The sequence below is a fragment of the Monodelphis domestica genome, chromosome 2 (genome assembly GCF_027887165.1).
Source record: "Monodelphis domestica isolate mMonDom1 chromosome 2, mMonDom1.pri, whole genome shotgun sequence".
Classification (NCBI taxonomy): Eukaryota; Metazoa; Chordata; class Mammalia; order Didelphimorphia; family Didelphidae; genus Monodelphis; species Monodelphis domestica.
In genome coordinates this window covers 492,416,653-492,705,010 of record NC_077228.1, presented here as the reverse complement: position 1 = coordinate 492,705,010, position 288,358 = coordinate 492,416,653, and the positions used below count along the sequence as shown (strand labels likewise).

The window sequence follows — 288,358 nt, the reverse complement described above, 5'->3', positions numbered from 1 at the left end:
TTCTGCCTGAGGAAGTCTTCATGTCTCTGAGGTAGATGCTGCTCTAATATTGGTTACTCTCAAGTTGGTTTAGCTCCCCTGCCAGGATGGTTCCTGGGATATGGCCACTGGGCACGCCACAGCTTCTTGGAGCCATAGGTGAGAGTTGGGTGAGAGGCGGACACCAAAGGTGGATGAGCAGCCCTGAAAAGGGCTCAGCAAGCCCTCACATGCATGTGTCCTGACACATTCTACAGTGGTGATGACATGCAAATAACTGTGTATACATAAGAGATATGTGTATAAATCTATGATGTATATCTATAGAACCTGTATTCTATAGGGGTGACAGCATGCAAACAACTGTGTATATATGAGATATAGATGTGTAAATAAATGTGTAATAAATGATATATAGGGAACTCATTCTATAGGGGCAATGGCATGCAAACAACTATATATATATAAGATATATGTATATAAATGTATGATTTGTATATATAGAACCTATATTCTATAGGGGTGATAACATGCAAAAAGCTATGTATGTATGTATGTATGTATGTATAAGAGATATATGTGTGTATAAATATATGATGTATGTATAGGTGTGTGTGTATAGAACCTATATTCTATAGGGGTGATGACATGCAAATATGCATGTATATATAATATATGTATATAAATATATGGTGTGTATATAAAACCGATATTCTATAGGGGGATAACATGGAAATAGCTACATATACATAAGAGATATATGTATATAAATATATATGTGTGTGTGTGTATATATATATATATAGAGAGAGAGAGAGAGAGAGAGAGAGCGAGAGAGAGAGAGAGAGAGAGAACCTATATTTTATAGGGGTGATGACATGCAAACAGCTATGTATACATAAGAGGTACATGTATATAAATATATGTAATCTATATTCTATAGGGGTGATGACATGGAAATAGCTACATATACATAAGAGATATATGTATATAAATATATGATATATGTGTGTGTGTATATATATATATATATATATATATATAGAGAGAGAGAGAGAGAGAGAGAGAGAGAGAGAGAGAGAGAGAGAGAGAGAAGCCTATATTCTATAGGGGTGATGACATGCAAACAGCTCTGTGTACATAAGAGACCCCCCAGTGAAGTTCTTCGTAGCACATTTGAGTCTCTTGGAGGGCTCGAGGCAGAGCTGGGACTAGACTTCGCTCGGCGCCCCCACGTCCCTTGGGCTCTGCTCCAGCACGGCCATCTCCCCACATCGGAGTATCGGATGTCCATTTTTCACCTGTCACTGAATTTAGCACACATTCCTTCAGGGGATCATGGAAGTCCCTCGGCCACAGCAGCAGCAGCAGCAGGATTACAGTCCAAGCTTAGAAAGAGAAGTGAAAAACACCAGATGTGAGCAAAACCACAAGGGGAATTTTCAGAGAGGCAGCTCACTCTGGAATGTGGCCAAAACCCCAGCACCGGCAGCCCAGCTTAGCATCAGCCTGGAAGGACACAGGCTCTGTCCCAAGTGAAACCCGGTAAAGGCTGAAAATTTGGTTTGTGGCCTTTGCAAGGCCCTGACCTGCTGTTTGCCTGCCCTAAGGATCAACTCGTTGTCTCTGAGACTGGCTTACTCCATCCCTGTTGACTAGAGAAAAAACTGATTTCCTGTCAATTATCTTAGGAAGAATAGTTCAGGAAAACCGTATCAGGTTGTGATTTTAAAAGGCGGAGCCATTGCTGTCTTCAGGTTTTCATTCTCTAGCCACTCTCCACCCAGCTGCCAAATTCCTAAAATACACGGCAGACCGTGACACTCTTTCCCTTGAACCCCTCCAATTAAAAAAATCTCCATGGCATCCCCTTGCCTCCTCAAGAGGGTATTAAAAACCCTCCACAATCTGCCTCCCACCTACTTTGGGGTCATTTTCTAACTTTTCTGGCCCTCACCTGGTCAAGGAGGGGACTGAGCTGGTTGGCCCCTCAGACCCCTCCCAATTCTAGCCACAATCAAGTCTTCCTTCATCATTTTCTCCTTCATGTACGCTCTGGCTCTGTGTGAAATAGTTCCCACATGTCTGGAACAGCCCTTCTCAATTCTGCCTCAGAGAAACCTTCGTTTCTTTAGGGTTATCGTGGTCTAGATTTCTCTCCTGAAATTGTGTGTGTGTGTGTGTGTAAATGTGTATAGACACACATAATGTCTCTGTGTTTGTGTGTGTACATGTTTGCACACCCATATCCAGTTGTTTTCGTCATGTCTGACTCTTGTGACCCCATCTGGGATTTTCTGAGCAAAGATACTAGAGTGGTTTGCCATTTCCTTCTCCAGCTCATTTTACAATTAAGAAACTGAGGCCAGCAGAAGTAAATGACATGCCAAGAGTCACACAGCTAGTAAAGTGTCCCAGACCAGATTTGAACTTGGGAAGATGAGTCTTCCTGATTTCCAGTCCAACACCGAGCTGAAACAGACAGAGAGAGAGACAGAGCCAGAAAGTGAAAGAAAGAGGCACAGAGAGACAGAGACAGAGAATCAGAGAGAGGGGAGAGAGACAGAGAGAAAAAGACAGAGACAGAGAGGAGAAAGAGAGATGGATAAAGAGACAGAGGGAACCAGAGAGGCAGAGTGAAGGGGAAGAGAGAGAGAGGAAGAAGGGGAGAGGGACAGAGAGACAGAGAGAGACAGAGAGACAGAGACAGAAAGTGAGAGAAAGAGGCACAGAGAGACAGAGACAGAGAATCAGAGAGAGAGAGAGACAGACAGACAGACAGAGAGAAGGGTATAGAGAGATAGAGAGACAAAGAGAAAGGGAGAGAGACAGAGAAAAAGACAGAGACAGAGAGAAGGGAGGCGGATAAAGAGACAGAGGGAACCAGAGAGGCAGAGTGAAGGGGAAGAGAGAGAGAGAGAGGAAGAGAGACAGAGCTAGAAAGTCAGAGAAAGAGGCAGAGAGACAGAGACAGAGAATCAGAGAGAGGGGAGAGAGGCAGAGAGAAAAAGACAGAGACAGAGAGGAGAAAGAGAGATGGATAAAGAGATAGAGGGAACCAGAGAGGCAGAGTGAAGGGGAAGAGAGAGAGAGAGGAAGAGAGACAGAGCTAGAAAGTCAGAGAAAGAGGCAGAGAGACAGAGACAGAGAATCAGAGAGAGGGGAGAGAGACAGAGAGAAAAAGACAGAGACAGAGAGGAGAAAGAGAGATGGATAAAGAGATAGAGGGAACCAGAGAGGCAGAGTGAAGGGGAAGAGAGAGAGAGAGGAAAAGAGACAGAGCTAGAAAGTCAGAGAAAGAGGCAGAGACAGAGACAGAGAATCAGAGAGAGGGGAGAGAGACAGAGAGAAAAAGACAGAGACAGAGAGGAGAAAGAGAGATGGATAAAGAGACAGAGGGAACCAGAGAGGCAGAGTGAAGGGGAAGAGAGAGAGAGGAAGAAGGGGAAGAGAGAGAGAGGAAGAAGGGGAGAGGGACAGAGAGACAGAGAGAGACAGACAGAGACAGACAGAGCCAGAAAGTGAGAGAAAGAGGCACAGAGAGACAGAGACAGAGAATCAGAGAGAGAGAGAGAGAGAGAAGGGTATAGAGAGATAGAGAGACAAAGAGAAAGGATGAGAGACAGAGAGAAAAAGACAGAGACAGAGAGAAGAAAGAAGAGAGGTAGATAAAGAGACAGAGGGAACCAGAGAGGCAGAGTGAAGGGGAAGAGAGACAGACAGACAGAGGGACAGAGACAGAGAGACAGAGAGACAGATAGAGACAGACAAGACAGAGACAGAGAGAGATTGAGATACACATACACAGTATCTCTGTATCCCTACTATACCCTCTTGTATTCCATAAAATATAAGTTCCTGCTTGGAGGGAAAGGACTGATTTTGGTTCGGTCTTTATATCCCTAGTATCTAACATAGTTTCCTGGAAATAACAGATGCATAATAAATGAAATTAATGAAGTATATGTATCTATATTTGCACATAAATATATTTGTCTAGAGGCAGCTCAATAGAAAGATAGACAAAGCATTGGACCTAGAGTCAGAAAGACCTGAGTTCAAATTCAACTTCAGATACTTACTAACTGTATAAGCCTGGGTTAGTCCACTTCTATCTGCCTCAGTTTCTTTTTCTGTAAAATGGGAAAAATAATAGGGCCTATTTTCCAGGGTTGTATGGATCAAATGAAATTACAAATGTGAAGTGGTTAGCACAGTGCTGACACTTAGTAAGTGCTATATAAACACTAGCTATTAATATTATTACTGTTATTATTATCTCCCAGGGTTGTTGTGAAGATATGAGATAATATTCTGAAAGTGCTTTGCAAATTTAAAAGTTCGACAGATATATATGTATATGCTAGCTATTATGTGTATACACACACACCTGCACAAAGTTTTACCGTGATGATCACACTGTAAATAGACAATATACATAATTATATATTTACATAAATACATAAAGTAAAAGTTCTCTGATAGATTCTTAATTTCATTAGTATGGTCTATAGTGTTGGATTCAGAGTCAGAAAGATCTCATTTCAAATTCTGCCTCAGTTACTAGTTGAGCAACTAATTTATTTATCTTTACAATGGGGATAATTATACCTTTAGTATCTACCTCACAGAATTGTGAGGCCTAAATATAATAAAATATATAGAGTACCTTTCAAAATTTAAATTTGCATATAAATGACAATAATAATAACAATTCTCTCTACTAGTTCAGACCCTTTCCCTTCCCCTCCCTACTGATTCTTTCTTTGTCATAAAGATTTTTAAAAATATTTTATTTTTTCAACTATATATAAAATCTGTCAACACTCTTCTAAAATTTAGATTTCTAAATTTTTCCTCTCCTTTCCTCACACCCCGTTTCATGGAGAGGGCAAGCAATTTGGTATAGGCAATATATGTGTAATGATGTAAAACATTTTTCCACAGTAGTCACAGATTTTTTAAAAAATGTTATTATCTTAACAATGGAAATGGAATTAATGTAAAACTGGGCAATTAACATGAACAAGGTTGGCCCCAGAAAGAGCTAGAACACATTTCTGCTTTCATGGGGAAGGTAGGGGGGCTACGATTAAGGAACAGTGCACATGATGTTCATGTTACATGTCCACAATTGTGTTGGTTGATATTGCTGAATTTTTCTGGTTTTTGAAAATGTTGTTACCCAGAAAAGCTTAATGGACAGAGGGAGGACAAAATGTGATAGAAAAACAAAAGACATCAGCAACGCTTCTAAAAACTAAACTGAAGGACCTGAAGAAAGAATCTAATACATTGAATTGACTATTTGTTGAGGAATTTTTGGAAAGACATAGATAAGAATTGTACAGAATGAGTCCTTCCCCTCTTTTCCTTGTCAAATTTTATTAGAAAACAGTAACCATCAAATAATTTTGTACTGATTACAAAAAAGAAAAGTAGATGTGTGAAACAGATTAGACAAGGGAGAATCAGAAAAACTGAATTCGATAAAGCCTTCAGTAAACCCAAAAACAAATTACCTGGAGAAAAACTCTTTATCTGGCCAAGATCGGTGGGAAAACAGAAAAGCAATATAGCCTAAGTTAAATTAGACCAAAATCTTATGCCATCAACTACAACAAACTAAAAATGAATATGTTCTCTGGCTTTGAAAGATCTTCCCATTACAAAAGAGAAGAGAATAAGATCAGGGACCTTTCACAGCTCTGACAAAGGGTGAATTCTGGGACTTGGTGCAACTTGTAGGACATCACCTACAAAGAGGAACATCTGGGGTGTCTCGTTTCTTGAAGAACGTCTCTTTTGTTTTGACTACACATGGCATATTCCATGTCAATGACAAATAGCTTTAACAATCATCTCTCCCTGTTTTTGTGGTTGCTGTTGTTTTTGTTTTGATTTATTTCAGTCTTGTCCAACTCTTTGGGACCCCATTTGAGGTTTTCTTGGCAAAGAGAGTAGAATGGTTTGCCATTTCTTTCTCTAGTTCATTTGAAAGATGAGGAAACTGAAGCCAATGGGGTTAAGTGACTTGCCTAAGGTCAAACAGTAATTATCTGCGGCCAGATTTGAATTGAGGGCTTCCTGAATCACCCATTATGCTCTCCATTGTACCACCTAGCTCCCTCTGTTTTATTTTTTCCAGATTACATGTCAATATAATTTTAAATAATCATTTTCTAACATTTTGCAATCCATGTTCTCTTCCTCTCTCCTAGCCCTACCTTCCTCCCAGAATGCAGGTAATGTAATGTAAGTTGTACATATATGATCAAGCTGCCCCTATTTTATACCTCACTTACTATCCATAGCAAGAACAGTTATCTCTCAAGGACTTTTTAATGTCTTGAACATCTGCATGGAAGATGTCTTGTAAGAAGAGATCCTTTGAGATTAGATATTGTTCTACTGAGTCAAATCCTTTATTGTCATCTATAATACATTGATATTTTTCTTCTTTGTACTTCTTCAGGCAATGGTGTCCTTGTGGAGATAGTCTGCTAGAGAGAAAGTTCAGCTATGCTCTCTTCATATTTTAATCAAATTTATCCTCAGTGGTCAATGAAACCAGGGAGCACAGTGGTTAAAGAACCAGGTCTAGAGACAGAAGCCCCTGGGTTTAAATCTGACCTCAGATACTTTTTAAATGTGTGACCCTAGGCAAGTCACTTAACCTCAATTGCCTAACCTTTATCACCCTTCCATCTTAGAATAGATAATAAGAAAAAAAGTAAGCCAGCAAGTGATCATGAGAATTATCCACCATGATTAGGTGGTATTTATACCAGGAATGCAAGGATGGTTTAATATTAGGAAAACCTTCCACATAATTGACCATATCAACAACCAAACCAACAGGAATTACATGATTATCTTAATAGATGTAGAAAAAGCCTTTGACAAAATACAACATTCATTCCTATTGAAAACACAAGAAAATATAGGAAGAGAAGGGCTTTTCCTTAAAATAATAAACAGTATATATCTAAAACAATCAGCAAGCATCATCTGCAATGGGGAAAAGTTAGAAGCCTTCCCAATCAGGAGTGAAGCAAGGATGCCCATTACCTCTATTATTTAACATTATACTAGAAATGCTAATGGTAGCAATTAGAGAAGAAAAATAAATTGAAAGTATTAAAATAGGTAACAAGGATACCAAGCTATCATTCTTTGTAGATGATATGATGGTACTTAAAGAATCCTAGAGTATCAACTAAAAAGCTAGTGGAAATAATCAACAACTTTAGCAAAGTTGCAGGATACAAAATAAACCCACATAAGTCATCAACATTTCTATATATCTCCAACACATCTCAGCAGCAAGAGTTAGAAAGAGAAATTCCATTTAAAATTACTTGACAATATAAAATATTTAGGAATCTATTTGTCAAGACAAACTCAGGAATTATATGAACACAACTACAAATCACTTTCCCTACAATTAAAACTAGATAGAAATAATTAGAAAAACATTAATTGCTCATGGGTAGGATGAGCTAACATAAAAAATGACAATCCTACCCAAATTAATTTACTTATTCAGTGTCATACTTATCAAACTACCAAGAAACTTTTTTTATTGAATTAGAACAAATTATAAAATTCATTTGGAAGAACAAAAGATCAAGAATATCAAGGAAAATAATTTTTAAAAATGTGAAAGATGGTGGCCTAGCAGTACCAGATCTACTACACTACCACTACTACAAAGCAATGGTCATCAAAACAGTATGGTACTGGCTAAAAAACAGAAGGGAGGGTCAATGGAATAGACTTGGGGTAAATTCCCTAAGTAAGATAGTATACGATAAACCCCCAAATCCCAGATTTTGGGACAAAAATCCACTGTTTGATAAAAACTGCTGGAAAAATTGGAAAATAGTATGGGAAAGATTAGGTTTAGAGCAACATCTCATACCCTACACCAAGATAAATTCAGAATGGGTGAATGTCTTAAATATAAAGAAGGAAACTCTAAGTAAATTAGGTGAACATAGAATAGTATACCTGTCAGATCTATAGGAAAAGAAAAATTTTAAGACCAAGCAATAAATATAGAATATTACAAAATGTAAAATGAATAATTTTGATTACATTAAATTAAAAAGGGTTTGTACAAACAAAACCAATGCAACCAAAATTAGAAGGAAAGAGACAAATTGGGGGGAAAATCTTTATATCAAAAACCTCTGACAAAGATCTAATTTCTCAGATTTATAAGGAACTAAATCAATTATGCAAAAACCCAAGCCATTTCTCAATTAATAAATGGGCAAGGAACATGAATAGGCAGTTTTCAGATAATGAAATCAAAACTATCAATAAGTACATGAAAAAGTGTTCCAAATCTCTTATTTGAGAAATGCAAATCAAAACAACTCTGAGGTACCACCTCACATCTAGCAGATCTAGCAGACTGGCTAATATGACAGCAAAGGAAAGTAATGAATGCTGGAGGGGATGTGGCAAAAATGGGACACGAATGCATTGCTGGTGGAGTTGTGAATTGATCCAACCATTCTGGAAGGCAATATGGAATTATGCGCAAAGGGCCTTAAAAGATTGCCTACCCTTTGATTCAGCCATAGCACTGCTGGGTTTGTACCCCAAAGAGATAATGGACAAAAAGACTTGTACAAAAATATTCATAGCCACACTCTTTGTGGTGGCAAAAAATTGGAAAATGAGGGGATGCCCTTCAATTGGGGAATGGCTGAACAAATTGTGGTATATGTTGGTGATGGAATTCTATTGTGCTCAAAGGAATAATGAACTGGAGGAATTCCATGTGAACTAGAATGACCTCCAGGAATTGATGGAGAATCAAAGGAGCAGAACTAGGAGAACATTGTATATAGAGACTGATACCCTAAGCCACAATCGAATGTAATGGACTTCTCTACTAGCAACAATACAATGATCTAGGACAATGCTGAGGGACTTATGAGAAAGAACACTATCCACATGTAGAGAAGAACTGTGGGAGCAGAAACACAGAAGAAAAACAACTGCTTGATCACATGGTTCAATGGGGATATGATTGGGGATGTAGACTCTAAATGATCACCCTGGTGCAAATATCAACAATATGGAAATGGGTCTCGATCAATGAAACATGTAAAACCCAGTGGAATTGTGTGTTGGCTATGGGAGGTGGAGTGGGAGGATGGAAGGGAAAGAACATGAATCCTGTAACCATGGAAAAATATTCTAAATTAATTAATTAAAAAAAACTTATTTTAAGAAAGAAGGTAAGGGCTATTAAAAAACAAAACAAAACTGGAGGAAACCAATGTCCTAACACTATGTCATAGATGAGAAGAGAAACATATGGGTTATTGGTTTCTACTAAGTTAATTATTTAAAAATAATATTTTACATTCTTTTGAAATCTTCCCTACTTTGAGGTGCCTTAACATAGATCCCTTAATTCCTCTAAAATTAGTTTCCTTCCTGCATGAATATCTTCTGTCTGGATTTGGTCAGTTATTCATCTTCTTAAGAAGAATTTTGGCTTCCTCATCTAGAGCAATCAGTTACTGATGCCTTAGCGTCTAAATGTGGTCTTGCTTTCTGTCATCAATATCGTAATATAAATAATGACAAATCTGTTATACTTCATGTCCTTCTTCCAGTTTTATTTGTATGGAATGGGGTGGTCAATGTGGTACAGTCCCTTGAGCATGCATGGATATTCCCTACTCCGTTTTTAGTCCAAGTGACCACATGGAAACTTGGAAGGAGCTGGGTTCTCTGGACATGATGATTCAGAAGTTGGTATTGTAATGATGAAACATCTAATGAGTTGCACAGTTGGAGGAACACATGAATCAGAACTGTGTGCGTAATAAGATCAACAGATTCCTTTATACTTGCAGGGAAGTATACTACTTTGAGCCAGGTGGAGGAAAAGGAAAAAGTAACATCCATTAGTGCCTTCCCTCTAAGATTACCTTTCATTTACCTTACCATTTAAACTACGTGTATGTCTTGCAAATACATAATTATTTGCATGTTGGCTCCTTTAATAGAATGAAAGTTCCTTGTGGACAGAGACCATGGATTTTTTTTTTTGGCATTCCCAATGCCTGGCTCATTTAGTGGTTTTTCAGTCATGTCTGACTCTTTGTAACCCCATTTGGGTTTTTTTTTTTGGTAAACATTCTGGAGTAATTTGCCATTTCCTTCTCCATCTGATTTTACAGATGAGAAAACTGAGGGGAAAAGTGTTTTGCCCAGGATCACACAACTGATAAGTGTCTGAGGCTGGATTTGAACTAAATTCTTTCTGATTCCAGCCCCAGTGTTCTATCCTCTCTGCCACCTAGCTGTCCTCTAGTTCATTTTACAGATAAGGAAATTGAGGCAAAAAAAGTTAAATGACTTGTTCAGTATCACATAGATAATAAGCATCTGAGGCTAGATTTGAACTTAGGAAGAGGAGCCTTCCTGATTCCAGTCTGGGCATTCTATCCACTGTAGTAACCAGTTGCCCTGGCTCATAGCTAGTACTTAATACATGTTTGTTTGATTAAGTATCCCTCACTTGGCTAAGGCAGCAGTGACCACAAGGTGCTTAATCTTTCTTGATTTTAGGTAAATGAGTATTCTGCTCTGTCTAGTTAAATCTTCTGAATCTGGGATCCAGAGAGGCCAGATAGCAAGAAAATATAATAATTTAATTATTTGTAATAATGATAATAGTTATTATTATTATTAATTACTTTATTACTATCTGATGCCTTACCAATGACAAGAATGATAGCAATAGCCATTGGAGTAGTAGTGATCAATGACAAAATACTGACCTAGTTTAGTGGAGAAATATAGCCTAGTTTATAAGAAAAGTGACAACCCAGAAGAAGGCAAACAACTTGGTTTGGCCAGAGATTTGACCAAGCTCAGAGCAAATTGACTTGTCTGGGCCCTGTGGGAAATAAGGCTAGCATAGTGACTTGTCCACCACTGATTTTATTCTCTATGGTATATTTTCTGAGGATCCTTTGGAGGAAGAAAGGACATTGAAACCTTGTAGTTCCAGAGTTATGAATTGTCTTGTTTGTACGTGTTCCCTACAATGGCATATCACTACTATTAAACTTTAAGTTTGAGCCTATTCTTCCTGGATATCTGATTTGTGCAAGATAAGAGCATGCCCTCAATTTAGGGGGAAATGTTTTGGGATGACTATTATTGTTTTCCATTAAATCTGTTTTCTAAAAGTGAATTGATATCTGCTGGCTAACTATTAAGTAGTGAGCACCCAATGTGGGCTCATGAGTGATAGTACTGGAAATTCCAACATCTAAGGGTTATAAACCTTATATTGAAGGGAATAGTTGTAGTAAGCAGCCCTCTGGAGACTCAGTCAGTGAACACAAGTATCAAGTTGGAAAAGTAACCTCAGAGTAGGTTACTACATATAATTGATTTCTGAATAATTCAACTATTAAGTCTCATATTGGTTTTTTTTTTTTTTTGCAGACTTGTTTTCTTTCTATTAGGCAGGTAGGTGGTACAATGGATTGACTGCCAGGTCTGGAGTCAATCATATTCCCCAGTTCAAATCCAGCCTCAGACACTTACTAGCTGGCAAGTCACTTAACTCTTTTTGCCTCAGTTTCCTCAACTGAAAAGCGAGGTGGAGAAGGAAGTGACAAACCACTTTGTAAAGAAAATCCCAAATGGGGTTGCAAAGATTTGGACGTGTTTAAAAAAATGACTGAACTTTACATTGCTTTTTTGCTGATTGAGAAGCTACACTTCACTCCTACATTAGCTACTACAATTTTCTGTCATTCTTCATGTTTTGCAAATGAAAATAGTGTCCAAAAGTCTTAGTTCAATTTGAAGCTTTAGTACAAACCACTGGTGCCTTTGCCAACAAAAAACTCAAGAATTTGTTGGCTAAAGACATGAGGTATTTTTGTCATAAAAACCACATTTAACTATTTAAAAAAATGCATTGATGACCAAAATGTAGAATAAAATGATAATAAATATGAATAATATATAAACTAAGTCTAATAAAAAGTATAAAATGGAAGAACAAATTATGGACATGTTATTAAGTTAAAGTTCTTTAAAGTTTAACTTTAGTTTTTGTAAAAATTAATACCATTAAAATCATTGTTATTATTTCTCATTTGCTCATTCAACAACTTATAAAATAGAAAAATATAAACAAAATAAATTCTAGATTTAAGATAACTAGGTATGCTACCAAATGGGAAGATTCCTCCATTATCTCACCTCCCATTCACTTCTCAACTCTTACAAATTACCTTCTGACTCAGTAGCCAATTTCTCTCTCTGGTCTAAATTCTAAAGTAAATGATCATTTCTTAATCCTTACTCTATTTAATCTCTCTGCAGTTTTTAATATTGTTGACATTCCCTTTCTTGGATATTCTCAAAACTCGTGATCTTTTCTTCCAAAATCACTATGTTTCTGTCAAGGGCATCACCATCCTTCCAATCATGCTAACTTGTAACTTCAGTGCCATCCTCAAAATCTCACTCTAGCTCACTCCTGATTTTAGCTGCTTTTTAAAAAAATGAAATGAGCTTCTTTACCCTATGAATCCACCCTAGTGAGGCTTCTAAGTTCCCTCCTGTCTAGCAGCCATCTCATCATCTGAACTATAAGGCACAGATCTCTTTCTCAAGTGCCACAGTTCCTTTGCCATTTTCATTGTTAGACACTGTCCTTCCCTCCTTCCTTTCTCCACATTTTAGACAGGCTTTTTCCTCATCCTGTTCAAACCTGTACCTTTCATTGACCATTTTATTAAAACCCTGTTTCTAGGTCTCAGCAATGTCTAGAACAATCAGCAGGATGGAGATTCCAAGGAAATGAACCCCCCTTTTTTGAGTACTTCCTCTGGGATGCTGCTTTTAAATCCCAACTTTCACAGTAAGAAAGAAAAAAGTAAGATATAGTCAAAGAACCCCTTAAACAATCAAGGCAAGCTTAGGATATTCCAAAGTGAGCTAAAGGAGTCAGAAGGACCTTCTCTGGACCATCTTTATTTGCCTATTCAGGGTGCTGATGCCACCCCAATTCAAAATAGGAACCAAGCTGGTTTGGGGCCAGAGCCCCCCAAAAAGGGCCAAGCTCTCTGATGCTTAGAGAATAAGCAACTTTCTGTCTTTGCCTCTGCCCCTGTTTTAATGGCAGCTGCTGGTCTCCTTATTCTAAAGGAGTGTGGTCATTGTGGAATTATCCAAACAAAATAGCTCTTAAATACCCTTCCCACTAGGAAAATTCCTCCCTCTGGCTATATTTCTCTGAGCCCTCCTAATTATGAGTAGGGCATAATGGGGTCAGCCCTTTAAAGAAGCCTATTTGCTGCATAGTTTTTACTCAGAGGCCCAAGAGGAATCAACCACTGCAGAGTAAAACAACTGCCATTTGGCTTGACCGCACCTTCTCCTAGACTTTGGCAGCCCATACCATAATCTAATAGTTTTAGTAAATACACAGTTCTGTTATTTAGCCCTGATGACTGCTCTCCCCACCCCAAAACCAAGTAAGTCGTATCTAAGTAATAAAACACAGTTCTCAAATACTTTTCCACTTATAGAATCTAGAAAGGTCCAAGCCAATTAAAGGACCCAATGATTCAGGGCTATTTCTGTTCAGTTTCAGCAATTTCTCTTCCTTCCAGATAGTCTTCTTGGGCCATGCTTCCAATATCTGCTCCCCTGATCCCTGTACACCCAGGAGAGCATCCTTAGTAGTCAAAATAACTTATCGACAAAATAAATATTCATATTTAGTCAAAATAACTTATTAACAGAATAAATATTAACATTTAGCCCCAAATTATTAGGTAATGGATTGTCTCGTGAAATGGCTCCTGCCCAAAGTCATCACCATCTTATTGAGAGCTCTTGGTGGCTGAGTAAAAGAAGGTCTCCTTCTGCCTGCTATCCATAATGCTTTCTCTGCCCTCAAAAACTCCAGGGTATCTGGCCCTTTGATGATGCTCTTTGATACCTCTCCTAGCCTAGTCACATTACTGAATATTGAACAAGTACTAATCAGGTATATTCTGTTTATAGTTTTCTCTCTATATATGTAAAAGAAGTCTATGAGGAGGTGGTAACTGGCTATTTTTCATATAGTCTAAACAGGTCTATGATGTGAAATTTTAAATACTGTAGAGGCAGAAGAAAAAAAATGTACCCTCTCTCCTTCCTCCTCTTCTTTCAAGTTTATACTTGGAGCCACAACATTTAGAAGCAAGAAATTGAATCATAATGTATATAAAACAGCAGTTAATGTTTTAAATTATAATTTTTAAGCATTGGAAATTATAAAAAACATTTAAAATTGAAGAAGTTATTATGGATTACTAGAAAAAATATATAATAAATTGATTTTTGTTTTTAAAAAATGTGAGTGACCCAAGAAAGAGCATGATCAGTCAGTATTCCCTTCCCTTCACCCTTTAGATAAGGAAAGAGTAGAAGATGGAGTCATAGTGCCGTAGATGAGAGAAGAGTGCAGTAAAAATTAGGCAACAGAGATAGCTTTATACTTAATGTGATTTGATGAGTTCTAAAAGGACACCCTTTCCTTGAAAATTTATCTATTTTTTTTTCTGCTAGTTTTATGTGAGTGCCTCAATTCTACCGCTAGAAAGACTTTAGAGAAGAAAGTCAAGGTATCTCCGGGAATCCTCCATTAAAATACTGATCAGCATCATCAGATGTTAACACCTTTAGGCTATGGGTCTGTCAGGTAATTACCTTAAAGGAGAAACTAGAAAAGTATAGATCTCTTCCAGGGAACAATACCCAGCAAAGGTGGATGCAGGGAGAGTCCGGAACCTGAATTCTTCCAGGATAGCATAAAGGTACTGGCCCCATGGTTGGTACAGAGGGTTTAAGGGGTGCCAAAGGGAGAGGGAAGGGAGCATCAGAGAGAGGTGGGTGGGAGGACAGGAAATGCACATTCCATCTAACCCATAATTTTACATAGGGCTAGTTCTGGTTAGTATTTATAGGGAGGTTGGGAAGACAGGACATTTTTGGGAATGAGAGGAGGAAACAAAAACCTAATAATGATAGAAGGAAGATACATGGCAGGAAAACTATAGAAGTAAAAGTGATCCAGTGGCTAGAGCACCAAACTTGGACTCAGAAAGATATGAGTTCAGATTTAGCCTTAGATACTTACCATCTGGATGACCCTGAGCAAGTCACTTAACTGCTGTTTGCTTCATTTTCTTCAATTGTAAAATAAAGTTGATAAAATAAAGATAAAAAACATGTACCTCTCAGGGTTATTGTAAGGATCAAATGAGATAATAATTGGAAAGCTCTCAGCGCAGTGCCAGGAACATGGTAAATGCTCTATAAATATTAGCTTTTATAAAGGATCATTTATTAATTATATATAATATATAGAAAATAAATACAAATACATAAATATAAATATCAATTATATATAAATATAAAATTAGATATAAGTTAATTAGATATAAAACATATTATATATGTAATTTCATTAATTAATTTTACAAATAGAGGTACAGAGATGTAAAAAATTTTTCAAAGTAACGGCTGAACTCCCAAACCATCTCTTGTCCCAAACTAGCGTTCTTTGTTAGGAAGAAGCTTTGAAATGGCAAATACGGATGATTAATGGCGGGGCCTCTGATAAACTTTCAGTATGGAAAGGAAAAGAGAGTTTCCACACAAAGAGCAAATTTCTGATTTTATCCCCTTCCTAATAAATCCTGCTTTCTCTTTGCAAACGCTCCATCCATCGGTGGGAGGTGTCTGTTTCTAGGGACAACCAGGAAGGTCCTGGGGAGGGAGAAGAAGCAGGTAAACTTCCTATTTCATCCGGGCCCCCGCAGCTGTGACCGGATCATCTCTCTTTCTTTTGGGGAGGGGGAGTCCTCTCTTCTTATGTTTCCTCCTAGGTACGGGTGGGAGAGACGGCGAGGCAGGGCAGGAGAAGATGTCCAGAGGAGCAGAAGCCAAGTTGTTTACATTCCCACCCCCTCACCCTGGGAAGCCCAAAGTTCCCACACTCACTGAGGCAAGAAGGTCGCCATGGACACCTCCTCTGTCTCTCTTTGCTGACTGTGTAGAGATAAGTAGCAGCTGCTGGAATCGAGTCACCTCGCAGATCGCCTCTGGGATCCCTCTGGTAGGCTCTGCGTCCTTTGTACTCTCGAGGATCCAGATTTAAAGATGGATCCCTGAAAAATCTCATTTCAATTTTGGCCCTTTGGCAAGGCTGATGGCGGAAATGCGAGTGATCCAGAGATAGAACTTAATAGAAAGAGATGAATCACGACAGAACCCGCAGGATATCCAGGGTAGGGCATGGGTTGGAGAAAGGGTATCTCTGTGTATGGATAACGAAAATTGATGTTTATTTATCAAAAAAAAATATTCTCCTGGAGTTCGATAGAGCCTTGCATACAATTTCCATTCCATCATCAAAGAGGCAGTCCCTGCCTTCAGAGATCTTTCACTTTAGTAGGGAGTAAGTCTCATTTATGGGGAGATCCAAGGTGCTAACTGAAGAGATCAAAGAAGGCTTCCTGGAGAAGGTATCATTTGATTTGACCTTTAAAGGCTCTGTAGGGATTCAGTGGGAAAAGAAGAATGTTCTAGTCATGGGGACGATGGGAACAAAACCCAAGAAGACCCACTGCATGTGTGGGGAAAAGATAAAAGTTCACTTTGGAGCCAGGAGGAACAATGTGAAACAAAGCTGGAAGGTAGGGTATCAAAGGCCAGATCATGGAGAGCCTTGAATGTCAGGAGAAAGACTGGGCTTTATGCAAGAGCCCAGGAGGATGGCTTAATTTGCAGATTTCTTTATTTCTGGTAACAGTACAAAGGAGGCCACTATAAGACTCTAGGCATGTCAAAATAAGACTCCCTTCAAGGTTCCTAGCAATGGAATGAGAGAGGAGAGGAGAGATGCAAGGAATACTGTGGAGGAATAATCAACAGAACCTGGTGAATGATTGGATTTGGACAGGGAAGGAAAGGAAAGAATAGAAGATATCACCAGGATGTTAAATATGGGAGACACTGTGAATGGTAGCACTACTCCCATAAAGTCAGAAGGAAGAATTGGGGGTTGGGGGGGGGAATAAATCATTTATGGAGGCTGAGAGGATATTCAAGCAAAGATTCCTTCAGGCACTTGGAGAGAGGAGTCTCAAATACAGGAGAAAGGTGAGAACTGCAGACAGGACAGTCAGTTCTACCAGAATACTTGTTTTGAAAATGTAAATTTGTTCCAACAAGATTGATATATTAGGAAATAGTTTGAAGATCACTTACATTTCATGTTGTATATGCTTGATTTCATCTGAGAGAAACAAGAAATCATGAGACACAAAATGGCGCCATTGCCACAAATAACTCACAAGCTACAACCCTTTCAAAGCCCACGTCCACAAGCAAATTTCAGGTCTTTTTCAAGGTAAAATTATTTTATCTGGCTGGACCATTTCTATCTCCTCCCTCATCTTCTACCATAGCTGAGGTCTTGGCCCTAGAGTTGTAGCCCAACAAGGCTGTCCTCTCCTCTATGGTGACTTGACTTTGCCAGCCCAACCCCTCTAGGAATTGAATACAGACTGAGCATCAACTCAGTATCATGGATACAACCACTATTTATTGTAATATTTATGTATTTCTTTTTTTTAAACTCTTGCCTTGCATCTTAGCATCAATATTTTATATTGGTTCCAAGGCAGAAGAGAAGTAAGGGCTAGGCAAGGGGGGACTAAGTGACCAGGGTAATTATTAATTAATTAATAATGATTCAAATAATGTATCTGAATACAGGTTTGAACCTAGGACTTCCTATCTCTAGACTTGACTCTCTATCCAATGAGCCACCTATCTGCACCATATTTGTATATTTCTTAACCATTTAACAAGTAAAAAACTGCAATGCCACTTTTATTAGGTTCCTATTTTTTTCATGTGTCACTGACGACATTTTGAAATGTTATACCTGGGACCCCATTTTCTCTATAAGTCCTGGAGTTTTTCTTTTGTGATTTTACATAATGTGGTCATTTATAGAAATGCATTTTTGTTGTTCAGTCATTTCAGTCATGTCCAACTTTTTGGACTCAATTTGGAGTTTTCTTGGCAAAGAAATAGAAGGATTTTCCATTTCTTTCTCCAGCTCATTTTACAAATGAGGGAACTGAGGCAAAGAGGGTTAAGTGACTTGCCCAGGGTCATACCGATAGAAAATGCCTGAGGTCAGATTTGAACTCAGGAAGATATATGTTCCCTGCCTCAGATTTATCACTCTCTATATCATGTTATAGCTGAACTAACTGTGCTCTTCATAGAGTTGGTAATTTAAGCCATGAGAGTAAAGAAGATTGGCACAGAGCAGGAATATAGAGAAAGAAGAGAATAAAAGACTGTACTTTGGGGAATAACCTTTTTCATGGATCAGAAAAAGGCTGAGGAGCCAATAAGGACAATGAAAGGAAATGATGAGAAGCTAGAAGAGGCTATGAAAAGAGTAAGTTTTGAAGATATGGAAATATTTGGTGTAGACAACTTTTCCTTTACTTTTAAAAAATTACATGTAGAAGCAATTTTTGACAATTGTTTTCTGACATTTTATAATTCAGATTCTTGCCTATCTTCCCTCTCTTCCTCCCTCACATCCTTGAGGAAGTAAATAGTCTGCTATATGTTATGCCAGGGCTTTCATGCAGTACATACTTCTATATTCCCCATGCCATGAAAGAAAACACATCAGACATACAATTAAAAAAAAACTCATGATGGAAATAAAATGAAAGATGGGATGTTTTGATCTGGAATCATATTTCAACAGTTTCTTCTTTGGCTGTGGGTAGAATTTTTTACCATAAATTTCTTGGGCTTATCTTGGAACCTTATTTTACTGATAATAATTTAGTCTTTCATAGTTGATTATCATGTAATATTTGTTGCCATATACAGTGATCTTCTGGTTCTCTTCACTTCATTTTGCATCAGTTTATGTTTCCATGTTTTTCTGAATTCCTGTTCATTCTTTTTCTTTTTTTTTTTAATTTATTAAACCCTTACCTTCCATCTTGGAATCAATACTGGGTATTGGTTCCAAAGCAGATAAGGGCTAGGCAATTGGGATTAAGTGACTTGCCCAGGGTCACGCAACTGGGAAATGTCTGAGGCCAGATTTGAACCCAGGACCTCCTATCTCTAGGCCTGGCTTTCAATCCACTGAGCTTACCCAGCTGCCACCCTGTTCATTATTTCTCATGGTGCAATGGTATTCCATTACAACTATATGCCACTACTTGTTTTGTCATTTCCCCAATTGATAACTGCCACCTCAGTTTCCAATTCTTTGCCACTACAAAAAGAATTGCTCATTTTTTTGTATAAGTAGGTCATTTCCCTTATTTCTGATCTCTTTGGGATACAGTCTCAGAAGTAGTATTGCTGGGTCAAAGGGAATGTATAGTTAAAACTATAGTCTGTTGGGTATGGTTCCATATTGTTCTCCAGAATGGCTGTATCAATTCAAAGTTCCACCAACAGTGTAGACAACTTTCCTTTTTTAGACTTTTACCTTCCATCTTAAAATCAATAGTGTGTATTACTTTCAAGGTTTAAGAGTGGTAAGAGCTAGGCAATGGGGTTAAATGACTTGCCCAGGGTCACACAGCTAGACTTGAACCCAGGATGACCCATCTCTAGACCCTGCTCTCTCTCCACTAAGACACCTAGCTGCCCCCATTAGACAACTTTTCAAAAAATTTTTCAATGAAGGGGAGAAGATAAATGATTTGGTATCTGAATTTCCTTGACCACCAAAAGGTCAAGGAAAAAGGATTTTGTAAGTCTTACCTCTTGGTAAAGATTCAAGCACATGAGTTTTTCCTCATTTGTATAACTTCCTGTTAAATTTCCTTAACAAACAATATGTATACAGTTGGGAGAGCATGACCCAGGTTTAAATGTGGGTTATGATGTTTTGATTATTGATGTATTTGCTGTATCTCGAGTAATAGTGGTGTTATAATTTTTGCTTTTATCTTATCATGAATGTTTTTATGTTAAATGTTTTTTTATTTAAGAGCTTATGGTGTCATGGAAATTGTATAAATAAGAATCATGCAGGTGGGGGCTCATGAACTATAGTAGTCCACAGAAAAAATGTGCTCCCTAGAACCCCAAAAGAGCCCAAGCCTCTTGGTCCTCGTCTGGAAATCCTTTACTGCTACAAGGACAGGTTGGGGTAAGTGAATCACCCAGAGAGTGAGAGGATGGATCTGAACCATTAAAGGTCTACACATCGAGACTACTGCATACAGGTGTTATTTACAGAACTCACTACTCAGTGAAGCAGTATATTGTAAATTTTTATAGAATTTTGGTCTGCTCTAGACGTCTTCCTTAAATTAAGCTGAAATCCATCTCACTGAAACTTCCATTTTCAGGTCTTATTTTTTCCCTTCTGGGGGCATGGAGAAAAAGTCTAATTCCTCTTTCCCATGATAACTCATCAAATAACTGAGCAAAACAGAGGGACTCTCCCAATGATGAAAATGTCCCAGAAGCCAAACACTAAATATAGAGAAAGATGCAGAGATTACACAATATATACTCCCTTCAAATTTACTGAGCCTCTTGTATCATAAATTATTTCCCTGTCTCTTCTCAGTTGTAACTTTGAACTATATGAAACTCTACCCTCTGTTATATACCAGCCAAGAAAAAAGAATGGATAATTCCAAAGTGAACCTTTCATAAAAAAATGTATTAACCAAAAATCAACATGGACATATACATAGACAAAGAAGGTGGAAAAATGAAAATTATACATTAAACCATAAATCCACATGCAATTGCATAGCTTGTTCTTTTAAATATACATTAAATTTTTCTTAACATTTTAAGTTTAATCCATATTATTGTTATTTTTCTCCATCACCTTTTTAAACTCAATTTCATTTTCAGATCCAAATTCTCTTCTTCCCCTTCCCCTCTACCATTGTTGTGAAAGCAAAACAAAATAATTCCAAATATATATAGTCAAGCAAAACAAATTTCTCCATTAGTCATGTTAAAGATAAAACAAAACAAAATGCCAGGAGCCTCAATTGCACTCTGATTGCTGTCTGATAAAGTTAACATTTGATGGAGTAATAGCAATATTGCCCTGTTGTCAAGCCCCATCTTGCCCTACTTGTTTATGTCCCCTGCTAAATTGAATAATTAAAAGGAAATTCATAGATACCCCATGAAAATACTCATAGACTTGCTTCTCCCTTTAATAAAAATAATACCTTTTTTCTAGTAGCAAATGATTGTTTGAGCATGTTTTCAGTAAGTCAAGCTAGTTGGCTGAATTAGGGGGCTACAGTGACCTAATTTTTTCTGTACCCTTCCAAGTCACTGAAAAACTCCTATCCAGAAACAGAATAAGGTCTATTTTGCACGCCAACTTAGTAGGATTAAATGCTGTTCACACCCTAAATCTGGAAGCCCCTGGCAAGACCAGACCCATGATTGTTTGGCCCCCTATACATTGTAGTTTAAGAGGTTCTGGGCATGACTTCTTGTCTCAAAATCGCTCCCCGAATACCTGTCAATATCAGAACTTGGGGGAAGATGAGATGGGATCAGACCCAGAGTGGCCAAGAACAGAAGACCAGGTAATCTGGGAAGGTCCCAGCAAGGAACAATTTGGACAGGATATTTGGATCTTTTATATTTGGACTTTTGCTGGATATTTGGACAGGTGGCTGGAGGGTCATCCAAAGTCCATGGCAGCCAGTCATGGATTGGATACGAAGCAGAAAAAAGTGGTCTCAGTTGGTCATACTCTATTGCTCTTTACATGAAGATACATTTTCTACCTAGCCACATGCAAATGATACTGCCCTCTTTGTTTCTTCAAAAGATCATTTATCTGAAAAGCCCTTGAATTATCATTTCATATTGTTCTATATGGTAATGGCGACAGCAAAGCCCTAAGGGTTCGAGAGAATGGACAAGAGAGAAGAGGGTGATGGGAGGCTGCCTTCTTGTGTTTGTCTAAAGAAACATTGCTCAGAGTAATTGGTGACCTAGACTAGCCCACAAAAGCCTATCTCATCTACAGTGTACCTGATGAAAGGAGGAATATCAGAAGAGATTCTAATAGTGAGGATGATGATAGTAATAATAACATACTTCTATCCTTAAGGGTAGGGGCAGCTAGATAGCCCAGTGGATAGAGCACCAGACCTGGAGACAGTCCTGGGTCCAAATCTGGGCTCTGATACTGCCTAACTGTGTGACCCTGGGCAAGTCACATAACCCAAATTGCCTATTTTGTTTTATCTTTATCTCTTCTGCCGTGAAACCAATATTTAGTACTGATTTTTAAAAGTAAGGATTATTTTTAAAAATACTTAAGGATGTGATGAGTTGTTTGTTTTTTTGGTGGTATGGAGATTAGTTCAAATCATGATCCCTCTGTTAGTGCTATAGCTGAAAGTCTATCACTCTCTACCAACTTGGCGATGAAGCCTCTCTGAATTTAGCAAGGTTGATCTGCCGATACTGCACATTAAAGGTATGTAGATGATGCCTTTTAGTGTAGTTAGATTTATCAGAGGCTGAACTCTTCTGGTAAAGCCTTTGAGGATCTAGGATGACCTTCACACCCCAATGAAGCTTTGGAGTGGGGTTGTAGTGGAAGAATTGTGCTAATAGCCAGCACTTGTCTAACACTTGGAGGCTGGCAAGATAGTGTGTGTACATCATCTCTTTTGAGCCACACTTCTTGTTTGTCCTTAGTTTCAAGGAGGACCGATGACATCATGGGGCGATGTTTTGACTCGCTCATCATGGGGCGATGTCTTGACTTTCTCATCAAGAAAAAAATTGGATTTAAAAGAGGCAGAGTTGCACAAAGTCATCAGCCCCACTCTGTCTTCCAGAGCCATCCAACCAAGTCCAGTGGCAAGAAAGAAGTCGGGATGACTATCTCTGGCTCAGGAGACAATGGATGATCTTGGCTTCTTCCATGTCTGGCCAAGCTGTGAGCACTCCAGAGCACCTGCTTCAGCCACTTTCATGGGTCATTGGAATAATTGTTCTCATTTACCCATTCCCCTGGGGGACTTTTTACACGCTTGGGGTAAGCATCTCTTGAAGTCTTTCACAGATGCTCTCAACCTGGCTTAGTTCATCTTCTGAGATCAGGTTTGCGTGTGTGGCTTAATGTGATTTTATTTTATTTTGCTATTCAATTTTTTCCCCAATTACATGTAATAACAATTTTTGACATATGTGTTGAGACAGTTTTACGAGGGCAGGATTGTGGCCTCTGTGCATACTATTCCCTCTTGGAGCCACAGGTGAAAGCTGGGTGAAAGGTAGACACTAAAGGCAATGAGTAGCCCTGAAAAAGGCTTGGCAAGCCCCCAAACCAGAGGTGCTAGTCCTCCCTGAACACCCCCATACACTGCTGCTCCCCACTCAATCAAAAACAAATAAAAAATAAACAACCCAGCCGCTATGAAGCAGGTCATGCTAGTATTTTTTATTCCCATTTTACAGATAAGAACATGGAGATCCAAATAGGTTAAGTGACTATCCCATGGTCATATAGCTAGGAACTGCCAAAGCTGGGATTCAAACTTCAATCTTCTCACCCTCCATTTGGGACTTCTTCTACTCTAATACATCTGCCTCTTTCAGTCCAAGAGTTCACACATTTGATTATCTACTGTATTTATTTCTAGTCATATTGTTATTGTAAAGTAGAAACAAGACACCTTATTTGGCAACATGAATAGCAGAAGGGGAGGAAAGGGAGATAGAGAACTATTAATAAGATCTAAATTCAAATCTTACCTCTAACACACGCTAACTGTGTGATCTTGGGAAAGTCACAACCTCTAGTGCTCTAGTCATCTCTTTAAAGCTATAAAGGTAAGAGTCTACCTTCCTTGGTAAAGGGAATTTCCTCATTCAGGAGTTCTCTATACCAATAAAATCACAGGTCTCGTTCTTAGATTTTCTCACTACCCCACTTTAATGACAGAACTGATTTCTTTAGACAAAAACCAAGTCTACAACTAGATATAAAAATTAAAGCCAAGTTCTTGGTAAGGTCCTATCTGGCTTGTTCAGAGATTATACTATTAAGAGATTTTCCCATTTTTCTAATTTGTTCAATTAAAAGGGTGTGCTGGAAGCAGAGATCTAGACTGGCTAGATCTGATTGTTAAATTTTCAGTGGAAGCAGTTATAGTTTGGAAATTGGCGAATGCTGAAAATCAAGACTTGATAAATTGTTTTAATGATTGTTCAGACTTAAGAAAGTTATGAAAAATATTAATAATGTAGATTAAACTTTAAAATGTCTCCTGAATACTTTCCCGAGTACTAGTTGTTAAATATTTGCCAGCAAGCCCCCTGGTTCAATAAGCCCTCGTCACAGAGTTTAGAGACTTATTCAGCAAAACCAAGACTATATATTGCTACCCTATCCTTTCTGAATACTCAGAACACAATATTGTTTCCCTTTAGGAGGAAAAATTCCCTATCCCTCTATGTAATTTAATGAATCCGCATTTCTCTAATCTATGTAAAGAATGGAACTCCATAGGTAGCGAGGTAGCACAGTGCCAGACCCAGAGTCAGGACGATCTGGATTCACATCTGGAACCAGATACTTTCTGGCTGTGTGACTCTAAGCAAGTCACTTAACCCCAATTGCCTATCCCTTGACACTTTTCTGACTTAGAATTGATATGAAGACAGAAGGTAAGGTTTAAAGAAAAATAAAGTAAACCATGAAACCCAAAATGTACTCCCAAGGAAGTCAGGGAAAGAAAAAAGCCTATATATTGCAACATAGTCATGATAGCACCTTTTTTTATGGTACCAAACACATGCACATAAAATGAGTAGTCACGGATTGGGAAACATCTGAGCAAACTGGAGATATGGGAGAGTGGGGACTTTTAGACTATCTAGAAATCTTAACTGCTGCTTCTCTAGACGGGAGATATTTGTGCAGGGACACACATGAATGGACCGATGGTAGAAGAGCCATTCCATTCTATATCATGGGACCTGAGATGGAATCCAGGTTCTGTCAGACCACATCTGGAATGGGATGTTTGGTTCTAAGTGCCATGTTTTAGTAAGGCCACTGACAAACTGGAATGTGTCAAGATGAATCAGAGTGTGTCAAGAGATCAGAATGGTAAGATGGTTGGTTGAAGGAATTAGTCATATTTATTCAGCCTGGAGAAAAGAAAACTCCAGGGGGGGTGGGCAAAAGTGACAGGATAATAATTTCCAATGTTTGAAAGGTTTTCATAGGGAAGGGGAATATATTTTCTTTTTTTTTTTGACCCTGATGGGTTGAAATTGTAAAGACAGATGGCCTCCTTTCTCTCTCTCTCTCTCTCTCTCTCTCTCTCTCTCTCTCTCTCTCTCTCTCTCTCTCTCTCTCTCTCTCTGTTTTAAAAATTAAGTTTATTTATTTACTTAATTAATTTAGAATATTTTTCCATGGTTACATGATTCATGTTCTTTCCCTCCTCTCCTCACACCCTTCATGTAGCCGGTGCAATTCCTCTGGGTTTTACATGTGTCTTTGATCAAGACCTATTTCCATATTATTGATATTTGCACTAGGGTGATCATTTGGAGTCTACATCCCCAGTCATAGCCCCATTGACCCATGTGATCGAGCAGTTGTTTTTCTTCTGTGTTTCTGCTCCCACAGTTCTTTCTTTGGGTGTGAATAGCATTCTTTCTCATGAGTCCCTCAGAATTGTCCTGGGTCATTGCATTGCTACCAATAGAGAAGCCCATTATGCTCCTTTCACTCTGCATTAATTCCTGGAGGTCGTTCCAATTCACATGGAATTCCTCTAGTTCATTATTCCTTTTAGCACATCACCAACATATACCACAATTTGTTTAGCCATTCCCCAATTGAAGAGCATACCCTCATTTTCCAATTTTTTGCCACCACAAAGAGCACAGTTATAAATATTTTTGTACAAGTCTTTTCCCTTATTATCTCTTTACGATATAAACCCAGCTGTGGTATGGCTGAATCAAAGGGCAGACAGTCTTTTAAAGTCCTTTGGGCATAATTCCAAATTGCCTTCCAGAATGGTTGGATTAATTCACAACTCCACCAGCAATGCATCAGTGCCCCAATTTTGCCACATCCCCTCCAACATTTATTATTTTCCTTTGCTGTCATATTAGCCAATCTGCTAGGTGCATCACTTTTCTTATTTTTGATACTGTGTTTTTCTTAAAGCATAAGGTAGATTTCATAAATCTTTGCTGCCATATCACACTATTTGCTTATAAGATAATATTTGTAAAATGTTCTGTACAGGATCTGGCACATAGTAGGTGCTTAATAAAATGTTTGTTCCTTCCCTCCCCCATTTTATTTAAATTGAGCTTGCCATCCACTAACAGCTTCAGATTCTCTTTACACAAATTGTTCTATATGTCCAGCTGATCTTTATCCCATGTCTGATATTTGATTTGATATATCTTTACCTGATTTAATATTATCAGATCTATCCCATTATTTTAGACAATTCAAAATCTTTTAAAGTCATGACTATATCATCCAACAATTTGACTATCCTATTCAATTTTGAATCATCTACAAGATTAAGAAAAATGTTAATTAGCACAAGGTTAAGTTAGATACTCAGAGACCTCCATGATGGCCTTTCTTCCAAGGCAATATTCTTGCCCACAAGTTCTACATGAAAGATTTCACCAAACATTTCTCTGAAATTGAGATAAATTATATCTATGCATTTCTCTGACCTCGTAACCATTAAAAAAAAAACTCTCTGTTTTAGAATTGATACTAACTACTGTTTCCAAGGCAAAAGAGAGGTAAAGGCTAGGCAGTTGGGGTTAAGTGACTTTTCTAGGGTTATATAGCTGGAAAGTGATGCCATATTTGAAATCAGGTCCTCCCAATATAAGTCTGACACTCTATCCACTGTGCTACCTAGCAGCCCCTTAGTAACCATTTTTAAAAGAGAAAAGAAATCAATCTGCTATGACCTAATGACCTAATCCTGATGAAATTATGTTCACACCTAGTGATCACCGGTACCTTTTCTAAATATTCACAAAGCTTACCTTTACCGATGCATTTTAAAATTTTTCTAGGAATTCAAATCAAGTTTATTGACTTGCAGACTCTAATCTCTTCCCTTTCATGAAAATCAGGGCAACATTTGACTTTTTCTAGTTCCCTGACACCTTCCCCAGTCACTGATTCTTAAGGATTACTGATAATAGTTCATCAATCATTACTATCAATTTTTCCAGAGCACTAGGATGTTCAAGTCTAGTATCTTAAACTCATTGAGGGCAGTTGGACACCCTTTTACCACATCTTCACTTATCTTGGATTTCGACTCCTTGTTAAGTATTTTTTAATCTCTCTTTCCTAGGTCAAACATCATCCTCCTTGGCAAGAGAAAACAGAAGCAAAATAAGTAAAAGTATTTATGACTTTCATCTGCCATCCATTATCAATTTTATCATGATATTTTGTTCTATGGCTTCAATGGGTGGTGCAGTATCCACTATCTGGCAACCTATGACTTGGAATATAGAAGGATGTTTCAAAGTCTATGGACAGAAGCGAAAATTGTGTCTGAAAAAAAGCCTGTATAAATGACCCAAAGAGACTCCTCCAATCATTACTCATTGAGACAGGTAGGTGGTACAGCAGATAAAAAGCTGGACTTGGGAGTTGAGAAGACCTGAGTTTAAATTCAGCCTCTGACATTTATTAGCTGCATGATCTTGGGCAAGTTCTTTAATTTCTGTCTGCCTCAGTTTCCTCACATATAAAATGATGGTAATAATTGCACCTATCTTCCAAGGTTGTTGTGGGGATCAAATGAAATATTTACAAAGTGCTTAGCACAGTATCTGGCACATAGTAGGCATTATGTAAATACTAGTTATTACTACTACCCTAGTTGAACACATGCATGATTTTTCCCTTTGCATATTAATTTATAGAGTCTTTCCCTTGGTACTCTGTTTTATGCATTCAGAAGTTCTGGGAAATTCTCTTGTATTATTTCTAGCATTCTGCTATTCAGGTCTTTCAATTTTTCACACTCTTGGAAAAGTGATCCTTAAGTTGCCTGTGTATACCCTATTTTCAAGGTCAATGACCAGTTTCTCTAGAGATATTTTAAAATAATAGATTTTTTAAATCATTATTTTTTTGCTCCTCTCTTGCCAGGTTTACCCTCCATGCTGTTATTTTCCATACTTCCAATTTATTAGCTTCTTTTTTGCTTCTTTGGAAAAACTTTCCACTATGGATTCAGTTTTTGAATCTGCTATTTTTCAAGAAAATTCTTTAGACACTGTACATTTGGACACTTTTGCATTCCTATTTTTCTCCTGCAGACTTTATTTCTCTTCTGGAACATTATAAAATTTCTTCTTTGTGTTCCATGCTTGTTTAATCAGACATTGAAGCTTTGTAATTTCTTTGAGAGTTGAGTTTTCATTCTTTCTTGTGACTTGGTGTCCTGTATGCTGATTTGTTTGTGCTCTGGGTTTTTACTGGGGTTTCTTTCTTTTGAACTCTTTGGTATTTCAGTCTTTCCCCCTCCTTATATTTCCCTGATACTCATATCCTACCTCTTCCCTTTATGATGTGTTATATTGCTGGATCTAGACAGCAAAGCTGCCTCAGACTTCACCCTGTTGACTGACCTGAGTCACTGCCTTAAGTGATGAGACAGTATTTGTCCTCACAGTAGTTCAGCCCCTTTCCTTCAGATCTGCTATAGCTATCCTTGATGGCCCTATGCCCCAATTGCACCCTTGACTCTTGCTCTTTCCTTCTCTCAATGATATGGAACAATGTCAGTCACTTTGGGGAGGGTTAGGGTTAGAGTTAGAATTAGGGTTAGGTTTAGAGGAGGGAGATCCAAATATATACTCTATAGCCTTGGAGGTCTCTCATGCATAGACTTACTTCAAGAAGAAGGTACCATGATTTTATTTTTTCTCCTCTTCTTTACATAGCAGGTAATGGTGGACAGGGGTGAAGTATAATAGCAGTCGTCCTACGAGAGGATCCCAGGATTTGTCCCAAGCATAAGCCCATGGATGGTTTATGTTGATTTATTTATCCCTGCTGGGAACATGGGAAGCTAGTAGGAGAGAAGTGCTAATTGGACACTTAAATAAATGGGATTCTCCAGTAATAGTTCTTAATTTTACCTCATTAGGGGCATCTCATTTTTTGTCCTCTGGATCCAGCTATTATTGATTTATACTGGATGCATAATTCCCTTTTTTATTTTTAGTGTATATGTGTGTGTGCTTTAATTAGTGGGGACTGGGGAGGAAAGTCCAGTGTGCCATTTTATTGGTTGCATGACTTGTAAGTCTCACTGTGGCCCAAGATGATCTTGGATGCTGTCACTAACTGAATGTTCCTTAGAATGATTCATCATCATTTATGTCATGGGCATGACTCAACAAGGAAGAACATTTCATGTCATCCTGCCATAGAGGCCCCACCCCCCCACTGCTGTCTCTCATTCTTTTCTTTCTGGAGGCATTCCATCTCCATGGTCTTCCTAATTAGATTATCTGTCTGGGGCCTCCAATTCATATACTGATTCTGTTAATCCTTTCTCCTCATGTTTCTCCTGATACTGCTTCCCCCCTCCCTGCCCCCATGGATGGACAAATAAAAAAGGACAAAGAGGCTCTTACAGCCTCACTTATGATCTTAGGATACATAGTCTGTGATTCCCATGGAGTGTACCTTTAAGAATCAAAAAGGAAGCAGTGATGAAAAATCCATAAAAGGGAATGCTAGGTAGTTCAGTTTTTTTGAGTTCAGGAAAACTATCATCTAGGGAACTTAATGCTTCATCTCTTTTTGAACCCAATCCAAACAATCTCCTTTTTTCACTCTCTTGACACCTGAAATCCCCCTTCCTTCTCTCCTTTCTGGGTTTCATGACACTATTCTTCTTAGTTTTCTTCCCATCTGTCTGATCCCTCCCCCAACTTTAGTTTCATTTGCTGGATTTAAATGTAAATCATGTCCATTAATTTTGTCCAGGTTCAATCCTAGGATAGATATTTCTATTCATTTTTCCTCTCTACTTAGCCTTTATTGTTGACCTATATATCTGTCTTTAGTCTCTTTGCTGTAATGTCCCACATCTCCAATTTACTCCTGGACATTTCAAACTGGATGTTCCATAGGCTTCTGAAAGTCAACATGTCCCCAAAAGAACTTATCATCTTTCCCCCTCTAAACCAAATCCTCTTTCAAACTTCCTGATTACTGTCAGAGACACCACAATCCTTCTAGCCAACATGGTTCATAACCTTGTTTTTGGCTTTGTGCTTTTGTAAGCCCAGCCTTTAGATCAATGCCTGGTACGTAAGAAAGCACTTAATAAATGGTTGACTGATCAGTGGATCCAGTGTTTGAACTCTGACTATTTTTATTGACTTTGCTTCTCAGATTTTCCCTGTGTGATGGTCTATCTCTAAGATCGAAGAATGGTTCAGAAGGAGCTTGAAAAGATGCAACTATTATTAATTTTGTGACATAAATTCATTGAATCCAATTCCTTCAATCAACACTGTAACAGTACAGTAGCAAAAGCACTGGATTTGGAGATAGGAAATGTGTTCAATGCCTGACTATTGCTACTTGGATAAGTCATTGGGAAAATCATTTAGTCTCTCTGGGCCTTGGTTTTCTCAACTTTTAAAAAAGGAACATTGGATTAAAGGTCATCTTTCAGCTCTAAATCTATTATCCTACTCCTCATATTGCAGGGGTTTCCATTCCCAAAGTCCCAAACCTCTTAGTGGAATGTATATAGGACACAAACGCTTAACTGTAGAGAAGACACAAAAATGTTCCTTTGAAAGTCTTCCCAAGAGGCTGAGTGTATGCCCAAGAAGTTGAGAGGCAAATTGAAATGAAAAAGGTAAACCAAACAAACAAAATAATTGGGAAATTCTCAGTTACAATCTGCCATCTTGTTTCTGGATCTACCCAGTGTCTTATCTCACTCTCAAATAATTGCTTCTTCTGTAACAGAATTAGAGATCTCATTTCAAGCTTGAAAGGATTAAACACCAGTAAAATGAATAGCTCCCTGGAGCTCAATTCGGGACAACCATGGGCCAAAGCAGAAACTTCCCAAACAACCAACCTGTGCCTCTCAGTTCCCCATCTCTACTGACTGCTTTTTTGTGCAAATATCCTGGTATCCTGTTGCTTAGATTTTCTCTTAATGGCATAGTCCCAGCTGTTCCAGTGTGGTTCAGATCCACTTGGTTATCCTCAAGCTCTCCTGGACCTGGTCCAGATGACTCTGTCCTGGATACTACCCATTCCAACATCTTGAATCCCTTTGAGTGTATTGTCAAATTTACAGACAATAATGCAATCTTCTCCTTCATCCTAAATATCCCCTTTTTGCTCATTATGACTTCCAGCTCTAATAGTTCCTTCCTTCTGCTTTTCATACTTGGTTAGTGAACAAATAACTTAAATGAGCTACAGGTCATTCAGGATGACCTTTAAACACTTCTGAACCAAGGGAAAACCACCTGCAAAGAACAAATTGACAACTGCTCAACTCTAAGAAAGCCCCTATAAATGAGAGAGCAACATGGTACTTCTAACACCTCCAGAAAAGGTGGTCAACCATTTTATTGGGCTATTCCCTCTCATTAAGGTAATCAGCTTAATAGCCTTAAAGATTCCATTACTAATTACATTCAGTCTTCTATTCTTTCTTCCTCTGCCACAACACACTTAAATGCTATCTCCACTCTTGGTCTATACCAGAGATGTCCAACAAGGCTTCCAAGTATAGCCTGAACCAGATTAAAACGAAATTGAGATTTAACGAGATGAATAACAATATAATAAAATATAGATAAAAGCAGGTGGAAAATGAAGTCAACATACCATCCGCAAGGATCTATATGTATAGTTTAGTGGCCTCATTTCTATTTGTGTTTGACACCACTGGTTTATACTCTGTCCTATCTCTTTATATCAATAAAGATGAATAGAGTTCACAAAACTGAGCTCCTGGATCAGCTGGAGGCAACAATATATAGATAGGATGTTCGGAAAGTGCAGCTATAACAATTTCAGAAGTATTAATGTTACAAACTTACAAAAATCACATGAAAGATTAATTATTTAAAAATTTTAAATATTAATTAAAAAAATAAAAATTCCACATAACCATTGTCTTCTGCTAGTATATTTGCTCTGGTCAATTTTTGAACTTTAAAAAAACTTTCAACTGCAGCTATTCAGAAACTAAAGGGATTACATTTGTGGTTCTACCCTTCGGGTCGTCTAAAAAGAAAATAAAAACAAGGTTTTAATGCATGTGTGACTGCCCTAAAATTTTTGGGACATACTGAATAGTATTTACTAGATATGAAAGACTAATGGCCCTAAAGATCATTCCTATCTAAATTCCTTTAAAGATCACAACCCTAATGATGTTAAAGAAGAGGGGGAAAAAAGAGTAAGAACTTCATACCCTTTGACCCAGATCCTACTACTCATGCCCCAAGGATGTTGAGGACAGAAAGAAAGATCCCATATATCTCCAAATAGTCACAGCAACACTTTTGTGTCTGTATATGTGATGGCTACTAACTGAAAACAATGTAGTTTCCTGTTTATTGGGGAATGACCAAACAAATTGCGGTATAAGAGTGGCATGGAATATTGTTGGGCTGTAAGAAATGATAAATCTGAGAAATTTGGAGAAACATGGTAAAACTTACATAGAAACGATGCAAAGTAAAATAAACAGCACCAGAAAATAACATGAACAAATGCTCAAAAAACCCCAAAAAACTGCACAGTGCAAACCAATAAGGTTTGATTGAAGGAACTGGAGAAATTTAGCCTGGATGCATCAGTGGCTTCTTGTTACCTCTAAAATAAAATATAAACTCTTCTGTTTGTCATTTAAAATTCTTTACACTCTGTGCTGGGTCAGGAGTCAAGAAGACCTTTCAATTCAAATTCATCTTCAGATACTTATTAGCTATGTGACCCTGGACAAGTCACTTAACCTCTGTTTGCCTTAATCCACTGGAGAAGGAAATGGCAAATCACACCAGTATCTTTGCCAAGAAAATTCCATTGACAGTGTGGTCCACAGGGTCACATATTAAGGGATGATTGAATGTCTCAACAACAACACAGTCTATCTACAACCTTCCCTTCCAGGCTTATTGCACATTATTCTAGTTCATGCCCTCTGTGTTCCACTAAACAGACCTCTTTATGATACATTTATTCATATATGCCTATCTATACACATATTGTTTCCTCCCACATATAAACTCCTTGAGCGTGGGACTAATTTTATTTTTTAATTTTGCATTCTCACCTTCTAGTACAATACCTTGAACCCAGTCTGTATCAAGTAAGTGCTTGTCAAATAAATCTCTCTTTTGCCTACAATGGCAAAAGCAATGATTTCAAGGGGAAACATTCAAGCCAATTATTTGATTATCAAACTGTCCAAAGATGCCATCATTTTGTTAAATTTGGTCCTTTAAATGCTCCATAAATGTTGTCATTTTCAGTATGCAAATAGCCTTATGGCTATAGTTAGTTTGTAATTCAGCAAATAAAAGGAAAAGTATTTCAAATCTCCACTAATAGTTATTCTCCCAGGAAGGTTTGAACTGGCAATATAAAAAAGTTTTGAGATGAGAAGAGTCTGGCTCTTCCTTTTTTTAATTAAGGAAAATTAGGAAGCTTTCTCCTCGTTTAAGTTCTCACTCTATTGCTTCATCATTTTGTTCAAAGTCCTGTGAATGAATAACTCCATACCTAAGTATAAGAGATAAAATATATTCTATAGTCAAGATAGTAATGAGGTTTTGATCATTCATTTGGCTTCTCAAATATCGATAAGAAGAGCTAATTAGGATCTGGATGGTTCCAGACAAACTAGACACCTGTGACTAGTGTCTTAGAGATCCTCTTGCTTTGAAGGATCCACAATTCCATCAAGGCAACCATCTGCACAGCCCTCCTAGGTCTTGTGAGTTACAGTGCTAAAATATTAATTAGTAGTTGGCCATCCTTTTGGTATTGAGCCCCTCCTTTATTAGCTGGTCTGGTGCTTCCATGAAGGCTTGTATTTGAAACATTTCTAGATTGGGAAGACCTACCAAAGCTTTCCCTCTACTGATACAGTTTTCAAGAACTTTGGATCAAAAAAACCCATCTTTATCACCTCCACAGTTAGCTGGTCTGGTGCTCAGTAAGAAAAATAGGCATTTATAGAGTACTTTAAAGCTTGCAATTCCATATGTAACATTTGCTCTGGGCTCCCCATTCCCAACCCTCCCAACTCTTACTCCCCAAGGCAAGTTAGATCCCCAGAGGAAAGTTATTTAGTTCTCCTCTCATGGCTCTAAGGGTAATCCTGAGAGACTGGAGTTGGTTTCTAGTGCTGTTGCTTGGAAGCCCCCCATCCGGTAAACTCCTTACTATTAATCAATTAGCCAGCCAGAGCTATTTACCTTCTAGATACAAATATTTAGTGATACAGAATAGTAAGAACAGTTGATACAAGATATCCCCACCCCTCAAAAAGTCTGGGATTTTCCACATGTATTTACATAGTCCAAGGGAAAGCAGGCTTGAGATTAAAGAAAACACTTGATAAAGAAATAACTTATAGCTTCTGATTATTAAAAAGTCCTTTTCTGGGGGCAGCTGGGTAGCTCAGTGGATTGAGAGCCAGGCCTAGAGATGGGAGATCCTAGGTTCAAATCCGGCCTCAGACACTTCCCAGTTGTATGACCCTAGGCAAGTCACTTGACCCCCATTGCCTAGCCCTTACCACTCTTCTGCCTTGGAACCAATACACAGTATTGACTCCAAGATGGAAAGTAAGGGTTAAAAAAAAAGTCTTTTTCTCACTTTATGGAGATCTTGTAGAGTTCCTTCTTCTTTAGTGTGTATAGATAGCTCTCTGAGAGGCTCTGAGGGTCAGTGCCCTTGTAGAGTTCTGAAGCTTTCTTTCCTTTGGTGCATCTAGTTTGCCTTTGGCTCCCAATACAGACACTTCTGTTAGCCCCAGCTATTCCCAGGGTACTCCTACTGAATCCAAATCTTCCAGTCTTTTAAAGTTTGCAAGGTCATCCTCTGGCCAAGGGGGGTGGGGGAGAGGAGACAGGGTCTCTTCTCTCTCCAAGTGATTCCCCCTCAGGGTCTTGGCTGAAATAGCTCTCCTGCTAGGTTGGCCTGCTCTTGGAATGCAAGATTCCCAACTGGTTTATTGATTTATCCAAGCCACATAGGAGGTGACTGCTTCTAGTCAACCAACCACAAGACTTTTTCTATGAGTTATCATCCCCTTCATTCACGGTATACCTAGTTTATACCTTTGATTCAACAGAAATGTCTAGGAATTTTTCATACATGTCAACAGTTTTTGCTTAGATTATACCTTTTTTAATTAAAAAAATTTAAAGTATACCTTTGATTGATTGATCCTGCAACTCTGATAAAGGTAGGGGGCATAATTAATCAGCCAGAGTTCTTTTTAGTTCTGTTAATTGGGTTTGCATAATGTGAGACATCACTCTTAAATATATTATCTCATTTTAGCCACACCAATCCATTTTACAGATAAGGAAATAGAGTCTCAGAGAGTGACTTGCTCATGTTAGCACAGCTGGTAAGTATCAGAGGTAAGACTTAAAGCCAGGGTGGCACAATGGATAGAGTGAGAGGCTTGAAGTCAGGAAGACCTGAGTTTAAATCCAGTCTTAGACACTTACTAGTAGTGTGATTACTGGTCACTTTTTTTTTAAAGCAAGGCTTTACTGGTTGAAAATGTATAGAGGATAAAAGCCCACAATTTCTTCCATGATTTCAGGCCAGCCAAGGGAGAAATAACACAACTATTTCCTCCAAGATTTTGGTCTGGTTCATTTGTTTTGGTCCGTGCCCACAATTTCATTAATGTGGGGAACTCCCAATAAGGAAACTCCCTCTACCAATGTTACTTTTTGCCTCAAAAAAAAAAAAAAGATTTAAACTCAAGACTATCTGATTCCAAGTTCAATAGTCCCTCCATGAAGCCATACTTCAGAAAATAAGTCATGTAGGCTTGAGAGTTCTGAGAATATGTTTCAAGCAAGACAGTTCCTGAACTTGATGCCACCATGTTCTTATGGTAACGTTAAAAGATATTGGGAATGCAATCTGGTCACCAAGAAATCCAGGCCAAGTTTATCCCTGTGGCATCTGGACTCTGCAGGACTCCACTAAGAAAGAGAAGAGACAAAGGGAAGAGAATCCAGAATTAGAGGAATGATGATTCATCCCCTGTGTCAGAGAAACCTTTCAAGGTCCTTCAGCTGTGGAATAGGAACAGGAAAAAAAATGAGCAGACAGTGTTGTGTCTGGCAGAAGATAAAGAAATGTTTGTTCTCTGCTCGGCCCCACAGAGGTTGCTACCTGACCCCAGATGTAACCTCTGCTTGGTATGTTGCCTCTAGCACAGAAGACAGCTGTGGGAGTGAGTGGCCCTCAGAGCTGACACACCAGTGGGTCATCCAGGAAAGACTTGTGAGGAAACATCCTGGATGGAAAGTCAGGTGACAGGGAAGTGGGACTTTTAATTCTGCCCATTAACCCAGTGTCTACAGATCCTCCATAATCTCTTCTTCACTAAACTGCCCACTCCTAGCTCCCACTAGGAATCTCCTTTCTCTTTAATCCAATCTGAATCATTTCAATGGGTATTTATTAAACATTTACTATGGGGCGAACAAATCCAGCCTCAGATGCTTCCTGGCTGTGTGATCCTAGGCAAGTCACTTCACCCTGTTTGCCTCAGTTTCCTCATATGTCAAATGAAGTGAAGAAGGAAATGGTGAGCCACTCCAGTATCTCTGTCAAGAAAACTCCAAATGGGGTCACAAAGAGTCAGACTGGACAAAAAAGGAAGATTCTTGAGTAGGGTTGTGACTTGATTAGACTTGTGCTTTAGGATTACTAATTAGGCCGTTGGGTGGAAAATAGAGTAGAGAAAAGAGACTGGAGGCTAGGAGACCAAGTAGGAGGCTGTTTTAATGGTGGGAGGTGTTGAAGGTCTGAGCTAGAGTGGTGGTTGTGTGAGTAATGAGAAGGAAACAGATGGAAGAGACTTTGTAGAAGGAGAATTGACAAGACTTGACAATGGATTGGATGGGAGAGGGGAGAGAGAAGGAAGTTTGGAGGATGATCTCTAAGATTGCAAACTGGGATGAATAGAAGAATGCTGATGACTTCAACAGAAACAGAGAAGTTAGAAAGAAAGAGATGTTTTGAGAGACAGACAGAGAGGTCTGTTTTGGACAGGTTGAGTTTGTGATGCCTACAGAACATCCATTTGTCCAAAGGACAAATTCCAAATAGAAATGGGATGTGTAGAGGGATGTGGGAGGCATCCAAATACAGGGGACAGTTGTACTCATGGAAACTGAGGAGACCACCAAGAGAGAATGTAGAAAGGAAGGAGGAGAGGACCCAAGCCAGAGCAGAGGGAGGTGGGGGGGGCACTCATACAGAATGGAAAAAAAAAACCAGATTATTAGCACTTCTCTCATAGGGTTGTTTTGAGGACCAAATAAGATAATATATATAAAGTGCTTTGCAAACCTTAAAGCGTCACATAAATGTTAGCTATTCTGATCATGAACAACAACAAAAAGCATTTATTAAAGATTAATGATGCTCAAAGAAAGCGCTGTGCTAAAAGCTAAGGGTGCAAATAGAAAATCGAGACCAGTTCCTACTCTTAAGGAACTCACGTTCTGATGGGGAACACGATGCATAGCTCCAAGTCAGGTGGAAGGGCTCAGTCATCTTTAGGTTTCAGTGGTAAAGCAGATGATGAGGCTTTAATACGATTTTCACTGATAAAACCACTTCCATTTCTGATATTGAATCATCCATCTGAACCAAGGACTTTACTAGCAAGGACCTTCTTTTCCAAGAATTAGAGTATGAGCTCCTTGAAGGCAAGGTCTGTCTTTCGTCTCTTGTATCCCTAGGACCAAACACAATGCCCAATGTATATTGGTGCTTAATAAATGCTGATCCATTGAGTGACTGATTGAGTAGCTGTGGCTGTTGAAGAGGCAAAAGCTTTGGCACCTACAGAAAGTTTCCAGGTTGTGTTTGCTGGTGGATGGCTGAGGATTTGGTCAGAAAGTAGGGCCAGTATTCAAGCAAGCAAGGAGGAGAGTGGTGGTGTTCTTCCCTAAGGCTCTTTGGCAGAGGGAACAGGGATGTTTCTATATGGGTCCAAGGGAAGATAATGTTGTAGGTGAAGGTGATGGTTTGGCTTGCCTGGCATGTACCTTTCTGTTTCTCCCCCAGAAAACTTTGCTGCTTGGGCTCACTATTTAACTCAAAGCTATTCCTATATAAGTCCACTGTTCCCAAATCACCCATCTTTCTTTCCTGTTCTCTTCCTAGGCACATCCAATCTGTTCCTTGTGTCCTACCCTTCACTAGCCAGGCTCCCTAACCAGCCCCCAAGTCCTTTCTTCTGTAATAACAATCATACTCCTTGAGTTATGCTTCTAAGATTCTCTCTCTCTCTCTCTTTCTCTCTCACCCTCTCCCTCTCTCCTTCTCTCTCTCTCCCCTCCTCTTTCTCTCTCTCTCATTCTCTCTCACTCTCTCTCCCTTTCTTCCTCTCTCTTTCCCTCTCTCTCTCTCCTTCTCTCTCTCCCCCTCTCTTCCTCTCTCTTTCCCCTTCTCTCTCTCTCCCTCTCTCTCCTTCTCTCTCTTTCCCTCTCTCTCCTTCTCTCTCTCCCCCTCTCTTCCTCTCTCTTTCCCCTTCTCTCTCTCTCCCTCTCTCTCCTTCTCTCTCTCCCCCTCTCTTTCTCTCTCTTTCCCCTTCTCTCTTTCTCCCTCTCTGTCCTTCTCTCTCTTTTCCTCTCTCTCTCCTCATCCCCCCTCTCTCAATATCTATATCTATATATTTTTTGCATAGATCTTGAGTACAGCAATGTTTGCAAATAGCCATAGGACCATCAGAATTACTGGGTAAAAACCACATTGTATTCCATCCCAAAAAGAAGTATCAAGAGATAGATTGTGGAACAGTCTGGTTGCCCTCAGTGACATCAGTCTTCCTTCCCTCTCCACCACCAACAAATTCCTGGCTTTACTTAATAACCTGCTATGGATCCATCCTCCTTGAATTTAGCTAAACCCTTCTTGAACTCATTTACATTTTTAGCCTCTTGGGGTAATATGTTCCATATGGCGCCTACCCACTGTATAAAGTAATGCCATTGTTTCTTTGTCCTAAATTTGCTACTTAGGGGTATAAAGGCGGCTGCTGCCCACCCCCCTTCCCAATTCCAACGTCCTACATCCATCTGGTAAACAAGTCTGTGTTCACCCTCTTCATGCCCGCGATTCATGTATCAGAACCAATAATATCCCTTACGAGGCTTCTCCTTTAATAAATCCAGTTTGAAGACGAGGATGATAAATATAAAGATGATGTTGACAGTGATGATGATGAAGATGACAAGTAGAGGCAGGAACCTTAACCCACAGTATTTAATTAAAGGCAGCTCTGCTGGGCCTGTTTGGCTACCTGCTTAACCACTCCAGGGCCGTCACAAAGGAGAGTGTGATGGGTGTGGATTGTCTGCTGGGCTCATCTCTAAAACGAGAGCCACTTTCTGACCCAGGAGCAGATAACGATGTGGGAAACCTCGTGTGTCTTAACAATGTTGACTCGGTGCTCACTTTCTCACTCCATGCCTACCTCTCATTGGAAGGGACCGGTTTAGGGCAAAAAAGATGGGGAAGAGAAGTTCCTGGGTCACTAATCTGGACTGTGTCAACAGGTCAGCCATCGCCCAGACCGGTCACGCTCCAATTCTCTACCCATAAACCAGAACCATTAAAAACAAGAACAACCCAGCATCCACGCAATTTGTCCGAAAGCGTCATTTCTTTTGTTCATCACAAATTTCACATTCTATCTCGTAACCCAAGTGCAGACTTTTAGCTTCTGTTAGAAACCTTGTTTACCGTCTTACAAAGTTATTAGGCTCTGCAACAGATACTGCTTCCAAACCCAGCAATTATGGTGGCTTGGTCTTTGCACCACATTAGCAGAGGCACACAGCGCTGATTTGTACTTTCCTATAAAATTACTCTTTCCCTTTTTAATTAGAGTGTTCTCAGAAGCAAACCCCATAGTTAGGGCCATGTATGCTTCCATTATAAATACCTGTTGTCAGCTATTAATTATCTCCTAAAGATTTATTTATTTGGGTGGAGACATTTGATGCTCACTTTTAAACAGAGAGACTTCTTCTCCTGTCTTTTAATTGAGGGCAAAAAAACACACCCACGTAGGGTAAGTTAGTTATCATTCTGAATTAGGTGTGCATGGGGAAAGGTTTCCTTTTCTCCGTTTTAGGACACTTACAGGCGTGATGAGCATATTAAAGATATACTTTAAAGATGGAAACTTTCTAACGTGCCTGGGCTGCTCTGCTCAAGAATTTCCTGATTAGGCTTAAAGGAGAAAATTAGAATGATAGATAGAAATAATTGAACCGTCTCTTGAATCCATGATACTCTGACATGGTGCAAATATTCGGCATTGCACAACCACTTTGCTAACCGAAGTATTGTGAATAATAGTCCAGTAATAGTGTGGTTTGATAATTACACAGTTGTGGTTTTACGGTATTCTTGCAAAGAGAAGTTGGACTGGCGCATGCAGGTCATTCCTTATCTTACTTCATCAAATTAAAAAAAACAAAACTCCTCCAACCTAAAAGATAGTAATAGATATTGGCCAAGGTCATGCATGGCTGACATGAACGTTTTAATATCAGACTTCGCTTTTCTGCTCCTCTCTTAGAGAGTGGAGCATTTCTGTTTCCTAGTTAAGCTTTGTTAAGAGACCAGAGCTTTCATTTCGATTCTATTTTACAAACGTTTATTGGAGAAGAAAATATTATTGCAATCTTGTAGTTTTGCAATCTTAAATTTTCTGTTGCCTGACTTGGGAGTTTTAAAGCTATCTGCATGTAAAATCACAGATCATATTGCTTAAAGCACAAACAGATGTGTAATCTGTGGCCCAGAGTCCTCTAAGACCTCTGGTTCATGCAGTCTAGGCCTGGGGGCTGACCCAGAAGGGTCATTTTCTCCCTTTAGTTTGTCACGCTTCACTCTGAAATTTGCTCCAGGGAAATTAAATGCAAGTAAAATAAAGACTGGGTATTGCTCATGTAGAGATTTTCCCAGATAGAAACAAGAGGGGTCCTCAGTTCCCAATATAAACATTCAAGGTAGCAAATGAAAATTGAGTATGAGATAATTTTCCCCCACAGGAAAAAAAAAAGCAGAAGATGTGAAAGATTCCTAGGAGTTGGTAAACAAATCACAAACACTCAAAGAATGAAAATCTGTAAGGACAGTGGGTAGAGCACTAGGCTTGGAGTCAGGAAGACCCAAGTTCAAATCTGGCCTTAGACATTTACTAGAGGTGTGACCTTGGACAAATAATTTAACTAATGCTTGCTTCAGTTTCCTCAATTGTAAAATTATAGTGCTTACCCCCTTAGACTTGTTGTAAAGATCAGAGACTATCTGCAAAGCACAGTACCTGGCACTTAACAGATTTTAAAAATTTATTATTATTATAAAGAAGCTTACAAACATTCAGAGAACACATAAAATACTCATTTACTTCCAAATCTCTATGCTAATCTTCATAGGCAATTATATTTGAGAGTTAATACATAAACAAAGCAAATTACATATCAGACTTGCCCAGTGTGAATTGCTTCATATTCAAGGGTAGCAAGGTAGGGTATTGAAATTCTAGCCTCATGGTTCCCCAAGTCATGAGACTCCAGCCTTAAGAGCCATATTGGAGGTCTACGTTCTCTAGGAAACGATGCTTAATGAATTCCTTTTGCTTTCTAGAAGACTGACTTCTGAATTCTCAAATCTGAAAATTCTCATCATTGAAATTACCCATGAAACAACCCCCAAAGCCACATGTGGTAGGCAGCAATATGAAAGAATGAACAGAATTCTAGACCTGTGGAACTTAGCTTCCTCAGTCATTCACTAACTAACTCTCTGGATAAAATGACTCTGGATAAAAAGACAACATGTCAGGCAAGGGGAAAAAAACCACTTACTAAGAAAATGTGTGAAGTTCCTTCAAGATATATGGAACTGAGAAAATGCACTTTCCTCTTCTTTTTGAGAACAATGCTTGAATCAAGGCTCTTTGGATTAACTCTGGCCTCAGGAATGTTCTCTTCTGACATTTATGAAGTCACTTCAAGTTTTCAAATTGATTTATATATATTCCCTCATTTAATCTTCCTACAATCCTATGAAGTAGATGTTGCAACTATTATAATCCATAGTGGTCAGTAACTTGCCCAGAATATAATATCTGATTAGGGATCAAAGTTGTGATATGAGCCTAGGCTTGCCCACCTCCAAGCCTCCCATCCTGCTATCTTTAACACATATAAATCCATTATTCCAACAGGAAAGGAAAATGGCACAGTCTGAGGAGACCCAAAATGGTAGATGAGATTAAACAACAAAAGTCAATTTTTTCAAAGGAAGATGGAATCCAGGACTGGTAATAAAATATGTAATAACAAAAATATGTCACAGTCAAGAAGTTTAGAATGTGATAAGTCTGGTGAGGAAAAAAAATTAAGGACAATCAAAAAGGTTTTTTAAATGTGTACATTGGGAAAGAAAATTGAAAAGGAAGTAAAGGCTACTGCTTAGAAAAGATTGGACTAACTAAATTGGTTACTAACTAAATGGGTAGTTAACTAAAGAAAGGAGGCAGAAATGGCTAATTTTTTTTCCTGCTAAGGAAAATAACCTTTGCCTTGGGAAGGAGAAAACAAAAATGGCTAACAAAGAGTTGATGCCTGAGAAAAATAAGGGCATAGTAGATCAGTTGTCAATTAATTAAGTCAATTGGTTCAGATGAATTCCATTTTCAGGTCCTGAATGGTGTCTTAGACATGATTGCTGAACCACCATCAGTGAGATTTGTATTACTGTGGACATCAAGGGACTACAGTTCCCTAAGCAACTGCAAATCTGGAGGACAGGAATTGTCATGATTCTCAAAATAGCAGAGGATAGAGTTGGCCAATTATAAGTCGCTGAGCTTGACTTTGGTTCATGGCCAAATTCTAGACTAGATTATTAAAGAAATGGTTAGCCAGCATCTAGAAGAGGAAGGTATGATCAACATGATCACCTTATTTCCTTTCACAACAGGGTTATTCAATTATAGATTAGGAAATATAGATATTTTATAGATAAAATCTGGTTAACTTGGATTTTGGCCCATGTCATTCTTATGGAAAAAAGGTGGAGAGATTTGAGCTAGATGATAGTGTTGAATGGAAGGACTCAAAGTAGGATGAAGGAACAATTATTTATTAAATACCTATTATGAGCTAGGGACTGTGTTGAGTGCTTTATAGATATTATCTCACTTGATCCTCCTATTAACTCTGGGAGGTAGGTGCTGTTATATCTCCATTTTACAGTTGAGGAAACTGAGACAGACATGAGTTAAGTGATGTGCCCAGGTTCACATAGTTTGTAAATATCTGGGACTGGAATTATACTCAGGTATTTATGACACCTAGTGTAACATTCTGTGCAATTTGGGGCTACCTAGCCGCCAGAAAGTAGTCATTAATGGGTTGACTGTCAATGTCGACTGTCCCAGGAAATTGTGCATGGTCCTTTGTTGTGAAACGTTTGTATTCATGACTTGGATAAAGGCACAAGTGACATGCTTATCAAAGTAGCAGATGACAGAAAGCTGAGAGGTATTGTTATAGTTCTGGATGACAGAATAAGATCTTGACAGGTTGGAGTATTGAGAGGAATTTTTAAAAATTGACTTCACAAGTACAAAATAGGGCAGGCATGATTAGAAAGCAGTTGTTTGAAGAAAAAAAAGATTGGGGATTTTAATGAACCATAAACTCAATATGAAGCAACACTATGATATGATAGTCCTCTTTGCTCCTCACCAAAAAAATCTAAAATGACCTTGAGCTGTCTTAAAAGAGGAGATCCTTCAATAAGATGATAGTACCACTGCATGCTGCTCTATTCAGATCTCACTGAAGTGTTTTGATCTGGGTTCCACAGTTTATGAAGACATTTGAAAAATGGAAAGTATCTTGGGAAACAGGATGATGAAGAGTCTTGAGTACTTGCCATATGAGGACTAGTTGAATGAACCAAGGATGTTTCATCCAGAGAAGAGAAACCTCATGGAGGGAGAAAATGGGTGTGATAGCTTTATTCAAGTACTTATAGGACTAGCAAAAGAAAAAGACTTTGGATTTGTTCTTAAAAGCCCTAGATTCTATAGGGCAGAACACGGACCAATGGACATAGCTACAGAGAGGCAAAAGTAGGCTTTATAACAAGAAAATTTTCCTTACAATAGAACTACGGAGTAGGGTGGAGTTGGCGGTCTTGAGATGTGGTGGGTTCCCCTTCAATGGATGTTTCTGAAGAAGATGGATGACCCAGAGGTTCAGTCTAACTCTAAAATTCTGTCTACTGTGATACCAAAATACAAGGCAATATGATAAAAATTTGTGGGGAAAAATATGAAAATGGGTATAATATTCTCTTTCTGGAAGGAGCTAACAATCTAGACGTGGGGATCCATATCGGTTAAGTCCTGTGGCTTTAATGGTTAACTTGGAACAAAACTAGCTTCTGGGTTGGGAGAGCTAAGTGCATGCTGTGGAAGATAGTCCTTTGGAATGGGTCAGTTTGTTCTGTACAAAGTGATAAGAAGCTAGTGGAGTTCTGCCAAGAGGTCTGCTGTAACCTCAGCATTAGAAGCACTACTCATTGATGCCGAGGGATGTGGCAGAAAAAGCCCTGAGACCTTCTAATCCCTGCTTAGCCACAGCTAATCACATGACCTCGGGAAGTTACTTAATTTGTGTCTCAATTTCCTTTGTCACATCCTCCTATAACCAGACCTATGCATGAAGAAAATTAGTCTGGCAGCAGTGTGGCTTCCATAGTTCCCTCCAACTTTAAAAGTCTTCACCCCCCCCCCCCCCAACTGAAATCCTCTATGTTGGTCCAGACTTGTAGATATCACTCCCAACCCAACACTTCTTCAGGGGAAATCCCAGTGATACTCTATGATTGGACCCTGACTGTATATTTTTTAATGAAATTCTATTTTCCTCAATCAACAAAACCTTTGACACTCTGTGATTGAACTCTGCCTGATTTTTTAAATTCCACTTTTCTCAATCAACAAAAATCTACCTTTTCTTCCTCCCAATATCCTTCCTACCATTTAAAAAGATAGAAAAAACAATCTCTGTTATATACACACAGTCGAGCAAAACAGATTATTGCATTGGCCATGTCCAAATAAATATGTGTCAATCTGTTCTCAGGTACCTCTCTACCTGGGTAGAATCTTTCATTATGAATCCTCTGGAATCTTGGTTGGTCATTGAATTGATCAGAGTTCCTAAATCTTTCAAAATTTATTGTCCTTACAATTTTACTGAATAAATCGTTACCCTGATTTTGCTCATCTCACTCTTCATTTGTTCATATAAGTCTTCCCAGGTTTCTCTGAAACCATCCCCTTCATCATATTTTACACCATAATATTACATCCTATTCATATACCATAACTTGTTTAGCCATTCACCAATTAATGGGCACCCCCCAGTTTCCAATTCTTTGCCACCACAAAAAGAACTGCCATAAATATTTTTATATACACATGGGTTCTTTCTTCTTTCTTTGACTTCTGTAGAACTTAGGTTACTAGTGGTATTGCTTGTTTGATAGCTTTTTGGGTATAGTTCACATGAGCCAGGGATCTTAAATGGAGCTAGAGGAAAGATGTCTTAGAATGGCCACTTTCCTCACAGATTAATGAAGACACTGAATTCTATGGAACAGGAAAAGCCAAGTGGATAGCTCTCTGTGTGCCTGGATTCTTCTTCTTTTTTTTTTTTTCAGTGAAGACAAAAATGCATCTGGTCAGGTTACTTCTTTGCTTAAAACACTTCATCAGGAGTTGTTGAGAGAGTCTACTTGGACAGAAGGCTTAGGAGTGGTTCTATTGTTTTGATGATGTTAAAAGAATGCAAAAGAAGAAGAGGAATATACTAGGGAGGGAAAGTAAAGAATAGTTAAGGAAAATGATCTGGTATAACTGGGGTGCACAAACAAAAACAATATAAACAAGGAGGAATGGATGGGGGAACTCCTGACACTTGAATCTAATTCCCATTTTAACTTGTCAGAGGATGGAAGAATACACACATACACGCAGAGTTAGGTATCAAAATATATTTCACTTAATAGAAAAATAGGAGGGAAAGAGGAGAAGAAAAAAGAAGAAATTAAAAAGAGGACAGACTAAGGAAGGGATTAGTCCTAAGGAAAACTAACTCTAAGGATGTAGAAAAATATTTATAGTTGCTTTTTCTGCAGTGGCAATGAATTTGAACCCATCATTTGAGGAGTGGTTGAGCAAATTATAGTTATATAAATGTGATCGAATATTATTGTGTTGTAAGAAATGATGAAGAGGATGGATGGTTTCAGAGAAATCTGAGAAGACTTATATGATCTGATGCAGGGTGAAGTGAGCAAAACCAGGAGAACAATCTATACAATGACAACAATATGGTAAAAATATATAACTTTGAAAGACTTGGGAATTCTGATCAGTGTAATGACCAACTATAATTCCAGACAACTCATGAAGAAACTTGATACCCACCTTCTGTTAGAAAGGAGAACTCAGAGCGAAGGAGACTTACTTTTTGGACATGGCCAATCTAGAAATTTGTTTTGCTTGATCTTACATGTTTGTACACAGTGATGGGGTGGGGGCAAGGGGAAGTAGGGGGAGGGAATAAATATATATAAGATTTTTACAAAAAAATCAAAGTAATTTGTGGATAGGGGGAAAAAGTTACCAGCACCTAAGGCAGATGGGAATCAAGAAAGGCCTCATATAGAAGGTGAGACTTTTGCTGAGCTTTGAAAGAAAGTAGGAATTTTAAGGGTATTTACATTTTTTGAGAAGCTAGGTGATTTAGAGGACCAAGTGCTGAGCCTGGGGTCAGGAAGACTCATCTTCCTGAATTCAAATTCAGCCTCAAACATTTACTAGCTATGTGACCCTGGGCAAATCACTTAGCCTTGTTTGCCTCAGTTTCCTCAACTACAAAATGAACAAGAGAAGGAAATGGCAAACCACTCCAGGATCCTTGCCAAGAAAAACCCCAAATGAGGTCACAAAGAGTTGGATATGACTGAAAAACAACTGAACAACAACAGGAACTTTAAGAGGCATTGTGTGTTCTGAGCATGGGGGTACAGCCTGTGCAGAAGCAAAGAGATAAGAGGTGGAGCCTCCTGTGTTTGACGGATAGCATGAAGGCCAGTTTGGCCAAACTCCAGAATGCCTGAAGGGGAGTAGTGTTTAATTGGGTCAGAAGTGTAGGTTGGAGCTAAGTTGAAAAGGGTTTAAAATGACAGAGTTCATATCTGACTACAGGGGAAATAGGGAGCAGATAGAAAGAGAGCAACAGTCATTCCAAATACTCTTCTGATTCTTCCATCTTGGATTACCATATGACAGTATATTTGACTAGTCTCTTCATTCCTCAGGCAGCCAATCATCCAATTCCTCCCATTGCCTTTGAATGAAACTCCATCACCTGTGTTCATGGTGGCCCCCCAATATCTCTTTGCTCTGGTAGGGCTGACCCATCAGGCTCTTCCAACTAGTCTTCAGGATTGACGCCTTCCAGGTTTTTATGAATATCTCCCTAGTGATTAATCATGGCCTTGCCGAGTCCTGTACATGATTGAGGGTATTTGACACAGAGGGAGAACTTACTGGTCTTCCTCCTGAGGTAGGTCTCAGGGTCTGCAGGTTTCCTCCTCAGGGGATTTCCTCCAGGAATTCATGGAGACCTTTCAAGTGATGTCATTTCAATCCCCAGATTCTGCATAGAATATTTTTTAAAGGGTTGGAGGTGAGAAGTCAAACAAACACCACTAAGTTTCGTCAGAAGCCAAACTGAAAGTAGTTCAAGACTTTATAAGGGTTCTTGGCTTGGAATTTAGGTCCAGAATTAGAGGCTTTACCTTAGGGATTTTGCTGGGTTCATACCCTTGAATACTTTATCCATTCTAAGTATAAAAAGTTTAGTATAAGTAAAAAAAGTATTACAAGATACAGATCAAGAATTGCCTTAGAAAAATTCAATTCTCCAGTTTCATTAGTTCAGATCAGAGCATCAAAGATCATTGATTATATTTCAAATGAGGTTTTAAGGTATAGTATTTTGTTAACCCAGCTAGGTGGCTGGGTCTGGAGTTAGGAAGACTGGAGTTCAAATCTAACCTCAGGTACTCCATAGCTGTGTGACTCTGGGCAAAGCCACTTAATCCCATTTGCCTCAGTTTCCTCATCTTTAAAATTAGCTGGAGAAGGAAATGACAAACCACTACAGTATCTTTGCCAAGAAAATCCCAACTCCAGTTGAACAACAATAACTTTGTTAATCATAAAGCACTGTAAAAATATCAGCTGCCATCCAACACTGGAGAAGGAAGGAAGGAAGGGATCTTATCCCAGGGATTTATTTTTTTTTTCTTTACTCAGGCTGTTCCTAGTTACTTAAATATTGTCATAATTCCTTCTGCTGAATTTCTTCTCATCCTGTAAAATCCAACTCATTAAGCTGTGAGCTTGTTGAGGACAGAGTTTGCTTTTTTCCCCTCTGTATACCCGGTACATAGTAAGTATTTAATAAATGCTTGTTGATTGTTTCATTGAGATTTTTGAAAACAGGATCTGTGATAACATTTGTCTTTGTAGCCCTGGCTCATTTACAATGCAAGCTCTGAAAAAAAAAGTTTGTTGGATTGAATTATTGAAACATTCCCCATCATGGGCCTAGCAGTACCAGATCTTTAAACTGTACTATAAAGCAGTGGTCATCAAAACAATATGGCACTGACTAAGAGGCAGAAGGGAGGATCAATGGAATAGACTAGGGGTAAATGACCTCAGCAAAATATTGTACAATAAATCCAAAGATCCCAGCTTTGGGGGCAAGAACCCACTATTTGACAAAAACTGCTGGGAAAATTGGAAAATAATATAGCAGAAATTAGGATTAGATAAACATCTCACACTCTATACCAAGATAAATTCAGAATGGGTGAGTGACAAATATAAAGAAGGAAACTATAAGTAAATTAGGTGAATATAGAATAGTATACATGTCAGATCTTTGGGAAAGGAAAGATTTTAAAACTAAGCAAGAGTTAGAAAAAAAATCACAAAATATAAAATAAATAATTCTGATTACATCAAATTAAAAAGGGTTTGTACAAACAAAACCAATGCAACCAAAATTAGAAGGGAAGCAACAAATTGGGAAAAAATCTTTATAAACAAAAACCTCTGACAAAGGTCTAATTACTCAAGTTTATAAGCCGCTAAATCAACTGTACAAAAAATCAAGCCATTCCCTAATTGACAAATGGGCAAGGGACATGAATAGGCAATTTTCAAATAAAGAAAACAAAACTATCAATAAGCACATGAAAAAGTATTCTACATCTCTTATGATTAGAGAAATGCAAATCAAAACAACTCCGAGATATCACCTCACACACACATACATTAGATTGGCTAATATATGACAGCAAAAGAAGGTAATAAATGTTGAAGGGGTTGTGGCAAAATTGGGATACTAATGCATTTCTGGTGGAGTTGTGAATTGATCCAACCATTCTGGAAGGCAGTTTGAAACTATGCCCAAAGGGCTTTAAAAGACTGCCTGCCCTTTGATTCAGCCATACCATTGCTGAGTTTGTACCCCAAAGAAATAATAAGAAAAAAGAATTGTACAAAAATATTTATAGCCTGCTCTTTGTGGTGGCAAAATTGGAAAATGAGGGAATGTCCTTCGATTGGGGAATAGCTGAACAAATTGTGGTATTTGTTGGTGATGGAATACTATTGTGCTCAAAGGAATAATGAACTGGATGAATTCCATGTGAACTGGGACGACCTCCAGGAATTGATGCTGAGCAAAAGGAGCAGAACCAGGAGAACATCGTACTGATTCACTGTGGTGCAATTGAACATAGTGGACTTCTCTACTAGCAGCAATGCAATGATCCAGGACAATTCTGAGTGACTTATGAGAAAGAACACTTTCCACATGCAGAGAAAGAACTGTGGGAGTAGAAACACAAAAGAAAAACAATTGCTTGAGCACGTGGTTCTATGGGGATATGATTGGGATGTAGACTCTAGATGATCACTAGAGCAAATATTAATAATATGGAAATAGCTCTTGATCAAAGACATGTAAAATTCAGTGGAATTCATCATTAACTATGGGAGGGAGGTGGGAGGAGGAAAGGGAAAGAACATGAATCCTGTAACCATGGAAAAATATCCAAAATTAATTAATTAAATAAACTTTAAAAAAGAAAGAAAGAACGAAAGAAAGAAATATTCCCCATCATGCCTTTCTTATAAGTCACCATCTTACCTGATTTAGAAGCCTCTATTCCTGAAAAAATTTATTGGGATTAGAGGAGTAGATGGAAGTGGGAGAGAGGTAGGAAATAAGAGGCAGTACTCTAGTATCTCTGAAGTCAGAGGACCTAGATTCAAATCCCACCTTTGGATTATGACCTTTTGCAAGTCATTTAACCCCCTAGACCACATTTATAAAAATGGAAAGGCTGGACTAAATGGCCTCTGAAAACCCTAGATCTGTGATCATCAACTTTGGTTTAATATTTAAACCCAAGAATCAGGGACTTAGAGGGGAAGGAATCTGAGCACTCATCTAGTTTATTCCTCCCATTTTGTAGAAGAAGAAACTGAGGTCACAGGGATGGAGTAATTTATTTAAGGTCATGAACCTAGGACTACCAAACTCATGCCTTTTCACTATACTATTATTCACCAAGTGTTTATTAAGCAGCTACCATAAGAAGGTACTGTGCTAACCCCTGAGGTTACCAAGACAAGCTGAAAAAATGCTGCTGTGTACATTCAAGTCTGTCTTCCTGTGGCAGGTCTTGGAAACTTCATGCCCTCAGATGCTCTTCCTGCTGTGAGACATTACCCCAGCCCCCCTGGTTTATGATAGGGATCAGTGAAAACATTTAGTTGAATGGATACACTGGGATTTAGTCACAAACTTGAGAGAAGGCCAATATTAGAAGCCAAATTTCAGTTCGGTCTTCCCTCCAGTTAGACAGCCTAACCTCAATCCTCCTCAATTAGTCAACATTTTGTTCCTTTCCAGAATAGCTTCTCCCCCCCTAGTCAAACTAATATGTTTGCTATCCTTCCTCCCTCCCCGGCCCCCCAACAAACATTAACCTCTCCAGGTGTCTCCAGGCCATATTCACCCAACTGGCTCACTTCAACATCCTTGCTTTGTCACATTCCAGTTCCTTCCTCTCTTAGCTCCGCCATGATCAGCAGCCTAATGTTTACCAATCCATTGCCAGCAACTTCTACAACTTGTTCCCTTCAGAGGAAGAAAGAGAAGGGACTCTGGTCAAATGGTAAAATGAAGGCTGACAGGTAGAGAATGTGAGTGCCCCCCTGCTATTCTTTCCAGAGCAAACGAAAGGAGAGAAGGTATCCACCATGTTGGATGATCCTACCATAGTCACCTTTGCAAAGAGTATGGGCAAAAGTTATGCAACAGAATGGGAAAACATGGATGGATTGTCATGTGGGTCACTGAAGAGAGTTCCAGAATTAATAAAATAATAGATCCCTCTAAATATTCCTTTTTAAAAAAATCCTTACATTCTATCTTATAATCAATACTGTGTATTGGTTCCAAGGCAGAAGAGTGGTAAGGGCTAGTCAATGAGGGTTAAGTGACTTGCCCAGGGTCACACAGCTAGGAAGGATACATTTGAACCTAGAACCTCCTATCTCTGGGCCTGGCCTCTACCCACTGAGTCACCTAGCTGTAACCTGAGTATTCCTTTTGTTTTTTGGTGCCCCCCTTTAAAAACATGTAACCAACTTTGTATATGATTTCTTTTATTTTTATTTTTACCAATTACATGTTATAACCAATTTCCACACAAGTTTTCCCAAGTTATATACAATGAGTATTCCTTCTGAAAACTTCTTTTCTACCAATTTTTGAACCCTTTTGATCTCTTCACTTTTGTGGGCGTGTGTGTGACTCAAGAAATAAAAGATTTTTATTTTACACACATACCGAGAACTTGCATTTCCTAATGAATATTACCCTTTTAAAGTAGTTGCCTTGGGAGGCTACATACTTATTTCAACAATGCTCAGAACATTTTCTAGGAACTCTGGGAATTTTCTCTAGATTGTGTGGCACATGTATTTTTTTATATCTTCAAGGATGGTAAGTTTTCATCCTTTGAGGCTACATTTAATTTTTCTGAAAGAGCCAGAACTAAACCAAAGCCAGATCTAGTGGCTAAAGAAGGTGGCCATGTTATTCAGCTGTGATTTAAAAAATAGATGCGATTATAAACTGATCATTTTCTTGTGTGCTTCCTTATCTGGCATCTATTAAGCACTTGCTCTGTTTGAGGTAGGGTGCTAAGTGCTAGAGATAGGCAGTCTTGCTCTTAAGAAGCTAACATTCTACTGGGGAGGGGACAATACAATATATAAAATATAAGTGTGCATGTAATTATTTGAAGTGGACGGGGATATTAACAACCACGGAGATCAGGAAAAGTTTCCCATATGAGGCTGCGCATAAGCTGAGACTTGAGGGATTTTAAGAGACAGGGTGAGGAGGGGGTACATTCCAGGCATGGGAGACAGTTTGTGTGAAACCATGGAGATAGGAGACAGAATGTCAGGTTTGGGAAACAGCAACCCAGGGAAGCAAAGCCAAAAGAAGAGCTCAACATTCTTAAACAGGGACTGGATTGTTGGAATAATATATTGGTCTCCTCATCACATTATAATTTCAATTTGTGCTCTGTTCACACTACATAGACTCATAGGATGTTTGAGTTGGAAAGAACCTTAGGGATAATTTAATCCAGTCCCCAATTCTACAGATGAGGAAACTAAAGTCAGAGATGTGATTTCTATAAAGCCACATAGCTATTACGTAACAAAGGATAAATTAAATCTTATTTATTTATTGCAAAGGGCAACTAGGTTATGAAGTGGATAGAGCACTGGACCTGGAGTCAAGAAGACTCATGTTCATGGGTTTAACTCTGGCCCCAGACCCTTACTCACCATACAACTCTGGGGAAATTATTTAATCCTACAGCCTCAGTTTCCTCCTCTGTCAAATGAGCTGGAGAAGGAAATGGCAAACCACTCCAATATCTTTGCCAAGAAAACTCCAAATGGGGTCAGGAAAAGTCAGACATGATTGAAATGACTGAATTGGGCCAGAAGCCAATAATATCCAAGTTCAAATCTAGCCTCAAACTCTTACCAGCTGTATGACTCTCTGCCTCAATTTCTTCATCTGTAAAATGAGGACAATGATTATAGCACAACTTCCCAGATTGTTTATGAGGATCATACTCGATATATTTACAAAAAGCTTTGCAAACCTTAAATCACTCTATAAATGCTAGCTATTATTACGACTCTGTATACATTCCTCTGGGCATGTTTCCTATTCCAAATTAGGCTTTAAATTCCCCAGAGGCAGCAATAAGGCCTTGCATAAATTTGGTATCTTCCCATTAATACTATCTTTGAAGCATTCCACAAAGTAGTCTCTTCATAAAAGCTCAGAGATTGATTAAGCATCTAAAAATAGGAGAGAGACGATTTGATGTGGAGCAGTCAGGAGATCTGGGTTTGAATTCTGGCTCCAACACTTAATTAATTTCATGTGATTTCAAGAAATCGCTTATCTCTGTGAGGCTCAATATCCTTCTTGCTAGAAAGGGCATGCTAATATTTATACCCCCTTTTTTGGAAGGGTAGAGTGAGAAAGGCACTTTATAACCCTTAAACCATTACTCTGGAAGTAGGTTATATTAAGGAATGTGGCTAGTACAACGTGGGAAGAGTTTGAAAAAAAGGAGGTAATCTCTCCTTCTATCAAACTGATGATCAGGGTCTCCAATTTCCCTCTTGACCATTTTCATCTGAGCCAGAAATCTTGGAGCCGTCCACGACTTTCTTCTCCTTTGATATCTATATCTATACATCATCTATATGTACTAGCTCTGTGACCCCCAGCCAAGTCACCGAACTCTGTTGGCCTCGGTTTTGTCATCTGTCAAATGAGCTGGAGAAGAAAATGGCAAACCACTCCAGGATCTTTGCCAAGAAAACCCCAAATGGGGTTGTGAAAAATCAGACACGACTGAAAGGAACAAACTCTGACAACAGCACACAGTAAGTCCACCATGTTTTATTCATTACCGAATCTCAGGGTTGGAAGGAACCTCAGAAAGGTGGGAAGTGGATCTCGTCCTATATCCGACCATGAAATCTCTCTCCAATATTCCTGACAAATGGCCCATGAGTCTCTGCTCAAAGACCTACAGAAGTAGGCAGCTCCCCGCCTCTCCAGGCAGTCTATTTGGGGACAGAACAAACTCCATTTCAGCACATTCTGAGAACACAAGCCAATTCTCCACAGGACAAGGGCTGAATGTATAAATTTTGCTAGGATTTCAGGAATTTTGTCCGAGTGAGGGCACACCACAAATAACCAACTAGAAGCAGTGCTTTGTTTGGGTTGGTGAGCCCCCTCTGGGACTAGTACAAACAGAAGCCTACTTGTTGTTTGGTTAGGGCAAACTGTAATTTAAAAAAAGAAATATTTGCTCCCTCTCCTCCTCTCTTGTGCCTTTGTGATGGATGCCTAGACTAGACCCACACAACCATTTTTCTTCCTCATGCTTATAATACATCCTGGAGTCCTACTCCGGGGAAAGGTCTGGGGTCGGAGATCTTTCTGGCAAATCTGTAGTGCAATAAGGAGTGTTTCTCTGGAAGATAGAAGCAATGGGGATAATTAGCATAGCAATCAATCAATCAACTAGCATTTTATTTAGAGACAAAATGATGTAGTGAATAGAGCTGTGGACTAAGAGTCAGGAAGATCTGCATTTAATTCCTGCTTCAGATGCAAACTAGTTGTGCCATCCTGGGCAACTCTCTATGGTCCTCAGTTTACTCATCTGTAAAATGAGGGGGTTGGATCAATTACCTCTAAGATTCCTTCTGACTTTAAACCTATGATCCTATGATCCATGTGCTAGACTCTAGGGATCGAAATACAAAGAATAAAATAATCAATACTCTCTAGGAGTTTGGATTTTAATGAGAAAACATCTTTATATAAAAGTGTATATAGTACAGAGCATTCCAAAAGTCTTTGTACATTTTTAAGATAATAAAGCTCAAAACCTCATCATCACCTTGTGATCTAATATCTCATTTCCATCAAGGCAACATGGCCCCACGGTTATCTCATCGTAGTGGGTTGATGTCTATACTCCTGTTTTTCAGGTTTCACTCTTCAGGAGCCTTGAACAATTGATATGTTTGATGGAAACTCAGAGGGGTCAGTTTTATTACTCAAACTCTTCTAGTTTCATCTCCCTAAACAGATTGAATACTAATAGACAAATGAGTTTGTTGTTTAATAGCTTAAATCTGTACTAAAACTTTTGGGACACCAGACAAAGAGAAAAAACCAGAAATAAATACAAGGTGGTTAGGGAAGGAGGACCTAAGCAGCTGCAAGGAACTTGGAGTGGCTTGGAAGGTGCTGTCCTTTGGCTGACTCCCAGAACAACAGTTCTGCCACTAAATCTTGATGTCGGGAGCAAGTTCTTTTTGCTTATACTAATTTTTTCATGTTTATTTATTTTTTAACATTCATTTATTTTGAGTTCTCTCTCTCATTCTGACTCCTCCCTCACCCATTGAGAAAGCAAGCAATATAGTATTCATTATACATATGATGTCTTGCAAAATCATTTCCACATTAGCTATGTTTTTTGCTTATACCATTAATCAAATTACCCAAACCTTACTTAAACTAACAATGTTTAGCTTTAATAGACAGTAAAGAGAAATATAAAATTCATGAATTCACCAGCCAGCCTGCTGTGGACAATTATATAATTTTAAGATTGATTTCATATAATCTATATTTGGTACTTGGATGAAACTCATCAATGGATAGAGATCTCATGCAACTTCTTCATGATTTCTCATACCCTGTGATTCTTGTCTATTTCTTCCTCTAAATCTTCTATAGAAAACCCACCCAACATCCTGAAGTCCTTCCTCTGATACTCTTAATAGTTTGTGGGTACCACGGCAACACATGGGCTGCCCAGCTGTTAATTCTAGTACTCAACACATGACCCACCTACTTCCTTTTCTTATCCTACCCGTTCTTGATGATATCTTCTCATGTGCTAATTTTTGCTGGTAATAGGTCATGGCCTAATTATACTCATAGATCTTGTTTCTGCTCTATCTATCTATATAAGGTATATGTATCAATAATGCATATATATGAGCTATTTCCCAAACAAGGCAGATTTATTGTCAAACACTGCAAGAACTTCATATCGCTATAATCAGTGCAAAGTCACAAACAGGGTATAACCCTCAAATCTAGGGCCAAGGTAAAAAAGATGCAACCCTCTGAGACAGTGAGTAATAGGTGGCTTCCCAAATTTTGTCTTGGCATTCTCAGCAAGGCTAGGTGGTCTTCTTAAATCCCATCAAATTAAAGTATAATGAATGGGGCTGTGTATGTTATTAATTACATCTGGAGCAATTTTACCATAACAGAAGAGTGTTGGTTGGCTGAAGAAGAAGAACCAAAAGGTAGGAATTTGTCCATGTGTTTTCAACATTATTCAGAGAAGAGTGAACTAGTCTAAATGAGTATCCAGTCTGGTTGGCAGGCATTTTCTTCCAGTGGAGATCCGAATATCAGACTATCAAAATTTGTATAAGATAATCTGGCTATGGAATTTCATGAATCCTGTGCCTACTAAGCAAACTTCTGACGTTAATTAGACTTTCCAATGTGCCTTTCTTATCAGGAAGAACATGTGCTGACCAATCAACATTCGATATTTTATTCTAGATATAGATATATTTATTTAGATATATTTGAAGTTCTATAGGTCTTAACCAAAGACACATGTAAAATCCAGTGGAATTGTGCCTTGGATATGGGAGTGGGTTGGGGGGGGGAGAGAACATGATTTTTGTAATCCTGGGAAAATGCTCTATATTAATTAATTAAATTAAATTAAAAATTAAATAAATCAATTAAATTAAATCAATTAAATAAAAATTTAAAAAATAGTAAATTGACATTCTGATCTGACCATTGACTCTTTGGGGAGCTAGGATGGAGAGGTTCGGTCCTCCAGAACCCAATTTTCCATAGGTAAACTTATAAAATTGATTTCTTGACCAAGTAAAATTGATAAGATTTATGAACTGTACTGATTCCAACAAGGAATGAACAATTTTGCCACTACTTAACACAAAATAACCAGACTAAAGCACTGGGGAGTGTGTGTTTCCCAAATTCCCAACTACAGTGTCTCTCACTTCACTTATTCCTTTTCATTCTCTCTCCTACTTTAAGGGTCTCATTATTTCATACATGAATTATGGTAAATACTTCTTTATTGGTCTCCATGTCTTCAGTCTCTTCCTACTCTAATCCATTCTACACCCGACCAACAGGTCAACCCTACTTTCTAGATGATGCCCCATGAGGCAGTGTGGTAGTGGAAGGGATATCGACCTAGCAGAATATAAGACCTGGAAAGGACCTCAGTGGTCTTCTAGTTCAACCTATATAGGAATAGAATCCCTACCAAAAAAAAATGCCACGTAAGCAGCTATTTTAGCCTGTACTCAACAATCTCCAGAGAAGGAGACCCCCCCCCCCCAAGATACCCCATTCTACTTTTGAATTGCTCTAATTGTAAGGAAATTTTCCCTAACAAGAAGCCCAGATTTGCCTTTTTTTGACTTCTACCCATTGCTTTTGGTTCTGTCCTCTAGAGCCAAATAGAACAAATCTAATCCTCCCTCCACATGAAAACTCTTCCACTTCTCAAAAAAAACTATCATGTCTGCCTTGAGTCATCTTTTTCCCATATAAAGTATGCCCTATTCCATCAACTAAAACTCATGTAACAGACTCAGAACCTTTCACCATCCTGGCCACACTCCTTTGGTCTCTCTCTAGTTTATCTATGTCCTTCTTTAACCATTGAAAGAAAACAAGACTCCATATGAGATCTGACAGAGGCAGAGTACAGGGGGACCATTACTTCTTCTTTTTTTTTTTGACCATTACTTCTTAACTGCTGAATTATGCTTCTTTTGGGGCAGTGAGGTGATACAGTGGATAGAGAGCCCACCTGAAGACTGGAAAATGTCTTCCTGAGTTCGAATCTGACCTTACTAGCTGTGTGGCCCTCTGCAAATCACTTTACCCTGTTTGCCTCAGTTTCCTCCTGTGTAAACTGATCTAGAGAAAGGAAATGGCAAACCACTCCAGTATCTTATCCAAGAAACCCCTAGATGAATTTGGGAAGAGTCAGATATGATTGAACAACAACGTGCTTCTTCTAATGTACTTCAAGATTGCCTGAGCTTTTTTGGCTGCTAGATTCAAGTCTTGGCTGCACCACTCACCAGCTATGTGACCATGGGAAAGCATGCCTCCTCTGTGACTCAGTTTCCTTACCTGCAAAATGGGAATAATGGTATTTGTGGCAAGACGTGGTGGTTAAAGGCTGACTTTAGAATTGGGAAGACTTGGGTTCAAGCCTTGATTCTGATACATACTAGTTGTATGATTATGGGCAAGCCACTTAATTTCTCCAAGCCCCAGGCAAGTCTCTAAGGTTACAAATTAGAGACCAGTATTGGGAGCTGCTCCATAATTTTGAAGGTAGAGTTTCCACATCTGGAGTTCTCCAGTGAAATAAGTCCAGCTACACATATATGCCATTAAAAAAAAACACAACAAATTCACAGGATTTTTGTGGGGGCAAAGCACTCTAAACTGTAAATCAATGTATAAATGTGAACTATAATTTTTGTATTATAGTAACTTGTATATCTATCTCCTTACTAGGCTTTTAGTTCCATAAGGCTAATGATCATGTCTTGGCTAAAACCTTTATCTCTCTCAGTACCTAGCATTGCTCTGAATAGTCAAGGCGTAATAAATATTTGTTGAATTCAATTGTTTCTCTATTTCTCCATATGCTAGCATGGTTATGGACGGGCAAATTATTTAACTTCTCTAAGACTCAGTTTCCTCTTTAGTAAGATTGTTGCTGCTCAGTTATTTCTTAGTCCCTTTGAACTATTGTTCAATTGTGTCCAACTCTTTGTGACTCTATTTGGGGTTTTATTGCCAAGGATACTGGCGTGGTTTTGCCATTTCTCTCTCCAGTTCATTTATAGATGAAGAAATTGAGGGTTAAAAGACTTATCCAGAGTCACATAGCTAGTAAGTGTCTGAGGCCAGTGTTCTATCCATTGCACCATTTCTAGATTAAAGATTATGGTAAATGATTTCTGAAGTCCCATCTAGCTCTGCTGCTCTTTGTTTTTGTGCCTCTATTGGGCTCAAAATCCTTTGATGGTCTCCCATTGTTTTCAGGCTAAATTTTAAGTTGGCATTCAAATCTCTCCACCGTGTGGCCCCAATATGCCTTGCCAGCCTTATTCTTGCTACTTTTCTAGGCACAAACTCTCTGCTGCTTCTCTTTACATGATCTACCTATGTGGAATGCCTATCCCTTTTTTCAGTTCAGATCCTACCCATTTTTTGAGGATCAGCTCAATTCCTACTTCCTGTGTGACATTTGCCTGACTGCCTCAGCCCATGGTGACTCTCCCTCCTCTGAGCATATCTGCTCCAATCATTTTGTACTTATACCTTGTATTGCTACTTGACTTTCCAATGTGTGTCTTGTGCTGGTAACTAGATTGTAAGTTCCTCAATGGGAAAAGACAGATATGTTAGAGCATAAATAGAGATGATTGTTAAATTTTCAGTGTGAACATTTACCCCTTAGAAATCAGCAAATAAATCAGGACTTGATTGATTATTTTATTGATTGTCTGGCCTTTAGAAAGTGATGGAAGATGGGCAGCTGGCTAATACAAGTGGATAGATTGCCAGGCCTGAAGCTGAGAGGACTTGGGTTCAAATATGACCTCAGATCCTTCCTAGCTAGGCAAGTCACTTAATCCTGATTACCTAGCCCTTGCCACTCTTCTGTCTTAGAATTGATAAGGTAAGGGTATTTTTTTAAGTGAAGGAGAAAATATTAATAATGCAGATTAAATTTAAAAGTATATCATGAGTACATTTTTTTGTTGTTTATTAAACATTTATTCGTGCACCTCTGGTAGGGGCTCCTAAGTATCACAGCCCTAACATAACATAACAGTCCTCTGAGTTGAAAAACTCAATCAATATTTGTTTAAAGACTAATGTAAGGCATCTCTTTACTCAGTTCTGCTTCCTGTTCCCCAAATTTCCCCTAAACTATGGTCCTTTTTTTCATGACACTGACACACTACGTATGGGCTTAAAGATGTGGTAATCCTATAAGGACATCGTTTTCTATACAGAGGACCATAAGGTTTTTAACTGGAAGACATCTTAAGATCATTTGAGTCCAACTCCTCGGTTTTATATCTAAGGAAACGGAGGCCAAGAGAGACTAAATGACTTGTCCAAGGACACACCAATAGTAAGCATCAGAGCCACTTTTTTTTTTTAAACATACAAGGAAATTGAGGACTCGAGGTTAAATGACTTGTCCAAAGCTGCCCAAGACTTAATCGGAATTCCCGGATTTGAACTCCAAGTACAGCCCTGTGCCCATTGCAGCACCGCACAAGGTTTCCCTCTCTCTAAAACCAGAGGCTGCTCCCATCTCTTACAGTTGTCAATCCGTGATGCTAGGACTTGCCCAAGGTCACCCAGCAAGAGCACCTCGGGTCTTCGGACCCCGACCTTAATTTCTCTCTATCACTCCGGGCATCCATCTCCCCGTCTCTGTCTCTACAGAGATGCGCCCAGTGCTCCAGGTTCTGGTTCTGCACGCTCTCCACCATTTCGGCCTCCCTCCCAGCGCAGGGGAGCTCTCCAGTACCGATGGGGTTAAAACAGAGCCTCCGGCCCTAACCCGCGCTGGGGAGGAATGGGGCAGGGGGGGTAGGCAGTGTGCAGACGAACTGTAGTAGATCCCTCCGCGGGGAAATCGTGCCGGAACTTTTTCGTGCGGGAAACCTCGGGGTACGGAAGGCGGTGGCTGCTGCAAGGAGGAGGCGGAGGCGGAGGCGGAGGCGGGAGGGGAGGGGAGGAGAGAGAAGGAGGGGAGGGCGGGGCTTTCCCCTGGGGGAGGAGGGCCGGGGCGGAAGGACACACGAGGCGCAGAGAAGCAGAAACTTTCTGCCAAAACTCCGGGCGTCGGCGGCTTCTGGGACTGGTGCTTGGGCTGCACGACTCCGGAGCGCGGGGCCGTTTAGGCACTGCGCTAAACCGGCCTGGGGCCTCTTGTGGAGGCTCCTAGCGCTGCGCTGCAGTCCCAGAGTGGGGGGGATCCTCGGCAGGGACCCCCCCGCCCCATGTGGATCAGCTCGGGCGGTGGAGGAGGAGGAGGAGAAGAAGGAGGAGGCGACCGAGAAGATGCCCGCCCTGCGCCCTGTCCCGCTCTGCCTGTTGCTGGGTCTCTGGCTGTGCCAAGGCGCGCCCACCCTAGGTGAGTATCTCTAGGTGGTCCAGGCTGGCTCTCTGAAACCCCAAGTCTGCCCCCCACACTCTCTCTTTCCCTCACCTCTCCGGCCATCCGCACTTAATATACCCCCTCCGTGCTGGAGCACAGGGGGGAAAAAGTGGGGCGCCAAGCTTGCCGGGCTCTCTGCAGCCTCCCTGTGGAGTGAAACGATTTGATTAACGAAAGCCGCGGACGTCTTCAGTTCTCCCTCCCGGGGGGGATGGGGGCAAGGAGGCGGGGTGGGGGTGGGTCGCTGCACGCCCCCTACTCTTCTCGAGCCGTGCCGGGGTGGGAGGGGGATGCTGGAGGCTCGCCCCCTGCGGACTTGGCGAGAGCGGAGCTGACCTTGGGCCCTGCCCAGCCTAACAAAGGGTTACAGTTCAGCGGGCTGCGAGCCGCACGCCCCAAGCGCCTCTGGCTCCTGGAATGCCAGACGCCCTCGTGGGGGGAGGTCGTCCTCAACTTGAGGCCACCGGACCTTCGCTGCTGAGAAGAATCAGACTTGAGCTCCGGACTGGGGTCCTTGAGATTATCCGAGGGTCTGGGGGACGGGACAGTAGCTTTCGTGGAGCCCAGTCCAGGCCCCGACGTTAATTCACCCCTGACTGTGCTGGGCAGCGCGCTGGGGATTCTGACAGTCACCCCCTCTCTGCCGGGGGGATAGCCTGAGTCCCGGGGGCTTTGCCCACTTTGTGGCAGGAAGGGTAGGAAAACTCTGTGGCACCATACCAAAGCAATTAAAATCTCAACGGTTGTCATTCTCGCAAAGGCAGAGATACCCAGGATTATCTTTGGGAATTGGGGGTCCCAGCTGGAAGAACTGCTAGGTGACATTGACCATCTCCAACTTGGAGGCACTATTTGCTACTCTTCCGGCATCCTTGTCCCCCCCGCCCCTCCATGCCAACCCCAACTCATGTACTTGCAGAGTGGGAGTGGGACAATTCATAGTCAAAGTACCTTCTTTAGGAAGGCTTCTGTGAGTGTTATCGGAACGTGTCTCTGCACCCAGTTGAAGGTCGTTTTGCTAAAAAAAAAAGGGGGGGTGTTGGGGGAGATGTAAGTAATGAAACTATCCTTTCCAGGAAGAATCTTATAGAAACCACAAACTGTTCTAACTTTTAAAGGAAGCTGTTCTTTAAAGAAAAGGTGCTGAGCTTTAAGACGACTTTTGTTTCTTCTCAATTTTGAATACCAGAGGATGTTAAAAATGCACATCATGAAGGTTTTTTGGTTTGGTTTTTTAAAAAACAGAGTAGTGGTATTCTTCCACCTGAAAACAGGGACTATGGCATTTTCTGGTACAAATGCACCTGCTTAAGGATATCCGAGGTGAACCAGGATAGATCTGGGGAGAGGAACCACGATTGTACTTTCTGACGTAGTACTTTCCATCAAAAAGCTTTAAGGAACAATTCAAGTTGTATAGGTCTTTTTCTTCCCTTTTAAATGAAAGCAATGATGTAATGTGTGATTGGGGTGGGTGGAGGTGGCAAAATTAGCAAGATCAGATGGACACTTGATTCTAGGGAGTTGTAATCCTCACTCATTCTCTTAGTAACTTGTTTTGGCAAGTTACCTAATCTCACTGGCCCTCAGTTTCCTCCTTGTAAAAAAGATGGGAAATAAATAAACCTTTCTAGAGTCACTGGGGCAGAACTAATAGTGAAATTGAAAGGCACTGTTTAAAATGGTGCTAAATAAAAAGAAAATAGAATAACTTTCTGCTTATAGGGAACCTTTTTAATTTTAGCATCCTAAAACAGTGACCTGGATTTCTCTAGTTATGTAGGTGACAGGTATTAGCATCCCTATCTTACAAGTGGAGAATTTGAGGATTAAACTGAGTTAGTTACCTCAGTAAAGAGAATCAACAGATTCCGAGTCTCTGTTTTCTAAGATGTTAAGCTTGACTGCTCCCAGAAATGGTAAAGCCTACTTTTTAGTGACTCTCCTGAATTACACTAAATTACTGTGAACTTTTTTTCTGGAAATCTCCATCTCTTATCACTTGGGTTCTCCCAAGGTACCAATTAGAACACACCCTTCTGACCCTTTGAATCTCTTATATTGGGCTTGTTGCCAGGATGCAATTTACACATCATTGAGTTACCCAGCAGAGATCTGTCAGTCCCATTCTTGTGGTTCTCCAAACAGCAGTTTGTGACCACACCTATATCCCAGGATCTCCTTTCCCTGCCATTGAGAGCTACTTTCAGAATTTGCTACCTGCTTGATGATTCACCTTGATCCCATGGATTTTTATAAAATTGCTCTCTAGACTGTTTTAGCACCCTTCCAAGTAATTGCTTTTGAAAAATGTCAAACCCTTAGTTTCTTTGAGTGCTAAGAGAAAAAGCACAATAAAACCAAAGATAATTTTTTTTGCCTCCCCTGAACCTTTTTGCACTTGTCCCCCTGTCCCTTTTTATGAAATTCAAAGTAGGGAGGTGGAGGAGGCACTTTTGATGGACTTTTCTCAAGAAATGGCAATAATTTTGTTCTGCTGGGGTGCCTTCCCTGTGATGATTGTTTCCACTGTCTATCATTTGTATATCATCTCCCCCATTGGACTGTGAGATCTTTGAGATCAGGGTCTGTCTTTTTGCCTTTGCTTAGAACAGTTAATGACAGCACTTAAGAAATGTTTATTGATGGACTCCTCAGTTTTAGGAAATGACCTCTGTTCTTTTGAAGATTTGTCCCTCTAGCTACTGAAAGGGGCACAATATTTTGTCACTAGGAATGTGACTGCCCATTTTAGGACATCTGGAAGATGTCTGAATGGGGTGGGATATATTTGGATATCTCAAAGCTGCTTCAGACACTTTTTTGAATATGGTGTTCTGTGAAATTGTATAATTTGCATTGTTTTGTAAATTCTCTCATGGGACTCACTCCCATTCTCTGGACATGCCTTCCTCTACTTCAGAGAATCTTAGGCATAGATAACCATCTAAGTCTCTTTGGAGTGATGTATGGAAGGTACTTCAGTATTTCAAAGAACTCATAACTTCATAGGTATAGACATTCTTCTTACTAATGCAAACTGAGCTCTCTCATAATCTTGAGAGATGTTTTTCACAAGTTGCTATGGCCATACTGAAAGTCATCACACCTGGTGGCCAACTCTGTGATGAGGGGTTCTCTGAATTTAGCAAAAAAGGTCTTCATGTGACCATCTTTGACAGTGCTCTTCCTTGAAAAACTTTTCCACCTAGCAAGAACCAACATTTCAGGAAAGGCCAACTTCAGGGCGTGCAGAGTAGTGTGACTCCAGTGGTCATAGGGCTTAATCCATGCCATAGGAGAATTGGTTGAAGGGGCAGGAATGTTGAGCTGGCAGAAGAGAACGTTTAGGGGAAACTTGACAGCTATTTACAAGTATTTGAAAGACCATCTGAGGGAAGAGTGATTAGAATTGTTCTTAGACTCAGAGGGAAGAGCTGGGAGCATTTAGTGAAAGTGACCAAGAAATAGATTTAGGGACAATATAAGGATGAACTTCCTAATAAATCAGAACTGTCCAAAAATTGAAGTGGTTGCTTTCAGGAATGCTCATCCTTTGGAGGTAATTGATCTGAGGCTGGATGGTCTTAAGTTGTTAGATAGTTTAAAAGATATTTTCATTTTAGGTACATATTGGACTAGATCTGAATGGATGACACTTTACTTAGATTTTCTGTGATTCTGGTTTAGTGGAATATAAGCTGTCAGTAATTCAAGGTTTCAGCTTCATGCCATGATAGGATAGAACAACAGGGAAAATGCATTTAAGGTGAAATTCTTTTAAAATCCCAATAAATTTATTTAAATTTCATTTTATTTTTAATATGGAAAATAACTTTAAAAATGAATTTCTTTAGAGAATTTTTTGGGAAATGTTAGCGATTTTATATTTTTTAAATAAAATTAATTACAATTAATTTTTTAAGGATGTGGGGTGGGTAGTTAAACCCTTAACTTCTGTCTTAGAATCAATACTGTGTACTGGTTCCAAGACAGAAGAGCAGTAAGGGCTAGACAATGGGGATTAAGTGACTTGCCCAGGGTCTTACAGCTAGGAAGTGTTTGAGGTCAAATTTAAACCTAGAACATCCCATCTCTAGGCCTGGCTTTCAATATACTGAGCCATCCAACTGCCCCCTATAGGAGGAGGATTTTCATCTTGAACTCCTGGGAGTTTGAGGTATTAAAAAAGTAGTATAACAGACTGAGAAACACTTCCTACAAAGTGAATTTACTTCTTTTCCATGGAGAGATTTCTCCTGAAATCAAATCAAAAGGGATTTGACTAAAAAGGAGAGTCAGACAGTCCATAAACATTTAATAAGTGCCTACTAGGTGCAAGGACTAGTGCCAAGCACTTGGCAATACAAAAATGAGGCAGAAAGACAGTTCTTACCCTCAGGGAGCTCACAATCTAAGGGCAGACAGATATAGAATATTGTATATAGAATTTCTTGCTTCAGTTGTGTCATATGTCAAACCATTTCCTCAGCAAGATGGTGGCAGGGCCTGGGTTACACACAGCACCTGGTACAGTGGGAGGCAGAGAGTAGGAGCTTAGAGAGTTATAGTTATTTATTTGAACATCATTAGCCTGCTGTGGGTAGAGTGGCTTCTTGGCACCTTTGGCTTCCACCTCTCCCCTCCCATGGGATGTCCTGCAGGTGAGGCTGATGTTGACTCAGGTTTGCTGGAAGCTGCTTTCACCTTTTGAGAGATGAGAGCAGTTGAAAGCTGACCCCACCTCTGGTAGGACTCATACTCCACCCTTTCTCTTGAATAAAGAACAGCTCAGGTTTTTGTTTTTCCCTTTGTGTTGGCATCCTTTCAGAGAATCTGTTCTCACCTCCCAGTTCTGAACCCTCTGTAGGGTCCTTGGATTCCAAGGCTTGTAAACCCACACAGATCCTGGGTCCTAGTTTAGGCAGTGAGATTGGGAAGGGGCATAGGGAGGGCTGAATGATCTCTTGAGGCCCCTCTGAGTTTGGGTCCTGGATTTTTCTTGCCCCTCTGCCCCTATCCTTACACTGTCAATATTTTGAGAAAGCTCACATGTACTGGGAATGCTGTAACTTTTAGGTTACTGCTTAAAGGTTTGTCTTTGCAGATTCAGAGCTTTTTCTGAAAAACATGCCTACTTAGCTTTCTCAGAATGGAGTTTGAGACAGCAAGGCGAGTATCAAAGTTTGAATTTCCTAAAATAAGACTACTATGTATCCAAACATTCAATCCTGTGGTTGTCAATTCATTGTGAAGACCAATGTGTAAAATATTCACAAACCTTACAGGACCTGTGAAAATTCTTTACTTTGTATATAGTTCATATTTACTTAAATGTGTACATGTTTCCAGTGATAGAATGTGAGCTACTTGCAGGCAGGGACAATTTTGTTTTGGGCTTTGTATCTCCAGTGCCTTAGAAGCATTTTTTTAAAACTCTTACTTTCTGTCTTAGAATCAATAGGAAGTATCCCTTCTAAGGCAAAAGAGCAGTAAGGGTTAGGCAATTGGGATTAAGTGACTTGCCCAGGGTCACACAGCTAGAATGTTTCTGAGGTTCGATTTGAACCTAGGACCTCCTGGCTCTATCCACTGAGCCACATCACTGCCCTTAAAGCATAGTTTCTTAATAAAAATAAAATATCAAATGAAAAAAGTAAATAGTAGGTTCTTAATAAATACTGCTAAATGTATTCAGAATGTAGTAGTACCAGAACCCATGGAACCCTGAAATCCTTTTGATGTTAAGTGCTATGTTTTGTTCCTGGCTCCCATGAACTACATTTCCATTTGAAGATGTTGCATGTTGTTAAGAACTATGACCGCTTATCTGTCTTATGGTAGCCATCTCCCCTCCTTTCGTGAACTAGTGAGAAGAGGGAACAGATCTCTGAAGAAGGAAAGTGGAATGGCTGAGTTGAGTAAGGGGTGCTTCTGAACTGAGCACCATAAACATTTGGATCTTTGGAAAGGGGCTGAGTGCTTTCCTTGGCAAAGTTTCTTGATGTTTGTGTCTTGGAGGGGAAAGAAAGAATGTTCTTGGGAGTATGCTTCCAGGGTTCTGGATTTAATAAGTCACTTGATCAATATGCCCAATTGGACATAGGGAGTTTGCAGTGTAGCCTCTCTTTTTTTCCATCTCTTTCCTTCTTCCTCCCCAAGGAAATAAAGGTTAAGAGAGTGGAAGATTGAGTAGAGGAGGTCTCAGAGATCAACTAGGCTAATCTTTTCTTTTTTACTGATGGTGAAATTGAAGCCAGGGAAGAAAATAAGAGAACTTGCCCCCAGTTACCTAGGACCCAATTTCCTGACTCCCAGTTCCAATGTTCATTCTCTTCTGCCATGCTTTGGGTTGTACAGAAGAGTTATTAAGGGAGCCAGAGTTGGTAGTGTAGAATAAAGGAATGACCACATTGGTTTATTTACGTAAGCATTGGTCAGATTTATATAACATCTTTCCTTTGATGAGATTTCTTTCCTTCTGTTGGCTTTGAGATTTTTAAAAAGCTTACCCACCAGGACAGCAAGGTTTTATGACCCATTAGGGTGGGAGGGAAGTTTGTCTAATATCATTTTTAGTGGATGAGTTTCACTCGGCTCTTTACCAGTTCCTGGATGGGAAGGCATTATCCCTGCCCTCAAAGAGCTTATGTCATTGTTGAGGCAGGACTAATGAGCACACCACTGGTAGAGTCATCTGCTGATTTATCCACACATTTGGAAAGCTCTTTCCTGCTGCTGAGCCAACTCAGTGCAGACCTAGGTAGTGTGGTCCAGGGCTCTGACCCAGCTGAAAGGCATGTCGTAGACTGTTAGGGTTCATTCCCTCCTATGCACAGTGGTGGCTTCCACACCATCCTCTTGAGTTGTGACTATTTGGATTTTTTTTTTTACCATATACTAGATATCAGATCTCTTTGTGAAGTTATCTTTACAAGTCAAGGGTCTGAATATACCTAATGATTTTGTCTTAAATGGAGAAAAGACAAAGCACTTTGGTCTATTGGGGTGTGGATGTATACTTAGTTTGTGTGATTGTGGATATGAGTGAGAGGGGATGGGAGGCTTCCTACTGAGTCCCGAATGCCAAGCCTGACCCAAGAAAAGGCTTGGCTTAACTAAGAAGTTCTCCCTTTGAAGATTCATTCCTCTCTGTCAGTGGCTGAAGGATCCTTTTTGTTGTCTGGGAAGGATTGAGGTGTTATCATGGACTCACCCAGAGTTTCTGCCCCACTTGGCATGGGGATTTCACCCCATCAGTTAATCATAACTGCCAGCATCTCCCTCACCCTTTTGTGCTTGTCCTGGCAAAAACCTTGTTTCACCAGCTCCCCAAAAGTTCAGGCTCTAACTGGATGGGACTGAGTAAGCCTTTTTTGTGGTGGTGGGAGTATGGGGCATTTTTTAGCTCCCTTTGCCCTTCCTAAAACATCAGGTAGATTCCTTTGTTCCAGCTATGAAAACTGCCCTCCTTCTCTTGTCGAGGTAGCAAGTGGCCAGCACTTCTCTGGGCTGTCACATTGCCCTTCTTTGGAGGCCTGCCTTGGGCGGTTACTGGTCTCCTAGTTCGTTCTCAAGCAGGATGTTGGCAGCTCAGATCCATGCATACATTATCCACACCTCCTGCCAAGACTGCCCCATTGCGGCACAAACACAGGCTGGGCTTATTGGGGTTGCAGAACCTGTTCCCTTGGCGAAGAGTGCCTTGCCCGCCCTCCTTAGCATATTTATTTATATGAAGTGGGTATGCATACATCTGTGTGTTTTGTTGGGGGAGAAGGAGACATAAAAGGGGAATTTTGGTATGTCTCAAGTTTTGCCTCATTTAAAGGTAGATGGTCTTCTCAAAACCAAAATACACTTTCTGGGGCTTGAAGCTGTTCTCATACCTTGTTTAACCTGTTGTCTTATGTAGTGGCAGGTGTGTGTCGACTTTGGTTTGCTTCCCTTTCTTCCTGCTTGTGATCTTTTCTTGCTCACCCCCCCCCCCTTTTTTTTTTTGGCCATGGAACTACTGGAAGACTTTAAAAGACCAGCCCATCTTGACTGGTGTGTTCAGTGGGAAGAAGCTGCTTTGTTGGAGAGTTCTTGTCTTTGTAATTCATGTGGTGATAATTAAACACATCCTACTCTCAAATTAACCCTGAAGAAGCTATGAATGCCCATAGTTACAAAGTAAAGGAATGCTCATAGCAGTAAATGAACTTTTTATTCCGCTGAGTAACACACTATGTATCAGAATTGTCCATAGAAACTTTCATTCTGATTTTGTATCTGACTACTCCCATCTTCCCTGGGGAGGTGCCTTGTCTCTTGGCGTTCATTGTGGTGTGAGGTCATTGAATTTCAAAGTAATCCCTTCTACTTAAGCCTTTACTTCTATTTTCTTTCTGTAGTAGAGGTAGCGATGTGCATTTTATTTTAGGAAATTTACCTTAAATCAGCACCATGAAGTTATTGTAGATTAGTTAACGATTGAGGATGAGTAGAAAGTTTTTTCAATCATGCAGATTTTTCTTGTAACTGGAAGCAAAATACTTGGTGATGACGTATAATATAGTGCCAATGAAATAGAAATGTTCAAAAAGCTTATTCTGCATGACTCTCCCTCCTGTGATGTTGACTCTCTTCTTCTTCATACAAAGTGTTCCGTGCCCCATCCTTGTGCCCTTTATACCTAGAATGCATGCAAACCCTCCTCACCTGTTTCTTAGAATCCTCCTTTTCCTTTGAAGCTCAGCTCAAAGGCTGCCCCCAGCCTGAGACCTTTCCCAAGTGGCTGAGATGTTTGTGCTTCCCCCAGCACTGCCTTACACATTTAGGGAGTGTGTGTGTGTGTAGTATATATACACTCATGTATCCATGTCACTTCTCACAGAGATGTGAGGACATTTCCATTATTATCTTTGTGTCCCCCGTACCTAACATGGTACCTGGCCCATAGTAGGGGGCTTAATAAACACTTGCTGTTTGGGGCTTGACTGGTTTAAGAGTTGAAAGGATAGAGGGTCAGTCTTTATTTTTTTAACCTTTATCTTCTGTTTTCTTTCTAAGACAGAAGAACAGTAAAGGCTAGGAAATCAGGGTGAAGTGACTTGCCATCGTCTCACAGCTAGGAAGCGTCTGAAGTCAGATTTGAGCTCAGGACCTGGCCAGGTGGCACTATGCCATCTAGTTGTCCCTAGTCTTGAAGCCAGGAAAGATGTGAGTTCAATTCCTACCTCCTTTACATCTAGTGTCTTCATAGTCACAGGCAAATCACTTAACCTCCCTGTGTCTCAAGACTCTCTAAAGTTAGAAATGATAGATCTGCATGAATGAAGGGAGTTTCCACACCAGGCATCCTCCATACTGATGAAATGACAGGTTTCGGTATTTAGAGAAATAATAAGAGAATAACTTTATCCTGTACTTTGACCCCCGGACAGGCTCCTTCTAGTGTTTTTAGGTTTATAGTTTTCCTCTGGGTTTTAATCCTAGAATTGAGCACATGATAATGAGAAGCTCCCAGGGTAGAGTTTCTTCCTCTATTTTATAAAACATGCCCTGGGAATGCAAAGCAAATTTAATCATATCTTGGTGAATCACAACTAGGATGGAAAACATGCTGAGAAAAGAAATTGAGTTGGAAGTCTTTATGTAGACGAGACTTGAATAAAGACTGTTTTGATTTCTAGCAGCATCTCTTCCCCCTACACTGTCAGACTCCCCCCCCCAACCTTCTGCTTCCATTCAAGAATTGCTAGTGTGAGTACAATCATTCTTGTTCTTTCATACAACTTTCTGTGATGATATTACATTGGAAAACTACATTGTAACCTGCTCTCAAGGGCAGAAACTAAGGCTGTGTATCGACTCTTTCATTCTGACCTCATTTGCTGGTCAATTCCCTGAGGCCAGCCAACCAGCCCTTCTTGTCCTTCAGGCCAGTAGACTGATCTGTCCTCTACCAAGCCAAGAACTTCTGGCCAAATCAACCTGGCATTTGGGCACCTTATTACAAACATTTCTTCCTTTTCTTTCCCCCACCTTCCCCCACTCGAGCCCCCCCCCCTCCCTGTACACAGTGATCTCTTGATAAATATTGTTGACTAATGTTGCAATCCAGAAGAGTAGTTTCAAGGATGTGTGGTTTTAGAGAATCGTTCCATTGCTTCTGGGCTCGAGGGACAGCTGAATTGCCGTGTGCTCAGGCACTGTGGGATTTAAGTATCTGGTTCTGAGCAATTCCAGGCAGAATGAATGCCCTCTCAAGGTCTGGTGGAATTCAGAGCTGGGAGGGTGCCAACTAGATTACCATATTTGAAGTGAGCCTGAAAGGGGAAAAAATAACATTTCTAAGCACCTGAAAGAGAAGGGCCTCTCCCAAGGACTGCGACCTAGTCAGTTATGGTGGCTGGGATGCTAGAGAGACCCTTGTTTTGACTGCAGTGACCTCTGAGCCGATGAACGGATCCCAAGCTTACAAAGAAACTAAAGATGGGAGATCAAAATTTGGTTGGGGAATCATTTCTATATAAAAGGTTTTACAGTTTTTCTAAGGAGGAAGAAAATGATTCCATCCAGAGGCTTGACCAGCAGGTGAAACTTCAGACAGATTACACATTTTTTTTAATTGGCTCTAATTTGGGTCTGTTTTGTTAAATGCTAAGATTGAAAATTTTAAAGTCTTAATGACAAAAATAATTAATAGTAAAATTTTAAAAATAATGAAAATGAAATTTGAAATTTTGGAAAAAAATGTTAAAGGTTTTATTCCTTATTTTAGATGTTTATCCAACAATTTATGTTTTTTTATTAATAAATGATTAAAAAAGTAGTCACTTTTTAAAAAAAGATCTGTTAAGGTTTATTTTTATTTTTTTTAAAACCCTTACCTTCTGTCTTGGAATCAATACTGTGTATTGGCTCCAAGGCAGAAGAGTGGTAAGGGCTAGGCATTGGGGGTTAAGTGACTTGCCCAGGGTCACACAGCTGGGAAGTGTCTGAGATCAAATTTGAACCCAGGTCCTCCTGTCTCTAGGTCTGGCTCTCAATCTACTGAGCTACCCAGCTGCCCCCTGTTAAGGTTTATTTAACTGTTTCTTCTTAATATTATTATTTCTTAGTATTATATTGAATTTCTTAATTTACTAAGGCATAGTCCCTGACTTTGTGGACCTCTTACCACCAATAGATGACTTTTTCTGCTGTATTTTTCCACCTTGTGAATAGGTGTAGTATCCAAGGATATCTAAAATTTCAAGGGTGTTTTAAAGTATCTTTAAAAGTATATTAAAAAAGCAAAATGAGCCATTTTAGTTCTTTCACATATAGGTGTTTGGTAAATTTGGTTTATGCTATGATTTGAATATATCTTATATCCACAAGCCTGTGACCCCTATCAGGGTAAAGATCAGGTCTTATATTTTTGTGCATTTGGCAGCAGCTCACACAGGAATGATTTAGCGTCTAGTTTGTGGGATACTTATCCTCCATCATTCACTCTGGCCTCAGAGGATGAGATGGTTTATCCCTTTGCCAAGGCTAGCAGCACTTAGCACCATGCCTGGCACATAGAAAGTGCTTAATAAATGTTGATTGAATTAAATAGGCCTTTTATTCATGCTGGTTTCCATCACTTCCTGTTTCATCAACAAGACTTCCTTTCTCCTTTGGTTATTTTTCTGTCCATATTCAATCTCTTTCTAGTATCTCCTTCCCACTGGTCCACTCAGGGAGGAAGAGAACCCCTTCCCTTGACCAGGTCATCTCCTCAAATTAGATCCTGCCTCCCATCTCCCTTTTCACTGTGAAACTTTTAGAAAAAGACCTGGGCTCTGTATCTGTTTCACTGCCCCTCCTCTCCAACCCCTCTGAGTCTTCCTTTTAAATTCTACAACCTACCCAACTGGAAACTGCTTTCTTTTAAGATCTCCTAGGATTTTTTTTTTAACTGTGAAATACAATCCCCTCAGTCCTCCTTCTTGACCTTTTGGCCGTATTTGATGCTTATCAATCCTCTCTTCTTTTTGTGTGCTCTCAAAGAATCATTGAATCACAGACTTGGACATTATCTAGTCCAGGGCAGTTCGGTGGCTGGAGTTAGGAGGTCCTGGGTTCAAATGTGGTTTCAGACACTTCCTACCAGTGCCACCCTGAGCAAGTCACTTAAGCCCAATTACCTAGCCCTTCTGCCTTGGAACTTAATCTGCCCATTCTAAGACAGAAGGAAAAGGTCAGCAACTTAACTCTTTGTGACTCTGGGCTTTAACCTCCTTCCCTGTCAAAAGAGGAAGCTGGACTAGATAACTTCTTTTTTTTTTCTTAACCGTTACCTTCTATCTTAGAATGGATGCTGTTTAGTCATTCCAAGGTAGAAGAGGGGTAAGGGTTAGGTCTTTTTGGCTCGAGAGCAGCCATACTTTCCACTCTACCATGATGCCTCCAATTTAGTTTTCCAAGGACACCTTTCACCATCCCTGTGACCTCACCCTTACCTGGCCACCACTCCCCTTTAAGTACAGTCTCCTTCATTAGAAAGTACACTCCTGGAGGGGAAGCAGAGTCTCATCTCTGCTTTTAGCACCATGGAAATGCTTCTTAATTCTGTTGTATATAAAGGATCTCTCTCTTTTTGTCTTTGGGTTATAACCCCTGGAGAAAGATGATAGCTCCATTTGCTGTGTATCCTTTCTGATCTCCTCTGGAACTTATGGATGGGTGGGGTGTTTCATTTAGCTCTGCCTTGATTAATTTTTATTTACATCAATGTTTAAGTGCATTTATGATTTCTCTGGGGTATTCTCTCCTACCCAATTCCTCCCTTCCTTCTCATTCTGTGTTATTCTAGGTAATGTCTTTTTTCATTCTCTTTTTTTATCCTGAACTTAGATATAAAATCAAACAACCATTTTCTACATATGTACACATGTATACATGTATATGCACTCATGAAAATGTGTACACAGAGAGAGTAGGACACAAGGAAAAGTTTGTAAAAGAAATGGCAAACTTCTAATATGTAGATTTTGCTTTTCTTTTAAAGTATTTAATAAATCCAACATAGGACTGTCAGAGCTTTCCTGCTTTATTTCTGTGATTCCCTCTTGCATGTTTTTCCATAAATCATTTGTAGATGTTCTACTCAGTGCATCCAGTGTTTCTCCCTGATTCTTTTAATGTTTCCTGGATATCAACCTCCATCAGCACTTAGTCTATCCTCTGTTATCCCTCACTCTCACTACATGGCCCATCTTTTCCAGCCAATCATGACCTTTACCCAATTTTTTAAGCACCAGCCATCATTGGTGCAACCTTGCTTTTACTCATTATGCTCCTTTGGGTTGCTTACCATTCTGATTTTTCTGAGGTCATGGAATTAATATGCTACACAGTCATGTAGAATTGCCAGACAAATGTGAGTGTATAAAAGATCAGTTTTTGTGGCAGTTTAATATCATTGAAAGCATTGGGCAGTTCCCTAAATGGAGTCCAGTCCAGGTTCCTTTTTCCATTCTGGGTCTTGTTTTCAAGATGTAGGGGTTAGCTCCATACACTTTATGTCCAGCTCTGTGTTGTTAGTTGAGTAGCATGTGCTGGTCTGCTCTTAATTTCTTCTTGGTTTCTCTTATTGGATAAAATAAGCTCCTATTCCTACATTGAGGTTCCTCTTCCATCATCTGTGGTTTTTTTCTCCATACCCCCTTGCAGTTTCTTACATTCTCTCTTGGCTTGCCTTACCCAATTTCATAGCTTTCATTTTCATATCTCAGTGAAAATAACTTACAACTTAATGTAATCAGGGCTAGTCTCTCATCTGAGCTCCAGCCCTTCATCTTCATTTCCATCTTCTAGCTGGATAGCTCCACCTCAGCGTTCCCACACTGGCATCACTAACTCAGAGATAAGGAATAGACCTATGGTTCTTTTGGTATGAGAAACTCCCAGGTGAGGACACTCCCTCTATTAATACACATTGTCTGGTTTTAGAGTGTTGTCTAGAGCGTGCATGGTCACACATGTCTGTTATATGTCAGAGGAAGGATTTCAGCTTAGGTCTTTGGCTTCAGAGTTGGTTCTGTAGATGGTACATCACCCTGCCTCTCTATCACAAACTCAGCACATCTTCCCCTCTAAAAATCTATCCTTTGTCCCAGCTTCCCCATTTCTGTTGGTGGCACCAAGATATTCAAGCTTAAAATCTTAATCATTTTGACTTTTTTTCTCCTTCACGCTCTACAGCCAACTAACCACTAAAACCCATCTGAGCCCACAACTTTCTCTTTTCCCATCTCTTCCCTTCCTCCTGCCTTCAGTGAAGTTTGTATACTGGGGGAAACACTGAGCTTAGAACCAGGAGAATCCTGAGTTCAATTCTGGGCTCTTACAGTTCTGAATTAGGTGACTCTGGGCAAGGAACTTTACCTTTTCAAGTCTTAGCTGCCTCATCTGTAAAACAAGAATGCTACTTGTCTTAGCTCCCTCTCTTCCTACCTACCTACTGGGCAGAGTTGTTGGCAAGGGAAAAAAATGAATTGTTGTATTATTGGCTATTTATGGTTGTATCCTCTCAACTGGCTTTCTTGTCCACAGTTTTTTCACAAAGCAATATCCCTAATGCCCTAATCTGACCATGAATCACTTCCTTGCACAAAATCCCACAATGGCTCCTTATAGTCTTAACAGGAGTCAGCAAACTATGGCTCAAGGTCCAAATTGGCCTGTTCCAATTCTTGTAGGTCCTGCAAGTTTTTTACATTTTTAACTATAATAAAACTTTATTTTAAAATGCAAAAAACAATATTTAGCTTGTGGACCGTACAAAAAAACAGGCAGCAGAATGAGTCTTGTTGGACACTTGGTTTCTGTGATAAAATATAACTTCCTTAACCTGGCATTTAAAGCCCTCTCTAATGACTCCAATTTTATCTTCCCAATCTCTTTTCACCAGGCTCTTCTTGCAGTCACTGTATTTCAGCCAGATTGCACTATTCGACTGTTTCCAGATACTGCCTTTTGGAGTTCTCACTGGCTATTCTCTCCTTGTTTCTGCTGATTGAAATCCTTTTCTTCCCTTAAAGTCTTACTCAGTTGGAAGATTGTCTTCCCTGAAGCCTTCTTTTCCCCCAATTGAAAGGTGTCTCTCTCTCTTTTTTTTTTTTTGGAGTTTATCAGGCTCTGTCCTTTGTCCATCGTGTTCTCTGATGTATCATGTAGCATGTAGTATGTTGTGTCTCACCATTTTGATGCTAAGCTCCTTGAGGGAAGGCACTTGATTGCTTTTCATTTTTGCATCTCAATGCCTTGAATAATACCTTACATGTAGTAAAGTGCTTAATTAAAAGGTTTTTTGAGTTGTTGATTAAGATGAAATTGTAACTTATAAGGAAACATCACCAGGAACTTATAAGGAACCATCTTGCCCTTATTATCCATCCCATTCCTACTTTTTTCTTTTTGAGGTCTGTAGCTTGCTGCTGCCATCATACATAGTCTGGTTTTAATATTGAGGTATTTAAACTTGGAGTCAGGAGCTTTGGGTTTGAATGCTGATCCTACTACTTGATAACTCCAGGCAGTTGGTTGATGGCAAAGTAATAAATACAACACTAGATTTGGACTCAGGAAGATTCAAGTTCGAATCCAGCCTCAGACACCCTGGACAAGACACTTAAGCTCAGTCTTAATTTCCTCTTCTAATTTCCTCCCAAAGTGGGAATAATAACAGCACCTACCTCCCAGGGTTGACTTAAGGATAAAATGTGGTAATATTTGTAAAGCACTTTGCAAGCCATAACATTCTATATAAATGCTAGCTTTCATTATTATTTATTAATTCAGTAACTGAGCCTGTTTTCTCATCTGTAAAATGAGGACAGTAATACTTGTACTACCTGCCTCCCAGGGTGGTTGTGAAGATCAAAAGAGATGATGAGTATAGGATGGTTTTAGCCTTTAAATCATCATATAATGTAAGTTGTGATTAAACATTCCAATTCACAAACATTTGCTAAGCATCTACTGTGTGAGATTCAAACTCTCTGCTCTTACTGAGTTGACCATTTAGTAGATGGGGATAGCCAAGCATGCTGACCCCTTCTCACCCCTCGTTTTCCCATGTAAGCCCTCTTTTCCACTACTCAATTTCCATGTCAGAGACAAACAATCCAGGTTTGAGAAGTAATGATGTCTGAAGGAAGAATGAGTGATGTTTCTTTCTCTTTTGGCCAAATGGACTTTGGTGTCCTATTTTCCATCTCCTTCCTCTTCCTTAGTTTGTGAGTGACATTCTCCGTTTTACCCCAGTTGACAAGTTCAGTTTCATGTGAGTGATGTTGGCACTTCAGAGTAGGTCACTTCCTTTTTGGGTTCATTTACAGTGGTATGACTGCGAGGCTGGTTTCTGTGAGTGGGACCCCTGCCATAGGAAGAAAAGCTTCAATTCTCATAAAAGGGGACTTGGAATCTTTTAGTTCTTCCAAAGATTCTCAGAAATTACCTTTATGGTGTGCTCTTTAGACAGTAGAGTAGAAAGTGGCTGGCTTAAGTTTGAACCCTTTCTTCAACACTTTCTGGATGAGCAAGCCATTTAACTTAATCTCCCCAGGCCTTAGTTTTTTTCATTTGTAAAATAGAAATAATGATACCAACACTTCCCACCTTGAGAATTTGAAAGGATTTAACATTTATGAAAATGTTCTATCACTTTAAAGTACCAAATAAATGGCAACTATTATTATTTGTACTTTTTATTCTTACATTTTTTTTAAACTATAACTTTAAATGCAAGAATGTCCAATAACATTTCAAATAACTTTATCTTGTACTTTCACCCACCTAAATATTTTAGCATTTTTCTTCTTAGCATATTTTAACATATTTCTTCTTCCCTTTTAATCAAAATGAGGAAATAGGCAGGGACCATTATTAGCGCAATGTGATCGTGGCCATGGGACACATCAACGAGGAAATGTAGTTCAAGGTTCTGTGGGAACTGTCCCAGTGGTACACTTCAGCGTGAAATTGATGAAACAGCTGAAAACCTAACTCTATTAGTGTTGATACTACAGGAAAGAACAATTAGCAAATTCATGAAATGGGTTCCTACCTTGAATTATTAAGAGAGAAAATATGCTTGTGTTTCCATTCACTGGTCTTAGCCTTCTGACCAGAGAGCCAAGGCTCAGCAGGCATACCTTTTTTCAGTCCCTCTCATGGGGCAGCTTGCCATAGGGAGTGGCCAATTAGCTGAAGGGTGTAGCAGTTAGATGCTAAGTCTCTGCCAAGTGTCCCTCCTTTGCCTGGGTGACCCAGCTGGACAACTTGCTCTCCACTTGGGGAACAGAAACCAGCCTTCTTAGATGAGATTCCTTGTCTCCTGTGTGCTGGCATCGCCATACTATTATCATCGAAAACTGTGGATCATGGTTATCTTTAAGAAATTTCAAAGTGATGGGGAAGAATGGGGAAGGAAGGGAGGTGGCATTGGGAATATAATTCCAGCAACACCCCTGGGACCAGACCATCTCTTTTCTACCTTCTCCCAGTGCTGGGATACTTCTGTAGCCAGATTGGCTTCTGAGATTAGAACCATTAGGTTAGATTAGATTAAAACCACTATGCCAATCCTGTTCCCCAGGCTAATTAGTGACTGATTATATTTATTCTGAATTACATGCTGTGACAAAATTCTAGGATTTGTTTTGGTCTTTGAGAAAGCAACATTTTGATGCAGCTTTATGATGTGTATATTGCAAAAAACCACATTAGTGAGTCAGAGACAGATTTGAGTGCCACACTGGTGTCTGGTGCCTTTCGCCCTCCACCCCAACTCAGTAAACTCCAGTGGCTCCCTGTTACCTCCAGGATCAAATATAAAATCCTCTGACATTTAAAGCCCTTCACAATCTAGTGTCTTCTAGCATTACGGATTTCTTACTCCTTATTCCCTTCTAGGCTTTCTGTGATACAGACAGACTCAGCTCACATCTCATCTTCTGTAGGAGGCTTTTCCCAGGTCCCTATTCCCTCTGAGATAGATGACCCTCCATTACCCTTGTCTGTATAGATTTCCTAAATATTTGCATGTTTTTTCCCCTGAGTTTGGGCTTCTTGACATCTACAACTGTATTTCTTACCTTTCTTCTATCCCCAGGACTTAGCACAGTGACTGGTACATACAGAAAGCACCAAATAAAGGCTTGTTTTATTTACTGACTGGCCCTTTCAAGGCGACATTGAACTATTAATGACTAATCTTCATGGGTCCAAATTCATCTAATTGTACTGACGTCTAGCCATTATCTCTCCCATCTTTACCATAATAAGAGCATGGGAGACTTTGTGAAACCCTTTACTAAAATCAAGGTAAACCAACTTCAGCATCCACCCTTATGAACCAGTCCAGTGACCCTCTTAGAAAAGGAAATGGGATGAGATTATTTATTTTTTCTTTAATTGAAAAATTTTATTTAATTAATTAATTTAGAATATTTTTCCACGGTTACATGATTCATGTTCTTTTCCTCTCCCCTTCTCTTCTGTTCCCCCCATAGCTGACACGCAATTCCACTGGGTTTTACATGTATTAGGATGAGATTTTTTTTATGACCTGTTTCTGCTGAAGCCATGCTAGCTCTTCATGAATGAGGCTTCATTTTGTAAATGTTCACCAACTACTCCCTTCATGTGATCTGGAGCTTTGATAGCAATGACAGGCTCATTCATAGGGTTGAAATTCCATTTAGCAACCTTCTTCCTTTAAAAAAAAATCAGGACAATTCTGGATTTGTGCTGCTGACTTTTTTTAACCTAAGAGTAGGATTTTACATTTATCTCTGTCAAAGTATCTGCAATTTAATAACCATCTGTGGAGTGACATAGATTGACACACCCAATTACACAATATTTTACTCTGAAGACAGAGTGCAATCATCCCATCAACATCTGGTTATTATCAACAAAACAATGGCTCAGCTATTTTTCCATGGCCACATGAAAAGACCATGACATAGCAAAGGGTAACTTATCCCTGATAGAATCATCATACGCCTTCTCTGTCTCCTGCATTTCTCTCCAAACCACCCCTTTGGGGAGGGCTTATTTGAAAGATTTCAGTCCACTGCTTATTTTTCATTAATTTTCTCTCTTGAATGCTATTCACTTTCAGCTCTGATCTGTGCCAGAGAAAAAGGAAGGGCCAAAATATTGTGAGTAATGTGTTTAGCTCTATTTCAGTGACAAATGGAGTGCTTACTTTGGGGATTTCCCATTGCCCTGATATTGTAGAGATGTGAGGTTCTGGGTTCAAATATGGCCCCAGTTACTTCTTAACTGTGTGACCCTGGGCAAATCACTTAACCCCGTTGCCTAGCCCTTACCACTCTTCTGCCTTAGAACCAATACACAGTATTTATTCTAAGATGAAAGGTAAGGGTTTAAAATTTTAAAACAAAACAAAAGAATATGCAGGGTATGATACAATTTGCAAGTTTAAGTTATGGATGTGCTGCTATCTTTTGAAAGGAAACTGTTTTAGTTACTGTAAAGAGCAAATAATGAAAAGATCTTAAATAGCAATTTACATGTGTATTTGTTTAGGACACCTGAGTATATACAAAGCCCTTGGCAAATCCTAAAAGGCTTTGGAAATTGGAGCAGTTATTTTATAGAAACTGTAGCATGCGTGACTTCAATCCTTCCCATAGCTGGGATCCAGCGGAAGGGACTGGAGCCAGTTTTTCTGATTCTAATATTCCATGCACAGCTAAATTACGAATTCTTTGCCAAAAATATGGAATCATCCTCATTCCCCACCCCTCTATTTTATAAAAAGTATTTTTTTTTTTGCATTTGAAAGTTATGCAAGAAATCCTTTCTAGGGGGAAAATGGGAAGTTAGATTCTTATCTTTTTAATTTATTTTGTGCCTTGATAGCTCTTTTGAATCTTAGTGAATCTCGTAACTCATATCTCACAAAAGTACAAAAGACATCAGGTTTATTATGGGGAAAACCTCAGGTTTAAAGTCAGAAGACTTGGATTCTTATGGTCACCATCTCTGTAGTCTTGGGCACCTTGACCTTTCTGAGGCAGTGAGAGGTGGTAGTTCTAGTGTCTTCATTTGTAAAATGGAGAGAATAATACCTCTACCTTCCATCTCCCAGAGATGTAGTAAGGAAAGCACTTTGTAAATTTTAAAATCAGCATATAAATGTGAACGAGGTGTTGGCTTTGAGTGGTCTTAATTTCCTAATAAGCAATTATACAAATTATCCCTCCCTTCCTGCATGAAACTTAGTCTTTTTTTTTTAAACTTTACCTTCTGTCTTGTTATCAATTCTAAGACAGGCTGGCAAGGGCTCAGAAAAGGGAATTAAATGATTTGTCCAAGATCACACAGCTAGGAAGTGTCTGAGATCATATTTGGGTCCTCACTGTTCTACCAATCTGTCCCTGTGAGGCTTAGTTTTAACAGAATTTTGTTGCATGCTATGAGTTTTGAATTGTTGATCTAACACTTGAATGGCCCTGAAGTGGCCAGCATTGTATACAGGAGAAGTTTAAGGGAAGCAGTCTAGCTGAATGGAAAAAGTCCTGAATTTGGAGCCAGGAGTAAACTGGCTTTGCTTCCCTGTGTGACTCCAAGCAAATTACTTAACATCCCTGGACCCCATTTTCTCACCTTTAAAATGGGAGGATTGGACTAGATGACTCATAAGGCTCGTTTTAGCTCTAAATTTATATCCCTTCTCGTTCATATTGGTCTGTTCAGCATCCATATTAAATGTCATTCTCTTCAGCACCATGCATGCCCTCCTGAATCCAGGCTTGTATCTCTCAGCTCTTTGTACCTTTTGGCTGAAGTGAGCGACCACACTCAATTTTATATTTAGTTTTGTGTATACTTGTCTTTGTTCACTCTCTCCTACCCTTACTCCCAGTCCTTAGCTCCTTAAGGACAGACAAAGCATAGTCTCCAAATAGACAGTTTCCTCCAGTCAAGTGCTGTCAGAGTTCTACGAGGATCCTAGCTCATTTTCTGGAGAGAGATTCAAGAGTTTAAGGCTGGATCTCTGGGATGATACCAACGTGCCAGGCATTAGTCAGGCATTTATTAAGTACACTTAGGAACCCAAGTGAGTCCTGGAGACTTCATTTGTTTGGTGATCACTGTGGGAGGTTTATTTTCATCTAGCCTGGACTATTCTTGGGGGTTTAGAGGAGGGGAGTAGAAGAGAGTTGTTTTCAGATTCCCTCAAAAAAAGGTCAAACTAGATTGGAATAATCTGGAATGAGCTGAGCTTCCTAGGGAACCTTCTCTAGCCTTCTACAGGTCTTAGATACAAGCCAAGTTGATATGGCTTGATAGATTCTGGTAATTATGTGTTTTTAAAGTTCTTTTTACCTTGGTGTTACCTCAAAGGCCTGGGATATAGATGGGTATAGTAAAGTAACATGCTGGACTTAGAAACCTCTTAAGACCCAAATTCATATCTTGCCTCTGACAGTTATAGCTGTTGGAGTATGGGCAAATCTTGATCTTAATTTATAAAATAGGGATAATACCTGTAGTACCTACCTTATTGGATTGTTGGGTTGTTGTCAGACTCAAATAATATGCTATTTTATTTTTATTTATTATTATAAATTATAACATTATTAATATACTATTATTTATAAATTGTACTATATTTAGTATTGTATTATAATTTATTTTTATTTTACCTGTTTTGTGTATATATACACATGTGTATACACATACATCTATATCTACATATTTACATATCTATGTCTCATTTTATTAACCTTCAAGCAATAAAAAATGCACATGAATTATGACATTACCACCATTTGAGTGTGTAGAGGTGCAATTGGTAGTCACACATGCTAGGACATCAAGGGGAACCACGAGTTGTACACTTCATTTATTTTTATTTGATTGTTCCAAGGCTCCATTTGGCATAAAGGATCCAGGTTATATTTGGGGGGCATTTTTGCTTTATTGGACTGAAGTCATCACCTAGAAACCTGGGGAAAAAAATCTCACCACTGGACACTTGAGAACCCTGAGACCAGTTTCCTCCTTCAAAGTACTCTGATTCAAAATGTTTTAAAAGGAAAACAAACAAAAATGAGAGGAAGATCCCCGCAGTTAGGTTCCTTTGACTTTCCCCTTATCTCCAAAGTCCATATTATCCCTGAGTCACAGCCCCCAAGTCTCCATCTTGGACTTCGATAGGCAGAATCATCCTTGTGCCATGCCTACAAGTTATTGGCATTGCAGTTGACTTATTCATGGTTTCTTCTCACTGTCTTTCCCTACTGGTATCAGCCTGAACTATTCTTGTCTATTCTAGCTGTATTTATCTTTGAGAACAATTAGCTCTTGAATGGTGGCTCCAGTGGCAGAGAAGGAAAGGGGTTGCTCTTCCCAAGGTCTTCCTGTAGTCACATGGGGAAGACATCTACTGCTCCTAATGGGTTTTCCCTAATTGACTTATTCCATTCCAGCTTGCCCCTGTCATGCTTTGGGAGGAGATGGCATTCATAACTTTTGTCTCTATATTCCGGGTGTGAATTTGCCTTACTCAAGCTCAATGGTTTGTCTAATCCTTCTAGAGATTTAGAGGTAAAATGTCATCCAGAGGGCTAAAGCTTATCTTTTTGGGGGCTGTCAGTAACTCCATTTTGGATGGTTTTCAGCTCAATTCCTATTGGTGTCATTGAAGGCATATTATTACAATTTAAACCAATGGAAACAGCCTAGATAAGAACAGCCATTCATTGTGGAAACATAGATTTTAGAGTTGGAAGAAACTGTAGAGTCAGTGGGAATAAACACTTACCAAGTGCTTACTATGTGCCAGACTACACTAAGTGCTGGAGATCCAAAGAAAGGCAAAAAACTATCCTTGCTCCCAAAGAACTCACAACCTAATGGGGGAGGCAACTCGTAACAAGAAGCTAAAACAGCTTGGGGTGGGGGCCAGCTTGGGAAGAGGTATAGATGAAGGAATGAAGTCATGCAGTGGGAGTGGTAAGTGATCTGAGGAGGTAGTTTCTGAATTGATTTCATCTTGCCAAGTGATCGGTTTCTAGAGATGATGAAATCCAGGAAAGCAGCGGTATGGGAAATGATGAGAATTCTCTGGGTGCCATCTGTAAATAGTGGAAGATCTGGGAGGAGCTCTCCAATGTCCATTCTCTAACTTCTCCCATCAGAGAGAGGGAGAGGTCCCAGGGGCAGGAGGTGCTGGTGAATTCCTGAATTGATTTCTAAATATGATGAGTTTGACAACATGATGGAAGTTCAGGAGAGGACAGTTCATTTATCACAGCAGGAAATTGAGAACCCAGAGAAGCTAAGTGGTCCAGTAGTAATTTAGAGTCAGATCTTAAATGTTTGGCTCTCAATTCAATTTTTTAAAACTATGGTGCATGTTGAAATGTGTTGTTGCATAGAATAGAAATGAAATCTAGGGTTCCTACATGGTAGGCAATAATTCTACCATGGAATCCCCAGTATTGCACTTAAAATTTAAAAAGGAAGTTACATTGTCAAGGACCCAAATCCTGATTTCTCACGTGGCAAGCACTATATCACCATAGTACTAACTCTAAGACAGAAAGACAAGGAATAGGCAATTGTGATTAATTGACTTGCCCTGGATCACACAGGTAGGAAGTGTCTAAGGTCATATTTGAACCCAAGTCCTCTGACTTGAGACCTGGCAGTCTTTCTACTGAGCCACCTAGCTGTTGAAGATATGCACTCTTATCTTAAAATGTATGGGCTCTAAAATTAAGTTGTTTTTCACTTCCCATCTTAGCAGTGTTATTTTTTTTCTGGGCTTTAAGCAATAGCTCTCTGTTAGGAAAATTTAAAGCTTAAATTTGAATTTATCCAACAACTTGCCAAGGATGAAGTTTTCTATAAAATAAAAACAATAACAATAAAACCCAGCCCAAACCTATTTAAAAGGTAGCAAAAATGGAAAAAGAAAAATGCCTAATTGAATGTGTTGTAGCTTTTTCTGTAGGTTTAGACATAATTTATGATATGCTTATAGTGTAGTGCTTCAGGCTGTTTAACAAAGAATACCAGGCTACAGAAACATTCAATACGCTTGATTCTGTAGGAATAGACTGGCGTTCTTTGCACCTCAGCTCTGTGATATTGACCCCAAGTTCTTTGAACCTCAGCTTTGTGGCATACTAACCATAGATAGGCCTCACTCTGGGGGCCAGCTTCCCTTAATTTGGCATATTTTAAGGAAGCTCATGAAATGTCTTCTGTTGCTATCTCGTTTGGTTCATTTATTGGACAAAGAAGGTGAATTTTCCTGCATTTCTTGCTCTCTTCCCCTCATTCAAATTGATCCAAATGGAAAAAAAAACATACCCATTGAAGAAAATAACCTATTATGGCAATCTATGATCTCTCTGTTACCCATTTCTGTGAAAAAGAAGTATGCTTTTCCCTTTAAGTGGTTTAGTTTTCCTTAAAGATAACAAACAGAAGAGGTGTTATTTTGAGTAAAATCATCTCTGATCCCAAAAACAAATTCTTTCTTGACTTGACCGGATGATGATTCATTTGAACAAAGAATTAAGCATCTTTGTACAAAGCACTAGACTGTGCAAGAAAATTCAGCTGAGAGAGAATTTGTATTCTCATGGAGCTAATAGGAGGGAGAGAAAAGAATAAGCATTTACATACTGTCCATTACATTCCAGGCACTGCTCTAATATGATCTCATTTGATCCTCACAACCCCCCTGGAAAATGCAGGTGCTATCATCATCCCCATTTTACAGTTGAGGAAAATGAGTCAAGTCAAAATTAAGGGATTTGCTTAGGGCATGTCTGAAGCCAAATTTGAACATAAGTGTTTCTACTCCAGGCCCTGTGCTCTATCCACAGTTAATCAGGGGATAAGACACAACTAATTTTAATTCAAACCAGGACAAAATACAAAGCCATTCATGACTGGTACATTAGAAAGGTTCAAGTGAGATGCTACATGAGATCTTAGGGGATAACTTATGAGTTGTTTGTGAAGCTTTACTTATGAGGTGACATTTGAATTTTATTCAGTAGGCAAGAGAGAGCCCCAGAAGATGGTAGCATGAGTTGGAATTTAATTCCTGGCTTTTGCATTGACTCTACATTTTGCCTTGGGCAAGTTATCTTACTTCTCTCTGCCTCAGTTACCTTCTCTGGACCATGAGGGAATCGGATTAGATGGCCATTAAAGTCACTTCTAGATCCAAATCTGCGATCCTATCCTATGACATTTATAAAGAAGATTCAACTGGCAGGATATGGGGCAAGAAGAGTTAGTAGGAAAGAAAGGAGACTGTTGAATATTGAAATACTCCCAATGGGAAAGGAAGGAAGAGATGAGATATTTATGGGAGAGATTGGGGAGCCATCATTGACAGGATTTAGCAATCAATTAAATAAAATACAAAAAATACAAAATAAAATACAAAAATAGTAAAATACAAAATACAGTAAATAGAAAAAGAATCATTAATAGAATAATGAATTAATACCAATAGTGAAAGATGATTAATTCCAATTCTATGAACATAGCAGAATGGGAGTACCACTTGAAAGGGAAGAACAGGTTTCTGGGGAAAGAATCCAGGTGGGGATATGTTAAAGTGTTCAAGGATTTTCAGGTAAAGGTGTATAAGCAAATGAGAACTCCCAAGAGAGGTCATTACTGGAGGTAGAAGCTCGCCAATCACATGCATAAAAGTTTGAAGCATTGGGAATGAGCAGCGGTCCACTTCTAGCGGTCAAGCTTGTCGAGGTGTCTGTCCTCTCTTGCTCCTTCCCCAGCTAGATGTCCATCTCTGTTCTTCTGCCCATTTCCCTCTTGTTGACGTATTAGTGGAAAGATAACTTGGCTCCTCAGAATTTTATGAAGAGAGAACAGTTTTACCTGGCTGCAGAACACTAGCCTTGCTTTCTCGCCTTGCCTTCTTTTCTCTGCAAAAGCAGTCATTTAGACAAATAGTCTTGATTCAGCAGGGCTGGCTGGGCAGGTTTTTAAAAGCGTTGAAGTTCTTAGTCTTGGCTTTCTAGCATTCTGGGTGAGGGTCAGGGTTGGAGTGGATGGGGTGGGTAGCAGGAAAGTTTGCTATTGACACCCAGTTCTTGTATCCTTGAAAACGGACTGCTTCTGAGGAGACCACTCAATAAATCAGCCTTATGCCAAGCACCCAGCCAGGAGGTGGAGAGAGAGAGAGAGAGAGAGAGAGAGAGAGAGAGAGAGAGAGAGAGAGAGAGAGAGAGAGAGAGAGAGAGAGAGAGAGAGAGAGAGAGAGAGAGACAGAGAGAGACAGAGAGAGACAGAGACAGAGACAGAGACAGAGACAGAGACAGAGACAGAGAGAGAGAGAGGAAGTGACAGATTTGAGCAAAGCTTATCTCTAGGGGTTTCTTAGAGAGGGGATTTTTGTTCAGGTAGGAGCTGGCCTAGGTGGCCCACAGAGTCTTTTCAAATATGAGAGTCTCTGATTCTGATCTACCCAAAAATGTGACTCACCCCCCTTAATAGAATTTTTTAGTCATGTTGGATCTGCATTTTTTAAAGCTGTATCTGTGCCCATAGGAATAAGGAGTAGGCCTGTGATTTCATTGATTTCGGGAACTTCCAGGTGAGGAAACTCCCTTTACTGATGCAGGTTTACACTTTCTCCGAAATTTATAATAATTATTTTTTCCAGGGCATGCTAGGGGCAGTAAGTCCTCCTCCTTCCTTCCTCCTCATCGTCATTATTTCATAGTGCTTAAGATCTGTCCCTGCACACAGACTGCCCTAATTCTGCTCAGGCTTTTTGTACATATGTGCTGTAGGTAACCAGGAGTACTGGGTGAGGGAGAGTGTAAATAAATTACCTGTTTAGGTTAAGTCATAGGGCAACCTGAGAACAATGGATGCCTGGAATGGTAGGAGGGTACTTGAAGAGGAGGCTGGTGAATACCAGAGTTTCTCAATTTCACCTACTTAAAAACTTAGCCCTGGCATCAAGCACTCGATGTAAGAAATGATATTTCATTCGACTCAGTTGATTAAAAATTGTACTGACCCGATGCCTTCTGCTGTAACTTATATTTAAGTAATAAAAAAAAATCCTTTATGCTGGCCTTTTACTTTTTTACAACAGAATGAGTGATGTTTTGGCTGGAGTTTTATATAATCACATAACACTAATAAATCACATTTACTAAATCCTTTATAGCATCTCTTTACTTGAACTTTGGGGTTACTTGCTTTAATACTGTTTTACCAGAGCGTTTAATCCCCTGTTAACCTAATGAGGTGGTTGTGAGAAAGGGCACTCCCACCTGAGGCAGGAGTGGTGTAACTGGTTAAACTCCCTGTGTAAAATCCTTGCTTTTCAAGTTGGGTGCTGCTCCCATGTCCCCGGAGAGCAATAGTTTTCCCCCTTAGAAAAGTAGTCTCAGAACAATGAATGAGAGAGAGACAGACAGACAGACAGACACAGACTTTGAAAAATTGGAATAAAATCCCCATCTTCCAGGTTGGTTTCCCTTTCTGGTTCCTTTGGGAAAAATGCTGAATGGCTTGTCCTCCATTCCAAGGAAAGTGGAGTGCTGAGAGAGAGAGAGAGAGAGAGACAGACAGACAGACAGACAGACTTTGAAAAATTGGAATAAAATCCCATCTTCCAGGATGATTTCCTTTCTGACTCCTTTGGGGAAAATGCTGATTGACTTGTCCTCCGTTCCAAGGAAAGTGGAGTGCTGAGAGAGAGAGAGAGAGAGAGAGAGAGAGAGAGAGAGAGAGAGAGAGAGAGAGAGAGAGAGAGAGAGAGACAGACAGACAGACTTTGAAAAATTGGAATAAAATCCCATCTTCCAGGATGATTTCCTTTCTGACTCCTTTGGGGAAAATGCTGATTGACTTGTCCTCCGTTCCAAGGAAAGTGGAATGCTACCTGCCCCTGCTTGTGCCCAGTAACAGAGGGCTGTGCCAGAGCCGAGGAGGAGAGGAGGCAGCTCTGATGCTGCCAAGGTCCTAGGACTCTGTGCTGGAACGCACCTGGGTTGCCAAGCAGGAATAGCAGAACCAGAGCAGGTGGAGGTGGGAGGCAGTCGGGTGTGTCTGCTTGTTCTTTATTTTTTTTCCAATCCTCTGAGATTCTAAGGCTGGTTATCAGCTGGGGAAAAGAATTGGACCCAAGGGAGCCAACATCCTGGTACAGCACTTATCCAGGAAGTCCCGTAACCACGATGATGTTTGGAGAGCTTTGCTCAATTGGATGTTTCTTTTGTCTTGAGCCTGAGAATGGGGGCAGGGAAATACCTTGGCAAAAAAAAAAAATCTGACCAGAAAGCTCTTTTAACTCAGCCCCAGGATCAGAGAAGAGTCTCTTTCTATTGTGGCCAACTGGTTAGCACCCAGTCTTTTGGTGGGGCCAGGCAGATCCTATATCAAAGGGACAGATGCTGGTGTTCTGTGGACTTAAAAGATACACAGTGGGGAAGTCTGAATCCACCATGGCGACCACTTTTCCATCCTGCTGTGGGCATCCACATCACAGTTTGCAGGCGAGATGGCAGGCGTCTTGGGGTGGGCTTGGACACTGGGATGAATGGCTGGCTTGTTTTCCTGACGAGATTGTTGAAACTTCAAGGAAAGCTGAGGTTTGGGGAGGGGGATGGATTCATGCTGACTTACATGGCACTGATGACTTCAGTGGAGGGAAGGCAGGAGCTGCCTGTTGTAATTAGTACACCTGGGTTTTTCCTGTTTGCTGTTGTGGTATAGTTTTTTTTTTTCTTAAAGTAAAGAGAAGATAAAGGCTGTGTAAATGACTTTAAAAAAAATCCTTTCTCTTCTGTCTTAGAATCAATGCTAAGTATTGGTTCCAAGACAGAAGAGCACTAAAGGCTAGGCAATGGGGGTTAAGAGAAGTCACTGAAAGCCCAGGGTTTGAGGCCAGTTTGAATCCAGGACCTCTCACCTGGAGGTCTGACTCTTTATCCATGGGGCCACCTTGATGCCCCCAAAATGACATTTTATTTTTTTTAAACCCTTACCTTCCATCTTAGAATCAATACTATGTTTTGGTTCCAAGGCAGAAGAGTGATAAGGGCTAGGCAATGGGGGTTAAGTGACTTGCCCAGAATCATACAGATGGTAAAAATGACATTTTAAATGAAAACATACCTTTTGGATTACTCCAGGCAGCCTTGTGTTATTGCCCAATTTTTCTTCTTCATTCATCACATCTTTCGTTTTCTTTACTATTTCATAAAGATTTATATTCTCTTTCCAACTGTTCTCTGTTCTGAGGTTCTTTCTGCCTCTTAGGATCAGAGTTTCAAACAAGGATGATCCGATTAGTCTATTTTCAGAGATGGACTTTTCTCTGTTAGATTGTAAGCTGCATGTGGGTAGGCATACATATTATGTCTTACCTAAGCTTTATATCACCCCCAGCTCCTAACAGAATGTTTTCCACATAGTGGGGATGCGATAAATATTTGAATTTTCCAAATTTTTCTAAATATCCTTGTTTCCTGATGCCCAAAGAGAAAGAATTTGAATGCTCTGGGACAGTTTGTCTAAAGGGTTCTCTGACTCTTACTCTCTGATGCTTGCTTATTGCATATTTTGTGATTGATAAACTATCTTTCCAGTCCATCACATTTTTCTATTTTACCTACCCTCTGCTCCAGCCAAGTAGGACTGTTTAATACTTTCCCAAGTATGCCCTGTGGATTAATTAGTCTCTTGGCATTTATCATCATTTTCTCCTACTCTGAGATGTGCAGCGGATAGAGTGCAGGAAGGCTCATCTTTGTAAGTTCAAATCTAGCCTCAGACACTTGTGACCCTGAGTAAGTCACTCTGTGCCTCAGTTTCCTCATCTGTAAAGAGAAGGAAATGGCAAACCACTTCAGAAAACCCCAAATGACCCAGAAAGTCAAACAAGACTGAAATGACGCAACAACAAGACAGTCCACATTCCTGTGACATTGTCCATTTCCTCCTGTAGCTTCTCCCTGATGCCCTTCCATGTCCCCAACTTGAAATGATTTTTCCTCCTTTTGAATCCAATAACGTTGACTACTCCTTATTCCCTCATAGGTCCTCTAGGCCAGTCCCTATATTATACATATAAGGAAATTGTGACCAGACCCAGAGCCCCTTTCCACTTTGCCCCATGCACATGTCTTCATCCTAATTTATTCTGCCTCATATTATAGTAACTTGAGTAAAAATCTTCTCCCTACCAGATTGTAAGGTCCTTGAGGGCAGGAACTGTTGAACTGTTTCTTATTGTTCTTTGTATTATTTACAGTGTCTTGTGGACAGTAGATATTCAGTAAATATTTGTGGAACAGATGCCCCAGATAGGTTTGGTGGTGATGGGGCTCACCAAGTAGTGAGCCTCCAGTTCATTTATATATAGTTTATTTTAGGGACCACCAAGGGTGATGCCCAACACTCTGCAACTCTAGAATCTCAGGACAAAGAAATAATGCCACGTCATATATTTTGGTTATGACTCCCCAATTTTTCCTTCTACCCTTTTGTTTACGTTCCTCTGAAGAATAGCAATTCATAGGCAATCACTAGCATGGAATTCCTATTTCCTTCTCGATCACTGGTTTCATGCTTTCCTGACATTAGACCAAGATAGGCAGAAGAGCAGTAAGGGACAGGCAATGGGGGTCAAGTAACTTGTTCAGGTTCTCACAGGAAGTGTTTGAGGCCAGATCTGAACTCAGGGCTTTCCATCTCTAAACCTGATTCTCAATCCACTGAGCTGCCTAGCTGCCCCCATACATTTCTTTTTTAAAGTTAAAATAAAATAAAAAGTGAAAGTTTGTAAAAAGGATGTGAAAGCTAAAAAATCTTTATGTGGATTTTCCAGATTATAGGGGTACCATGCCTTTACCCTCACAATGTGGAAAGGATACCTAAATTTTAACAAAATAAATAATTTAAAAACACATATAATTTTTATAAGTCAGTATGTGCTTGTAGGGCACCCTTACATCCAAGTTAATGGCCCCCTTTTCCATTTGAGTTGGACAGCATTGGTTTAGAGCCATTGAGAGATGGAGTGAATGGTCCAATGTTAAAGAACCAGGTGGTATAAGATAGGACTCGAACTTGCTGCCTTTAACCACTACACTATCATCCAAGGATAGAAAGGGAAATTTCTCTACAAAAGACTGGGTGCTATTCTTTTTTCTCTTGCCTTAGAGTGGACAGAGGTGTAGTGAGTAGAGCATTGGGTTTATAAGAGACCCCAAATCCTGGAGTCAAAGCCCATTTTAGGCTCTCAAGAACTGGGTGAGTCTGAGCAGCCCACTAACTTTCTTTCAGCCTCAGCTTCCCCATCTATAAAATTAGGATAATAATACTAATAATAGCACCTATTTTGTTTAGGGGGCTCTCTTGAGAGTTAAATGGAATTATGTTGGTTAAGTGTTTGGCAAACTGTAGAGAGCTACATATGTGAACTCTTAGTATTAGTCAATAGTAGTTACATCCATATTTTAATGTTGACACCCCTCTTCCCCCTTTCCTTGTGAAAACTGATCCTTTATAAAGCTATAGTCATTTTTTTGAGTGGGGAGAGTGGGTCATTTTACTATGTCTTTAAGGATTTAACACCACTTAGGAAGCTTTTTGTCAACTAGTAAAGGGAAACAATGACCTGTTTCCTTTATATGACACAGGGAAATTTTCTTTTCTTTTGGAATAACGGTATTAGAAGAGCTCCTCTGACCTTTCCCTCCCTCAGCCTGATAGCAGCCACTTTCTGTACTTCTCTGATCCAATTATGCCTTATTTTGTCATGTGTGTGTATCTGTGTGTCCTCCCCTCCATTCCCTGTTATCTCCTTTGGGCTGTGACCTTGTCTTTTTATAGACTCTGTCTTTCTTGGGGCACAACAGAATGATTTGCACTTGATAGATACTTAGGTGTTTGAATTTATTTTTAAGTTATTTTTTCAATCTAACTTAAAAAAATTTTTTAACAAAACCAAATCAACGAGGACACTTTGTTTTATTTTATTTTTTAAAATTTCATTTGATTAATTAATTAAATTTTTTTCCAAGGTTACATGATTCATGTTCTTTCTCTCCCCTCCTCCTACCCCCCTCCTGTAGCCAACCCTCAATTCCACTAGGTTTTACATGTGTCATTGATCAAGATCTATTTCCATATTATTGATAATTGCACTAGGGTGATCATTTAGAGTCTACATCCCCAATCATATCCCCATTGACTCATGTGATCAAGCAGTGGTTTTTCTTCTGTGTTTCTACTCCCACAGTTCTTTCTCTGGATGGGGATAGCCTTCTTTCTCATAAGTCCCACATAATTGTCCTGGATCATTGCATTGCTGCTAGTAGAGAAGTCTATTACATTCGATTGAACCACAGTGTATCAGTCTCTGTGTATAATGCTCTCCTGGTTCGGCTCCTTTCACTCTGCATCAATTCCTGGAGGTCTTTCCAGTTCACATGGAATTCCTCCAGTTCATTATTCCTTTGAGCACAATAGAATCCCATCAGCAACAGATAACACAATTTGTTCAGCCATTCCCCAATCGAAGGGCATCCCCTCATTTTCCATTTTTTTTTTGCCACCACAAAGAGTGTGGCTATGAATATTCTTGTACAAGTCTAATTATCTAATGAGGAGATTTTAATCAAAGATGCTCCTGAACAGTCAGAATTTGTTGTGTAAACCAGAGCTATGGCATCTTTCTGTATGGCCCAATGATAGAATTAATAGAAGGTCGCAGGATTCTCATTCCAGAACCACCTGGCCTAGCCTTCCTCCTTTCTCAGATCAGGTAACAGGAAGGTAAGTGCCTTTCCTAATCAGAGGTGAGATTTAAACCTGGGTAAAAAAATTTTAGCTGTTTTTTGCATTTCTACTTTGCTTGCAAATGCAATCTTTGTGAATAATCATTTAACTTCAAAATGCCTTTCCTCTATTAATTCAACAAATATTTATTAAGGACAAGAACTTTACTAGGTACTGAGTAATAAAATGGCAGTTTTCTTCAAGATTCTAGTTGATACAGCTTGTATACAGATAAGTAAATACAATAGAAGGACATTTTGGGAAGGAAATGGCACTAAAATTTGGGGGTCAGGGAAGAAGAAAAGCTTATGGTAGTTGGAAAAAAACCAGGAATTCCAAGAAGCAGGGATTAAAGAGGAAGTGTGTCTCAGGTATGGGAGACAGTCCATTAGATATACAGATGGAAGAAAAAATGTTGAGGTTAGAAAACAACTCTTTAGCCAAGTTTGCTGGGACATAGAGTGCTTGAATGTGAAGTAACATGAGAAATAACTCTGGGAAGGTAGGTGGTAGCCAGATTGTGGAGGCCTTTAAATACTAGGCTGAGAAATTCATATTTTTCTAGGAGGCAATAGGAAACCCTGCACATTTTTGAGGTGGGAAGGGACATAGAAGAGCTCTGTGTGGAAGATGGATTAGAGAGGAGAGAGATCACTTCAGAGATTATTGGAATAATACCTGTGTGTATGGGGAGGAAGGGCACAGATCTAAAAGAGGTTGTGGAGGAAAGAAAGATAAGATGAAGCTACTGGCTGGATGGGATTGGGAGACCATCAAGGAAAGGGAAGAAGAGTCCAGAATGACTGTAGTGTGGCTAGAAAGATGGTGGTTCCTTCAGTAGAAAATGGGATGTCTGTAGGCGGAGTGAAGGATAGTGAGTTGGAAATGATGTTAAGTTTGGATGCATGGCACTTGAGTTGCCCATGGGACATCCAGGTGGAGAAGTCTGATAAGTGGTTGTTGGTGTAGGACTGGACATCAAGGGAAAGTTTAGGATTAGGTATATGAAATTAGGAGTCATCTGCAAAAGAGGTGATAATTATACCTATGGGAGCTGATGAGATCATGGAGAGAGAGTGAGGAGAGAGGGTGTGTGTGTGGCCTTTGCAGTAGTAGCATTTATGATGCTTCTTAACAGATATACCTATATAGAGAGGGAAAAAAAAGCCCACCCTACAATTTGCAAAAGAGTTCTGGGAATAAGGTTGACATTCAAATAGGATATTATTACCAGCCTCCGAATTTACTATTTAAATGTAATTATTTTGGCTTCTTTTCATCCAGTTGTACCAGACTGCATAGGGACCAAGATTTTCCTTAAGGGTATCTTACTCATGCAAATTTTAAGATACAAACTTTCAATTATATCTTCCCTTCTTGTGTTAGAAAATTACAACCCAAGTTTTCATCACTTTTGGAAAACAAATAATTTGATTCTGCTCCTTCCCCTAAAATCTTTTCCATTTACCTGCCCTTCTCACAGAATACAATCACATCAATTGAACACTGACCAGGCATGTAGTGTATGTGGCTGGGTCAGCTGGGTCAGCTGGTTCAGTGGGAGCTGTCAGCAAATTGATAAATTATAGAATTTAAAAATAGGTAAAGCTTTTCATCCCTTCCCTTCCTTCTTCCCCAACACCCTCATTTAAATTGCTTACTGATTTAGATTACATTTTGATCACAATGTATTGATCCATTCATTCAACCAGCATTTATTAGATTCTTACTGGATACCAGATACTGCTAAACATTGGGGATACAAAGAGAAAAACAAAATCCCAGACCCTATTCTCAAGGATTTTACATCCTGTGGAGGGGAGTGAGGCAGATGATATGTATATGATAATAAATACTAAATATTTAGTACTTTTACAAAGTAATTTGGGATAGGTTGGAGAGAAGCATCAACCGGGAGGAGCTTAATGAACTGAATTTTACCAATCTTGTATTTTACCAATGTGGGACTGCAATCAGTCAATTCTTGACAGCTGATTACGTAAGAATTGCTGTGGGAAGCATGAGGGAGATCTGATCAGGGAAGAGGAAGCAGGTTGAGATTGGATTGGGGACCCCAATCAGTATACTCTATTGGTATCCGGCAACTCATGAGCAAGAATGCAGAAGGTAGGAACAAGCCAGAGGGAACATTTTTGGACATGGCTAGTGTGGAAATTTGTTTTGCTTGGCTATGCATATTTATTAGAAGAATTTTTTTCAGTGTAGGTTTAAATGTTTGTTAATTGAAAAAATAAAAGGGAGGATGGAGAACAGTAGGAAAATGGGACAAAGAACTTGAGTGTGAAAGCCAGTCTATAGTTGAACTGGTTAATGAAAGGATTCTGATTTTAAAGAAGGAAAATTAAGCTAGACCAGGGATGTAACCTCAGGAAGCTAGGACAATGGAATAAATAGAAGTGGAGGTGAAGACAGAAAACTGGTTTAGAAGAGGCTAGAAAGACAGGAGATTATAGTCAGAGGAATTATGGATTGTGGAGATGGAATGCCTGTGGGTGATGTGGAGATCAGGGCTACCATATATGTATGGACAAGATGGAGTGAAAACACAGATGAAATGGGAAGCAAGGATATTTGAATATGTAAGCCCAGGGGTTTGGGGTAAAGAGGAAGGCTGTGAGCCAGATACTAAAATCCTTGATAAAGCAGAATGGCCATTGCATCTTTTGTTTTGGGCTGTGTGTATAAGGTAATCTACAAAAGGGGATTTTTTAAAAGCCAGAGCTAGGGAATTTAGTAGATGGTGGGCACTCAGAACAGGTACTTCAGGTAAATGTTGCTTTCACATAATCTCATATATACTTATTTCTTAAAAGCTATATATAAATTGAATCTTTGAAAATAAAAAAAGAACTGTAACAAATCATTTTGTAAAAGGAAGAATCTTTTAATCATGTGAATCATGTTTATAAATGGATTTTTGTAGCATTTTATTAATCTAGATTATGCTTAAATTGAGGGGCACCTAGGTGACGCAGTGGATAGTGCTGGATCTGGAGGCAGGAAGACTTCTCTTCTTGGGTTCAAATTTGGTCTCAGACACTAGCTGTATGGCTTTGGGCAAGTCACTTAACCTTGTATGCCTCAGTTTTTTCATCTGTTTTCACCCCCAAACCCTGTCCTTACATATTCAAGTATCCTTGCTTCCCATTTCATCTGTGCCTTCACTCCATCATAGCCATCATTCACCAAAATGAACTGGAGAAGAAAATGGCAAGAAAACCCCAAATGGAGTCATGAAAAGTCAGTCAGACATGACTGAAATGACTGAACAAGTGCTTATATTAAAAAAAAATTTTTGTTTAAGTCACTTAAGAAATACAGGTTAGTGGATTTCTTCCTCTTAGCCTTTGTTGCCTATGTTAATATTAAGTGGTATCATGGGGTCAATATGATCACATTGGCAGAGATGTTGGGGCAATCTAGGCCAGGGAATTTGAATGATAAAACTTGAACCCAAGTCCTCTGATGGCTAGGTTTCCTTCCAGTGTGCCATCCTGCTTCCCTAATTTCTTTTGATAACTCCAGTTAAATGTACCAATATCCTCCATATCCTTCATAAGTTATCAGATCAGAGGAAATACAGATGATTATTGTTTGTTACAGAATTTTTTTTTACTTCTAATGAAGAATATGAGGAGGGGGGACATATGTTACCCTTAATTAGGTCATTTTAGACAGTGAAAATTCCACCTTTGCATCTGTTTGCTTTCAAGGCACATGTTGTTTGTTTGGGGCTTATGTGGAGCTGCCTTCATATAACAGAATAAAAGAAAGTGACTGTTTTTGGTCATGTTTGACATTGCTGGGTGGAGCAGGAGCTACATCAAAGATCTACAATAATGTGTCCAAATCCCTTGGTTTTCCTCACTTTGCCCAATCTGTTCTCCTACCCCTGGTAGATAAATCATCAGGCATTTTGGAAAACATTTCACAGAAAGCATTACAGTCTCCTGGTGCACCATCCCTCGCAGCCCCCAGCAGCAGTAGGAGCCCCAGGCATAAGCTCAGCTGCCAGCTCTCCTAAGGCAGCTATCTGAGATTTGCATACACGTTGGAGAAAAAGTTGGAAGCACCCTCCAGAGCTAGTCCTGGCCCATCTCCCCGACCCACTGGAGACTCAGAATGGCTCCCCGGCGAGCTGGGGATGTAAGCACAAACAGATGTCACACTTCCAACACAGAGGGAGCAGACCATGGGGAAAATCATGGGAGAGTGTGATAACAGGGTTATGGAAAAGGACTCGGAGCTGTAGTTTACTCTGCCAATTGAAAATGATTACATGTTCATGCAACAAGGGAAACACAGTGAAGGCAGCTCAGATTAAACCTGATGAGAGTGCAGCCTTAATTACCTGTGTTCAAAATCCCTAAAACAAAGAGAGGCTTTTAAGCACTTGACGTGTGGCTGGCACCATACAGCGGAGCCCTGGGGGGGAAAACAAAACAAAACAACTTGGTGAATGTCTAGAGAAAATTGTAGGGATGATTCTATCCAGCCTGGCTAGGCTGGCTCTCTCTGGTCCCCAAGTGGGCTTTCTCCTGAGGTTCAAGAATTGGTTAAAATCAAGGACAGCTCAATCAAGGACAGTTCCTGCACAGAGCAGATACCTTTGAGGAAATGCCATGACCTTGACTGAGCAACATTGTAGTTCATAGGAAAGGACCTGAAGAATGTTTATACTGGACTCCAATGGATTCTTTCTAGGGATGCTTTTGAAAGAGATGATGAGTTGAGGGGGACCATGTGAATTTTTTTAAAACTCTCCCCTTCCATCTTAGAATCAATACTGTGTATTGGTTCCAAGGCAGAAGAGTGGTAAGGGCTAGGCAATAGTGGTCACCCAGCTAGGAAGTGTTTGAGGTCACATTTGAACCCAGGACCTCCCATCTCTAGGCCTGGCTCTCAATCCACTGAGCCTCCCTGCTGCTAAACCATGTGAATTTTTAAAGCATTTAAGGGAAAAGGGCATGACTGATCAATATCTATCTATCTATCTACCTGTCTATCTATCTATTCATCCATCCATCCATCCATCCATCCATCTTTCTATCATCTTTTTAAATATCCATCTATCTGAATCTCCATCTATCTGAACACTTATCTGTCTGTCTATCTCTGTTTGACTATCTTATCTATTCATCTATCCATCCATCCATCCATCCATCTATCTGTTTCTATCTATCTATCTATCTATCTATCTATCTATCTATCTGTATTTCCCTTCTTTCCTTCCTTGCTTCTTTGTTTCCTTCCTTGCTTGTTTCCTTGCTTGCTTCCTTGCTTGCTTCCTTGCTTCCTTGCTTGCTTGCCTGCTTGCCTGCTTGCTTGCTTGCTTGCTTGCTCGCTTCCTCCCTCCCTCCCTCCTCCCTCCCTCCCTCCCTTCCTTCCTTCCTTCCTTCCTTCCTTCCTTCCCTCCTTCCTTCCTTCCTTCCTTCCTTCCTTCCTTCCTTCCTTCCTTCCTTCCTTCCTTCCTTCCTTCCTTCCTTCCTTCCTTCCTTCCTTCCTTCCTTCCTTCCTTCCTTCCTTCCTTCCTTCCTTCCTTCCTTCCTTCCTTCCTTCCTTCCTTCCTTCCTTCCTTCCTTCCTTCCTTCCTTCCTTCCTTCCTTCCTTCCTTCCTTCCTTCCTTCCTCCTCTCTTCCTCCCTCCCTTCCTTCTTCCCTTCCTTACTCCCCCTTATACTCCCTTACCTTCAATCTTAGAATTGATACTAATTATGGGTTCCAAAGCAGAAGAGCAGTGAGGTCTAGGAAATGGGTTAAGTGACTTGCTCAGATTCACATAGCTAGGAAGTGCCCAAGGACAGATCTGAACCCAGGACCTCCTATCTCCAGGTGTGGCTCTCCATCTACTGAGCCATCTAGGTGTTCCTAAGACCTTTTAAATTAAATTCTGTGATTAGGTGTAATCAGGATGCAGTAGAGGAGTTTGGATTGGATACAATCAGAAATAGCAGGCAAGGAATGATATGATAAAAGAGGTCTTTATGGAAGATTAGTGGTGGAGTCCTGTGCAGATGGATTGTGGGGGGGGGGGCACAGCACATGGGTCAATGAAAACACAGTCTTTTGATTCCCTAGTATAATGCTGAGAAATGCTCATGAATCAAGGTTTGCTGACTGATTGGAACCTCAAGATGGACAGAGTGAAAAAGGAGCTGTTTTTCTGTCTTAAAGTCTGGGATGAGTCATCTTTTGATCAAATTCAGTGGCAAAAAAACACACTAGAATATTCTTTCCTTCATCCAGATGTGAGATAATGAAAGTTAGTTGAGGTGACAGAATTAAAAAAAAAATGAGATTCATAGAGATTAGGATTCCAATTTCAGAATACTGAAAGGACCTTAAATATGTTATATGTATGATTACTAATGCAAAATCTATATGAGACTGCTTATCATCTCAAGGGAATGGAGATTTGGGGGGAAAGAAGGAGGGAGAGAACTCAAGACTCATTAGTCTTTGAAAAATGTCGGCAACTTTTTACATATAATTGGGGAAAAATTAAATTAAAAAAAGAAAAAATATGTTATGTGTAAATAGTATGACAAAGGTGATACCTGAAGATTATTCTCCATATTTTGCATGAATATAGCCTGGATTAGCAGAGAATGGTCTTTCTGCTTCTTCCTTTTTCTTTACCACTTTTAAAGAAGATTCTGTAGTGCATAGGATTGTTTCTAATTATTAAACATTTACTGAATACCACATTTTTTTATAGCCTTAGCATGGTAGTTAAAAGAGCTGAGATAAGAAAGAAATGCTATCTTCCAGTTTTATAAAAAAACAATTTTATGGTTCTATAAATATCAACAAATCGCAGTTCCTTTCTAACAACGGCTTATGTTTTTAATTTGGAGGTTAGGGAAAGGGAATGGGACAGCCAGAATTTTTAAATGACCTGAAATTGCTAGAGGAAATGGGAGAAGTTTGGTTTTATTGTAAGCCATGGAAGGAAGTTCAGAAGAGATGTGATGTAATTGGGTTGAGTTATTGTTGCTCTTGTCCAACCCTTAGTGACTGGTGTCCCAAGAGTCTTGCATATTCCAGAATAACTGATTATTAAGGCAGGAGCTATGGCAGATTGTGATTGTGATTGTGTAATTGTGAATAAGAGAGACATCTACTTCATATATTTAAGGGCTTTCTTTATGTTGAATAAAAAACCTCAACATTTTCAATCCTGCTTGATAATTTGTATAGTTATTGTGTGTAATCTTGAAATGATATTTTTTTAACTCCATACATTTATGGCATTATGTTTCTTTGTGTAGTTTGTACAGTAGCAGGAATGCATTCATTTAGAATCAGTGCTAGACTGTCCAACATGGTACTGTTTAGCAGTTCAGTTCTTCTACTCTGGACATGTTCAGACTGAAATTTCAGTTGGTACATCTACTTGGAGATATTCAGTAGGTGGTTGGCAATGTTAGATTGGAGTTAATGAGAGAGATTGGGATTGCATACATGAATTTGAAAGTCATCTTTATAGATGTGATAATTGATCCTATAGGAGATGAACAAAGAAAAGAGGACCTTGGCTAAAGCCTTGGGAGACACCCACACTTAGGAGTAGGGAAGATGAAGAACCAGCAAAACACTGAAGAATAGCCAGATGGGTAGGAAGAAAACAATAAGAGGGCAGTAGGACAGATGCCAAGGGAAAAAAGAGCATCTCTTGTTGTTTGAAGGTTGGGGTTGTTTGAACAGTGTCAGGAGCTTCAGAGAGGTCAAGGAAAGTGAAAACAGAGGGAAATGGTCTTTGCATTTAGCAGTTATAATGGAGTTAAGATGTAAAAATATTTTCATTTTTATTTCTTTATGGATTTAGAGTATTTGGACCTCTGAGATCAGATGACAAAATGTAGATTATTTGACAGAAAAGGAAATTGAATTCCAGAGAAGTGAAATCACTTGCAGAACTAGGATCCAAACACAGGTCTTTTGACCACAAATATATTGCTGTTTCTAATACTTTCCTTTCTTCTGGTCACAGAGGGTAAGATGTTTTTACTTGTCAAGACTAAAGTATCTACTTGTATTTTGTTTTTCCTTTCAATGATCTCCACCCAAATTCTCTCTATTATGCCTTTCCAGGATTTCTTTACATGAATATATCTTTTTAATATAGTCTCTTCCTCCAGCTCCCCCCTTACCTATCCTGATTTTATTGAACAAAATTTACCTGTTTAAGAACCATAAAGTTCAGTCACAGAATCCATCCCACCAAGTGTCTCAGGGATACTTGTGAAGTTAAATTTGTCCCTTTGAATTAAGACCTCTAATTCATCTTGCCTATTGCTTGCTCTTTGGACATTTATGTGTAGACATTTGAGAATGTAGGTTTTATTTGTTACTAGGTGTTTTATTTTGTCTGTGAACTTGTGGTATCTCAACTGTTGTTCTTGGTAATTATTCTCCTTGATATCCTGCTAGTAGATATACATAGGCAACTTTCTTCTAAACTGTCCTATTTTAGTTTAAAACTCATTTGACTAAATTTGCAAGGAACCAAAAACATTATATTCAGAACAGCCTTTCTTAGGTACATTCTAACCCGAGGCTACAAGCCTGTCATTATTCCCATTTTAAGCTACAATCTAGAAATCCTTTGACATTCTCAAATCCCATTTTCTCATCCACCTATTCACTTTTGTTTGTATGGTATGGAGGGATTTGAGGGGTGTGTTTGGATAAGGTGACCACTGAGATCCTTTGCAGCTTTAAGATTCCGTGATCCTCTCTTGCATTATTTTGATTCCCTGCTTTGATACCACATTCAAAAGTGCTTTCTCCCTTCCTTTTCCTTTTCAGTCTCTTCCCCCTCAGTCAGTTAATTTCCTTCTCTCTAAAAGTATGTTCAGGTTTCCCCAATGCTTAACAATCTCTTGTTCTTCCTTTTTACTGTCCACAGTGCTTCTCTCTCCAAATATCTTTAGTGGGTCACCATTTTGCCTATAGGATAAAATGGAAAAGTCTTTCACTTGACATTTGAGACTACCACACTCTGGCTCTGACGTGGCTTTCCAGCCTTATTTCCATCAACATTTCAGTTCAAACATTTATTGAGAGCCCACTGTGGAAGGTCACCATGTTCAGCCTTGGAGATGCTCTTCCCCTTTTGTGCCTCTCATAACTACTAGTCTTTGAATTTGTCCTTTTGGATTTTCATGTTTTGAGTATATTGCTCCCATGTCTAGGATGTATTCTATCTGACTCCCTCCCTTCCTGTTTCCATCCTCTCTTCCCATCCTTCAAGACCCATCTCAGGTACCACTTACTCCATCAAGTATCCTTGCTCCTGACAGCTGGATGTAATCCCCTTCTCCAAATCTCTTACTCCCCTATCAGACATCTTTGTCATCATTTTCCAAGTAACATTGACTTCTTTAGGTCTTCACCTCCTTCCTACTAGACTTTACATTTCTTAAAGGAAAGTCCTGCCATTTTCCATCTTGATGCCCCCAGTGTGGAGCCCTAATAAGTGCTTAATAATTATTGATTGATTTAAGCCATTAAGACAAGGTTTGAAGTTTTTATTTTCTCATCCCTTTCAATCTGAGGCAGCAAGTTTGTTAACTTGCCATCCCCTTTTAGTGGTTTGTAATGTTGCTAGTCGGGATTTCACAAATGTCTCACCAGTGGTTCAGTAAACTGTTGAAAGAGAGAGGAGTTCAAGGTAGCATGTCTATTGATCACATAATTAATTATTAGCCTGGTATGCTTTCTTCCTTTTGGTCATAACATTTGCTAGGCTAAATAAGGCCAGAGTTTCTAGATTGCCTGGTATTGATTTTGAGGTTTTTGTTTCTGTGAGTTTTTCCTCTAGTGATCTGTCAGACCACTTAATAAAAACAGGCATTGATTTTTTTAATGTTTCCAGAGTCATCTGTAGCTGGTGAAGCAAAAGACTTCATTGAACTTTTCTACCTTCCCCCCCCCCCTTCTCTCTCTCTCTCCCCTCTCCTCTTCTCTCTGTCTCTGTCTCTATCTCTCTTTCTCTCTCTCTCTCTCTCTCCCCCGACCACTGTAGTTCTCCCAATTGCCAAGGCTCCCTATTTCCAGGCATCTCTCCTTGTTTTAGCATTTAACTCTCCACAGTCTGGACTTAATTCATCATTACCATCTAAATCTGCATTGTTCCTACTTTGTTCCTTTTTCCTGCTTCCATAATGTTATTTATTTTTAGATTATAATATTCTACCTCTTGAAATTCCTTCCACTTTTAAAGGACAAGTTCAAGAGCTACCTTCTTCATGAAGCCTTCCCCAATCCTCTCCTTGCTTTGGTTCCTGGACAGGCTTATACTTCCCCAGTGTTGCTTTTTATCTTCTAATGTATTTCATTAATATTTGCATTCTCACCTGGCTTTAGTTCTTACTGTATATCACTGTTTATCTTTTATTGCATGTTGTACAGAGAGATTTTGTTCACTATTTGTCCAATACAATGCTTAGCTTTTTGACGTTACAGGGAATGGTGACATGCCCTTTACTTGCCATTGAGGTTTGCCCACTGTTTAGCCCAATGGGAAGCCCAACATCTCAATAAAAGAAGTAAGCTCTCTAATTTTCATACTTACTGACCCTTTACTCATCCACACCTAGGTTTTCTAAGGAAAGTTGCTAATTAGAGTAATAGTCCTTTTGGTATTTGTCTAAGGTTTCTCTAATAAGGGAAGACTACTGTCTTCTAGTGCATCCTATGAATCAGGTATGGGACAGGTCATTTTATTTATCACAGAAAATAATGATAACCAGCAGAGAATTGGTGTCCATCAGCAGAATGATGTAAACAGAATTTAGAAACTCAATTTATAACTGCTGGAAGTTTGGTAGCAAGGTAAATCTCATCAAGACATATAGTTTGACAGTTTTGTTAAGTAGCCGTTTCACCTCTAGTGAACAAAGATCAGATGCCAACTGCAATCTAAGCATCATCTTCTCTCTATGAGGCTGACTCTTCCCCTACTCTCTCCTGTTGCTACAACACCATCATCTTCTCTAGTAGATACAGCAGCTACTCTAGTAGCTTGCCTCCCAAGACCCCTTGACCTTATGGAACTTCTTCATTTGAGGTTGCTGCTCAGTCATCTTGTTGGGGAAGAAAACACAGAAAAGAGAGGTGGCCTCATCCCAGGCTTAGGCTTGCCTAGATAGCACAGTGCTCATGGCAGCCCAGGGCTAGGCGGAAGAGATGAGGCTTTCACGATTGTCCAGCTCAGTGGGATTTTGTATAGTTCTCATTTTTTTTAAGGAGGAAAGAAAAAAAAGAGTACCAAGAAGCAGACTACCCAAGAAGCAGACTACTCTAATAATATATTCACATATATTTAATTCAGCAGCCAATTTGTATGTGGAGGGAACTCCACTGACAATGAGTCTACATAGCTGGAAGTAGACAGAGAATGTCTGAGGATGCTCAAATTACCACCAGGAGTGGCAAGGTTACCACGTACACACTCCAGAAAAAAATGTGGTGGGGAAGAGATAAGGAAGATACTGCTTGGTTCAATCTGTTTGGTTGAATGGCTATAGCTTTATAATACAACAGAGGGATGAGTTGGGCTTCAGAGCCCAAACAGCATCAATTTGTGTGTTTATTAATGAGGAGGATACTATATGGACCATAGATTTTTAGAGCTGGAAATTATCTTAGAGATCTTAGAGGAGGAAGATACTGCTTGGTTCAATCTGTTTGACTGAATGGCTGTAACTTTATATTATAATAGAGCAGAGGAATGAGTTGGGCTTCAGAGCCCAAACAGCATCAATTTGTGTGTCTAATGACTATATATATATATACATACAATAGATTTTTAGAGCTGGAAGTTATCTTAGAGATCCTTAGATCTTAGAAAGCTTAGAGGAGGAAGATACTGCTTGGTTCAATCTATTTGGTTGAATGGTGATAGCTTTATATTATAATACAGCAGAGGGATGAGTTGGGCTTCAGAGCCCAAACAGCATCAACTTGTATGTTTAATGACCATATATAGACCATAGATTTTTACAGCAGGAAGTTATCTTAGAGATCCAATCTCTTCTTACTTTATAACCAAAAGACTCAAATCCCATCAAGATAAAGGAAGTTGTCTTTGTTCACAGAGAATCCTGACTCTCAGTGCAGTGGTCCCTCTGCCATATCATCCTGTTGGAAGAAGGGAAGAGCTCTGGATGGAGTCTGGGATTGTTCTATACATTCCTTTCCTACTAAGACTGTTTTTTGTTGTTTTTTTTTTAAAGAAAAAAAGCAAATGGAACAAGCCAGGAAGTTCTCATTGAAACTAATAAAAGTGTCTAAAGAGAATGAAGAAATCAGTTTGAGAACTTTGGTATGGAGGAAATAACCTGACATTAACTGTTTTAATTATAGTTGTTGCATCGAGCTTATCAGTGTGGGAAGAGGGAGAATTTGAGCTCTACAGGGAAGTGGGATATGGACAGTAAGCTGACCCTCTTCCTGAACTTGGATACTCAGGCTCACAGCCTAGTGGCTGCTCTGGAATTGTTAACAACTGTTTTGGGAAAGGAGCTGGATGATTAAGAACCAGGATTACGTACCCTGGGTTCTCATTTTGGCTCTGCCAGCAACTCGATGTGTGACCTTACCTGCCTGCGTCTCAGTTTTTTCCACCGATAAAAATTATAATAATGTAGTATTATTGCTGCAGCATAGATCACAGAGGAGGTACTTAACTTAGTAATGCTTAGTGATTTGGGAATCCCAGAGTAGTAATTTACATTTATGTAACACATAACAATTCACACGGGTTTTTCCTCACAAGAAACATTGATCCACTCTTTTTTCTATATGAAAACATGGAAGACCAAGAGGAGTTAAGCATCCTGAAAACTCAGTCACAATTGTCCCAGACGGGACTTCAGTCTTAGGCTCCTGACACAGAATCCAGGACTCTTTGAATTGCAAGAAACTTCTTCCAATTTTGACTTTATGGAACTCCAGTAAAACCAAAACAAAAACCAAAGTTGGTTTGAGTGCCCAGGGGTCTTCTAGTTCTGCTGGCCTTAGAACCAGGTAGATTTGAGTGAACATTCTTACTCTGACATTTTGTAGCTAGGTGATTGTATGATAGTCACTCTCAGCCCTTGTCTCTTCATCTGTAAAATGGGTGTAATACCTGAGGCATCTATCTTATAGAATAGTTAAGGGACTCCAATAACATTATATATATATATATATATATGTATATATATATAACATGCTATTTCAACTTTAAAGCATTCTATAACTGTGTCTGTATTACTGTAGAATTTTAGGACTAGAAGAATTTCTAGATTCTTCTCCTTCCTCCAATGTGGCTAATCCATTTAGGGAAGCATGTTTTAACCAGGAGGGTGTGACTTTTAAAAAATTTCTATTGCTCTTTTAAATATAATTAGTTTCCTAGTAATCCCATATATTTTATCCTAAACCATTGTTCTGAGGAGGTTCCCTAGGCTCCATTAGACTGCCAAATGGCATGACACACAAAAAAAGGTGAAGAAACTCTAATTTAGAGTATAGCTTATTTCATTTAAAAAAACAACCACCAAAAAAAAAATGCAACTCCAAAACCGAAAACCTATGAGGGAAAGTTCTCATACTTTTTTGTTTGCTTCACCTTGTCCATTGTTTTCATGATGCTGGGTATGTATTTGGCATCACAATATAGTGAATAAAGCATTGGCTTGTAGAGTCAGAGGGTTCAAATCCTATTTGTAACTGTGGGTAAATCACTAACTTCACTGAACCTTGTTTTTTTTATGTATAAAATGAAGCAGATGAAATGGATAAGATATGTGAGGTTCCTTCTAGGTCTAGAAAACCCATGATTCTTGGAATAATGGATGGATGGATGGATGGATGGATGGATGGAAAGATAGGTAGGTATATGGGTAGATGTTTTAGTTAGGAGTAGCATAGCTGTTTTGGGGAATTCTGATTCTGATTAAGATAACTAGGATTCTAGGATTGTCTGGGCTAGATTATAGAATATATGAAGGTAGTGGCTAATGACAACATCTAATTTATATTTTATGTGTTTTTTCTTTAAAGCAATACAGTGTCTCGATGCTTTTAAGCCCTGCGTAAATGAAGGAAAATGTGTTACCTACCACAATGGCACAGAATACTGCAAGTAAGTACACCCTAAGGTTTCTACATCAAACTCTCGTCTTTTTACAAAGTTTAGAACACCAGGCAAGATTAGTTCCATTGTTTCATTCTTCATTATTTAATTTGGATGTAAAGGGATTTTTTTGACCAAAAGAAATGGATTTTTCTTTTTTTGAAGGGACTAGGAGATGGGTAGGAAATATTTTGAGAAAATTTGAGAAAAGAACTATATAATATGATTGATCTACCTCCTTCATGTTCTTTTTTTTTTCCTTGTTAAATGACCCCTTGCTTTTTTCTGATAGTAGCAAATAAATATTGGTTGTCTTCAAATATTTGATTGGCTGCCTCCTGAAATCCCTGAAAGAGGGATTAGATTTGTTCTGCTTGACTCCAAAGAATCTGCCTTCCAGGAGGTAAATGGAGGAAGAAAATGCTAATAATTAAAGCTATTCAAAAGTGGAACGAATTTTCTTCCTTGAGAAGTAGTTAAGTCACCCTCACTGGAGATCTTCAAAGAAAAGATGCTTGACTATTTCTCAAGCATATTGTAGGGGGAGATTCTTGTTTTCTTTTGAATAAGGTGACATTTTTTGATTTTGTGATTCTGTAACACACATTGATTTCAGATTCTGTAGTTGGGTCCAGTTTCTCCTTCCTGTCATCTAAGACCAGTTTCTAAAATGCAACGTAAATATTCATTTTAGTTCCTTCTGTAAATAATCTCTGAAGCACTGTGAGACTATGCTAAGAACCCTTTTCTTTCATGTTCCAAACACACGTGGCAGTGTTCTCCTCCCTCTTCCTCCACCCCCTTTCCTTTCCCTGCCACACTTAATAGGAATCTACACTAACAGCCCAGAAACACCCAATTTCTTCCTTCATACAACTATGACAAGCTACAAACACAGCTTTATAACCAGTCACTGTATCTTTCCTGGATGGGACATTATGGTTTCATCTGCTGATCCCCAAATTTTCTCTACTTCACAACATCCTGGGTATGAATTTATAATTTTGTATTGGAAATTAGCGGTAAAATAGTGATTGATACATGGAATTTCTTTTTTTTTTTTGCTAGCAAAAATAGAACTTTCACATGTAAGAAAATTCTAAAATTAGTAACCATTAACAAAAGCAGACATTCCATCAGTTAAGAAAAATAAAAAACTATAAATTCTAAACTTATTTACAGTGTTTTAAAGCATATTAACTTTTAACAAAATAACAAAAATGCTGTATTTTCTTCTTTATCTCCTTCTGCTCTCCTTTCCTTTTGTATTTTCAAAAAATTCTGATGCTATTATAAATATGTACATAATTTTTATATGGTTACAGATTTTTATAGCTAGAAGATATATATATATATATTTATATAGATATTCAGATAATGAAAAAGACATTGGAAGTCAAAGGGTCATAGGTTTAGAGCTGGAAAAGAATTCAGAACTATGTAGTCCAATTCTTTTACTTTATAGATGAAGAAACTGGGAACCACAAGTGTTATTAAGTGACTTGCTAAAAGTCACACACACACACACACACAGGTCAAGTGGTAAGCATCAGAGGTTTTATTTAATTTAATTTAAACCCAGGTCTTATGACTTCAAACCCATCACTCATTGTCTCCATGGTACTCTTGCCAAATCCCTTCATTTTACTGACAGAGAAACCCACCATGCCTATTGCTCTGATTCTTTGCTCTTTGTTGTAGTCCTCATATTTGACATGTATCTTCCCTTTTATCCATATATGACTTTTTTTAGCCATTTCCCCAGTTGCTGAGAACTCTGCATTCATTCTGTATTTTCTAGTTATGGTATGACTTGATAAACACATAAAGTAATAAATAATATAACTGACATTCAGATAGTGCTTTGAGGTTTACAAAGAACTTTACATGCTGTATCTCATTTTGAGTTTCACAAAGTCCTTTTCAGATAGATTAGGCTAATTTATGATTATCAACTTTTAATCCATAGATCCTGACTAATGATGATTGTACATCAGGAGAGAATTAGTAATGGTTTTTCAACCGAGTCTTCTTGGGCACTTGGATCTGGGTTCTTTAATGCTAGAAAATGAGCCATTTTTAGGCAGGAAATACTATTTTTAACTAAATGTGAATAGTTTTTTGAAGGTGTTATAATAGCACTTTCATATCTGTATGTTGTTTAAATGGAAATAAAAAGTAATTATAAATTATTTACTCACTAAACGATAATAATAAAAAGTAATTATAAATTATTTACTCACTAAATAATAATAATAAAAGGTAATTATAAATTGTTTACTAACTAAATAATAACAAAAGGTAATTATAAATTGTTTACTCATTAAATACCACCTAAAAATGGTGTCCTGCTACCTTTTTTTTTGTCTATAAGAATATAGGGTTGTTGTTTTTTTGACCAAGAATGGAACAAATGATTGAGAAAGAATAGAAGGATAGTCAAATTTCACATTTTAGAATTGGGCTATAGTTCTACTCTCTTGTTTGAAGTACCTGCTTTGTATTCATATTTTTTTAGTAATTATTTATTTGTCTTGGATAATTAGTACTCTTGTCTCTTGGGAGCTTGATTCTAGCATCAAGTGGCATCCTTGATGATTCTAGCATCAAGTGGGATACTTCACGGGTGCCATTTTGAGTGAGTTTGTAACTATATGTCAGCAGTTCAGATGGAAATGAATGGAAGTACTTCTGTCAACTATTGAATAACTTCAATCTGCTCCATTATTTCCTGGGACTTTGGTTCTTGAGAAAATAGTTGGTATTCTTATGGGAATAATTCCTGAACCTTCATGGGCAGTCATTATGCACAGCTTTGCATGAAACTGCTTATGATTCCCTTTCTTTTGGACTCCTGAGTCCAAGCAGCAAAGGATAATGGAAATGGGGGCTGAATTTGACATCTATAGACCTGAGTCCCAACTCTTTTCTTATTAGTTGTGTCACCTTGAGTAAATCAGTTAATTTCTTTGGGTTTTACTTTCCTTGTCTGTAAGATAAGAAGATTCATCTTCCAGATCAATGGTGTCAGACTCAAGTAGAAATTTATCATTGCATATTGTCTTCAAAAACCAAACATTCACATCATCTATGTTATATTGTATTTTTTAAAAAATCAACTTTTAGAAAATTAAAAACTTTTTTAAAATGAAAAAACAACATTCCCCTATGACATTTTAACCTGGTTTTGGGCACACTGGGAGTTTTTGCAATACTTTTGCCCCACTTTATCTTTGAGTTTTTTTTCCTAACTCTAAATCTTTTGATCTAGAAAAGCTTAAATTAGGACATAAAAATCTGTTAAATTTGTAGAATAATAATGGTGTATAGATGCAGAATTACTCAGAACCTTGAAGTTAGAGCATTGATAATAGTTATTAAAAATAATACATATTTTTAAAATGACTTTTTTCCCTCTAGATAGTGAAAGTCTGCTCATCAGTAAGCAATAGGAAGGAAACAGCTCACTCAAAGCACATAGTAGTAAATGAAAATTAAAACCTTTGGCAGACTGACAAAATGTCTATCAGGCATCCAGGGCATGTAAGAGTCTGCCTGTTTTAAGAGACTGCTATGTGGATTTTTAAAAAGAAAAGCCAGATCTTTAGCATGGAGGGTGGGATTTGAGAGAAAATAGCTGCAAAGTAGCAGCTATCTGAAAAGACTTTCTTTTTAAAGAACATAATGCTACTGATTCAGCTAAAACATAATGATTGTTTATGGAAATTATAGAAGTCCCTGATAATATCAATGCTGACAGATGAGGATAAATGGATTTTTAAAAAATTCTTTTTGCAAACATTTCAATTGTTTTTTTCGTACTGTTAGGAGTCCTTGTGTCCTGTTCATGTGTCAGGATACAAAGCAGGGCAAACCTGTGGGAAGGTACACACTTCAGCTACTGTGGCTACGTGTATTGTGCGATCTTAATAAAACTCATGTGGCTGTGCAGATATGTTCTGCTCTACATTTCCAGTGGGGGTTATCTCTCCAAAATCTATAATTGCTTGCAGCCTGTCTGTAACTTGTAAGTTTTTCCTTTTCCTTTTTTTTTTAACCCTTACCTTCTGCCTTAGAATCAATGCTTCTAAGACAAAAGGTAAAGGTTTTTTTTTTCCCTTTTTTTTTAAAGTGCTGATTCCAAGGCAAAAGGATAGTAAAGATTAGGCAATTGGGGCCAAGTGACTTGCTCAGGGTCACACAGTTAGGAAATGTCTGAGGCCAGATTTGAACCCATGTCCCCCAACTCCAGATCTGGCTCTCTATCCGATAAGCCAGCCAGCTGCCTCTAACTTGTAAGCTTTTCTCTAAATTGTAAATGCATAAGACATTGCTTTGATTAAATCTTTCATAAGTCAACTATCATTTATCAAGCACCTGCTTACTGTGTAGCAGACATTTTCCTAAGCACAAGGAATATAAAGGGCCCTCCCTCCCGAAAAACCAGACCCTAAGAACCCCAGATCTTGCTCTCAAGAAAAAGTCTAATGCAATTTAAGTTGAGTAGGATCTTGGGGAGGGGGAGTTAGGGAACTTAAAAATGTGAATTTTAAATGTATGAGCTTTTAAATCAAAACAACTCTGAGGTATCACCTCACACCTAGCAGATTGGCTAACATAACAGCAGAGGAAAGTAATGAATGCTGGAGGGGATGTGGCAAAGTAGGGACATTAATTCATTGCTGGTGGAGTTGTGAACTGATCCAACCATTCTGGAGGGCAATTTGGAACTATGCCCAAAGGGCGACAAAAGAATATCTACCCTTTGACCCAGCCATAGCACTGCTGGGTCTGTATCCCAAAGAGATAATGGACACAAAGACTTGTACAAAAATATTCATAGCTGCGCTCTTTGTGGTGGCCCAAAACTGGAAAACGAGGGGATGCCCATCAATTGGGGAATGGCTGAACAAACTGTGGTATATGTTGGTGATGGAATACTATTGTGCTCAAAGGAATAATAAAGTGGAGAAGTTCCATGGAGACTGGAACAACCTCCAGGAAGTGATGCAGAGCGAGAGGAGCAGAACCAGGAGAACATTGTACACAGAGACTAATACACTGTGGTATAATCGAACGTAATGGACTTCTCCATTAGGGGCGGTGTAATGTCCCTGAACAACTTTCAGGGATCCAGGAGAAAAAAAAAACACCATTCATAAGCAAAGGATAAACTATGGGAGTGGAAACACCGAGAAAAAGCAACTGCCTGAATACAGAGGTTGAGGGGACATGACAGAGGATAGACTTTAAATGAACACTCTAATGCAAATACTATCAACAAAGCAATGGGTTCAAATCAAGAAAACATCTAATGCCCAGTGGACTTACGCGTCGGCTATGGGGGGTGGGGGGGAGGAAAAGAAAATGATCTATGTCTTTAACGAATAATGCTTGGAAATGATCAAATAAAATATATTAAAAAAAAAAAATGTATGAGCTTTTAAAAGACCCCCCCCCTTTTTAAATGTCTTTTGGAAATTGAAAGACTCCAGAATAATTCACAACAGCCTGAATTTAGATCTGCAATGGAATACCAGAAATGATATCCTCCTCGTTTTACAGAAAAGGAAACCAAGGCTTGAATTTAGAAATGAGTTGACCAAAATCACACGAAAGAGGCAAGAGTGACTTTTTGTTCTCTTCCCTATAAGTTTGGTTCATTTTGATTGTCCCCATTTGTACTTTAGGATAGAATTTTTATTTTCAAAGCTTTGGTTCAAAAGTCACTAAATATGAGATTTGATGAGGGGCCTGTTTTCAAGTGATGATAATTCATTTTGAAAATCCCAGTAGAGAGAAAGTAGGAAGACTGCTGTTGATTGAACTCTCTCATTCCCTAGTGCTAGTTTTGCTAACACCTCTTAATTCTCTCAGTTCCATCACCTGCAAATGGGAATAAAAAATGCCTGCCTTAGTATAGACTTCAAAGAATTCCTTCAAGGATCACATGAAAAAATGCATATGAAAAGCTTTGAAAACTGTAATATGCTGTGCTAACATAAAACTGGGGGCGGAGATGGAAACAAACTATTAGGGACCAAAATGAGAAGAGTGATCAAGTTTCACGCCTTAGAATTAGGTGTTATAGTTTCCTGCTTTTTACCATGTGTTCCTGAAAATTACATTGTCAAGTGGGTCACATTTTCTCACAGTAACAATGTTATAATTTGAGCTTGTGTTCTTGACTAGCAAAATATGGTCAAAAGTATCATAAAAGTAAAGCTTAGAATGACTACAAAACTCTCTCATCATTTAAAATGGTCTCTTAAAATGGGCATCAAAGGACTGTACTCATTGATTACACCAGGAGCCCCAATAAAATGGAGATGCAGCACATAAAAATACAATTCAGCTCCATATTAAATTTGACCTAAAATTAATCTGCTGTTGCAGTATATTCATTAAATGTTTAATCAACAATTTTGCTTGATGCCTTAGAATTTAGAAGGAGGGAGGAGTTAATGGGGAAGGTTAAGGCTTCCTTAAAAAAAGCAGCCCAAGCAAGTTTGAAGCAATGCCCTCATTTTCTCTTGATTAAAATCCTCTAACTCCTAGCAAGTTGAGGCACCCAGAATTATTCCGTTCTTATCTGCTCAGAGTAGCCTGCACTAAGGATGGGAATGAAGATGATGGTGCTATTTCTCCCACTGAAAGCATTTTCAGAAGTGAGGGCTGACCTAATACTCTCTCCTCCTTCCTCAATTTGTTGAGACTCAGAAGTATATTTCTTCCATGTCAGATCAAAGTTTGATATTCATTATCAGACCAAAGCAAAGCCATCTGGAATTAAGGACGTTATTAACTGTTCTCATCCTTCAGTGCCTCAGCGGGGCAGCTCCGCTGGTGTGCTCCTCAGGTGGATTGGATTGCCAAAGATTATCCTGATACCCTTTTGGAGAGCTTGGCAACTCATTTTGAAACTCTGAAAACAATTACCTGAACATTAGCGCCTATACTTTTCAGAAGAAGCTCTGTGGGATTCTAGAGCTGGAGGAAACTGTAGAGGAAATCTACACCCATGATCCTTATTTTACAGATGAGGAAACTGAGGCCTCAAGGAAAATGACCTGCAGAATTTATACAATTTATTATTAGCAATAACATACAAAAAAGGGTGAATTTGGATTACTTTCCTTCCCTCCCTCCCTCCCTCCCTCCCTTCCTTCCTTCCTTCCTTCCTTCCTTCCTTCCTTCCTTCCTTCCTTCCTTCCTTCCTTCCTTCCTTCCTTCCTTCCTTCCTTCCTTCCTTCCTTCCTTCCTTCCTTCCTTCCTTCCTTCCTTCCTTCCTTCCTTCCCTCTCTCCCTCATTCTCTCCCTACTTCCCTTCCTTCTTCCCTCCCTTCAGCCTTCCCTTCCTTCCTTCCTTCCTTCCTTCCTTCCTTCCTTCCTTCCTTCCTTCCTTCCTTCCTTCCTTCCTTCCTTCCTTCCTTCCTTCCTTCCTTCCTTCCTTCCTTCCTTCCTTCCTTCCTTCCTTCCTTCCTTCCTTCCTTCCTTCCTTCCTTCCTTCCTTCCTTCCTTCCTTCCCTCCCTCCCTTCCTTCCCTCCCTTCCTTTTCTCTCCTCTCTAATCTTTCTTTATTCCCATTTCTCTCCTCTCTTTCTTTTTTCTTTCTCATTTCTCTCTTTCTTCCTTTCTTCTTTTCTTCCATTCTTTCTTTTTCTCTCCTCTCTCCTTTCCTTCGTCTCTCCTTTCTTTCTCTCTCACTCTCTCTCTCTTTCTTTCTTTCTTTTGCTCTTTCTCTCTCTCTTTCTCTCTTCCTTTGTTTCTCTCTTCCTTTCTTTCTTTCTCTCTGCCTTCCTTCCTTTCTTCCTTTCTTCCTTTCTTCCTTCATTTCTTTCTTTCTTACTTTCTTTCTTTCTTTCTTTCTTTTTGTCTCTCTCTTTCTCTCTCTCTCTCTTTCTTTCTTTCTTTCTTTCTTTCTGTCTTTCTTTCTTTCTTTCTTTCTTTCTTTCTTTCTTTCTTTCTTTCTTTCTTTCTGTCTCTCTCTTTCTCTCTTTCTCTCTCTTTCTCTCTTTCTTTCTTTCTTTCTTTCTCTCTCTTTCTCTCTCTTTCTTTCTTTCTTTCTTTCTTTCTTTCTTTCTTTCTTTCTTTCTTTCTTTCTTTCTTTCTTTCTTTCTTTCTTTCTTTCTTTCTTTCTTTCTTTCTTTCTTTCTTTCTTTCTTTCTTTCTTTCTTTCTTTCTTTCTTTCTTTCTTTCTTTCTTTCTTTCCCTTTAAATTAAGACTTGTGGTATAACCAGAATCCAGCTCTTTTTTTTACACATAAAATATTTTTGTTAGCTTTCCAAAGGTCCTCTGAAATGGAAGGGCAGAACAAGTTGAGAAAGTTTATAAAATGTGTTTTTTTTCACATCAGAAATGTGGTCAGAACTGTGCTTCACATTCAGTTGCAACATTCAGAATGGGAAGGACACTAGGCAAGCTTATCTAACGTGAATACATTGCACTCGCTAGCAACAGTAAGCATTTGCATCAGCCTAACTTGGGGTGATCATGTATTTTCCCAAGATAGTTCCACTCTCTTAAAAGCTCAGTGTAAGTGAATGTGAAAAAAGTATTAGAGTGGGGGGGGGCAGGAGAAGGTAAAGGGTTTTGGTGATGGAAAATCTAATGCAGAAAAGACTAACTTAATGAGAACCTCAAAGTATTTACTTCCCTTCTTTGGCTCTGACAGCACGAATGACTGCAGCTGAATTTGGTATTACTAATGTTATCTTTTCAACTACATAGGTGCCAGGAAACACAGCTATTTTACTTTCTAGGCCATGTTAATCAACTAAATGTTTCCATGTGCACAATACAAGTAGCAGTTTGTTTATATGGAAAGAGGGTTCTGTCCCAATTTTCAATCTATGTTTTCAAAAGGAGTTTCTAGAAACAGACTCTTTAACTCCATATTTAACTGGTTCACCAAAAAAATGTTAAATGTGTGTGTATATACACACACACACATATTTGTGTGTATGCCATCCCTGGGAAACTTATTGCTAAAGGCAAGTTTGATGCCATGATTTAATAACCTCATTTGACAATTTGTAGATTCTCCCTGTGTTTTTTTCTTAAGGATGGAGTCTCTGAAAGCAGCAGATACAAAGATTGAGGCAGAGAAGGGAGGAGAAAAAGGATACCAAAAAAGCCCAAACTGATCAGTCTTGGCCTGCAAATGGTCAATGTTTCTGATAAGGATGAGCTTGACCAGTCTTCTTTCTACACTATCTCCAAATTATCAATGCCCTTGATAAAGTACCATTTTTGTTTTGATTCAGTTAAGCATCATCACCATTAATTTCATGGCATCAAGCTCTAAAAACAAATAAAATAAGAGATATAAGAAAGCACATTTTTTGTTCTCCCTTCTATGTCTAAGAATATTTTAGCCAACCTTTGGTTTTTGTCATACATTTTAGCTTTTCCTAACTTAATGTTAGGAAATGTAATTTAGCAAGTATATAAATGTAAATGTAATATAATTTGGCAAAAATGTATATAAATTAATAATCATAATAGCTAGTATTATCTAGCTCTTCAAGGTTTGTTTGTAGAATGCTTCCCAGATATTGTCTCTATTCCATTTCATCTTCATTCCAAATATTGCCTCATTACAACAACCCTGGAAAGAAGAGACTATTACTCTCTCCCATTTTATAGATGAGGAAAGTCAAGCAGACATTAAATGATTTGCCAAGGATCACACAGTTTGTGTCTGTGGCTGAATTTCTACAGAAATTTACCTTTGTGTCTAGAAAATAGTAGATAGTTGAGTTAGAACTCTATTAATATCCCAAATTCAGGTATCCCTTTTACATCACCAGGGTTAGGAGTTCAGCTATTATCTGAAAAAAAAAACAGGTAAAATTTTTTAGATCTCCCTTTGAACCAGAAAAGTCTGAAATTTTTCTTTTGTGGGGTGTTCACAGTACCCTATATGCATTTCTGAGTTTCTAAACCTTTTCTCTGTCATTTGTAGGTTGTTTGTGGCTTCTGCAACCCCCCCCCAAGTTCCCATTTAATTTCTTATGCCAACTTGTGATATATCAAGACCACCACAGGGAATGTTGTGATGTCGAAGGGATACATACATATGTTCTTTTTACTCTCAACTTTTATTTTTTGCATGGAATGGCTAATTTTTTTTCTTTAAGCATTGATGGTTAAATTAATATATGTAAAGAGTCTATCATCCCAAACACCCTTTTCTGCAAAAGTCCATCCCTTAAATACCAGTATTCTCAGGGTTTGCTCTGCAGTTGTAAATCATGGAACAGCCTAAATTCGGAAGCACTCAAATGACATATAATTAGATGAAATGAACAATAGAAAGAGGCATTCCGTGGGTGGGTTAGCCTCATCAGGTTACTAATGATGTATGGCGCATTGCCCATAAGAGGAGGCATAAAAAGACATAGAAGATGTGATGGGAAAGCAGGAAAGACAACAGATACTAAATAACTCATTTGAGAGAGTACTTCCAACTCACTTGAGTATCACAATAACCCTGTAACCATCCCTACTACAGAGCTGAAAGAAAGAAATAAAACAGCGCAGTGATCCTAGTGAGTGCCATGCAGTTAGTAAATGTTTGAGGAAGACCTCGCACCTACAGATCCTTCTGACTCTTTGATGGAAGACTCTTTCTTCCAAGCAATGCTCCTCTCATGGATAGCCTTCATGATTCCTTGAGCTAATGAGGCAGGAGAAGGACCTTGAAGTATTTATGGGAAGATAATGGGCAAAGAATCTCCCAGGACAAATAAGCTTGGAGAGGCTGTGATATGTATGGTAGAGGAAATAGCTGTCACAGATAATAATAGCTATGATTTCTTCTACCACAAAGTGCTTATATATACAAAATATGTGTATATAAATACGGATATGTGGTTGTATATATTATATTTACACACATGTATGTGTATATATATATATATATATAATTTCATTTGAGCCTCAGAACCTTGTGAAATAGTTGCTATAATTATACCCATTTTATAGCCAAGGAAACTGAGACAAACAGATGTTAAATGGCTTGTCCACCATCACACAGCTAGTAAACGATAGAGGTGCAATTCAAACAGCTCATTCGGAGTCCAAATTCTTCACTTTTACTTCCTTGGACACCTAACTTGTCTGATACATCACAGTTAGCAAAGTCTCAGGCACCAGTCATGACCTCAAATTCTCTAAACTCAAAAATCCTGTGTTTTAAGATCTAGGAATGAAGAGAAGTTGAGAATTTTTACCTCTTTACTCATTTAAGGTCATTGGCCAAAGATCCCCCATTTAAAGGACCAACACATAAATCACTGCTTCTTGCCAGCTCAGTAAGTAAACAGTGGTTTCCCTCCTTCCCAACTCTTTTTTTCTACCATTTCCCCACTGATAGAGCCTGGAACGAAGGGTCATTTAAAATTTTTGTTTCATGCCTAAAGAGTGCTTCCTCGAGTTCTCTGGAGTAAGTCCCTCCATACTTAGTAAGACTGATCCTCTCTTCTGGCCAGGGCAGTACTTGAAGTCATTGCAGCTTGATTGGCATTATCTTTGAGACTATATGGGAGCCGCAGTGAATGAAGTATTGGAGTTGGACTTTATACCGAAGAGAAATTTTACTATTCAACTTGGTGTGAGAGCAATTAAATTTCCCCTGCAGTTTCTCCCATCTCTCATCTGTTTGTAAACAGAAACTACTTATCAGTGACATCACCTCACTGAATCCCAGTCCTTCTCTGCCTGGAAAATGCCAGACTGATAATAACAACCTTCACCCTCTCAATTTGTACACTCTGGGGTATACTATTGATTAAAAAAATGTTTCCAGAATCTCTTTCCTGGGACTTTGAGTTAAAAAAAATTCATGAAAGCAAAGACAATAAGGCTGGAGTTGATCATCTTGAAGGAGAAGATGGAATAATTTAGTTTAAAAATAAGAGTCACAGTATTTAAGTTCAAAGTGGTAAGGATGATTCTAGAACACTCATGATTTCAACCTTGAATTAATTAGATTTTTGAAAAATCAAGTTTCAGGGACTGGAGGAGGCAAAAGCTGATAGGAATTTTCTCAAAACAGTAACTCTCAGGCATTAACTTCAGCTCAGTACAGATTTAGGCAAAGCTCCAGCACCGAGGCATCTTGTGACTTTACATAGAGAGAGATTTTCTCTCTTTAGCTCTTGGTTAAGCTTCTCTCTGATTGGCAGCAGAACCATTCTGTTGTGCTTACAGGATCAAAGCAGCAAGCACCCAGGACGTGGAAATGTGATACTGATGCCAGTGATAGTAGTGGTGGTATTTCTCCAGCTGAGAAATATTTTCCATGTGAGGGCTGACCTAACATATCTCTCATTCCCCATTTTTGAAAGCTACAAGTAGAATTAATAATAATAATAATAGCTAGTATTTAGGGTTTGCTAAGCATTCTGCAGATGTCTCATTTGAGCCTCACCACAACCCGGGGAGGCAAGTGCTTTCATGAATGCTTCATTTTTGAGATGGGGAAGCCATGGCAGACAAAGGTAAAATAAAAGATTTGTCCAGGGTCACACAGCTAATACATATCTAAAGGTGGATTTGAACTCAGATCTTCCTGATCCCAAGTCCACCTCTCTAAACACTGTGCCATCCAGCTGCCTCTTTATTATCAGACCAAAGTAGTGCCTGATATTTATTATCAGAAAAAAAAGCAATGAGTAATTTGGTAAGTTGCCAATAAAGTATTTATGAGCATTCACTCTGTGCTAGAAGGGTGCTTCATGGAAATCCACACTGTGAGTAGTTGTATTAGTAATATTAGAAATAAAGTAATAGAGCAGTAAAGAACAGGAGAGACCTTTGTGCAATTTGCTCGTGGTCCTGTACATAAAGATATTTTCCATATGTGTTACACAATGAGATGTCACTCCTACACATGTCCTGGAGGAGTTCCTTTGCTATGGAAGAATTTATAGGTAATTTGGGGAGAGAAGACATGTATAATAACAATGCAAGATAATATAGTTAGTGTTAAATTTTATGGTACCAACTTTGAAAAATAAAATTTGAGGAAAGGGAGAAGAGGATTGTGTGGACTCTAGTATGTGGGCATCATGTCATGGAGATGAAGCTTCAACTGGGTTTTATCCTACCAACTAGGATAGGATTCAGAAGGACGGAACATAAGGAAGGAGGGCTCCCCTGTCAGGGGCATCAGTGTGGGCAAAGGTCTGACAGTGAGAATTAAGCATCTTAAGAGGAAATAGCATGATTGGAACATGAAAATTGGGGAGCAGTGGAAATTAATGTCAAAGGAATGAGTTGGACCACTCTAATGGGTAAAAAGAGAAGAAGGTATAATCCTGAAATCACAGTTTCCCATGACTTGGAATGTGAACATATTTTAGAAACTTGCATTTTCTATAGGGATTGGAACGAAACATTTTCTGTTTTAACCCTTAGTTAAAATTAATCATAGCATTCCATTATCTGAATATCCTGGTTAATCAAATATAATAATATTTACTATATTAGGGATTTCAGTTTTCTAGGTTCCATGTCATTGCCTTATGGTTTTAGGGCAGTCTTTTAACTCTCTTGTCTTCTTTTCCTCACAAGAATCAAATAATTTTAAAGCTGACATGGAATTTAGGAGATGACCTGGTTTTTCCATAGAATCATAGATTTGGAAAGGACCTTAGAGATCATGTAGTCTAATCCATAAAAATGAATTCTCTTTACTATAATCAGTCTTTTTGAAGATTTCAAGTCATGGGAAATTTGCTACCTCCCAGACAGCTAATTCTGGTTTGGGATATCTCAAATTCTTGTTGTTTCCTTATATGGATTGAGCTGAAATCTTTCTCTTTGAAACTCACGCTCTTTGGTGTTAATTTTTTTTATTAAAACACTTTTTTAATTAAAAATTTTAAATAGATTTTGTTATATATTATATATTTTTATATATCATATATCATATATAAATGTATAATAAAATTTAGGGTTATTATATATGTGATATATAATATATTTTATTATATATAAATATAAAATATATAAATATTTTATTAAAACCAATCTGTGTATTGGTCCCAAGGCAGAAGAGTGGTAAGGGTTAGGCAATGGAGATTAAGTGACTTGCCCAGAGTTACACAGCTAGGAAGAATCTAAGATCAGATTTGAAGCCAGGACTCCTATCTCTGAGTCTGGCTGTCAGTCCACTGAGCCACCTAGCTGCCCCTTTTGGTGTTCTTTTTTAAGATCAATGTTGATTATCCTTTGGGTTCAACAACATCCACTTAATTGTGTTATTCAGCCTCTTCCATTTTGTGCAGAAATAATAGCTTCGGAGATAGTCAAATACCCTTGAAATCCCAATGATTTAGATGAAGTCATAAAGGGAATATGCTTATCAGATTTTCAGGTAGTCCAAAACTGAGTAATTAGCCATTCTGTTAGATATCAGAACTGGGATCCCAAAAGATCTAGAAAGCCTGGAACAAGAGGTTGAACCAAGTAAAATGAAAGGAAGTAGAAATAATTAAGTCCTCTACTTAATTTTACAGAATTAGTTTCACAAGTATACTATGGGGAGGTGTTATGACAGCATTTTGTGTAAAGAGAAAAAAGAGAAATTTGACAGTTTTAGTAGATTCCAAACTCAATATGATTTAATAATGAAGATTTTGTCACCGTAAGTGCTTTAAAAATGAGTAAAAAAGGAGAATGCTATCCAGAAAAGGGAAGGTATTTGTCTCATCAAATTCTGCCATGATCAGAGCACATTTGGAGCATTGAGTTAATTACTGGTTGTCACATTTTAAGAGTGATAATGTATCATACATCCAGAAGGTAATCAGAATGGTGAGGAGATTGGAAACATTTAACCTACAAGAATTGGTTGAAGGAGCTGATTGTTTTAAGGAGTGAAGACTTGTAGGGGAGGGGATGAGTTGGGACATGATAGCTACCTTCCAATAGTTGAAGTCTTTGTTTAGAGGAGGAATGAGACTTGTTCTGCTTGATGTCAAATGTATGACTTTTAAGTGAAGTTCTAGTATAACTGATTGCAACGGAAGGAAAAACTTCTTTTGTGAAAATTAGAATTCTCCCAAAGAGAATGAGCTACCTTGAAATGTAGGGAGTTCCCCATCACTAAAGGTTTTCAAGTGGAGGCTGGTTGAAGAAGCTGGAAAAAGGATTCATGTTACCAATAGGGATTAGAAAAGATGAATCCTGAGGTCCTGTCCTTGCTTGATTCAGTGTTTTTCATTCATGTCCAACTCTTTATGACCCCATTTGGAGTTTTCTTAGCAGAGATATTGGAATGGTTTGCCATTTCCTTCTCCAGCTCATTTGACAGATGAGGAAACTGAGGCTGGCAGAATTAAATGGCTTGCCTAGGGTCCCACAAACCTTTAGCAAATGTCTGAGAAAAGATTTGAATTCAGGAAGTTGAGTCTTCCTGACTCTAGATCCAGGGCTCTATCCACTGTGCCCCAAGCTGATCCCCTATTCTTGCTAAGATCTTAGGATTAGTATCAATGGATGTTTGGTTCCACTTTCTCATCACTGTTTCCTTCTCTGTTCTGTTCCTTAACTCTAAAACTGCCCTACTCTTGTTTTTCTGCCCTTGACTTTCTTCTTGCAGTGAGGAAACATGGCATCTCTAGAGTTGGAAAAAGAGGGGCCAGTGAGCCTAACCTCCTTTTCAAAATGGCAACAGAGCTTTTTTTGAACCCCTCTGGCAGGTGGTCACTTATCCTCTGGTTGAACACTTCCAGTGATGGGGAACTCTTATGAGGTAGCCCATTTTATGGACAACTCTTCATTGTTCTTGATTATTGAACCAAAGCCTGTATCTCCTTATCTCCTGCCTGTTGGTCCTACTTGGTCCCGTGTAGAGCTTTAAAGAACAAGTCTCATCTTTCTTTCACATGACAATGCTTGTGCCCCTCCCAAGTCATTTCCAGTTTTCCGCATGGAATAAACAGCCCTAATTTAGTCTAGATAATTGAAGGTTTGCTTGTGTACTATATAATCAGAGGAGACAAGCGTTAACTGGGCCTTGAAACATGAATAGAATTTAGATTGAGAAGAGAAAGAAGGTCATTCCAGTCTGAGGAGGAGTGAAAATACGGAGATAGGAATGAGAGAATGAGAGTATTGTGGAGACTAGCTCAACTGAAGATGGAGATCCATATTGAGAAGCAGCAAGGTAGTATTCTGGTTAATCAGAGATTTGGCCAAGCCACTGATGCATTTCTACTGGATTGCTTTCCCTTCATTAGAAGATTCATTTTAGAGTTAGATTTCAATTTAGATTCCATTTAGAAGATTCCTGAGTTCATCATTTTGGGAAACCTTTTCCCACCTTAGACTTAGGTCAGTTGCCATGATTAAAAAAATTCATCATGAAGTGGCTAGCCTCATATGCTGGAGCATAGCTAGGCTGGCTGAAGCATTTTAGAGGAAGAGGAAATCTCAGAAGCTGCTCCTTTCTCAATCTACCTAACAGTGATCATCCAGTCTTTCCTCAAAGATGTCTGGGAGAGGAGGGGATGCAGGGACACTGCCATACACCATTCTACTTGGGGAAAGCTCTAGGCATTAGGAAATGTTTTGTTTCGTTTTTTTACTTTAAGCCTAACGGTGGCTCTGAATTTTTCCCCCTGAGATCAAGCAGAACAAGTTTAATTTTTCTGCCACAGTATTGAATACAACCATCATTATCTTCCTTTTTTTTCTCATCTCCAGGATAAACATCTCCAGTTCTTTCAACTGATTTTCAAATAGCATGACCTCAAATCCCTTTACTATTCTCATCACCCTTCCAGGGATGATCTCTAGCCTATTAGTGCTCTCCCTAAAATGTTACTCCCAGAATTGAAACTGGCAGGTCAATTAATGTCCTGACCAAGTCAGAGTAGAGAGGGATGACTTCCCTTAGGAAAACAACAATATATAGGATGGACTGGAGAGGGATGGAACTGTGAAACTATTAAGAGGCAATTTCTGGGGGCATCTAAGTGGTTCAGTAGATTGAGAACCAGACATAAAGACAGGAGGTTCTAGGTTCAAATTTGACCCCAGACATTTCCCAGCTGTGTGACCCTGGACAAGTCCTTTATCCCCATTGCCTAGCCCTTACCACTCTTCTGCCTTGAAATCAATACACAGTTTTGATTCTAAAAGAGAAGGTTGAGGTTTAAAAAAAGAAAATGGCAATTGCATAAAAGTAGGTGAGAGGGAATGAGTCTGGGTGAGCAGAGAAGGGCTGTTAACTGCAAGAAATAAGGTTTTGCAGCTGATTAATTATTCAGTGTGAGGGAATGGGGAAGAAAATTCCTAGATTGTGAATATGAGAGCCTGGAAAAATGGTGGGTGGTATTATCGGACATAGGGAAGTTTGAAAAGGGGGTTATCCTATGGAACAGCCTTGACTTTTTCCTATAGACCTGTTGGGTATTAACATTGAACCTGTTGTTGGAGATTCTCTCATGCAGTTTTGTAAAAATTTGGCTCATGGCATTGCTTTTTTCTTTTTCTTGCTTTTTTTTAAGGGAACAATTCTAACACTCATAGGAGAAGAGGAGGACTTTGTCACATCAGTTATCTGGGTCCAGGCCCTTATTACCTCACAGCTGGACTATTACAATAGTTTTCCAATTGGTTTTGCTTCAAGTTTCTCTCCATTATGGTTCATCCATCACTCAGCTGCTCTTAACAATCTTCCTGAAATAACAGATCTGACCATATCACTCCCCTGTCCAGTAATCTCTAGTGGCTCCTTAATTACCTCCAGAATAAAGGTTTTAAACATCTCTGCTGACCACCTGGTCCCTTCCTACCTTTTCAGCCTTCTCTCCCCTTCATCAGGGACACTGGCTTTCTTGCCATACTCCATCTTCCTATTGTGGCTTTATACTGGCTATCCCTGGAATGCTTTTCCCTTTTGGCACTCCATCCTGGATTCCTTTAGGACTCAGCTGAAATCCTAACTGATTCAGGTAGCCTTTCCTGGTCTCTGCTCAGACCCCTACATCTTGCCTTCCCCCTGAGAAGACATCCCTATTGCCCCATCTCTATATTCTTTGTACAGTGGCTTGAGCATGTCATCTTCCTTGTTAAAATATGGACTCCTTGAGAGGAGGGGCTTTCCGTAGCCTAGTGCCCAGCACATATTAGCTCTTAATAAATGGTTCTTATATTGACTAGACTTATAAGGCGGCATAGTTTGGGTTGGGGAGTGGCATTACTCAAAGAAGAGAACATTGAAACACTATCAGAAGAAAGCAGTTCTTGTTACACATGTTACAAGAGGGTTTTTTTTTTCTTTTTTAGTTTAGGGATATGGGAAGAACAAGGAGGTAGGGATAAGCAAAGAGATAATGGACACAAAGACTTGTACAAAAATATTCATAGCTGCGCTCTTTGTGGTGGCCCAAAACTGGAAAACGAGGGGATGCCCATCAATTGGGGAATGGCTGAACAAACTGTGGTATATGTTGGTGATGGAATACTATTGTGCTCAAAGGAATAATAAAGTGGAGAAGTTCCATGGAGACTGGAACAACCTCCAGGAAGTGATGCAGAGCGAGAGGAGCAGAACCAGGAGAACATTGTACACAGAGACTAATACACTGTGGTATAATCGAACGTAATGGACTTCTACATTAGGGGCGGTGTAATGTCCCTGAACAACTTTCAGGGATCCAGGAGAAAAAAAAAACACCATTCATAAGCAAAGGATAAACTATGGGAGTGGAAACACCGAGAAAAAGCAACTGCCTGAATACAGAGGTTGAGGGGACATGACAGAGGATAGACTTTAAATGAACACTCTAATGCAAATACTATCAACAAAGCAATGGGTTCAAATCAAGAAAACATCTAATGCCCAGTGGACTTACGCGTCGGCTATCGGGGGTGGGGGGGAGGAAAAGAAAATGATCTATGTCTTTAACGAATAATGCTTGGAAATGATCAAATAAAATATATTTAAAAGTAAAAAAAAAAAAAAAAAAAAAAGGAGGTAGGGATAAGGAAGTCAAAGAAAGTAAAGACAGAAAGAAATCATTAAAAAAAATCCTTGCTTTCTGTGCTAGAAACAACTCTTAAGACAAAAAGGCAAGGGGTTGGCAAATGAGGTTAAATGACTTGCCCAGAGTCACACAGCTAATAAGTGTCTTAGGCCAAATTTGAACCCAGGTCTCCTGACTCCAGGCCTGGTGCTCTATCTACTAAGTCACCAACTGCCCCTATTAAAGAATACATAGCAAAGACTTCAAAAAAGGCCAGAATGAATCATTGAATTTATCAGATGTGATACTTGGCATATCTGATTAGATATGTATATTTCAACAGCAACAAACATTTGTTAAATGCCAACCATGTGCTGGCCATGGTAAGTTCTGGGCATAGATAGAAAGACAAAAATAGACTTCCTGCCCTCAAGGATCTTAAGAAAACTGTACATAATAGAAATTCAGTGTTTCATGTGAAGTCCTCTATTTTTTGTCCCCTGTATAAGGGAAGCCCATTTTATTTAATGCTTTAACTTTAGAATGAAAAAAAAATTAGAAAATAATTTTCACACAGAGTAAATAGTAGAAATTAGACAGGAACTAGGATTCCCCCAACTTTAGGACTTTTTAAGGCCCTATTTACTGCATTTTATAGGCTAGATCTGTTCATGTCAGGGACCTAGATCAAACAAGCATCTTTTTGTCAAATCTTTGTTATTCCCAAATGGCTCATATTTCTTAATGCCTGTCATCTCTCATTATAGGGTGTACATTCAAAACCTCAGCTACCCAGAATAAACTCAGACTAGCCCCCTGGGTCATGTGCAAAAGCTTGACCATGACTGGGGCGTAGTTCTTTTCTGGGTTATGGTCTTCCTTTAGTTTGATTTCTCTTATCCCTTTAAGAGGTGGAGGTTTTTTCCATTAAGAAACTTTAAAAAAAAGTTTTAGTGGTGTGTTTTGTTTTTATATGACAAACATTTGCATATTGCCTTCTCTCTGGGAGTGGGTTCTGGTAACAAAACAAAGCAATTAAGCAACATCAACAGTATGGTGACCACATCTGAAAGTGTGTTGGGCATTCCACATCTGCTGTACCTCCAACTCCTCTCTATTTAAAAAGAATTTTTTAAATGAACAGAAATCTATTTTCTCTTTTTCCTACTCCCTGCCTTTGACATTGAAGAAAGGAGAAAAGAAATACAAATTCCTTGTAACAAATATGCATAAAGTCAGATAAATTCCCCTGTTGGCTCAGTGTGTGTGTAAATATATTATTCTTTGATTCCTTATTCTCCCTCAAACCACATATTCAGTCAGCTGTATACATAAATATTCATACATATATACATTTATCATATGTACATAATTTCACACCCTAGATTTATTTCTCTGTCAGGAGGCAGATAGTATATTTTTTCATTGAACCTTTGAAATCATGGATAGTCATTGTATATTGTTTATATGGTTTTTAAAGCTTTCCAAGTTGTTTATTTTTACAGTGTTGTTATTGTATAAATTGTTGTTCATGTATACATAAATTGTTCTGGTTTTGCTCCTCTCATTCTTCATTTGTTTGTAAAACTCCTCCAGATTTTTTTTTGTTTTTATAATATTGATGTTTTAATATAAATTGTTTCTTTGGTTCTATTTACATCACTCTGTGCCAGTTAATATATGTCCATTTCTCTTTGAAATCATCTTTTTCCTCAATTCTTATAGCATCATAGTATTCTATAACATTTATATACCATGACTTAATCAGCCATTTTCCAATTGATAGACATCCCTAGTTCCCATTTTTTTGTCACCACATTAAAAATAAGAGCTGCTATATAGATGTTTGTGTGTGTAGGACCTTTTTCCTATTTCTTTGATATCTTTTGGTTAAAGCTTGGTCAAAGGCACATACTATCTAGTAACTTTCTGTGTATAATTCCAAATTGCTTTCCACAATGGTTAGACCCATTCGCACATTCACCAACAGTGTATCAGTGTGCCTCTTTTCCCACAGACCTTCCAACATTTGTCATTTTTATATCATCTTTGCCAATTTGATGTCTGTGTGGTAGAATCTGAGAATTGCTTTAAATTCTATTTCTTTACTTAGTAATGATTTGGAGCATTTTTTTTTGTCATATAGCCTGGGTTTCTCTCCTTCAGAGTTTTGCCTGTTCATATCCTTAGACCATTTATCAATTGGGAAATGGCTCTTAAATGAGAATTCATGCCTTACACAGGGTATCTCAAAAGTCTCAGTGCTGTTTTTTAGCTTTAATAGCTTGGTGCTCATTTAATCTATTAAAGTTTTAATAAAGTTGTTAATAAGCTGTTAAAGTTTTAATAGCTTAAAACAGCACTAAGTGTTTGGGGACGCCCTGTATTTTTTGGAAATGAGATCATTGTCAGAGAAACTTGCTGCAAAGATTTTTTCCTCCTTAGTTAATTGTTTTCCTTTCTCTTTTAGCCTTATTAGATTTGTTTGTGCAAAAAACTTTTCAAGTTTATGTAATCAACATATTCCATATCTCTTCTGAGAGACTCTATCTCTATCTTTGGTATATAGATCTGATAGGTCTTTTTTTCCCATGGTTTTCTCATTCTATATCTAGGTCATATATTAATTTGTAGCTTATCTTGTTTTAAGGTGTGAGCTGTTGCTCTGAATCCAGTTTTTAACATACTCTTTGCTGTCCAGTTTTCCACTTAGTGTTGAGATGCCTTTTGGCCATCTTACTTATGTAGTCTAGCCATGTAATTTTACTGGGCAAACTGCCCTTTCCCAAAATCCTCTTCATCCCAAGAAAAATGCCTTAGCGACATCTTTGCTTTGGGTTTTACTTAGTGCTGTTTGTATGTAATACTTGTGGCGTCTAATTCTGCCTCCTACTGTTAAAATTCAGTGGACTTGAAATTTTCAGTCACCCTTTAAGAAGAAAGAGAGGACAGGGCTTGATTCCTAATGAGAGCTGACTCATTTCCTTCTAGCCAAAGACAGACACTGACTATCAGAGATTATAATTGGACCCCAGACAAGCAAGCTCTCTAATTAGGGGAAGCTGTTCCCTGTCTCTATTAATCCCCAGCCTTCTTCCCTTAAATACTGTAAAAATAAATATTAAAAGGATGTAATTTTGTTAGTTGATGACATGAATGAAAAAATATATATGTATTTGTTGTGTTGAAGATTCAGGAAATAATGTCTGAATCTATGGCATTTTGTGACTTTGAATTATTTTAATTACTCAATTGAGAGAGCCCACCTTCCCCCCTAGGAATTTAGATACAATTCTCATGGTTCCACACTGCTATCTTAGACATTCTTCTGCCAAGTTCTTACCATATGGTCATAAAAGTTTACCTTTGTAAGTTTGGTGGGTCTGTGGTTTCCTGCCTTCATATTTTATAGGAACAAAAATGCTCCACATGCTGAGTGATGGAACTGGGAAAGAGGGCAGATATGACCTTCCTTTTGGCTATTTAGTGGGCTGTTCCCTCTTTTGTTTTTCTATTCTTTTGCTATTCCTTTTTCTCCTTCCCTCCTTGAGCCATCTCCACTGCCACCTTCCTGTGCCTTATGAGCCCCCTGGGATTGGCATCCAAGGGGATGATCGGGAATTGCGACTTATTTTGGTAATTTTGAGAGACATTGTTCCATAGCATTGTACTTAGGTGCAGGAACTATGAGGAATACAAGTGAAGTATGAGATATGGTCCCTGCCCTTAAGGAATTTAGTGATGTTGGAAAGATGCCATTATCACCAATAACACTGACTGAAAGCAGTCCTTGTGTCAGCTGCTGTATGGAGGGGTTTATTAAGAAAGTCATGATTCCTGCTTATGGTCTAGAGATATTGTTCTGATGTGCATGAATATGTGGCCTAGAAAAAGTTAGATTAGTAATAAAGTTATGTTCATGGCAAGTATACTTGGTACATTTTTAGGATAAGCAAAGGAGTAACTGAATTTGGGACCATAAAAACCTTAGTAGAGTTAGCTTTTTCTTTTTCTTTCTCTCTCTCTCTCTCTCTCTCTCTCTCTCTCTCTCTCTCTCTCTCTCTCTCTCTCTTCTCTGTCTGTCTCTCCCCCTCCCTCCCTCCTTCCTTCCTTCCTTCCTTCCTTCCTTCCTTCCTTCCTTCCTTCCTTCCTTCCTTCCTTCCTTCCTTCCTTCCTTCCTTCCTTCCTTCCTTCCTTCCTTCCTTCCTTCCTTCCTTCCTTCCTTCCTTCCTTCCTTCCTTCCTTCCTTCCTTCCTTCCTTCCTTCCCTTTTTATCAGTTCTAAGACAGAAGAATGGCAAGGGCTAAGCAATCAGAATTAAGTGATTTGCTCAGGGTTGCACACCTAGAAAGTGTCTGAGGTCAGATTTGAACCTAGGTCCTCCTTACCCCAGACTTAGCACTTTATTCACTATGCTACCTTGCTGCTCTTTCTACATAGTCTCGAGAACTGGCATTTACATGCTACTTTTAAATATGTAAACTACTATCCCCACAGCAGCACCATGAACTGTATTATATTTATACTGTGAGCATCCCATCAGAAAAAGTACAATTAGGAAACTGAAATATTTTTTAAAAATACTTCTCCTTTATGGGAATACGGTTACCTAATCACAGACGTATCTTACATATTTCACCAACCAGTTACTTCCTTTGATAGTGACATTGGTAATGCGTCATAACCAACCTCTTTGTAAAGTTACAAAATCCTGTATTCATTTCACTTTTGGCCAGTTGCCCAGTTATAACATTGGTCCTATCAGACTAATTGCCTCTCAATATTTCACTTACAATTCTATTTTAGTTTTATTCTGCCATCTTTGCTCTTGTCTTATATCTGTCCTCCTCTTCTCAGCTTAAATTCCTTGTGGATGCAAACAGCACCAGCTGCTTCTCCTTCTTCTCCTCTCATTCACTACCAAATCTGACCTCATAATTCTGAAATTGCTTTCTCCGAAGTTATCGGTGATTTCTTAATTGCCAAATCTAAGGTCCTTTTCTCAGTCCTTCTTCTTGACATTTCTACAGAATCTAACAGTATCAATCACCTGTTCCATTCTAAATACTTTCTTAAGGTTTTCATGACCCTGTTCTCTCTTGGTTTTCCTCATTCCCTTTTATCTCTTGGTTTTCCTCATTCCCATCTGGCCTCTCCCCAGTACCCTTTACTGGATCATCCTTCAGGTGACACTCACTTAACTGTGGGTGTTTCCTAAAGCTCTTCTATTTTCCCTCAGTACTGTTTGGTTTGGTGATCTTGTCAGCACCCATGGATTCATTTTTCTTTATTCAAATGATCCTCACACTGTACTTATCCAGCCTGAGTCTCCTTAGCTCCAGTCCCACATCACCCACCGACGTTAGTCGTCTTATCACCTCTCACCTGGTTTATTATAGTAACTTCTTAATTTGTCTCTTTGCCTGAAGTCTTTTCCCCACTCTAATTCATCCTCCCCTCACCTGCTAAAGTGACTTTCCTAAAGTATGTCTGACACCTCATCACTTTTTCCTTCTCCCTTCCTACAACTCAGTAGATTTCAGTGGTCCCCCATTACCTCTAGGTTCAAATATAAAATTCTCCCATGTAAAGCACCCCCCCCCCAAATTGACCCCTTCTTACCTTTCCAGGCTTTTTGGACTTTACACTCCTTCATACTTTTTGTGATCCAGCCACATTGAACTTCTTGTCACAATAGGACCCTCCATCTTCCAATTCCATGGACTCTTAGGCTGCCATTTCTGGAATGCCTACCATCCTCAACCCCAGCTCTTGGCGTTCTTGTCTTCTTTTAAAACTCAGCTTAAATCCCATCTTCTGCAAGATGCCATTCCTGCTAATTCCTCTTTCTCCTTTCCCATATATTGCTTTCCCTATGGAATTGCCCTCACCCCTTCCCCCTCTTCTCTCTCTCTCTCTCTCTCTCTCTCTCTCTCTCTCTCTCTCTCTCTCTTCTTTTCTTTTTATCTGTAGTACTTAGCATAATACCTTGCACATTGATCCCACCTCCCACAATGCCAAAATTTTTAGAAAATTGTTTAAATTCTGGAAGAGCTGGTCTCTGTGGCCAATATTTTCATTCATGTAAGGAAAGTGAATGAAACAGATGTCAACAAAATCAGAACAAAAAAGGGCCTAATTCTTCCTATAGCTATTCTTGATCAGTAGCAAGTTTCTGTCATAAACATCTCCAAAATATCAGATTGTAAGAGTTTTGCATAATGGACAATGAAATTGCTTAATTGGTATTAAATTAATGTTATTACCCAAGATAATTTCCTGGAATCAAGTGATTCTTTTCCTTGTTAGTTCAGAGAAGTTGTGTTTTATATGGTTCTTGCCATGATAATGATGCTTCAATAGATCTGTGATTTCATATATGTGGATTTTCCTCTCAAGTGACACTGATTGCAACTCCTCCATGCTTTCTCTTCCTGTGTAACATTTGTTTCTGTTTCCCCAAAGTTCTTCCATGGGGGTTGGCTACGTCTGATGTGCTGGGCACCCTCTGTTATGTTTCTCAAAAAGTTGTGCGAATTTTATGCATTCTCTACTTCTTATCATGCCCATTCTATAGGACTAGCTCACGTTTTAGGGTCATAAATCTCCTTACTTTAAAAAAAATTTTTTTTAAATAACCCTCACCCTCCGTCTTGGAATCAACACTGTGTATTGGTTTCAAGGCAGAAGAGTGGTAAGGGCTAGGCAATGGGGGTCAAGTGACTTGCCCAGGGTCACACAGCTGTGAAGTGTCTGAGGCCAGATTTAAAACTAGGACCTCCCATTTCTGAGCCTGGCTCTCAATCCACTGAGCAACCCAGCTGCCCCCTCCTTACTTTCTTTTGCAGCCACTATTTGTGTACTTTTTTCCATTGGCAACTGTTTAGTCACTATTTACTCCCACCATGTTTTTCTGTTGCCAAATGGGTGACCCATCATTTTCAGTCTTTGGTTATACAAGATTTCTTGGTAGATGGAGAGCTTTGTGTGAGCCTCTAATGATTAATACTAAGCAAAATAGATATGTTAAGCATGATCATAGAAAATGCCCATGACAGAGCTCAAATAGATGTTCTCTATAAGGTGAAGTCTTAGATATGTTCATATTTGTGAGTTTATACAGTTTGCACCAACCCTTAGAATACTTGTCAGTGACACAGACAAGATTAGATCTTTTTTTTTTTTGGCCCCTTCTTATGATAAATTTGCTAACTCTTTGGGAAGACAATGGATGCATATTTGTATGAAATGGAGAATCTGTAGAATAATAGACAGTGAATTCTAAATTGAATATAATCAAATTCCAGAATAAGTGATTTGGATAGTAAGGAAAGATCAGCACCTTTGCTGGAATTATTGAGGGTTAGATTTCAGTGGGACCTACAAGAATTGGTGGGTCTTGGGAAGCAAAGAAGAGAGAGCATGACAGACATTCCTAGTTGAAGAAGCAGCCCAAGTAATGTCAGAAATCCACGTGTTTGTTGGATGGAAGCAGTGACAGGTACTGATTTAATTAGAGCAAAGGAATGCGTAAGTAGGAAGAGGCTGAATGATGGGGAGAGAGGGAAGACTGGAGTCAGGAGATCCCTGGTTGGCCTCTGACACCAGCTTTGTGATTTGGGACCAACTGTGTCACTGAGTTTTAGTTCCTTATTTGGGAAACCGTGGTGAGAATATCTTTAAAAAACTTGACAAAACTTTTGGGAGGATCAAATCAGGTAAAGTCAACATAATTTGTAAACCTCGAGGGGCTATATAACATAATGTCAGGTTATCCTAACAATTGTTTGGAAATAGTGTGGAATAGCTAAGGTGGGGCTAGATAATGAAAAACCTTGACTCCCAAGATAAGGAGATTTAGCACTCCATTTGTCACAGATGGGCCATTGTTACTGGTTCCTCCACCAAAGAGTGACATTAAAATTGGTGTATTAAGATCAGTCTGATCCTGGTATGCAGGATGGATTGGAAGAGATGGAATGGTCTAGCCCTGAGATTATAAGGGAGGCAATGAGAAGAGAGGCATGCATTTACCTGGGTTGTACAAGAAGAATGAATGGAACCCACCCAAGAGAGAGGATAAATGACAGGAAAGAGATGGGGCTTTGAAGAAGACTCCCCTTGAGTACTGAAGTGCACTGGTTCTCAGGGATGTTGATATCGATTTGGGGAGTCAGTAAGAGAGGATTGTTGAAGCTTTGAGAGGAAATGAACTCACTTGGAGAGAAAATTTAAGAGAAACTAAAGAAGAAGGCATGGAAGAGTTGCAATCCGTCTTTCCCCACAGAGTGAATATTCAGATCCTTTGGTACATAACCATCATAGTAAGTACTAAATATACTTTTCCCACATAAAGCATGACTTTGGTGATCTGAGCTAACAGGGAGTTTATTCAGTGTTTCATTTTGTTTGATCTTGTCTGTGTCACAGCAACTGGTCAAAGTCCCATTGATGGCTTTCTGTTCTTGACTGGACAGTTATGTCATTGTAACTCACAGGCTGGATTTGTTATTATACATGGGTTAGTGATGGTGAATTATTCTCTACCTGGGAAGTCAGTTTACTTTAATCCATTGAATATACTTTGGAGCAAGAATTCTTACAATAGGAAGATGTGTGTGGGATTTGGAAGATAATGTTGCCTTGACTGTTGCGCAGAAAGTTTTCCCAGGGTTCAGATGTCCCAACATCTTTTTAGCCATCTTTAAGATGTCTTTATGTTGTCTATATGGAGATATCTTATTTGGACACTCCTTCTTTGAAGAGAACCCTTCTGTACATAGTCCTTACTTTATTTTGCTTTCTCTTTGAGAGTGATTGCTCCACCCCTACCCCCCAACTCCACAAAGAGTATGTTTCTTTTCCACCTATTTTAGTTTCTAAAGTGCATAAAGTTCATTCAGTAAGTTAAATAGGGATTAAAGAAAGACATTTTCCCTTCTGTCCATCCTCACTGTAAGCTTTAGTTTGGTATGCTTTGGCTAACATTAGGTTTGGAACTGGAAAAGGCTTTTCAAAAACAAAGAAAGAAAATGGCAGACCCCAACGAGGCGATGGTTTCCAGAAGCGGTGGGACCCCAGAATAGAAGATTTATGTCAGATCAGTTAGGTTGTTGGAAGGCTTCTTCTCTGGAGAATAGATGCTGCCTAAAAATTTGTCAGATTGGATTGGGTGGTCTTGGAAGGAACTGGAAGGCCAGAGCTGTGGTCATGTCACTCAGTATCTAAATTCTAAAGTCATCTAAATTCTAAATTCCAAAGATCACTTTGCAAATATTTCTATAGGAGGTATGGATTGCATTTAGGGGGCAGGGAGAGGGTAGATTGTAAGAGAGATGCAAGACAATTGTGGATCTTTCTTTGTTGACGTGGAGATGTGATCTTCTGACCAACTTAAACTTTTTCTTACAATGAGCAAAATAATGACTCACATGGGTTTAGATAGTGCTGTTTGGGGGTAGGTGAGGAAGGAGGGTTGCTTCTCTCTTTATCTTTAAAGCTAAGATAACCTCTTTAAATAAACAGCCAAACTCATATAAGTCTGCCCTGCAATGATTACCCGTGAGAGGTCTTTCCTAGGCAGTTCGCATGTCCAGAGACTCACTCATTGAATCACAAGTAGACATTTTCCATAATGGATATTAACCTGAAATATGGTGGGCAACTAATTTAGTTACAGAAGACAAGGGGACACAACAGCCTTATGGGGGGCTATTTGTGTATTCCTTCAGAAGGGTGACTGACTTTTGGGGCCTGATAACCCAGCCTGGACTGTGAACCAAATGTCAGAGGGTTTGGGTTTTTTTTTTTTTTTGTCAAGGGCCTGTGTAAATAAAGCACATTTCCCCATTGAAATGGTTACTGATTTAATAGCCTTAGATGAGGGATGCTGTGAATTCCCTCATCATGTTAGAGCTATTTAAATAGCACTTCAGCTTATTTCTAATTTAGGCTTATTGCATTTGGTTTAAGTTTAATACTTGATTCAGAAAAAAGGGTGGAGGAAATCATTGAACACATGCAAGCTGAGTAAAGGTGGAGCTTTAGAGAATAATTCCCAGCCTCACCATTCCCTCCGAACTTATTTTCCTGTGGGAAAATTTTAATTTGGAATCATTCAGGCTAATGTGGGAACCAAGATTACCATTTTGTGAAATACTTCTATAGCAACAAAAAAAGCAGAAACGTGATTCAGGAAGCTGAATTTACATAGCAGAAAAATGGCTGGCCTGGAGTGTATAATTGTCTTTGTTTATTGGTTGTAAGAAGACTATTTTTTGGAGTGTGTGTTTGTGTCTTTGACTGTTGTTTTCTGCAGATCAAACCAGCAAAGCAGCAGAAAGTTTATTACCCCAAACAGCCTGGTCCTGGGCCTCAGGGGATGCCTGGGCTGGATGTGACCTAAGACTTCAAGTTCTCATTTCTGGGTTCCTCTCAAACCTTTGTTTCGTTTTGCTTCACTTCCCCCCCCCCCCCCCCTTGCTTAGCATGCTGTGAGGTATTTCCTCCTCCCCCCCCCCACTCCTTCTTCTCTTGGCAAGAAGAAGTAAATATGAACTTCTTCCCTTTTCTTTCCTTCCTTACCAGGATTTGACTTGATAAACTTGATAGGATTTTATTTCAAAGACAATTTTTTTTTTAGCATAGTAGTCAAGCCAGAATGATAAAGAATGGGGGGCAGGGGAAGAGGTTTAATGTTGGGAAATAATATTGATCATTACTTGCCTTAACATAACACTTGAAAGTTTTTGCAAAGCACTTTTCAAAGTAGATGAGATTTGAAAAGTAGGTTGATGCCAGATTGTGAAGGGCGGTGAATGCAAAATGAAAAAGAGTTTTGACCCTGTGCAGAGAAGACATTTGGAGTTCATGACTGTGTAGGAATCACATTTGGGCAAAGATGGCAGTGACTTAGAACAACATTGCTTTTCCTTCAAAATGACTGAGTGAGCATACAATTTTTTAATTGTTTATTTAGGTTAATGTTTTATAAGATTATTCACTTACAAAAATGAACAATATGGAAATTTTAAAAATTATGAAAAAAAGATTGAATAGCTGGTCCCATTCTCCCCCATAGCTGAAGACAGGTATTCATTTCTAGGAAGGAGAGAGGAGCAAGCTGACTTTGGGTCTCATTTAGAATTATAGATATGGGTCCATGCTCTCAGCCAGTGCTTGCTTGGGTTTTTGGGGGTAGGTATAGGAAGGCTCTTGGGGTTTATCTGCCCTCCTTCCTCCATACCTCAATGACAGCCTTCCCCCTTCCGAGCTCACACCAGGGCAGGCTGCCACTGCAGATTGGGTGGCAAGGCCAGGCCCAGGGGAAGAAGAAAGTGGGTTGAAAGCAGAGTTCTGACTAAAGAATTTTCTGCTGGAAACTAGCCCAGAGGGAGTAAAGGAGAAGCTTTAATGAGGAGCAGCTGCAGGGCCGACGCAGCCCACATGAGACATTTTTTTCCCCTCCATTCCACATTCTCTATAGCGTTTTAAAAATCATGATTTTGAAATAGCTGTTTAGTAAAGCAGGCCTGCCTCTCTCTCTCTCTCTCTCTCTCTCTCTCTCTCTCTCTCTCTCTCTCTCTCTCTCTCTCTCTCTCTCTCTCTCTCTCTCTCTCTCTCTCTCTCTCCTCCCTCTCTCTCCCCTTCTCCCTCCCTCCTTCTCCGTCTGTCTCTGTCTCTGTCTCTGTCTCTCTCTCCCTCCCTTCCTCTCCTTCCCTCTCCCTCCCTCTCTCTGCTTCTGTTTTTTCTTCTCCTTTTTAAAAAAAATGATCAGACCCCAGTTAAAGAAATGTCTCAAAGCCCTGGGATGCAATTTGTGTTCACCCTGCTGATACAGAGCCCTGGATGGAAAAAACCCAGGCAAGAAAGAACACTGGCTTTTATTTGGAAAGGGGGCTTATTTCCTGTTCAGGCTTCAGTCATCTTGGAGCTGCCACAAGCGGCCACAGTGCTGAGCTTTTCTCTAGACGAGTGGCTATTCACATAGGAAACTTGAAAGAACAAATCTTTCTGTCCTTCATTACTAGGGAAACTGATCCTGAACTGTAGCCATTGGAATTGATATTCAAATCCCAGCATTGCTAAAATCTGCAAAGTGTCTACATGTGAACTAATCCAGGCTACTGGGGATGGAATTGAGTGGAGGTCTGGTTCTCATCAGTTTCATTTGGGGTGGGGGGGGAGCTGTGTGACTATTCTTCCAAAGGAAAGAGATGCAAACCTTTTATTAGAAAGAGTTCCTAGTTTTTTTTGTTTTGTTTTGTTTTGTTTTATGTGTGTGTGTGTGTGTGTGTGAGTGTGATGAGCAATAAAGTTAAAGGACTGGATACCCTCCTGATAGGAACATAAGTATTTTGTTGTCGTTTTTTGTTTTGTTTTGTTTCCCCTCCAAGAAAAGGAACCAAATGTGGTTGTTTGGCCCTGATAAGCATTCAGATTAGTTCTTGGAATTACTTCATGAAAAAGCACTCTCTAAAAAAAAATGTATTACTCTGCTTTCATAGCCCTGCCTGTGATTTATTTTCTTTCAAAGTTCCAGAGTCAGAGGAGAGATTGGAGTGAACTAGAAAGGAACCAGGGAGGGAGTAACTGAAATCAATGGTGAATGCACTCCAGGAGGGAGTTGAAGCTATACAAGATTGAGAATGGCAGGCAGCTGTTAGATTTACTCAGGTTTTCTTTAGAGAGTTTTTCATATGCACCTTTCCCACATGCTGTTTTTTGTATTAAAGGCTCTGGGCAGCTCTCTAAAGGCAGGCTAGAAATGTACTTAATAAAATGGCAGAGCTGGGAGGAAAGTTGAGATGCCTTAGAGTCTGGCCTCCTGCTTCAGTGCATGACTGCACTGAAACGACTGGGGGGAAAAAACAGAACTGTCTACCCTTTTATTTCCAGGCACCAAATCCTTTGGTAACCCTAGGAAACAGAGATGCCCCATTTTCCATCTCTGCAGAGTAGGAATGCTCCCCAGAAGGCTTGGGCTGTCTCTTTCCAACCAGTCTTTTTGGCTTCCTTCCTCATGGTACCCTCCTCATGATTGCTCCCTGATTTCATATTTGTAATTTAGGCTATCTAGGAGAGCTCCTGGTAGGCGAGCTGTACCCCCAGGGTCAGACTGACTTCTTGGAACTGATTTGTTTCACTGGGCCAAGGCCATGGGAGGCATGAAGTGAAAACTGTGCTGGATTTGAAGGGACCTGGATTTAAATCCTGGCCCTGCTTCTTACCTGCAAACGACTCATTGGGCTCTCTGGACTTATGTTTTCTCCTCTGTAAAATGAGGAGGTTAGACTAGATAACTTCTAAAAATCTCTTACAATCCTAAATTAGTTATCGTTAGGTAGAACTTAGAAGGTAGGCTACAGAATTTGCTTCTGCTGACATCAGTTTTTATACTTATTTATTATTTAATTTAATTTAATTATATTATCTTAATACATCATATATATAATTTATTTTATTATTACTTGAAAAAATAATAAACTCTTACCTTCTGTCTTAGAATCAATACTATGTATTGGTTCCAAGGCAGAAAGAGCAGTAAGGGCTAGGCAATGGTGGCTAAGTGTCTTGTTCAGGGTCTCACAGCTAGGAAGTATCTGAGGTCACATTTGAACCCAGGATCTCCTGTATCTAGACTTGGCTTTCAATCCACTGACCTGCCTAGTTACCCTTCTATTAAGGTGTAGGTAATAATATGCATTAGGATCACAAGAAATTTTATTCCCAAGTGGAAGGCAGAATGGACATGTTAAAAGGACTATCAAAACAAAATATATAAACAGAAATAATATCCATCATCTGTGATGGATAGCAATGGAACCATCAGAGGCTAATTGGGTTAATCTGGGAATTGTCCATGGAAGACATGACTTTAGGGAAGTAGTTATGTCAGAGTCAAAAGAGTTCTGAATTTTGGGAGTCAGAAGATGTGTTTCATCCCTTGAAATTGTATGTAATAGTGGACACCATATATTATTATTCATGGTGGCACCTTGTGATAGAAACAGAGTAGCTAGATGCCCTTTTGGGGGATGAACTCCTTAAGGTTTGTGAATAGAATTGAATAGTATCATACCTCAATATATGAGAAATGGGAAAAATCCAAAGAAATATGGAGACACCAGTGAATCAAGTGGAAGGAGAAAAATAAGCCCAATGACCACCATGACATAGATGAAAACAACACTATAATGTAATTCTCCATGACCAGATCATTAAACACACTCCCCTTGCTTGGTAGAGATAAGTGACTCTGAGAGCAGAAAGCTGCATATGTGATCAAACTTCTGTTTGTCAGTTTTACTTATTAATTATTTTTCTTTGTTACTAAGGAAGATTCAATGTGGAAAGGGAGAGGGGTGTTAAGAAACAATGTATAAAAATTTAAAAAATGTCAGCAAACATTAAACAAAGTAAGTAAATGAAATTGTATATAGGAGCAAAGCAATGCTGTAGACATAGTACATTTTAATTTAAGTAAGTCATTTAACAAAGTCTTTCTTGATATCTTGTAGATAAAATTGAAAACTATGCTCTGGAAGACAATAAAGTTAGCTAAACTCACAGCTGGACAGCTATACCAAGAGAATATTGGTTGATTAGTCATTATTAGCCTGTAGAGAGGAATCTAGAAGTGTGCCATAAGGTTCTATCATCTATCATCTGTGGCCAATTAAAATACTTTTATTGAAATCTTAGATGAATATGTAGAAGTCACATTCATCAAATTAGTGGCTGACAAAAAATTGGAAGAATAGTGTGACAAACTTTGGGCGATTCCCTTACCTCTTTAAGGTTGAGTTCTTCTATCTGTATAAAGTTGGACCAGATGATCTTTGATGCTTTTCTTAGTTCTACCCCTTATATTCTTTTATTTTATAGGGCATTGACTAGAATCCCCAATGAAGCAAAATTGAACACTTTTTCCTTTAGAGATCTCTTACATTTCTAGCTTTAGTGATCACCTTTCTGTGAAGAGTGCCCAATTCTCTCTCTAGACCCAATTTCTGCTTTAAGGTACACATTTCCAGTAACCTACTAGACATTTCTCCTTCAATGTCCAACTGCCACCTTAAGATCAACATGTCTAGGAGGGAAATAATTTTCCCCTTTTAAATTTATTCCCTCCTGACATCTCTCCCTTTATCAGGAGCATTACTATTCTCATTTGGTTGCCCATTCTCTCAACATCTGCCATTTTTGATTGTCTAATAGATTGTCAAAACCCTTTAAGTCTTCCTTCACAATATCTCTTGTACCTCTCCTTACCTTACCATTTCCACTGTTTCTGTGTTAATTCAGACCCTCCTTACCTCTGTGCTTGGATTTCTCTGTCCCTTCATCAAAACCATCTATACACTGTTGTGAAATTAAACCTTAAAGTCTCTGTTCAGCCTCCTCTGTAAAGGTCTTGCTTGAGCTCTTCATCTGACCTATTACTTTGTACTCCTCTTATGCATTTCTCATATTCTATGTGCCTGTTTATTTATCTATCCAGTCATCGCTCCTATGTGGAAGTTCCTTGAAACTAGGACCTGTGTCCTTTACTATAGCAGAGTATATTTAAGTGCTTAATAAAGCAGTGGTTAAATGAAATAATGAATCACATTTTAGAATTTTTTTTTACCATTAGTGTGGGGTACTCCCAATGAGTAAAGGCCTACTACTAGTATAAATTGGCAACTGTTCTGAAAACAATAGTCTTATGAGAGTTGTCTGGGCACTTGGAGAGTTGTACAGCAAATATGTGTCAGAGGCGAGACTTCTAGGTCTTACTGACTCCATGGATGATTTTCTATTACACAATCCTGCCATATCCTGTAATTTCCTAAAAAATCAATTGCACAAGTACAAGATGGAGAAATATGGCTTAATACTTCATAGGAAAAAGACCTGAGTCCTTAGTTAATCACAAAATCAGTGTAAATTTAATTTATTAACACTACTCTTACTTATACTTAAAACAAAAAACAAAAGTAGTATCTAAATCATAATCCTACTGTATTCTACACAAGTCAAATCGTATCTTCTGGAAATCTGTGTTGAGTTCTGGCTCTACATTTTAAGAACATTATTGCCAAATGAGAATGAGGTTGTTGGTCAACTAGAAGAGGGCAACCAGGATAATGAATATTCTGGAGATCCCACTAAATGAAGAATAGTTGAAGAAAATAGGAATGTTTAGCTGGGAGAAGAGAAGATTAAGGAGTGATATGCCAACTGTTCTCAAATATTCCAAAAGCTATCATGTAGCTTTGGGAGTGGGCTTGTTCTATAATGGCCAAAGCTCATTTGCTTTAGACAGTTCTAATTCTTAGGAATTTTCCTAATATCAAGCTTAAATTTGCCTCTTTGCAGCCTTCTCTCATATCTCCTTTTTTCCCCGACTCTGACACCAAAACGAATACATCTCATGTCCCTTCTCCATGACAGCCACCAAATATGCAAAATGAGCCCTTATGCCTCATTCTCTTTTCCAGGTTTTTTTGACTGGTCCTCATCTAGCATAAACAAGAAGTCCTTGACCATCCTAGCTGCTGTCCTTTGGGCACACTCTAGTTTATAAATGTTCTCTTTGTCAGACCAGACCAGACCAGAGCAGAGCACAGGGTCTCTGCCACCTCTTCAATCCAGGAAATTATGCTTCTTTTGATGCAGCTCAAGATTTCATTAGCTTTTTTGGCTTCCATACCACATTGTTGACTCATGGACCACGCAGACCACCAAAATCCCCAAATCTTTTTTAGACAGACTGCTGACTAACCATGCCTCCCACATCCTCTCCTTGGAAAATGGATTTTTTAAAAATCCCAAGTATAAGGTTTACATTTATCCCCATGGCATTTCATTTTACTGGATTCAGCCCAGTGCTCTAGCCTGTGCAGTTTTTTTAGATCTTGACTGTGTTAGACACACTATAGCTCTCAGCATGGTATCATCTCTTAAGCTTAATTAGTAAGCTTATGCATGCCTTTATCTATGTCATTGATAAAAATGTCAAAATGCCTAGACCACAGATCTCTTTGGACTCCACTGGAGAGCCAATGCCAAGTGACATTAATAAATACTTGAGAAAGAACTGTTGCAGTCGGATGGAGGTGGATCAAAGCATGCTATCTTTCACAGCAGTGTGTTTATGGGTTTTTGGGGGGGTTAGTTTTGTATGAAGGTGTTCTTACAACAGTGACCAGTATGGAAATGTGTTTCATATGATAAAAAATAATAAATAAATACTCTTGGAGTCTGCACATTCAAGCACTTTCACATTCTTCAGATTGTATAATTGGATAGCCCTTATCTTGACATCTTTTCCAGAAGAATGGCATGAAAGAACTCATCAAATATTTTGCTAAAAATCTGTATAAGGTAGATGCTTAATAAATGTATGTCAAATTTAGTGCAGTAGAAGGGATTTATATACAAAGTAGGGATTAGAATAGATAATTTCTAAAACAGAGATTCTTAATGTCAAGTTTATAAATACCCCCTAATTGGTTCACAGATAGATTTCTGTTGACTTGGGGGGGGGAGTTATATCTTTATATTCACCAACATTTAATAGAAATTTAATATTTTCTTTAATTATTATTATTTTTCCATTGAGGAGAGATTCAGTATTAAATACCTACTGTGTGCCAGGCACTGTATGTACTAAAAACTGGGGATACAAAGAAAGAGAAAAGGTAGTCCCAGCCCTTGAATAGCTCGAATCTACTAGGGGCCACAACATGCAAGAAACTATGCACAAATAAGATATATGTAGGATAAATTGGAGCTAATTTCAGAAGGAAAGCACTGAAATTAAGAAGGACTGGGCAAGGCTCCTTGTGTGGGTCACTAGCTAAGACTTGAAGAAAGCCAGGAGACAGAGATGAAGGAGGAGAAGCATGGGAGATAGCCAGTGAAAATGCTCAGAATGAAGATGAATCATCAGAAGAGGGCAATTAGTAAGGTTGAAGTGACATAGAAGTCAAGTGTAGAAAGAACACCAAAAAGGAAGGTGGGATGATTGGAATAACATGAAGTAGAAAAGTCAGCCAAGATAAAAACTTGGTTTGTCAAGGAGGAAATTATTGCTCTCTGTAGCAGTAGTCTCTATGAGACGGTAAGGATGAAAATTGGATTTGGGAGTGTAGGTAGAGAGGAAAAAGAAATTTGGCTCTACTGGGGAGAAAATGGGGGACTTGAGTTGGAAAAGAAACTGAATGAAATAATTTACGGAGAATCATACACAGGCACACATTTGAAGCATTTAACACTGTTTATTACCTGCTTCATGATATGCTTATCTCTGTTTGTGATACAGTATTCTCATGTTTCTCTTCCTAGTTATCTGACCATATCTTTCCCACATGTTTTTCTGGCTTCTATTCCTCAAAAATATGTTTACTCATGTCTGTACTTGGTATTCTTTTTGTACACATTTCCCCTTATTATCTCTCTTATTTCCATGGCATCATGTTGGTATGGATCTATATTGATAACCTTAACATTCCCTCTGGGCTCCAGACTTAAATTCTTGCTGGAAATCAGAAGGACTCATTGGCATTGTAAATTGAACATACCAAAATTGAATGAGTTCTCTTTCCCCCAGATTTGCCCTTGCTCCTAATTTCTCTATTTCTTTTTATGGTACCACCATTTTCCCAGTCATGAAACCTGAGTCAACTTTGTGTCCTCCCTCTTCCTTACCCTCCCTCATTCAGTCATTTGTCAATCCTGTCATCTATCCCTATGATATCTTTACTGTCTGTTTTTTCCTTTCTATTCCTTCATGTGTTGTGCCTCCTTTGGAGAGCATAATGCTTCCATTTGTTAAGAACTCAATTGGTGCTTAGTAAATGTTTATTGAATGAACAAATTCTCACTCTATACTAGCTATTACTCCATCTTACTATTACAATAGCTTTTACAAAATTTTTACCAAAAAAGCCATTTACAAAATAGCTTTCTAACCCATCTGCCTCCTTGCAGTTTCCTAGTTCTACACATCACCACTGCTAGACTAATTTTATATATGTATGTATGTATGTATGTATGTATGGGGAGAGGGGGAGAAGTGGGAGGGAGAGAGGGAAACAGAGAGAGGGAGAGAGAGAGAGGGAGGAGGGGAGAGAGAGAAAGGGAGAAAAAGAGGGAGGAAGGGAGAGAGGGAAAGAGAGAGAGGGAGAGAGAGAGGGAGGAGAGGAGAGAGGGAAGAAGAGAAGAGGGAGGGAGGGAAAGAGAGAGAGAGGAGGAAGGGAGGGAGGGAGGAAGAAGGAAGGAGAAAACAGATAGATTAAATGATTTCTTTTTTTGCAGCTGAATGAAGGCATTGGGATATAAGCTCATCTGCTGTATTATCACTAAATGTCTTTTCAGTACAGCTACAACAGACAACAATTTTTGTCTGTAATGATACTCTAGTTCCAGTATGCTTTATTAGTTGAGTTATCAAGAATATTTGGGAATCTCTGTGAGACAGAGAGAGAGAGAGAGAGAGAGAGAGAGAGAGAGAGAGAGACAGAGAGACAGAGAGACAGAGAGACAGAGAGACAGAGAGACAGAGAGACAGAGAGAGAGAGAAGGGGAGAGAGGGAGAGGGAAAGAGAGAGAGGGAGAGAACAGATAGATTGAATGACTTCTTTTTTGCAGCTGAATGGAGGCATTGGGATATAAGCATTTAATCTGCTTTATTATCACTAAATGTCTTTTCAGTACAACTACAGCAGACAATTTTGTCTGTAATGATACTCTCGTTCCAGTATGTTTTATTAGTTGAGTTGTCAAGAATATTTGGGAATCTCTGTGAGACAGAGCGACAGAGAGACAGAGAGACAGAGAGAGAGAGAGAAGGGGAGAGAGGGAGAGGGAAAGAGAGAGAGGGAGAGGGAGAGAGGGAGAGAACAGATAGATTGAATGACTTCTTTTTTGCAGCTGAATGAAAGCATTGGGATATAAACATTTAATCTGCTTTATTATCACTAAATGTCTTTTCAGTACAACTACAGCAGACAATTTTGTCTGTAATGATACTCTCGTTCCAGTATGTTTTATTAGTTGAGTTGTTAAGAATATTTGGGAATCTCTCTTTGTCATACAGGGACAGCTAAGTTGTACAATCCCCAGAGCTCTGGGTTTTGGAATCAGGAAGGCATCTTCTTGAGTTCAAGTCCAGCTTTAGACATTTTCATAGCTATGTAACTTGAGTCACTTAACCCTGTTGGCCTCAGTTCCTCATCTATAAACTGAACTGGAGAAGGAAATGGCAAACCACTCCAGTATCTTTGCCAAGAAAACTCTAAAATGGAGTCACAGAGTCAGACATGTCTGAAATGATTGACCATTTGTTTTGTCTGTGTGTGTTATAAGTGTATGTGTATTGGATGAAGTCACTTCTGTCCAGAAACCTTCAGTGATTTCATATTGCTGATTAATTAAATCTAAATTCAGTTACCTGTGGAGCCTTTGATAAACTGAGTACAGCCTATATTGTCAGTATTATCTCAAATTATTCCTTCTTGATGTATTTCCTGCACCAACCATACTGGGCTGTTCATTATACCTCAAGCATGGCCTACTCTTATTCATCTCTGTACCTCTGTTCTCTTAATTTCCTGCATCTGGAATATATATTTTCTTAATCTCTGCCTGCTTCTGATTCTCCAAGGGTGAGCTCATGTGCAATTTCCTCCATCAAACTTAGAAGTAATTTCTCTCTTCTCAGGGCTCTCTTAATATATTGTGCTTTCCCTATGCTCTTGTCTTCTTCTCTTCTAGACTGTAAATCATTGGAGGGTAGGGATCAGGCCTTATTTAGGGATATAGCACGGTCATTTATTTTGAGGTCTGCTAGCAGTCCAGAATCTATAAATAGGTTTCAAAACCTAGACTATGGAATAGGGAGTAAATCAACAGAAGATGGGCCACATTCCTGGAGAACAGAGACTCATCCCCTCTTTATCCTCAGGATAATTTGGGCTATGAACTCCTAAGCAGTTATAACTTTGATAGTCCAGGCTTGAATAGTGACTGCAGCTGGGATGGGGATAATGGGTAAGGAGAATTAAAAAAAAAACCTGCATAGATCATTTCCTATCAGTTTCTGGTGCCTTAACCAGGATGTTTCCGCTCTCTTTTCTGTTCACTTTAAAAATCAGCCCATGGTGGCTTAGGAAGCTAAAATCATTCCTGGCTCTTTGATGCTGCCATTGTGGATTCTTTGCCCCTCATGGCTATCCTTCCTCCCAGAAACCCCTGTCTTTTTATTTTTCTTTCAATCTCATGTATTTATTAAAAACTAAGGTAGGCTAGCCATGGAACAACCCTACTGGGGGCTCCAGGATATCAGCATTCCCCATTCTTTGGGATGAGGATGGGAACTTTTCTTTCCTTATTTTCCTGACACAGAATGCATTGATTGGCATCTCTCATCATTCACTAATTGTTTTATGGTCACGGTCTCTTGGGAAATATTTTCCTTATCTGACATACCCATTATTTCCTCCTCCAGAAAAAAAATTCAGTCCTTGCAAATTTTATTAGGTGTATATGTACACAGAGGAGCATATCATAGGGCATCCATTTATACTTCACATAGATGGTCAAAATACAAATGATCCCAAACATAGGGGCCAAATGAAGATTCCTGCTCTGTCATCCTTATTAGAGCTCCTTAGTACATTTGGGTACAAGTTCAGAAGAGGGAGGTCACTATAGACTGAGGAGAAGCTCTTAAAAGAAGAGATAAAAACTGAATGAGGCCTCGAAGAGTGATGGAATTGATGCAATCAGAGAAAAGTAAGGAGGGGCCCTTCAAGTGAGGAGTGATAAGCACCTAAAATATTAAGAGCTGGCAGAGAACTTAGAGATTATGCTGGCCAACCTTCCTGTTTTTGTAGTGAGGAAACCAAGACTCAGAAATAGTCACAAAGGCAGAAGTCGGTTAGGTTTTAGGGACAGTAAGAGGACCAGCTTGTCTGGAAGAGAGATTTGGAACATCTTCAACACTCGATATCCTGTAGGGCATGGAGAGCTGATGAGGGATTTTGAGCTGAGAAATGCCAATGACGAAAGTGGTTTTTAGTAAGATTCTAGGTTAGTTTACAGCCAGAGCCTGGAGACAGGGTGAAATCCTGCAATGCTATTAGGAGAGTCTAGGTCTGAGGTGTTAAGGGCTAAATAAGAAGTGGCAGCTGTGGGTGTGAAAAAGAAAGGAACAGATGTGAGATCCATTACTTTAGTACTTCAGATGACTCTGATGTAATCAGTTTGGGGTTCTCTCTAACGGATGCAGATTGCAAAGAATCACCCTGAAAATGTCAGAGCTAGAAGGGACTTCTGACCATCTTGCCCAACAGCAATTCTCCTAAACTACACTCCTGACAAGTGGATGGAGACCCAAAGTTTAAAATTGTTGGTTCTAATATGGAAATATGTTTTGCATGGTAATACGTGTATAACCCAGATTAAATTGCTTGCCAGCTCTGGGAGGGGTATAGGAAGGAGGGAGGGAGACAATTTGGATCATATAACTTTGGAAAACTTCTGTGGAAATTTGTTATTACATGTCATTGGTAAAAGAAAAAAAAGAAATATTTGGTTCTTTTACAAAAGATAAAAATTACGTGTGCATATGGAAATGTGTATGTTCAATAGCTTGTGACAATGTGAGAATAGTTTCCTGGACACACTTTTGTAAAACTTAGTAGACATTTTTTTTTTTACTTAGTAGACAATTTAATGAGTTGTAGTGACCAAAAAAAAAAATGCCCTTCACTGGTCACCAGCCTTCCGGTGATGATCTTCAACTTAGGTAGGCTGGTCATCAGACAAAATTTGGCTTCTAGGCTTTCATGGGGTCTGTACTATTAATCAATACTTATTGATTATATATTATATATTATTATATGTATTAAATATGTACTCTGATTCAGGCATTGTCCTCGTTTCTGGGGATACAAGACAGAAAGGAAACCATTCCTACTAGCAAGGAGCTTAGCTTCCAGCTTCAGGGTGGGGGTCCTTACTGATTCTTGTGCTCTACTGGCAAGCCTTGATTCCCCTTCCCAGCACAGTCCTATCACTCACTTTTCCTCTCTTCCCTGAGTTTAAACAACTAAGCTTAAATGCCTGAAACAATGTGACTTAATGGAAAGAATGTTGGGTTTGAAATTCAGCTTTGATACTTCTTACTTCTGTGATATGGCCAAGTCACTGAAACCCTCAGTTTCCTCATCTGTAAGACGAGAGAGCCTTGGGCCAGATGACTCATGAGGACATCCCCAAGTCAAGAGTTGATCCCTTCTAGCTCTCAGTCTAAGATCTCTGACCAGTGTGAGCCCCTTGGAGCAGGCAGCAGAGTGGATGGGATGCTTAAATGTCCCCACGTTGGCCTTTTCATCTATTTCATTGAAACTTCTTCATACTCTTTGCTAAAGCCTGGACTGGTCTTTGATATAGGAATGGGATGAGAACTTTCCATGCTGTCTTAAAAGAAATGTATGTGCAAAGTCGAATGAGTCAGGATCATCAAAGAGAATTGTTTCTTGTCTTTTGTCATTTTTTTATGGACAACTCTTTTCTTTGTGCAGGTGTCCAGAGGGCTTCCTAGGAGAGTATTGCCAGCTGCAGGATCCCTGCGAGAGGACCAGATGCCAGAACGGAGGAACCTGTGTGCCTCTGGCCATGCAGGGGAAGGCCACGTGCCGCTGTGCGCCAGGCTTCACGGGTGAGGACTGCCAGTACTCCACCTCCCACCTGTGCTTTGTCTCTCGCCCCTGCCATCATGGAGGCACTTGTATCACGCGTAGCCAAGACACCTACGAATGCATCTGCCCATCAGGCCGTACAGGTAGGGATTGGGATTCAGGTTAGTTCCTCCTTCATCCTTGTCTGGAGGCTCTCCTTTGTCTTTGATGGTTCCTGGCATCTAATATTAAAGGTATCCTCTAGAATAGAAGGATTATGGGATATTTTCTTCCACCTCTGCCAAAGACAAATACTCTGGCCTTTCAAGAAGGGGAAGGAGGAAAAGAAGAAACAAGTAATCTGTCAAGGATGTTATCTGAGCAGTTTGCCCCTCAGAGAATTTATCATCCAAACCCCAAGTGAACAACTGTCCCTCATTTCCCTCTACCCTACCTCAGGCACTGAATGATAAATCATTAGTCTTGCCTACAGAGAAAGAAGAGGTTTGTATAAGAAAAGCAGGATGAGGGTATTTGGCCTTAGAGGAATTATTTTTTGGCACAACTCTAGGTTTTCATTTTCAAGTGAGTCTGGGAAAGGATGCCCAAAGGGAATTCATCCTTTCACCTTAAGAAAGGGAGCAGAAAGCATTCATCTCCTTTAGCCAGCCCATGATTAAAATAAAAGTTAAATAAATAAAACTAAAGATAAGCAATGATTGGGATTTGAGAAAACCTTTCTAGATAAAACTGTTTCACAAAGGGTGTTTATTTTTAAGAAGAGCTCAGTCCTAAAGTACTTCTTCTTTCTCTCCTGATAAAGGGAAGTATCTATAGAGTTTACATATTGCCACACACCTCAGCAAACATGTGTCATCATCCTGAAAAGATAGATAGAGACAGAGACAGAGAGAGGGGAAGAGAGGAAGAGGATAAACTCTAGATGAACAACAGAGAAGGCACAAGCATTAAGAGAGATCCATAAAGATTTCCTATAGATGGTGGGGTCTTAACTGGGTCTTGAAAGACTGTAGGAAAGCCAAGAGGCAAGAGATGAAGAAGGGAGAGCATTCCAGATATGAAGGACCATAAGAGAAAATTCCTAGAATCAGAAGATGGAATGTGTTGTATGAGGAGTAGCAAGGAGACCAGTGTCACTAGACTATAGAGTACATGGGTAGGTATAACATGTAAGATGCCTATTGTAGTAACATAACTGAGCTCTGAAAGATCCCACCATGCTGAAAAAAGTTCTTAAGTGTAGACCTAGCAACAAGAGCAAACAAAGTTTGAAGGATCCCAGAATGAGAATGTTTACGAACCCCATCATGATAAGGTTGAAGGGTCCCATCATGAGAAGGTTGATGGGTGCCATCATGTGAAGGTTGAAGGTTCCCATCATGAGAATGTTTAAGAATCCCAACATGAGAAGGTTTAAGAAACTCCATCATGAGAAGATTTAAGAATCCCATCATTTGAAGATTTAAGAACCCCATAATGTGAAGGTAGAAGGTTCCCATCATGTGAAGGTTGAAGGTTCCCATCATGAGAATGTTTAAGAATCCCATCATAAGAAGGTTTAAGAACTCCATCATGAGAAGGTTTAAGAACTCCATCATGAGAAGGTTTAAGAACTCCATCATTTGAAGGTTGAAGGATCCCATCATGAGAATGTTTAAGAACCCCATCATGAGAAGGTTTAAGAACCTCATCATGTGAAGGTTGAATGGCCCCATCATGAGAACGTTTAAGAAACCCATCATCGGAAGGTTTAAAAGCCCCATCATGAGAAGGTTGAAGGACTCCATCATGAGGTTTACCACCAATGAGTTATTTTTTTCAAACTTAGGAAGACTGTTTGTTGAGGTGTGGTAGGATAATGGGTTTCATCAGTAGAGAAGAGTGCCAGCATTAGTAAGATTCTAGATCTTTGAAGTACAAACAATGAAAATTGTAGGAGATATTATTTATCCACACCTTCACCTGATGCAGTTATAACTATCAGAGCCCCTGCTAAGCTAACTACAATGGTAATTGCCCCCTTGCCTCAGAGATACTCCATGTCCTTTTCATGTATTCTGATCAGCTGCTGAGATGACCTGGGCACTTTGGAGCCCTTGTCTTCAAGGAGCCATTTAGGGATGTTATCAAAAAAGCTGCACAATCTTACTTTTGGGTGGTCTCCAATAGGCTTAGGCCAGGTTTCCAAAGGTGCTTTTGATACCTCCTGAGATTTAGGAATTTGGTGCATCCCTTTAGTAAACTAAAAAGATGTGTTTGCTGTTGAGAATGGAGCTGGAGAATGGTAGCATGGAGGAACCCCATTTTTGTCAAGTTGCTAAATGTGACCATCTTTCCCATAGGAAAGCAATGCCAGTGGATCGATGCCTGCTTATCTCAGCCATGTGCCAATGGAAGCACCTGTACCACCATGGCCAACCAGTTCTCCTGTAGCTGCCCAGCAGGCTACACAGGACAGAAGTGTGACACTGACCTGAATGAATGTGACCTGCCTGGGCGCTGCCAGCATGGCGGCACATGCCTCAATCTGCCAGGCTCTTACCAGTGTCAGTGTCCACAGGGTTTCACTGGGCAGCACTGTGACAGTCCCTATGTGCCGTGCGCTCCCTCGCCATGCGTGAATGGAGGGACTTGCCGTCAGACTGGTGACTTTACCTTTGAATGCAACTGCCTGCCAGGTAAGGAGCTCTCAGAGCCCCTTGGGTCTGGGAGCATCAGCAGAGGGTGGCATTGGGTGGGGCTCTCTCATATCAAGGAAGGAACCTTCCAATCATGGAAAAGGAGAAGTGTAAAGATTATAAATATGATGTTCCAGTGGTGAGATAGCAGAGGACTTTTATGGACACTTTATGGTACATAAATCAACATAGGACAATTTACCATGTCAGTATTTATGGTGATGGGTGACTAGGAAATTTTTATTGCATCTTTTAAAGGTAAAGTAGGGAACAGAGCTATGGGAAAGGGACGGGCATGGGAAAGGAGTTAAGGATTGAAAATTAGATACATATGTTTATTGACAGAATCTGTTTATCTCGCCACTATACCTTTATATACATAGACAACCTACACACCCTGCCCACTTCTGAGAGAGATACAGGGGTATGTGATTAGGTATGTAAGGTAAAAAGGAGAAAGAAAGAAGCTTTGAAGAATCTTGTTTGAATAATTAGAATGTCAAAAACTGAGGATTTTAACTGGGGATGGAGAATAAGCAGCTGGAACAGATGAATTGCTAAGCAACAGCAATCCTGTTTTTATACAAGTGTCTTAGTAATACCAAAAAAAACCAAAACAAAACAAAAGAAAGAAAACTGCAGGGGAGGAAAATCTGTGAAGTAAGCAGAATCGCCTCAAAAAAAAAAAGTTCTCTCCCCTGCTTTGTAGAGGGAGTTGGAAATACTTAGATTCTGTGTACACACCATCCTCAGAAATGAATGGGAAAGACGTTGTTTTGGGGTTTGTTTTTTTGCCTGCGTGAAAGCCACAAGTTTTGAAAATATATTTCAATTTGGTCTGAATGAACCAATTTCACCTGAAATCCTTCCATTATAATTATATGCTATTTAAGAGGTTAATCTGATTTTTCCCCCTGATTTTTTTTGTTTCCCTGTTTTCAAAAGTCAGGGAATGCATTCACTCTGGGCTCTGAATAAAAGTATATTAGTGCATTATGAATAATACCGTGATTATAAATCCTAAAAGGAGGAGGCAGTGTAGTATAGTAAATTCTACACTCATCTTGGAGTGGAGAAGATCCTGCCTTAGATTCTTATTAGCTGTGTTATCCTGGTGGGCAAGTGACTTAATCTCAACTGCCTCTCAGTTTCCTCATCTGTAAAAAGAGTTTAGGACTTGAGGTCCATTGCTACTCAAAATCTATTTTCTTGGGATCTCACACTAATGAAGCATCTTAAGGTATGCAAAGTGACTTCCTCACGACAAGCCTTTCAGGTAGGTTGCTTGTTAATAAAGATAAAGAATAATAATAAATAGATAAAGAAATTGAGGCTTTGGGAGACTGAGTGACTTGACCCCAGGATCACATAATCAATAAATCATTCATTCAAGGTGCCAGCCAGTCGGTACTGGAGGCTATATTCGAACCCTAGTTTCCTGAGTCTAGCCCTTTTTCCATGTCTTTCAGGAGAGAGGATCATTTGAAGGAAACCATTACTCTTTAAGAGTCTTTGCATTTTTTTAAGGGTTAAGGAAATCGTCTGCATGTGAACATTCCACTTTTCCATATGTTCTGGCATTTGAATATATCAGAAATCCAAAGAGCCCAGTGACTGCATTTGATTTAATGTCGTATAAACCTTCAGGAGGGAGAAAAGGGCTCTTTCACTTTGTAGAAAATGTCCTTTAACAGTTGCCTCAAACCAGGGGGTTGACTTGGCTGTGAAACAATGACAGGAAGTCAAAGAAGTCAATAAAGGAAGTTTTTTAGCTAGGAGAGAGTGATTATTCACTGAAATTCTCTGCATTGTTATCCATCAGCTAGGATAAGAACCTTAGGGAATTCTGAGAGTGTGTACAGGAAGGGATCTATCAAACCAGAATACTATATTCCCCAGGAAAAAGGAAAACACTAGACGTTCAGCAAGAGAGAAGATTCTGCCTGGCTAATAACAATTCACATTTCTATAGCACTTTGAGGTCACAAAGACTTTAATCTCTCATTTGCCCCCCATAACTACCCTGCATGACTCGTGGGACAAATATTCTTACCCTCATTTTACAGATGGAGATGCTGAGATTCTGAAAAGTGGACTCACTCATGTAGACAAATGGTAGGAACTAGGCAGAGCAGTGGATAGAACTTTGAGTCTGGAGTTAGGAAGATCCTGTATTCAAATTCTGATTTAGGAATTTAGTAGCTGTATGCCCTTGTGCAAGGCACTTAACCTCTGTTTGCCCCCTTTTCTTCAGCTGCAAATTGTAAAACCTTCCTTGCAGGATTGTTGTGAGGACCAAATGAGAATTTTGTGAGGAAACAAATGATATTTGTAAAGTACCTGGCACATAGCAGGGGCTATAAATGCTAACTACTATTACTACTACTACTACTACCTACTGACCTACTCCATAAACTCCTCTGGATTGCCCTTTTTAGTCCTTTTACAATTTTGGACAGGAAATAATGTGAAAAAAAGAGAAATTTTGGCTTAAAGAGCTCAATTGGAATCCCAATTCTGCTATGTACTATCTCTGTGATTCTGGATCTCCTCGTTGAGATGAAGTGGCACAACACATGCTTGACTGTCTTGAAGGTCTTCTCCTCTCCTCCCTTAACTTCTAATCTTGGAATCAATACTATGTATCAGATCACAGGCAGAAAATCAGTAAAGGCTACACAGTTGGGGTTAAATGATTGTTCCTCAGGGTCACACAGCTGTGAAGTCTCTGAGGCCAGATTTAAGAGAAGGTCTTTTCAAGCACTGAGTCTATGATTTTCTGGTTTAATTTTAAATTATATTTAATTAAATTTAATAATTAAATATATATTTAATTTTAAATTAATTATAACTGAATTGATGATGCTTCTTCCTGCAACTTTTCTGGAAAAAAATAAAGATCCCCGTGGTCAGCATTACTTAGTTCCCAGGTCATAGAGCTGGTAGAGACCTTGGAGGTCCTCTCATTCAAGTCCCCTCATTTGACATGTGAGGAAACTGAGATCCTTGCACTTAATTGACTTGACCACCAGTCAAAGTCACACAGGCAGTAAGCATCAGAGATGGGCTTTCAATCTGGGGCCTCTGACTTGAAACCTGGAACCCCTTCCCCTATATGTTCCAGACTTGATTAGTTAGTGAAATATTGCCTGGGGTTGGGTAGAGAGACATCAAGTACGTCTATAAAAATTCAGTTTTCTTCCCTAATGAAAAATGTAGTATTTGAAGACTCAAAAAAGAGGGGGAAATAGGAAAATCTTTAAGAGCAAAAAAGTAGAATCTGTCCCTGCAGGTAAAGATGCCTCTTTTCCTATGGATCAGCAGCTAGGAACATTTCAGATCCTTCATGAGTTAACGTTATATAAACTCTTTAGGAGAAGCCTGTCTGTGTGTGTACTGGGGAGTGGCACCCAGCCAAAGTAGGTTTATCTGTAAGAACAAAATAGAGCACTCATGAAAATTATCAAATCATCAGCTCCCAATATTTTTGGATTGGGGCCAGCTGGAGGGAGAGTCTGGGTAAGGGTGGTTTTGTGTGTAGGTGTGCATTTTAATAAAAGCAGCACAAGTCATCACAAAACGTTGGGCTGTTTTTAAATCTATTGGCTGTCTCTTGAGAGTTGACAGTTGGATTGGGTAGCCTTTGGTACGTTATTCCCCTCCTTCTCCCACAGCCCTCATTCCTCTTTTCCGTCATGCATTCTTTCCCTGTCCTACATAAGAGTCTGGCAAATGGACTTTTCCCAAACAGCAGAGGTTTATCCCTAGTAACTACCCTTGCACTTAGCAGCATGATGATTATTTATTATCCCTTGGTCACTAAAATAAAGATCGAGCACATTTTGTGGCTTTAGTGTCTGCTGTGTTTGTGCTAGGATTAAGAACTCTGAGTGGGTTTTGGTTTTTTGGCATTCTCAGAGTCAGGTGAGTGACTGCTTCCTTGGCCATGGCACCATGTTTTGGCAAACCTCTTTGTCTTGACAGGGTTGGGGGAGGAGGGCATTGTTACAGTATCCTCAAGGATGGTCCCTGGCACTGCAAGGCAAGATCTGCTTATTTCATCTCTCTCAAAATCCTGACCAAGGAACTGCAAATTAGGAAGGAAATACGTTTTCAGCTATACTCATGATTACTTTTGCATCCATCAAGAATTTCTGGAAAAGCAGACCCACTAGATAGAAACATGATGGGAGCTAACTAAGAAAAAGAACAGTATTAGCAAGAATAAGCCATCATCATCATCTTGACCTGCCTCTTGGAGGGAACTTGGGTGAGTGGATAGCTGGCTTTCCCTTCCTGTCTTCTGGAGAGAGTTAAATTCTGGTTGAAGGTCAACAAGTCCTGGCTGAGTTGAGCACCGGAGCAATATTTAGTTAGATAAGCTCATGCCTTCTCTATCTATCCTTTTGTATTTCTCTGCTTTCACTCTTTCCACTTCTTTTGTAAATAAAAGTTATTAAAGTAAAATAAAAAAGAATAAGCCATCAGAAAGGCTAAATCCCGAGAGCCTGCAATTTTGGCTTTGTTGGTCCTTTTTGTACCAGTTCCCTACTTTTCTCATGGTAGGTTTCCTTATTCCTTAAGGCTTTACACTCAAAACTTTCAGAGTTCTGACAGCTTTACCAATAAGAGACCCTTTAGAGAAGCCCAACTGGGTAATGTGTCTTTACCAACTCATTCCACAAGAATACACTCATCAGACTTGAGAAGGAAGGTGGGGTGACTTCCAAGAGGGATGTGCTAATTTCTGAAATTCTGGGTCCAGAAGAGTTTCTGTCTCTCTCTTCACTACAGCTTTCTTCCTTAGCCCTGCTGTCATCAATAAGCAGACCTGCCCATGATACTATGACAATAGGATTTAGAACAGAACCTCTGAAATAGTTTTTCTCTTTACTTATCCTTTTAAGGGTTTAAATTGGCTTGAATTAATTTAGCCCTACTAGGGTGCCAATGTGATCCTCCCCATGAACCCGACACACCCAGCTTTCAACCCCTTTAACCTTCATGTCTGGAAACTTATCTGTTTTTCTTTCTGCAAAGAACATTTAACAACAACAACAACAACAAAAAAAAATATATATATATATATAAATGTATTTTTAAGAAGTGTCTGGACAGTAATTCATTCATATGAACCTTTTCTTTTCCCTGTGGGTTTCTCAGAGGGCTTAATGTGCAGGGTTAAAAAGTTCAACCATTGGGCTATTTTAGTGACTTGATAACTATATTTCCTAAAGAATTTCATATTTCTATTTTTAAAAGCATGAGTCTTTGTTTGCCAAGCATCATAGCAGATGAACTGATTTAGCTCAGATTTTCCCAGCAGGCATGGAAAGTTAAGATCATAAGTCATTTTTCAGGTTGTTAAGGCAGCTGTGCTCCAGGGAGATCTGGAAATCAGGGGATCTCCTTATACTATCTAGCTTTGGGACTTTGACCAAATCACAACCTCTGTGAGCCTCAAGTTTCTCAGGTATAAAATATAAAAAGGGGAAACAATGCTGCCTAGAGGATGGGAGGGCAGACTTTGCTATTCACTTAGTCTTGGGTTCTAATGTGACTTCTCTTACATATTAATGCCCCAGGCAACTCTCAGAGACTCTAAATTACAGGTGAGATTCCAGTCTGTAACAGTGGAGGAATTTCCCATACTGAGAAGTTCCCCAAACCAAATGAAGTCACAGACCTGAATCCCCAAAAAAGTAGGAGTAGATCTAAGTGATCACTAAGATTCTTTCCAGATCTAAAATGCTGTGTGATTCTAGAAAGTTTTTATAATTTATAAAATTTATATATATAATATATAACTTATAAAAAACAGATGAGACCTTTTAAAATGGAGTAGATAAATGTAGGATTGGGCATATTGGGCATATAAATCACAATTTAGTGATTGTATTGAATATTGCCAGCCTTTCAGGTAACTATAATAGAGTGGAAAGACTCTTCCAGTGAAACCATCTAGTTCAACTCCTTTGTTTTACAGAAGAGCAAATTTAGACCCAGAGAGTTTATCTGAACTGCCCATTGTCACATAGGTAGTAAAGGACAATGATGGCATTTGAACCCAGATCTCATCTGACTCTAAAGTCCATTGATGACTTATTTTATTATTTTTTTTAATAAATCCTCACCTTCCGTCTTGGAATCAATACTGTGTATTGGTTCCAAGGCAGAAGAGTGGTAAGGGCTAGGCAATGGGGGTCAAGTGACTTGCCCAGGGTCACACAGCTGGGAAGTGTCCGAGGCCAGATTTGAACCTAAGGACCTCCCATCTCTAGGCCTGGCTCTCAATCCACTGAACTACCCAGCTGCCCCCTCCATTGCTGATTTAAAGCACTTGTATAAAGTGCTTTGGAAAGCCTAAAGCTATAGATCAGCTGTTACTGTCATTATTTTTGTTGTCTAGAGGAGGATGTGAATGAGATGGAAATTGTAGGTTTGATATCCTATCGTCCTTCTCAGTGTTGGCCAAAGAACAACCCTACAACAGTTGGTCAGCTCTGTGTATCATTGACCATATAATAGTTCAGTGAAAACTCCATGGCTGGGCAGACCAATTGTTCCTCCTGGAAAAATGCTACAAAATTCACTGTCCAATGCCTGGGAGGTCAGTAGACCTATTTTCTAATGATTCTCATTAAATGTAGAATAACACAGAAGATTTTTCCCCTGTCTAAAGATTTATGGTCCCCTTTATAGCATTCATATCTTTGAGTGGAATAAAATAAATTTGAATAGAATAAACATTCCACATAGTGTGTATAAGATAAAAAATTTGGAGTCCTCCCCCAAAATTTAGTAGTCTTCGTCATACTTAGCAATATTATCATTTTGGTGTTCCTAAAGGAAAATCATGCTGTTGAGTCATAATTTCCAGTTTTACTTAAATTCTTAGTTTCACAGAATATGATTTGTTTTATGCTAATGATCTGGCCAGTGTTGTTTTATATGGTTGCTGTTGAAAAAGAAGACCAAAAGAAAAAAACAAAAACCTTGTAAGGGCAAGAGTGAAATAGCATAGACAAAGGACTCACAGGAAAAGCTTGTGATGGAGAAAGATAAGGAAGAAAGAAGACTCTTAAGGGAGGTCAGATATAATGACTGACCCCTAATGGATTTTAACTTAGAAGTTGGTGAGCCATTGATCTTGAAGCTTGATAATCTTGGATTTTATCTGTTAAAGAGAGAGCCAAATCTTAGTGCCAGAAGTAGGCAGCAAAGGAGCAAATCTCCAAAAGGAACCAGAGAAGGACCCACTGGAAGGAAACAGTGGATAGAGCAGCTATTAAAAGAGGGTGAGTGAGAGATTTGGTGTATAAAAGTAAAGAACAAAATAGAAAGGAATAATTAAGGGGGAAAAACGATGCCCTTCTTGAGTGGATCATAATCAATGCTTAATCGTACCAGCTTTGTTGTCTTGTTTCCTGTCCCTAACCCCCAGTGTGATGTGGGGGATAGAAGAATTAGGTAGAGGTATTGTTTATTTTTATTTTTTCAATTTTATTTTATTATCATGCAAAACACACTTCCATATTGGTCATTGTTGTAAGAGCACACTCATACAAAACCACAAGGGGGTATGTTTTTTAAATACTACCCATGAAATCCTAGTAGGAAGAAAAGTTTACTTCCTTCACCAGGATTTTATCCAATGCCAGTCAAGTGGGAATCCATGGTAATATATGTATAACCCAGTGGAATTGCTTGTCAACTGGAGTGGGAAAGGGAAAGGAGAAGGAGACAACAAGAATAATGTAACCATGGGAAAAATTTTTTTTTCAATTTAATTAAATTAAACAAAAAAAAAAGGGTGTTCCTTTCCATGGATGTTCTAGTGGAGCTTTGAAATCTTTGGAGGGCCAAGATAAGGGAAATATACTAGTCACAGCTTGAAAAGAAAGAACATGGGTATAGGGGGAATTTTTTGGTTGATGGGTCTTGGACTGAGCTGGAGGGAGACCTAAGAGATCATCTAGACTCCCTCCCTTATTTTACATTTGAGCAGAACCACTGGCTAATCAAGTCAGAGATATTGGGGGAAAGCTTTGGATCAGAGCCTTTGGCAGGCCACCTTTTCCCTATGTGAATAATTGACCTTTTTTATTATTGTTTCTCTTGTGTCAGGTTTCGAAGGGAACACTTGTGAGCGGAATATTGATGACTGTCCAAACCACAATTGTCAGAATGGAGGCGTTTGTGTGGATGGGGTCAATACTTACAACTGTCGCTGCCCCCCACAGTGGACAGGTAAGTAGAATGTGCCTTAGGTGTGCTGAGACCAGAAAGACATTGGAAATGGGAACCAAAATGTTTTCCATGAGACTATTGAGTCACAGATGAACCGCAGCACTTTACGCTGAGAGGCGAAAAAGCTATTTTGTGTCCTGTTTGTGAAACCCTCTCAGTGCTTAATCATTCAGCTTGTTACCTTAGAGTACCCTTCCATGTCTCATTCTCAACGTGTTGATCTGTTCTCAGCTGCAGCAAAATGGCCCAAATAATACTTTTCCACTTTTTGCTAAACACTATGGGGCAGGAGGATGCTAAAAATAGATATTAGGGATGTAGTCTCTGCCCTCCAACAGCTTATCGTCTTGTTTAAAAAATAGACATACACACATTTAATTGAATAAATATGTATGGATCAGGTAACACGAGAGCTTCAAATTGTCCAAGTGAATTCTACAAACAGTCATTTTTTGTAGGATTTCAGAGACTGATCTAGCGGTCAAAAATGTATTACGCTGTATTCCAGGCACTGATATAGATGCTAGGATTACAACCAAATACGGGATAGTTCTTGCCCTCAAGGAACTTATGTTCTCTTGTGGGAGAGACTTGAGGCAAGGAGACCAGTTAGAAAGTCACTGCATTAAATCAGGAAACAAGGGACGAGGCCTGAAATAAATGGCTGGACTATGGGGAAGGGGGTGGAGGTGAGCCATGTTGGAAAAGTTCAGATTTTGCGGATTGGATGTGGAGGATGAGGGAGAATAAGGAGTTTTCAGGATCTTGGTGAGTTTTCAAAACTGGGAAACCAGAAGGATTATGGTGCCCTCAGCAGAAACAGGGATGTTTGGAAGAGGGCTGGGGGAAATAGAATGAATTCTGTTAATGGGAGGTGGGCATTATTTTACTTCTTTTCATCCTAATTGCTATGAGCTACCATTTATGTAACATTTTGGGATCTGCAAAGCACTTTAGAAAACGTTACCTCCTTTGATCCTCACAACAACCCTGGAGGTTAGGTGCTGCTTTTATCCCAGTTTTACAAATGAAGAAACTGAGGCAGGCACTGATTGAATGTCAACATGGCTTTATGCTCCTGATCTGGATGGCACTGATTGCCTCTGTGACTTATATGCAATTGATACTTCAGGGAGAATTTTGTAGAATGAATTGAACTGACCTAATTCGGAGCCTTGTTCTGTTTCTTTTGTCTCTCAGGGGAAGAGATGTGAAGTTGGGGCTCAATATGGTCTAGCTGCTAGTTCATATTTTTGGAGATTAAATGTTTCTACCTTAACTTTTGACTCCAGCTTAGGCAATTAAGAACCAAACCCTCTTTAAGGTGATAATCTAAGTGTTGATGTATATGTTAGAAGTGAAAAATCAAAGAATGTTTCTAGAGAGGGAGAGAGACAGAGACAGAGAGAGAGAGAGAGAGAGAGAGAGAGAGAGAGAGAGAGAGAGAGAGAGGGAGAGAGAACGCCATAGTATCAATGATTGTAATATCTTTCCTATACTCTAATCTCTCCCACTTCCAAAAGAAGACTTGTGTTAAATCCCAGCCATAATAATTTGATTTTCCTCTGAAGGCTCTCTGAGTCACTGTAGTTCCTCATCCCTGTCTAATTATTTAAAACTACCTTATAGAGGGAAGGATAATGGGGATAAGTAGGATGTAAGAATTAGAATATAGCAATAAAACCTTTTTTTTTAAACTAACAACAAACTGTCCAGTAGCTTTCCTGGAAGGGCATTCATTTCTGCTTGTCAGCTCCAAATTCTGCCCTTATTAATACTTTCTCACCAGGCTTCCCTGGGGGTGGACTTCCCCTAGAATTCTTCCTGATGTCCTTAGTATGTGAATCAGCTTCTAAATTGTTCTATACCATTTCCCTTTCATTCTAGTCTCTTACTATTGCCATGGTAGATTTTCAGAAGCCAAGATTTTGTCTTCTTTTTTTAAAAAAAATTTTTAAAAATAGTTTATTATAGTGGGCAGAATTTCAACAACACCATTGCAAAGAACTACAATATTGATAGATGCAGTGGTCAGTCATCACTCCAGAGAACCAATGCTGATGAAATAGACCCCTTCACTACAGTGCATCTCCATTGGTGGAAAGGTGGTAGACTCTACATGAGATACAAACAATACAAGAGAGATAGCTTTGACTCCTTGTTTGTTATAAGGGAGGGCTTTTCCTGAGCTTACACATAATCCAGACAGTTTCTGGTGATTCAAAAATGGCTTAAGAGAGTATAAATATTTTGCAAAAACTTTATCTCTCTTCATATTATGAAGGTAATCCTGCGTCCTTGTGGGGTTGTAACACTGTAACAAAAGTTGCTTTGGGTACAACCAAGCTGGAAAGACTTGTTTTGGAAAGAGTATGGTCCTGGCAACAGGCTGTGTCTACTGCCTTAGGACCAATCTAGCAAAATATGGACCTGGTAATATATGTTAACTGGGAACCAGACAGGCTAAAGTGATCAAATTAAATGCTGATAGGAACATGGAGAAACAGGCCTAATATTATATAACTAGAGCAGCTGTGATTTTTTTTTTTTTTAGAAAACAAGATAGAATTATGTGTAGGAACTATTAAGCTATTCATTGACCTAGAGATCCCATTACTAGGGATAAGCCCTAAGGGCATTAGTGAAAGTGTCAAAAGCTGTGCATGTATGGAAATATTCATGTAAAGTTTATGATGACAAAATAACTGGAAATAACACGAATGCAACTAATGGGAGAAATGGCTTAATATATTGTGTCATTTGAATGTAATGGATTATATTCTTTTATTGAAATGACAAATATTGACAATAGAAAGAAAATAAGGGAAATATATAAAGAGATGAAAAGAGAAGGAAAAACCTCTAAAGGAGGGCTTTATTTGAGTGGGACGGAATGAGAGCAAGGGCCACTGAAGGGAGGGAGTGATAGTGATCAGAAAAAAATTGGGAAGAAAGAAAAGAGCATAACTGCCACATTTTAAAGAATATACAAAAAAGAGCCAAAGGAAGTTCAGAAGGGGACACAGATGAGGATGGTAGTGTTGGTGCTACTATGGTAAATATGATGTGTGTAGTTTAAAACAATTTGATAGGGTCATGGTTTCCTAGGCAAAAAAAAAAAAAGCTTTTGAGAAGTAATGTGACTGTTGATAATTAGGGAGGTTTGATGGTTGTTTTATAATCTCTCTGTGGTATTGAGGAGCATAAGATACTTGTTAAGGACCTGATTATATCCTAATCTCTTCCATGCCCTGTGGGAGAATGGAGCTGTGTGGTACAATGCCCATGGAGATTAAATAGCTTTGTAATTTCTCTGCCGACTTCTTTTTTTATACCAATTTCCTGCTCTGATATTTATTAGGAAGGCCAGAGTGGGTCTCTCCCAACCTCGTGATATTTTACCAAAATATCTGTCCAGGACATTGATGGTGGAAAAACATTCCACGTTTCAAGTCTTTCCTGTACATTTTATAAATATCTTTTAGGACAGGAGAAAGAGTATAAAGAGGATGACATTGTGATTGGGAGGCATGTCCAGCGCTTGTCTCTCACCTGCTTCTGCTAAAGGGATCTCTAGTCTCCTAGTGACTATCTCATCAAACCACACTTTCTTTCTCCAGCCAACATTTAATAAAAATGCCCTTTGTGTGCTTTTGCACTGGGGTAAGGGCTCCCAAGTTATTTTCACTTCTTCACACCTATTTCATTTCCAGCAAACTGCCATTTACAACCCCCCCAAAAAACATTTTCTGGGGGTAATAGGCAGCTAGGCTGATTGGTGTATTTTCCTTTCTCAAGGGAAGGAATATGAAAGAAAAGTCTGGCTAAGAATATAGCAGAAAAAAGAGCAGAGAAAACTTTCTGCTCTTCAGAAAGTTTCATTATTACCTTTTACTTGATAGAAGATATGGAGTGGATTTTGATTTAATTCCCTTTTTGTAAAATTTCTGAATAACAACCCACAGCCTGAAGTGGTAGCTCTCTGTGTAGGGGTTGTTGGGTCTTGTTGAAGGAACTCTAAACTTTAACTAAAAGTCTTGTTAATTATAATATTTAGTACTTTACAATTTGTGTGTGTGTGCGTGTGTTTTTAATAAGTCAGGGCTTTGCAAAAGCAAACAAATACAGTGTTATGGAAAAGGAAACCAAATGTAGCTTAAAGGTTTACTTTATATTTGGTTAGTTCATTTTTAGCTAGGACCTTTAGGGCAGTCTTATCCCAACCTTGTGATATTTTATCCCTGTGCACAGAATTCCCTTCCTTTTTCCATAATGAAATTTTTTGCAGAAAGAAGCATCTGGCCTGACTTTGGTCAGAGAAATAATTAGCAGTAGAAGAGACTAATTATTATAGTGATTTAAAATTTGAAAAGCACTTTACATACACTCTCACTGGATCTTCATGACAGTATTGTGAGATATTTGCTTTTGTTGGCTCCGTTTCAAAGATGAGAAAACCAAGGCAAAGTGACTTGCTTAGGGTACAACTGTTAGTTATCTAAGGTGTAGGATTTGAATCTAGGTTTTCCTCACTCCCAAGCCTAGCGTTACATTACCTATATGAATCAGCAGCTGGAGTCAAGGAGACTTGTTTAAAACCAGCCTCAAACACTTACTAGCTGTGTGACCCTGGACAAGTCACTTAATCACTATTTGTTTCCATTTTTCCCAGTTGCAAAATTGTGATCCTGATAGCTTCCACCTGCTAGGTTTGTTGTGCACATAAAATAAGATGATTGCAAAGTTTAAAGCATTCTATTAATGCAAGCTATCATCATCATCATCATCATCATTATTATTGTTAATGTTATTATTATTATGTATTAAGCAGAGAAGGATGGGCTAGTGTAATGGGTTGGCCAGGAGCAGGGTAGTATGGTTTGTCCCACTGCCTTTGTAGGGAAAGAATGAATGGGTATATATTATTAGAGAAACTTAGAATTACAGGAACTCACTGAACATTTGGGACCCTGTAATTTACTTATTGAGAAGACCTTGATGGAGATAGTGTTGTTTGCCCCATCTGAGTCCATTTTCTGCATTGTATACAATGGACCTGAGGGTTCAAACGACTTGATCTGTTACTAAAACCATATTTCACTACTTTCAGAAGCAGTTCTCAAGGCAGTTAAAAAGCAGCGTAGGAAAATAAAAACAAATAAAAAGCACTAAGATGATGAAGCATGGCCCCTGGGGTCTCATGTGCTACTCAGCAAAATCCTAAAAACTACTTTTTTAAAAAAAAAATTCCCTTTGCCCACAGTTAGGTCCCAGGTTAATTCATTTTAGGGCAAAGTTAACCCAGACTGTCCCAGGGCTTTACCACCAACTTCCTTACTTGTATGAGACCCAGCTGGCATTGCAGGAATGGGAGAGAAGAAAAAGAAAGATGAACACACACCTTCCCATCAATATCTATCAATATCCTAGTTCACAACAGCACCCTATGGATGGATGGATAGGAAGCATGTTAATATATAGCATGCACTAGAGTCAAAATTATCTCAAATTATTCCCTGGCTCTGCCACAGTTTTGTTCACTGTTTAATACTGGAGAAGTCTCTTCCCTACCATTTTTCTCAAAATCCTTGTTTCCCAATTTGTGGCCTGAACCAGTATCTTTTTGGGGTAATGGGAGGATAAATCCCATTCAATTCCATTTATTAAATTCCTACTACCTTCACACCCTGGGGGATATAAAGGTGGAGTAAGGCATAATTTCACCCTAAGTTTAGCCCATAGCCTTGGTGCATGAAGCAGTAGAAAATATTCGTTGTTGATGAGGGTGATGGTAAGGATGGAAACCACTTGTTGGTTAAGTTAGAGTGGGGATTCCTTCATGTTTGGGTTTGACAAGATGGCAGCAGAGGTCCCTCCCAGTTCTCAAATCTGTGATTCTTTGAGAGGTAGAGCAAAACCAACATGGAGAGGAGAAATTTTTTAAAAATGCCCTAAGCTGAGAGTTGAATGAATAGAAGGATTCTGATAATACTTGCCATATTGATGCATTGACTTCTACTGAATCTTAAAGAGGATGGGACTTTTCCATTTGATTTTCAACTGAAATCTTCCATAAGGGTTGTCTCTCCTATTAAAATGTGAGTTTCTTAAGAGCAGGAATTGACTTCCTTCTCTCTTTGTATCCCTAGTGCCTTAGCATAGAGCCTTTTTACCTACAGTTAGTTCTAAATAAATGCTTTATTCTTTCACTCATACTGATACAAATCAAAGATTAATTATAAATGTTAGTATTTTGGTTATTATTTATGTAGACTAATTCTCTGATCTTGGATAACAGATTGTCTAGGTTTCCTTAAATACACAGAAGACACAGCTTTATCCAGGTTTCAGTATAGGGAAAATGTCACTCTTGGCAGCTGAAAGAGGTGCAGCCTGATGCATGCACTCAAGTGGCATTCTCCAGATTTCTGTGTTTGAAGTCTGGGGTGTGACCTAGGACTGCAGCATTACAAAGCACAACAACCCCAGCATTCTGACAGTTATGCCTCTTTCCTCTGTCTCTCTATTCTCATTGCTGCTGCCTTAGTGAAGGTCCTCATTATCATTCACTGGGATTGCCCCAGCAGCCTCTGGGTTGGGCTCCAAAGCCTGGCAGTCAAACCCCTCCATAAGCCAGTGTTGTCCAGTTTTTTCGGATTTTATCTCACATCATGTCCCTTCATGTACTCTAAATTTCAACCAAACTAGCCCCTTTAATGCCCTTGACTTTCAATGATTCATTCTCTCTCTCTCTCTTTTCTCCTCTTTATCTCTCCCTTTTCTCTCTTTCCCTCCTTCCCCTTCTTTCTCTCCTCTCTCTTTCCTTTTCCTCCTCTCTCTCTCCCCATTCTATCTCTCTCCCCTTTCTCTCTCTTACTTTTCTCTCTCACACACTCTCTCTTTCTCTCTCTGTCTCTTTCTCCTCTTTCTTTCTCCCTTTTCTCTCTTTCCCTCCTTCCCCCTTCTTTCTCTCCTCTCTCTCCTTTCTCTCTTTCCTCTCTCTCCCCATTCTCTTTCTCTCTCCCCTTTCTCTCTCTTACTTCTCTCTCTCTTCCCCTCCCCCCCCCCAATTTCCCAATATTGTCCCTATGCCTTGAATGGCTACTTTACTTTTCTTTATCTATAAGAAATCCTTCCCATCCTCCATGAAGCATTGCTTGAACTCTTCCCCCTCAACCCAACAATAATGATCTCTTTTTCAGACTTCTTATGGCTTTCCTTCATATCCACCCTTCACCTATCCATTATTTTGTCACTCATGAGTGACTGGTGTAGGCATAGTGCCCTCTTAGTCCACGAGCTCCATGATGGCAAGCACTTTCTCTTATCTGAAGTTGGTGGCTTTCCTTAGTGCCTTGACAATGCTCTGGCCACAGTTGGCTGCTTGATCCTTCATACATGAAAGGGATGACAATGACATCGCTACGTTGGGGTCAGTGTACAGTAAGTGTGTCTGTGGCTGATGAGATCAATACAAATTCAGAAGAATATACCACAGGTTGGCTGCAAATTAATATGGGCATCCCCTTAAAGACCAAGTGAGGGTGGAAATGAGATGGCTATGAAAATCCTAACTAGAGACATTCTTAGGTCATCTTGGAGACCCACTTTGGAAAATGCATTTTGACAGGTTCTGAAGTATTTCTATGTAGACTGGGACATTTACTAATGTCAATTATCCAATCTGGTTATTTGAGTTAAGCATGAAAATATTTCTGATCCTATTTAAAGAAAAGTAAAGAAATTAAAGTTGAGTAGCTTAAAGCAGGAATACCTAGAGAAAAGTTGACCAGCTTAGGTTCTGGTCCTTTAAACTTCAGTTGGCTCAAGGCTCTGCTCACAAATCCCCCTCCTTGACTGCTTCTGAGTTCACTGGTCGGGCAGGCATGATTTATTTTTTTGGGCTTGCTATGACTCTTTGAATGCAATTTCACTTTGGTCCCAAAGTTGTGCTTTGGGCCTCTGTGCAGAAGTGAACAGTGGACTTGAGGTGGATATAAGTCAATTCTAGCTGGTTGAACTTTTCTCCCAGTTCTCATTTATAGGATGATGAGCCTAAGGAGGTTGTTAAAACTCCCAGGGCTGTCAGTTGCTCCAATTTCAGTAACTCTTTTTTGGCTTGAGAAAAATAGGCAGTTTACTGCCAGAGTTGGTCCATGAGCCCTTTGTGTCTGGGGCCTTGAGCTTTTGCACAATGGTATTTTAGTTTTTTGAACCAGGTGTCCCTGATTCTGTCCAATTTTTAGCTGGTGACAGGCTGATCTGTAATGTGAGGCTTTTCCCATCACAGCTTTCAATTTCTATTTATTTATTTATTTTTAAGAACAACTGTATGGAGATTGTTCCCCTTGGTTCAGCGTGGAAAGTATTTCATTATTTCTGGGAGCTCAAAAATGCCTTCATTTGTATTCTGGATGGAGAGAACAGGAAATGGCTCAAATTTCAGTTTCTACTCTGTCATGCTGATTATGAGTGCCTGATTACAAGCCTGTTCTCCAGATTTATGTATTGCCTTCCCGGATCCCACTTTTAGTTTCTTATCAGCCTTCATAAAAATCTTTCTGATTCCTCACCGTGACAAGGAGGTGAGCCCTCAGTTCTCAAACTGCCAGGAGAATGGAATCCCTGGCAGGACCTACCAGGACCTATTGCTTCCAGTAGGGGCCCTTTGATAGACAGTGTTTATTTGAAGACCAGTCTGGCTAAGTTAGGTAGCAAGAGACTCATTTAACATTTAGGTGAATATTTTTGTCTTTGGGGATTAGTAAATGAACTCTGTAGCTGTCGGTCCTGTGTAACCTGTTTCTGCTGTAATGCTGGTAGATGGAAGGTAAAGGTTTAAAAAAAGAAAAAAAAAAGAAAAAAGAAAATGAGACCATACATTGAACAATGTGATTCAGGATCAAGAAATTAATTTAGAATATTAGAATTAGGATTTTTTAGAATATTTTACATTATGATTGTACATTGTCAATATTTTATTCAGGGTGAGAGTTCTAGTTGTAGTGAGTACCAAACAGCAACACAAAAAGTGAAATGGACTGTATCTTAATAGGTAGGAAGTGACTAGTTTCTGTTGGAGTCATTTCAGAGTTAGTTATCTGTGTGCTGTCCAATCACTGATATTAAAAAAGGTAAAAATGAACACTGAATTAGAAAGGAAGATGAAGGCAAAAATAATATATTATAGCAGCCTCAATCTCTGACACACTTTAAGTTAGCAAGTTACATCTCCTCTTGCCTCTGTTTCCACAACTATAAAATGAGGGGAGTTGACTGGATAGCATTTATATTTCCTTCCAATTTTAAATCTTTGAAATCCCATGAACTTTGAAAAATGATTTGCCATTAACTCTATAATTGTTAACTTAGAAAACTTTGTGATACAAAACAGTCACCATAATGAAAAGTCTGTAGGAGCTCAGAAACCACCTTATCTATTAAGCAGTTGATTGCCAAGCAGAGTGACATGACAACCCAAAACTATGCAGATTTAGAGTATACAGTTCATTTTAAGATGGAAATTTACATGCATTTTGTCACACACACACACATAAATTGAGGGGAAACAAAGCCTGTAGAATACATTAAACCCAGGTAAATTAGATTATCTTTAGAGCATTTTATACATGAACCTAAAAAGAAAACAAGAAAAACATAAATAATCTAATGATATTTTTATAATAAACTCATAAGAAAAATTAATAGAACAATTATAGTGGATTTTACCTCCTTAGGATATTGGGATACACACAGCTTTAAAGGCATGGTGTGATCAATTGTCAAAATATTTGAGAGGAGAATTCTTAAAACAATCAAAAATATCACAAATCATCTTTTTTAAAAAAGGCATTCAAGGGTAGCAGCTGGGTAGCAGCTGGGTAGCTCAGTGGATTGAGAACCAGACCTAGAGACGGGAGATCTTAGGTTCAAATCTGGCCTCGGACACTTCCCAGCTGTGTGACCCTGGGCAAGTTACTTAACCCCCATTGCCTAGCCCTTACCACTCTTCTTCCTCGGAACCAATACATAGTATTGATTCTAAGACAGAAGGTAAGGGTTTAAAAAAATTTTTTTAATAAAAAAAGGCATTCAAGAAAACAGCAATCTAGTACATAAGCCTACTTGCTCATCTCTAAAATCTTTTTCAGAATGGTCTGAGAATACATTTTATGTATTTTTGATGGAAAGAAAAACATGTCATTGACTTATTTCCTAAAATTTCATAACCCCATTATGTACTGAGAGAGGCAGAGACTCTTAATTCTTCCTCTGTCTACTTTTTTAAATAGTATTTAATTTGGAATAAAGTACAGCCCTCATTTAAATTAAACAGTTACTAAAAGGAAACTAAATTCTGAGGAATTGTAGTAACCAGTCTTAGTGCTAGAAAACAGATCATCAAAGAAACCCGTCTTTCCTCTTGGCAAAGCCATGGAAACCCAGGTGCAGAAGGTCCATAATCTGTACTATACAGTCACTTCATCAGTTGATTTTGCTTAAACTTTTTTCTTTATTAAAAGAAAAAGTTCTGTGCTAAGGGGTGGAACCTTGGACTATATCCAAAAATGACTATCATAAAAAACAAAAGACATAAATAAAAGGATTTGGGGGGGGTTGTTTGCTAGTTTTGTTTTTCTTCAAAGAGAAAGAATGGGGGTGTTGGTAGAGAATATAGACAGATCAACTTGGTCAATCAGGTTATCTGCCCTACCCTGATGGGGAATAATTATTAATTCACCTTTAACCTTGTTCTTCTACTCCTTCCTCTTTCATTTGGTAATATCAATCAATAAACATTTATTTAGTGCTTCCTTTATGCCAGGCACTATTTAAAACTCTAGGCATATAAAATAAAAGACTGAAGACAATCCCTGCCCTCAAGGAATTTACGATGAAATGTTTTGTCCCTATGAGACAGTGATAATTAGCATGCTGTTTTGGTGTTCTGAAAATGGTCCTTGAAGATCTGGATGTAAAAGAGAAAAACTCTGGACTTTTGAAATGTGGCTGAGCAGCCCTACTTTCACTTTTGTGGGGTTAGTTTTCTCCATATGGTGATAATAATACTTCCCTTTTATTTTGGCTGGACTTTGTATATACTTGGGTAACTTTAAAACTTTTGTCATTGGCTTACATCCACCACTTAGAAAGAGATCTTTTCCAGACCATTGATCCAGCTCCATCTTTCTCATAATGTTCTCAGAGGATTAAAGATTGAGAAGTGGTAGGAGACCTTCTCAGATGCAATCTAATCCAACCTCACTTTCATTTTAGAAATGTAGAAACTGAGTCCCAGAGAGGATCAGTGATTTGTCAGAAGTCACATTGGTAGTAACAGAGGTCAAATCTGATCCCAGGTTTTCTGAATGTAGAGGGAGTGGTTTTTTCCCCCACTGCACCTCATGCATTCTACATTCTATATTCAATTTCTGAGTGTCCCCAAACATGTCCTGCATTTTCCTATGGCTTTGTTCATCCTGTTCCCAGTTTTCTAATTCCTTTTGGAGGTTGTCTTCCAAAGTGATTGCTTTTCCTTTGTTGTGGTGGTTGTTTTTTCCCATATTCTTTTTCATTGGGATTCTGTGGACCTCTCTGCCTCTAAACTGGCTCTTTCCTTTACCTAGTCAGCTCCTTTTCTTCACCTCTTTCTTTGGTAATCCCCACCGCCCCTTACACAAGGTCTCCCCTGATTGCCCTCTCCCCCAATTTTCTATGTATTATATATATATATATATATATATATGTATGTATATATTGGTGTACATTTTCTTTTCTCTCCAATATAATTAAAGTTTATTGGAAGAAGGGATTTGCTTGGTAGCATGGTGCCCAAGACATTGGTGCTTAATAAATGCTTATTGAATTGAACCAACCATAGAGGACAGAACCAGAACCAGTAAGTGGAAATTTTAAGGAGGCTAATTTTGGCTTAGAAAGGAATTCCCCTAATTGAAATTTGGTTTAGAAAGGAATTCCCCAAATTTCTTAAAATGGAATGGATTGTCTTGGGGGATAGTGTGTTACTTAGTGAATAATTCCCAGTTCCTGGAGGTCTTCCCAGACCCTCCATGATTGTCTTTTAGGGTTTTTTTTTTTGTAGTTGGAACTCTTGATTTAGGCTTCTGCTTGATTAGATGACCTTTGTGGTGTCCTCTAATTCCCTGACAACTTCAGCCACCATGATTACTCCTGAATTCCACCAGCATTTAATTTTCTATTCATTTGGCACCTATATTCTATTTCATGTTCATTATCTTCAGGTATATTACCCTCTCTCCTAATGTATAATGTAAATTCCTTGGGAGTTGTGAGAATAGTAACTATCTTATACACTATTTCTGTTTTTTAATATGCTCTTCACTTATTCAACTCTCAGAAAATATGTGAGTAACATTGGTCCAAGCTCTAGACTGTTTATTGCCTTGGCCATTTCTAAGCCCCTTAAACTTTTATCCAAGGACTTCATGGCACCACGCTCTCCACCATGGCTAGTTGAGGTTTGTGGTGGCTACAGAAATGTAGTTTTTAATAGGCAAGTAGGATTTTCCTTACTCTTTTTAAAACAGTGAATGGGAAGGGTGCTGAATAGACAGACCTATTCCATAGCCTCGGTGCTGAACAGCAATGACATGCAATCCCTTAGCAGGTGAAAAAATTACCAGTAGAACAAGTTACTAATTTATGCCCTCAAGAACTTGCCAAACTGGACTTTGTGCAACACATTTTGGGAGTTCACCAGCAAGACCTAAGTGGTAGACTAAAGTGGTACAAGCTGAGGCTTGTTAATCACTGAAACTTAGCACCTTCAGAAGTCTGTCGGGAGGGTGTAGAAGAGCTGACATTTCCATTTTCCTTCCGTCTTATAATTGATATTAGTATTGATTCCAAAAACAGAAGAGCAGTAAGGGATAGATAATTAGGGTTAAGTGACTTGCCTAGGGTCACTCAGCTGGGAAGTGTCTTATTTGAATCCATTTCGTACCCACTGAACCATCTTAGCCGCCCTGACATCTCCATTATTTAACCAGGAAGCTTTTAAACGTCAGGGGTATCCTAGAACACCACTCTCTTTTCTCCTTTGGCTGTTAGCAGCTGGATGCAAAAAGACCTCAGAAATGACGTTCCACATGCCAGCTCTTTTCATCTCCCACCAAGACTTCCATGTGTTCTATGCTCAATATCTAGAAGCTGGATGAAAACTCAGGAGGATTCTGATGTCCCTTCTGGTGAGAGCTGTAAAAAAAAATAGGTGAAAACTGTAAAACTAATTATCAATTTCTCAGCTCTGTTTGAAACTCCAATTCTTTCTCAAGCCAGCTTCTCTGCTTCTTATCTCTAAACTAATGTAACAAGATTTACTTTCTAATATCATCCTTATAGGACTGACAGGGATTTGAAGAAAAAAAGGCTGGTTTCCCAGTTAAAAGTTAGTTCCTTTTGGCAACCTGTGACTCACTTGAGAGGAAAGGGAAAGATCTCATCAAAGTGGGAGTGTTCTAGGGGAAATATATGTGCTAATCCACCTACCTACTGCCTTTTCCCCTCTAAGTCATGATGCACATCAGCCTTGGGAAACAGCTTATGGCTTGGATTTTATACTTGGGACCAGAATATTGGAAACTCTTGTAATGAGGCGATAGGCAATAGAGTATATGTGTTATTTCTTTTGTTGTGGACATCTTGCTTTTCTTACTGCTGTGTGTCATGAGATGGCATACCTGGGTTCAAAGCCTACCCCTGGTGACCTTGGGAAAGTTTCCTAGTTTTCCCTGGGACTGATGAGGGAGTTGGCCTGGATAGCCCCCAACATTCCTTCTAGGTTGGCATCCAGGATCAAAGTGGATTTTTTGACAGTCACATCATTTTGTTGACTCATTAAGATTTTAATCAATTAAAACTCCCTAGTCCTTTTCCCAGTGTGAACTGCTATCTCACTACATCTTCCCTCATTAAAAAAAATCCTCTAAATTTATACAGCTAATTTGACCTTGTTAGAATGATACCTTTTTCAATTCTGAGTCTCGCACAAGGATATGCTGGTAAATATTTAGCAACAGACTCTTCAAAAAAAATGTATGACCCAAGTGACTTGCTAAAAGTTCCAGGGGTGGAAATGGGAGGTCTTGGGTTCAAATCTTTGAAAGGTATTTGTGATTATTCAATCATGTCCAACTCTTCCTGACTCTGTTTTAGGATTTTCTTGGCAAAGATACTAGAGTGATTTGCTATTTCCTTCTCAGGCCCATTTTACAGATGAAAAAACAGAGGCCAACGGAATTAAGTAACTTGCCCAGGGTCATCCAGCTAGTAAGTGGCTGAGGACAGATTTGGATTCAGGAAGATGAATCTTTCTGACTCCAGGTCTGGTACTCTATCCACTGTACCACCTAGCTGCTCATCTATGAAAGATGCATGATGCCATTCTCTTTTTTATTTTTTCTCATATGGCCTTCATGTTGAGGTTGCAGATGTATCTTGAGTTGGGGGGGAGGTGATATGTTGTAGGAGTGAAGGGATGATTATCATTTGATCTTGGAACAACTGCTAAGTAAGTACACACATTTAATACAAATATCCTCATTTTACAGATGAGGAAACTAAGGCAAATAGAATTTTAGTGCCTTGCCCAAGGTCACATATCTAGCAAGTGTCTGAGGCTGAATTTGAACTCAGATCTTCCAAACTCCAAGTCCATTATTCTCTACATTGTGCCATCTAGCTGCAGGTGTATTTGTCCATACCTAGTCAGTTTCCCAGTAATTCTTGTCACATATGGAGTTCTTGCCCAGGCAATTTGTAGAAAACTAAGTTGTTTCCATACTTTTTATCTTGGTATTGAGTGTTCCCTACCTTAATGCCCAACCTTGTCTCTTGTTTTTCATAAATATAATCCATTCTACTCAGTAGTCTTGTCTCTGCTGTTTCCACATACCTCACACTCATTTTTTTTCTCCCTGCCTTTGCTCATGCTACTCACTGAGGCTGGGAATGATCTCTTCCTTTCCTTTAGCCAATGGAAATGCTTCCCATTGTCAATGCCCAACTCAAGTTCCATCTAGCTAGTCGCAGTCTTTCGTGACCTCTTCCTTACTCACCACATCACTCTTAAGACTTGCTTATATTTTACCATATATTGTTTTTTATGTATTCTTTGTGTCTATTGATTTTGTAAATTCCTTAAAGCCAGCAGACATTTAAAAATACTTTTGTACCCCTTAAAATGTAAAACACTGTACTCTACATGTCCTAAATTACAAGCTCCTACAGGCCACATATAGCACCCAACACATTTTTAATCTCCTTCAGCATCTAGGCCAATACATTGCACATAGGAAATACTTTTAAAAATAGCTTAAAGGTTAAATGAAAGAATTCAAGTGAATACCAGTTTCTATGGTTTCCAGTTTGCATCTTTGGATTGAACTCAGTTTTGTTTGCAAAATTTCATAGGCTTCTACTTAAAGGCTGTTCTATTTACAAAACAAATATTTTCTCTTCTGCACAAACATAGATTTTGATCTAGAAGAGACCTCAAAGATCATATAATCCACCTTCTTCATTTTAGAGATGAGTTTCTATTGGTATTCTCCTGTGCTAGCAGGATGATGATAGCACAAAGGAAATAAATCCTATAAATAATGAACATTTTATTTTGGAAAGAAACAATTGATTTTGTTTCTCTATCTTGGATGAAAAATATTCTGGTAGAGCTGGACACAGTTTAAAAAGACCCTAGCAGAAACAAGACCAAATAGGACTAGTCTTCTGGAACAAGGACTGATCAATCCTAGAGGATTTCTAATGTACAACAAAGGTATCACTAAAAGGCAGAACAGGGACCTCAAACTCTGATTTTTATACCAGCCTGTGAAATATCTAATGAAAACCTTTCAACAAATGACATACTCACTTCTGACACCTTTTCTTCAAAGATTGATCTCATCCCTGAAGTTTATTTTGTTACTTGCAAAGCAATTTTTCCTCTCTCATTCCATAACCTGGTGTGTATGTGTATGTTTATGTGTGAAATGAATGAAAAGGTAAAAGGAGAATCCAAGAGAAAGACTAAAACACCAAGAACATAAAAAGAAATAATAGAAGTTTTAAAAGCAAGAAAAAAGCAAAAATTGAAAATGGCAAATTTCAGAGAGAAATAATGTGAAAGAAAGTGAAGCAAATGAAAGACAATTCCATGGCCCTCCTAGACACCATGGAACAATAGCAAAAAGCTACAGAATTGCTCAAAATATTAATAAAATTCATAAAAGGAATTAGGAATGAAATTAGATCTGAATTTATTGTGCCAAGTACAGAAATTAACTCCCAGTGCAAAATTAAAAAATCAAGTTAGCAGAGCAGTAAAATTTGAATATGTGATAGAAAATATCTCCAAAGAAGTAAAAGCTAGAAGGGAGAGAAAAAAAGATTTGAAACACATTTTTTTTTTAACCCTTACCTTCCGTCTTGGAATCAATACTGTGTATTGGTTCCAAGGCAGAAGAGTGGTAAGGGCTAGGCAATGGGGGTCAAGTTGAAACACATTATTGACAGAGGAAAATTCTCAGACAAGAAGCAAAAGGCAACAATTCTATTTAAAAAAAACAAACAATGAATTCCAGAGTGTCACCTTGAAAATAGGATGTACCAAGGTAATTTAAGGACTGCAGATCTCCCCAAAGACCATGGCACATCAGACTACCTGAATTCTATAATGCAGCAAGTCATACCAAAAAATTGTGAAGAATTTTTAAAGAAGAACAAAACATTAGTTGAGAGAATTCACAAATTGCCATCAGTAACCTCGTCTGTATAACTTCAGTCAATATTTGAAATCCTTCCTCTTCATCTTATTGGACTGTTAGGAAAATTAATTATAGAAAGATGGAGTGATTTCCCCAAGATTATATTCATCATCTCTGACAATAGTCCTTTTTCCTTCAAATTCCCCTTTTGAAACATGTCTTGTTTAGCCTCATTATATCACTAAGAGATATCAAAATGATGGTTGCAACAAAAATACTTGAGATTTTTTTTTAAATAGTCATTATGTCCTGAACCATGACCCAGATCACCCTACATCTAGGCAAAAAGGAAGTGATACTTTTAGTTGCTTAGCCACCACCACTCGATTAAATTAGTGGGGCAACGTGAAACTATTGAGTCAGCACCAATATCAAAGTCTTATTTCTGTTGAAACTTTCAGTACTGCAACAACTTCTCATTCAAGATGCACTGCCATATTTCCATTTTTAAATCTCTCCTGAATCCTCGTAAACACAGCTGTTGGCCATCTAAACAAGCATTTCTGCTAAGGGGATGACTGGAGAGTTGGCATGCTAGCAAGTCACCCAAGGTAGTCTTCCCAAAAGAGCTTGCCCTGCTCCCTTGCGTTTGCTGCTAAGTCTTAACTTCCTCTTTCCATGTCTGCTAGAAAGCCCTCCCTTCTCTTCTATAATTGGACACACAGTGGCTCAGAAAATTCTTGATTGACTGAATTTTTGTGCTATCTCTGTGCTGTGGAATGATTGTTTTTCTGGGTTGAAATGTCACATGCTTTCCTATCGTGGCGTCTTTGTTCATCAGTGAATGTTTATAAAGTGGGATAAGGGAGTTAAGGGGCAGTGGGGAGTAGGAGAAAATAGAGTCGAAATAGAATAGATTAGGGGGTAGAACATACTTTTAAAAGTCCTCATTGTTTTAATTATTGATCATTTTTTAAAATCATTAATTGATTATGATCAATGAAATGATCAATAATCATTCATTATCACCCTGCAATGCTAATGTTATTTTTTATGTGACCCCTACCAGATTGTTACTAGCTCTGTGACCCTGGGCAAGTCATTTAATGCCATTTACCTTATTTTTCTCATCTATGAAATGAGCTGGAGAAGGAAATAGCAAACCACTCCAGGGTCTTTGCCAAGAAAACCCCATATGGGGTCACAAAGACTTGGGCATACCTGAAAAGAATGAATAACAGTAACAGCAAACCTATGTTTTCATTGAAGTAGGGAATTCCAGGATAAAGAACGATCAGCAGCTGAGCAAAATATAGCTTAATGGGTTTTTGGTGGCATCAGAAGCCAGTCGACTTGTCCAAGGTTATTGGTACCCCAGTATGTGTTACATCTTTAAACCAGAAAATAAAGGTTTGAAAAATCAAATTAGCATTCATTCAAACATCCTTCCTGCTGAAAGTTGGCCTTTTTCAGTCTGTCCTCATCCATTGTCTTTGTTGAGCTCTTCTCAATTGTTGTAAGTGAATCAGAAGAAAATACTTTGAATATTAGAGGATTAATAGAGACAGAGGCCTTTGGGAAAATTTATGAAGCACTTGAACATTTAACAATCATCGTCTTTATTATGATTTTTCTATGGTACATTTTGTTGGAAAAAATTACACTCCCAAAAAGCAACTTTTTTCTTTGTTCATTAACACATAGTTGCAAATTGTAACCTGAATTTTGCTAAATATAAAGTAAACTTATTTACATCATTTTCATTTCATTTTTCAAGATAAAATCCTCATGATGCCTTTTAAAAAAATTACTATTTATTATGAAATGTTGATTCCCCATTCTAAGTAGATTCATTTTAGCCTTTTTTTAGTACAAGTTATGCTTTGATTACTGGTCTTGTGTTTATTTCTTTGATCTGGTTCTGAGCCCTTGGAAAAAAAAGGCTTTGAAGGGACATTAATATCTTTAGGTTCAGCTTAATGTCATGGCTCATAAATATTAAGATTTAATTTAATTCAACAAATATTTGCTCTATGCTGTTTTATTCAAGTTCCTGACCTAGACCCTAGAAGTCGAAATGTCCTTTTTGGTGATTACTTTCTTTGGTCTTTTAAAGACCTGACCATCACCTAGATGGTACAGTGAATAGAGTGCCAGATCCAGAGTAAGAAAGACTCATCTTTGTGAGTTTAAATCTAGCCTCAGACACTAGCTGTGTGTCCCTGGGCAAGTCCCTTCACCCTGTTTGCTTCAGTTTTCTCATCTGTAAAATGAGCTGGAGAAGGAAATGGCAAACCACTCCATTATCTTTGCCAAGAAAACCCCAAAATAGTCATACTGAAATGACTGAATAACAACCACAAAGACCATCAACTTTAGAATCTGTGATTTGGCTGTCAGCTTTATTCTTCCTACTGTTTAAAATTCTTTAACTTCCATTGGAAGCCATAGTCATTTTGTCCTAGTCATGGCGAGACTAAATATTCTCATTCTCCAAAGCCCACCCAATAGTAACTTTTGACACCAACCCAAATTTGCCGCCATGTTGTGGTTTGGCCTGACCATCCATCTCACTTTACTTTCTGTGGATTTCCTTTGTTCTTTCTGTCTTTGGGGTAGAAGTGTTCAGTCCAGACACCTCTCCAAGCTCTGCCTTTCCAAGACTTTTTAATGCCATTTTTTATTTCCCCTAATCACCATCCCCCCCCCCCCACACACACACACCTTGTTTGCTATCTTCGTCATGTCTTAATTATCCTTCCACCTGTTCTTGTTATTCTTGTGTATGTGATCCCAGAGATTTTCCATGTTTTACTGAGCTCTGAATTTCCTATCTACTACCCTCTGTCTCTTCCTAGTTGGGTAACTGTAGGAAAGTCACTTCACCTTGCTAAGTCTTAGTTTCTTCCTCTGTAAAATAGAAATAATAATGCCTGTAGAATCTACCTTAAAGGTTTGTTGTGAGATTCAGATGAGCTCATCTAAACATTGCATAAATGTCAGCTGTGATTATTTTTTTAGCTGGTCAAATTCCCACGATGCCAGAGGTCTGAGGAATGGAAGCCACTTCCATTGCTTTCCTGGCATAAATCCTCATTTTATTTATATATCATACACACACACACACACACACACACACACACACACACACTCATATATATGAACACTTCAAATTTTATCTCTTTTATTAGATCATAAGCTCCTTGAAGTCAGGGACTGTCCTTTGCCCCTTTCTGTATCCCTAACACTTAGCACAGTTTCTGGCACATAGTAGGCACTTGATAAATATTTTATTGGTTGGTTGATTGACTTGATGGGTCACTGGTGATGGGGACAAGTGCCTGTAGTGTAGCATGGCACTGATTTCCTGGGCATTTTTTTCCCACCAGGTCAATTTTGTACAGAGGATGTGGACGAGTGCCAGCTGCAGCCCAATGCTTGCCAAAATGGTGGCACCTGCACCAACCACAATGGGGGCTATGGGTGTGTCTGTGTCAATGGCTGGAGTGGCGATGACTGCAGTGAGAATATCGATGACTGTGCCTTTGCTGCCTGCACTCCAGGCTCTACCTGCATTGACCGGGTGGCCTCCTTCTCCTGCACATGCCCAGAAGGAAAGGCAGGTAAGAAGAACAGGAATTGTGTTTACCTGGGGAGGGGGTGGGTGTCTTTCCCTGTTCTTCTAAGCACCAAGATTTTTTTAATGCTCTAAAATGTCATTTTTAAGTATAGATAATTCAAAGATTTCCTTCTTGAAATGTGGTCTTGTAGACAAAGTTTCTAAGAGTAAGAACTTTAGGGATTTTTTTCAGGTGACGAGGTGGATCGAGGACTTTTTGTTTATGCTTTTTCTTCCTTGGTTTCTCTTGCTGAAAAACAAGGCTAATAATGAGGGTATCTTTGCATATCATTGACATTATAAGTTTAAAAAACTCTCATGAATAAAAAGTAATCATTATTTGTGATAAAGTGACTCAATGGACTTGATCTCAACATGAAATCTATTTTCATAAATTTCTGCCAACAAAAGATAAGGAAAACTGGGAAGAGTTGGATACAGAAAGTTAGAATTGGGAGCATCTCAGACCTCCATCATCATTCAGGGGGACCTTTAAATGCTAAGTCAAAATACTAAAACCACTGCTAATTAATAGTTTTCAGATAAGGAGGAAGCAGATGAAAATGGGAGGAAGAGAGCAGGTTTGAGACATTTCATTAGGAATGCTTTTCCGAAGGTCCCACCTCTAACTTTGCAGTAGGCATCTTACTCCTGTGTCCTTAATCCAAGTGCAAACTGGAAAATCCAGTTTCTGTGTGACTATTCTCGTATGGTGGAGAAGGGTACCTGGTAATGTCTTCTCCAGAACCCCTCGGGCCCCCAGATCAGGAATGTGGAGGCTTAAGGGCTCCTGGATTATTATTGTCTTCAAGGATTTGAAGGATTATTCTGTAGCCAAAGAATCCCTGGGTCAGAACCAAAAAGCAGTGTGGAGAAGTTGCAGAGGCAGATTAAGGTGTTTTTTTTTTTTGTTTTGTTTTGTTTTGTTTTGTTGTTTTTTTTAGTGTCTTTATGGTTTGAGCATCCTGAAATGGAAAGGGCTGCCTTGGGGATCCATGAGTCTCTTCTCCTTGTAGGTCTTCTAGAAGAGACTGAATAACCCCTTATATGATTGCTGGCGAGGATGTACTTGGCCAGAGAGAAGTGAATCCAATTATTATTATTCTGACAGTGATTTCCTATATCTCTTCTTCCTCTGACAGGTCTTCTGTGTCACTTGGATGATGCATGCATTAGCAACCCATGCCATAAAGGGGCGCTGTGTGACACCAACCCTCTGAATGGGCAATACATCTGCACCTGCCCACAGGGCTACAAGGGGGCTGCCTGCACTGATGATGTGGATGAATGTGCCATGGGTGAGCACGCATGACTTGGGGCATTACTTTATCCTCATAGAGCAGGGAAAGCACAGCCATATTTAGTCTTCTTTAAATGAGCACAGACTTTTATTTTATTTTATTTTATTTTATTTTATTTTATTTTATTTTAAAATATTCCATACAGTACTTTATTCTGGTTGGGGGAAGAGAACAAGGGAAAGTGCTAGGAAATCAAGGGATCATTTTTCATGAGCACAGATTTTTTTTAGTGTTTTACACATTTATAATTTTTTAATTTTTAATTTTTTATTTAATTAATTAATTTAGAATTTTTTTCATGGTTACATGATTCATGTTATTTCCTCCCCCCCCCCAATAGACAATGAGCAATTCCACTGGGTTGTAAACGTGTCATTGATCAAGACCTATTTCCGTATTATTAATATTTGCATTAAGGTGATCGTTTAGAGTCTACATCCCCAATCATATCCTCATCGACCCATGTGATCCTGCAGTTGTTTTTCTTCTGTGTTTCTACTCCCACAGTTCTTTCTCTGGATGTGAATAGTGTTCTTTCTCATCGAGCATAGACTTTTAAACTTGCATTAAGCTAACTGGGGTCCCATGCCCACAGCCTCTGGTGAGAAGCTCAGCATCTGTCCATAGCTTAGGAATTCTTCAGCAGAACCCATATGGCCCCATTGCTGAGGGTGAGGGGAAAACACTCTGACAGTGTGAGTGGAGAGGCCAACCCAAAGAGAGTGCTTATCCCATCTGATCTTACAAAGACTGAAAGGGAAACTGAGTCACCAAACCCTTCAAGGGGTTGATTTTGCCTCTAATGGCAGACCTGTGGCAGGGATTGGAGGAGAGCAAGGTCTTCTTGTCCCAGTCCTTAGTTCCATCTCCTTCCTTTCATTTGTGCCCCTCGAAAGCTTCAATTCACGTGATCTTTGTCTTTCTACTTTAGCCAATAGTAATCCGTGTGAACATGCGGGAAAATGTGTGAACACAGAAGGTGCCTTCCACTGTGAGTGCCTGAAGGGCTACTCAGGCCCCCGCTGTGAGATGGACATCAACGAGTGCCATTCCGATCCTTGCCAGAATGATGCCACCTGCTTGGACAAGATTGGAGGGTTCACGTGCCTCTGCATGCCAGGTAAAGGGTGCGCTCCTTCGTGCTACAGGCACGGACGAGTGAGTAGTGATGTCCAGGGAAGTCAGTGCCTGGCGACCCTCAGCATTCGAGTGAGGATGGCGGTGGCGTGTCTGTTCACTGCTGGGCCAGGGGCAGTCTCATCACCCTGCAATGTTTGACAGTAAAATCCTGCCCGGTGCTGCCCCAGGAGACACTCCAATCAGTATCTCTACTGGAGGGACTGAAAAAGCCCCTGCATTGCTGTGCTCCAGGGGCAGAAAAATCATGAATCTATTTCTCTTTTAATCCGTTTTTAACCTGGCAGGGCTCATGAACTTTATACACAGATATACATACATATATATATATATATTTGTATGTTCTGTTTCTATATTGTGTATGTATATATATATGTGTATATATATAAACTTTTACACTATAACCGATTCCTTTTGTAATCCTAGGTTTATAGAATTAATTATATTAAATTCATTTTAGTATCTCATTATATAAAAATTCAGGTTTGTGTAATAGATAAATTAGCAGATTTGTCTTACAAATCCTTATTGGTTTTTACTATAGCAAATGCGATTTATTTTTAAATTTCTTTTATTTATCATTTATTTAAGATTCCTTTTCCTTTTTTTTAAGATTTCTTTTTTATTTATTTCTTCTTTTTTTTTTTGAATGAGGACAGGCAAGTTTTCCTGTCACATAGTAAATTTAAGATATTCCTCAGTTTACAGAAATGTCCCGCACACACAGGGCTTTTTAGGTGTTCATCTCTTGCATAAGATCTAGAACAAATACTGGAGAGATAACAAGAGTGAAAAGGGAGGTATAAAAAAATGAAAAAACTTAAACAAAAAACCCATGGGGTATAAAAAAATGAAAAAACTTTGAAAACAAACAAACAAAAAGAGTGAAAAAGGACTTTAGAGATATAAATTTCCTTGACTCTTTTGTCCTCAGAATATGACAAAAGGTCTTCTGCCTTTAGACTGTGGAGAACCATCTTATAAGGATGGAGATTTGATTCCTGAGACAACCTGTTCTCCAGTCTACAATGATGGATCAGATTTTACTGACACACTTGTTACTCACCTCTCCATCCCTCCCAGTGCTCTGGTTATCTCTTATTCTTTCCTCATTTCCCCTGGACTTTGATGGCTGAATCCCTTTTCTCTTTTTATGGACATTGCCTGCCTACAGACTCTAAAACTATTTGCTGAAGTTGTCATGCTTTCTTACGAGCTCTTGCATAGCTAGAATCCACTCCCTTCTGAGCCTTTTATGTGGTCCATTTTTGTCTTCAGGCTTCAAAGGTGTGCACTGTGAATTGGAGATCAATGAGTGTCAGAGCAACCCTTGTGTGAACAACGGCAAGTGTGTAGACAAAGTCAACCGTTTCCAGTGTGTCTGTCCTCCTGGTAAGTGTCCCTACCACTTGTCCTGATTTTTAGCTTAAGGTACAAAGCCAGGCAACCAGAAGAAAGGCAGGAGTTGGAGAGGGATAGTGGGATATGTGGGATAGACCTCAGAAGCTCATTAAAATGAGTAATTGGAAGTAGGAGTATGTATGTGAAGGTTGATAAAAGTCAACGCAGTCCCTTGGGGATGGAACTTTTAAGTTCATTCATAAAATCTTAGATTTCTCTATTTCTATGTGTCTTTCAGGAAACTCACTCATAGATGCTTTCATTGTGCTATTCAGAATTTGATTTTTCCTCATTTCATATTCTAGTGGTTTCATTTAAGTCCATTTCTTTAGTCATTTCCTTACCTATGGCTCCAAAGGCAGAAAATATGGCAGTCGTTCTAAGAAAGTCCCCTGCTTCCTTATTTCTCCCTCTCTGGCATGAATACCTGCCAAGCCATTTACCCAATAGTTTGGCTTATCCCATTGTTTCTTCAAAGGGTGGTTGCTTACTGCACCTGGAGCGGTCATTGTTCCTTGTGAAATTTTTTCCCCTTTGAATCTTTCTTTGGTTGACCAGGAATTAGATTCCTTATCCCAGGAAGAGACATAGTGTCAGAGAACAACCACAGGTGTTCATGACCCAACTTATGCTCCCCCAATTAGTTTAAGCCAATTATTTCTGTGGCCTCTTAGAAGAGCTCTAATTATCCCTGACAATGCTCTTGTCCTCTCCATAACCTCAACCCAACCCTTCTCTAGGGTTCTTACATGAGAGAAAGAAATAGTATGATGTCAGGAGTGCATCATCTTCTGGATCCTGTGAGGGCTTCCTCAAGTCACCATCTATGTTTCTTTCAGGTTTCACTGGATCTGTCTGCCAGATTGACATCGATGACTGCTCCAGTACTCCATGCCTAAATGGTGCAAAATGCATTGACCATCCCAATGGATATGAATGCCAGTGTGCTACAGGTAGAGCTCTGTTGCCTTTGTCTCTTGCTTGTGCCCTTTGCAGATGTGCCTGAGCAAAACTAGGAGAGCATCTCTGGAGACTTCCCCACATGGAGAACAAAAGCAAAGTGGGAAGGACAATATATAACCCTCAATATTTCCAGATGGTTTCCATTGCTTCCATTCAACAGGACCCATCTATCTTCTCTTCTGTGATAAGTCAGCCCGAGTGATAGTCCCTTGATACCCATCAGCCTTCTCTTCCCTAATAATAGACATCCTATCTGTAGTTCCTTGGTGCCAAAATCCTTCTGTTTTATGTTTTGACAATAGTGAATTTCCACCTAGCCTTACTGTGCTATTGATCTGGTTTGTTCTTTTGTATAAATGAAAGGGTTCTAGTTTAATAGCTGTTCTCCACCCATTGGGACTTGTATACAGAGGGGCTTTTCCCAGGACCTCCCAAGGGAAGTAACTGAATAAAGAACTAGAAGTCCAGGGACAAATTGTTCCCTGAAAAACTGTCAGTCTATGGAGAAGGGAACAAGTATTATTAGCATCCAGGTGTGTCTAACCATGGGAAAGGTTGGCTTTCCCTTCATTGCCCTTTATACTATTAGAGCAGCTAGTATAATAGAATGATGGTAGTCTTAGATTCACAAGGTCTGATTGTTACTGGCTGAATGACTAAACCAAATGATTATAGGTAAATCATTTAATTTCTGAGCCCCAAGAAAGTGGAGATAATAATTAGACAACTCACAGGATTGATAGGAGAGAAGATTTTTATAAGTTTTAAAGCACTATGATTTACTTGCACATTCATATTCTTGGGCTAGGGGTACAATTCCCCCTTTAGCAGTGAACTTAAATAGGGTATATTTTGGTCCTACCCCATCATTCCTGCAAATCCCTAAAGTTTACAAAATGACATTTCTAGGCCACTTGGGAAAGCAAATTCCCACCATCTTTGGTCTCTGATTTCCTGAAAAAGTAGAAAAGTATTGTTTTATTTTAGGAAAAAAAATATTCAAATAGGCTCCCTTTTTTTAATTAAAAAATTTATTCCATTCCCAAAGAAGATTCTTTGGAAATTCCCAAAGAAGATTCTTTGGGAATGGAAAAAATTTTTTAATTCTAGATTCTAGTCATTGTGCGCATCCTATCGCGTATCTTCCAGCAAATTGATACCAGTACAAACAAAATCAAAGCAGAGAGCATGCATGAGAGAGAACACTGTGGCCAGGGTTCCCATCTCTTTATTGATCCAGTGACCACTGAAGAGCAATGGTAGTGCTTTCTTCTGTAGTCTTCAGTTAGGCAGTACTAAGCTGATGCCTTCATGGTCCTTCAGGACAAGTTCAGTGGAGAGGAATTTTTAAATGGGGATTTATGTTAAAAAAAAAAAAGGAGGCATCATACTATATATAGCCTCTTAGAGTTTATATCAGGGTCACTGGAAGTTTGGAAGGGAAGACATGACTACTTGCCCCTCTGAGTCAATTGGTGGCATTTGGCCATTTCATTCATTCATTTAACTGGTATGCATTATCTTTAGTTATGCACATATCACTGTGTGAGGTGCTAGAGAGTTAGAAGAAATGTGACATTAGTGTGGTTACTGGTTCTAAGAGTTCACAATCTTGTTGGGAAGATAGGACACGTGGGCAGGAAATCATTAAATAACGATTTACTACAGCACCTGGGGAAGTGATATGGGATTGCTACAAGAGGCGGGAGCTCAGAGGACAGTAACGAATGAAGACGATCAGGGAAAGATCGCCTGGTGGAACAAGTGAGACTTAAGCCAAAGAATGCATAGCTAGAATTAGATGAGAAAGGATTTGGAGGAGGAAGAAAAGCACTCTTGCTGATGTGAATTTTATTCACAAAATGGGAATATGAGGTGAGTAGGAAGTATCAGGACAGATTTCACCCTCACTGGGGAGAAGTTATAGACACAGCAGATTTGAATAGCAGACTAAAGAATTTGGGCTTAAATCTTTTTCTGTAAAGACCTTTACCTTCTTTCTTAGTATCAATTCTAAGACAGAAAAAGTGGCAAGGGCCAGGAAATTGGGGGTAAATGATTTGCCTACGGTCACATAGCTAGGAAGTTCCCCGGATTTGAACCCAGGTTGGATTAGTCTTATAAGTAATAGTGAATAATGAAGGGATTTCCTTTAGAAAAATGACATGGGAGACAGGAGGTCCTAGGTTCAAATCTGGCCTCAGACACTTCCCAGCTGTGTGACCCTGGGTAAGTCACTTGACTTCCATTGCCTAGCCCTTACCACTCTTCTGGCCTTGGAACCAGTACACAGTATTAATTCCAAAATGGAAGGTAAGGGTTTTTAAAAAAAAAGAAAAATGACATGGTAAAAATGGGCATTTTTAGGATTTTTATCTGGGAGAGGGAAGGTAGGATGGTTTGGATATGGCTATGACCTAGTGATAGCAACACTTTGTTAGAAGACATGCAATATTTCCAGATATGTGGTCATAGGGATCTGCACAGGTAATATCACCTGGGCTAGAAAGTGTAGTAATTAAATGATATCTCTAATAATAAAAATATTATATTTTATGAGGTTTATTAAGGATAATTAGACATCAAGGAATAAAGAAGATACAAAATAAAAACCACATGCCCATGGCTGATTAGCCCATTTAAAATCCCTGCACTTAGCTTACTACTCTACTTGCTACATCATTTGCAAAGGAAAAGCAGAAAGTGTGGGAGGCATTACTGCCAGTTAAATGCCAATTGTGATCTTGCCAATGTGTACTCAGGAGAGATTATAGGGAATTCTGGGAAATACCAAGGACTTCTGGGGATTGAAGTCTAGGGTTCAGAATCTCCATTTATACAAAAAGGAGATTGCACCTAAGAAACCTACAAACAAAAGAGACATAGGTAGTAAAGAAAGGATAGTGATAGAGTGTCCTGACATCTGAGGAGCCAACCTGACTTAAGGCAAGCAAGGCGGGTATGTGGGAAGTGGCTTGGGGGTGGCAATTAGGAGATAGGAATAAATAAACTATATATTAGTGATGACTAACCAGTGATGTAAATACATTTAAGATAAATTTTAAAATTAAAAAAAAGTTGAAGGCATAAATAAAAATTAAGATTAAAATAAGATTAGGATAATTAGTGATAAAAGTGAGATTTAAAATTTTCCAACCTGATCCATGCAAATTTAATTTACACACCAAATTTAAGCATCTCCTAAGTGAGGTGGCCAGCAGCAGGATCTGACTTGTGAATCTTAAAAACTACTCAGACTGTACCTTAGAAGATTTGGTTTAGCTACTCCCTTATTGTAACAATGGAGATATTTGATCTAACAAGAATCAGGAATGTATTGGGAACTTTTAAAATTATTCCACTCTATTCAGACAGGGGTAGATAAAGTTGTAAACTCCTGTTTGAACAATGAAAGTCCCTAACTCATACCTTATAGTAAAGCTAGAACGTTAAGATAGGTCTATTTTTAGATCTAACACAAAAAGGTGTTAAGTACCTGTAAAGGTTAAATTAATCACAAAAAGGTCAAGTAACTCACAAAGGGTGAGCTTAACAAAGAAGTGTGAAGTACTCAGAAGATATAATCTAACCAGAGAAGGTGGGAACTAAAGAGTGGTGAGAACTAAGAATGGACAGTCCTGGAAAAAAGTGTCTACTGTGATTGGTAGATTTGAAAATTTAGGAGAGGTGACATGAGAGAAAATTTCTTTAAAAAGGAGGCTAAAAAGTCATTTCAGGCACTTTTGAATTCAGTTCGGAATTGAGTTAGATTCTGAACTGAGTTCAGGAAATTGAGTTGAGTGGAGGACTAGAACCCAGCTTGGAGACGGTCTCGTGGTGAGTAATAAGACCTCTTTCCCTTAGGCTCAGGGAGTCTACTTTGGCCAAGGCCTTGGCTCAACCTGAGCCAGAGCAGTTTATATTAATTTTCTCTCTCTCTCTCTCTCTCCTTCCCTTAATACCTTCTCTCTTTATTAATTAAAATCTCCATAAATCCCCAGCTGACTTGGGTATTTTCATATTTGGGAATTTCCCATGGTGACCACTTATTTAGATTTTAAGTCAAAACACTAAAATTATCCTTACAGACTGTTCTCTGCTGATTCTCTACATTAGCAAACCCACAGGGTGGAGGACTGTTAAGTAGACGTTGCTGGATTTTCATTCAGGGGTAGTGCTGATGACTGACCCTTGGGGATTTGGCCCCTCTAGGTTTCAACGGACTCCTGTGTGAGGAGAATATTGACAACTGTGACCCTGATCCCTGTCACCATGGCCAATGCCAGGATGGGATCGATTCCTACACCTGCATCTGCAACGCCGGGTACATGGGAGCCATCTGCAGCGAGCAGATCGACGAGTGCCTGAGCAGCCCTTGCTTGAACGAAGGACGATGCATTGACCTGGTGAACGGCTACCAGTGCAACTGCCAGCCTGGCACCTCAGGTGAGACAGCCTTTGTCTGTTTGGTTTGGGGCTTCTGCTGTGTCTCCACAAATTTTACCCACAGGCTCAGATTTTCCTGGCATACATGCAGCGACTCATTATTTTTTTTTTAAGGACCTGATTCTGAGAAATACCCAGCCAACGCCACATCTATAAATATCTTCAGGAAACAGACGCTCCTCCTGTCCAGTTGGGACTTTAGGAATTGATCATTTTTCTATGTATAGATGTGAAGCCTTTTAGTTTGTTAGGAGTATATGTGGGACTGTCCACCCTTTGGAAAAAAATGAAATTCTTTTTCTCAAATACTTGATCGGTTTCTGGTGTTTTTCCCCCTTTTCTTCTAATAGGAATGACCATTTGGGTTCTTCTGGTTGGTCATTCTTTTATGATATCTTTCTCTATACTCAGAGTCTTGAGTCTTGTCTCCCTATTCCATCTCTAGGTCATTCTTGGATATTAGAAAAGTTACAGGGGAGAAACAGTGGAGAACTTCAGAAGGCAAAGGCAGTTTGCAGTGGTCCTGTAGTAAATAGGGGGGTGTGGGGAAAGGGGTATTTCAGTGTGAACTCCCACCCCTACCCCAATCCTAGTTGCAGATTTTCTTGTCAAACTCACTGAGCCCAGGTGAATGGCTATTTGTGTTTGTTAGTTACGAGAGCATGCTTCTTCATGGTAGGTAATTGTGAGATTATTTTCTTGGTTGGCAGCATTTCACAGACTTCCTTGAATTCCAGTTTTACTTATTAGATGAATATGTATTGCCATGCCGACTGTGCATGGACAGAGAGGTACTATTTCTCAGATCAAAGAAAAGGGTATTAGAGAAAGATTAACCATTGTACGCCTCTGTGAGAAGAGTACCTGCCAATACATCGGAGTGATTTATTGAAAACACATTTGGGACTTGAAGAAAGTGATCTATGTAGGGGGTAAAGGAGGAGGGGGTGGTCAGATGCCTTCGACTTATTTATTTTTTTATTTCCAAACCAATTTCTTCAAACATGTCAAAGGCCCTGGTCTTCATCCAGGACCTCATACATGCCAAGTTTGGAAACAAAGTCCTTTTTGAATTACTCAAGCATACAAAAAAACATCCCCATGCCTTCACAGCTGAAAATGCTTCTCCCTCCCTCCACATTTAGATAACTCACTAAAAGGACTGAATGGATCTTTGTGAAACCTTCCAAAAGCAATTTGCTTCCGGGCTGGTCCCCAGACATGAGAAATTGCTGCCCCAAAAGAAATTTGAGAGATTTACAAGCAACTGAATGGAAGCCCTTAGAATAGAAGGGCTGTCTCAGCCTTTGCTATCTCTCCCACTTTATCCAGCATGTTCTAAAACTAGGTGAAGAGTTAACTGGCAGTCACTTTGTTTTCCCTAGGACTAACCCATCATGCCAGGAGGTATCAGGTGGGTGCCCTGGGGGGATGGTGTAAGAACCTGTCCCTGAATAGTACAAGAAAGAATTGATTGCACTTGTAGGCAGTACCAAAAAAAAAAAGGAGCCAGAAGCTCAGGTTCTATAATCCAGGAGCTCTAAGGACATATGGGAAGTTTTAAGGGAAAATAAGTGAAATTTCATTAAGAAATATCAGTCTAAAAGGTGAGGGAGGGACTTACAAGATGAGAGGAATTCAATAATGACCTGTAAAGAATATTCCTGAAAAAATAGCACTATGAACTAACCCCAGGACCTATAAGCCTCCTTCGTAACAACAGCCCCAGTTTAGTAGGAATAACTGGAAAAATGGTTCTTCTCCTTCCTGGTCACCAAATCTTTGTTGGAGAAACAAATAGCAAACCACTCTAGTATCTTTTCCAAGAAAATTCCAGATAGACTCTCAGAGAGTTAGACACTAGTGAAGAGTGACTGAACAACGAGCCAAATCTTATCATTCTGTCTTCACATCTTTTGCACGTCGCCTTTCCTCTACTCACATGATCAGCACCCTCACAAACCCCTGTTACCCACTTAAACAGGGTATATTTTGGTCCTAACCCATCATTCCTGCAAATCCCTAAAGTTTACAAAATGACATTTCTAAGACACTTGGGAAAGCAAATTTCCACCATCTTTGGTCTCTGATTTCCTGAAAAAGTAGAAAAGTATTGTTTTATTTTAGGGAGAAATATTCAAATAGGCTCCCCTTTTTTTAATTAAAAAATTTATTCCATTCACAAAGAATCTAGTCATTGTGCGCATCCTATCACGTATCTTCTAGCAAATTGATACCAGTACAAACAAAATCAGAGCAGAGAGCATGCAGGAGAGAGAACACTGTGGCCAGGGTTCCCATCTCTTTATTGATCCAGTGACCACTGAAGAGCAATGGTAGTGCTTTCTTCTGTAGTCTTCAGTTAGGCAGTACTAAGCTGATGCCTTCATGGTCCTTCAGGACAAGTTCAGTGGAGAGGAATTTTTAAATGGGGATTTATGTTAAAAAAAAAAAAAAGGAGGCATCATACTATATATAACCTTTTAGAGTTTATATCAGGGTCACTGGAAGTTTGGAAGGGAAGACATGACTACTTGTCCCTCTATGAGCCAATTGGTGGCATTTGGCCATTTCATTCATTCATTTAACTAGTATGTATTATCTTTAGTTATGCACATATCACTGTGTGAGGTGCTAGAGAGTTAGAAGAAATGTGACATTGGTGTGGTTACTGGTTCTAAGAGTTCACAATCTTGTTGGGAAGATAGGACACTTGGGCAGGAAATCATTAAATAACAATTTACTACAGCACCTGGGGAAGTGATATGGGATTGCTACAAGAGGGGACGATAAAACTGACATGGAGAAATTAAATAACTTGTTTTAAATATTGTGAAACTCAGGGATAGCAGAGCCAGGAATTAGATATCATGATTGATCATGTTTGCTGTGTTCTGTAGGAGAAAAATTTCTTGTCATGAAATCTGTGATCTTCTCCCCTCAATCTATATCTGTTTGGGCTATATTTTGAGATTTTTAAAATAGCTTTGTTATTCTAGAGAAAAAGGGGAAAGAATTTTCTTCTTTAAAAGAATTAGATTGGAGCAGGAGGGAGGAATAAGCAAAACCATTTTAGAGTTGGAAAAGATCTTTGATATCCTTGAGTCCAATTTTCTACCCAAAGTAGGAATCCCATCTAGAGTGTTCCTCTATCCTCTGCTGGAATCTCTTCTGGTGGGGGGAGATTGAGAGAGAGAGAGAGAGAGAGAGAGAGAGAGAGAGAGAGAGAGAGAGAGAGAGAGAGAGAGAGAGAGAGAGACAGAGAGAGAGACAGAGACAGAGACAGAGAGAGGGAGGGAGAGAGAGACAGAGACAGAGACAGAGACAGAGACAGAGAGAGAGATATCACAATTTCAAAAAGGCAGCCCATTCCATTATGGAACAGTTTTCCTCAACTTCATCTTTAACCAAATTAAGCCCCTGTACTGTGTGATGAGCTCTAGAGCTTACATTCTGTTGGAGCTTATATCCTTTATTACTCCCAATAGAATGACATAAAATTTGCCTTCTACTGGTATGCCTTCTACCCACTGGTTCTTCTTCTGCCTTCTAGAACACATGCAGAATAGTTCTCCTTTTTCTACATGATGGGCAGCAGGCAGCATTCCACTAAGGAATACCAAATGGAGAAGGAAAGATCTTTACTTGAAATACCAGGGCCCCCGTTAGTAAGACTAATGCTGGAATTTATTTGTTTGTTTTTGTTTTCCATTTTTAATTTAAATTTAGTTAATGCTATTATATAACTCAGTGATAGCAGAGCCAGGAATTAGATATCATGATTGATCATGTTTGCTGTGTTCTGTAGGAGAAAAATTATATATATATATATATATATATATATATATATATATATATATATATATATATATATATATATATATATATATATATATATATATATATATATATATAAAACAGGCAATTGGGAATAGACTGGGCATTTTGCAATTAGGCCATAGCTTAGTGTAATTTTCTAGGACAAGTTATGAGTTAGCTAAAAACTGCAAATCCATTAAATGTCAAAATATGTAATTTTGTGCAATGAATTTTTCATTTTTAATATTTAATTTTAATTAAAAATTTAAATTTTAATTTAAAAATTAAAACGTAAAATCTATTAAATTTATTAATTAAAAATTAATTTTAAAATTAATTTTAATATTTAATATTCTTCTAATTGGATATATTCTCTTATTAAAATTTGAAAGTAAAGTTAATTCAGTTATTTTTGTTGTTCAAAAATAGGTTTATACTTTTAAAGTGGGAGGAAAAAACACCTTAGTGAGTATTACTTCATCTATCCCTGTTTTTCTAACATCCATGCCTGAAGGAACCTGACCACTTGTGCTATTTGGTGTTAAGCAACTCCATCATTTTAGGAACAATCAACAGGTGTCATTCTACCTTGGAGAGGAAAATGACAAACCACCCCAGTATCTTTGCCAAGAAAACCCCAAATGAGTCACAAAGAGTTGAATATGACTGAAACAAATGAACAGCGACATCATTCTACTTAGATTAGAAGCTTCTTGAAAGCAAGCACAGAAGCTCATTTAGTTTTATTTCTCCATCAAGACCTGCATAGTGCTTTGTACATAATGTTATACTTAACCAGTATTTTTTTAATCATTGGAATTAGAATGAGAAAGGACCTTTAAAAAAAGGCCTCTTTAGGACTGTTTCTGCAACTCAGAATCCTTAACAAAGATGGTAAAAGTGTGATGTGATCTTGGCTTCTGTAGGGCTCTCTATGTGACTGGCTAATTGATTTTTCTTGTCCTTGAAATATCTCTTCTCTGGTTACAAGTGAAAAATCAGATGAAAACTGATTGCTCCAATCTCATATAATGACCACCAAAGATTAAACTTAATTAAATAGATACCACCCGAGAATGGTAACCCTCTGTGGCTTTTTATTCTTCCTAAAGAGAGTTGAGTGATTTTTAGACTACTTTGGTGTATTGTCGTCGTCGTCATCATCATCATCATCATCATCATCATCATCATCATCATCATCCCTATGGGAAGGCCACTAGTGTCTGTGACTGATGATAATAATAAAGAATAGGAGATGTCTTACTGAAATATTTTGTTCTTGTCTTTGCAGGAGTGAATTGTGAGATTAATTTTGATGATTGTGCAAGTAATCCCTGTGCCCAGGGGATCTGTATAGATGGGATTAATCGCTACAATTGTGTCTGTTTACCAGGATTTACAGGTAACATTCCATTTTCTCTCAAAAGCCTTCCTTCTAGCTCATTCCCCTTAGGAATATGATATAGAAGACTTAAATTTTCATATTCCCTTCCACTGGACTCAATGTGATCACTTCCATACTTTTCCTATATTATATGAAGTATGATGTTTTGAAGCATTACTCGGGGATTTTCAGTCCAATTGCTCAATGCTGGATACCTAGAAATAATACTGTCTTCTTGGATGGAGATAGGGAGACAGACAGACAGAAAGAGAGAGAGGAAGGGAGGGAGAGAGAGACAGAGAAAGAGAGAGGGGAAGAGAGGGAGGGGGAGAGAGAGAGAAATAGAGAGGGGAGGGAAGAGAAAGATAAAGAGAGAAACGGGGGGGGGAAATAGAGAAACAGAGAGTGAGAGGAAGAGAAAGAGAAACAGATAAAGAGGAAGAGAAACAGAGAGAGAGGAAGAGAGAGAGAACAATATTCCTGATAACGTTGTCTTTTCTTTACTCTTTCCTCCCCAAAGAAGACATATTAAATCCCAGCCATAACAATTAAAAAAAAAAACCTTACCTTCTGCTTTAGAATCACTACTATCTATTTTTTTTGTTTGTTTGTTTGTTTTAATAAAACCCTTACCTTCTGTCTTGGAGCCAATACTGTGTATTGGCTCCAAGGCAGAAGAGTGGTAAGGGCTAGGCAATGGGGGTCAAGTGACTTGCCCAGGGTCACACAGCCAGGAAGTGGCTGAGACCAGATTTGAACCTAGGACCTTCCGTCTCTAGGCCTGGCTCTCAATCCACTGAGCTACCCAGCTGCCCCCTCTTGTTTTTAAGACCAAAGAGCTGTAAGGGCTAAGCTGTGGGGTTAAGAGACTTGCCAAGGGTTATCCAACTAAGAAATGTCTGAGGTCAGATTGGAACTCCATTAGCAAGATACAGTCAATATCCAAAGATACTTCTTCCTCTCCACCCCTCATTTCCCAGGTACTTCTTCTTTTTGAACAGTTATTTGGTGAAAACAGGATTTGGAGGGAAAAAAATCTCAGTTTGGCAAACATGACGGAGAACTTTCCAGCCCAGAGAAAGAAACTCCCAAACATTTTTCAGACTCTAAACTCCTTTTTAATGATTATAGACAAATGGAGCAATATTCCTATCCCTTCTTAGCCCAAGATTAAACTTGTCAGAACTAGAGAACCTAGTCAGAGTACCTACATAGGTAAAAATATTTCTTTTTTTTTCCTTTTTCCTCCTGGTCAAAAGTTATTAACCCGGGGCATCTGCGGTGTAGTCCCACATTCTGGGTAGGGAACCACGGCATCATTTTTTAATTTTACAGGGCTTTGCACAAGTAGGTACTTAAATACTTAAAATGCAACAAATATTTTTTTAATAAATGATGACAGTATAAAGGGCCTGCCATACAGCTCTTTGCAACCCTTGTATGAAATTTCCTTCCAAGAATTCTAAACTGTGAGGTCAGAAAGCAGATCTGAGCCAACTCCAAAGTGACTTCTTTTCCTCTTCTGTTTCACCATTGCCTTCATTCTCCTGCCTGGCAGGCCACAAAGGTGATACCATTGTAGGGCACTTGGAAAGGATATATGTTTTCCATATCGGGTCACAGTAACCTCTCTTCATTGGGGAAATCACTCACATGCCAGGTAGGATGGAAACGTTCATGCCAACACCCAGGGCTATATGTGGCCCGTGTCATCCGGACGATATTCATGCCCAGAAATTGACTTCCTCAGACTGATAGTGAGTTCAACACAGAAACAGCACATAAGAGGTAACTGTTCCCAGTTGCCATTTAAGCTGCCTCTTTGGAAAAACATTAACCTAGAAAACTTCCAAATTACAAGTTTCAAGTTAAAAGGGCCTGTGCTTCAGGCCGGCTAATTTTCTTGGAAAGTTCTCACAGAATACAAAGATTCTTTTTGACTTTGTACCAAATGAGGAAAGTGAGAGAGGAATAAACAGGTCAGGAATGATCTAAAATAAACTTAAGGTGCGGTATAAAACTCACACCAGGCAGGAAGTGGAATGTTATGATTTGGGGTATGGGCCTCGATCCTCTCTCTGGGGCCTCTCTCTCTGTCTTTAAGAGGAGCTTTTGTCTGGGAAGCTTAAAATATCAGTGGCTCCTGTGGTGTGTGCCCACCACCTGGCAGTGTGTGCTATGCTGTTCTTTCCCTTATTCTATTTTTTGCCATTTTAATTACAGTTTGTATAGTTTAAGGAAGCCTTTATAAAAAAATAAATTCTGTATTTCATACCTGGCTATACTTTCTAATTATATAGTGGCACAGAATTTAAAAAAAAAAATTTATGAACCTTTACTTTCTATCCTAGTAACAACTCTTAAGACAGAAAGACAAGAAATAGGCAAATGGAGTTTAGTGGCTTAACCAGGGTCACACAACTAGAAAGGTGGCTCAGAAATATGGAGGCAGCATCCCAGGAGAGAGCCAAAGTGTTAATACATTTGTTTTAGAGGGGAAATAAATTATGCACATGTATATTCCTTTTTAAAAATTTTTATTTTTTGTCAAGAATTTTTTTTCCCTTCTACTTCCTACTATTGTCCTTCAATTAAACCAGAAAAAGGGAAAGAATACTCTTGTGACAAGTATCCAGAGTCAAACAAAGCAAATTTATTCATTAGCCATGTCTAAAACTTTGTATCCTTTTGCATTTTGAATCTCTTTCAGGAGATAGGTAGCATGCTTTGGTAAATTTGAAAATTAAGGTAAACTGAGGAACAGTGATCTGAGCATGGAAATTAAAAAAATTAAATTCTGTATTTCATACCTGCTTATACTTTCTAATTATAAAGTGGCACAGAGTTAAAAAAAATTTAAGAACCCTTACTTTCTACCCTAGTAACAACTCTTAAGACAGAAAGACAAGAAATAGGCAAATGGAGTTTAGTGGCTTAACCAGGGTCACACAACTAGAAAGGTGGCTCAGAAATATGGAGGCAGCATCCCAGGAGAGAGCCAAAGTGTTAATACATTTGTTTTAGAGGGGAAATAAATTATGCACATGTATATTCCTTTTTAAAAATTTTTATTTTTTGTCAAGAATTTTTTTCTCTTCTACTTCCTACTATTGTCCTTCAATTAAACCAGAAAAAGGGAAAGAATACTCTTGTGACAAATATCCAGAGTCAAACAAAGCAAATTTATTCATTAGCCATGTCTAAAACTTTGTATCCTTTTGCATTTTGAATCTCTTTCAGGAGATAGGTAGTATGCTTTGGTAAGTTTGAAAATTAAGGTAAACTGAGGAACAGTGATCTGAGCATGGAAATTAAAAAAATTAAATTCGATATTTCATACCTGTCTATACTTTCTAATTATAAAGTGGCACAGAGTTAAAAAAATTTAAGAACCCTTACTTTCTGTCCTAGTAACAACATTTCAGACAGAAAGACAAGGAATAGGCAAACTGTCTCTCAATTTACTTTAATTCTCTAATCTCTCAAAACTTCCTCTTTTTGCTTTGTTGCAAAAATAAATAATATGGAAATAGGTATAAGTGATAACATTTATATAATCCAGTGGAAGTGCTTATTGGATGGGGGGGGAAGAAAATGAAATATGTAAACATTTTTTAAATTAAAAAAATTTTTTTGAACTTCCTCTGATTCTCTGGATTGCTTGATTCTCTGATTATTATTGCTTTGATCAGATTTTTGGATCCTTTCAAAGTTGATGAATATATAGCTTTATACCTCTTGGACTCCTCATTTCAATTTAATCAGTAATTAAGGAGTTACCTGCAAGGTATATAATAGTATACTAAGTACTTCTGGTCCCTTCTCCTGAGAATATGAGGTCCTGATGAAAAAGAACTAAGCCTGGATCATTCTCTTTGCACTTTTCCTAATACAAAACTCTGTGCAAAATGCCCTTGAAAAAGCTTAGCCTAGAGTCAGATTCCAGGAACAGTGAGCCAAATTAACAGCAAATATTTATTAAACATCTCTCTAAATTTAATTCAAGTGTCCCTGGGCTACAAAGCTTGGGGCAGGAAGTAGAAATAGGTTGAGTGACTTACAGAGAGTAGACTGTGTTTTCAGATTCAATGATTTTGCTTCCATATCTGATAAACACTGTCTCAGCCTTGACATTTCTGTCCTATTTCTGCTGCTATTCTTATTCCCCTAGTCTAGCATTTTGTACTTTCTCCAAAGGGCTAGCCATCCAGTGTTTCCTTCTCATCCCTTCTTACCGATATACTCATGCTTCCCATACGTGTTCCTCCCTAACAAAATGAGGTTTCCATAAATTGTATGAAGGGAGTTTCCTTGCAGACTGTAGTAGCATCAGAAGTTCTTATAATTCAGTAATGAAGGAAGGGAGAAGTCAGTAAAAAATGTCTTCCCCCAAAGAACTAAAGAGTAAGTGAATCGTTCCTCTAACCTCATTTTTGGCTTGGACTCAGAGCAGTGGTTCATAAGTTTTGTGCTAGTGGCAAATATGTCCTAAGTGTCCTCCAGCCAGAATTAGAATCATGTGAATTATTGCTAATGCTGGGATATCATCTAATCTGACAACCTCATTTTACATAAAAGAAATGAGAGCTGTCAAGGTCCGAATTATCAAGGAGCTAGTTAAATAGCAGTCAGGACTTGCACATGGGTCTTTTGACTTTTAAATTCAATGTATAAGGAAGAGGCCAAGGAAATAGTACTTAAAAATGGAAGGAAAGAAAGGGAAAGAGGGAAGGAAACAAGGAAGAGTAGACATAGCCACCAATATATTACATATCACTAAATATAGTATTATTTTGTTCATGTTATACTAAATCACCATTAATAAATGATCTAGGGATTATATTTTAAAAATTAATATCTATACAAATAAATGTATATGTATCTGTTTATTGTAATTTCTGGTTCTAAATACAAGGTTGATAATTGAGAGAGATGGAAAAAGAGAATATGTGTTGTGTTTGTTTTTGTTTGAATATGGTATTCTTTAAAAATCTATGAATTCTTTCATCTTTGGAACTTAAATGTATACCATAGATATTTTGAACTCAATATATCCCAGATAAATCCTTTTCTCTTAACCCTTGAAGCTTTCCCTCCTTCTCAATTTCCTTGTTTGTCTCCCACTCATCCAGGCTCACAACCTTAGTGTCATCTTTGACTTCTCTCAAACTCCACACATCCAACCTTTTGCCAAAGTCTATCATATCTACCTTCATAGTATCTCTCTTACTGGTGCAAAGTCTCATCACTTCTGCCATAGCTTCCTTTTTTTTAACCCTTATTTTCTGTTTTAGAATTGATACTATGATTCTAAAGCAGAAAAGTGGTAAGGGTTAGGCAAGGGGCGAGGGGAATAAGTGACTTGCCCAGGATCACAGCTAGAAAGTGTCTGAGGCCAGATTTGAACCTAGGACCTCCCATCTCTAGACCTGGCTCTCAATCCACTGAACCACTTAGCTGCCCCTCTGTTTGACTTTTAAAGCCCTTTACAATCTGGTGTCTTCTTTCCTTCCTATTATTCTAACACTTGCCTCCTCTCTATATACTCTATGATCCAGAAATACTAGCCTTCTTTTCCTTTCACACAGCACTTCATCTTCTGATCATGCCTTTTCATTGGCTGCCCCCATGCCTAGAACAGTCTCCCTTCTCTCTCTTCTAGCTCCTGGTTTTCTTGTAGACTCAGTTAAATCCTTCCTTCTACAGGAGACCTTTCCTCCCCTACCCCTACGTTGCCAGTGCCTTGCTTCTGAGAGTTTATTCCAATTGCATTGTGGATGGATGGATGGATGGATGGATGGATGGATGGATGGATGGATTTGTAGACAGACATAGATGGATAGCTAGATAAATGAAAGAATGATAGAAATGGAGATAGATAATGAATGGATGGATGGATAGGGGCATGGTTGTATAGGTAGATAAATGAATGCATGATAGATAAGGAGATAGATGGATAAATGGGTAGATAGATAGATAGATAGATAGATAGATACTATACACAGTTACTTGAATGATATGTCGTCGTCGTTCCCCCCCCCCCCCCCACCGAATGTAAGCTTCTTGAGGACAAAGACAATGTACCTCCCAGCTTAACACAGTGTCTGGTACATAGTATACATTGTAAACTCTTAATAAATGTTTGGGTTTGGGTATACATAGTAAATAAAACCTTGATTAACCAAAAGCCAGTTCACTGGAATTCCTTAAGTAACTGGAATTCTTTTGTTGCTTTTGGGAAGAGGGGTAACAATGAGAAATCAAGACTATAGAAAAGACTTATTCCAAAAACTACTTTCTGGTTTATGTCCTAGTTAATGACTTTACTCATTTTCCAGCCCAGATATCCTAATGGAATCCCAGATGTCTGGAGTGCTAGAAAATGCAAGTGTTCACACTCACTACCAAATTAAAATTGTTAGATTGATAGCCCAGAGAGATTTTAAGGGTCCCTTCTGAATCATTAGAAGATGTTCACACCAAAGAAAGTGGACTGAAATAAAAATTGTATTAGTAGATAAGGATTGTATAAATAAGATTTGAAATAGAAACGTGTACCTTTTGCTCATGCCATTTTCTTATCAGTCCACCTCTTCTTCCTCTCCTCCACAATTTTTCTTTCCTTGTCACATTCACTTTTTGACCATCTTCCACTATGTGCATGTCATTTCTCTGACTGTGTGTGGTACACTCTTTGAGAACAGGGATGGTTTCATTTTTGTCTATCTCCAGTACTAAGTACATAGGTCCTTAATAAATGTTTGTTGATTGAGTGATTCAGCATCTGGACAACTGCAGTAAATCTCAGTGACTTGCACAGCAAATTGATGATCCTTGTAACAAACCTTTGCCTCACCATTCCTTAATACCATCTCCAGTGACCTCCATTTCAAATCTTGATAATTTTGTAACATAGACTTCATCATCACTTACAACTGCTGCTTCTTCAAGATCTTAAACTCCAAAATTGAATTTCTTATCTATCCTGCTGTCTTGCCTACCCACTCCTGTGTAATTGGCTGGTCTCAATTGCAATTTTTAGTCCATTGATTCTCTCTGGTTCTCCTAGTTGATCACCCTAGACTCAGTCAGCTAATGACCATTCTAAATCTCAGGACTTTTTTTGCCATTCCTGTTTTGCCAATAACTAACCCTGGATAAGTCTACTTTCTACTTCCTTTTCTCCTGCATTGCTATAAAAAGTAACAATGCCATTTTGATTAGGTCTACTGTAAATCCATGCCAGCTGATCTCTTCTGAGTTAGTCTGTTCATTGGGAATTCTTTTTTGGTTGGCTATTAACTCCCTTTCAACTCTTCCACAGTTATAAATATTTTCCATTCTCCTCAGGTGCACGGTATCCCTCGCTCTACCTTTTCACTACAGAGATGCCTTCATCTCCTTTTGATTGCTCAAGAAAAAGCTTATTCAGTATTAACTTCCTCAACTTTCCTTCTCTTAACTTCAGGATCTCCCTGTATCTCCAAGTAGCCTCTTTCTTCACTCCTGTCATAGAGGAGGAAGCTCCCTTCTTATTCATCAAGAATAAGATTCATTATATCTTAGATTCATTATATCTTCTTGAATCTTGCATTTTCAATTTTCTTTCATTTCTCATGGCTTGAGTCTCTTTTGCTCTGTTGACTTTTTTCTCCTTTGCCTACAAAATTGTCCAACTTTTTTTTCCTTGATTCCTTCTCTACCAGTAGATCTAGAGCTTCTCTACCACTCCTCATGTGATATCTGTCATCCATTCCAACTCTGAAAAAAACTATGATCAATTGATGACTTGTCTTCAGAGAATAGCCTTTCTTCAATGCCTTTGACTCATTTTGGTTGTTCTCCCTTTACCCTTTGTAGTATGGTCCCCGTCTCTATGACTTAACAGAAATTTCTTTCCTTTAGGTCATAAGTTTCCTAATTTCCAAATCCATGTATTAATTTATTTTCTTCCCCCCAAAATTGCAGTTCTTGTCTCATGGAGTTAGCTTTCTGTTTCTATCCAATTAGTCTCTTCCAATATGATGGGAGAAAGAAAAGATCCAAAGTACTCTAGGAATATTTAAGGAGGGAGGGAATACTTTCAGCTCTGGGAATAGGCATTGGTCAAAGAATATAGAACCTAGACTAAGCCAGAAAAGAGATCCTAAGTGGCAGAGGAGAGGAAGGAATGAATTTCAGATATATGGGTACACATAGAGAACCTACAAATTACAAATCCAATCCATGTAGATGGGAGGTAACAGGTTGAGTTTGGGGAATGCTTAGCATTCCAGTTTGGCTGGAACAGTGTGTGAAGAGGAGTAATATGAAATGTGGCCCTATGAACAATGCAAAAGGAACAGATTTGAGATGTGTGGTGTCAGAATCAACATCTTTGATGAAAAGTGTGGAGTTTTGAACTTAAGTTGGTGCGCCACCCCTGGTTCTTTAAACATTTAATGTGAAATGCATAGGGAATGCCTTATGAAAAGAATTGATCTCTCTACCTTAGGACAAAGATGCAATGTTGACATTGATGAGTGTGCCTCAAACCCATGCCGCAAGGGCGCAACATGCATCAATGATGTGAATGGTTTCCGTTGCATCTGCCCAGAAGGACCTCATGATTCCAGTTGTTATTCACAAGTGAATGAATGCCTCAGCAACCCCTGCATCCATGGGAACTGTACAGGTGTTGCCAATGGGTAAGTTTGTTTGATGTAGTATGTGTAGCTCCCACATTTCTCTGGGAAAGAAATAGTACTAAGGGTAATTCTAGTTGGATCCACAGAGCAGCAGGTTTGCAAAAAGCCAGAAATGAGGCTAGCTTTTAAAAAATATTAAAATAAACATTTTCCATCATTATTACTATCACTGCAAACCCACAGCCATAGGAACAAATCTTCAACCCAAACCCCACAATTTGAACCATTTACATCTTAAACAAATGGGGAGGAGAGAATGATAGGAATGACATTATTGTAATGGATGCATTGTAAAGGGCATGCCTTCCAGACTGAGAAAACAGAATAATGCATTTGCTTCTTGCCCTGTCTGTGCATTTAGAGAGCTCCATTCCCTTTGGTTTGATTTTAATTCTGTTTTTATAGTTGTAGTCAATGAGATTAGAGGAGCTTATTTTTTCCCTCTCTTCATTAGCTTAGGGTTATGTGCCAGTTGTAACTTACAATCAGAAGCAGGAATTTCTCAAGCACATTGTGTGGTTTTCTTTCAGGTACAAGTGCCTCTGTGAAGCAGGCTGGGTTGGCACCAATTGTGAGGTGGACAAAAATGAATGTCTCTCCAACCCCTGCCAGAATGGAGGAACCTGTGACAATCTGGTGAATGGATACAGGTGTTCCTGCAAGCCAGGCTTTAAAGGTGAAAACAAAAGGACTCCTTTCTGCCCAGTTTGGGTTGGAATGGTGCATGGAGTCAGTTTTGTGGAAGGAACTGGAACAGGGTTTAGATTTCACTCGCTAGTTCTCCTGAGACATACAATGTTTATTGGTAGCTTGCAGGGACAATTCAGTGAGAGCAAAGTGAAGGTCAAGTGTATTTAAAGTACATTGGCATATCAAGGGCTGGGGATCCTGCTCTCCATCCCCTTACAATGGAACCATTGTTCACTTTCTGATGTTCTCAGATAATCACCTCTTTGCTTTCTAGGAAAGTAGTCATTCAAGAGTTCTTTATAACTCACTCTTGGGTCCCCATTGTTCTGTCTCTTGGAAAACCCAAGAGAAAGACTTTCTAGTATTTTACTGACCTACTATCCTTAATCATTCAGAAACCAGGTTGACTAATTTAGTCAGTATTTATTTTTGGAATGCCTTCTCTGCAAGTCCTTGTAATAGAGGGTATAGAGGATATGGAGATATATAAGACATAGCAAGGCATTTATAGTCCAATAGGAAAAAATAGGGCAAAAATAACTGCAAAAGAATCCTCTTGTGAGGCGATAATCCCCCTAACTTTATTTGGTAATCCCATTAGAACTCATTTCTGGAATGCAAAGATTTCTGTTTTATGGGCATTTCATCTTTATGAGGCCTTTTACATAGCTGAATGAGATACTCAGAAACCCGAAAATCCAGATGTCTGTGTCCTCCTTTGGTCCTAGAAGGCTGCTTCATTTTCTTCTAGCTTTCAGTCATGAACTTTGTCACCTTAGACTAAAAAATGCAGGACATATACTCTTCCCCCCAGTCATACCCCTTGCTTTCCAACCCCCTCTAATCAGAGTCTTCAAAATTAGAAGGGATCCCTTCACTGCTCATTTTCTTTCTGGAAGAGAGGAATTCACATTTCTGGAGTTGGACTTTGAACCATCATTTTGGAGAAGCAGTGAATATTATGACTTTTGGAGATAGGAGGATGTCAGAACAATGGGAAATACAATGAATCTTGAGATAGGAGGTGTAAAACAAATATATTAACCTTTGTTCAGTTATGTATTTAATAAATTTATTTTTTATAACCTTCACTTCTGAACAGGTTCTTTGTAGAGAAGCCTGTGCCACAATGAGGGTAGGAATACCTCACATTTTTATATAGCACTTTAGATTACAAAGTTGGTAGATTTTTTCCCCCACAAAAAAATTCCAAATGGACATCATAGTTTGAGTAGCAGTAACTAAGCAGAGCATCCAGAGGTCTTCTATCTTGACTCTCAACTCCTGCTTTTTTTATTGCTCATTTTAATGATGCCTTCGTTAAGGTAGGAGTTGAGCCAAGTGGCCACTCAGGTCCCTTCCAGCTCTGAAATTCCATGTGATTCAGAAGTTGTGATTTTCAGTAGTGCATCAAGTTTACTACATTGAATGATATTCTTGGACCATTTGTGAGGGATTATTTGGAAAAGCGTTAGTCTCTCTTAAAAAAAAAAATCATACTTTCCATCTTAGACTCAATACTGTGTTTTGATTCTAAGGGCAAAAGAGCAATAAGAGCTAGGCAACGGGGGTGAAGTGCCTTGTTCAGGGTCACATAGTTAAGAAGTGTCTGGGGTCATATTTGCACTCTGAACTCCCCATTTCCAGGACTGGTTCTCCATCCATTGAGCCACCCAGCATTAATCTCTCTTGCCACTAAAGAATTGCACAGACAGTCTTGTCACATTTAATGAGTGCCTTTTCTTTTCTAGCAACCTGAGTTACTCTCATTTCTAGGGTGACTGCTAGTGAATTTTACTTGAGTGATGAAACTTACATTAAATTTCATTCTTTTTTTCTCATTTCCTACCGCCTTTAGGTTACCATTGCCAAGTCAACATTGACGAATGTGCTTCAAATCCATGCCTTAATCAAGGCACGTGCACCGATGACATTAGTGGCTACACTTGCCATTGTATTCTTCCATATACAGGTGGGTTCTTGGGGTGACCAGAAGGTCCACGTTAAAATAGAAAAGGTACTTGGCTCCATAATGTCATTTATAGCACTCCATTATCAATGATGTTATCTCTTGTGTCAAATACTAAAGAAAGACTACTCAAATTGTCCTCCTTTGGTCTCTGACTGGATCCTGAGATCCATAGAAAACACTATGCCCTCTCCTGATGTGGGGGGACCTCCTGTGTGCCCCTATTGTCCTTTGTAGTTATAAACTCCATACTCTTAAAGAGGTAGAAGGGACTTCACTTAGTCTAATTCATATTGAGTGAGAATCTTTTTCTCAAATATTCCCAGCAAGTTGGTTTTCCTGCCTTCCCTTGGAGACCTACAGCAAGGAAGAACGCATGTGGACCACCCTGTGTTAAATGTAGCTATTTTATATCATTGTTCCCACTGTAGAGGCAGAGAAGCTTTTTGTCCAGGGAATTGCAAAGGCAGCAGTTTAAAATAATGGCACAGTTTACATCCAGTATCCAGATGTTTCCAAAATCAATTTATGCTTTTCATTATTTCAGTGTTCTTGGTGGTTCTCATTTCTAGTGTCTCCCAAAGACTCTCATGTGCAAACCCAAAGTTATCATCTCCCTTCAGTACCCCTCAACCGACTCCTTTTCCTCTCTTCTCTGTATCTGTTTCTTGTCGAAAACTTAGCATCATTCATAACTCCCCTCTCTTCCTTTTCTCCTATTTCCAATCAGTTGCCGTGTCCTTTAGTTTTAGGTTGGAAAAGGCTAACATTTGGGGTCTCTATTCTGCTCTTCACCAGCCTGTAGTGTCAGCAAAGGAAACTATAAATATGCATCACTGTATATATACCTGTTTCTATAGCTCAGTAGTGCTGGCACCTACAGCTGATTTAGAGAACATTCAATTTGTCACTGAATTGCTCAGATACTAGAGAGATATTTGTTTGTGTTGTGGCTGTAGATAAGATCCACATTAAATTATATCTTGCATGTGAACCTAGAGGGATTACATTTGACCAAAACCACAAGCATATTAAAGTTCTGGTGCCTGGCATATGGTCACATTCATCTCTTAACTGACTGGTTCTCTGTGACTAGTAATGGAACAGTTTGCTTTTTTCCTTAAATAACTTGACCCATCAGTCTGATGAGGCATCAGACTGGAAATTTCAGTCAAAATCTCTGAAAGGTATTTTTTTCCTTCTGATTGGAATGCAAAATTTGGCTGAGATGTTTAGTCTTGAGTTAGTTATGACTTGATTTTGGCAGATGCAATACTCAAGAGAGAAACTTTTTGTTCTAAATCTTTTATTAGATGTTTATGCTCAGCATTCCATAAACTAAGTAAGTTGAAAGCTTTAGTTCCTTTGGATTTACATGAGAACCAAAGAACTCTGAAATAATGGCATGCCATAGAAGTATAGCAATTGTTTCTCCCCTAAACATTTCCTCCTATACCTGCTAAGTTTTTTCCCTTTCTCACGCTCCCATTGCCCCTTTCCTCCTGTATTTATAGACCTTCTGCCACTAAATGGAGAATTTCTGGGACTAACTCTAGAAAAAAAGATGAAGTACCACAAATACTTTTCTTCTTCAACAAAAAGAGGATTTGTGTGGATACTATTTCTGGTGGAAGTGGAGACCCCCATTCGCATCCTCCATTTTCTTGCCTTCTAATTTTAGATAAAGTCAGTGGATGCAGATGTTCCCATCTACATTTTAAGAAAACCCGTTTATCTGAATGTGTCGCCGATGCCAAAAGGACAAATTGTCTGCACTTCTGACCTATTTCACTATACTTTGGTTCCCACAGGCAAGAATTGTCAGACGGTGCTGGACCCTTGCAACCCCAATCCATGTGAAAATGATGCCATTTGCCAGGAATCTCAAAATTTTGAGAGTTACACCTGCCTGTGTGCTCCTGGCTGGAAAGGTGAGATGCATGTCCAACATAATGGGCATGGAGAAAGCAAATTTCTATAAGTAGCCAGTCTCAAATTCAGGCAGAGGGGGAACATCAGGCTGAATTAAATTTCTCATCGGCTGAAGTTCTCCAGCATCCTCCAGCATCCCAAAAGAAGACTAAAGCTGGAGCTGGTAACTGACGCCATGTCCACCATCACTCGTGCGTCTAGTGCCCCCTTGTGGTCAGAGTGCATAGACCTGGAGGGAATCTTGGACTTGGCTTCCTTCCTGCTCCTGAGAGCCCAAAGTCTCTAAGGCTTGCCCTTTCTGTGTTTCCAGGGCCGCGGTGTAATGAGGACATTGATGAGTGTGTCTCCAAGCCATGCATGAACCGGGGTCTCTGCCATAACACGGAGGGTAGCTACCTGTGCAAGTGTCTCCCTGGCTTTACTGGTGTGGACTGTGAAGAAGACATCGACGATTGCCTAGCTAGTGAGTGTGTGGGAGGGTTGACCACTTCCACAGAAGGGAGGGAAACATGTAGAGAGGAGCAGGGAGGTGATCTCTTTCCACTTCCCTCTCCCTCTCTCTTGTTGTTCTTTTGAAGCCAATATATGGTTTAAATTTTTTTAATTTTTTAAAATTATTGATTTTATTTTATATTTTAAAATTATACTTATTTTATCATATTTTGTTTATTTATTATTTTATTGTATTATTTATATTTATTATTTATTGGTGCTATTATTTTACTTTTATTGATTATTTATACTGGATACTATTTTATTTTATTTTTTATCTATAATTGTAAAAGTCAAACTTAAATCCCAATAATAAAAATATTATAATTTAGGAGATTTATTAATGGTCATTAGAAATCAAGGAATACAAAATAAAGACCACATGCCCATGGCTGATTAACCCATTTCAAAATCCCCACTCACCACCATCACCATGCTGACAGAAAGCCAAAGAGGGAGGAGGAGGCCCACCCACTCAATTTATTCCCTGTCTATAGGAAGTACATAATGACAGGAAGTCGGTGGGCTCCCAGGAAATGTAGTTCTTTTTTAGGGTAACAGATTTTCAATTATACATAATGGGTATTATTTTATTTGACTTCTATTGATTAATTATAATGGATATAATATAATTTTATTTCTATTTTTATAATGGATATTATTTATAATAATAATTATTATTAATTTTATTATTTTAATAACAAATTTCCACATAAGTTTTTCAAAGTGATATGATCCAAATTATCTATCTCTCACTCCCTCCCTCCTACCTACTCCCTCCCGGAGCTGGCAAACAATTAAATCTGGGTTATACCCAATATATGTTTTTTAGATACTCATGCATGTTGTCTTTCCTGATAGAAGGGAGCTCCTGCCTTTCTGTCTCCCCTCCCTCTGCTGTGTCTGAGCAAAGGGCCAAATATGTTGCCGGCACTTAATAAATGTTTGTCCATTGGTTGATTTGGGATATGAGGTGATTAAGAAGCCTTTCGGACATTTTCCTATAAATCATGAGAGTTTTTAAAAGAGCTCTGTATGTAGGGGAAATACTATTGTATTTTGAGGTGCTGTGTGCCTGCCTCTTGTTGAGTCCTGTGTTGGAGAGAGCCAGGTAGATAGAGCGATGGGCCTGGAGTCAGGAAGACCTAAATGCAAAGCTGTGCAACCCTGGGCAAGCCATTTAACCCTATTTGACTCAGTTTCCTTATCTGTAAAATGAGTGGGAGAAGAAAATGGCAAACTACTCTCGTATCTTTGCCCAGAAATCCCCAAATGGATCACTAAGATTCAGACACATCTGAAAAACAACTAAACAACAATTGGTAATCTTATGCATGAGTGTAAAAGGCAGCCAGTGGCACAGTGGATGGAGCTCTGTCCACAGGCTCCACCTGGACATACTCCTATATCCAGTCCCCACCTGGATAAAAACTCCTTTGGAGAAATGACTGTTTTCTACCTCTTTGTATCTATTTTCCTTGCCATAGTTGGTTTTATTGTAAATTTATGCTTTGTGTTTATTGATGTAAATGTTTATTGATGAGTTCATATGAATTTATAAAACTATTTACTAATCCCTCCCAGTTCTTTGGCCAGATTATGTTGGTTTTCTTACAGAGAAGGAAACAGTTAGAGCCTCCATGTCCTTGGAGAGAAAGGAACAGGGAAAATCAAGCTGGAACTAATAATGCTCTTTTCCTAGCTTACAAAAAATCAGCAGCTTCCAGGAGAGCCAAGCATCAGTGTATCCGTGGAGAAGCTTGGAGAGGTAGTCTAGATGAAAGCTAAAATCAAGAGAAGGAAGACCTCCTGAGCCAGAAGAGTTGAGCTTGTCTCTTGGTCTTTGCTCATAGTTTCCAATGCCTGGCATTTCTTTTATGGGAGCATTTTCCCCTGATCCTTTTGGGTTCTTAAGTAGCTCACTCGTAAGGCTTCTACTTCAGATGTAAAGGAAGGGCTTTGACTAATACCAGTGACCCATGGATGCTTCTGGTGGGAGTTTTCACATACTTGTGTTCATTGTTTTAGATCCCTGCCAGAATGGTGCTTCCTGTGTAGATGGAGTAAACACCTTCTCCTGCCTTTGTTTGCCGGGGTTCAACGGTGATAGGTGCCAGACAGACATGAATGAGTGTCTGAGTGAACCCTGCAAGAACGGAGGCACCTGCTCCGACTATGTCAACAGTTACACCTGCAAATGCCAGGCTGGATTTGATGGAACTCACTGTGAGAACAACATTGATGAATGCACTGAGAGGTGAGGAAGGAATCGACTTTCCTATGAACACAAGGGAAAGGCGAGAAGTTACCACAAACCGTATTTCCTGGGGGGAGACAATTAGACATTTACCAGGGTTTCGCCACCACTTATCAAGTCTCTCACTAAAGTTGCTGGCATTTAAATAATGAATAAGTACAACCTTCTGTATCTTAAAAGTAGGAATAAGAATTCATTGGGAATCAGGATGAGCCTTTGACTCTTATCCTTACTTTTTTATCTACCTCTTGGCTTCTTGTCCATTTGTTCTAACTTGAATGGAAAGCCATTAAATCTTTGGGAATTGCATAAATAGGCTCTTCGCTACAGCTATTCTATGGTTATAATACAGAAATGTAAAGTCCAGGGCCTCCACTCTAGCCCTTTTCAAAAGTGTTACTTTAGAATAAAAATAATAAAATAAAATAAAAAATAAAAAAATTAATGATTCTGAAAAGATACTGAAAGCCTGAAAAGAATACTGGAAAACTACATGTTCTCCAGAGCTTTCCAAGGCAGCCCACAGTCTCCAATGTCCTTGGTCAATGGTAGAGATGAGAATGGCTCCCAAACTTTTGGACTTTCCATCTAGGGGATAATCCTGAAATACATGAAAAGGAATACAAGTTTGGGAATATTGTAGGGCTTCACTTCCTCCTTAGACTCCCTGGATTTCAAAATATCAGTCAGTGACATGAGTAGACTCTGGTGTCCTTGTTACCAGTTTGATGGTGGTTGTCTTCTATGTTTGTTTCAGTTCTTGCTTCAATGGCGGCACTTGTGTAGATGGGATCAACTCCTTCTCTTGTCTGTGCCCCGTGGGTTTCACTGGCCCTTTCTGCCTTCATGAGATCAACGAGTGCAACTCCCACCCATGCCTGAATGAGGGCACCTGCATCGATGGCCTGGGGACCTATCGCTGCAACTGCCCATTGGGCTACACAGGGAAAAACTGTCAGGTAACTAACATCGCCTCCTACTCATACATGTTCTTATTTAATGCCTACCTTCAAATCAGCCCCTTCTAAGAACCACTACTTGAGTTTGATACCCTAAAGTCATTTTTATTCCTAAAGTAGAATGGAAACCCTGTTTCTGGAGAGTGATTCTGAAATCTCTTCCAAAGAGAGCAGTTGCTTGAGGGCAAGAGTTAGCAGTTCCTATAAACTTAGGTTTTGTCGGAAACAAGTGAAAAGGAACAATAACATTTTAATGAAGACTGAGAAAGGAGTCTGGAGGCTACCTGTGGATCCATTTAGCCAGAAAATGGAACTGTGAGAATAAATTAAAGATAGAATTAATATGATTTATATTTAGAGAATGCAAACGGTGATTATAATCATGGTGATCAGCTGTTCTGCATCTCAGCTGAGTTGAAGGAATAGGCTTTAATATTATTGAGGAAGAATTTAGGTTAGCCATAAGTAGAGCTTCCTGTTAGGGTTGAAATACTGGAAAAGGCCACCAAAAGAGGCTGTATCACTGTCTCTCCTCAGAAGTCTTTAAGAACATTGGATAGTAAGAAAATGTGGTCTTTAGTAGAAAAGGTCTCAGGCACAGAAACCACCATCTCTATAAAAGTTGAATTAAATTTAAAAGTTACATAGGAATATAGATAAAATTGATGATTTATACCATATAGACAAGGCAACATTAGTGGTCCAAACCAAAGATTGTAAGCTCTGGTTTTATCATGTGCAGGTATATCTTTGGTTATACTGAAAGATATTGCAAAAAAACTTTAAAACAAATTCATTTTTAAGTGAAATGTTTAAAAAAAATTAATACAGGTTTTTATATCTTTGTTTTTCTTCTCCCTGTAAGCAAAGACAAGATTGTCAAAACCCCATATAAGATGGAAATCCATGTCCTCATCCAGATTCTTTTTCTAGGACCCCTGGCAAATAGCACTTAATGTATTAAATGTGTATGCAACAGCCTGATTTTAATGAATATCTTTTCCATTTGTGTGGGGCCATAATAGCTCCCAATAGATAGGAAAGAAAGAAACCTATCTGGCAGAACAGAATCGTTGGGAATTTCTGGCAAAATGAGGCTCAGGTGAAAGAATCCTTGGCCATACTTGCTACCATTTTATTTCCAGTGGAATGTTGGTCCCTGCCCCTTTCTTCCTTTTCTTTTTTGGCTTCTTGGACATTTCTATATGTGTGTATGGTGTGTGTGTCTTTCAGACCCTTGTAAACCTTTGTAGCCGGTCACCGTGTAAAAATAAAGGCACCTGCACTCAGAGGAAAGCAGAGTCTCAGTGTTTGTGTCCATCAGGATGGACAGGTGCTTATTGTGATGTGCCCAAGGTCTCCTGTGAGGTGGCAGCTTCCCGTAGAGGTGAGTTCTGGTTTCTGGTGTGGGTGACAATGATTCTAGTAAGCATCTTTAGTACAAAGAGTATGGCATGTGGAGTAGGAAGGAAGAATGGGAGGATGAGAAACTAGATGATAATGGTAGAGATGGGAAAAGTGTAGTATAAGAATAAGGGTACAAGTCAAAAGGATAAAGAAGCAGCTTGAAGAGGAGGGAAGGAGCTCTTCCAGAGCCTGGCATGGAGTCTAGAGAGGGAACCTTATGACTTTGCAAGCAGCCATTCCATTTTTAGACAACTCTAATTGTTTTCAAGTTCTTCCTTAGGTAGACTCTAAATCTACCTGTCTGCTCTTGTTTACTTGGGGTTTTTCCCCCCAAATCCCATTCCCCTCATCTATGAGTCTTGTGATCTTGCCTCCCCAAAAGAAAAAAAAATGAAATGACCCTAACTTCAATTTTTCTTGGTGAAACCACACTACTTATTTGTGATTACTGGGACCTTTTCCATGTGTTTTTAAGCTATCCCTCTAATGATAAATTCTATAATTACCATGAAAAAGTCAAACTTAATTCTCTAAAGTGTATAGACTTCACTCACTTCCCTTTTTTGACAGTCAGGACACTTGCCCTTTTCTAGTTCTATAGGGGTTTGTTCACTCTCTGTGTCACTAGCAGTGACAACAGTCGCACCTCAGTTTTCTCAGTGCCCTTCGATATAGTGCATCTGGGTGCAACCACTCAGATTTTGAGTTTCTTATAAGGGCAGGACAGAATTAATCATTAGGAAAGACCAAGTTGAAGTCAGTTATTGAATAAATCTGAATATCTGCTCTGTACTATCTGTTAGCTATGAGTCATTCCCTTCATCTAAAATAATGTCTCTTTTCTTGCATCATAATCTTATTATTTGAATTAGAGTTATTTTTATTTCTGTGTTTTTCCTATTTACTAATGGAAACTGTCTTCTTTCATCTTCAGAACCCTAATAATGTAGCATTGTACCCTTCACATCTTAGGGACTTAGTAAATGTTTACCAAATTAAATTGATTTGGACTCCCTGTTTTTGTCCTTCCGTAGCATCCTATAAACAAGAAGCATTAAAGAAACGTCTAAGGTCTATGTACAGCTTCCATGTTTTTCTTGGTACCATTTTAAATGTCTTAGATAGTGTGCTGGAAAGAGCCTTGGACTTGGGAGTCAGAAGACACAATTTCACATCCCAGCCATGGCATTTGCTAGTTATATGACTTTGGGTGATTCACATTCTCTTTGAGCTTCAATTTTCTCACCTATAAAATAGAAATAAACATTCCCATTTTGTATAACAACAGTGTTGTTATAAGGAAAACCACTTTATCAACTATATATAACAATATATGAATGTAAATAATAATAGAACCATTTAACTCTCCTGGTACCATTTCTAGTATATGAAAATTCCATCCATCCATGAAAACATGTTTCAAATCAGGTTTTTCTCACTCTAAATTGTCTGTTAGACTTTTCAGCTATCACTGCTACCCCATGTCCCTGGTGATGGTATTCAGTTCACTACTTGGCTTGAAATGAGAATAAATTCTTCTCTTTTTCATAGTTTTCTGTTTTCAGTATTAGATTAGATGGGGTCTATGAGGGAAGAGCTAAAGGTTAATAAAATGGAATTTTTAGGCTGTTTTGAATCATATGCTGTTTTTTTGAGCCTGCCTTTGCCTTGTGCCATATGCAATTCCACGATGGAATTCTTATTCCCTGGTTTTCCATAGGAGTGCCTGTTAATCGCCTGTGTGAACATTCTGGGACTTGCATTGATGCTGGCAATACTCACCATTGCCAATGCCCCCTGGGCTATACGGGCAGCTATTGTGAAGAGCAGCTGGATGAATGTGCCTCCAATCCCTGCCAGCATGGAGCCACTTGCAAAGACTATGTTGGAGGATATAGATGTGAGGTGGGCAAGACAATAACCATACTCTCTTATGCTCTGCTTTTTTGACAAGGGTCAATTTACTTTAATAGTAAATTTGTCAAGATAAAATTTACTTGAGAGCAGTTTGTTTTTTACATAAAGTATTGATAATGAAATTGGGACACTACTACACTGTTGGTGGAGTTGTAACTTGGTCTAACCATTCTGGAGGGCAATTTGGAACTATGCCCAAAGGGCTTTAAAAGAATGCATGTCCTTTGTACCCCAAAGAGATAATAAGGGAAAAGGCTTGTACAAAAATATAGCCACGCTCTTTGTGGTGGCAAAGAATTGATAATGTGTTGTATTTATTCTGGTTTCCCATGAATTACTAATAGTTACTAGACTTTAAGGTTCATTAAGTCTTGTCTAAACTTTGCATTTTTCCCACTGCCTAGCAAAATTAGGTGCTTAGTTCTTATTGAACTGGATTAACCTCTCAAGGCTCCTCCATCGGTACCTAGAATCATCCTATTTCTACCGAGTTGCCTCCAGTGCCAACATAATCCCAGACAAGATTATAGTTTCATTCCAAATCCAAATCTTTACCTTTGGGATCATTCCATAGACCTTTGGGACCTTCTTGGATATCCATCTGGAAACATCCTATTTTAGTCACTAGAGAAATCCTATTGCTAGCCACTTTTACTAAGAAATGTCCTTCTTCCTCAATCTCTGCCTCCCACTCCTTCACCCCCACCATTTTTGGTTTGTATTTACATAGTAGATAATTATTGGTCATTCTCCCTATCCACTGTCTCTTAGTTCCTACAGTCATGTCCATGTTTCCCCAATCCTTTTTTAAAAAATCCATTCACTAGGTCCTACCATCTCTGCTAGGTCTCATTCAATATCTCTTCCCTCTTTTTCTTTTTTCCTTTTTCTCTCTTTTTCCATCACATTCCTTGAAAAAAAATCTACATTCATTGCCTCCTCTTCTTTTGTAAGTTCTTATCAAATGATTAAAGTGAACCAAATTAAAACCCAGGTTATTTGATTCTTTAACATCCATTGTGCAAGTGTGTAGTTGAATGTATAAAAATTAAAATTTTAATCTCTAGTAATAAAATATTATATTTTACAGAGGTTTATTAAATATTATTAGAAATCTCCCCTACTTTTTCTGCTCTGTAATAATAGTCCTCTATCCCACGAGTAACCTTTTTTTTCCCCCCCTGCTAACAGTGTATACCAGGATACCAAGGTGTCAACTGTGAATACGAGGTAGATGAATGCCAATACCAGCCATGCCAGAATGGAGGGACTTGCATTGACCTGGTGAACCATTTCAAGTGTTCCTGCCCACCGGGCACTCGAGGTATGACATGGAACGGATCTCTCCCCCTCATAGTAACTGCAGTCTCTTAGGGAGCTCTGATGTGACTTTTAGAAATTCTTCCCCTTTTGATGACTTAAGAACTAAGGGAAGAAAATTTCCTTAAAAACAGAAAGGAAAACATTAAAGAATTCTACAAATTCCATAAGGTAGCGAGTTTAGACCCAAGCATGAATGTTAAGGAAAGACCTGGGCTCCATGCATGATCTGCTTTCTGCTTTTACTTGTTTGTTTTATCTTGAATCAGTCTTTCTCAATGAGAGTATTTTGAAATCTACGTCTTTTCACAAAGCATAAGAATATTTGCTCTGATCAATGCATTAAGTGAAATATAAGAGAACAGACAATTTATTTGCTTGGGTAACAAAGGAAAACAGGCCAAGTGTGTACCTTGTCTCAACTCCCTGAAGTAGCTTATTTTGATTACTATCATCTCAGAATTTTGGTTTGATTTTTGGGGTAGATTAAAATATATTCACATGTTGATCTACCCTGATTTATAGGTTTAGTAAAGAATGAGGTAATACGAGAAAACTAAAGGGAGATGGTATGATGGCTCCCGAAATATTTCCCTAAATCAAAGATTCTAAAGTGGAAGGGACCACCCAGGCCAGACTGTGCCTGTACAGAAAGCCCCTATGCAACATGCCCAGTGAGTGGTCATCTAGCCTTTATTTGAAGAACTCTAATAAGGAGGAACCCACTCTTCAGGAGACATCCCATCTCTCGTTTTGGCCAGTCAGGAATACTACAGAGGGGATCTCTGCCCTGGGTGAGAATTAAGCCAGATGACGTTTGAATACCTTTCTAATGTTGAGCTTTGGGCATTCTAACTTTTGATCCAAAATTCTAAATAATTATCCCCCTATTCCTCCTGTATAAACAACAGCCAGTATCTTATGTAGTTTATCTTTCATCAAAAATAATTCTTCCTGTATTACTACAGCATTGTCAAGTTATTCTGTCCCATTATTTGCTTTTTATTTTGAGGGTTTTGTTTTCTTTTTTTCTTTTTTCTTTTTTTTGCTAATACAAAGTATTCCAATAAGAATGGGAATAGAACCTATGATTATAAAGCACGAGTGATTCCTTTGGTTTCAGGGGACACTGGAACACTGAACAACCTAAAAAGCTAAACCCAGAGAATTAATGGCCATGCCACATACCTAGTTAAGCCCAAGGAATTCAAGGACTGTGAACAAAAAGAATAAGGCCATTTTGTGATTTTGGTGGGGAGGAAGACAGGGCATGAAGGTTGGATTCATGAGGCAAAAAGGGAGAAGAATTAGACCTAGAATTTCATTGTTGTGGGGAAACTCCTCTCCCCTGTCCTTGTTTCTTTCTTGCAATTTCTACTTAGGTTTGCTGATAGATTCCAAAAGAATCTCTTCCGTAAGGTGGTAAATCCATAGCTGAGGCTAAATAACTTTCTAATCCTTAATCTAAAAGTTCCCACCAGGGGTGAGAGAATAGAATCCGGCAAGTTCTTCAAGACTCGGAAAAATAACTGACCCTTTGCCCAAAAATAATGGTCACTCTGGCTTCTTTTTGATGGTCTCTCTTGCAGGCCTGCGGTGTGAAGAAAACATTGATGACTGTGCCCCGGACGCGGGAGGCCCCCACTGCCTCAATGGCGGGCAGTGTGTGGATAAGATCGGGGGCTACACCTGCCGTTGCCTTCCTGGCTTTGCTGGCGAGCGTTGTGAAGGGGACATCAATGAATGCCTCTCCAACCCCTGCAGCTCTGAAGGCAGCTTGGACTGTATCCAGCTCATCAATAACTACTCGTGCGTCTGCCGGAGCACCTTCACTGGTGAGTCGCACCTTAGATGCTGTCCATCTTAAAACTGAGCTCATCATCTTGTCCCTCAAACCTGTTCATCTTCCTCTTCTTTTCTGCTAATTCTACCTTTATGAAAGTAAAAGTAAGTAATATTTACCTCCTTGGGACCAATGCTACTAAATTCTGTAGACTCTCCTTGTTTGATGTGTGCCTTGTCCTTTCCATCCCCACTCCCCCTATGCTAATCCTTTTTCTCATAGTTCACTGAAATCATAATAGAGGGTTTTTTAAATTGTTTCCCTCCTCCCCCAAGAGTTTCTTGCTCATGGCTGGAGTGTCTTTCAAAAGAGCAAAGAAATCTTTCCTGCCTTCCCATTGCATGTTGAATGAAAGCTGGTTACTGTTGTGTGGCATCTAAGGATCTTCACCTCTCTCCAACCCTATCTTCTATTACTGTCCTGCATGTACACTAGGCTTCATACCTGCCTCCACAGTCTTGTTTTCCCTTTGCTCTAACCCAAATGTTCTTTCCCCAAATTCCTTCTGCTAAAAATCCTTCAGTGCCCAACTCAGACGCTGCCTCCTTCAGGAAGCTTTCTTTAACCCCAGAAGTATTCTCTCTCTCTTCTGAATTCTCATAGCTCTTCATCCTTCCCTTTGAGCACTTTCCCCAGTTGACAGTATTTTATAGGTATTTGCCCTACAGACCTGTCTTCTTTTACTAGTGCATATAGGCTTCTGGAAGGTAGCCCCTTCTCCTATGATTTGCACATAGTAGGTACTCAATAAAAACTCATTGAATAAGTGGATGGTATTTTTAAAGGTGTGATGATATGAAGAAGGGAATTTAATGGAAGGTGTTGAGGCAACAACATGCTATTATTTTATGCCAATGTTTAGTGGAAGCATATAGAGTTATTGGACACCTTCACACTGTTAAATAATATCCTCCCCTTTTCTATACTCCAAGGAGGATGTCAGGGCTACCAGAGCAGACTCAACAACATAAGTCTGCACCATGGGTTGAGAAACCCACTGATGGAGTCCCATGGCTTAAGCTCAACCATCTTCCAAACCTCCATCTTCAGTTCCTTTGGTCCCTTGTTATGGAAATGGTCCCTTCTTATACTAAAAATCCATCCTGAAATACCTTGCATCTTGAGGGTGGAGAGTGGCACAGGTTAACCTGGTCCTTTTCTCCTTTGGGGAGCTGCTGACCATCATTGCTAAAGGGTTACTGGTCCAAGAAAGCCAGCAGAGGACAACCTTGTTGCATGGACTTGAATCGACCATTCAGAGTCCACAGAACATTTATTAAGCCCTCACTGTGTACATGGCACCAGGGCTACCAAGATAAAAAATGGCACAGTTCCTTCCTTTAAGGAGCCCATAGGATACTAGGGGACAGAAAATATGGATTTGGATATGGGTGATACTAGGAAGAATGTGATAAAATTGTAGGAAAGATATAGACAAAACTCTTTAGGAAATTTTGAGGAGGAAGATATCTCTTTAAGGATAACCCAGGGTCGAGAGAGGGGGAAATACCATGGTTAAGGTGATGCTGGAGTATGTAAGAGAAGGATTTTAACAAGCAGAGATGAGGAAGAAGTGCATTCTAGGCAAGAGAATGTCACATAAAAGCAAAAGATCATACAGTAACAGCTCCTATTCTAATTTAACCAAAAAGAGAATACGTGGTGTCTGAAGGTCAATTGGAACTCAATTATTGAAGGTCTTAAACTCCAGGATTATCATGGCAGGTGTACTGAAGTGAATGTTGGAAGTAGGGAGACTAAGAAGCTAGAACAAAAGACTAGATATTCAGGCCTGGGGTTCTAAATTAAGGTGGACCCATTTTTAGGAGAGAGAAGAAGACAAATCTAAGAGATCTTTTAAAGTTGGTCAAATTGATAAGACTTGTGATTCATTGTGGAGAAAACAAAAGAACCAGAGATGACTGAAACTGAAAACTGAGATGACCAAGAGGAAAGGTAAAGCCGGCAAAAGAAAAAGGGCATTTTTTTTTAAACCCTTACCTTCCATCTTGGAGTCAATATCGGCTATTGGCTCCAAGGCAGAAGAGTGGTAAGGGCTAGGCAATGGGGGTCAAGTGACTTGCCCAGGGTCACAAAGCCAGAAAGTGTCTGAGGCCAGATTTGAACCTAGGACCTCCTGTCTCTAGGCCTGGTTCTCAATCCACTGAGCTACCCAGCTGCCCCCAAAAGAGCATCTTTAAGAAGGGCTTAGGGAGGGAAGCTGATGATGCCAATTTGGAATATGTCGAATTTGAGATGTCAGTAACACATCCAGGTGGAGCTGTCCAAAAAGTAGTAGTCAGGGATATGGAACTGGGATTCAAATGAGATATTAAGAACCCTCTTGAGGGAGCTATAAAATTTAAAATTAAATTTTAATAGTAAAATATTATATTTTAGGAGGTTTATCAAATGATTATTAGAAATCAAGGAATAAAGAGGATACAAAATAAAGACCATGTGCCCATGGCTGATTAGCCATTTCAAAACCCCCACCTTACCGACGCCACCATGCTTGCTGCAAACTAAAAAGAGTATGGGATCCTCCATGTCCCTGCCTTATATCCCCTGTCTACAGAAAGTACATAATGACAGGAAGTCAGTGGGCTCCCAGGAAATGTAGTTCTTTTTTAGGGTAACAGATTTTCAATTATACAGAGTTGAATATTCCCTTGTCAGAGCACGGAGGGAATTCTTGTTCAGGTACAGGTTAGATTAGATGAATCCTGGTCTGTTTTTTTTTTTTTAATTAAGATTCTGAAGTTATATTTCTCTTAAAACAGTCAGGACATTTGTACCTATTCTAAGCTACACACACCATTTTTTTTTTGGAGGGACATAATCTCTTTTAGGCCAGTAGAGTGTTAATCAGTCAAGGAAGAGGTGACTTATGAAATGATCCCCTGCAACTTGAGAATCAGTAGTGTGTCTTCTCTTTGTTGGACAGGGAGAACCATTCCTTCCTCTCTTTCCTGACCCTTCGGAGCCATCATCCCTTGGTCTCTGGCTTTGTGTTCTCTCCCTCTCCCTTCTTCATGGGGATGGAGCTTAGTGCGTCATCCTCTTCCCCTCCCCTCCATTCCTCAGCTTTGTAACTGGTGCATCTCTGAACCTTTTCCCATTCGATTTTGGGGCTGTTTGAGGGTACCTTCTGAAGCCCAGTCTTTGCCTTTCAGGCCGACACTGTGAGACCTTCCTGGACGTCTGTCCCCAGATGCCGTGCCTGAACGGAGGTGTCTGTGCCGTTGCCAGCAACATGCCCAATGGCTTCATCTGTCATTGCCCTCCGGTGAGTGCTCTGGGACTCAGGGTTCTCCTCCGGGCCCTTCCTTCCCTTTGGTCTTCTCCTCTGATGCCACTGAACAGTTCTTTAGAGGAATTTCTGACACAGTAAATGAGTCTCCCTCTGGCACTCGCATGGCGCTGAAGGACATTTCTTGCCTCTGCTCAAAGGGGAGATGGTGGAGGCCCAGCAAGGCCCATGAGTCCCGGGCGCCCCCGAGGACAAGAATCTGGCCCCCGGCGGCCGGCAGACTTGCCTTCCTCTCGGTTAGTTGAGCCACCAAGAAAGAGTGTGGAGCTCCGCCGGCCGTGCTTAGTTGGCCAGCGTGCTTCCGAGACCTTTGAGGCCGCGGGGTACTCTAATAGAGACTCGTCTCCCCTCCTAGCGAACCTGGCCATCAGAAATGGCGGGCCGTGGCCGTGCCCTCACCTCCTCTTTCTCTCCCAAGGGCTTCTCGGGGGCGAGGTGCCAGAGCACGTGCGGACACATGAAGTGTAAGAAGGGAGAGCAGTGCGTCCACACCACCCTGGGGCCCCGCTGCTTCTGCCCCCGGCCCGAGGACTGCGAGACGGGATGCGCCAGCGGGCCGTGCCGGCACGGGGGCAGCTGCTCCCCTCAGAAGGAGCCCCCCTACTACGCCTGCCGCTGCCCCCCGTCCTTCTGGGGCAGCCACTGCGAGTTCTCCTCGGGGCCCACCCTGGGCCCCCCGCCCACCTGCCTGAGCCGGCACTGCGCCGACAAGGCCCGCGACGGGGTCTGCGACGAAGACTGCAACAGCCACGCGTGCCACTGGGACGGGGGCGACTGCTCGCTCACCATGGAGGACCCCTGGGCCAACTGCTCCTCCCCGCTGCCCTGCTGGGACCGCATCAACCACCAGTGCGACGAGCTGTGCAACACGGCCGAGTGCCTGTTCGACAACTTCGAGTGCCAGGGGAACAGTAAGACGTGCAAGTAAGGGCCCCGCGGGGTCCTGGGACGCCGAGCTGTCACTAACCACCGCCCGCCTCTCTCCCTTCCGCTCCTAACCGCTCCGGCCTCCGCCCGAGCCGCCTCTGCTTTGTAGACTCGCCCGGCCCCCCTCTCTCTCTGCCTCTGCCTGTCTCTGCCTTCCCACTCGCTGCCCTCCTGACCGCCCGGGAGACATAACTGTGGGAAGCCGCTCCTAGGCACCTCCTCTGCTAACCTGCCTCCAGGATGGATGGAAAGGTCTGTACGCCCCTCCTCCCCCACCGCCAGGCCCATTGGGGGGGCCTCGTCACCCCCCAAAATGACTTTCTTTCCGTTCCCCAAGCCCAGCTAGCAGGGCTATTAAATGAACTCCTCATGAATATGTAATATATTTATCATTAATAATAATATCAAATACCAAGTATTAATTATAACAATATATTATGAATGACATTAGATATTAATTTATATTTAATATTTATTAATGGTTAATTATTATTTGATATATAATTATTAACTGAGTAGTAATATGAAACATTAAAATGATTACTATAAACTGATCAATTTAGTAATGAACTCATGGATATTTAAGAACTTAGTCATTACCTAATCATTGATATTTAAGTATTTCATTGTAAGTGTTTAATGATTTCATAATTAATCCTTTGTCGCTGCCCGCCTTTAATGCCACGGGTGTGTGTCAGCCTTGCTTGAGCCCCTTTGAAGAGCTTCTAAATCTATCACATCGAATCAGAGTGACTTTAGGCTAGAGCCCTCGGTACACCCACCAAGGCGGGCATCCCTGGTCCTCCTGCCCTCCCTCGGATCCCAGCGTCTGGTGAGGCATGCCTGACCGCCTTGGGACCTCCGTGATGACCGTCGTGCAGAGCCATTCTCCGGCCCTCATGCTTACACTCCCTTCCTACCTTTACATTAATTCTGGCATGACTATCCTATCAGAAAGCCGTGGAAATAAAAACAGGCTGACTTGGGGAGGGGGGGGCTTTTGCCCTAAAAGGCAACGACTTTAAGGAAATTAAATCAGAAGTTTATGTCAAGACAGAGTTAAGAGTTGGCTTGCCTTTGAGGGAGAAGGAGCTAATGGCACATCACACGCACTATTTGCTCAAAAGAGATTTGAGTTGAAAACTGAGTCACGTCATGAGAATTCATGCATAGCGCCCCAATATAGGAACTGGCAGCCAAGACCTCACCATTCATTCATTCGTTCCTTCTTCCTTTCACTCAATGTGTATTTGGGGCTATCTGTTCTATGGGGCGTTCTGTGCGAGATATCGGGGGAGAATTGTTAAGACTTAGGGTCTCGTTGAAAAGGTGATATTGAGGAAGCCTCTCAGAAATACTGTAAAGCTGTCTTTTATTAAGTGTAAAAATGAGCGTATGACCTTCATACGGGAGGAGAAGGGTTATGGGAAATGAAAAGAGGAAGAAATGGATGGGAACCAGAAACTATGCAGGAAGGAAAGCGTTTATCAAAAGAAATGGGTTGGGGTTGGGGTTGTGTAGGACTTTGCTCTTACAATGAACCCTATGGAAGTGTAATATCTTGCATCACCGCAAAAATTAAATTAAAAATAAAAAAGAAGAAATGGGACTTAAGCTAGCCTTCCGGAATGAGTAAGGGAACTCTTGGTAGTTTGGGAGTTACATCCACCACTAAGCTTTTATCTTCTCTCTCTTCTCCCTGCCCCCTCCTTCCTAGATATGACAAATACTGCGCTGACCACTTCAATGACAACCATTGTGACCAGGGTTGTAACAGTGAGGAGTGTGCCTGGGATGGGCTGGACTGCGCCACTGACCAGCCCGAGAACCTCGCCGAGGGCACCCTGGTCATTGTGGTGCTGATGCCTCCAGCGCAGCTGCTCCAGGATGCCCGCAGCTTCCTGCGGTCTCTGGGCACTCTGCTCCACACCAACGTGCGCATCAAACAAGATGCTCAGGGGGCCCTCATGGTGTTCCCCTACTATGGCGAGAAGACGACAGTGGCAGGCAAAAAGCCAGGGCTGACCCGGAGATCCCTCCCAGAGGAGCATGAACAAGAAGTGGCAGGGTAGGTGGATGACTGAATCTTAAGAGAATTTATCATCATCATCATCATCATCATTATTAAATCATAGGAACACAGAGATCCTCTTCAAGTGCAAATTTCAAGCAAAATACATTTAACTCGGTCCATAAGATGATAATATGTAGATGTCAATATATCTAAAATAGACCATTCAGTTAAAGCAGCATTTGCCATCTGTCTGACAGACACAGGGTCTTATAACTAGAGATATATGACTTATTTTTATAAATTATATATAGAACATAACTTTTAATGGAAGAATAAGATGATAATATGTAGATATACATATATCTAAAACCAACCATTAAGTTAGAGAGCAGCATTTGCCATCTGTCTGACAGACACAGGGTCTTATAACTAGACTTTTTTTTAAATTTTATTCAGTTGATTTAGAACATGAATCTATATGAGTTATTTTTTATAAATTATGTATAGAACATAACTTTCCGTGGCAGAATAAGTCAGAGCTGATGTAATGTAATTTGAGTACACAAAAATACTCAGTTCCTATCTCCTTTCACCTCCCCAAGGTTGCTGCAGGTAAAATTCTACTAGTAATCTTTTTTTCAAATCTTATTATTAAATAAATTAATATTGATAATAAATAATTAATATAAATAAAATATATAATAATTAATAATGAATTAATTGAATAAAGATAAAGTAAAAAGATTAAAGATAAAAAACTTCCCTAGATGCCCCTTCACATGAAAATTCCCCTAGAGAGGAGGAATCCATTGAATTGTTGTAAGTCACACTCCTTTAGTCTGAATTAGTTTATCAGATGCCTGTGTAATCTTTCATGACTCAATGGAAATCAGCAAAAAAAAAGGGAATTCAGAAGGTTTGGAGAGGGGCACTCTAGTTCCCCTAAGATCCAGGAGAAAGATATTGAGGACAAAAGATATAAGGAACTTGGGTGCTAAGGACAAGCTTTCCCAATTTTGGTCTTGTGCCAACAGGCTGGCCCTCTGGGGCAGGGGCTGAAGACTAAAAACTGGGGATTCCGGTGTTTAGGGGAAGGAGTATTGGGTCCACAGGAAAGACTGCCAGACTTTTGTCCCTCCTCATCCTCCCTTTTCTATCTCACAGCTCCAAGGTATTCCTAGAAATTGACAACCGCCAGTGTGTCCAGGCTTCAGAACAATGCTTCAAAAACACCGATGCTGCTGCAGCTCTCCTGGCCTCTCAGGCCATCCAAGGCACCCTGTCCTATCCGCTTGTGTCCGTCTTGAGTGAGTGGCCTGGACATTATTTGGGGTGGAGATGGGGAGTATGGAACAGGATGGACCTGTGAAGGGAAGCTCATCACTGCAGAGGAGTGAGGGTGTCCCCTTGATTTTTTTTTCCAAGACAAAAACATAATGTTGGGAAATGGAAATGTACCTGGCTAATCTGTTTTGTCCCCTCGGGCTTTCAGGTGAGACTCCAGATCCAAAGCCCACCCGGCTTCTCTACCTGCTGGCTGTGGCCATCGTCATCGTCCTCCTTATAATGCTCTTGGGAGTGATCTTGGCAAAACGCAAGCGGAAGCATGGCTCTCTCTGGCTACCAGAAGGATTCATCCTGCGGCGGGATTCCAACAACCATAAGCGCCGGGAGCCTGTTGGACAAGACGCGGTGGGACTGAAGTAAGAGAGTTTGCCTCCTGGCTCTTCCCAGTGCCATGTGGTGATCCATTAGTCCAAACTAGACCTGGGGAACTAGGGTCTTCAGCTCTGCCCTCTGGGTCATACTAACTTGGCTATTCAGACTGAGTTGTCCTTGAGCCACAATCATTCTCTGGGTGTGTTAAACCAATATAGCTAATTCTGTAACATAACCACCTCCTTGTTTTCCCTTTCTTTAAAAACAACCAATCTTGTCACATTAGAAGCCTGTCGGTCCAAGTTCCAGAGGGTAACTTAATTGACTCCAGCACCAATGAACATTGGGTAGATGATGGAGCACCCCAGCCAAAGAGAACCAAGGTAACTCGATCATATGGCAGTAGCTACCGTGTTGTGCTGTTGGAGCTAGGCTAGGTGGGATACCTGGATCCTACGGTGCGTGTGATGGGGATGAGGGGAGGGAAAGGGGCTTCTTCTGGGTGTCCAAGCAGTGACAAGAGCTCCAAGAACTCAGCTGTCATGCATCAGAAAGAAATCCAAAAGGAGCCTGCTGCCTGCATCCCCTCTGGCCAAAACGTTAAACCTGCTGTGGAAGCCTGCTGGCTTCATTTCCAGATAGTTTTCTTTTAATAAGTAGAGGAAGAATGCTAAGAAATGTAGTTTGAATACTCCATGTCTTAAACTGAGGACCCCTTAGGAATGGAGAAAGATTGGGTTGTGACTCCTCTGGGAGCAGAGGAGCCTCTATAAATTCAGAGAGACCAAACAGAGACATAGGGGATTCCAAACGCTAGTTTCTTGCTTATGTTCACTGGTAGTGAAGTCATATTTTTTCTCTCCAGGCGGAAGATCAGGCTTTACTTTCAGAAGAAGATGACCCAATAGACAGACGGCAGTGGACACAACAACACCTTGAAGCTGCAGATATTCGGAGGACCCCATCCTTAGCCCTCACCCCTCCTCAAGCTGAGCAAGAAGTGGATGTGCTGGATGTGAATGTCAGAGGACCAGGTTGGTTCTGGGAGATCTCTTTTTCTACTGTAGACTGTGCTTCTTCTTGGTGATATCTCACCCCCCACCCCCCCCATGGAAATAGCTGCAGAAAATGCCTGTGAGATGGCATGGACCAACAGGCAGTGATCCAAGGAAGAGGAGACAGATGAATATGACTTCAAATAGGGCGTCTAGATAGAAATTGAAAGCCATCCCAGGAACTTGAAGACTAATTATATGTTTGGTGGGGAAAGAGGGGAAGGAGGAAGGTGCAGAGATAGGAAGTACCTAGACTTAGGATAAGGAAATTAAGCTCAAAGACAGAAGAAATCAATACCTGGTTAAGGTTAGGTGATTTTGAGATCAAACTTGTCACAGCCGTGTTTTCTTCTTTCTTTTTAAATTTTGTGTATGTGTTGTCTTCCCCATTTCTGTTAGCTTGTGTAGGGATGTCAGTTCCCTTGGATGTGACCATTTTGATTAGTAATTATAGCTTTAACCTATTTCATAGAAGAACTTGCAGACTGGAAAAGGGTGCATACTTTTTTTTCCTGTTGTAATTTCCCCCCAAAAGCACCTCAGACACAAAGAAAAAACTAAAACGGTACTGAATGGTCCAGGGAACTTCTTTTCCCAAAGTAGAATTCATTCCAGACAACACCAGCTGCAGTGTGGTTGTCTTGATGATAATCTTCTATCTGCTTCAGAATACATATCTGAACTTTCCTCCCCAGATGGCTGTACGCCACTGATGCTGGCATCCCTCCGAGGAGGCAGCTCTGACTTGAGCGAGGATGATGAGGAAGCAGACGACTCTTCAGCTAACATCATTACAGACCTGGTTTATCAGGGTGCCAGTCTTCAGGCTCAGACGGACCGGACAGGGGAGATGGCTCTGCACTTGGCAGCTCGGTACTCCAGGGCGGATGCTGCCAAACGCCTGCTTGATGCGGGCGCCGATGCCAATGCCCAGGACAACATGGGCCGGTGTCCCCTTCATGCTGCTGTGGCAGCTGATGCCCAAGGTGTCTTCCAGGTAAAGCATCTGAGAGGAAAGGAAAGAATACCTGGAAGTTTTACTACGCTTCATTCTTTTTCAGAGCATTGTAATAAAACAACTTCTCTATGAAAAAAAGTTGAAGCAGATATTTTCTCCATTTTATATATAAGGATACTAAGGCACAGGAGAGTCACACAGAATCCACAGCATTACATATTATTATTGTTGTTATTCCATTGTATTTGAGTCACATCCAACCTTTTGTGACTTTATTTGGGGTTATCTTGGCAAAGTTAAAATGGAATGGTTTGCCATTTTAATCCACAGCTCATTTGATAGATGAGGCAATGGAGGCAAACAGACTGAAGTGACTTACCCAGGGACACTAAGCTAATAAGTGTCTGAGGCCAGATTTGAGCTCTGCTAGATGAGCCTTTCTGACTCCAGATCTGCCACTCTATCCACTGCCCCTTATACATTATTATTAGAGCTCCAAAGGGTCTTGGGGACCCTATAATCCAACTCTTCCAAATCCAAAGAAGTTGGGTCTTGCCCAAGACCAAAAATTGTAAATGACCAAATTGGACCTGACACCAAAACCAGTGCTCTCTCCACTGTATCTCCCTGCAGCTCTTTGTCCATCTGCATTATTCTGCCTCCCTCTGATGACCTTAACCTTGTCTCCTCCCAGATTTTGATCCGTAACCGAGCGACAGACCTGGATGCTCGAATGCACGATGGGACAACGCCTCTGATCCTGGCTGCACGACTGGCTGTTGAAGGCATGGTGGCTGAGCTGATCAATTGCCAAGCAGACGTCAATGCAGTGGATGACCATGGTAACATGCAGTGGGCAGGGATTGTCACTCCTGGGGGCAGCCGCCCTTCTGTTCCTTGCAGATTATAACCTATCCACTCGTCCAGTCTCTAATTCTAGTCTTTGACTTCTCATAAATCCTCTCTGGGGAGCTCACCCAGGGCAGTGGGAGATCTTGCCAGCTCTCGGGGCTTTTGAACAATCCATAGCTCCCAGGGCAGCACTGGGATTGGCTTTTGTCCTCCCTTTAGTACATGATGACCTCAGCCTCCTTTTTCAATTAATTGCACATCTTCTGGATTACATGAGTTAAGCCATTTCTTGCCTAAAAATCATCATTGTCCATATGTCCAAAGTCTCACCAGACCCTGTGCCCAGGAGGTTTTTATTCATCTTGGGGAGACTGCCAAAGTCTCCCAGATCCTGGGAAGAAGAAGGCGTTTGTCTTCAGGCCACTGTGGGGCATGGTCTTCTCGCTGTCTTTTAAGGAATACTTCTTATATACAGCAGGATCCTTTGGGGCTGGGAGGAGAGGGGTGCTTCCTGGTTTCTCTCTCTCCTTCTGAAGTGCTTGTTCTTCCCACGTGTAGGGAAATCTGCACTCCACTGGGCGGCTGCAGTCAACAACGTGGAGGCTACCTTGGTATTGCTGAAAAACGGGGCCAACAGGGACATGCAGGACAACAAGGTACAGACGCTGGGCCCCGAACCTGGAGAGGCTTCTGGGCATACTTGGGGCATCATTCAGGGCCACAGGTCTCGGGCTCTTCCCTTTCCCCTTCAGAAGGCTGTAGGAAAATGGAGCAAGTGCATTATTATTTTGTTCCCTGTAGAAAAATTGAACCAACGCCTTCCCTCCGGCCAGGCAGCTGCTCCGTGGCCTCTGGAGCCCTCCCCAGATGCTCCTCATCCCTTAGTCTCTCTCTTGTCCTTCTTCACTATGTTGGATCCCTGGTGGCAGCCCCATTTCTCTTCCAGTCTCAGCCTCTTCTCTTTCCCCGGATCTCTACCAACTTTGCCTGTCTTCCCCTCCATCCTTCACGCCCCTCCTCTCCTGGTGTTTGCCTTCTCTGTTACTTCTTGTAAGCCTTCCTTTACTTCCATGTGCTCTTCCTGCCTCCCCCCCCCCATTCCTTTTGTTCTTGCTCCATCAGCCTCTCCCGCTCCCCTCCTGGTCATCTTTCACTTACGCCCCTCGGGCCTGCGTCCAGTACGGTCTTTGGAGGGTCCTGTTAAAACGTGCCCCCTGGAGGCCGCTCCTTTTGTTCTTGCTCCATCGCCCTCTCCTGCTCCCCTCCTGGTCATCTTTCACTTATGCCCCGCGGGCCTGCGTCCAGTACGGTCTTTGGAGGGTCCTATAAAAACGTGCCCCCTGGAGGCCGCTCCTTTTGTTCTTGCTCCATCGCCCTCTCCAGCTCCCCTCCTGGTCATCTTTCACTTACGCCCCTCGGGCCTGCGTCCAGTACGGTCTTTGGAGGGTCCTATTAAAACGTGCCCCCCCCCCCGGCTGTTCCTTTTGTTCTTGCTCCATCGCCCTCTCCCGCTCCCCTCCTGGTCATCTTTCACTTACGCCCCTCGGGCCTGCGTCCAGTACGGTCTTTGGAGGGTCCTATAAAAACGTGCCCCCTGGAGGCCGCTCCTTTTGTTCTTGCTCCATCGCCCTCTCCAGCTCCCCTCCTGGTCATCTTTCACTTACGCCCCTCGGGCCTGTGTCCAGTACGGTCTTTGGAGGGTCCTGTTAAAACGTGCCCCCTGGAGGCCGCTCCTTTTGTTCTTGCTCCATCGCCTTCTCCCGCTCCCCTCCTGGTCATCTTTCACTTACACCCCTCGGGCCTGTGTCCAGTACGGTCTTTGGAGGGTCCTATTAAAATGTGCCCCCCCCCAGGCTGTTCCTTTTGTTCTTGCTCCATCGCCCTCTCCCGCTCCCCTCCTGGTCATCTTTCACTTAGGCCCCTCGGGCCTGCATCCAGTACGGTCTTTGGAGGGTCCTGTTAAAACGTGCCCCTTTCTTGGCAGGAGGAGACGCCTCTGTTCCTCGCCGCTCGGGAAGGGAGCTACGAAGCGGCCAAGATCCTGTTGGACCATTTTGCCAACCGGGACATCACAGACCACATGGACCGGCTCCCCAGAGACGTGGCCCGGGACCGCATGCACCACGACATCGTGCGCCTCCTGAATGAGTACAACGTGGCGCACAGCCCCCCCGGCACCGTGCTGACCTCGGCCCTGTCGCCCGTCATCTGCGGCCCCAACAGGTCCTTCCTCAACCTGAAGCACACCCCCGGGGGCAAGAAGCCCCGGCGCCCCAACGCCAAGGGCGCCATGCCCAGCAGCCTGCCCAACCTGGCCAAGGAGGCCAAAGAGGCCAAGGGCGGGCGCAGGAAGAAGTCTCTGAGCGACAAGGGCCAGCTGTCCGAGAGCTCGGTGACCCTGTCCCCCGTCGACTCCCTGGAGTCTCCTCACACTTACGTTTCCGACACCACGTCTTCTCCCATGATCACGTCGCCGGGGCTCCTGCAGGCGTCCCCCAGCCCGATGCTGGCCGCCGCGGCGCCCGCGGCCCCGGTCCACGCCCAGCACGCCGTCTCCTTCTCCAGCCTGCATGAGCTGCAGCCTCTGGGCCACGGGACCGCCACGGTCCTCCCCTCCGTCAGTCAGCTGCTGCCCCATCACCACCTGGCCCAGGCAGGCAGCGGCGCGGGCTCGGCCAGGCTGCACCGCGTCGCCGTCCCGGCCGACTGGATGAGTCGGATGGAGATGAACGAGACCCAGTACAATGAGATGTTCGGCATGGTTCTGGCACCGGCCGAGAGCGCGCACTCAGTCCTGGCCCCCCAGAGCCGGCCGGGGCAGCCTGACGGGAAGCACATAGCCCCCTCCCAAGAGCCCTTGCCCCCCATCATGACTTTCCAGCTGATTCCCAAAGGCAGTATCGCCCAGCCGGCTGGGGCCGCCCAGCCACAAGCCAGCTGCCCCCCAGCCGTGGCTGGCCCGCTGCCCGCCATGTACCAGATCCCCGATATGGCCCGTTTGCCCGGCGTGGCATTTCCCGCGGGGATGATGCCCCAGCAGGATGGGCAGGCAGCGCAGACTGTCCTCCCGTCCTACCACCCCTTCCCGAGTTCTGTGGGGAAGTACCCCACCCCCCCGTCACAGCACAGCTATGCCTCCTCGACCGCCGCCGAGCGGACGCCCAGCCACAGCGGCCACCTCCAGGGCGAACACCCTTATCTCACCCCGTCCCCAGAGTCTCCGGACCAGTGGTCCAGCTCCTCCCCTCACTCTGCCTCTGACTGGTCCGATGTGACCACCAGCCCTACTCCCGGGGGGTCCGGGGGGGGCCAGCGAGGGCCCGGGGCACACATGGCGGAGCCGCCCCCGCGCACCAACATGCAGGTGTACGCGTGAGAGAGGGCGGCCTCCCGGGCCGGGACTGAACTGGCGGGCATGTGGTCAGTGCTGCTGAGGAGCAAAATGAAGGTCATCCAGGACGGAAATGAAGAAACTTGGAAACGGGGCTCCTGGAGCAGGACAGATGGGAAGCGGCGGGCGTCCGTCGTCACGGCGCACCCCTGGAGGGCTTACCCTGCCCTGCCAACCATTTGGGAACTGAACCTTGTCCATGGGAGTCGTGGGCGTGCTTTCCCCGTGGTTTACCAGTGACAGCTGTCCTTTGTCACAAGTTGGAGTCTGGAAATGGGTGGGAAGCCCCGGCGTTCCTGCCGCGTCTCGTGGGAACTTACATCTTCCTGTTAGTCCTAAAATGACTTTCCTCACCTTATCCTCGGAAATTCCTTTCCTCGTTTGGTGCTTACGTGTCTGCACCTTCTTATCAGTAGTTCTCATTCCACATGTCTACACCTGTATATGTTCTAGTTATATGTATGTATTTAAGGCTTTTAATCATTCCTGTCCAGGAAGGCAATTGTCACCTTCTCGTTCCATCCCCATTTCCAAATGCCCCAGGAGCCTCGTAGGGCTTGTTTTGGTTATGTTCTCATCACGTCCCAAAGTATGCTTCTTCGAGGAACGGGCACGTGTCCATTCTACCCATCGCCTCTTTACCAGAGGGACCGCGGAGGGATGATTTTCCCCTGTTGTCCCATCTTCTTCCCACCACCAGCCCCCTCAGTGGAGAGGACGGCTGTGGCAACCTAGATACGTTGAATTGAACATAAATAAGAGAAAAATGACCTTTTATGCCCAATAAGTGTTTGACCATAGTATGGTTTCCCAAGTTCTTCACTCACTGCCAGTGGGGAAACTCAAAAGAATCTTCTGTCATATTTTCCTTCTCCTTTATTTCATCTTCCAATGAAAACGACTCATAACTGTCAGGCTCTTCCTGCCATTCATCTTTACGTGAAGAAGCCTTGAGTTTAAATGCCCCGATGAGTGACCTCAGAGCTCAGTGCTGAACTTCTCTATCACGTAGCTCTGGTGCCCCCTTCCCAATCTTCTCTCTGCTTCCAGATCCTTACACTTGCCTTCCGTCAAATACTTAGTTGTCCTAATACATATGTGGGTGTGTGGGTGTGTAAATGTGTAACATTTACACACCCACACACACACACATATACACTTACACACACACCCTTGCACGTTCCTAATTCCTCTTTAGAAAAATGGTTTATTCTCAACCCAATCCAAGGGTTTGTCCCAGGAATGTGTTCGAAGCACAGGGGAACCATAGCAGCTGGCATTTGGAGATATTTGGAGATAACCCTAAATTCACTAGTATCTTTTAGACCAAATCGAGCATCCCTTTTTAAAGGCTAGTATCTAGCCTTTTGGAAGGACCCTTCCTTCATGGGTGCTTGAGAATGGCAAGTTGTATTTGTGATTTTGCTCCTTTTCACTTCTTTGGGTCTATCCTGACTTCACTCTTGTGTGGGGACAGGCCATCCAGCCTCAAGCACTAGCCAGACACGTTGACCATCCTCGTACTCTTTACCAGTTCAATATTATGATTGTCAGCCATAGAAATAGAGCCAGGAACATCTGAAGAGTGGTTTTTCCATCTGGTTAGAAGATTTGAACCCTGATCAAATATGTAGGGCCAGGCCATCATTCTCACATTTCCAGAGACTTCCAGGACACTTTTTAAAGGTTCATGGGTGAATTATTCATTTGGTAACAACTTCAGTCCTTATTCCTGCCAAGGCCTGGAGGCATTCTGTGGAACTACACAAGAGTCTGATATATCTAATATGGTGTTACATGGAAACTGCCCATTTGTGGACAGGTATGGTTAGCCCAGATGGCCAGAAGGGCGTCACTAAAGTGTACAGAAACATTTAGAGCCTCTGAAATCCATCGGTTCTGTTTCAAATCCCTGAGAGACTAAACAAAGCGCTTCAAGAATGAGAACAAATTCAACTAGTTTTCTCAACTTTCAAAGCCATCAACAAAAACATTCTCCAAATGTAATTATCATTTTGAAAGGTTTGTTTCAGTTATTCTGCCTGGCCAACATCAGAGACAACTTGACATTTGAATTTTTCTTTACCTACTTTAAGAGGGAGTACATTGGGGCTTCATCTGGAATAATCCAGATTCAAAAACATTCCCAATTAGGCAGGCCTCACTGAAAACTAATAATTTTCCACATTTAGGCCATTTAATAATCTACTTTTCCCATCCACTGTGGTCCAACCTTTTCCTACCAAAAGTACCAGCCGTTTTTGAAACTCATGAGAATATAGACAAGCCTATTTTTTTCTTTCTTCCTTTAGAGCCCCATGTTTGGGTTCTCAAAAATTTGGAAAGGACAGTGTAAAGGCTACCTGGCAGTTAGAAGCAACAAGAGTCCCCAACAGTGCAGAGAACACTGCCTCCCATAAATGTTAATACTTTTTAGTTTTTAGGGATCTTTTTGATATTTAATCATAAGACGTTTCAAGATAGGAGATGGTTGAGAAACTATTTCTCCATTCTTCTCTGACTTGGTTTTTATAAAGCCTGATCTCTTGCAGAATTACACGATTACCTGTGCCATGTATAGGATGTGATTTTTAAATTTCACTGGGTCTTTCCTGAAAGTCTTTTCCTCCTGCCCAAAGGGCAGGAATTTTGCAGCAGCCAATTCTGACCTAAATTTTGAGGGGACTTCAATGGGAAGAAGAGACTGTGAGTATCAGATGTTAGTGCAAATAATCCATGATACCGCTGCTTAGATACAGCAATATGATCTTTATTTCTGTTCTTCTGTAGTAATGAACCAAAGGTATAATGTTCTTTTGCCTTAAGGACCGAAGTGCATTGAATGTATGGAGACCAGCAGGGGGGAGGGCACATTTGCATACCCTGTTGTCTGTATCCCCCATTGATAGCTTTTTGGTACTATGTCCCTCTCTTTCCCTTGTTTACTTCTGCTAAAGATGGTATTACCTCTCTGTTGTATGAAGAACCCAGTAACCGTTAAAATGACCGCATTTTCCTGATAATAATCAAGAAGATGCATGCCTTATTTTTACTTTTTTAAAGTTTTACTCCAAAAGTAGTTATGAGATTTATATGGAAGCATTTTTATCACAAAATAAAACGCTTACACATCACACACCATGTGACTCGGCATTCTTCTGGGTTTTTTTGGTCCCATTCGGTTGGTTTTACCATAGCCCCTCACAACTGGTGCCTTGGTGATGAATGCTGACCTCCCTTTTATTGCCCCAGCAATAAGATGCTGCCTTTCCTGCCCATAACATGAGCCGATGGAAAGCAATGTTGGAGTTCTAGTTTTTGCACCTTTAGTTTCAGACAAAGTAATTTCACGAAATGAAATGTACTTCTCTAATGGAAAGAACTAAGTGATCACCAGCTTTCTGGATATGCTCTGATTTATACCTGCATCCTGCCAAATAGGAAAGTGGAACAGCTGCCATTGATTCCATTGGAGTCTAACCATACAAGATAGTGGGAATTAAGCAGGGAAAACATAGCCGCGCTCCACCAAATATCCCGGGGAATGGTTTGAGGACCATACTGGACAGTGGGCCCTGAGAATGAGAAAGAAATTAAGACAAATGTCAATAATAAAAAAAGGAAGCGTGGACTCCAAATAGAAAAGAGCCCAACAAGGAGCAGAAGTAGGAAATTAATGATGAGCTGGAGATAAATAGGAGAGCTGAAAATGAAGGCAAAGGTAAGAATAGAAAAAATAAGTAAAGAGACAAGTTCTCTTGATCATACTTCTATGAAACCAAAAAAATGCCTTATTGTGGAGGGGGAGAGAAGGGTTGTAAAACCCAGTAATTCTTTGGAATAAATCTCGGTCTCTAAACTGAAGAAATCTCCCAAGCTGGGGGATTGGGATATGCACTGGGCACTAGCAATTCTTTAAGATATAGATTCATCCAAACAACATCAGACTAAATAAATAGTAATGTCTGAGACGGAAGGTATTAAAGGAAAGGAAGCAGGCAGATTGCTACCTATTATATCTTGTGGGTGGTAGATAAGAAACTTGTAAATTGAAGCAGCCACTTGTAGATGAGAATATTAGCTATAAGAAAGCAGGGATGAGTCACTAACTTCTGTTCACCTCAATCTCCTCATCTCTAAAATGGGGATAATAAGCACCTGCTTTACAGGGTTGGGAGATAAAAGTGCACAATGCCTGACACATAGCTCTATATAGATATTAGTTATGATTGTTGGAGAAATTAAAAATTGGAAGAGAACATTTAAATTAAGTTTAAAAGTTGGCATTTCAGTGTAGTAATCTGAAGCAGGGGAGTGTCTAATAAAACTAGGTAACTTGGGTTCTCTTCCCATCTCTGCTATTATTGTGGGCTAATTGAATAATCACTTTAACATGCTTCAGATTGTACATCTGTGAGGGTTGTAAATGTTATGACATGGGGCTAACTGGTATAATAAAGAGATAATCTGTGGCACTATTTCTTGTTGCAGTAAATGATATACTCTGGCTTTGCTGATTAGAGAGCTGCTAGGGGACACCTAATAAAAGGATAGCAGACATACAGAAGCTAGGCATCCCTAGAACTAAGAAAGAACTTAGAGCTTTTCTGGAGATTGTTGGTTTCTCGAGGCAGTACATAGTGGGATATTCTCATATTTCCAAGTGCTTAACTGATTTGCCAAAGAAAGACATTAAAGAACCATTACCATTGAATAAAGAATATTTACATGCTTTGTCACAGTTGAAAGGAGCTATTCTATCAGCTCCAGCTTTGGGAATACCTGATTATAAAAAGGAATTCCACTTGTATGTCCATTAAGCAAAAGGCATCGCTTCTGGAATGTTAGCACAGTATTTTGGGTTAAATCTGAGGGCTATTACATTTTACAGTTCTATCCTTGACACGTTTGCACAAGGAATGGTGCATTGCCTCAGGAGTGTAGTAGCTACAGCTCTAATGGTCAAGAAGTCATATGATATAGTACTGGGATGTAAATTGCATGTGTATTCTACACACCAAATTGAAAAACTGTTACGTTTGCAGAATATGCATTCATTCACCAATGCAAAAATATTCCAGTATGAAGTCATTTTGTTAGGCAATGATAACATCACAATTCATAGATGTGCACCATTGAACCCGATGACTCCGATTCCTGATTTGCCAATGGATGGAGAAGTATTGCATGATTGTGATCAGATAGTGGAACTCATGCATAGGCCAAATGAACACCTTAAAGATATACCTCTTATCAATCCAGAAATAGAGTTATACACAAATGGATCCTCCTCTGTTCGCAATGGGAGAAAATTCACAGGGGCAGAGGTAGTTGACAATGACAGAATGCTTTGGCATGCCTCATTGCCAAGTCATGTCAGCGCCCAGGGAGCCAAGCTCAAGGTTCTGCTCATGGCCCTAGAATTAGAGGGAAAAGAGCTAATATTTTTCTGGATTCACAATATACTTTCTCCACTGTACATTGGTCATCATACATATGGAAAAACAGAGGGTATAAAACTTCAGCTGGGAAACCAATTGCATATGGCAATCTGATAGATCGTATCATAAGTGCTGTAGACTTTCCTAAAGAGGTGGCCATAATCCATTGTAAGGCACGCACTCATGGAAAGGACAGAATATCCCAAGGGAATGACAGAGCAGACATAACATCAAAATATGCTGCTGGGTTTGGTCCCCACCATGTGCTGAATTTCTCTCTGATCAAAAGGCATAATCTCACTGAAGCCTACGATGGAGAAGAAATACAGTCATGGAAAGAGCAGCTAGGTGCTAAACTAATCAAAGGCATCTGGATTGCTCAAGGGGGTAAACCTATTCTCCCTAAAAACTTGTATCAACATCTATGCACCATAATTCATGCAAAGGGACATTACAGAGTGCAAGAGATTCTGGATACCATACAGAGATATTGGACAGCACCAGGAAGAACAACAAATGCCATTAGAACTTGTCAAGCATGTGAAACATGCAGGAGATATAATCAAGGACATTTTAAGAGTATAGCATTGGGAGGCAGACCACTCAGCTATATGTCTTTCCAGTGTATTCAAATTGATTATATCAACATGTCTAAGGACAAGGGATACAAATATGCATTGGTGATTGTGGATAGACTGACTAGATGGATTGAAGCATGTCCATCCAAGAAAAGTGATACTGCAACAGTAGTGAGATTTCTATTAAAGGAAATTATACCTAGACATGGCATTCCCGATACCATAGATTCAGACAAGGGGTCCCACTTCACTTCCCAGGTTCTACAAGAAATCTACAAGAACTTGGGGGTTGAGTGCAATTACCATTCAGTTTATCGACCCCAGAGTTCCAGGCAGGTTGAGCGTATGAACAAAGAATTGAAAACACAAATAGGTAAACTCTGTTCAGAAACACACTTAAAATGGACAGATGTTTTGCCATGTTTGCTTTGTTCGACATTAGAACCAGACCTAGGACTGACCTGTATATATCACCTTTTGAAATGCTATATGGTCAGCATTATTATTAAAATGATTATTAGTAACACATACCAATTGCAAAAGATAAACAGGGTGTAAATATCAGCATTTGTTAATTACATACTATTGGCCAGGCATCCTGCAGGATGCTGGGATACAAAGATGAAAATGAAAATCTCACATCCCCTCAAGAAGCCAACAGTCTAGCTGGGGAAGACATCATGTGCAAATATAAGTACAAAAAAATATAGATAAGAAAATAATTTAGGGAGGAAGGTATGAGCAACTGGGGGAAAGGGAAAAGTGGAAAGATAAGAAAATGTCTCATAAGAAATGGTACTTAATTAAACTCAAGTAATTAAACTAAAAAGAAGAGAGAAAAAGTCATATGAATTTCCTTTTCAATTCAACTAACCAACACCAAGAAGCCAGAACAAATGAGAAGATGCTTTGTTACATTCAAGTCACCAACCGGTAAAGAACAAAGTCATTCAGAATTCTGCAAACTATTTGTATATAATATGAACCCCTCCCCCCCAAAAAATTCCTGCTCACTACAATGCAGTTGGCCATATAAAGAAAAAATATATAGTAGGCTTGTTAAGGGGAATGTCTATCGTTAGATACAGGAGACAAATGTGTCCTTGTTAGTACAGCTAATTTCATTAAATCAAGCTAGATAAGAAAGGGGACATTTGAAATCCTCCTTTACCAATTAAGTCAAGTGGAAATTTTGTATCCTTTGGACTTCATCTTCCAGAATTCTTTTCTTGTCACAAGAATCCTTTTCCCCTTCATTACCTCCATTGTGTTTGTTATGGTTGTATATAAGTTTTGGGTGAGCTCTCTCAGTTTCTCTAGCTTTTTAATTATTAAATATAATATTCGGAGTATTGAATATTAATTTTTAAGTTGGAAAGAAGCACTGGAGGGAACCAGCTACCACAGCAATGCAGGGATCATATACAGCAAGATGACTGATATAGAACAAAATGATCTAGAAATTCATTGTCAATGAGGGCGAGAGAAAGGAGTTGAGGGAAAAAGAGAGGGGGAGTGGGGAAGGGAAAAAAGAAATAGAAAAGGAGGAGATGGAGAGAAAAGAGAAGGGGAAGTGAGAGAGTGCACCATCTTGCCCTGCAAATATGCTGCTATATGACCTGTGATTGCACCCTAAAGCTCCTTGGGTCCTGTCATTTGCTCTGTTGATGTATAGCTAGTCCAACCTAGTTTCCCCTAGTTAATAATAACAGCACTTTGAGAGCACAGACTGTCTCGCTTTCTTGTTAGCACTTAACACAATGCTCGATACATAAGCCCTTAATAAGTGTTTTTTCTTACATTCTTTCAATACAGTTGGAAAGACAGATTGGGACCAGGCGGTAATGGATTTTAAATACCAGAAAAGGAGGCTTTTGATCTTGAAGCTATTGGGAGGCTGCTGGATTTCACTCATGTCTAAAGAGTTGATGTTGGCTAAGCTCTGGAAATTCAAGTCATCTCCATAATGTGTCATTTTGTGAGAAACCAGACAATCCAGTGACAAGAGCCAAGATTCCGTGTCATTCAGTTCAACAAATTGTTTTTAAGTGCCCACCGAATGTTCACAACACTGTAAGAGAGCTACTTTAAGTAAAATCTACCCAGGACATTGGAAAAAATGGGCTAGAAAAGAAATTAGGAAAGACAAAGACCTGTCCAGACCAGGGTTGGGGTGGATGTGGGGGAAAACTGCCCAAAGTGGTATCATTAACTCCTGTGAAATTAAAAAGGAAGAGAAGGATAAGCAGGTAGAACGATCAAAGAAGTATAGTGGATACAGAAATCATGGAAGTCAATAGAAACCAAACTCATTTTTTATAAGAAATTGTCAAGAATCAAAGGCTCACATTTTATAGGAAGGAAATGTAAGGCTAGAAACACATTAAAGGACAAATCAAGAAAGCATGTGGCTAGAGGATAAGAGTGATGAAATATCAGATAAGCAGCTTCCAAGAAAATTCACTAGTTACAAACAGATCACTAAAGCTAGATTGTAACTAGGAAAAGGACAGTTTAGAGTCAAAAGAAATTGTGTGGGTAAACACTCCCTTCTCAAAGAAGTCATTCAAGTCTGTCCTGACCAAGGCAAATATCTGGGGTACAAAGGCTGTCTCTTTTCTGATTAATAGCCTAGCCATAAGGTTCCTGGAGAACAAAGGATATCCATAGACCCCGGAGACAACAATATCCAGACTGGGCTATACACAAACTCAGGACTGGGGAATTCAACTACTAGACCTGAAGATATTGCCTGAATCATCCAGAAGATTGGTAGTTCACTAGAAATCAGTTCAGTCAGGGACAGCTAGGTAGCACACAGGATTGCAAGCGGGGTGGTTCAAATGGGGCCTCGGACACTTCCCTAGCTGTGTGACCCTAGGCAAGTCATTTGACTCCCATTGCCTAGCCCTTACCACTCTTCTGCATTATTGATTCTAAGACAGAAGGTAAGGGCTTTTTTTTTAAGTGTTTACCATCTAACCACTCCTTCTCTGCCCCCGTCCTTACACTACTATTCTGAGGCTAAGAAGAACAGAACTAAACTCTTTTCTCCCCACCCCAAAATAGCAGAAATGGAAATGCAGGAAAGTGGGCAGCTTCCTCTTCCTGTAAGCTATGCTGCAGCAAGATTCAATCAGAGAAATAAGAAAAAGAGAGAATGAGGGTAGGGCACAAGTGTATGTATGCAGATCCACCGAGGAAAGAGGACTGGTATCTACTTGAGGACAGTTCTATTCCCACAGAAGCCACTTGGGACAGAAACCCCAGTCAGTGAAAAGTCTCCTCACTTTCAGCGTGAAGAGACTGACCCAACTTTGAAATTCAGCCCTCCTGGTATTTGGCATCAAAAAGGAAGGAATCAGAAAATGCACAGTAAGAAACTATAAGGAAAAAATACTGAAATAACCAAAATTTTCACAAGAAAGAAAACTCAGTTTAAAAGATTGACCATAAGGAGATAAACTAACAGTGGAGATTTTAATAACAGAAGAAATTATTGCCTTCAAATATTTATGAATAAATTTATATTTATGATTTTTATAAATGTTTATTAATAAATACTATAAGACAAAGGAAAATGAATCAACATCTAATAAGACAGGTGATTCTGCAAATTCACAAAAGAGTTTGAAACCATAGCAGGATTTTTCTGAATGGTTTAAAAATTAAGTAGCTGTGAAAGCAGAATTTATGGCCTGCACTGCAGAAATAGTTGGAAGAAAAAAAAATTGAGTGCTCAGTGACAAACCTCACCAAAAATACTGTAAAGAAAACAATTGATTGGGAATGCAAATACACATATAAGAAAAGATAATATAGAACAAAAGAAGTAAAAAGAAATAATATTAAAAGAAAACATGATCTCAATGCAAACAAAACATACATAAGATGCACAGAGACAACTTAAGAACAAGTCTTCCAGAAAAAGCATGTCCAAAAACCTGAATATTATAATTATAACTATATAGTTATGTCATAATTATATAATTACAACATTGAATTATAAAAAATAATATCCCCAAAATTACTCAGAACTTCTGAGAAAACAAAGTGTCAAAGAACTTATAGCTTGCCTTCTGATTTGATTTTCTTCTCTTTTTAAAAATCACATTAACCATTAGTTTTTAATAAAAATAAACTTCTAGTTTTATTTTTTAATTCAATGGTTTTCTTACATTCAATTTTATTAATCTCACCTTTAGTTTTTAGGATTTCCAACTTGATATGTAATTGGAGATTTTAAATTTGCTTTTTTCCCCTAGTTTTTTTAATTGTACATCCAACTCATTGGTATATTCTTTCTCTAGTTTATTGATATAAGCATCTAGACATATAAATTTTTCTCTAATTATTGCTTTTGCTGTATCCCATAGGTTTTGGTATGCTGTCTCATTACCATTCTCTTTAATAAAATTATTTATTGTTTCTATGACTTGTTCTCTAACCCACTCATTATTTCAGATTGTTAGTTGTCTCTAATTTTTACTCTGTGTTATGGTCCCTAATTAAATATAATTTTTATTATATTATGATCTGAAAAGGCTACCTTTAACATTTCTGCTCTTCTACATCTAATTATAAAGTTTTTGTGCCCTAATATGTGGTCAGTTTTTGTAAAGGTACCATGTATTCCTGAGAAAAAGCATGTATGATCTTTCAAGCTACCCTAATAATGATATCATTCTTTTTAAAATTTTTTTACATTATTTTATTTATTTTTTAGACTATTTTTCCATGGTTACATAATTTATGTTCTCTCCCCCCCTCTTTTCCTCCCCCTTCCCACAGCTGATAAACAATTCCACTTTTTTATACATATCTTATTATTCAAAACCTATTTCCATATTATTCATATTTATAATAACCTTTTAAAACCACAACCCTAAATCCCATACCCATATAAACAAGTGATAAATCATATGATTTCCTTTTGTGTTTCTACTCCTATGACTCTTTCTCTGGATGTGGATGGTGTTCTTTTTCTTTCTTTTTCTTTTTTTTTAAACCCTTACCTTCCATCTTGGAGTCAATACTATGTATTGGCTCCAAGGCAGAAGAGTGGTAAGGGCTAGGCAATGGGAGTCAAGTGACTTGCCCAGGGTCACACAGCTAGGAAGTGGCTGAGGTCAGATTTGAACCTAGGACCTTCCGTCTCTAGGCCTGGTTCTCAATCCACTGAGCTACCCAGCTGCCCCTGATAGTGTTCTTTTTCATAAATTCCACAGGATTGTTCTTAATTATTGCAATGATATTAGAGGCAGAGTCTATTACATTTTGATTATCCCACAATGTTTCAGTTACTGTGTACAATGTTCACCTGGTTCTGCTCATTTCACTCCACATTAGTTCATGAATATCTTTCCAGTTCATATAGAAATCAAGCAGTTCATCATTTCTTATAGCACAATAGTCATCACTATCATATACCACAATTTGTTCAGCCATCCCCAATTGAGGGACACCCCCTCATTTTCCAATGTTTGCCACCACAAAAAGCACAGCTAGAAATATTTTTGTACCAATATTTTTTATCTCTTTTGGGTACAAACCCAGTAGTGAATGATATCATTCTTAAAAGTTACAGATAGTGTTTTCCTATATATAAGAAATAAACGCTTTAAAGCCATCAATAGTCACGTGAAAAAAATGTTCTAAATAACTCTTGATTAGAGGAATGCAAATTAAAACAACACTGAGGTACCACCTTACACCTCTTAGATTGGCCAATATGACAGTAAAGGAAAGTGATAAATGTTGGAGGGGATGTGCCAAAATTGGAATACTAATGCATTGTTGAGGTTGTGAAGTGATCCAAACATGCTGGAGGGCATTTTTGAACTATGCCCAAAGGGTTATAAAATGTATCCCTTTTTGTAGCATACCAGGCATGTTAGCATCTTAGAAGTATGGTTGATGTATTGATATTGTATCATATATATTCATTTACCACACACATGGTAAGATCACTTAATGTTCATTGTATAGAAGTTACACTCCAATGGGCAAGAGAATTCCTGAGTGACCACAGGATCCTAGCTCACACCTTGTCAGACCACATTCCTTTGCAAGGCATGTGTCAGGTTAATCTCCACCTCTTTGATCTCATCATTGGCAATTCAACCAATGTTAAAATCTATGCCATGTTACCTATTCATTGATCACTGCCCAATCCACATTCCTAAAACCTCCAATAAATACTGGGAAACAAGCGCAAATCTCTCTCTTACTTCCCTGGATCTTCTGATTGTTCTGTCCTATCTTTTTCCTCCTGATCTCCCTTTCCTTACGATGCTGTCACCCCCATGCTTCCTATTAATCCTCTGGCACTCTTGTCCATAAGAGAGGCATTAAGGAGTTCTTACTCCCCATGTGTTTTCTTATTCCTCATATTTCCTATTAATTACTTGTCTATGGGAAATATTCACAGAGATCATGCCACTCCCCATGTGTTTTAACTTTTTGTCTCTGAGTCTTTATTATTCACCTATTTCCTTCAGTCTCCTTTCTCCTTCTCAGGTTATCACCCATAGGTAAAATATATAGGGATCACAAGTTTGTCCTTTTACTTTTGATCCTGTAATATCGCTAATGGGTCTGTATCCCAAAAAGATAATTTAAAAAGAAGTACAAAAATATCTATAGCAGCTCTTTTTGTAGTGGCAAAGAATTAGAAATTGAGGGGATGTCCATCAGTTGGAGAATGGCTGAAAAAATTGTGGTTTGTGTTGGTGATGGAATACTATCGTGCTATAAGAAATGATAAGCAAGATGATTTCAGAAAAAGCTAGAAAAATCGACATGAACTGATGCAGAATGAGATAAGCAGAACTGAGAGAACACTGTACACAGTAACAGCAATATTGTATTATGATCAACTATGAAAATTTGGCTCCTCTCAGCAATGCAATAATCTGGGACAATCCTGAAAGACTTATGACAAAGAATGCTATCCATCTCCAGAAAAAGAACTTTTGGAGTCAGATGAAAATAGATCAAAGCATACTATCTTTCACATCAATGTTTTTATGGTTTTATTTTGGGGTTTTGGTTTTATATGAGGTTTTAAATGAGTATTTATTTTATTCTCTTTCATTACTCACTTTTTCCTCTAATTTTTCCTTGGCCTCTCATTTTATTTTTAAATCCCTTTTAAGGCTCTTCTAAGAACTCTTTTTGGGCTTTGATCATATAACATTTTTCTTTGACGCTTTAATATTTGGTTTGTTTCTTTGTTTTTAGAAGTATTTGTTTTGACTTTAATGTTCTTATTCCCTTCAGTCCCTCAAGTAGCTTCAAGCTTCAGCTCATCCCTCTGCCTTGGAATCTAAATCAGGGACTCCCCTCTCTTGTGAGTGACCATAGTCAGTAGGGTCCCTGCTCTACTCTCTCACCATCATGTACTCCTCCTTGCCCACAGCTATAGCCTGGGACTATTTCTTGTCACAGCATTTTAGCTCCATGTCTAATTCAAGCAGAGGGCTCACCCTCTAAACAATCTTCCCCTGAATAGGCACCAACTCCAAATGTCAGTGGGGTAAAAGTTCCTGAACCTGAAGCTGCTACTGATACAGCTGCCCTGCAGGGCTTGCTTATAAGCTGATTCAGAGGTATCTGCCCTGAAGTATCTGTACCTCAATCAGGCCAGACCACCATCCTGTGAGGTCATATCTTTCCTAATGCTCTTCCAAGTTGTCAAAAGTTGAACCACTGCTTTACCCTATCTTTTAATGATTTCTGCTGTTCTAAGGTTTACTTTGAGGCATTATTTTAAATTATTTGTGGGAGAACTTGGGAGAACCAGGAAATTTCCTGCCTTATTCCTCCACCTTTCCACAATCCTCTAGGACAACATATTTTGAAAAATAAAGGAACTCAAGATGCAATTCAAGATGACATATCCTGAAAAAAAAGGTGGGTATTCAATGAATGAAACCAGCTAAATGGAGGAATGAATCTTTCCCTAAAGTTAGAATGTCTGAGATCTCTCTTCCCCTAACTCTATCAATATCTCTCTATTTGTTAATAAATGCTTATAAATCTGGTAACAAATCTCCAGATCAATTTTTATAACAAATTAAAATGTTTAAGGATAGATCAGAAAGGAAAATAAACCCCACAATCTGTTTATAAGAAATATACAACACAAAATAAGACATGGAACAAAAGTGAGGGACTGGAACAAAATCTGCTATGCATCAGGTGAATACAAAAAAGCAAAAGTTACAAAAATAAAGATTTATGTATAAATGGAGATTTTGAACCTTTGTCTTCATTCCCTAGAAGTCCTTAGTATTTCTCAAAATTTCCTATAATCCCTTCTGTGTCTCCACGTTGGCGAGATCATTTTGGTATTTAAGTGGATGTATGCTCCTCCCACTCTCTCTTGAACCTGTGACCAGGCTGAAGTCAGGCAGTTCTTTTGTTTTAGTTATTATTAATAAAACTTTATAAAGTATATTTAGTTATTGAATATTAATTTTAAAACTCATTTTTGGCTTACCACAGAGATTACAATTTCTCAAAAAAAATTTTGAGCAGATAGCCTTACAGTAAAGATAATAAATTTACTCGATCGCTGCCCACCGGGAGGGTCTGGTGGCAAGGTGTGCCTGTGCTCCTGCCCCACCCTGCTGCCTGCTACCTGCTGTTTCTCCTGTCCATCTGCTAGGCCAGCATTCCTCACTGCTCTGCACCCAGCTTGGAGCCTCCTCTTGCTGAGACCAGACTCGCCACAAGAGCCTGCCAATCCCAGCCATTTTTTACAGAGAGGGTGATGTATAAAAATCTTTCCACCCCAATCCCTTTCCACACTCCATGTGTGTGTTTCTAGCCTGCCATAGCCATTTTTCAGCACCTTAACTCACACCTTCTAATTTTCAAGCAGAATTTTTTTTTAAGCTGATCCTGGACTCCTAGTTTAGAAGGCTGTTACTAAAGGTTTTTCACAGGGAGGGCAGTTAGTTCCAAATAAGTAGATTGCATGTCAGTTTTGGGGAATAAGCCTATTTTTCCCTTCTTTCTCTTGACCCAAAACACCAAGGAGGAGTATTTTTTCTCTCATATGCAAATATGCTATTATTTTCCCTTGAAGTTTTGCTTCTTTCTGTTTACTCTGTAAACAAATCTCATTCAGCATCTTTCAGGGAAAATGCTATTGCACAGCATGCTTGAAACTCTGAAACAACAGTTTGAGTTGGTAGATCTAAAAAGTGCAGTTTGGATCTGCTAAATTCTTTTCCTGGGAGTTTTTATTTTCATTGGAGATTTCCCACTTTATTTCCTTCTCCTCAAGAATATGCCACAAGCTAGGCTGCTTATGCTACAAACCAACCTGAAATATTTTGACAAATTTCTAAAAGTTCTAACTGCTCTCAACATGCAGAGTGGAGATTCTGCCCTGTGCTTCTATGAGGAAATTCAGACCTCTGACAAATGAAATCTAAATGGATAATAAATACTGGAGGAAAGGAAGGAAACTTTAAAAGAGATCTGGACTTTTCTTGCTAACTACTTTGAGTTTATTCTCCTCCTATAATATAGAACAAGTCTATTGGGATTGGTAAAAAAGAATTTTGACTGCACTGCTTGCCTGTACCTTCTAATTTGTTTATATTATTGTATTTACTGATTGCTTTAAGGTTTAATTTTTTAAAGTTTATCTGTATTAATCGAGTCAATACCTTTCTGTAATACTGAATCATTTTAAGCTACTATGTTTTGCCTATATTGATCTTTAATTTGTACCTTTACCTCTGCTGAAGAACAAAATATCACTGTATAAGCCCATGAACATCTTGCCTAAAACCCTTGTCACTAGATCCAGTGAAGATCACATGTTGCCTTTGTTAATTGTCACATAAATGGTGATGGATGGATGTCAACAAAATTGGTTAAATTGTGTGAAACCTTTGGAGAATTTAATGAGCTAAGAATTTAAATGGTAATTCTAAAGGGTGTTCAGAAATAATTTTAGTAACTAGTAGTTTCTGAATGATTTTTTAATTTTTATATATATATATTGAGGGAAGCCAAAATGACCAGCCTTGAAAATACAGGAAAACCTTAACAAGCTGGCTGGCCTTGGAAATTAGGAAGACCCCAATAAACATGCAGCTGCAGTAGGTACCAGATAAAGGCCAGGAAGACCCCAATAACATAAGATTGTCAAGGTCCCAAGAATAGTATGTAACCGATAAGGGCTGAGGGGAGCCAAACATGCCAGCAACGTTACAAGAATCGTTATGTAATAGATAAGGGGCTGGAAGAGGGGGCCATACATGCTGGAGAGTACTTAAGGCCCAGCCTCTCAGAAGCAACTTGGAACTCTGATGGTAGAGGTTCCCACTGATGCATATCAGTTCAATAAATGGCCTTTCTCTGCCTGTTTGCATTGTCCGTGGTCTTCCTTGGTGGTGGGTGAATTACCAGACCTTAACAATATATTATAAAGAAGGTTGTATTAAAGGTAGAGAAACAAAGAAATGTTCCTACCAAGGTGTTTCTATGAATCAGGAAGCCAAAAAAAGAGCTCCTTCAAAACTCTTCATTTTAATTTACTTCTAGCAGAACAATCTAGATTGTTGATGATGTTCTAGACCCAAATAAGTTTTACTTTGTTTAAAAATGTGTTTGCCAAGGTTGAAAGATTTGCTGCATCTGTAAAAATTGTGACAAATATCCATCAGTTAATGGGTTTTTTATGTCATACAGCAACTTATGTGAAATATGATAGTGGGTTTGTTTGCTATTATAATTAACTGGACTATTGTGAATTTTGGGGACTTTGGTACTTCTTTGAATGTGCATTATCTACTGTGTTACTGTTTTATTCTGAAAATCATTGTGTACTCACACATGGCTGACACAGTGTGTCACTGATTTTAAGCTATGTATTTTTGATTTTTAAAACTTTTTTAAAAAAACTTTAATGGGGGGGGGTAGCTGGGTGGCTCAATGAATTGAAAGTCAGGTCTAGGGAAGGAAGGTCCTAGGTTCAAATCTGGCCTCATTTACTTTGCAGTTGTGTGACCCTGGGCAAGTCACTTAACCCCCATTGCCTAGCCCTTACCACTTTTCTGCCTTGGAGCCAATACAGAGTATTGGAACCAATACACAATACACAGTCCTGGCTCCAAGGCAGAAGGTAAGGGTTTAAAAAAAAAACTTTATTTTTTTTCTGAGTTTTATTTTTCTCTCCTTTTTACATTTAAAGCACATGTCTAGAGTACTGCAAAGATTTTTCTTTATTTTTTTTGCAGTAATATAAGTTTAAAATACATTTGTTCTAATACTAATGCAAAAAGCTTTAGACTATAAAAATGATTCCATTGATTGTTTAAAGGAATTATGGGACTTTGCTTCATGATTCTGTCTGATCCCAGAAGAAGGGAATATACAAAAGAGCCACTGTACAGTGCTAAAGAAACACAGAGCACTTGCATAGTGCCTATGGAGCACAAGGTCAAAGAGACCAGATCCCAGTGGGATTGATGCAATTTTGAGCCAAGACAAGAAGACTTGAACTTGTTTGGGGTTTGAGGTTACAGCTGTTTAACATGTGTTAAAGGCAGGTTTTCCTTGTCCCACATTCTACCAAGTATCTCAAATTTGGCTCCTACCTGGCTCCTATAACCAAGTCCCTATTCTGTCTTTCATGGTGTGGCAAACTTTCTATAGTCCTGGCTACTGACTGGATAAATGCATAATTGCTTAAATCATTTTAATTGGACTCTGATTCAAGGACCTGTTATAGATTTCTTTTTCCTTTACTTAGACTTTTTTAGACATAGGACTTTTACACTTTGTATTTCATCCACAAGTTATTTTTCTCTTTTATTTGGATTTTTTCATGTTTTTTATTTTCTTTTGCAAATATACGTATACCTCATAACTCAGCTATACATCCCTGAGTGATCCCTGTGTTTGTTATTATTCGCCTCAGGGGGGGGTCAAGTTATTATTGTGAACTTTGAATTAAATTTGAGCAATTTTAGGATAAGAAACTTGCTACCTCCCAGAATCCAGAATATGCCATGAAGAAAGATGCCTGCAGAGACCACATGCTGCACCAGAAGATCCAGAGTGAACTTTGGGATGTGAACTGAACTATGGGGGGTTGAAATGCCTTTGTTTTGAATGTATACTCTTATGCCAAAGGGACTGCCCCCAAATTGGCTTTTTGTCAACCTAATAATCATTGGTTTTGTTCTTTTTTTCCCTTTTATCCACAAATTATGGCAATTTTTAAGTTGATTATGTTTCCATGATCCTTTTGGGGAAACTAGTTTCCCAATAGGATCACAGGGGTTATATATAAATGGAGATTTTGAACCTTTCACTTCATTCCCCAGAAGTCCTTAGTATTTCTCAAAATCCCCTATAATCTCTCCTGTGTCTCCACGTTGGTGAGATTGTTGGTATTTAAATGGATGGATGCTCCTCCCACTCTCTCGGACCTGTGACCGGACTGAAGTCAGGCAGTTCTTTTGTTTTAGTTATTATTAATAAAACTTTATATAATATTTAGCTATTGAATATTAATTTTTAAACTCACATTTTCAACATAAAGAGAAAGGGAGGCAAAGATCAGTTATGAAGAACCTATTATGGGGCAGCAAGGTGGTTCAGTAGATAAAGTACCAGACTTGGAGATAGGAGGTCCTGAGTTCAAATCTGATCTCAGATACTTTCCAGTTGTGTGGCCCTGGGCAAGTCACTTAGCCCTAGTTTTCTAGCCCTTACTGCTTTTCTACTTTGGAATCAAGACAATATGGATTCTAAAACAGAAGGTCAGAGTTTAAAAAAAAAAAAGAACCTATTTATGTGCCAGACATGGTGTTGAACATTTCAAAACTATCTCATCCAATCCTCATAGCCATTCAATTGTTTTTCAGTCATGTCTGATTCTCCATGAACCTATTTGGGGTTTTCTGAACAAAGATACTGGAGTGGTTTGTCATTTCCTTTTCCAGCTCATTTTATAGTTGAGGAACTGAAGCAAATAGAGTTAAGTGAATTACCCCAGGTTGCACAGCTAATGAGTTTCTGAAGCTGGATTTGAACTCAAGATGAGCACTTCTGGCACTTCATTTCCACAGCACCTAGCTGGCCTATATATCTTGAATACCAAACCCTTATTAGAGATATTTGATTAAAAAAAAAGATTTTTCTCCCCATTTGGCCTCTTCCCTTCTTACATAGTTGAATTGTTAAATTTAACTACTATGTGTCTTAGAGTTTACAGTCCTTTGTCGGGGGGGGGGGCAGTTTATAGTTGGATTTTTTTTAAACTAGAGGTGATTGGTGAATGCTTTCAGTTGGAATTTTATTTCCTATTTTCAGAATTTCCAGGCAATTCATGTCTATTATTTCCTTAGTTATGGCATTAAGATTTTTGGGTATGTTGTGTTCTTCTGGGAGACCTATGATCTTTAAATTGTTTTTGCACATCTCGTCTTCAGTATGCTTTGCTTGCAGGGTGAGCACATTTTCTTGAAATGTTATTGGGGGTTTTTTTGCTTCTCTTCTAAATTGTCTTTCAATTCTGTGTATTTGCTTTTCTTGTTCTCTCTTTTGTTTCTTTGGTGAAGCATGCCATTATAGACTCAAGTTTTTTTTTATTCTGTTCATTATTTTTGTTGTACAGCACATAATTTCTGCAGTAAAGAAAGTCATATAGTTTTTGAAAGGAGAATTGTCAATTATCAACAACCATAAGAATGCCTCTAAATCACGAATTGTAAAAGAAATATAAATTAAAATAATTCCAAGGTTTCATTTAATATAATGCAAATTGCCACAAGTGATAAAAATGTCAAGAGTCAATGATGAGTGATCTAATCATTCTGTATTTCATTTGGGGATCATGCAAGACAAGTAACTTCTATCCTATTTAACCCAGATGCCCCATTAAGAGATTCCCTTGTAAAAATGGAGATTTGAACCCCAGACTTTAATCCCCAGAAGTCCTTGGTACTTCCCAGAATTCCCTATAATCTCACCTGAGATCCCCACCTGGGCGAGATCACAATTTGTATTTAAACTGGCTGTAGGGCCTACTTGGGGCTCTTCTTCCACTTCTAAGCACACATATCTCTCTACCTGGCATGCAAGATGTAGTAAGTGGCTGTGAATGGGCTAATGTGTCCTAGGCACATGCTTTTCTTATTTTGTATTTCTTTATCCTTGCTTTCTAATAATCTTTAATAAACTTCATAAAATATAATACTTTTAGTAGAGAAACTAATTTAATTTTTACACCTTGCCATGGAGACCTTCTCCAGGGTAGACCTTCAGATTCCAAATGCAACCAGAAAACAAGTGTACATCTAAGGGTACAGAGAATCTTTGAACTGTAGACCAACCTCCATCATTTTAGGAGTCAGCAAAGGAAGTGTCACTTTAAGGAAGGTCAGTAAGACCCCTGGAGTCCAGATTACCTGGTACTTATAGACTCAGATGGCCAATTCAATTGCCTCCTTTCCTGGGTGCTTAAAAGAGAACTATGCTTTCTGCTCTTCGTCACTCAAGGACCCTTGAGGGTAGGATCCCAAATCAAAGGTACTCTTCCATCCTGTGGAGAGCAAACTTTTTCCTCTCCTATATTTTCCTCTCCTAATCCTTGTGATTCAGTGTCATAGTTTGCCTAGGGGGGAAGAAAATTCCTTTCCTGCTACCACCTCCTAATCCCTCATCATCCCCATCCACCTCATCCCTCCCTCTCCAGAATCCTTGTCCTGCTCTCTTCTCTTCTTTCACACTGTGACAAGGAAATCACTTTAAAAGACTGATATATATTAATTTAAGGTCGCCAAGGAATTCAGCTATGTAATTCCTAAATGAAACTCAAGTCAGCAGTCAACCTTTTATGGAGTTTTTAATTACAAACAGGAGGAAGAAAGGTATTAGAGAAAAAGAGAGAGAGAGAGACTGGGAGAGACTGAGAGAGAGAGAGAGAAAGGGGAGAGAAGGGAATAGGGCTTAAATACCCCCTCTGTTTAGGCTGGGCCAAAAGGCCCAAGCCCTTAGATAGCTGAGGCAAAGAAAAGAGATCAGTCCCTATCACTCACGTGACCAAAATGGAGAAACAGTCTCAGGGGCCTCCACCTTCAGCTTCCTTCAGAGCAAGCTTCTCAGAGCACAACCTCTCAGAGCAAAACCTCTCCAACCCTCTTCAGAGCCACCTCGCTCAGAGCAAGACCTCCTCCACCTCCTTCAGTCCTCAGACCCCTCTCTCTTTAAGGAAACCATCCAAGTTACCTCCCCTCAGTTCTCACATCTACCAATCACTGTCCATGTCTTCCCTGTGCCAATGGTGGCTCTAGCTTAACCCAGGACTGCCCAGAGGTCTGTGGCTTTGCACATGTCTGTTGAAGGTCATATTCTCAAATAATTAAATCTTGATCCTTTGCTGCAGCCCTTCCTAAATCCTGTTACCCTGAGCAGGGTGGAGATTGGAAGTTCCAAGACCCGGTTCTGTCATTCCAAGTATCTCTATTGTATCAATTCTAAAATCAATCATGACTCAAAGAAATTCCTGTTCTATGCTTAAGCATAGGTCAAAGCCCTTTCCATTGTTCAGCAAAAGATTTCTGTCCTAAAGTAATCTTAAGTAGGGAGGAGAAGGAACCTCCCATGCCAATGGGGTTCACATTCTAATAGAGTTCCCACTATCAGTAGGAAATTCTTCAAGTATGAAATTTCCCAATGGTGAAATTTCCAACATTTATAAGTCTAAGAAATTTTAAGGTTTACACACCCTCTGGAATTCTCTTCTAATGTTAACTGTACCTTCAGCTTAGAGTTCTTCCCCTCACACCTTTTCCATCTTCTTGTGCTTGTTGAAAACTTAAATCCTCCCAGAAGATAATGTAGACTTCAGTAAGTACTGTTTAGTTCTAGTCACACCTTTTCCAGTGCTTTCTTATACAGTAGCCCAAGAGGAACCGATATATTTATTACTTACTCCTTCCTATTATTTTTAGACCTCCCCTCTGCTAACATCACTCAGCAACTCCTCCCCTTTTGAGTTTCATTCCATTCAAAAAGATTATTCTATCCAGATCTTGGCTGTAGTCATGTACTAGGCCCCCAGTCAGTCAACAATTAATAAGTGTTTGCTTTTGCCAGATGGTCAGTGATCATTTATTAAGTGCCTACTGTGTGCCAGATACTGTGAACACAAAGAAAAGCAAAATCATGGTTCCTGTCCTAAATGAGCTCACATAGGGATGAAAAACATGCGAAAAAAATTGCACAGTATAAAAGTGTGTCAGTGGGAAGAAGGAATAGTGAGGGGGAAACAATAGGAAAGACCTTCCAAAAAAGGTGGGTTTCGAGCTAAACCTTGAAAGAGGCTGGGAAAGTCAGGCTAAGGAGTTGAGGAAAGAGAATATTCTAGTTTAGGGGCATAGCCAATAAATAGGCATGAAACTGGAAGATGAAATACAATTTTGCTCCTCCTTTCTTTAGGAGTTCAATATGTAAGCTCACAGTCTTCCTCTCATCCCCAATTCCTAGCCTCCTGCTTGGGGACTCAATAGATACTTTGGTGTCTCCTCAAACATCTCACCCTCTCAATCCATCACCTCCTTAACTCTTAGGACCAATATCTTCACTCTGTCTCCACCTCATACAGAGAAAGGTAAACCTTGATATCACCATCACCACCAAGTATTCTAGCTCTCCCATCTCTAGCTTAGATTCTTCTCTTCAGCTACAACTTCAGCTACAACTTCCAGACTTTCCATCTCTTTGCCTACCTTGGTCTCCCTGAATTTATTTTTCATTTTCCCACAGCTGCTAGTCATTCCACCACTTCCTCCTGCCCCTAGTCCATCACTAATACTATGGTCTCATTTTCCTCCTTTAGTAATTTTGACCCTAAGGCTACATTTAGGCTAATATTTTGCCTAGTCCCATCTGTGCTACCCCCAGAATGCTCTTTTTCTACTCTTGCTTACATGTTTCTGAATGATACTGGAAGGAATTATCCAACCATGATGAATGGGCCCACTACATATTTGTTTTATCTAACCTCACTTCGGCCCTCACTACTGCAAGGCAATCCTTTTATTCTTCACTGATTGATTTTATCATACTCCACAGAGGATTTGTCCAACCCACTTACCCCATTAGACAAGGAGCTCTTTGACAGAAGGTTATTTGCTTTTCCATTTTTTTGTATCCACAGCATTTCGATAAAAGCTTGGCATATAGTAGGCATTTCATAAATGCTAGTTGGTTGACTCTCTTCAAACCTCCTACACCACTCTCTCCTCTTTCTCTCTCAGTAAAGTAACTGTCCTACTTTACCGGAAAAAAAAAAAAAGATGCTAACTTCAAAACCCTACTACATCGTCCATAATTTTCTCCTTTGCTCTAACAATTGACTTTTCTTGGCAAAGTTGAGTTTACTGTCCTCTCATTCAAGTGCTTACCCTTCACTACTGATCTTATTCCCTCATCTCTCCATCAGGGGCTGGCCCTTTTCATCTGTCTCTGTCCTAATCGTATTCAATCTCAATTGGAGTTTCACTATTTGTGGTTCTTGGTTGACAGGGAGAAGTTATGGTCTCTTCCCTCTTGCTCTTGCTGCCATCCTCACTCCTGTCAGTTCCTGATTAAGACAGTGACTACTGCAGCAGTGGGGCAGGTGGTTTTTACCATTCTCTACTCTCCCAGTCTTCCATACAGCAGCAAAGGAGTCCCATCCTCTCCCTGAATACATTGTTCATCTCTTACCCCTATATAGATTTAATGTCTTTCTTCTCTCAGGAGAGAAGAAGGAAACTGTCCTTTCAAAATGTTCATGACCTAAACAAGTTGAAGACAAGGTAATTTGCGAGAGAGGGCACTAGCCATTGGGGAAATAAAGAAAAGACAGTACTTGAACTTCATCTTAAAGGAGAAATACTCTTTGGGGCAGTTGGGTAGCTCAGTGGATGGAGAGTCAGTCCTGGAGATGGGAGGTTCTGAGTTCAGATCTAACTTCAGACATTTCTTAGCTGTATATGTCTGGGCAAGTCACTTAACTCCCATTGTCTAGCCTATCTTCTCTTCTCAACTGTACTACTGTCTAGAATCTATTGCTCTTCTATCTTAGAACCCATGTAAGACAGAAGGTAAAAGTTTAAAAAGAAAAAGCTTCTTGAAGCAAAGATAAGGAGGAAATAAGTTCCAAACATGGAAGGTGGCCAATGCAAAGGAATGGAGAGGCAAGATGGAGAGCTGCATGTGAGGAACACAGAAAAAAGTCAGTTTGGTTGGATCACAGATTGCAGGAAGCTGGAAATGTCTAATGAGGCTGAAAAGTTGTTTGAAGCCAGTGTGTGCACAACTTTAAATGGTAAACAGAGAAGTATATATTTTGCCCTAGAGGCAACAGGAAGCCAGTGAAGTTATTGAATAGGTGAGTCACTTGGCTAGATCTGTGCTTAAGGAAAATTTCTTTGGCAGCAATATGGAGAATGAACTGAAGTAAGGAGAGTCTTGAGGCAAGGATTAAGAGGTTGGTACAATAATCTAGGTAAGAGGTAATGAGGGCCTGAACAAAGATGGTAGCCATGTGAGTGGAGAAAAGGGGTCAGGTATGAGATATCATATTTGTTTGACAATTGTTTGGATATGTGGGGTGAGGGAGAGTAAGAAAGTAAAAAATAATACTCCGGTTAATAATATGGGAGATTAAAAGAATGGTGCTGCCTTTCATCAAACCTGAGACGCTGAGAAGGGGTATGATTTAGGAGAAAAAGAATTAATAAAAATATTAAGTTCTATTTTGGATGTGTTGAGTTTAAGATGTCTCCAGGTCATACAGTTTGAACTATTTCATAGGCAATTGGTAAGGTGAGCCTGGAACTCAGGGGAGAAGCTAGAGCCAGATACAGAAGATCTAAGAGTTGTTTTTATAGAGATGATCGTTAAGCCTATAAGAAGTATAGAAGCAGAAGAGGGCTAGTTCCCCCCATCATCTCCTCTCACTGGTACTATTTTAAGAGCCTGCTAGGCTGCTATTCCTTCTTCCTGACACATCATAATTGGGCTGCGACCTAGTTTCCTGAACTTACTTCAACAATTTCCCTTCATTCACAATTCCAGCCATACTGACCTACTTGCTGTTCCTCCAAGTACAATCAAACTCTTAGTACCTTCCATTCCTAGAATACTCACCTCCACATCTTAGAATCCTTACTTCTTTCAAGACCCAGGTCCTACTAGAAGCCTTTCCTGATTGCTTGAGTTTCTCCTCTTCAAGTTATATGTATTTATAGCTTTATAATTTATAATCCCCCAAGTAGAATGTAAATTCCTTCAGGGCAGGGACTAGCTTTCATCTTGTCTTTGAATCTCCTACACCTTCTATACACTGCTTGTTGAACTTTTGTAACTTTTGCAGTCCTGTGTGTAACAGCAACGGAGGTTTTCTGTATTTTTATATGTTTAATGAGCTACTATAGTCAGAGATTTCTTCACCCAGGATACAGCCTTCTTGTTTCTTCACCATCCTGAGCCAGTCTGTTCCTTAGATGGAAGACAGTTGGTTGTTATATACCCAAAGTCTTTCTAGTGAGGGTAGAACATAGTAGAAATGATCTGAAATAGCATTCAAGAAACTGGGATTCCCCTCTATGCTACAATGTGGCATCAGACAATAACTTCCTTAGAGGTTGAACCATAAAGCACTATGTGGACAAGTTCTTTTTATTTTTAAAACATAATTTGTTTTTGATGAATTAGGAGATTAGGAGCCTCCGTGATATAACTTAAAACTTAAAGATAGTACAATGTTGCAAACAGCTATTTTAGATCTTACCAGGAAGGGTTTCTTTATCCTTTCCTTTTGATCTAAACCTGTGATTTCTTCCTGGTAGGGAACTCCCAACATGGGAACTCTCTCCACTACTGCAGACTGGCAACTTGTTTTATAACTTGGCAGCAGCATTGCCCTGGAACACTGTGAAAGTCAAGTGACTTCCATAGGCTAAGAAATCCAATAGATTGGACTTGACCCAGTACCTGCTAATGCTAAGACTGGCCCTCTAGAGCACCAACCTAACAGGGCTGTTGTCAAGATCAAGTGAAATAATATAAATAAAGGGCTTTGTAAACCTTAAAGTGCTATATAAATGTATTATTATTGTTGTTAAGTGATGTTGTCTCACTGTATCTTTCTAACAGAAGAGCATGATGGGATTCTTTTATACAAGGTCACCTTTCTATGCTTAGCTAAAAATTGGGTGATTTGGAGGTTTGCAGTAAGACCAAATGCCTATGATAATAGTACATCTCATATTTTATATCTTTTCCAACTGCCAAAAGTTGGGCACATTCCAATTGTTATCTGGGGACTAGAGAGGGGAGATCTCATAAAAATGCCTCAAAATGAAAAATAAAACCGAAAAAATCTTATAAGAATTACTGAAGGTATTCTGTTTTCTCCCCTTTATAGAATGATTCTGAGAGCTACACTGAGGTCAACAATACTGGAAGCTGTCTGCTGGTCTACAATCTTTCTCCGTTTCAGTTTCATGTAGGAAAGGAAGCAGATGCTAAAAATAAGGAATTAGTGAAGCCTTCCTTTGATTTGTTCAAGGCTGTCACAGGAAGTATTCTCACCAAATCACATAACTGCCAGATTTGAGGAATGTGAACTAGGTTGGAAAAGTTTTTAACATCTGAAGCTGAAGCCTGGGAGTATAGCATCCCAAGCATATTCACATCTATGAAATATAAATCATTGTATGGTTACCGTGTCTCCAAGCATAAGGTTATACCAATGAGGCTTGTGAATGTAACCTTGAACTGGCCATGTGGCCCTTGGCTAAGACAAACTCATTAACATGCTTGGACTCAATTCCCCAGGAAAGCGCGGTTTGCAATCTACACGCCCAAAGGTGTTCCCTCTACCTTGCCACCCAATCTTGATTGTCTATACTTTGTGATGTGGGTACTATGTGCTTGGGAGTACCACCCAAGCAGGACAGGAATAAATTCAGAGGCAAACCCATTAACTTCCTCTTGGCCTTTCTCCCTTTCATGGAGCTCCACTGGGCTCCTCAATGACTATCTCTCTCCTCTTGACCTTCTCCTTCCCGAGGCTGTAACTATCTCAGCCTGCATTTCCTACCTTAATCTCCTCCTCCACCTCCTGATCCTTTGTACTCATACTTTCCTATCAAAGGGAGTATCATAGGGATTGCCTGCCCTATCCAACCACTGACTTGTCCGTGTCTTTCATTTCCACCCTGGTTCTCGGTTCCTACCTCTCCTCGGGTCCCATCACAAAGGTGAGCCCCTCCCTTGTGGGACCCTGCTGGTCAGGGAAGTCCATTAAGGAAAACCCCACAGGGAGTTTTTGACTTATCACTTTTAGAGGCTCAGGTAAGCATCCCAAGAACAAATTCAATCCCCAAATCTTTACTATAAACTCTAGGGCCAACTGACTGCTCAAAAAATATTAATAACCCCAATTGGTTGGAATACTGTCAGTTTTTATTTGATAATCAGAACCTAAGGAAAAACCCAAGATGGTAAAGAGAATTTGAATGACAAGTTAAATGAATAGTTATGAGCCAGCCTTGCCTTCCATAGAGAATATTCAGATGAAGATTTTTTTTTTAACTTAAAATCTAATTGAAAGAATAATCTCATTTGGGAGGTTTGGGGTGTTTCTTTGGAGCCATTTCCTTTTTCTCGTTGTGCTTTTTAAAAATTGACAGACGAACTATCTTCTTTGGTTTGAAGAATCTTCTTGATAGTCCTTTCAGGATTACCATAACCAATGAGATGCCTAATAAAAGAAGTCGAATAAATATAATGGGCACAACTTTAACTGACTTGGGAACATCCTTCATTTTTCCTCTAGGTCCACTGTTAATGCTTCCTCCAAAACCGGGATTCTCGCAGAAGGGAGGGGCCCATCCATAATTACAGTGGCAATTTTTCTTATTGTTGCAAACACCTCTTTTGTTGCACTTCTCTGGGAGACAGTCATATTTGAGCACTGAGACATTGAGACAGCTCCTGTTAATACAAATCAAGTCATGACCACATGAAGTACCATCTTTTACAGCTCCCTCATCAGGTAATGCCATGCTGATCATTGAAGAATGATAGTCTATCCCCCAGCATCGGATATTAAACTCCTTCACATGAGTAAAAATGACTGTTGTATGATCAGGCATATCAGGGACATTCTTCACATTGACACATTGCAATCTTCCACACATTATATCCCTTGATTTACACTGTTTATAACTCTGGCCTTTGAGGCCACAGTTAGCAAATCGATCAGTAAGTTTATTCAGTTCTTTATAGCACAGATATGGAGCATTCAGAGCACCAGATCCAAAAATTTCTTTGCACTGCAAAAAACGATCATGACATCCCTTTTGGTAACAACGGGCTCCCCTACTGCATGGGGTACCGTCTTGCTTATATAAATCAGTTGGGCAGAAATTTGAAGTTCCATTGCAGAATTCTGCAAGGTCACACTCATTTTGTTCTTCTCTACATTTATGTCCAGATGGACTGAAATGACAATTGGTACAGCACAAACCAGTGTTACACTGTGCACCGGGTCTCAGTTTACAATCAATTTGACAACACATGTCCTTTTTACATTCCTCTATTGTACCACAGTCACACTCCTCTCCTTTCTCTATTATTTTATTTCCACATCGCTGCATCGTATATACAAGTCCTGGGATATTATTTAGACATGAACTTGCAGTATCCCAATTTATAAAGTCGAAATAATTGACAAAACTGCAGTTACTGAAACCAGTACTTCCACCAGAGCCCATCAAACATTCTGTTTTACTGAAACAAAAACAGTTTTTTCCATCATGTTGCATGCCCACACCATGGCCCACTTCATGGGTAGACCATATAGCAGGAGCAATCAGGTTTTTATTTGGCAAAGTGCTTGTTGATACTCCATATTTCCTTTTACAGACACCTCCAACAAAAGCCCATCCCAATGCATCAGGGTAATATTTGTGCACATATAAATGTGCCCAATCCGATTTCACATTTAGATATAGTATTTTATCATTATATTTGGAAAACTCTCCAAGAACTTGTGACAATTTTTTCACATTAGTATTTACTTTGCTTTTATCTGTCCAGACCTCAATGGCTATTAATTGTATTCTAGCATTCAAGGACTGAAAGTAGCTGTCCATGACACCACCCATGATAATACTATCACTGATGGCTCTTGTTAAGTTGGATTTCAAGAAGGTAAAGCGCAGTTTATCCAGCACAATGATCAACTCCAAATACTTTTGGTGAACATAGGAAGTCCGCCAAGAATCCGATCTATCGGCAGGTAGATACCTTAGAAGGCTCAGCTGGCGGTCTATTTCTTCTTTGGTTAAGCCACAGGTGAAGTTGTTCATGAGATGGTCCTGCAAGCGGTAGATGACGTGCTCAAAGTTGTAGGAATACTGGACAGGCTCGATCTGGTACACGCTGTCCTCGATCCTCAGCATGCCTCGGAGGCCCCCGAGGCAGGTGCTCAATATGGCTTCGGACTCGGGAGAGCCCTCCACGGAGCCCTTGAAGTTGCAGGGCCGCGGGATGTAAGGCTGGTCCTCGACTCGGGTGCCGTCGTCCGCGAAGGTGAACACCCGCAGGTGTCGGGGCAGCAAGAGCTTCTTGGGCCGCAGGTGGACGATGTTCCTCTTGCCCTGGATACGCATGAGGTAGGACACTCGCCCCAGTCTGTTGGGGTAGCCCCCGCGGGGCTCCAGCTGCCTGGGGATGATCACTTCGTAGGATGTAAAGCCCCAATCCGGGTTAAAGTCAAAGTCTTGGGACCAGCAGCTATTCCCGAGTACGAGGGTCCCCAGGCCCAGTAGCAGGAGAGATGCGGCTCCCATTGCCCAGGCCCTTGTCTGCCTTGCTGGCACCCAAGAGCCACTGGCCACAGCAGCCGAGGGCGCCAAAGGCGCCTACGGCTGAGAAGCAGTGGCCAGGCTTAGTTGAGGGCCACTGGGAGGGTGGAGGGAGCTGGGGGGCGGGGCCGGACGCCTCGAGCTCCGCCCATGCTGCCGGTTCTAGAGGGGGTGTTCTGCGCGTGCGTGTGCGCGCTCTTCAGACAGTTGAGAAGGCGGGAAAGTGGCGGAAAATGGAGGAGGCTGAGCTTAATGTGGGTACCAGAGGAGGGGAGAAGAGGAGAGACGCGCCATGAATGGAGGAAGAGAACACGCTAAGTTTTAGGAGGGGGCCAAAAGGTGTGGAAAGTACTTCCAGAGCGAGCTTCCATCCAGGAAATGGCTCTTGCCCTCAATGGACTAGACAGAAGCTCCAAGTTCTCTGTGGAGGAACCGCCCCAACTGTTGTGGGGGGCAAGGGGCTCCTCATTTCCCCAGGCAGATTATTAGTCCATTCTCACCCCAGTTATGAAAAAAAAAGCCAAACCCACCCACCCCCTTTTTGTTTTATAAATCCCATGTCTTACATCTTAGCATCATTAGAATCATTCCAAGCTGTGTGACCCTGGGCAAGTCACTTAACTTCTGCCTTAGAACCAAAACCTAGGATTGATTCTAAGGTAGAAGGTAAAGGTTGTTGTTGTTGTTTTTAATAAATTAAAATAAAAACACTCAAACTTAGAACCAAACATACCACTGTTTTTAAGAAAATTCTGAGTGGACACTTGTTTCTTTTTGTATTAGAATGTTAGACCTATGTGGGAGGAGATTCAGTGTGTAATTCTCAGAGTAGTTTTTGGCTTGCTGTAACCCCAATTTTCAAGACCCCTTAGTATTACTATTCCTTAGACTAAAATTGCAGCCCTCCATAAAACTCTTAGTTTTCCTGTCCTGTTTTCAAAAACCTTGAGAAGAGTTTTATCTGTACCCTGGGAAGAAAGTCAAACTATAAAATAGGCTGAAGGAGGGAAAGTACAGTGAGTTTCAAAAGGATCATTATGGTCCCAGCCTGGGAATCCCATGATAGTCACAGGTTTTTCTTGATAATGGGGGTCTTTAGGGGTGGTGCGTAATGTTGAAAATCACATGCTCAAGACTGTGAACGTCACAGCTCCCCCTTCTGTGGTATTGGACAGAGGGGAGGAGGAGAATCTTGCATCAGGATTATTGTAGAAGTCTGTGATTGTACCTACAAGAAGAGAGGACATTTTTTTCCCTGAGCAAGCTGCTTGTGTGGGCAGAATCCCTTTTCTTTCCTTTCCCCTCCCTACCCCCCCCTCCCTGCTGACTGCTGTTTTCTCCAACTTTAGTCGATTTTCTCTGCCAGTATCTTATCAAGTCTACTGTCTGCTCATTAGAGTGATTTCTGGGGGTACAAACCTTGTCAGAATTCTACTCCTTCTTATTGCTAAAATATACTTTCCTAAGTTTCTCTGGACCCTTTTGTGTGTATGTATTTCAAAATTCTTATTCATGGATGGTCTTTCCACAGAAGTATTTGAAAATCCTCTCTTCTATGAAAAATCTGTTCCCCATGGGCAGCGAGGTGGCTCAGTGGATAGAGAGCCAGGCCTCTGTTCAAATCTAGCCTCAGATACTCTCTAGTTGTGTGATCCTGGGCAACTCATGTAAGCCATATTGCCTAGCCCCTGCCCTCTTCTGCCTTAGAACTAATACACATTATTGATTATAAGATGGAATTGTAAGGGTTTAAAATTTTATATTCTCTCCTATTTTTTGCCACCACCCCCCCCAGTAGGATTATGCTCAACTTTTAACTAAATTATTCTTGGTTTGAAGGGGGAAATGAGTTTAGTTTTGGACAGAAGTTTAAGGCAGCTATGGGACATCCTATTTGAGATGGCCAGTAGGTAACTGGAGATGGGAGACCAGAGTCAGCAGAGAGGTTAGGACTGGATAACTAGATTAGAGAATCATTAGCATCGATATGATAGTTGAAATCATGGGACCTGATAAGGTCACCAAATGAAATAATATAGAGGAAGAAGAAAAGGCTCAAGACAGAGCTTGGGAGACACTTCATATTGGCAAGCCCAATCTGGAAGATCAGCAAAGGATCATTTATATAATGGATATCATATTGCTTACCTTCTCAATGAGTGGAGGAAGGGAGAGAATCTGGAACTCAAAGTTTTTAAATGAATGTGAAGGGCAGCTAAGTGGCTTAAAAGCCAGGCTTGGAGATAAGAGGTACTAGGTTCAAATCTGTCCTCAGATACTTCCTCAATAGGTGACTCTAGGCAAGTCACTTAATCCCAACTGCCTAACCATTACCATTCTTCTGCTTTGGGACCAGTATTGATTCTAAGATAGAAGGTAACTTTTCTTTTTTTTTTTTGAGTGGGAAAATGTAAAAAAAAAATTTTCAACAAAGGAGCCTGAGGAGTAGTCAGATAGGTAGATGTAGAGATAAGATAGAGTCATGAAAACATAAAGAGAGTATAAGGAGAAAGTGATCCAAAAGTATCCTAGGCTGCAGAGAGTTCAAGAAGGATGAAGACTGGAAAAAGCCCATTGTGGGAAAACACACCCAAGTTTGTCTCAGGGTCTCCACTAAAGAGTGGGAGGTTCAAAACTTCCTTCAATCTAGAAGTATGAAAAAATTTTGGTTTAATGTGGTGAAATAGCCTATTAGTTGATGGAGTAACTTTAGGGCTAATAGAATGGCCCCTGGACTGATGGAGTAGCCCTGGAGATGATGGCATAGCCCAAGGTGTGAATCAGGGTTTGTATATTTATTGAAAGTTTGGGGGCTTCATGCCTTCCATTCCAGGGAAATCTCCACCTTTTCCCAGAATAGCCCACCCTGGGCATTACTAGGCATTACAGGATAAAAACCCTGGAAAATGAGCATAGAGAATGTGGGTCCAAATCCAAGAAGGGGTGTGGTTTTGGGTCCGACACATCATAGATGAACTTGACACCAGAAAGGGAATTAAAAACATGCACAGGTTTGGGAGATTCCCCTAGACTGTCAGAGCCCATGTCCCATGTTTCCCCCCATTGTCCCACCTGACATCATTTGTCAGTGTAGATGAGGTCTTGCTACCTTTCTGGAGTGCTCTCATCAAACTGGGGGATATAAGAAGAATATAGTACCATAGATGACCACTATAGGTGATTAATAATGCCTAACAGTTCAGAACTAAGGTAAATACAAAACAATGTAAATGATTAATAATACAAAATATCAAGATAGAGGACTAACTGGAGCAGCAGCTCCATTTCACCACAGAAATCCTCTCTGATCAAAATTAAAATATTACCACAAAATAAATACAGGAATGAAAGAACCAACAAGGAGATGGAGTAAAACAACTTTCAAGAAAAGAAAAACCCAAAAGGTAGGCAGAGACAATATGGGGAACTAAGGTGAGAGGGGAGCAGAGCCAGAAAGAGGCTATATATAAGGAGTGAAGAGCAAGCCAAAAGAAAACCCCAACCCTGTCCCCCCCCCCTCCACACACACACACACACACACACACACACACACACACACACACATCTGCTGTGTAAGTTCAATTTAACATTCAGACCCTGAGAGCCTGCCTGGACAAATAGTGGTCCAAGCCAACTCACACCCCTTGAAATTTCAAACCTATGGAGAAGGCCAGAATCCCAGCCCACCACAAGTTGGGCTGAAGAGGGATGATCCATGTGGACCCAGAGCAAAACCAGGAATCCCAGTCTGGGCTTGGGAGGAGGACATATTAGATGATTTGAGGTGAGGACACAGTTCTCAGGGGAGTTCCCCAGATCTTTTTGCCCAAAACTAAGGGCAGGACTCTAGGACAGGTCAATCAAGGGTGTGCCTGATTGAATCAAGAATACAAGTGAGACCAAAAACTTAAGCCTGAGTCTGGGGCTAGAATTTGATCAGCCCCTGACCTGATCAAGTTCATAGTGGATCAAAAACTTACTAAGCTTATCAGCATCTCAAGGGTCAATTGAATCAGCAGGAGGAGGGAGCTCTCAGAGCTCTCAGCCCTGAGACCATCTGGTCTTCTAGTAACAACCCAGAAAATAAGCTAAAAATAGTATCAAAGAAGGACTGAAGTTTAAGAGGGTACCCCAACTTCCCAGAAAACAGAGTCTACCTACAATTAGATAAGAAAAATGAGCAAACAACATAAAAAGCACCTAACTCTAAAGAATTTTTATGGCAGCAACAAGCAAGGTACAGACACAGAAGGGGACAGTGAAAACAAAGGAAACACAAAGTCCAAAAGAAAATATGAAATGGATACAGATTCTGGAAGAGTTCAAAAAATTTGAAGTCCAAACACAAAACACAAGAGAAGCCCCAAAAGGTAAATAAGAAAGAGAAAATTTAAGGGACTCATTAAGATCAAAATGTTTATATGTCTACAGGGAAAGAAGATTTCTATAATTCTCAAAAATTACTCTTAGTAGTAGAAAAGAAAGAAGGAATTTGCTCAGAAAGAGGATGGAGAAGTAAGCTGATTATGATGATATGATGTATATGTAAATGTGATGATATGGAATGCATGTATGTATGATATGATATGTATGCACATAAATGTGATGTAAAAAATCATGGGCTGAAAGAGAGGGTTGCACTGAGAGCAAAAGGAAAGGAGAGATAGAATGGGATATTATTTATATATATGAAATACTAATTATATAACATAAAGAGGCATGAAAAATCAATGCAGAGGGGAAGATAAGGGTGGTGACTGGTAATGCTTACACTTTACTCTCTTTGTAACTGGCTGAGAGAGGGAAAAACGAGTCTGCTCAGTGGGGAATAGAATTCTGTCACCCTACAGAGAAGTAGAAAGGGAACAAGACAAGAGAAGAGGGTGGTAAATGAAGGGAGGGAGAAGCAAAATACTGGTGAGATGGAACAGAGGGAATAGGGCAGGATCTAAAGGGGATAATATGATGGAAAGCAATACACAGTTAGTAATCATAACAATGAATGTGAATGGGATGAACTCATCCATTAAACAGAAGCAAATAACAGAGTGGATTAAAAACCAGAATCCTACTATATGTTGTTTACAAGAACACATTTGAGGCAGGGTGACACATACAGATTCAAGATAAAAAGGCTGGAACAGAATTTATTACACATCATATAAAGTAAAAAAAAAAGCAGGGGTTACAATCAAGACAAAGCCAAAGTAGAAATTGATCTGAGTAAAAGAGATAATGAAGAAAATTAGATTTTGCTATAAAAATGAAGTAATATCATTACTAAACATTTATGTACCAAATGGCATAACATATAGATTTCTAAAGGAAAAATTAAAGGAGCTCAAGGAGGAAATAGATAAGTCCATACTAGTGGGGGATCCCAACCTTCCCCTTTCAGAACTAGAAAAATCAAACCAAAAAATAAAAATAAGAAATAAGTAAGGAAAGTAAATGAAATGTAGAAAAATTGGAGTTAATAGATATCTGGAGAAAACTGAACAGGGATAAAAAAGGAATATACCTTCTCATCAGCACATGGTACATATAAAAAGATCAACCATGAATCAGGGCATAGAAATATTGCGAACAAATGCAGAAAAGCACAAATAATAAAGGCAACTTTTTCAGATTGTAATACAATAAAAATTGTAATTAACAAGGGTCCATGGAGAGGCAAGTTTTTTTTTATCTTAAGAAATTTTATTCAATTAGTTCATTTAGAATATTTTTCCATGGTTACAAGATTCATGTTCTTTCCCTTCCTTCCCCCCAACCCCCTCCTGTAGCTGACACTCAATTCCACTAGGTTTTACATGTGCCATTGATCAAGACCTATTTTCATATTATTGATATTTGTACTAGGGTGATAATTTAGAGTCTATATCCCAAATCATATCTCCATTGACTCTTGTGATCAAGCAGTTTTTCTTCTGTGTTTCGACTCCCACGGTTCTTCCTCTGAATGTTAATAGTGTTCTTTCTCATAAGTCCTTTCAAATGGAAAGGCAAATTTAAAATTAATTGGAACTAAATAATCTAATTCTTCAAAACTGGTGGGCCGAACAAGAAATCATAGAAACAATTACAGACTTCATTAAAGAGAATGACAATGAGGAGATGACATAACAAAACCTATGGGATACATTCAAAGCATACTCAGGGGAAATTTTATATCTCTGAGTGCCTATATGAACAAAATAGAAAGGAAGGAGATCAATGAATTGGGCTTGTGACTCAAAAAATTAGAAAAAAAATTTAAAATTCCCATATAAAAACTAAATTGGAAATCCTAAAAATTAAAGGAGAAATTAGTCAAATTGAAAGTAAAAGAACTATTGAACTAATAATAAGAGTAGGAGCTGGTACTTTGAAAAAACAAATAAAATATATAATGTATTCATATACATTATCATGGTTAATCTAATAAAAAAGAAAGAGAATCAAATTAACAGTATCAAAGAGGGGGCAGCTGGGTAGCTCAGTGGATTGAGTGCCAGGCCTAGAGATGGGAGGTCCTAGGTTCAAATCTGGCCTCAGATACTTCCTGGCTGTGTGACCCTGGGCAAGTCACTTGACCCCCATTGCCCAGCCCTCACCACTCTTATGACTTGGAGCCAATACACAGTATTGACTCTAAGACAGAAGGTAAGGGTTTAAAAAAAACAGTATCAAGGGTGATCTCACCTTTAATGAAGAGGAAATTAAGGTATTAAGAACTATTTTGCTCAATTATATGGCAATAAATATGACAATCTAGGTGAAATGGGTGAATATTTACAAAAATATCAATTGCCTAGATTAGTAAAAGAGGAAATAGAATACTTAAATAATCCTGTCTCAGAAAAAGAAATTGAACAAGCCATCAATGAACTCCCTAAGAAAAAATTCCCCAGGGCCAGATGGATTCACAAATGAATTCTATCAAACATTTAAAGAACAACTAATCCCAATATTATACAAATTATTTGACAAAACAAGCAAAGAATGAGTCTTGCCAAATTATTTTTGACACAAATATGGTATTGATTCCAAAGCCAGACAGATGAAAAACAGAGAAAGAAAACTATAGACCAATCTCCTTAATGAACATAGATGCAAAAATCTTAAATATATTATTAGCAGAAAGGCTCCAGCAAGTGATCAGAGGATTATTCACTATGACCAGGTGGGATTTATACTAGGAATGCAAGGATGATTAGGAAAACCATACACATAATTGACCATATCAATAATCAAACCAACAGAAATCATAAGATTATCTCAAAAGATGCAGAAAAAGCCTTTGACAAAATGCAACACTCATTCCTATTAAAAACACTAGAGATGATGAGACATGATGGGAGACTTCCAGTCAAGATGGCGGTGTAGAAGCAGCAAAAGTTCAGACCTCGGAAACCCTTCCTTATGGATCGCAAACAGAGTGCTCCTATGCCACGGAAATTCAAGCTGAACAACAGGCTAGACCTGGGGAAACCTCCTCCTGGACCTGGATCAAAAGGTACTGCACCCCAAAAGCCAGAACCCTAGATCACTCGGATCTAAGGGGTAGACAAAAAGAAGGTCCCAGGACCCATCCCCCCCCAACCCAGAGTGCTGAGCCCATGGCAGCAGTGGGAACCTCAGGGCTCTGAAGACTCACCTTGAAAGCAACCTGAGCCAATCTCCGGGGCACCCAACACAGACGGCAGGGAAACATAGAGAGAAGGAGGAAGCCTGTAGTCCCCTGGCTGGGTCCTTCCATCTGAGTCTCAAGGGAGGTCCCAGCTTTAGGGTACCAGCTGAACCCAATCCCATCAGGAGCTCTCAGAGCTACTGAAAGGACAGAAAACTCGGGGCTGGCAAAGGGGTTGCTCTGAAGAGCTTACCTTGAAAGTAACCCGGGCCAGTCTCCAGGCATTCAACACAGATTGTGGAGGAGGAGAATTTTGCATCAGGGTTCATTGGCCCAAACCACAGGTGAACCTAATCCCATCAGGACCCCTCAGAGCCCAGGCAAGCTATGACCCCTCCCCCCTTAGAGAGCAGGGTCTTCTGAAAGAACCAGCTGAACCTAATCCCATCAGGAGCCCTCAGAGCCCAGAGAGGCCACGCATCTCCCCCCTTAGAGAGCAGGGTCTTCTGAAAAAACAGAAAGCTAGAGGCAAAGTCAAGATGGCAGCCTAGGAGGAGCATAGACCTGGCAGCCTGGCCAGAGATTTGGAGATCCTCCATATCTGCTCCAGCTGTCCAGGAAGTTTAAAACACAGAGTAAACCTAGCCCAACTAAGCTGAACTCAATCCCATCAAAAATCTCCAGAACACAGGGAAGCCCAGGTTCCCCATCCATCCTCATTGACTGCTAGACTTTAAGGTGAACTGATCCAACCATTCTGGAGGGCAATTTGGGACTATGCACAAAGGGCGATAAAAGAATGTCTACCCTTTGATCCAGCCATAGCACTGCTGGGTCTGTACCCCAAAGAGATAATGGACAAAAAGACTTGTACAAAAATATTCATAGCTGCGCTCTTTGTGGTGGCCAACAATTGGAAAACAAGGGGAAGCCCATCAATTGGGGAATGGCTGAACAAATTGTGGTATATGTTGGTGATGGAATATTATTGTGCAAAAAGGAATAATAAAGTGGAGGAATTCCATGGAGACTGGAACGACCTCCAGGAAGTGATGCAGAGCGAGAGGAGCAGAACCAGGAGAACATTGTACACAGAGACAAACACACTGTGGTATAATCGAATGTAATGGACTTCTCCATTAGGGGCAGTGTAATGTCCCTGAACAATATGCAGGGATCTAGGAGAAAAAACACTATTCATAAGCAGAGGACAAACTGTGGGAGTGGAAACACCGAGGAAAAGCAACTGCCTGACTACAGTGGTTGAGGGGACATGACAGAGGAGAGACTAAACGAACACTCTAATGCAAATATTAACAACATGGCAATGGGTTTGAATCAAGAACACATGTGATACCCAGTGGAATCACGCATCGGCTACGGTGGGTGGGGGGGAAAGAAAATGATCTTTGTCTTTAATGAATAATGCATGGAAATGATCAAATAAAATATTATAAAATTTAAAAAAACACTAGAAAGTATAGGAATAGAAGGACCATTCCTCAAAATAATAAACAGTATTTCAGCAATTATCATCTGTAATAAGGACAGGTTAGAAGCCTTCCAAATAAGTTCAGGAGTGAAGAAAGGATACCCATTATCACCTCTATTATTTAATATTGTTTTAGAAACACTAGCCATAGCAATTAGAGAAAATTAGATAAAGAATTTGAAGGGATCAAAGTAGTCAGTGAAGAAATTAAACTATCACTCTTTGTAGATGATATGATGGTATACTTAAAGAATCCCAGAAAATAAAATAAAATGCTAGTGGAAATAATTAACAACTTTAGCAAAGTTGTAGGATACAAGATAAACCCACATAAATCATCAGCATTTCTACATATTTCCAACAAAACTTGGCAGCAGGAGTTAGAAAGAGAAACTCCATTTAAATTACTTGACAATATAAAATATTTAGGAATCTATTTGCCAAGACAAACAACTACAGAACATTTTTCACAGAATTAGAAATAGATCTAAATAATTGGAAAAACATTAATTGTTCCTGGGTAGGATGAGCTAATATAATAAAAATGACAATCCCACCCAAATTCATCTACTTATTCAGTGCCATACCTATCAAACTACCAAAAAACTTTTTTTATAGAATTAGAAAAAGTTGTAACAAAGTTCATTTGGGAGAACAAAAATGAAAAAAAAAAAGTGAAGAGTGGGGACCTAGCAGTACCAGATCTTAAACTATACTATAAAGCAATGGTCATCAAAATAATCTGGTACTGGCTAAGAGACCAAAGGGTGCAGCAATAGAACAGACTAGGGATAAATTACCTCAGCAATTTTTTGATAAACCTCAAGCAATGTTTGATAAACCTCAAGTTCCCAGCTTTTGGCAGAAGAATTCAGTATTTGACAAAAATTGCTGGTAAAACTGGAAAAAAATATTAGAGGGATTAGGTTTAGATCAACATCTCACACCCTATACCAAGATAAATTCAGAATGGGCAAATGACTTACATATAAAGAGTGAAATCATAAATAAAGTAGTTGACATAGAATAGTATACCTGTTAGATCTGTGATAAAGGAAGGAATTTAAGATCAAACAAGAGATAGAGGATATTGCAAAATATAAAATGAATGACTTTGATTATATCAAATTTAAAAAGTTTTGTACAAACAAAACCAACACAACCAAAATTAGAAGGTAAGCAACAAACTGGGAGAACATTTTTATAACAAAATTCTCTGACAAAGGTTTGATTTTCCAAATACATAAGGAACTAAGTCAAATTTACAAAAAATCAAGACATTCCCCAATCAACAAATGGTCAAGGGAAATGAAGAGGCAGTTTTCACATGATGAAAATAAAACTATCAATAAGTGTATGAAAAAGTGTTCTAAATCCCTCCCAATTAGAGAAATGCAAATTAAAACAACTCTGAGGTACCACCTCACATCTAGCAGACTGGCCAATATGGCAGCAAAGGAAAGTGATAGATGTTGGAGGGGAGGTGGCAAAATTGGGACACTGATACACTGCTGATGGAGTTGTGAGTTGGTCCAACCATTCTGGAGGGCAATTTGGAACCATATGCAAAGGGCTTTAAAATAATTCTTACCCTTTGATCCAGTCATACCACTGCTGGGGTTGTACCCCAAAGAGATAATAAGGAAAAAAGACTTGTACAAAAATATTCATAGCCACGCTCTTTTTGGTGGCAAAAAAAAATTGGAAAATGAGAGGGTGTCCATCAATTGGGAAATGGCTGAGGTTGTGCTGAAAGGAATAATGAACTGGAGGAACTCCATGTGAACTGAAAAGACCTCCAGGAATTGATGCAGAGTGAGAGGAGCAGAACCAGTAGAACATTGTACAAAGAGACTGGTACATTAGGGCACAATCAAATGGAATAGACTTTTCTACTAATAGTAATGCAATGACTCCGAACAATCCTGAGGGACTTATGAAAAAGAACACTATCCACATTCAGAGGAAGAACTGTGGGAGCGGAAACACAGAAGAAAAATATATGATCAACCACATGGTTTGACGGGGATATGATTAGGGTTTTGATGTTAAAAGTTCACTCTACTGCAAATATGAATAACATGGAAATGGGTTTTGAACAATGATATCTAGTGGAATTGCCTGTCAGCTCCAATAGGAAGGAGGGAAAGAGTAATTATAAATCATGCAACCTTGGAAAAATATTCTAAATAAAAAAAAAAGAAATAGAAAAAAAGCTACATCACTGCTTATCTGATATATGCTGTAAAGCAGAGGTTCTTAACCTTTTTTGTATTGTGGATCCGTTTGGCATACCAGTGAAGTCTATGGACTCCTCAGAATATTTTAAAATGTATTAAATAAAACATAGTGGATTAAAAAATAATAATAATACACAACACAACGTGTGGGCCCAGTTGAGATATTTGTGGATCCAGATATCATAGTTTCATGATTTTCTTCTGCTTTGTTTAATAGCAAAACAGAGGATGGTGGGATTAATCCAAGGCTGAGTTTTAGTAAGGCAAGATCTTTGATAGGATAAAGGAACAAGGAACTCAAAGAGGAAAATTCATTGAGGAAAGTTTTTGGTTTTGTTTTTGTTTTGCAGCTAATGAACCAAGAAGAACTTTTACATCTTTAAAAATAATTACATATAAAGCAAAATATTTTAAACAAAGAGCTTTCAATACAGGTGTATTTAAAAATGTGAAAATGACTTTTAGTTCATAGATCATAGCAAAACAAGTAGCCGCAGGATTTGGCCCTCAGTGTAGTTTTCTACCTGATTCTACCCTTTGACATGTGAGGAAATTATATCCAGGAGAGGGGAAGTAACTTTTTTTAAATCCAAGGTACTGTACTAACTTAGTGACAGGGCTGAACTAAATGAGGTACAGGATAAATACTAAAAGATAAACATTTTACATATTTCCAGATCACAATATAAAAATAGAGAAAATTAATAACAATAATGAAAATTTACTGTATAAGTGGTATAAGTTATGTGGAAACTAAATATTAAAGAAAAATTAGAAAATCACAAAATTTTAAGAGATAATTATTATAAATAATCAAAATCTATGAGAGATAGGAAGGTAGTTTTTCAGGGCAAATTTACACCATATTTGCACATTTCAGTACTAACAAAAAAAAAGATAATTAAATGAGAAAAGGAAGCTTTTCACTTGCCAGAATAAAGCAGGAGAGCTTGACAAATGTAACTAATAAAGATAGGAAGTTCAGCTAGGTGTGGGAAACACTGACTGAATTTCTTCTTTGTTACCTTCTGTCCAAGTTCAAATTCAGTTACAGCTGTATGCTGTAACTTGCTGATAAGCAAGGTAGTTATTTATAGCAAAAGGCTTTGATCTCCAGCCTAGACAAAGGGGTCAAAAGGGACAGACCTAATCTTAGTCAAAGGGCACTGCTTGGCTTTTGTTGGATTTTGTAGCTGAAGTTACCAAACAGCTGTCAGAGGGCTCTTATCAGGACTTGTTCTAAACCACCTCATCCTAGCAGCCTGAAGACTGGGCAAGGCAGAAACCCCTTGGCCAGTCAGGGGCAGGTACAACAGAGGTGCATGTCCCACAGAAACTTCATGCTCTTCAAGAAGTAGTGTGATAGGGGGCAGCTGGGTGGCTCAGTGGATTGAGAGCCAAGCCTAGAGACAGGAGATCCTAGGTTCAAATCTGGACTCAGACACTTCCCAGCTGTGTGACCCTGGGCAAGTCACTTAACCCCCCCCATTGCCTAGCCCTTACCACTCTTCTGCCTTGGAATCAATACCAAGACAGAAGGTAAGAGTTAAAAAAAAAGAAATAAAATATCTTGTATGACTCTATAGGAGGTAGAAGGGGCCATATATAATCTTCTAATGTGTGATCTCTCTGTATGCTCAGTTTTCCACTGATATGTGGGGCACTATGCCCTATATTTAAGAGGGAATGATTATTGTAAATCTTCTTGAAATGATATTTAATTGCTATTTATATAACCCTTTAAAGTTTGTTAAGAACTTTAAGATATTTGATTTATTTAACAATTGTGTAAAGTAGATTAAAGTAGAGAGTATTATTATCTCTGTTTTTAAAAATTACAAAATTTTGTTATTCAAATATTTTTTTACAGATAAGAAAACTGAAGCTGAAGGGGTTTTTGACTTGCCCAACATCACATACTATTTCTTATCTGAGGCGGTTCAAAATTTTTTAAATCTTAGTTACAGATTTCCACATGTTTTCCAAAGTTATATGATCCATATTGTCTCTTTCCCAACCCCCCTCCCCACTCCTGGGGCTGACAAGCAATTCAATCTATGCAAAACATATATCCATATTATCCTTCTTTGTAAGCAAATAATATTATAGAGCCAAAACCTCAAAACATATACCCAAATAAACATATATTTCCATCTGCATTTCTACTCCAACAGTTCTTTCTCTGGAAGTGGATAACATTCTTTTTTCATAAGTCCACAGAATTGTCCGGAATCATTGTATTTCTATTCGTAGCAAAGTCTTTCACATTTGATCAGTCCACAATATTGCAGTTACTGTGTATACTGTTTTCCTGGTTCTGCTTATTTCACTTTGCATTAGTTCATATAGGTCTTTCTGGCTGTAAACCTCAAAATTTCTTAGACTTATAAATGTTGGAAATTTCACCATTGGGAAATTTCATACTTGAAAAATTTCCTATTGATAGTGGGTCTTGACTATTGGAATGTGAATCCCATTGGCATGGGAGGTTCCTTCTCCTTCCCTTCTTAAGATTACTTTAGGACAGAAACCCTTTGCTAAACAATGGAAAGGACTTTGACCTATGCTTAAGCATAGAACAGGAATTTCTTTGAGTCATGATTGATTTTAGAATTGATACAATGGAGATACTTGGAATCAATCTCTACCCTATTCAGTCCTAACAGGATTGAGTAAGGGCTGCAGCCTAGATCAAAATTTAATTATTCCAATCTCTACCCTACTCAGGTTAACAGGATTTAGAAAGGGCTGTAGCAAAGGAGCAAAGATTTAATTATTTGAAAATATGACCTTCAACAGACATGTGCAAAGCCTCTGGGCGGTCCTGGGTTAAGCTAGAGCCTCCATTGGCACAGGGAAATTGATGAACAGTGATTGGTAGATGTGAGAACTGAGGGGAGGCAACTTGGATGGTTTCCTTAAAGATCAGGGGGGGTCTGAAGACTCGGGGTGGTTGAGGAGTTGGCCGGAGTGGTTGCGGTGTGCTCTGAGAAGCTTGCTCTGAAGGAAGCTGAAGGTGGGGGCCTCTGAGACTGTTTCTCCATTTTGGTCACGTGAGTAATAGGGACTGATCTCTTTTCTTTGCCCCAGCTATCTAAGGGCTTGGGCCTTTTGGCCCAGCCTAAACAGAAGGGGTATTTAAGCCCTATTCCCTTCTCTCCCTTTTTCTCTCTCTCTATCTCTAATTCCTTTCTTCCTCCTATTGTAATTAAACTCCATAAAAGATTGACTGCTGACTTAAGTTTTCATTAAGGAATTACATAGCTGAATTCCTTGGCGACCTTAAATTAATATATATCAGTCTTTAAAAGTGATTTCCTTGTCACATGGCTCTGAGGCTGTTTTGATCTTGGTTCTCCCTAATTCCATGTTTCATTCTGTCCACCATATCACCTAGTTGTCTATACTTTGATCTAATTGCATACTTTGGCTGACTAGAAAAAAAAAGTAGACATATCCAAAGGGACTTATAGGTTATCATTTTGAGTAGCTGTAGATCTACAGAAAATCTTAAATCTGGGGTTGTTTTTCATCTACCTGGGAAAAAGAGATGTCATGGTTGTTCCATAAATAAATAACCTAGGACTAAAGATATAAGAAAAGGAATAAAAAAGCAGTCTAAAGAAAAATGGGAAATGGAAGAGAATAAATAAAACAGAAACACACTGAAAAAGTAAAATCAAGCTGAAATTTGCGTCTTTGCTTCTTCTATACATTTCTTCTGTTCCTTGAGTCAAATAGGACAAAACTAATTCTTCTGCCATGTGACAATTAAAAATTCTGAGAGCTTGGGTTCCAGGTAAGAAAATCAATTTATTGATTAGGCTGGAAATAACTAATAAATTAACTGGTCAGTGATCTCTCTCAGTGATCAAAGACAAAATCATTCAGTATCCTGAGTCATTAAATAGAATTTTGGAAGCTCATTATTCACACCTTCCCAAGGCATTGTTAATTGGTGAATACCTAATGAGGAGGTAGACTAATATTTTATAGTCTTTCCCTAATTCTTTCAAAATGATGGGAAAATAATATGCCTGAAGATAGGATATCTAGATGAAGAAATCAGGTTGTGCCTGGTTAAAAGTGACTCTTTTCTATCCATCCTAATTGGATCCCAGGGACTTCACCCTGCGGCACCCCCCTAGACATATTTGACTAGAGCCAGATTTATTCACTGTAAAAAGATAATTTTTAGATTACAAATCTTAGTTATCCTAATTTTAGAAGTTGTTCTGGGGTGGAGAATATGAGAGTTTTCCTTGGATTGTAAGGATAAAGGAATGAAGAAAAAGGTTTGAAAAAATTCCAAGTTAAGGAGAAAATATTGTGAGAAGCCAGAAAAAGACAATTCAGATATCAGGGATCTGACAGCCTCCACACTAAAGGACCACAAAGTTTGGAATATGATATTCAGATAGGCATGATAATTAGATCTACAATCAAGGATCAACCTACTCATCAAAACTGACTATATACTTCCAGGGGAAAGTATGGGCATTTAACAAAATAGAAGATTTCCAAATATTTGTAAAGAAAAGACCAGAACTAAACAGAAAATTTGATGTCCAAATACAAGATTCAAGAGAAACATGAAAAGGTAAACAAGAAAGAGGAAAAAAATTTAAGGGCTTCAGTAAGGTCAAATTGTTTATATTCCTCTATGGAAAAATGATACTTGTAACTCTCAAAAACTGTATTCCCTATCACAGTAGTTAGAATAATTATTCATAGGTAGAGGATGGGATACTAACTGGTTTAAGATGATATGTAAAAAAAAAGGTGTGGAAAGAAGATGGCACCAAGAGAAACATGAAGGAAGAAGAAAAATAGGATAAATTATACCACATAAAGAGGTGCATGGGAGGGGGAGGGGAAGAATACTCATAAGAAGGCGAGAAAGAGATTGCTAATAAGTAATACTTAAACCTTACTCTCAGTGGAATCACTTCTGAGAGGGAAGAGCCTCTAGATCCATTGGAGTATTGGAGTATTGGAATATCTTCAAGTATGGAGTTGAGAGGAAAAAACCAAGGGGGGTGAGGGAGTGGGGTGGGCAGTATCAAAATGGGGGGGAAGAGAGGGGGTAAAGGAATTTAATAGATCCTAGAGAAAAATAAGAGAGGAATAAGAAGGGACAGGGTGAGAAGGGAAGTAAAATAAGGGTGGGGATTAGGGGGGCTGATTAAAAGCAAAACACCGCTTTTTTTAGTGAAAGAAGAAAGGGCAGGACTAGGAGAGGAGATCAAAATGATGGGAAATATACAGGTGGTAATCATAACCCTGAATGTGAATTGGATCAACTCACCCATAAAACAGAAGCAAATAGCAGAGTGTATTAGAAACCCAAATTCTACCATATGTTGTCTACAAGAAACACAAATGAGGCAGGGAGGCACACACAGGGTAAAGCTACGAGGATGGAACAAAATCTATTGGGCATCAACTGAGAAAAAGAAGGCAGGAGTCTCAATCGTGATATCTGACAAAGCCAAAACGATGAGGATTTGGACTGGTTTACTTTAGCTTCTTATTCCCAATATATTTTAAAGACTGTTTTCTTTGCTCCTCTGTGAAGGAATATTTCCATTGACACACAATTTCACAGTCTAGTTTTTTGAAGGCAAAACTAAAGCAAAAAAAATTACAATTATGATTCTCATCAACATTGTAGGTAACCATCCTCAAGATTCTTCTCATCATGCATATGAAATCATCAACTTGTAAAATAGGCCTTTGTTAAGGGAAAGCAATTATTTAATAAAGATTTTTAACTACTTTATTTCCTATATCCCTAGACAAGTTATGGACTTCTACTGGGGGAGAAAAAAACCACATTCCTTTTATCTCCTAATATTTTCAATATCTGAATATACCACAGAGCATAAAAATGCCATTAATTTGAGGCCAATGGACTAATTACCTGCAGTACTCGGGCTTTTCTTTGTCTAGTCATTGGAATTTTACCCAAAAGTTCCCTGATGAAAGAGATCAGGGAGGTGGGGAGATACTCAACTCACAGTACAAATAAGATATGAAATAGATTGTGTATTCATACCCCCAAATCAATACTAACCTACAAGAATCCCAATTTATAACAGATGGATTTAAATAGCTCAGTAATCATTTTATCACTACAGTTAGTTGATGCAGCTAGGAGGTTCAGTGAAGAAAGCACTGAGCCTGAGGAAGACCAGGTCAAATTTAGACTCAGATACTTTGCTAACTGGGTGACCCTGGACAGGACACTTGACTTCTGTTTGCCTTAGTCTATTGGAGAAGGAAATGGCAAACCAGACTAGTATCTTTGCCAGGAAAACCTCATGGACAGTGGGGCCCCCAAATAGTTGGACACTACTGAATAGCAGTAACAGATGTAGTTGGCTGGGAGGTTGTTAGGTGGTTCTCATCAGTGAACAAAGTAGTTTTTGTATAAAGATGCTAATTAGAAATTGAAACTCTGTATTAGCTGTTGTTTAATCTGACCACTAGCCCAATTAAGCCTCCTAGAACTAGCCACCATGTAGGTGGGATTACCATGACATTAGAGTAGAAAAGGGCCTGGTCCTTTCTTTAGCCCTCACTGGGAGTCACATCTTGCTACCTAGAGAACAGCAGCCAAGAAGGTCAGTCAGCAGGAGCTCTGAGGAATGATAATTGAGCATGCTCAGGGGAAGGGTCTACACTGGGCAAACAGAGTGAGGGAAACATTTCCAGATATTTCTAATGCTTCCTAATCATCTATTCACCAAGATAATTCAGGAAGAGGATTACCATGACTTCCTGGATACAGAGTCAAAGAGGTTTGAGTACAGGGAAGGAGAGAAGGAAGACAGAGAAGGCAGTAAGGACAAGACGAAGGGTTCCACCCTCCCAGCTGCTATTGACACCATCCCACCACTATACTGATTGCTTTGGATCCATGTTTACTATTCTTGCCCCTTCACAAGACCCCACCATCATTTCCATTGCTTGGGTCCTGGACCAGTGGGCTACCATGCCTGCCATATGATCTTACTGAATCTCAAGGTCTAGAAAGAGATGCACCTTTCTTCCCCCTCCTCAAAGAATCTGGAGGATTGAAGGTTTCTGGTGGTACAGTGGGATTGTGGTGGGGGAGGGCAGAGCATGCATTAAGGAGACAAACTGGGGATGGGCCTCTTCTGCTGTACAGTGACTTTATTCTACTTGGAGAGACTCATAGGAAAGTGACCCAAGGCACAATGTAAGTGAAGGCTGGCATGACTTGAGGGGAGCTCTTAAATTCTTCCCAACCTTCATATGGGCTCATATCTGATCTGGTCCCATTCCACTTCCTTCCCTCGCCTGGTTTCATGGTATTTGCTCAGCCCCCCACCCCCCCAAGACACATGTGACATACAGATATACACGATTTCAAGGCTCTTCTCCACACTGGTAGTTCTCACTGAGCACATTAATTTTATTTCTAAAGAGGGGATCCAATCATGAACAAAACACACCAAATGGGTCTAAAACTTTGAGGTACCATTTTGAATGAAGAGATTTCTTTATTTACCTTAAATTACCTAGTCTTACACCTGGTAAGGAAATTGTGATTAAGAGAAATTAAGGGGGGCAGCTAGGTGGCTCAGTCAATTGAGAGCCAGACCCAGAGATGAAAGTCCTGGGTTCAAATCCGACCTCAGACTCTTCTGAGCTGTGTGACCTGGGGCAAATAAATTAATTCCCATTGTTTATCCCTTATGGCTCACCAAAAAGTTGATTGTAAGATGAAAGGTAAGGGTTTCAAAAAAGAGAGAAAAAAAGATTAAGAGAGATTAAGTTATTTACCTGATATATATTTAAGAGAGATTAAGTAATTTATCTAAAGTAGCCTACCCAGTAAATGGCAGATATCGGTCCTTATATCTATCAAATGTACAAAAATTGGTAAAAGAAACAAAACCAAACTAATAGAGGAGCAGATACAATTATACATTCCTGGTCAGATTGTAATTTAGCATGATTTTTGTGAATATCATTCTTACATTGCAAGAGTCATTAAAAGAGTTGCATGCTTTGTCCCAGTAGTCTCATTTTTTAAAATAAACTTTAACATCTTTATTAGAAAATAAAAAAGAATGATCTGTTCAAAGATATTTATAACAATGTCATTTGTAAGGATAAAATTAACTAGGAGTAAACTAAATGTTTTGTCAACAATTGGGAAATGGACAAATCAACTATGATTTACCACTATATTAGAGTACTGCATTATAAGTAAAAATGAAGGAAAACTCAACCATGAAGAATGGAAAGAATATTGGACAGACCTAAAGTAATGTGAAAGGAAGAAAGAAATTAGAAAATTTCAGTTTGAAGAGACTGTTGGATATCTATTTCTAACTCTATCTTGTCTTTTCCATTTGTAACATCTAAGACGATAGATAGGAAGAAAGGTGGGAGAAGGCAAGTCTTGAAGGATATTCAATGTCAAATTGATACCAACGCAAAAATAAGACAGTCCTTGTTCTCAGAGCTCACACTATAATTGGGGCAATAAAAATATAAAGGAATGGTTTCTGGAAAAGGGAGTTTAGGGTCTGGGAAGTCATGAGAAGTCACAAAAATTATGAGTGGAACAATAAGGCAGCCAGTTGACACAGTCCTTTCAGAAGAAATGGTAGTATTGATTTGATTACAGTTCTCCCAGCAAGCTGTGGAAGATGAGGGTGGAGAGAGAGGAGGTGACCATTGTGTGGATGATCACAGTGAGGACAATACACGTGTCCAGTGACTGTGCTCTTCATAGGCATGGCCCCTGTTGATTCTGTTTAGAGGGTGGAATGGCAACCAGCAGTTGGGCAAAAAGTAGCAAGCAATCCAGGTGAAGATTAGGAAATAAAGCAGATGCCCATCAATTAAGGAATGACTAGACCAACTATAGTACCTTTCTATTATAAACTATTACTACAGCACCATGAAAATGAATATGAAGAATAAAGAAGAGCACTGAAAGACATGAACTGATGTAAAACAATGGAAATGGAGAGAACAATAAAAAACAAGAATCCTATGTAATTAAATGTTCAAACCAAGAACCAAAGAAGACATAAGAAAAATGCAATGGTCAAGGACTGTGTATGGAAAATTGCATATTCCATCAGACTTGATTTTACTGAATTTCCTTTTACTGAATTCTGTTATTTTTTTCTTCTTTTTCTTTATTATTGCCACAGATGGATCACTGATCCTTTCTAACTCAAAGGTCATTCTCTTTGGTAAGAAATGCAAGTAAAGTAAGAATCAAATGAATGAATGGCTAAAATGTTTATTAAAGGATTATCACAAGGGCAGCTAGGTGGCTTAGTAGATTGGGTGCCAGGCCTGAGATCTGAAGGAGCTGAGTTCAAATCTGATCTCAGACTCTTTCTGACTAGCTCTGGACAAGTCACTTAACCCTAACTGCCTATGCCTTGGTGTTCTTCTGCCTTGGAATCAATACTTGTATTGATTCTAAGACAGAAGGTAAGAGGTGGTTTTTTATTGTTTTTTTTTTTAAGGATTATTGGGGGCAGCTGGGTAGCTCAATGGATTGAGGGCCAGGCCTAGAGGGGGAGGTCCTAGGTTCATATCTGACCTCAGACACATCCTAGCTAGGTGACCCTGGACAAGTCACTTAACTCCCATTGCCTAGCCTTCATGGCTCTTCTGCCTTGGAAGCACTATACAGTATTGATTCTAAGGTGGAAGGCGTTTAAAACAAAGATTATTATGTATGAAGCCCTTTGCTATGTGCCAAGGATACAAATAGAAAAATAAGACAATCCCTGCTCTCAAAGAGCTCACATTCTAATGGAAGATAAAACCCATTTGGAAGTGTAATGTGGCTTTGGTGCCTGAACAGATCATCAAAGATGGGGGCATTCAAAGGGGAGACAGAAAGAACCTCCTTTTGAGAGAAGATATTCTTTTCAACAAGAGGTAGTGACTTGCCCATGGCTAGTAAATGTCTGAGACTGTGTTTGAATTCAGGTCTTCCTGATTCTAGGTCTAGTACTCTCTCCAGTACACCATTGAGTTGTCTCCAATTTATACAATAATAGCAAAACTGTAAAGACAGACAACTTTGAAGGACTTAAGAATTCTGATCAACAATGACACAGGTAAAACCCAGTGGAATTGCTCTTTGGCTATGAGAGGGGGTGGGAAAAGGGGAGGGAAAGAACATGAATCATGTAACCATGGAAAAATATTCTAAATCAATTAAATAAATAAATAAACATAAAAAAAGAATTCTGATCAATGCAGTAACCAATCACAATTTCCTCCTCTCTCATACTCTCGTGCTCTCTGCTCCCCCCTTCCCTCTTTTTTGGAACATGGCTAATTTGGGAATTTATTTTGCGTGATTATGCATATCTGTAATGCTTTGTTTTTCTTGCCTTTTAAATAGGGAGGAAGAGAATTGGAATTGGTGGAGGTGACCAGCTTCCTCTCTCCACATGAGTTGCTTCTCTAGATGATGGCTGGGAGTTCTGAGTTGGAAGCAAGATTTGTGGTGGGGGGTTGGGGGTGGGGGGTGGGGGGATAGTGCCATTCCCACAGCCCTTGTGCTCATCAACCTATTGGTAGTAATTGGTCCAAAATGCTTCCCAAATCACTGGATTGACTTCCAGCCTAGCTCCATAATTATTCCTGAGGGGAAAATTTTTGTAGAGAAGGGGCCCACTTTCCTCATTACCATCATCACATGATCACTCCAGCTCTACATCTGATCCCTCCCAAAGAACTTTACAATAAACATTTTTCTTGTTCTTCACTTACTTCTCTGCTTCTGCTTATTCTGAACTCTTGTCACTAGATTAACCATGTTGAGGACAGGGATGGTACTAATACGACCCACTTGCTATTTCATGAGATCAAAGTCCATCTGCCATTCAAATTCCAATTACTTCTCTTTCTCTCCAGAAATCATTAAACCAATCCCAACCACCATTTCCCTCGAAATATTCATTGTTGTGCACCCTGAGATTTTTGGGCCTAAAAAGGCAGGTTCCAGTAGTTAGGTGGCAGTGAGTTGGGGAGGGGCAAGGGAGTTTGTACATCAGCAGCCAAAGGGTCTGAATCACTGGGATGGGGAAGGTATGGGGTGGGAGTACTGTTACCGTTCACAAATGAATCCAGGTAGAGCAAAATCTTTTAAAAGAGGCACGTGATTTTTTCCCCTAAAGCACATATCCAATCATGTCATCTCCCTACTCGATAAATTCCAGGGGCTCCCCATGGCTTCCAGGATCAAAATGAAGTGCTCTGTTTGGCTTTCCAAGCCCTTCATAACCTCGCACCCTCCTTCTTTTCCAGTCTTCTTCCTCCTTACTTCCCCAAAGGCACTCTTCCATCCAGGTTGCTGACCTCTTGGCAGTTCCATGAACAAGACATTCTATCTCTTGGCTCCAGGCATTCTCCTAGCTATCCTCCATGCCTGGAATACTCTTCCTCCTCCATTCCAACTACTGACCTCCTTGGCTAAGTGAAACTCAGGAGGATTTGTATCAAATGATACAGAGTAAAGTGAACAGAGCCAGGGGGGAAATTTGTACATCAACTCTAACCCTGATTGCCTAGCTCTGACTTTTCTTCTGCCTTGGAACCAATACTTGATATCAATCCTAAGACAGAAAGTAAGGGGTTTTCTTTAGAATATTTCCCCATGGTTATGATTTTTCCCACCCCTGTTCCCTATCCCCTCCTGGAGCTGACAAGCAATTCCATTGGGTTTTACATGTATCGTTGATCAAGACCTACTTCTCTGTTATTCATATTTACAGTAGAGTGATCCTTTAACATCAAAACCCCAATCTTATCCCCATCGAACCACGTGATCAATCATATGTTTTTCTTCTGAATTTCTACTCCCACGGTTCTTTCTCTGGATGTGGGTACCTTCATTCTCATAAGTTCCTCTGGATTGTCTTGGATCATTGCATTGCTGCTAGTAGAGAAGTCCATTATATTTGATTGTGCCACATTGTTTCAGTCTCT

At 39.6% G+C, this 288,358-nt stretch overlaps 2 protein-coding genes and 1 long non-coding RNA gene across 4 annotated transcripts; 2 read left to right on the top strand and 1 right to left on the bottom strand.

Moving 5' to 3' along the window:
- Positions 1–15,728: 15,728 nt before the first annotated feature.
- On the top strand, positions 15,729–33,587 carry LOC103094909 (uncharacterized). The gene is made up of 3 exons (XR_463374.3): positions 15,729–16,153; positions 27,471–27,738; positions 30,542–33,587. It is a non-coding gene; the product is annotated as an uncharacterized LOC103094909 (long non-coding RNA).
- A 28,047-nt stretch (positions 33,588–61,634) lies between these two features.
- NOTCH2 (notch receptor 2) lies at positions 61,635–238,222 on the top strand. 2 transcript variants are annotated; one of them, XM_007485303.2, is made up of 34 exons: positions 61,635–61,987; positions 108,949–109,030; positions 151,585–151,721; positions 154,044–154,379; positions 162,507–162,629; positions 182,764–182,997; positions 184,136–184,291; positions 185,226–185,414; positions 186,710–186,823; positions 187,672–187,785; positions 192,008–192,241; positions 197,352–197,462; positions 205,939–206,131; positions 206,662–206,807; positions 208,680–208,793; positions 210,602–210,721; positions 211,033–211,185; positions 213,243–213,471; positions 214,229–214,430; positions 215,664–215,817; positions 217,558–217,742; positions 218,946–219,078; positions 220,664–220,909; positions 224,094–224,206; positions 224,649–225,154; positions 226,875–227,225; positions 228,336–228,478; positions 228,664–228,874; positions 229,117–229,213; positions 229,696–229,864; positions 230,581–230,882; positions 231,538–231,685; positions 232,254–232,351; positions 233,680–238,222. In XM_007485303.2, the coding sequence occupies exons 1-34, from the start codon at positions 61,915–61,917 to the stop codon at positions 235,069–235,071; spliced, it is 7,308 nt and encodes a 2,435-aa protein (XP_007485365.1). In that variant the 5' UTR covers positions 61,635–61,914; the 3' UTR covers positions 235,072–238,222. The 2 variants fall into 2 exon arrangements, with proteins under 2 accessions (XP_007485365.1, XP_007485364.1); XM_007485302.2 differs by having other exon boundaries at positions 151,585–151,844.
- A 24,356-nt stretch (positions 238,223–262,578) lies between these two features.
- LOC100013265 (disintegrin and metalloproteinase domain-containing protein 30) lies at positions 262,579–265,166 on the bottom strand. The gene has a single exon (XM_007485301.3). The coding sequence runs from the start codon at positions 264,991–264,993 to the stop codon at positions 262,756–262,758; it is 2,238 nt and encodes a 745-aa protein (XP_007485363.3). The 5' UTR covers positions 264,994–265,166; the 3' UTR covers positions 262,579–262,755.
- Between the last annotated feature and the right edge of the window lie 23,192 nt (positions 265,167–288,358).

Excerpts from the sequence above, each read along its gene's own strand:
- LOC100013265 (XM_007485301.3), bottom strand. The coding sequence starts at position 264,993 with ATGGGAGCCGCATCTCTCCTGCTACTGGGCCTGGGGACCCTCGTACTC.
- NOTCH2 (XM_007485302.2), top strand. The coding sequence starts at position 61,915 with ATGCCCGCCCTGCGCCCTGTCCCGCTCTGCCTGTTGCTGGGTCTCTGG. Across the intron at positions 182,998-184,135 it reads ATGCCCAGAAGGAAAGGCAG|GTCTTCTGTGTCACTTGGAT; the intron begins GTAAGAAGAACA and ends TTCCTCTGACAG. Across the intron at positions 217,743-218,945 it reads TTGGAGGATATAGATGTGAG|TGTATACCAGGATACCAAGG; the intron begins GTGGGCAAGACA and ends CCCTGCTAACAG.